The sequence below is a fragment of the Lutra lutra genome, chromosome X (genome assembly GCF_902655055.1).
Source record: "Lutra lutra chromosome X, mLutLut1.2, whole genome shotgun sequence".
Taxonomy (NCBI): domain Eukaryota; kingdom Metazoa; phylum Chordata; class Mammalia; order Carnivora; family Mustelidae; genus Lutra; species Lutra lutra.
In genome coordinates, this window is record NC_062296.1 from 55,823,516 (window position 1) to 56,061,023 (window position 237,508).

The window sequence follows — 237,508 nt, forward strand, 5'->3', positions numbered from 1 at the left end:
AAAAAAAATGATGTGAATAAATATCCAAAGTCATAGTAACGATGAAAATAATTGACTTTATATAACTATTTTAAAAAAATAATTAATAAACGGATATAGTACAAAAAAAGGGAACCTTACCTCAATGACACCTAGAAAGACTAGTAAGGAGGTTACTAAGAGATAAGGACTGTTGGAAAAAATGTGAGTTCTGAAATTAATGATGAAAGCTTTAAAACATGACCAGTTCAGGTATCATTACTTCAGGGGTTGAGTGTATAGGGAAGGGTCTTTGTTCTAGATGACTCTATAGACAGCATCTGAGGAACTTACAATATTGAGAATTGTACAGAAATGGTCATATTTATTGAGTACCAGAAGAGCTGTAAGGAAAAGCTCTGGTTTAAAATGAAAAGTAACATTCATTCATTGATTTATTCAAAACACATTTATAGGGTTCCTATTCCATCCCATGTCCTGCTATAGATTTTGGGGATATAGCAGTGAACAAAACAAAGTCTCTGCTCTCACAGAACCTACAGTTTAGTAGCTAAATTGAAAATATCAAGAAACAAAAATTTTAAATGGTTCTAAAAGCAGGATCCATATGTGAGTAATGTCTGTAATTTCACTTGGACAAGTTGTGTCTGATTCCTGAACAGCTGATTTATTTTCCCTTATGGGCATTTCCATATCAACATCAGGAACCACTCCCAATATTCTTCCCTTTATGCTTTAGCTCCTAATTTCCCATCCTTCATCTTTCTAATGCTGATTTTTGGGGATCAGTATGCATTAAGAAAGGAATGCTGGCTCCACCTTATGGAATAGGTCCCTCAGCTTTAAGTTCTAGCCTCAAAGGAATGGTCCTGAATGTCCCAACCTATTAGCAGAAGATCATACCACATAAGAGAAGCCAGTGCGTATGAAGACAGGTCAGAAAGTGGGGACATGAATTTTGACTCTGGTTGGTTACTTACTCCTAAGAGGCACTTTGTTATAGGACTATAAAACCAAGAGTACGTGATACTGTGCAATAGTAGTCAGAAGAAGATAAACATGGAGAAGTACCATGAATATATAGAATGAATTGGAAATAAAATGTAAATAATTATACTTTCTAGGTGAAAAAATTGTAACCTTCTGAATTAAACTGCATACATTTGCTACCTTTGTGAGCCAAGAAAAAATTCACACTGAAAGATAAAGCAACCCTAATCATAGCTGATACACAAAAGTGTAATGTTAAAACACACCTGCACCAAGATAACTTTTAAATAAGTTTTGAAGCGAAATTAAACATAATAAAGAAGTAGCATCGTCAGGCTCTAATGTCCTTGAAAGTTTTCAGGAGCCTGCTTTAAAATTTCCACAAAACTCTCAATCTACCTCTTCATCCTCCCCTAGTTAAATCTGATTTTCCCCAAGCACTAGCATTCTTTTTTTTTTTTAAAGATTTTATTTATTTATTTGACAGAGAGAAATCACAAGTAAGCAGAGAGGCAGGCAGAGAGAGAGGAGGAAGCAGGCTCCCTGCTGAGCAGAAAGCCCGATGTGGGGCTCGAACCCAGGACCTGGGATCATGACCTGAGCCGAAGGCAGTGGCTTAACCCACTGAGCCACCCAGGCGCCCCAAGCACTAGCATTCTAAATACAAAAAATAATTTCTTACTCAATTTTATTGTTTTCTCCTTTACTCATTTAAAAATATAATTTCTTTTCTTTTTTATTAGAAATCTCTCCAACTTCAGCTACATTGTAAACTAAATTAGTTTGATGGACTATCTTTGGAACCTAGCAACCATTTATAAAATATTTCCTTCCTCTCTTTTTGCACAGATATATTTATTACTGTGTAATTCATGAAATATTTTAGCTTATTCTTTCTCATAATGGGTTTTGAATTTCAGGACTTTTAGTCTTTTGCACCCAGCTTTATTGGAGTATAACTGACAAAATTTTAAGATATTTAATGTATACAACATGATGATTTCACATTGTAAAAGGAGTCCCCCATCTATCATTTACATATTTACTTATTTTTAATGAGAACATTTAGGTTTTACTCTCTTAGTGAATTTCAATTATATAATACAGTGTTATCAACTATAGTCACCATGTTGCATATTAGATCCTTAGATTTTATTCACCTTATAACTGAAGTTTGTACCCATTTACCAACGTCTACCTATATCCTACAAGCTCCTTACCCACTATCCCTGGCAACCACCATTCTGTTTTTATGAGTTCAATCATTTTTTTTTAGATTCCACATATAGGCAATATCATATATTGTTTGTCTTTCTCTATCTGGCTTATGCGAAATGTCTCCAAGATCCATCTAGTGTAACAAATGGCAGGATTTTCTTCTTCTTTGTGGCTGAACAATATTCCTATAGTTATCGCATTATCTTCATACATTCATCCTTTGACTAACATTTAGTTTGTTTTCATACATTGGCCATTGTAAATAACACTGCTATGAACATGGGAGTATAAATAATCTCTTCAAGATACTGATTTTGTTTATAAAAGTTTTTCTATAGGAAAATTAATTCTGTAATCCAGACAACTGACATACAAATGAACATTGCAATGGCCTGTTTGTGATTGAGAAATGTCAGTTAAGTGTTGCAGACAATAACTGTTATTAAAATTCAGATGGAAAGAGCCCTCTGTGTTAAAAATTCTGGGATTGGTTTTACAGATGAGTCAAGAAAGCATCCTAAACAGGTAAAACAGTAGGATCTGGGGCATTAAAGCAGGAATCGTCTAGGGTATATTTGACAGTTCTTGCTGGAGTGAATAGCTTGAACAGAAAAATGTTGAATTGAACCAAAATATGGGGATGGGTGGAGGTTTTTTACAGAAAGTAATAAAAGTATACAGAATTCATATGAACTCCTATGTTAGTACTATCAGCCAACTTGAACATAGAACAATGCAGAGCTCTGCCTATGTGTGTATGGAAATTGTCACCATCCCCTCCAAGTTATGGTCTATCCCTTTACTGTATTCTTACTCTCAGTGAATGACACCACATGCACCCATCCACACGAAGTAAAACCCTGGGAAATTTTCCTTGACACACACTACCTCTTCATTCCCACATGTAAGTCATCATCAAATCCTGTAAGCACTACCCCACAAACAAACAAACACTACCCCTCAGACATATCCAGAATTCACCTACTTCTCTCCTGCCATACTAGCTTCCTCTACTACCTCCATAGTCCAAGCCATCAACACCTCTCACCTGAACTACCTCAGTATCCTCCTGCATCTATATTTGCCACCCTCAATCAATCTACTCCACACTGTATTTAGTGACCTTTATAGAAAACCAATCTGATTGTGTTACACATTTTAAACTCTTTGGTGGTTTCTCATTGCTTTTAGAAAACAGAACTTCTTCACATGGCCTTTTACAGTTTGTTCCCCACTATATCTCCAATCATACCTCAAAGCATGAATCCCCTACTTTCTACAGTCAGCCATACTAGCCTTCTTTCAGCCTTTTTTCTTTCCCAAGTCTCTACTGCCTTGGGGATTTTGAACACACTGTTCCCTCAGTCTGAAGTGTTTTTTCATTTTCTTCACTCTTCACCTACTTGACACCTATTCGTTCTTTCTATTTCATTCTATTCTATTCATTCTTCAGATCTCTACTACATAGCAATTCCCCTGAGAAGCCTTACTTGATCTGCCAGTCTAAATTAGACCTTCATATTGTTCTCTCACAGCATGTGAAAGTTTTCCTTCCCAGAACTTTTCAAAGTTGGACCTTCAGATTTGCCTCTGTGGTCATTTAACTAATGTCTATTTCCTTCATTAGACTGTAAGCTCTAGGGGGCAGGAACTATATTTGTTTTGCTTTACATTGTATCCCTGACGCTTAGCAAAGTGAAAGACACACAGTGGGGGCTCAAAAGAAATTTCAATCCAAACTCCTTGCTCCCTTGCACTTCAACCATACTAACCTCCTTACTATTCCACTTATCTTCTCCTTGAACACTCCTGTGCAAGAGCTTTGGTACTTGCTGTTACTCTGCCTGGAAAACTCTTCCCCCAAATTACTCTCTCACATAATTCAGGTCTCCGCTCAAATGTCTTCTCTGAGCAAATACCTGTGGTGTGCATTCTTGCACAAAATGCTGCTATACAGTGATGGTGAGGATTATTTTTTTAAAAGATTTTATTTATTTGACAGAAAGAGATCACAAGTAGGCAGAGAGGCAAGCAGAGAGAGAGAGAGAGAGAGAGAGAGAGAGGGAGGAGGAAGCAAGCTCCCTGCCTAGCAGAGAGCCCGATGCGGGACTCGATCCCAGGACCATGAGATCATGACCTGAGCCGAAAACAGAGGCTTAACCCACTGAGCCACCCAGGCAGCCCAATGGTGAGAATTATTAATACAGCCCCAGTGAAATATAAGTCTTACAAAAGCAGAGATTGATCTGTTTTTTTTTATTGCTATATCCCCAATGCCTAGAGCAGCTCCTGAAATGGTACTCAACAAATATTTGTTGAAAAAAATAGATTATTCCAGGCACCTAACAAAAGCAGTCTATATCGTGTAAGAAGAAATTTGAAAGACAATTGAGAAATGAAGATCACTGGAGCATTAGTGGGAAGCTATCTGAAACAACTTGTGTGAGAAGTTGACAGGTTTACCAGTTTGGGAAAATTTTCTTCAACTTATATTTTTGTTGTTGTTGTTGTTGTTGTTGTTGTTGTTGTTTTTAATTTCTTTTCTGTGTTCCAGAATTCATTGTTTATGCACCACAACCAGTGCTCCATGCAATACATGCCCTCCATAATACCCACCACCAGGCTCACCCAACCTCCCACCCCCCTGCCACTCCAAAACCCTCAGATTGTTTTTCAGAGTCCACAGTCTCTCATGGTTTGTCTCCCCCTCTGATTTCCCCCAACTCCCTTCTCCTCTCCATCTCCCCATGTCCTCTGTGTTATTTCTTATGCTCCACAAATAAGCAAAACCATATGATAATTGACTCTCTCTGCTTGACTTATTTCACTCAGCATAATCTCCTATATTCTATTAAAGGGGAATACATATTGAGATCTCTCATAGAATCTCTCAAGTTTGAGTATGAAGGAATTCTCAGTTTATATTCTCTTCCTCCCACAATTATCTAACATTAACTTGAAAGTTCTCAGGGGGATTACCCTGTTCTTCCCAACTCCTATAGATTGTAAACTCCTTGAGGCAAGGGACTATGTTTCCTCTTGTCTCCAGGAGAGACTCAGTGGTTGCTAAAATACATTGAGTAGGTCCCATTTGGGGAAATGCTTCTAAAGAATCCTTTTTGTTTCTGCTTGGACCAGTGCTCCCCCATCCTTTTTCTCCCCTTTTCTCAGAAATACTGGAAGTTCTGGGAAGAGAGGAATGAAGCCATGATGATTGTTACAGATATAATCGCTCAGTGTTCTCAAATGAGTAAGAATACTGCTTTTTTCCTATATGAGCAAATTAGTGTATTGGCAAAACAGAACAGAAATGTATTTCTTAACATAGTTAAAAGAACTATACCTTCTACTCAAGGGATCCAAATAATGATGGACTTTATAACTAAAATCATTTGCTGGAAACAAATGATATAACCAATTCACAACTTTGTAGCAAGTCTTATAACTCACATCACTGAGAAAGGGGTCCGTATGACTTATCTAATCAGGGTCAAAGGGCCCTGAGTATGGCTCAAACATCAGAGACCAAATACAAAGTGGACCAAAAGAAATTTATCAGTTTTCCTGAGGTTACTAGTTAACAAATGTAAGATTTTATTTATTTGCTCTTCCATGGGTTGTGTGTCTTTTCAAGCTTCTTTTTTTTTTTTTGGTTTTTTTGTTTTTTGTTTTAAAGATTTTATTTATTTATCCGTCAGAGAGAGAGAGGGAGAGAGAGCAAGCACAGGCAGACAGAATGGAAGGCAGAGGCAGAGGGAGAAGCAGGCTCCCTGATGAGCAAGGAGTCCGATGTGGGACTTGATCCCAAGACGCTGGGATCATGACCTGAGCCGAAGGCAGCTGCTTAACCAACTGAGCCACCCAGGCGTCCCTCTTTTCAAGCTTCTTAAAGAGACTATAACAGAATAATAACTACGGAATGCAAATAGCCAGACTTTGAGGTTCTTGGATGAATATGAACCTCAAACCACCCCCAAACTATTCTTCCTCATTATTCTAACAATAAGAGGAAAGGCAGCGGATATCTTTTCCTTTATTCTTATAAAGACAAGACATAACTGAGCATTGGCAGGCTGTCTTTATAGAGCTGACATGACAAGCGGTTACACTAGAGCAAGAACCAAATACCGCAATATATACCTTTCAAAGCCTTCAACCTACCACTCCAATTTACAATGGCCCTAATGTGTGGGTATGAAAGAGGTGCCAGACAGGGGTTTGGACTGGCGCTATCAATTGATTCTTTGTAGCTTCCAATCTCATGTAGAAATGACCCCCTCCTACATGCTAGTCTCCTATAAGCCTATTTTGACATGGAAGACACATATTAAAAGGTTTCCCAGGTATATGGACATGGGAATGTCACATATGTAATCTGGGAAGTAAAATTAACTATGAAACCAGAACAGGGGCACCTGGGTGGCTCAGTCAGTTAAGCATCTGCTTTCGGCTCAGGTTGTGATCCCAGGGTCCTGGGATCTAGCCCCACCATAAGCCTGCTTCTCCCTCTCACACTCCCCCAATTGTGTTCCCTCTCTCTGTCAAATAAATAAATAAAATCTTTATTTAAAAAAAGAAAGAAACCAGAACAATCATACTGAACAAGAAACCATTTTGTCATCATTCATATTGGTTTGGTTTTGTTTCTTTCGAAGCTATCCCTAAAACCCAATCTTGTCTCCTGATTAAGTTAGCAGTATCTGGAACCAGCTGCTTCAATTCAAATCTCAGTTCTTGCACCTTAGCCTTGCATAAATGAACTAATTCTTTGTCTCTATTTCCCCTTCTGTAAAATGGGAAGAATAACAGTTCCTACCTTATAGGGTTCCTGTGACAAGAAAATATGTGTATAGAGGACTAAATGCAGCACCAGCTCATAGGACTTTGCTGCTAAATAAAGGGTATTATTATTGTTATTCATTTAGCTAAGCCACAGGTAATTAGGGTTTTTTTTAAAGATTTTATTTATTTATTTGGCAGAGAGATCACAAGTAGGCAGAGAGGCAGGCAGAGAGAGAGGAGGAAGCAGGCTCCCTGCTGAGCAGAGACCCCGATGAGAGGCTCAATCCTAGGACCCTGAGATCATGACCTGAGCAGAAGGCAGAGGCTTTAACCCACTGAGCCACCCAGAAACCCCGGTAATTAGTCCGTTTTATCAATCAAAACAAACTAGGCCTAAACGTAAGGTCAAACAGCCATTATTTGTAAGCTTCTTTCTTTCAATACATTGATATTTTGCTTGCTTTCCCTTGGCTTCCAAATCCAAAAACAATGACAAAACAACTGCTTATGTTCAAATTATGTCTCTACCACTTACTGTGTGACATTAAGTTATAGAACCTCTCTGTTTCAGTTTCTTCACTTACAAAAAGAGAATAATAATAGCATGATAAGGTCATTGTGAGTATTAAATTGGTTATTTCACATAAAATCCTTCAAACAATGCCTTCTAGAAAGACTGAATTGGGACTGAGGCAAGACTGGAAAAAGCTGGGGAAAGTTAATTTTAAAAATGAGGAAATTGAAATACAAAGAGTAACTTGGCTAAAATCTTACTGCTAGAAGTAATGGATCCAGAATTTGAGCTTGTTCTGAATATACTTTTTTCCCTAAAGTTTTCTTCCCCTTCCTTTCTTGTACCATTCTCTCTTACATAAACTGCCTCCTTCAGACTAGTATGTTCACTGGTCCTCAAATGTACATTGCCCCTGCACACCATTGCACAAAGTATGTCCCTTGCTTGGAATGCCTTTTCCCATTTCTTTACCCCCTCTCTTAATCAAGGCCTAAGTGAAAATCTGCCTTGCATAATGAAGCCCCACTGACTTGCTCTCCAGCTCATGCCAATCTCTTTGCCTCTCAGCTCTGGAATTCTCAGTGTCTACATCAAACCCTTGACAACACCACTAGTGACTAACAACACATACCTAATGTGTACCTAGGTATCAACTAATACATGATTTTATTTAATCCTCCCAAGAAACCCAGAATTAAGTACTTTTATTAACAGCTTCATTGTACAGATGAGAAAATTGAGCCTCAACAAGGCTAAGTAGTTTGCTCATAGGTAGTAAGTAAAGGAGACAGGGTTCCAATCCAAGCCATGTAATCCCCAAGACCATACTCTTACCCACAACATTCCACTGACTGGTGTCCTTGGGCTTCTCTTCACATGTTTCTCTCAGTTCCTCAACTTGATTCTGAGTTAATTGAAGGGAACAACCATGTCTTATCTTTATAGTTCCAGTGTGCCCACTAGCATAATGCCTGGCAAGGAATAGGTATCATACATATCTATTTAATAAGAATTGGTTTCCAATTTAATCCACAATTTCACCTTGAAAATCAAACAAACAGACATGAATTATGTTTATGGATGAAATTAGGCAAGGTAGTGTGGCTTGATCACCAATTCCATTAGTCATTAGTGACAGGATGATGTCTGCATATTCTGGAACCTGAGATAAGCTTCTTTTTGTCTTTCTGTCTTTCTTTCATCACTCACTCATTCAACAAACTATAATAGAGGTAAAAGCATGCATAGAGCTCTGAAGGAGCACAGAGAAAAGAATTAACTTGGGAGGGTGTGTGCAGGGGGAGGGTGTTGGGGAAGGTTTCTCAGAGAAGGTGGCGTAGCTCCATTCAGCAACCACTACAGTACCATTTCAGTAAGTGGATGCATAATAAATGGCAGTAATAATACCATTACCTAAATAAATAATGGAAATGGAATAGAGTTGGCAGAGATCACTTGATTTTAGCATTATTAGTGAAAACAAGTTAGGAAAAGGATCTTGAGACTTAAGGGCATGGGATTTGCCAGGGCTTAAAGCATAGGTTCTTTGTAAGTAAAAGATGGGGAAATAAAAAAATTCCCCAGGTATTGAATGCCTTTTAGGTACCTGATGTTTGATGTATGTTATTTCATTTAGTCTCCAAAGTAATAATGTGAAATGAGGCTTTCCTCCCATTCTATGGTAATAATGTTGAGGACAGGAAGGTAAAGTGACTTTTAAATGGTAAAGATCAGTTGACCTTGTTTTAGTGCTCTTTCCATAAATATTGGTAACAAACTCTCATACAGAACATATTAATTACAAAGCATGTTACTTAGTGTGTTACATTTATTAAATTATTTAACTCTTTCAGTACCCTCAATGCGGTAGGCATTAGCATTACCATATTATTTTACCGATAATGACAATGAGACACAAGGAAGCTAAGCAATTTTCCCTAGATCACATAATAAAGAAAATGATGGAGCCAGAATTCAAACACAAGTCATCAGTCTCTTAAACTAAGTACATTAGACTGCTTGCATTATGTTAGGCTTAGTTGGCTAGAAGGAGGCATTTGCCTTCCTAGTTCTATGAGGCCATTAGCACAAATTCTTCCTGTGAAGGTGATTGATTGGGGGTGGGAGGTGATAGCAAGTTGGAAGAGAGATTTGGTGTCAACAGAGGAAATCAGCATTTCTTAGTATTTCTTTTTCTTTCCCTGCTTTACTCCAAAGTCAGGGAGTGGGTATGTGGCAGCCTAGGGGTATAGAGGTCACAATCTACTTCCTCACCCCTGTCCTTGAATCTAACAAGGGCAGAGTCCATCTTTTCAGAGATTCCCCACAAGTAAACCCTTTAACCTCATCTTGGAAATACACAATGATTGATGTTAGAACATTAAATTTCTCCTCAGTTTGCCCTATGTTCCACCCAGGATGAATACCAGGCCAAAGGGAAATGCCAGAGTTAACTCATGATGGTTGGTCGGGGTGTCCCTTTTAAGGAAGTTTTAACTTATTTCGTTTCCTATGCCCTCTTTGTTAAGGGATAGAGCACAGTCTAGGGGAGGGGAGGCATGACACTTTCTAGTTTTGAACTGCAGGGACCCAGGGTAAGGAATATAAGATATACTAGACCTAAGCAATCCCCATGAGAACTTTGAGAACTTGCTGTCCTTCCAGCAACAAACTTGTTGATTTGTCCCAATAGGGGTTGTCAAAATAATTGTCTCCACTTACTCCTTACTATCCAGCTTACCTTTCACTTCACTTACCTTTTGTTGCCTTGTTTTTTGAGAAACATTTGTCATGTCACTTTGGTGACTGAGTTTTAGTAATGTTTTGTTAGTTGGTTTTAGTGGATGATGGCCAAATAGAGTAGACAAGAACCTGGTCCAAATTGTATCTCTCAAAGACACTTCTATCTGACATGCCAATACCTCATTCTGCATGCCACTCAAAGACATTCCACTCAGCTTCCCTCACATATTCAGAGTCAAGTTTATCATTCCAGAGTCGCCACTGAGCTGGCTGAGATATCTCTGCTTACAGAAAGGCATACGTTAATTGAAGTAGGCACCTCCCAGTTCTATCATGAATAAGAAATGAAGCATATACTTGATCCCCCAACCCCAAGTTTCTAATCTACAAGGCAGTAGAAAGAGTGGTTCATAACAAGCCAGAGAATTACCATTATAAGTGTTTTCTGCAACTTGATTTTATTATTCCTTTAATTAAATCAGTGTTGTGGCACGCACCCCCAGTAGAGATGATGAAGGGTGGTTAGCTCAGAGGATTTCTGAGGGAATAAATGGCTTCTCCAACCTGTAGACAGAGAAAAGGATTGGCTGAAACCAACCTTGCAGCAACTATTGTGGCAAAGAAAAGAGGAAACAGGGAGAGATAGAGGAAGGGAGATCAGAGACATATATGAAACAATGAGAACGAAGGGAATAGTAGATAGCCAAGACCAGAGAGAAGATGAAGGATGCAACAGCTGCTGATCAAGCCCCATAGCACAGAGCTGAGATACCTGGAAGGGTGTTTTCTCTGGGAAATAACCAGATCAGTGAGCATATTAAGAACCTCACTGAAAGGTGCCTGGGTAGCTCAGTGGGTTAAGCATCCAACTCTTGATTTGGGCTCAGGTCATGATCTCAAGGTCCTGAGATGGACCCTGAGATGGAGCCCAGCATCAGGCTCTATACTCAGCACAGAGTCTGCTTGTTCCTTTCCCTCGGCTCCTCCTCTGGCTCTCTCTCTGTCTCTCTCCCTCTCACCCTCGTTCTCTTGCTCTCTCTCTCTCTCAAATAAATAAATAAAATCTTTAAAAAAAAAAAAAGAACCTCATTGAGCAGAACTGTGGCTTCAGCTGCTGGAGGTACGGAGTGGGGAGGGCAAAAGACAAGCTTCTGGAGGTGGGAATGACCTCAAGTTGGGGGTGGAGGACAGGAATGGAAGAAAAAATGCAACAACCCGTAAGGGAGTAAGAAAAACACATTAAAGGTGGGACTCAGATGTTGACATTCTCTGTGCTGTTTAGTGTCAGGGCCTCACGGGAGAAGAAAGAATTGCACAATTCTCAAGGTGAAAGGAAGACACGTGCAGAATCACTGAGGGGAAGAGAAAACATCAGTAAACCATTCAAATGATGATTTGTTGTCAGGATTAGATACCCAGTGATATTAGTAAATATTCACACAGAGACTGTGTGGTGGGAACATTAATAATTCATACACTGTGATGCTTCCCAGGGATCTATTTGCTACGATTCAAATCTGAGGCATGACAGAATTTGATGTAAGTTGGAGGCCCCAGGGACAGCTGCATATTGTGGGGTTTGAAATAAAGCTTACAATGGAGAGAATCAGATAAATTTTAGAACTAAGGAATCAGCTAATTGAATTCTCCCCCTTGACAAATAAAGACACTGTGGCTCAGAAAGCAAAGGCATTTGCCCAGTGAATTACTGTGGGATCTGGGCTTTTAGACCAGGAACGTGAGCTTGTCTCCATACAATTGGTCACTGGTGCCATCTGTGTGGGTCCAGAACTGAGGAGAATTGGGACAAAGAGTCATTGGAACCCAATGCAATCTTTCACCCCACCCCATCTCCAGGATTCAGAAAGTAAATAGATCCTAAAATGGATAATAAAAGAGAAAAATGCCTATAAGAAAGGCTGGGCCATCGTAGCAAGAGAGAAATGGGCTCTTCATCTCATTATCTGAATTAATTAAATGGAAACAGCATCAAATAACATGCAGCTACAATGATGTTCTAGCATCATCTATAAATTGAAAAGTATATTTTGAGATGCTTCTATGTATTCCATACTATGTGAGGCTGTGAGAAATAAGTGAGGAATGATTCTTTTTTTTTTAAGATTTTTATTTATTTATTTGACAGAGAGAGATCACAAGCAGGCAGAGAGGCAGGCAGAGAGAGAGGAGGAAGCAGGCTCCCTGCTGAGCAGAGAGCCCAATGCAGGGCTCGATCCCAGGACCCTGAGACCACAACCTGAGCCGAAGGCAGCGGCTTAACCCATTGAGCCACCCAGGCGCCCAGTGAGAAATGATTCTTAATTTGATTTCTCAAAGGAGAATTCCATGTGGGTAGGGAAAACAGATCTAGCAAATGAATTTAGCTACCAAAAGCCCTAGATTTTCCAGGTCAGTTCTCATTTAAAATATTCAGCACCATATTCATAGTTGCAAATCAACATCTTAAACCATTTGATCTAGAAATTTTGGTTCACTCATTCATTTAACATATATTTATTAGGTGTCCACAGTGTGGCAAGCACTATACATACAAGGTACTAGAGATCCACTTATCAACAAAACACAGTCCCTGGCTTCATGGAGTTTACAGACTGTTAACAGACACAGATAATCGAACACAATTAAAGTCATAAAGTAGGGTTATTTTGGGGTGAAACATACAGTACTATAGGAACATAGAGGAAGGGACAATATTATGCCTCCTGGAGGCTTAAAAGACTTCTGAGAGGAGGTAATGGCTAGGGTAAGGACTGAAGAGCAAGTAGGAATTAACAAGGCAAAAAGAGAGAGTGAGGAAGGAGACAGAAATATATTCTTGTCAAGGGATATAGCATGTGCAAAATCCCCAAGGCAAGAAAACAAAATATGGAAGTTTTTTATTATCAACTTAGTGTTAAATTGTGGGTTGCAAACATTAAGTATATCATGAGGTAAGAAATGGGGGGAACTACAGGTTTTTTTGTCGGTGATGGTTAAGAGGGAACAAAGTCTAGAAGAAATTTCAAATACTGAAAATTGGGAAATATAATTTTGACTTTCAAAACAATGGAGAAAAAGGAATTCTGCAACTATTAGCCAGTGTGTTTGATGTTAACCCAGGTCCGTATTCCTAAATGTATAGTTAAGGGACTGGTTTAAAAACATCATTTAAAAAAGGAAAGAGAAAGCATGGCAGAACTCACCAAGTGTTAGCCATGGCAAGCTAACCCTATTTATGGGATTACTAACTCAGGGAAATGCTATAAGCAGGGCATGTCTGAATGCCAGGCAATCTCTCCTGATAATTTTTTCAACAACTGAAGAAATGAGGCTGGATGATAGTAGAATTTGACAGATTCCCAATAGGATGAATGAACATTTCCAAGTATGCAAATGACAAGATATCAAATATGATGGAAAACAGAACAAGAAGCTATAAAAATCTTTCTTCTCAACCAGGTCATAAATGCTCTCTAACTATAATGACCATATAATTTATCACCCAGATTGGAACATTTTGAAAGAGACAGGGATCATTTTTATAATTATGTCAGCAAAATATGCATAAGCCAGGACTGTCACCGAGCAGATAGGGTACATGGTCCCTTATCTATATTTATCGAATGAATAAATGAACAAGTGCCCAAATGAAACACATCTAAGAACACCACATCTCCTTAAGTCTTTTTGAAGTGTGCCATAATCAGGCAACAGTATCAACTCTCTCTCTAATTCTCCACATTGCTTCCAAAGAATTACTCCTGATGTAAACATCTTCCTCTCCTGAAGTTCGTATTTTCAGCAGGTGGTCAATACCATGTAAAAACCCCTTGGTCATTCTTCCATATTCATTGAAGACTTTGGAACCCATCCCTAACCTCTCCTCTCACATAGGCTTTGCTGTCATCCTTTGGGGACTTCAGTGGTCACTGAACTGTTCAACCCCATGCTCTTACAGTTTCTTTCTGGTGAATTTCTCTTTTCTGCTTCAAATACAACCACACCTTGGACTTTTTTGCTGCTTGGAACTGCTCCATTTCTGAAATTTGAACTCTACTATCCTACTATCTAATTATGCCTTCCTATTCTTCTAAGCTTCTCACTCCCTCACTCCTATGACATCAATTTTTTTAATCTCATTGAGACCTTAAGTTACTTTCTTTAACCAGCATAGACCCCCTAAGCATTAACTTCATCTCTTCACTATCCTATCTCTGCTACCCCCTTTCCATCTTATCCCTCCACTGCACCCTAAAAAACAAAATATTTTGTGGGTTACCTGCCCTTTCTTTACCTATCTTAAGCTAAGTATGGCTAGAGAAAAATCACACAAGCATGTGGATAACTACCAGTATAAAATCTTGATATCCAACCTTAGCTTGATCTTCAAGCAGTCAGATAATCCTACTATCTGACCCTAACCAAGTTTCTTTCCCAATATTCTCAGTGGCTATGAGAAACTTTCAGCAGGCCCCTCAAGTTCCCTACCCACCCACCATATTTCTTAACATGTACAGTAGATGAACTTGCCTCCTAGTTCACTAGGAAAGCAGAGGTCATCAGGACAGGAACCCTCCCAACTTTATTCCTATACCTAGAAACTTATCTTCACTTGCAACTACCCTAACCTGACCTCTCATGCCTCAGAGGAAGAGGTGTCGCCTTTTAATTAAGGTTTATTCCTTCATCTGTGCTATTTTTAAAAAAGATTTTATTTATTTATTTGAAAGAGAGAGCAGGAGCAGGGCAGGGGATGGGCAGAGGGATAAGGACAAGCAGACTCCCAGCTGAGTGGGGAGCCCAGCACAGGGCTTTAAGCCAGGACCCTGATACCATGACCTGATCCAAAGTCAGATACTTAACCAACTGAGCCACCCAGGCACCCCTCCATCTGTGCTCTTCTTCCTCAAGAAACTTGCTCCATTATCTTCTCTCTCTTCTGTGCATTTCACATTTCCCTCTCTACTAACATGGTCCTTTTGTAGGTCTCCAATGATTACTTGGACACAGTCATTTTTTTTTCAAAAGTTGTTTGACTTATTTTGAAATAATTTAATTCACAGGAAATGGCAAAGCTAGTTCAGGAGTGGCCCCATGTATCCTTCACCCAGGTTCTCCCAGTGATTACACTTTATTTAATTAATATCGAATCAGAAAATTGACACTGGTTTTATCATATGTGTGGATTCCTGTAACAATCACTGGAATCAAGATATTGAACCATACCAGCACCATAAGAATCCTCCTTGTGCTGCCCCTTTATAGTCCAGTTGCCTCCCCTTTACCCTCATTATCCCTAACTTCTGGTAACCATTGAACTGTTTTCCATTTCTATAATTTTGTGATTTTGAGAATGTTATATAAATAAAATCATACATTATGTGACCTTTTGAGATTGACTTTTTTTTACTCAACATAATTCTTTTGAGAGTCATCCAAATTGTTTCATATATCAATAGTTCATTCATTTTTATTGCTGAACTGTATTTCATCATAAGAATATACCACAGTTAATCCATTCACCTGTGTTGGACATTTTGATTGTTTCCAGTTTGGGGCCATTAAAAACAAAGATTTTTAAAAACTATTCTAGAGCCTGTGCATTTCCATACACATTTTATAATAATTTTTTCTAATATCTATAAACAATCTTGCTGGGATTTTGATAGGGCTACATTAAACCTACATAACTCTTTGGGGATAACTGTCATCTTTACTATGTTGAGTCTTCAATCCATGGACACTGTATGTATTTTCATTTATTTAAATCTTCTTTACATTCTTTCATTAGCATTCTGAAATTTCAACATACAAATTTCATATATGTATGTTAGATATTCACCTAAGTGTTCAATTTTCACTTTTTGAGTGATTTTATAAATAGCATTGTATTTTAAATTTTGGTTTCCATATGGTCCCTTGCTAGAATATAGAAATACAATTGACTTTTGTATTTGATATCATATCTCATGACTTCACTGAACTCACTCATTAATTCCATGAATTTTTTGCAGCTTTCTTGGGATTTTATATATAAACAATCATGTTCTCTGCAAATAGAAATAGTTTTATTTCTTCTTTACCTGTGTGCCTTCTATTTCCTCATTGAACTGGCTAGAACTTCCAGTACTCTGTTGAATAGTCATTGTGAGAATGGATATACTTGCTTGTTTTAGATCTTAGAAGAACATTCAGTCTTTATCTGTTAAGTATGATATTAGCTGTAGGTTTTTTGTATATGTTATCAACTTGAGAATGTCTCCTTCTATCCTTAGTTTGCTGAGAGTTGTCACCACTAAAGAATGTTGAATTTCGTCAAATGCATTTCAGCATCAATTGATGCAATCATGTTTTGTTGTTGTTGTTCTGTAAGCCACTTAATGTGATGGATGACATTGATTGATTTTTAAATATTAAAGCAACCTTACATCCCTTGTCTCTCCATTAGAGATTTCTAGTTTGATTCTATTGTAATCATAGAACACATTTTGTATAATTTCACTTCTTTTAAATATGTTATGGCTTGTTGTATAGCCCAGGCTATGGGTTCTCTTGGTATACAAACTTTGAGCCCTTGAAAAGAATGTGTGTGTTGATGTTTTGGGGTGAAGTGTTCTATAAACATCAATTAGATACAGTTGGTTGATGGTGTTGTTCAGTTCTCCTATATCCTTGCTAATGTTCTGACAAGTTGTTCTTTTGATTGTTAAGATAGGAGCATTGAAGTCTCCAACTTTAATTCTAGATTTGTCTATCTCTCCTTTCAGTTTTATCAAGTTTTGATTCACATTCTCCTTTTAGTTCTTTCAATTTTTGCTCTACATATTTTGTAACTCTATTGGTTTGTTAATGCACATTTAGGATTCTCATGTCTTCTTGGTAGATTGACCCTTTTATCATTACGTAATATTCCTTTGTCTCTGGTAATTTTCTTTGCTCTGAAATTTTCTTTATCTAAAATTAACTTATTCACTTCTGCTTACTTTAATTAATGTTTGTATGGTGTATCTTTTTCCATACTTTTATTTTCATCTTATATATATCATTATATTTTAAATACGTTTCTTACAGACAGCATTAAGTTTGGTCATTTTTAAAAAAAATTTACTCTGCCAATCTGTCTTTTAATTGATGCATTTAGACAATTTACATTTAATGTAATTACTGATATGTTAGGATTTAAGCCTATGATTTTATTTTTAACAAAACTGTTTTTCTGTTGTTCTGAGGATTTGTTTGTTTGTTTGTTTGTTTGGTTTTCCATTTTCCCCCTAGCCTCCCTGTAGGTTACTTGAATATTTTTTTTAGTTTAGTTTTGATTTTTTTCTCCCCCCACCCAGTCCCCTAGTTTAGTCTTTTTTTTTTTAAAGATTTTATTTATTTATTTGACAGAGAGAGATCACAAGTAGACGGAGAGGAAGGCAGAGAGAGAGAGAGAGAGAGAGGGAAGCAGGCTTCTTGCTGAGCAGAGAGCCCGATGTGGGACTCGATCCCAGGACCCTGAGATCATGACCTGAGCCAAAGGCAGCGGCTTAACCCACTGAGCCACCCAGGCGCCCCCCTAGTTTAGTCTTTAATTAATCTTTTTGTATAGCATTTTAGTGATTGATCTTAGTACTCCACTATACATGCACAACATCACATTTTACTGGTGTTATCATTTTTCCAGTTAGAGTATAGAAACTTTACTTCCCTTAATGTTCTTTTGTTCTCCTCTATTTACAGTATAATTGTCCTAAATAGCTCTATATACATTGAGAACAACATCAGTGTTCTCATTTTTCTTTAGCCACCAAACATAATTGATAAACTCATGAGAAGCAAAGCGTGTTACTAGGGCTGCAATAGCAAAACACCACAGACTGCATATTTTAAACAGAAATTTATACTCTCGCAGTTCTGCAGGCTAAAAGTCTAAAATCACAACATTTTCACGTTTGAGTTCTTCTGAGGCGTCTCTCCTTGGCTTACAGATGATGATCTCTCTGTGTCTTCATATGGTCTTTCCTTTGTGTGGCTGCGTATCTGCGTCCTAATCTCCTCTTCTTGTAAGGACACCAGTCATATTGGATCAGTGTCCACCCATATGACCTAATTTTACCTTAATCACCTCTTTAAAGGCTCTATCTTTAAATACAGTCACATTCTGAGGATCTGGGGCTTAAGACCTCAACACAGGAATTTGGGGGGATATAATCCAGTCCATAACCAAAAGCATATTGTATTTACTCCTATTTTTGCTCTTTCTTGTGTCTTTCTTCTTGATGTTCCAAGATCCCTTATTTTATAATTTCCTTTCTGTTTTGAGAAATTCTTTTGCCATTCTTTTAAATTGGTCTGCTAGCCACAAATTCTCTTAGTTTCATTCTTTTAAGAATGTCTTGATTTCTCCATCATATCTAAAGGATATTTTCACTGGCTATAGAATTCTGATACAACAGTTGTTTTCTTTCAGCTCTTAAAAAAATCTCATGTCTCTTTTCCTTCCAGCCTCCATAGGTTTTTGTTTGTTTGTTTGTTTGTTTGTTTTTGAGAAATTCACTATCATTCTAATTGTTTTTTTCTCCCTTTAGGAAATACATTCTTTTCCCAGCTGCTTTAAAGGTTGCTTTTCATTGTCTTTAGTTTTCAGAAGTTTGACTATAATGTGTCTTGGCATGCATTTCTTTCAGTATGTTTTGAGTTCACTTAGCATCTCGAATCTACAGGTTTATGTTTTTTGCCAAATTAGGGGAAATTTCAGCCATTTTTCCTCCAAATACTTCTCCAGTCCCACCCTTTTTTCCCCTCTCCTTCTGGAACTCCAATGACATGGAAATTAGTGAGGCTTTTAAAATTTTTTTCAGTCTATTACTCACACTGGGTATTTTCTATTGCTCTATTTTCAAGTCTACAAATTCTTTCCTCTCTGTCCTCTATTCTGATATGGAGCCCATCCACTGAGTTTTTGTATTTGGTTATTGTATTTTTCAGTTCTAAAATCTTCATTTGGTTCCTTTTTTTTTTTTAGTCTGTAAGAAAACAACTTTATTTATTTATTTATTTATTTAAATCATTTTTTAAATTTATTTTCAGCATAACAGTATTTATTGTTCTTGTACCACACCCAGTGCTCCATGCAATCCGTGCCCTCTCCAATACCCACCACCTGGTTCCCCCAACCTCCCCCAACCCCCCCCACCTCTTCAAACCCTTCAGATTGTTTTTCAGAGTCCATAGTCTCTCATTGTTCACCTCCCCTTCCAATTTCCCCCATCTCCTTTCTCCTAACTCCCCATGTCCTCCATGCTATTTGTTATGCTCCACAAATAAGTGAAACTATTTGATAATTGACTCTCTCTGCTTGATTTATTTCACTCAGCATAATCTCTTCCGGTCCCGTCCATGTTGCTACAAAAGTTGGGTATTCATCCTTTCTGATGGAGGCATAATATTCCATAGTGTATATGGACCACATCTTCCTTATCCATTCGTCCGTTGAAGGGCATCTTGGTTCTTTCCACAGTTTGGCAACCGTGGCCATTGCTGCTATAAACATTGGGGTACGGATGGCCCTTCTTTTCACTACATCTGTATCTTTGGGGTAAATACCCAGTAGTGCAATTGCTTCTCCAACGAAGACATACAAATGGCTATCAGACACATGAAAAAATGTTCATCATCACTAGCCATCAGGGAGATTCAAATTAAAACCACATTGAGATATCACCTTACACCATTTAGAATGGCCAAAATTAGCAAGACAGGAAACAACATGTGTTGGAGGGGATGTGGAGAATGGGGAACCCTCTTACACTGTTGGTGGGAATGCAAGTTGGTGCAGCCTCTTTGGAGAACAGTGTGGAGATTCCTCAAGAAATTAAAAATAGAACTTCCCTATGACCCTGCAATTGCACTACTGGGTATTTACCCCAAAGGTACAGATGTAGTGAAAAGAAGGGCCATCTGTACCCCAATGTTTATAGCAGCAATGGCCACGGTTGTTTCTTTTTTATATCTTGCATTTTTTGCTGAGAATTTCCATTTCTTTGCTAAGAATTTCTATTTTTTCATTTGTTTCAAGCATGTTTGTAACTGTTCATTGAAACAGTTTTATGATAGCTACTTAAAATTTTTTGATAGTTCTAATGTCTGTGTCATCTTACTAGAGTTTGCTGATAGTCTTTCATGCAAGTTGAGATCATCCTGGTTCTTCGTATGATGAGTCATTTTTTATTGAAAACTAGACATTTGGGGTATTGTGAGACTGGATCTTATTTAATTATTTTGTTTTCCAGCTCTCCTCTGATACCACTCTGGTATGGAAAAGTGAGTGCTACCTCATTATTGCCATGCTAGAATTGAAATCCAGGTTCTCTATAGATCTCTGGTGATATTCAGTGAGAGCATTGTTGAAAGTCTCAACTTTCCACAAGGCTTTCCCTGATATCACTCCAGTGAGTAGAGTGTGGGGTTCCTCATTACCACCAAATAGAGTACCTCATTTTCATTGGAAATGAAAATTCAAGCTCTCCATGTGATTTTCACTCACCCCATGAAAGAGGGATCTTATTACCTCTTGGTGAAGGTAAAAATCCTAGCTCTCTACTCAGCATTCTCTGACATCTTCTTGGCTGGGGATAGTGAAAGACTAGTTGCCTTGTTACAGGGTACAAGTCTAGCTCCCTTATTTGGTCTTTGCTGACAGTGATGGGGTAGGGCCACAGATTTTTCGGTGGTATTTAATTGGAGTTTTCTGCCTTGCTAGTTTCCCCTTTTCCCAGCCTGCTGGAGACAGTAGGCTTTACTAGGCTTTTTTTTTTGGGGGGGGGGTGGGAGGTGGGGACTCTGTGCCTATTTTTTCTATCTTCTTCTACCACCAATCTGAGATATATGAAGCACAGGGTAACTCTGGAGGCCTCACCTCTGTCATACATTGGGGTCCAAAGTCTCTAATGGTCTGTCTTCTCTCCCACCTTGTAGAGTCTTATTTTTGTTCTATGAATAATTACCAGACAGGTTGCTATATTTGGTGGGAGAAATAAGGAAAAGTATGTTTACCCCATATTACTGGAAGCAGAAGTCCCATAATCCCAAATAATCATTTTATATCTTTGATTTATTTGAACTCTCTGCAACATTTGATACCATTTTTCTCGAAATTCTCTTTGATTGTTATCCCACTCTTTAAATTTCTCCCTAATTATCTTGCTGTTCACTCTTAGTCAGCACTGTGAGCTCCTTTTCCCCTGTCCACCTGATAGATTTTGGGATTTCCTGGGTTTCACTATCAGATTTCTAATTTTTCACTCTATGACCCATCATGATTGATTTTCAGATTTAAATATCAAGTTCAGTTCTTTTTTTTTCACACTCCCCATCCATATATCCAATTGCCTATAAGATATGAACATTGAATACCTCACAAATATCACAAACTGAAAAGATCAAAACTTAAGTTCATCATTTTTCACCTGAAACCTGACTTTTGCTTGTATTGTCATAGAGGTGATATGATATAGTGGTAAAACATGCACACTCTGGAAACTAGATTCAAATTCAAGCACAGTTTATTACTAGCTACATAGCTATGGGTAAATTATTTAATTTTTCATTGCACTAGCTTCATGATCTGTAAAGTGGAATTCAACCACCTCATAGGTTGAAGGGTAGATTATTATGACTTAAAATTCCTCAATGTCTTTCCTTCTCTTTCAGGATCCAATCCAAACACATTACCATGGCAAACAAGGCTTAATCCCATGTTTTGACATCTTCCCTGTCACTTCCTCCCATATCGTTGCTAATACACAATCTATACTCTCCTTAGAAAGGTTGTAGTCTTCAAAATATACCACATTCTTCTTATTCATACTGTCTGAAAGATTTTGTTCTGCCTTAAAAAATTTTTCTCATCTTTTAAGAAGCTGCTCAAATGTTCAAGCTTAAGTTGATGAAGATCCTCCCTTGATTTCTTTAACACTAACATAACTGTTATCACACCCAAGGAAGTGTTCTATAAGTTCCATATGCATTAACTCTTTCTTCCCCTACAATTCCATTGGTGGATAATATTTATTATTTCCATTTCATTGATGAAGAGAATGAGGCACAAAGAAATCAAACAACTAATAAGAGACTAAGTAAATCTATCACTCTAGGGTCATTTTTCCCAAACCCAAGCTTAGACTGGGTACCCCTTTTATGTGTTTCTACATAACCCTAAAAACACTTTTAACTTGGCATTTATCTATCAGTGATTTTATTCTCTATTCCTTTCATAATATATGGAAGTCAGGCACTGTCTGTGTTTCACAGCATCCAGCACAAGACCATACCACTAAATGTTTTCTGGGTGAATGAACAGAATGATGAGTTGAATGAACCAAAATGAAATTTACCAGGAATGAATGTAAGGGACTACCTTTGAGTTCCAAGAACCAGCTGTACAATGCAGTACAGGCATCTTTGTCTTCACGCCAGCCTGCGTAAGAACCGTATAGATGAGTGGTTTGACAATAACCCCTATTCCGTCCAACAATGAGATGTGGCTGCCAAAAATACAAAGAGATAGAAATCCTCATTACCTCAAGCCCTCACAGCTAGAGTCACTGCAGCTCAGCCCTGTCCTCATCATGAGCCATCGTGACTTAGGCAACACATGTAGTGCAATTCAAGTCTAAAATGGCATCAGATGGAAGTAACATCTAAATTTCAAAAACATCAAAGTAAAAAATGGCTGAGAGCCATTGTAAGATGCCATTGACTGTAAGCCCCATCCTGTGTTCAAAGAAAAGAATAGCATGCATCTTAAAGTTGATTAAACATGAGTATCTTCAGTTTCAGCTCACCACTTGGTGGGACCTAAATTAGCCTCACTAGCTGCCCATTGGCAATGCTAGGGCTAAACACAAAGCTTTTGTATAACCTCTGAGGTACAGCACTTCCTTAAAATGTATTCCTCCTTTCCTGTCTCCTCTTAATTTTCTGTGCTAGTGCAAGCAGTACAACAGGGTATCTGTCTGTCTGTCTCCATTTCCTTCTTAAATTCTATTCTACAGCTTGGTCCTAAGGTGCTACTCCAAATTCTAGTCCACGTGGATGAAGCTAACCCAGATCTCTGAACCTTCCAGTCCCCAAATTAAATCTACAGTTAATAAGTTAATTGTCCAGAAGCCCTGGCTTTGAGGACCCCTTTACCCGTTTGGCTTCTGATTCTCAATCCACTTTTTCTCATGGCCTGGGGCTTGCACCACCCTTTAAACACCATACATTAGACCCACTGGGGACTCATCAAAGTCTGGCCTGTGCAGCCCAGTTAGTGTCCTCAGTATTGCTCTGCTCTGTTATGAAAAGCAGCCTCACAGCTGCGACAAGAGCAGCTCCAAAAAACACTTCATCATGGCTTGAAGCCTGCTGCAGTGTTTAAAGCACATTCGCCGCTTTATTATCAGCCTGTGGATCATTTATTTTGTGAATTATCTGTGGTCATTTAGAGCCCGAGTTTGCCCCTCCTCCCAATTGCAGAGACTGAATCCAGGCACTTCCACTCCCAACCACCAGGCTCCCCCCTCCCTTTGCCAACAGTTCTTGTGTGCTCTGGAAATGCAAACTCATTCTAATATCAGCCCAAGAAAAACCGAATTAGGAACAGAGGTAACTATAAAAACAAATTCTTAAATACATCTCTAAGACAAAAGGAGAGAATTCAGAGTTTATCAGTAGCAATGATAACCTCAAGTAGTGCATATAATTAAGAGCAGGCTTGATTCTCTGAAGGCACTCTGAGGTACATACAAACCTGTAACCTGATGAAATCCATGCAGTGAAAATAGACACATATATATTTTAGCTGTCCAGGGGTAGATCATGTTTGATATCTGGCTGAGAATAGACTAGAAATCAAAGAATTAGATAAAACCCCAGAGAAAAAGAATAGGATGGCCTAGAAGCTCATTGCCACTGAAAAATAAAAGATTTATAGATGCTAAAGAGATGGGAGTGTGGAGAGATGCGGAACCAACAAACAGGGTAGAGGGGAGAAGGGAAAGAAGAAAAAGGGATGGGAGAGGGATTTGTAGATACTTTGGGGATGTTTGATGGTAACAATGATGAAATGGAGAAGAAAATCAGCTGTGCTGACTTTCTGTCTGCTGCAGGACTAGAACCATGAAAGGAACTCCAGAGCAGAACACAGTCTGGGGTGACTGTAGCAGGCAAGGGGGAGCTCAGAAACAGCTATAGGGATGAGCTATAGATATTTGCATTCATTTTTCAACAGGCTCAAAGTAAAAAGCACAATTAAAAGGTGGAGGAAAATGGTAAAAAGAAGTGATGGGGAAAAGAAAAACCAGGAAAAGGAGCCTAAAGAGGCTGAGACCAGGAAAAAGAGAAGCATGTGGTAAAGATGCAAACTAAAAAGTACTTGAGGTCCAGCTATTTTAAAAGGCGCCTGATGTCGATTCACAGACTTGTACCCCTGGGGCTAATAATACATTATATGTTAATAAAAAAAATAAAAATAAATTTTTAATTAAAAAAAATTTTTTTAAGGTACCTGATGTGACCCAAATGAGACACAGCCTTAGTCATCTTATGCTCTTAAGTGCCTGGCACATTTTGAGTGTTCGCAAGTGTTTTATATGATTCAAGATACGTATATGTGCACATGTACACATGCATACACACGAATACTCCTATAGAAAGTTGAGGGTGGACTAAAACACAAAATTCTGTTCAGAGATATGATAAGACTAGCAGAATTTATTTTTTACCTTTATCTCCACTAATGCTTGGTCCTCCAGATGTCATCAAGCCCTAATAATGCTGTTTCTCAGGACCCCCACTACTCTGTTTATGGCATCTATCTTGCTCTGGGTGTATGATTATATAGACTGTGGCCTTTTCTGTGCACTCATTGAGGGCAGAGAGCAGTTGTCCACAGCACTGCCTCAAATAGAGCTAGACACATAGTAAGTACTCAAAAAAAAAATAAATAAACAAACAAACAAACCCAGAGTGAGTGAATTAAGTAAGTGGAAAATTCCAGTATTCTTCAGATAACAACTTGTTCTTATCCTCCAAGGAACTGTCTTCAGGTAGAAAGGAGAAGTGGCAACTTCCCAGAAATGGTGGCTGGGAGAACATGGCAGATGGGTCTCCTTTTTTACTCCCCCAACCTTTTCCTTCCAGAAAGCATCCTGAACCCAAAGGTAATACTGTGAATCAGAATACTCTGTATTCTGCAACCAATCTACCTTGCTGGAAAAAACCCTTAATATACTCCTACTTCATGAAGACAATTCTGCTGCATTCAAAGTGTGACCTCACATTTTAGGACAAGGTCAATTTTAAAGCATTCTTATTTTTATTATTTTTTCAAAAAAATAAATATCTGCATATTACATTAAAGAGTTTATATGCATTTTGCAGTACTGAATCTCATCTTGTACATAATAAAAAGGGTCATTCCAAATCCGTATTTCCAAAGGTTTACTGGGTGGGAGTTGGCCAGGTGTTTATTTTTTTATTTTTTAAGATTTATTTATTTATTTCAGAGAGAGAGAGCACTTATTTATTTATTTGAGAGAGAAGGAGAGAGAGCACAGTTGGGGGGGGGGCAGAGGAAGAGAGAACCTCAAACAGACTCCCCACTGAGCATGGAGCTTGATCTCACTACCCTGAGATCATGACCTGAACTGAAATCAAGAGTCAGACATTTAACCAACTGAGCCACCCAGGCACTCCACCAGTTGTTTACTTTAAAATAATTTGTTAAGCTGCACATTTATGTTTCATGCATTTTTCTGTGTGTGTGTTATATTTCACAAAAAAAAGTCTTAAAAAGTTCTGTTGTTTCCAACTGAGAAAGTGAAATACATATTTGTGGAAATTATTTGAAGTATTAAAATGTAATAAATGATTATAAGACAGTGATTTTGAAATATGTAAAAGTAATGGTTGTCTTTTTTTTCTGAAACATGTCATAAGTGATAAGACCTCCATTAACTCTGAAATCCCCATTAAAGGGCTTACTTTGCCCCTATGAGATGAAAGTAATCACCTCCAGTAGATCTACAAGGATTACTTTGGGGTACAAATCTCTGAAAAAAAATTTTTGTGTGTTGTTGTCTTCTAGGATCCTGTTGACATTATTGAAAGCTAAATGACTAGATATAATGCTGCTGTGGAAAAAAACAAGCACCGAAGAATGGTCCCCTCACCCTTCTTTCCCAACCTATCCAGGACTACTTGGAAATACAAGAATGGTGGTAGTGTTACTGCATTATTTGTTATTGGATATTTCTTTGTCTTCACCAAAGATGATTCACTAAGAGTGACTAAAGTGGAAAAGAACCCGATTGCTAAGAATACAAAATCTCCTGGTGCAGATTCAAGTGTTAGCTTATCCAATAAAATATCAGGAAATTATTATTTTCATCCAGGCTATTCTCTCTCTCACTCTTTCTCTCCTTGTGCATACTTCTAAGCCTTATCACATGCTGCTTCTTCTGCCTAGAACACAGTCTCCCATTTCCACCCCAGCTCTGACTCAGTTAAGCTGTACTCTTTTCTCTTAGCTTAGATGGTACCTCCAAGAAGTCCATCCCAGGGTACCCAAGGCTAGAATCAGTGCCATTCCTCTGTACTCCTCCTCTCATAGCCCTGATCACACTTGATCCTAATGGCTTGTTTATGGTCTTGTTCATCATGGTAGTCCCAAGCATCTATCACAGTTTCTGGTACAAAGTGGATGCTCAATGAAGGCTGTTGAATGAATAATTTTCATTCATTCAAATTTCATTCATTAAATAAAATTCATTTATGTGAAGACTTCCCCACCTCTCCCAGTCAAAACAAATTGCTCTTTCCATGTGTCATAGCACTTTTTACAGATCTCTATTTTAGGCTGTCTTATGTTATAACTAGCTGTGTACTGGACGTCTTCCTTCACAATGTTTCATGCTTCCAGGGGGCAGGGAATTAACCTTATTTATCTTTGTATTTTCCTTGGGACCTGCCTTCTTCCTTATTTGTACAACGTAGACCTCAAAAAATGTTTGTTGAATTGAGTTTCTCTGCCCTCTAGCTCCACTGTCACACAATTAATGATCAGTAAGGATTGGTTCATGATCTGTAAACAAAAACTTAACTGCACTAGAGAAATTGCTATTTAAAAGAACAAGTTAGTGAATGTTTAGGGAAAGAAAGAAAAAGAATGTGTAATGTGAATAATTATCTCCTAATTACCTGGTTAGCAAATCCAAGATTTCATAAACAGGGTTTTGGGGGAGTTTATCCCTACAAACATAAACATGCTCCTGTGATTACTTTAAATTTTGCAATTTTACTGTTTTTCCTCCTTGGAATATATATTTATAAATTAGGTAGAGCCAGAATTAATTTTAGGGAACTAGATAAGAAGACACTGAGATCTCATTCTCTCTCTCACGCGCGCACACACACACACACACACATTCACAGAAGAAAAAAGAGTTATAAATTAGAGGGATCTTTTTGGTCTCAGCTCTAACCTGAGATGGTCCCAGTTAACTGAGGTAAGATGCAGCATAATGAACATAGCCTGACACTTTTGCAAGGCACTAATTTAAACTTAAGGCATGCATATTAAGTCTTTTTAATTTGTTGCTTATACCACATACTTGTCTGGTCACAACTTAAAAAAATTAAATGGAACATTGTCATCTTTATTCCACTGGTCTCCCAGATTCTACTCTCTCCCTTGCATGGTCCATTTTGCACACAGCTTTCCAGAGTGTTCTCATGAAAACATAAATTATATCATGTATATACACTGCTTACAGCTCACCATTGACTTCACACCACATGAGAACAAAAATCCATACTTCCTACCTAGCAGGCCCTAAATGGCTCAGTCCCTACCTACCTCTCTACCTTGCTCTGATTTTCTTCCAGTTTCTTGAACAAGCCAAACTATTCCCAGCTTAGAGACTGCAAATACTGTTCCCCTTGCCTGGAATGTTTTTCCCATAGATCTTTTCAGGATCAGTGCCTTCTCATCTTTCTTGTCTCAAGTCAAAAATCATTCCCTGACCATTCTATTTAAAGTAATCCTCCCTCGCACCATTGGTCACTTCCTAAATCGTTACCTTCATAGCACTAATCACCATCTAATATCATTATCTTATTTATATATTTGTTTATTGTGTGTCTTCCTCTTTAAGAAAATAAGTTCTATTAAAGCAAAGGCCTTATACACTGCTGTGTCCTCAGCAGCTAGAATAGTGCCTCATACAGAGGAAGTTGGTTTAATAAATATTCATGAAATAAATTGTGGTGAAAATCAGTTGGGATCCTTTTCAGTATTGAGTTAGTTCTGCGTCTTGCCCAGGGCTGAGCAATTCAATCTGATTCAATTTAATTTAGTTCAACAAGCATTTATTTGTTTTATTCACCTCTGATTCTCCAGAACCTAGGAAGCGCTTGGCACATTGTAGATGCTCAACTAAGAATGGTTAAATGAAAGAATGGGCTGTGCACCTACTGTGTGCAACATGAAGATGAGGAGAGCCACTGGGAAAGAGGGGCACAATAATGAGGAAAGCAGCCCAGAGCCATTTGTTGACTGCCAACAGACCAAAGGCAGAGCCTGGGCCTGGTCTCCATGGCAACCTTTCAATAGAAAGCATAGGAAGAAATCCATCTTACACTTTTCCACCAGTCCAAACAGAAGCTAGAAGGAAAATGAAAAAAGAGGAGAGGTGTTTTTTTCTAAGGCCCACATCACCTCTCTTTTCCACTATCAGGGTATGGATCTCCAAACTGCTTGCAGGGTATGTTTGAGGGAGAGTTTCCTTCATCAGTCTTGTTCCCACTGGAGCTCACTGATGGGAGGTGTGCAGCACAGTGCCAGTTTCCCAGTAAGGTGATCCCTTGGGGCCTACCTGAATCACTGCGGGGGAGGAGTTTCCATGGAGAGGGCTGCTTCCCTTAGCTCCATTAGGCCTAGGTGAAAGGTAGGGATGGCACAGAGGGAAGGGGACTAGCCTGGATTAAAGCTGCAATTTGTGAAGCAGGAGATAGGCTCTGTGCCACCTCTGGGCCTCTTCATATAGCTGTAGCTCTCTCCTGCTGCCCTAGTTACACTATCAATGACATCTTTATGGAAAAGCACCATCTATATTGTAGATTCTACAGAAAGTTCTTTCTAAAAGCATCAGTTCAGGAGGGCTGAGTTGGGCTATGTATTAAGAATTAGCCCAAGGTATATTACCTCTATCTCTCCAAACTCTCCAAAGTAAGATAGTAATACTACCCCCATTTTGCAAATGAGAATACTGAGACTCAAGTTAAGTAGAAGTTTAAAATGGAGCTGAACTCCAACACTATGAGATCTTAGACAGCTCAATCTTTCAGAGCCTCAGCTTCTCTAAAGTGAGGGTAAAAATAATATATAACTCCATAGGGAGTTATATATTATACACACACCTTGAAAGTGCTTAGCACATTATCTGGTAAATAGCACATCATTGCTCCATAAATATTAGCTGTTGTCATTTTCCAAGATTACTGAAGTAGTATAGTGATCAGATTCAAACCCAGGTCTCTCAGGTCTCAAGGCCCCAATTCCCTTCATTACAGCAGGAGTTTTCAGACCATAGCATGCTTCAGAATGACCTGGAACACTTGCTAAAGCAGGTTACTAGGTTTTACCCCTAGAGTTTTAGGTCTGAGTGGAACCTGAGAATTTATGTTTCTAACAAGTTCCCAGGTGATGCTGATGTTGCTGGTCTGGAGATCACGCTAAGGATCACTGCACAGAAGTCCTAAACTAGAGCTTCACTTTCAAAGAACATCTAAAAGCAGCTCAAGAGATTTTAGAAGATAATCAGGTAGGAACAATTCCAGAGCAACTGCATTCTAAATAGGGGATTATGGAAGCTGAGAGACTGCAGCTCTGTCTATAGAAAAGCACAAAGTAGGGTTGCCTTTTTAGAGCAAGGAACTTGCCCCTCCAATCACAAAAAGCTGTAAGCCAGTTCTTCATTCAGAGACTATACAGCTACTGTGAGCAACATGAGAAGGCCCTAGGGGAGAATCTCCTCTTCACTGCTCACCAGAGCCACAGTGGCAAACAGCCAACCCTGGGGGGTGTTTGGGTTTTTTTTTAACCATGTCCAAGCCACACTGTTGGCTCCAGTTCAGGCCTAAGCTCACACCTTGGGTATTTGGGAGCTAATGAGAGACACAGAGCCTGTAAATCTGTTTTAACAGTGAGTCCACATGGCTAGGATGGACTTTTCCTTCTGTTGGAATGACTACAAAATATTTCCTCACCAATAATTCATTCCAAAAGAGTATGGAACTTGAATACATGGGCTTCTCAGTTCTCCCACTAAGTAAAGTCCATGCTTAGAATTCTGTACCCTGAAACATCCATATTGACATTCCTAAACTCCCATCTCTAGTAGCTACCATCAGAGGTAACAATGCACAACACAGGGCTTATGCTAAGCTCCTCTCCCCACAGTTTCTTAAGGCCCTCTGCTCTATGTTTAATACCCATTGATCTATTTCCATGACGTACTCTCAATTATTTAGTCCCCCAACACACCATCACAGGCATCCAAAAACTAGATTTCAATCTCTGGCTAGGCAAACTTTCCCTAAATTTTCCCATAAACATTGGTTTGAAATACAGTTCTTTGGTATAGGCTCCTCAAAATGCAAATATCCTTGTCAGAGTAACACTTTAAAGCACAGTAAGTCTTAATACTCAGGTGTCAGTGATTCTGGGAGTCCTTTCCCAGCAATTTAGGAAAACATGGGGCATAAACCTCAAGCTCCTTCAGAGCTAGGTATATGACTGACACATGTATATATTCAGTCCCCAAGAAGACCCTGCTTCTATTTATTTGGGAAAGACAGTTGAGTGTCTATGTGCATTATCTGCTAAGTCTTTCAAAACACACTTATACATTGAAAATGTAGAAATTTTAGATTACTGTCCCAGGCCCCCAATTTTGAATTTTGTAAACAATAGATAGCTTCTTTTGAGGAGAGTGAAAGATATTCTCTTTCTCTTTCTCTCTCTCTCATCTCCTCATCTAATGTTACAAATGGGAAGCCCTTAACAAATATCTGTTGCCAGCATTTCTCTATTGGAGGTATGTATTGGAATCTGCTAGGTCCCTTTTTATTTTTATTTTTTAATTTTTAATTTTTATTTTTTTAAAGATTTTATTTATTTATTTGACAGACAGAGATCACAAGTAGGCAGAGAGGCAGAGAGAGAGAGAGGTGGAAGCAGGCTCCCCGCAGAGCAGAGAGCCCAATGTGGGGCTCGATCCCAGGACACCGGGACCATGACCTGAGCCGAAGGCAGAGGCTTTAACCCACTGAGCCACCCAGGTGCCCCTTTAATTTTTTATTTAAATTCAATTTAGCTAACATATACTATATTATTAGTTTCAAGGGTAGACATTAGTGATTCATCAGTTACATATAACACCCAGTGCTCATTACATCAAGTGCCCTCCTTAATATCCATCACCCAGTTACCCTGTTACCCCACCTACCTCCCCTCTAGCATCCCTCAGTTTGTTTCCAAGAGTTAAGAGTCTCTTATGGTTTGCCTCCTTCTCTGTTTTAATCTTATTTTATTTTTCCTTCCTTTCCCCTATGTTCTCCTGTTTTGTTTCTTAAATTCCACACAGGAGTGAAATCATATGGTATTTTTTCTTTCTCTGATTGACTTATTTGGCTTAGCACAATAACCTCTACTTCCATCTATGTTGTTGTAAATAACAAGATTTCATTCTTTTTGATGGTTGAGTAGTATTCCTATATATATATATATATATATATATATATATATATATATATATACATCTTCTTTATCCATTCACCTGCCAATGGACATCTGGGCTCTTTCCATATGTTGGCTCTTGTGGACATTACTGCTATAAACATTGGGGCACAGGTGCCCCCTTTGAATCACTGTTTTTCTATCCTTAGGATAAATACCTAGTACAGCAATTGCTGGGTCATAGGGTAGATCTCTTTTTAACTTTTTGAGGAATGTCCATACTGTTTTCCAGAGTGGCTGCATCAGTTTACATTCCCACCAACAGTGTAAGAGGGTTACCCTTTCTCCACATCCTGGCCAATATCTGTTGTTTCTTTAGTTGTTAATTTTAGCCATTCTGACCAGTGTGAGATGGTATCTCATTGTAGTTTTGATTTGTAGTTCCTTGATGCCAAGTGATGTTGAATTAAGTCACCTTTTAAAACTATATATACCTGGGCCCTACTCCAGATATACTGAGGCTGGGTCTCAATGCAAGGGGACCCTAGGCATCCAGATTTTCAAAAAAAACATAACTCTTACTGCTTCCAGTGCATATACCTAGTTGATCTCATTCAAACTCATCATTTTAAAGATGTAGAACCTGATGTCCAGGGAGGAAAGCCACTCATCCAAGGTTACACAGCCTGTTAGTAACAGAACTGACTCCCCAGTCCAATCTTGAAAGAGTGAATTAATTGCCTTTACTCACAACGTTGTCCAGAACTGCTTTCTCTGTGTGCCTTATAAACTTAAATGTATACAACAAAAGCTATAAAAGAAAGGACACAAAGAGAAGGATAAAGAAAAAAAAAAACAGGGAGAGGGAAACAGAAAGCGTGGTGGATTTCAAACTATTCAAGGAGTTAGATGGGGATAAGAACCTGTGAAGGTCTGAAATTTCCAATACTTACTAGCTAGACAGGATCTGCACAGAAATTATTTGAGAGTCACACTGCAAACACTATTGGGAATTTTATGATCCCTGAGCTCAGTGGCTGTCATCTTTGTATTGCTATTAATCAGCCAGGCTTGGTCTTTCATTCCCCAGTATAATCTCCTCAATTGTCCTTAGCCCTAGGCTACACTTTGTGATACTTTCACCCCATATTGAGCCTTAACCAATCTTCTGTCTCTTTGCAGGTCAGACAGGCTCCCATATATCCTTTCTGTGTTAAAGCCACTTACAGAGTGGCAGCGACAAAGTCTCCATGGACCTAAGTTACATGAGTTTGTTTTCTTTTCAGATTTATTTGAGGATGGGGGAAGCTGGAAGCTTCCAAAGCTTTTTCTACCAATGCATCAATGACATCCAGTCTAGAAGAGGGATTTTCAGCTATGACAATTTTCTATTTGAAATAGGATCCTGAAAAAAAAAAATAAGCTATTGTAAATTCAAGGTTAAGAAAGTGGTTAGGGGGTTTGGTAACACCAATTTTTCAATTACCTTAACCTTCTGCCAATGCACAAGTAATCCTTGCCTTCTGCATTTGTGATTTTTGTTCTTCTGAGCCTTGATAAAGGAGGTCATGAAATGATGATGAAGTCATTTTAGGTATAGCTTTCAGCTTCCCCATCTCATTTCCCAAAGTATCTGTCACATACATTCTCTTGTCATACAAGCTCCCTCTACTCAGTCTTACCTCCCACCTTACTGAAACCAAAGTCACACTAAGTGAGCTCCCTAGAACTCCCTTCTCCCTACATTTCTACCCAACATTCTATTTTCTTCTTTGTATCACCTATCTTCTCTGCAACGACTGTCTATATCCATCTACTTGCCCTTCTCTTGACCTCCAGAATTCTGGCTTCTATCTCCACCACTCTTCTATACTCCTCTACTTTCATCAGTAAACCCATGAAGTGAAATCATAGTGGTAGAGCATATTGGCACAGTAGAGAATTGGCACAGTTCCTGTCACAGAATAAGTACTCAATAACATGGTACATCTTCCCAAACATAAGCAACCGTATGCGTGCACCCAGGCATATGCATGTACACACACACACACACACACACACACACACACAGAGTCAATTCCAAAGGCTTTCATTCTGTCATTCTTTATCTCTTTGTGGCATTTGACACTGTAGACCACTCTCCTTCCATTCTTGAATGTTTCTGTCACTATGCATTAGTGTAGTGTCTTCTTACTCCTTTCTTTTTTCTTCCAATCTCTTCCAAATGTGGTCACATCCTAAGATTCACAACTGAAATCCCTTATATCTCTAGATTCTCTTTCATAGATCACTGCTACTCTAACCATAGTCCATGTACCAGTGCCAATCAGCACTAGTTACTGGTTCACAATGAGATTAGAAGCTTATCCAGAATGTAAATCACTCACATCGCTAAGCACATAGCACAACTGGCATTTTTTTGGTAACAAAGCTTTCTTGATGAAGGAAGCAGTGTATTGATTTGCATTGATTTACATTCTGCCCCAAGTGTCTCCTCTTACCATGGCCCAATGCCCCACGATTTTTTACACTGTTACAACTTCAGTATTCATCTCTACTCAAATAAAGTTTATTCAAATCAGCATCTCTAACCCCAGCTTCTTCCCAGAGCTCCAAACCTATATCTTAGATGCCTGCTAGACTCCAACCACCACCAGCAACCTGGATATTCAACAAGTTAAAAACTAAACTCATACCTGAAATCCTTTTTGGGGACAAAAAAACAAACCTACATGTTTCCAAATATGCCTTTTATACATATTTTTTAGTCATACACATAATACATAAATTCATTTTCTTTGTAAAAATTTTTAAAGTTACAAATAAAGTCCATTTTTTATACCATCAGCAATCAAGGTCCATTCCTCTCCTCAGAAATAACGTTGATAGTTTGGGTTTGAGTATCATTCTAGATCTTTTCCTACACATTTGCATACATACAGAATATGTCACTATAGAAAACATAGGGCACTATTTTGTTCTTTTTTTAAAATCTCAGTGTTATATTATAATGTATTATTCTCAAATTGTTCTTTGCAATCAACAAAATATTTGGTAGATCTTTCCACATAGATATATTTCATTCTTTTTTAAGTGCCGAATAGTATTCCACAGAAAAGACATCTGTAGTTTATTTAGCCATCTCCTGTTAATAATGAACCTTGTGTCACAGACACTGCTGTGTTCAGGAAACCGTTCTATTACCCTCCTGGGCACACAAAAAGTCACAGGTGGGCAACATGACTAGACCTGGCCAATGGAATGTGAATGGAAATACACATTCTATTTTTAGGCCTGGCACTAAAATCTACAACAAACTCCTCTGCTCTCTCTCCCTTCTATTGTGACCATGTGGGCCATATGTGGAAGATGGTGGTATTACAAGATGGGAGAAGCAGGATCTCTGAATAACTGTGAGGATGATCTAAGTGAGGAGAGAGATGCCATGTTAGCAGGCAATATATCATTATGGTGTTAAGTCACTAAGACTTTAGGATTGTTTATTACATCTATCATTGCTTAGCCTGACTAATACAGACCTTTAGGTTGTTTCCAGATTTTTACTATTTCAAACAATGCTGCAGTGAATGACTTCTGTATATGTGGAGTTGTTTTCCTATAATAAATTCCTTCCTTACAATTTATCATTTGCTCTAACTCAGACCTCATGGTCATTGTTCACTACTCCCGTTTTTTGGCCCTCCTTCTCATCCAATTAATTACAAAGTTATTTTTTACTTGGTAATATCTCTTGCATTTCTCCCTTTCCCATCCAGTGTTAATATCAACCTAGTCGGGGGCCCCAACCTCCTATCTGGTCTCACTGCATCAATCCTCTACACACTCTAATCTAGCCTCACAACCAGCTGATCTAAGTTTCATAAACTTCCACTTTAATCATGTCACTATTCTTGCTTAAGAAATGATCACTAGCTCCTTGTTCCACATCAGATAAAATATAAATTCCTTGACCTGACACTTAAGGTCACAATTGAGTCCCATTCTACCTTTCTAACCTTACTATTAGTTACTTCCCCAAAGAAACTGCATTTCGGTTGGAAGTACCTTCTTTTAAATCTGAATTTATTTAATATATTCACAATGCTGCTTTTGCTTAGTCCCCTTCTTTATTTATTTGAGTCCCATTCATCTCTTAAGACCAAGATTATACCCTTTTTCTTCTGTGAAACTATCTGTGACCATTTGACCTCACTGGCATTGCCAAGTCCACAAATTCCTTTAGCACTTTTACTTCCTCATGTGGTTCATGGATACTGTCTCTTTAACCTTTAAAACAATTTCGGCTGCCACATCAAGACCTCCCTGTAGAATTATGCCGTCTCCCTGCCTCAGGACATCATCTCTCTGAAATCTATCATACACCTTCTTCTTTCCCACTTAGGAGTACTGTGCTCCCCTCCTTTTTGTCTCTCTTCCACCACTCATATTTCTTCTTCTGGGATTTTAAAAATAAATACTCTCATAACTCAAGCCCAATAGCTCTTTCTCTTCTGGCTTTCTTCCACTGACCCAGATAGACTCCCTCATTTCTGTTGCTTAAATTTGGGTCAAAATGGGTACAGATGGGAAGTTACAACTGTTGTTACTTCAAGAAAAGTGGGAGGAGGTCCCCGGTGACTCAGTGGGTTAAGCATCTAACTCTTGATCTCAGCTCAGGTCTTGATCTCAGGGTCATGAGTTCAAGTCCAGCATTGGGCTCCATGCTGGGTTTGGGGTCTCCTTAAAAAAAAAGGAGAAATGTGGGACAGCAAAGATCTTGTGGTCATGTTGGGCAGCTCTTGGGAATTTTCACAGACGATATCAGAGGCTAGGTATCAAAATGGGTAGAAGCACCCCAGAAGTGATGAAAGGGGATGAATGGAGAAATGAAAGGAGAGAATGAGGCACTCTGGAGAAGTGGGGGGGGGAATGAAAGCAGAAATTGGGGCAGATATGCAAGTAGATCCTTGGATTGAGAAAATTCGGTGGATGGAAACTAAGGGCCAAATGTTTAAAAGGTGAAAAGATTACCATTCCTAGGCAGCCAAGAATCTATGGTGGCCCTGAACATTTTCTTCTTTGTTCCATTTGTGTTTCAACCAAAAGCTCTAATTACAGTTGATGAGTGTTAAGAGCAGTGCTGAGGCAACCAAATTAAAGAATGAAGAGCCATATGCTTTAAAGTGAAATTAGACATGATAAAAAAAAAAAAAACCTGTGCAGCATCCTTTAATGTCCTTGAAAGTGCCAAAAGTCCTATTCAGAATCTGCAAAAACCCTCATCTTACTTTATCCCACTCGTAATTAAACCAGCTTTTCAAAGTACCAGCACTAAAACTTACTCATTCAACTTCATAGTTAATTTTATTTGATTATTAGTACAACAATAGTATTGCTCATGTGAATTTTTGTAACAATTATACAATTTCAGCTATGCCATGGAACAAATTGGATTTATGGATGCATCTGTAAAAGTATCCATCTTTAGCAAGTTCCTGATATAACATGCACTTCAAGGTCCAAACAACTGTCTTACAGCCCAACTTTAAAACATCACCTATTATTTACTTTTCTATGTGTTTGTTTCTTGCCTCATCAAACAACCCATAAGCAACTCAGAGTTAGGGAACCTACCATTTTCATCTCTTACCCAGTGTTTCCCCAACCCTGGGCCAGGCACACAGCCTATATCTTCTTCAGAACTGGGTTCAGATAAGAATTCAGTTGAATGGCAAATTAAACCTGCCTTCTCTGTACTTGTTCCTTTCACTTTCTCTCTTCCTTCACTACTACACTTCTTAAAACAGTAATCTGTCAGGGCAAGTCACTCAACTTCTTTGACATAGTTTCTACACCTGTATCTTGAGTATGTAATAATTTACTTTACTGATGTAAAATGTTGAGGACAGTGGCTATTTAATAAAAGTGGTCCATCATTATTATCTTACTCCTTGGCTCACTATCAATGAGTTACTGTTACTAATAGTGAAAGTCAGAAACCACCCCCTCCTAGGTGTGCTACAGTGATAAAAGGATTGAGTACCACTCTCTGAAGTGGTGACTCCATAATTTAGTCTTCATAACTGCCTTGGGGATCTCTGATGGACTCAGGAGGGCTCCCCAGGCTTGATTTGCAGGGATGCCTTTATGTTCACTAAAGGTACACAGAAAGAGGAGGGTTTCCAGCATATGTAAACTCAGATGTTTCTAGGAGTGCTTCATTGCCCTACACAATAACATTCCCTCTCGGCTGAGGATGGGGCTGCTTTGAGGTAGATAGGAGCTTTTCCAGAACCAAAAGGTCAGTAAGGTCTGTGGGCCTTACTCTCCAGAAAGGATCTCCAAAACCATAATTGGCTGCTCACCCTATCAAAAACAACATACCCTCGTATATGTATATATTATATAAAATAGTAAATATGAAAAAATACTAAATATTATATATGGATTTTTTAAAAAAGCATCTGTCCCTAATCTTTCTGGCTATGAACCTTGGTGCACAAGAGACCCTCAAGGCAAGGTTCATTGTTATTGGGATATTTATGAATTTGTATTTCAAAGTAAAAAAGGGGGGCAATCTGCGCTTAGTCTCCACTTCCTTCCCTGTTATTTGTGTCTCAGCCCATTTGGCCTAGGATTCTTTTGGCACCATTCTACTGAATATGTTCTCTTTGAGGTCATCAATATCCCAAGTATGGTATCAAGTAGGCCCTGCTCCTGTCATCATCTTTCTTGACCTCTGTGTAGTATTTGACACTGTGGACCACACCATCCATCTCTTCAGGTTTTCCTCCTAGCTCTCTGATTATTCATTCTCCTCTTCCAACAACTTTTCTTCCTTTGCTTATCTTTTAAATGTGGCTGTTTTTAGAACTCTCATTCATAATGCCCTTTCCATATTTTGCAAACTCTCCCAGAGAAATCTTCTTCACTCCCTTAGCTTCAACTACCTCATTGATGGTACAGGTTTTTATCTCCAACCTATACATTTCTCCTCCACCCTAGACCCATATATTCAACTATCTACTGAATCTCTTCAACTACTCTCCATTAATGACACCATCATTTATAAAGTCTTCTAAACTAGAAATCTGGGAGCCACAAAAGATTTTCCTTCTCTCTGGTATCCACATTCAATTGTCCACAAAATACTATTATAACATTCATTGGATTGCTTCTTGATCATATTCCCTCCTCATTATTTCCACTGTCACTGGCTTTGTTCTCACCCTTATCACCTATCACTTGGATTTTTTGCAACAGTCTTTCTAATTGGTCTCCCAGCCTCCATTCTTGCTTCCTTCCAAACTGCCCTCCATGTAGCTGTTGGAGTGAACTTTGTAAATTGTCAGTACTATATCATGCTTCTGCCCCCAAAATATTCAGTGCTAAATACAAATGCTTTACTATGGCATAGGGAGGTCCTTCACAGTCACTCTAATTTCCTTTTCTAGCAAGATCATCTGACATTGTGTCAGTCAAACTGAACTTCTTGCAGATCCCTGAACACTCTAAGCCCTTTTTATTTCTGTGACTTTGCAAATGCTCTTCCTCATGCCTGAAATGACTCTTCCCTTCTTCCCCATTTTTGAAACATAACTCAAATGTCACCTCCTTTATGAACACTTCCTTTGTTCCCCTGGAGCAAGGGGAGACTATGCCTCTTCTGAGTTTGCATTTTGTCCAGGCATCTAATCATCTCATTTATTATTCTGTATTTCAATAATTTGTGTGCACCTTTGTCTTGAAGGTAGATCTGTGTATAGAGCTATAAATGAAATAAAAGCAGAAAATGGTATCTTACATTTCTTTATACCTTCATACCTACTACAGTGCCTGGCACATAGTAGATAATCAATAGCAATTTGGTGAAATGATAAATATGGTTGGCTGCCTAGAAAGGCACTAAACCAATAAAATCATAATAAAGCAAAAAAATCTCCACAGAGTTACATGCATGCATTGAGACCCATGGATTACTTGGATTCTAAGCATCTGGGTTCACAGTTAATGACTACATGAATTCTATTCTAAAGGTGCCTAAGGCAATAATGAAAGATTCTATAGCAGCAACCAGAGCTACAATAACCAAGAAACTAATTTTCTTAGTTATGGAACTGTAATATCCTTTTCTATTCTTAAGTACATTCCTTCTTGGCACTGAAGAAGAAAAACACTAACCCTTAGGCTAGTGGTGGAAGTGGGAGTGGAGGGAGGGAGTGAGGATTAGCTGACTTCTTCAGTCTCATTCACACATTTTGGTTTCCATGGAAGAGAGAGAGCACACGTGTGATGTCGTCAAGACTACAAAATCTTTCCTCGTCACTCTTTTCTCCAAAGAAGTCAAACCTCTTTTAAGAACTCTATCCTCTGACTTACGCTCACCCACCTTCACTTGTCACACAAAAGAGAACCTTTATCAAGGGAGGAAAGTCTATGATATTTCAGTATGTAGTCAATCTAGTCACCTCTTTTATCATCATACCAGAGTGTGTCTTAATGAAGCTTAATATAGCACAGAAGAAAGAGATTTACAGAGCAGGAGTGAAAATCCAACGTGAACTCAGTAGAAAGAAAGTGGTTAAAGGCAAAAAGTGAGTCAGCTCTACAGGCACTGCCATAGCTGATGGTACCAAGGAAAACATGGACATTCAAAAAATTTTCACCGAGGTTTGCTGGCCGACTTTATTGTCAATGCCCTATGTTCTCACCAGATTAATTAGTACTAGGGAAAATGTTCAATAAGCACCTGGCAGTGCAGTTTGATTCTCTGCTGTGGACTGAATTGTGTGTCACCAAAATTCATATGTTGAAACCCTAAACCCCAATGTGATGGTATTTAGAAGTGGGCCTCTCAGAGATCATTAGGTTTAGATGAAGTCATGAGGGCACCACCCTCATGATGGAACTAATGGCCATAAAAGAAGAGACACCAGAAATCTTGCTCTTTGAATCTCTTCATCGTATGAGGACACAGTAGGAAGGCAGCCATCTGCAAGGCAGGAAGAGCACTGTTACAGAACCCAACCATCCTGATCTCAGATTTTTAGCCTCCAGAACTATGAGAAATACATGTATATTGTTTAAGCCACCCAGTCTGTGGCACTTTATTATGGCAACCCAAAGTGACTAAGACATCCTCCTGGGATTCTCCTTAAAGGTAGCAACTCCAAGTTATTAGTGGTGAGTTAATTTAGTGTATACTATCTGTATCTGTTCCCAGTTCCCCTAACTCTTCCATTCCTCAAGAAGCTCAAGAGAAGTTTCAAATTGCATTGGAGCAATTCTTCCTGCTCCTCTTGTTTGTTTTCCTCGAGGCTATGTTCATGTGAACAATTCAAGACATTTCCAGCTTTATTCCTTTTATTCCTAAAATTTCAAAGAAGTTTGCAGATTGGACAAAATTCTCCTCGTTTCCAGTCCGAGATTCCATTTCCCCTAAAAAGAAGAAGTAGAATAAGGCTGCAGTTCCATGCTGCAGTTGGAAGAAAAGTCAGTATTCTTGGGAAAGAATGCAAGCACAAGGGAGGATTTTGAAAGGAAGCAATATTCTCAGGTAAGGATGGGAAGAAATGGTTAATGGGGGGGAAGGTAGTATTGATAAAAAGCAGATGCCTCCTACTGCAGGTTTGGAGTGGACAGCAAATGAGGGGGAATAGCAATGGCTGATGTAATGTGCCCTTCTGTCATTTCTAGAGACCCTGACACAATTTGTAGGGAAACTATCCTCCCCAGAACTTGATTGATTTGGAAAGTATTCACTTGGAGGATTCTATGTTAATGAACTACAAATGAGTATCTACCTCACAAGGCTGTTGGGAAAATTAAATGAAATAATATATGGAAAGTGTTTAGCATGGACCCTGGCTTATAGTACTCAATCCATAAATGGAAGCTGTCATTATAATTGCTGTTGTTGCTATTGGTGGTGGTTAAATTAGGGTTTCCTTGTTATGGTAACTGTTCCTGTTAGGTTTTCCCTGAGTTGGTTTTGTCACAACAGCAATTGTAATAAAGGGAGACAAGGGAGTTGATAGCAGTCCTGGACAATAACCTGAAAAACAGTGAATCAAGAGATCAATGAAATGCACCATCCATCCCACTACACAAACTTAGGAGTCATCAGTAACATCTCCCTCTCTGTCTCTGCCCCTCACTCTCAATCAACCACCAAGCTCTATTTATTTCTTCTCTTAAATATCCATTGACTGGCTATCTTACTGTTCTCCCAACTTCTCTTATCCCTCCCCAATGGTCTATTCTTCACAAAAAGGTCAGCATAATCTTCTTAACATGTAAATTATGACATCCTATTGACCATGACAGTTTAAACACATGCATTTATCTCCACTCCTTTGGCAGACCTCACTAAAATGATCATTCCAGGAGAGATGATGATAATAACACAATTTTTGAAGCTAGAAAGTAGAAATACAAGGGTAACTGATTTAGCAGACCTGAGGAAATTTAATCCAAAACTGGCAGTGGGAAAAATTAATAAGCAAAACAATTCACAACAAAGAACTTCCAAAAGTTCAGCAATTGGTGGTACCAGTACTTCTGGAATTGGGGGTGAAATTGAGACCAAAAAAGAGAATATGCTTAAAATTTTATTAACCAGTTGGATCTCGATATCCCATCTATAATTTCACACTATTGGGTGATTGTTTCTGCCATCCTCCCACCAGAATATATGAGATTTATTCTCTGGAGATAGTAAAAAGAAAGGTTTCTGGATTGGGGAAACATTGAACACAGTTGAGGCAGAGGTACTATATGAAAAACAGAAGAATTGAGAAGTTTACATATTGATTGTTGAGACTCCTAGCCTCTTGGTTCTCAGAATTCTGGCAATCAGACTTACAGCCTCCAAGCAGGGTATTAGAATATTCTTCTTTGGGAATATAAAAAAAAGAAAGGATTAAAGATACTTGTATAAATGGTTGTTCAAAGAAAAAAGCCAACCAGATCATCTTGTAGTAAAGCCCCTTTGTAGCAGATAAACTCTAAAATGAACAACAGGTTACACTTCCTGGTGTTCATTCCTTCATGTAATTCTCTCCCCTGGAATGTTGTTGGGACCTGTGACTTGCTTTTAACCAACAGAATATGGCAAAGATAATGGGATATACTCCCATGATCAAGTTACATTATATAAGGTTCTGCCCTAGCATACTGGAGCCAGGGTCTCTTCTTGTGGGCTTGATGAAACAAGAAGCCATGCTGAAGAATCCCACATGGCAAGGAACTGCCAGTACCTTTAAGTGGGTGGCCTCTAGCCAACAGCTAACAAAAAGCCAGGGCCCTCAATCATATGGCCACAAAAAAATAAATCCTGCCAAAAAACTGAATGGACTTGGAAGAAAATTATTCCCTAGTCAAATTTCCAGATAAGAATGCATCCTAAACAACAATTTGATTCATCCTGTGCAGAAGGCCCAGCTATGCCAAGCTTGAATTCCAGATGCATAGAAACTATGAGATAATCGATGTGTGTTGTTTTAAGTCACAAACTTGGTGGTAATTTGTTACACAGCAATAGAAAACTCATGCACTCATAGTCTACAAGTCTTACTAAGCATTCTGATTTTCTAATCAGCTTTTAAGGAACCTACTTATAAACATGAGCAGATAGCCAAGGATGATGACATATCTGAGGAAAGCCTCTGATATCAAAGATAGAAATCTAAACAAACAAACCAAAAACTTAAAAAAAGAGAGAGATGAAAAATAACCATTAATATCAAAGAGGTTAGAAAAGATATTGCATCCACTAAACAAGAACAAGGTGATATTTTTAATTTTTTTTATACTGAGAGAAGACAAAATTACTATTTAAAATTCTTTGAAATTCTTATCAGAAAGAGTTGTATAATAAGGAATTTGTATGGTCTTTATCCCAGGTTCCTGGGATGGAGCTTCTATACCCTTGGAATTTCTTGAGTGATAGGATTGTCTTTGTTATTCATGATAGGCCCCTTGAACCATGTTTGAATTTATACTAGTGAGGTGATTTATGGTGGGCTCCTAGGTAGTTTCAGGATGGAGGCTAGCCATTCTGGAAAGACTAAAAAGACTAACCATGAGTGTTAGGGCTTTGAGCCAGTTGGTATCAGCTCGACTTGATCTCTGAGGAGAAGGAGGGATTTGGAGATTGAGTTCAATCACATGGTCAATGATTTGATCATGTCTAATAATAAAGCCACACATATACAAAAATAAATCTCTGGACACCAAGGCTCAGGTGAGCTTCCTGGCTGGTGAGTACATTGATGTGCCAGGAAAGATCATCCTGACTCCACTGGTGGGGTGGAGGTATGTAGACTTGCGAGCTCCATATTTGATAACCACCTAGAACTCACTCTACAGATCACTTCTTTTGGCTAGGCTAGACTTCATTTGCATCCTTTGTAATTAAAATGTAATAAGAAGGATCCACCTTCCTGAGTTCTATCTATTGTTCTAGAGACTAATCAAACCTGAGGGAGTCATGGGAACCTCTGAATTTGTAGGCAGTAGGAAAGAAATGTGAGTGTCTTGGAGAACTCTGAATTTGTGACTGGCATCTGAAATGAGGGCAATCTTTTTGGGAACTATGGGTAATATGACCTTAACAGTTAGCATAAACCTGGGGCGGGGGTAAGGTAAAAAAAAAAAAACTGAAGAGAATAAGATGAAATAAATAATTCAAGAAAACTTCCCAGGATTAAAAGACAGTCCTAAAATTTAAAAATCCCACAGAATTCCCAGTACAATGAAAGAAAATAGAAATGCACCAAGATATATCAATGTGACATTGCACTCATAAGGGCAAAACAAAGAACCTAACTTCTAAAAAAACAAAAATTAAAAAGGTAATTTACAAGAGATCACAAATCAAAATAGTTTGTCTTCTCCAAAGTTAGGAGCCAAAAGACAATGAAGTAATGTCTTCAAAATTATTAGAGATATGGTCAGGATAAGAGTAGTGCCACAGATCTAAAGAACAATTACGCCATGCCAAAGCAATTCAGAAGGATGTCTCCCAGAAGACGAATTTGACAGAAGGAGCCAATGCTCTCAATGATATCAATCTTCACACACTGAGAGAAGAGTTGGTTGGGGAACAGGTTATAGATGAAGAAATGTTAAGTATGTTGAAAAATAAGAAATTGAATAAATAAGACAATTATCAGTTCCATTAAAAACACAGATGTGCAAGAAAGGAAAAGTAATCATAGTATGCTATAACTCAACTGTGAACAGGATTTCACATAATATAATAATAATATAAAAATAATGATATAAGCACTGAATATTGGTGTAATCAAAATTACAACATAATTGTACTGGAAGAGTGGTCAATGGGAAGTTTATGTTTGTGTGTACATGGGGGCTAATGGTGATAATGTGCTAAACTCCTCTTCCATAGAATACTTACCCTGAAAATTATAAATTAGCTTTATAAGCATGCTATTTAGCTAAAAGAGTTCAAAGTAGTTGCCTCTGGTGAATTGATAATGGGGTGGGTGACAGCTGTTACAAATAACTCTTTGGTTCTTTAAACTGCATAAATAGTTAAAAAATTAGAAATAAAAAGAAAATTTAAATCAGATCATGTCACCAAATAGCTTAAAACTCCTAGTGGATTACCACTGTAATTAGAATCAAATCCTAACTCTCCCATGACTTATATGACTCATCATGATCTGAATCCCGCCTATTTATACTTCATCTCATACTTCTCCTCCACCCCTGCCCCTGCATCTCTAGGTTCCAGCCACTCTGGTCTACTTTCTCTTCCTCAAACATAACAAGATTTTCCCCATCTCACAGCCTTTGTGTTTGCTGTCCTCTCTGCCTGGAACCACTCTCCCCAGATCTTCACGTGGCGGAATCCTTCTCTTCATTCAGGACTCAGCTGAAAGCTGCTTCTTTGGAGATGTCTTCCACAATCAGACAAACCAAACTGGGGGTCAGTTCTGAAAGTAACTCACCCATAAACTTTAAAATTGTCAACGTCAAGAAAAACAAATAGAAGCTGGGGACTATTCTAGATTAAAGGAGACTAAAGAGATAAGAACAACTAAATGCAATCTATGATTTTACCCTCTAAATTTTTAAAAAGTTATATGGAGCATAATTGGGACAACTGGAGAAATTTAATATGTATTATATACTAGATAATATTAATGTATTGTTGTTAAACCTTCTGAGTGTGATAATTATATTGTGTATATACAAGAATGTTTTCGTTCTTAGGAGAGCGATGCTAAAATGTTTATGGGTGGAGTGTCATGCTGTCTACAACTAACTTTCAAATGGTTCAACCAGAGAGAGATAGAAAGAAAGAAAGAGAGAAGAATTATAGATATCAAGCAAATGTGGCAAAATGTTAACAATTAGTTAATATTAATGAAGAATATATGCGTTCACTGTATTATTCTTGCAACTTTTCTGTAAGATTGAAAACTTTCCAAAACAAAAGTTGGTGGGGTAAAAATATTGAACTTCAGTAGGTTTGTTGATAGTAGTGTTGATGAAGTAATTGCAAACTATTTTGGATATGTTATAGGATTAAACAGATGAGTAAATATATTGACCAAAGTAGTCCTCTAGGCAGTTTCTATCACAACATCCTGCTTTGTTTTCTTCATCACATTTATCATTATCTAAAACATTATTTGTTTACACATTCATTTGTCTGTTTAATGTCTGTATTTCTCCCAGCTCCTACCTATAAATGTTATTTGAGTAGAGATGGTGCCTGTCCTATTTCCTGGTGAATTCCCAGCATTCAAACTAAGGCCTAGCACATTGTAGATGTTCAATAATTACCTGTGGAATGAATGAATGAAACAATCCCAAGAAATCTTGGGTAGAAACAATGGTCAGACAGCTGCAATTTTGCTCCTAGGGTCATGTTAAGGCTCTGAAGCCCTGTTGGGAAAGGGCTTTTTTTATTGCAGAGACCTGTGAAGCTGAGTTAGAGAAAGGATAGGGAAGTCAGCCTCATTCTGGCATATGGAGTGTGGTTAAAGGCAATAAGACCTATCGGAAATGGTGGTGACCCCAAAGATTACAACTAGAGGATAGGGACTTAAAACTAAAAGGTAAATAATAACAAGGAGGTCCTGGAAATGCTTTAATCTTCATACAAGTGAGTTATATGACACCTGTCCTTGCAAGTCACTTGAACTGTGTAAAGCCTCTTCCTTGAAATTCCCTCTTATCAGAGAGCCAATGAATTGTAGATTTAGAGCTAAATCTCAGTAAAGGAGAAACAGGGGAAGAAAAATGGGGTATCTGAGAACACAGTAGGTGCTTCTTTGGGGGAAAGGAAAGTTACCTTCCACCTCAACTCTTTTCATCACAGGAGTTCTCCCTGTCAACCTTTTTTTTTTTTTAAATTTCCTTTCCCATGACAGATGCTGGCGAGGATGCGGAGAAAGGGGAACCCTCCTACACTGTTGGTGGGAATGCAAGCTTGTGCAACCACTCTAGAAAACAGCATGGAGGTTCTTCAAAATGTTGAAAATAGAACTACCCTATGACCCAGCAATTGCACTACTGGGTATTTACCCCAAAGATACAAACGTAGTGATCCGAAGGGGCACGTGCACCCAAATGTTTATAGCAGCAATGTCTACAATAGCCAAACTATGGAAAGAACCTAGATGTCCATCAACAGATGAATGGATAAAGAAGATGTGGTATATATACACAATGGAGTACTATGCAGCCATCAAAAGAAATGAACTCTTGCCATTTGCGATGATGTGGATGGAACTAGAGGGTATCATGCTTAGTGAAATAAGTCAATCAGAGAAAGACAACTATCATATGATCTTCCTGATATGAGGAAGTGGAGATGTAACATGGGGGGGTTAAGGGGGTAGGAGAAGAATAAATGAAACAAGTTGGGATTGGGAGGGAGACAAACGGTAAGTGACTCTTAATCTCACAAAACAAACCGAGGGTTGCTGGGGGGAGGGGGGTTGGGAGAAGGGGGATGGGGTTAAGGACGTTGGGGAGGGTATGTGTTGGGTGAGCGCTGTGAAGTGTGTAAACCTGGCGATTCACAGACCTGTACCCCTGGGGATAAAAATACATTATATGTTTATAAAAATAATAAAAATTTAAAAAATAAAAAAATTTCCTTTCCCTACCTGTTTCTCCCTCATGCATCATTCCCCTGCTCCCTACCCTACCTGGGGTTAGTGCCAGAAAGAAGTGTTTGTGGAGACTGGAGAAGTGGTAAAGTAATTTTGTGCAGGGACAATTCTTTTTTTTTTTTTAAGATTTTATTTATTTATTTGACAGACAGAGATCACAAGTAGGCAGAGAGGCAGGCAGAGAGAGAGGAGGAAGCAGGCTCCCTGCTGAACAGAGAGCCCGATGCGGGGCTTGATCCCAAGACCCTGAGATCATGACCTGAGCCGAAGGCAGAGGCTTAACCCTCTGAGCCACCCAGGCGCCCTGTGCGGGGACAATTCTTACTAAAATAATCATTTTGTGCTTCTGAAAAAGGACACACACACACATACACACACACACACACACACTTAAATATTGAGAATAAGTATTACAGTTGTCTCCTTGCTTCCATTATTGACATCACACCATGAGGGTGCTAAGACAGAAGTTTTTTCAGTCTTTCTGAACACCATCACCTCAGAAATCCTATCAGCTCTACATGCTCCCCTACCCCACCCTACCTCCTCCCACACACCTGTGTCCTGTCATACCACATTCTATCACTTCTTTCTCTGTGGCCTTATAGCAATCTGTTTTCTCTTATTAATCTGAGTTCAGTTTAGATCCTTGGCGGTTCAGAACTAGATGGCTGCTTCTCAACAACTTTCCCGCATATCTAAGCCATAGTAAGTCAAAGATTCTGCAAAGATCCATTTTCTTATCCCCCCGACTAAATTGTCCTCGATCCCTTAATCTGCTTTCAGGTCTACAACCATCCCACTCCAGCCTGCCTAAGAACTTTCTCTCATCTCCTCCATTCCACTGTTCATTCATCATCAGTTAGAATTTCAAATTAGGGATTCCATTAACATGTTGAGTCCATGGAAGCCAAATGACCCATTATGGACTGAATCCAAATGTATAGGCAGGTGGTTAAGCAGGTTGGGCCAGCAGTCCTGGCAATGCAAATTCAAAACTAGAAGTTGCAGCAAAAATCAAGAAAGAATCATGATTTCACAAATGACCCTGGATTAGCTAGATACTAGCTCCAGGGAGACAATGTAGATTTGTAGATGATTCTAGAACCAAGTATACCATTAAGGATAATTTTCTCACTGGTTGGATCTACTATGTTATCACCATACTCAAACAATCTTCATTGGCTCCCAATTACCATTAAAATCAAATCTTCAAATCCTTCAGTCTGGCATTCAAAGCCTTTTATATTTCCCCTTCTTCTTACCATTTACTCTGCTCTTACCTTACTTCTCATCAATCCTTGGTATGATCCGTTTACCTCAATCAACCTGGCATAGTCTCACTACCAGTTTGCAATTCTTGCTCCTTTCCTTGTCTGTAACGTCTTTCACTTCCTCTTTGCAGATCCACATTAACTGCATTCTTTAAGACCCACTTCAAGATACACCCCCTTCTAAGAAGCTTTCCCTGATTCTCTCACTGCATCACTGATATTTTGTGCTAAAACAGACTTTAAAACTCGCTGATCAAGTTCAACTTTACCCCCCCACACACACATTTTTCAGATGAGAAAACTTAAGGCCCAAAAATATTAAGTGATTTGTATAAGGTCTTTGAGTTTAGTGGTAGCAACTTAATGTCAAGCCAGATTTCCTGACTCCCTTTGCAATTTCCTTTCTACACTGTTACACTTTGTCCCCATAATCCCATCCCCCCCACACAAGTTCAATGTTGTGTCATCATCATAAACTAACATCTGTGTTTGGATTGTTTTTCACCTCTATTTGGTTTATCTCAACCACCAAGTTCTAATAATTCTTGAGGGAAGGGACTATGTCTAATATTTCTGCCCCCTCTTCTCCTTCCCCATGGCACCTAAAAAGGCTGTATATACCTCAGAGGGGCAGGAAATACATCTTCACTGTGGAGTGCTTCCCTTCAAGAAAATATAAAAAACAAAACTAATAAAATGAGTACACCCAGGGTGGATTATTATATCACATACATATTCAAAAAGTTCCTTTAAACAGGGACCTCCTATAGTTAACTTGGTTACAGATCATTAACTACCATCCAGAGAGAGGGAGAATGAGAGCTGAGAAACCTCGAAGTAAAAATGTAAGAATCATTGCTCCTCTTACAGTCTTGAGAAATAGAAGGGCGTTAAGGCAGACTTCCCACTTTGCAATAGAGAGGATTTATACAGCCCCTGTCTCGCAACCCCCAACTCAGGACTAGCTCTGGTCTCTCTCAGCTGGAAGTTGAGTGACACGAGTTCTAAATGTCTGTTCCAACATTAATTATCTTTGTGACCTAAGACATATCACTTAATCTCACTGGACTTGTGTTTTCTCATCTGTAAAAGGTTAGGGGGTGGGAGTGTGGGATGGAAGTCCAGACTTGCTTTGCCTCACACGTTTTTTGTGAGGCTGAAGTGAGATAATATATATGAAAGTGCTTTAAAATTCAAAAGGCATTATATGAATGCAAGGTATTAACTTTTTAACTCCCATTCCTATATCAATTAAATCGTAGGAGACTAGAGCAAGCAAAGGATAACAGGTTTGCATGTTAATCCCATCTAAATTAATTGTTGGAATCCTCTACCTTCTCTGTAAATGCTGTTCTTCATCCCGTCTCTATTTTATTTGGTAGAATATTATAAAGGTTGCTATTTTGGCTTCGCATATTGCCGGGGTGGCAGGAATGGGGGAGGTTGGCAGCTGCTGAGCCTCAAGAGAGGCACCTATTTCTTTCCCAAATTGCTCTAAAGGGGGAAGGGGAGGGAAATTGAAGCTGTTGATCAAGGAAAAAAGGGCTTGCACTCTAGCTCTACAGTGTCACTCTCTCATTCAATAATGAAAAGAAAAATGGGAAAAAAAGGAGAAATAAAAGCTTTAATTTTGCCACATTTCTCAAGTTTTCTCTCCTTTACCTCTCCAGAATTCCTAGCATGCCTGAAATCAAAGGACCTATGTGCAGGCTTGGAAGAGCTTTATTTTGGGTGGTATCAGGATAAATGTGAGGCATGGGAATGAAGTAGCACATTACGTGTTCAAAAATTTGAACCCATTCTTCTGGTCTATCCTTCCTCTAGCCCAATTAGGTAACTTATATAATATGCCCTAAAGTCCCACGTTAGGGACTATGTCTGCCCTGGGACATCCAGAACCAACTCCACTCAAACCTCTGTGGAAATGGTCATCGTTCTTATTCTTATGCAGCTCTTGGCCTTTATATCAGTATTGTTCAATTAGAAAAGAACCTCTTAAGAGATCATCAATCATTTGAAATATCAAATACTGCTAAAAAGCAATGCAGGGGGAAAAAGGACACCCTAACTGGTAACCTACAATGAATCATCCACTTAACAGACATCTTCTGAATCCTTACTATAATTCCAGCCCAGATTATGTTTTGAGGAAAACACACAAGCATCTCAGTAAAGCTTTCTCTGTTAAGAGACTAGCAGACTATGGGGGACAGGAAGGTATAGATAAGATATAGCAATGGTGTCTAGGAAGGTATAGATAAGATACAGCAACGATGTCTCCCTACGACAGGCACCAATGAATTTTAACCTCACCCCCCCCCACACACACACACGGTGGTCCCATGTAAAGCATTGTATTCAATGTTGGGCTGAGGAGAGACTAAAAAGCAAAGCTAAGCCTTACTATAACATAAAGCAATAAGGCAGCTTGTGATGTACTGAGAAATGCCTTAAAAATTAAATTAATCATAATTAAATCCAGGCAGTATATAACCCACCCTAATGGAGCAAAAATCATGCACAAACAACTATTTTAGCATTCACCCTCAAACTGACCTTGCAGCAAGAGTTTACATCATTAATTTTGGACTCCTTGTGATTAAGTATAGTATTATAGACAAGAGTATCAATGAACATACATGAAGCAATAGCTCCAACTTGTCCCCTGGTGGTGTCCTGCTTGATGACACCCGATCTATGCCAAACCCCACCCTATTGCTCTCTAACCCAAGAGGCCGTCCTGAGCAGTAACTCCTCCACCTTGAACCCTTCTAATTATATGCCAGGGTTTGGTGAAAATAAGATTTAAATGTAAGATATTAGCCCCTGCTAAGGACAGAGATTTCACCAAAGCCTGAGAAGTGAGCTCCAAGCATAGGCATACTGGCTTGTCAGATCTGACATCTGCATGTTTCAGTCCTGAACTCAGGGTTAAAAGCAGCTTGGCTCCTTACATGTGGGATGTAAGAGAGGAGAAAAAGCCCAAGGAGGGTAAAAAAAGATGAACCCTTTGTGTGGATTTACTGGAAAGCAGCCTGCCATCAATGAGAGACTTGATAGACAGGGCTCACTTCCCTTGGGTTTTCCTAGCCCCACACATTAGGGATGGTCCTGACGCTAGCTTAGTAACTGCCAAAGAGTGTAGCCCTTCTTCAGAAGGGTGGGCTTAGGCTGTGATGCAGCAGTGAGGTTCTGGGAAATGCAGATCTCATCAGAAATTCTGGTCTTTGGAGGTGGGGGGCTAGGTGAGACTGTCTTCTGCTGTATTATTTACTGCTGGGACGTGGTGTAGGGAACACAAAAATGCGGCAGGTTTTAGAAAATTCTGGGTAGGTCAGTGTCATTTGTCAAAAGAAGAGGGATTAGTGGAGGATATGGTCTGGGAAGAGAGGGTGAGAGGAGGGGCTGCAGAAGGAGGGCTGCCATCCACAACTGCAGTATTATGTGTATCAGAGATAAATTCACTTGTCATATTTCAAATTAGGTTTATAGGTACTTCCCCCATCCCCCACACAGCAGTGGCTTAACGGGTGGGCTTCTCAACTTTTAATTGCAATTTTGCAGTATATGGGTGTCTGAAGTCTAGGTCTGACTGAGATGATGGTCTGTATGTATGTGTACATGACTAACAGTCGAGAGATCTAAAGTCTCTCGATGAGGTGGGAAGGGTGCTGCGGCAGGGACCGGCTGTACTCCTCTCAAGAGAATCTTCCATCCCTAACGTCAGAGTGCTATTGAGCTATCAGGAGGTGAAAAAGGTGTGGGTGGTGCAGTGAATTTCTCCGAACACAAGGTACACACACACACACACACACACACACACACACACACACACATTAACAAGTTCTGTAAAAAGTCCTGCTGATGCCTGGGAAGTCCAGCTAAAAGCAGTAGGCAGTCTCCCATGGCCAGGGCGAGCGAGGCAGACTCCCGAATCGCCACGGAGACCACGGCAGCGGTCTCTCCGGAGCGCGCAGCCTAGCCGCCGCTTCCCGGGGAACTCTTGCCTTGCTCTAGGGGCTACATCTGCAGGCTGCGGAAAGCCAGGGCTCCAGCCCTTTCTCATTACACACCTTTCCCGAAGCATCCCAAGCCCTGTACCCAACGGCAAACCCCTCAGATCTGGCGAAGCTCAAAAATGCAAAAACTGAGGCGGGGGGCAAATTGTACTTCAATCTTAAGGACCGAACACACGCGCGCGCGCGAAAACCGCATATACCCCAACCCCATACCGCTTAATTTCTTTCCCCGGGTTAGAAAAGAGGATTACTTGCCCACAGAGGCTTGGAGATGGGGGCAGGAGGTTCGTCCGAGGCTAGGCTCACCTGCTGCTGAGGTGAGAGAGCAGACACAGGATGCAAAGCTGTTAGGAGCCGCAGCTCACAGCTGAGTGGTTGGGGGGTTGCAAAGACCCTCAAGTTCTCCTCTGGGTTTTGTGTGTGTGTGTTTTTTTTAATTTTTTGCATTCACGTCACCAAAGGGTTAAACGGCTGGGCTCCAACAGGCCCCCCCCCCGCCGTTCCACTCCCCCCTCCCCTTTTTTGTCTCCCCCCCCCTCCCTCCCGCACGTCGCTAGGAGGTCATCAAGCCCTCTGTCCAGTCCGCGTTCGCAAGCCCCTCTGCTTCCCGCCCATCGGGCCCGTGGCTGCTTACGAAGAGGTGTGCGCTCACCGAGGGGCGTGTTCCAGCACTGGGAGACGCCGAGCGCCCCTGGTTTAGACCTCAGAGCGGAGCCAGCCATGGAGCGGGGCGGGGGAAAGTTTGGCACCCTGCAAGGGGTCTTCGAACAGGAGTGGGCGGGGCGCCCGAGGGTACTTTAGCCCTCCAAGCTCAGGGGCGCAAGCTGCCCAGACCTGAGGCGGTGTGCGGCCATGGACCGCACTGCCCCGCCTCAGGATGGAGAGCAGCCCGCGGAGTCTCCAGAGCCACCGCCGCCGTGGCCGCCGCCGCGGCCGCCGCTGTCACGGCCGCGGGCTCCTGCGCTGCTCCATGCGCCTTCGCCAGAACCGGCACCACAGTTTGGTCCAGAGCCTGCTCCAGAACACTGTCCGAAGGCGACCCCAGAACCAGCCACAGAATTCGACACAGAAACGGTCTCAGAACCCGATACAGAACCGGCCCCAGGGCTGGCTCCAGAACCAGCCACAGAACTCGACAAAGAACCGATCTCAGAACCAGCCACGGAGCCGGCCCCCGAACCGGCTCCGGAACCAGCCACAGAACCAGCCACAGAACCGGCCTCTGAGCCGACCCCAGTACCAGCCACAGATCCGGCCCCCAAGCCGGTCCTAGAACCAGCCCCAGAACCAGCCATAGAGTCCTGCCCTGAGCCGACTCCAAAGTCCCGTACGGAGCCGAGCCCAGCACCACGTCTATTGCAGTGTCCGGTGGTCGCTCCAGAGAGGGGTCTAAAGACCTCATCATCGCCCAGAACACCAGTGGTGTTCTCCAGTATAAAGGTAGGAAAAAGACCCCCTGGGGCGTGGGGGGGAAAGAAGCAAAACGAGGACGGATGGCTATTGAGCTCCTGAGACTCTGGGTACCCAGAGCATCCCATTTGGCTGCCACTGACTGGCAAAGATGCGCGGAGAGATGCGGGGATGGAGAAGCCCGGGGGAGTGGGAAATGGTTGGGAGGCGGGAAGCAACATGTGGAAGCGAGAGTGGGCTGTTGGGGCTAGAAACAGGATGACTGCACGCGATGGGAGTCGGAGCAGTTTCCCCCATGGGGAGAAGTGGCAGTGCAGTGAGCGCCTATATCTTGAAAAAGAGGAGGAAGACGTCCCCGGGGAGCGCAAGAGACCTAGAGAAGTATTTGGGGCTGGCCCTAGGTACACGGGGATGGGACTGAGTGGTGGGGTTGGGGGCGTGGGACACACCTCTTAGCCACGGTCACTGCCGCAGAGGCCCAAGCTGCGGAGCCGCAGCGGTCAGCTTAGCCCCCTCCCTGACACTGGGGAGGGGGTCACTAGCGGGGACGCAACTGGCGGCGCTCCGAGGAGGTTCCTGGCGGCGCCTCTGTCTGCTGATCTGCTGCTGGGAGCCGGTACTCCGGGTGGGGATGAGGGGATGGGCGGCGCCCACGCGCACTGCAGGGGAAGGGCAGGGTTCGTTGGGGAGGAGGGGGAGAGCATGCGTGTGTCGAAGCCACCATTCCATCTGTCTGCAGGATTTCCCGGCAGGTAGGTGCAAACACTGTGTTATGATGATGGACCGCGTTAAGAGCGGGAGACTGGCATCCCGCACCGGGACCAGTTGGAATGGTACAGGAGTCCCGGTTTAGAGACACCAAAATAGGAGTTGGTATTTGAGAGCGTGTGAATGGAAATCCTCATCTCTTCCAGCTTTCAGAGATGCCTTCCTAAACGTTGCGGTTTGCCTGGAGAAGACAAGTGGAGGATCCTCGAGCACCCGCCCGGGGGCGGGGGGTGGAAGGAGGGAGAAAGGAGGTTTTCTGTATTTGCCTTGGACCCCCTGAAACCCCGTTGGCTCTTCAGTAGGAGTCTGTTTGCCCTTCTTGCTTTCTCTGTACTCCCCCTACTCTTCCTTTCCCCCTATAAACTTCGTTCCATGTGACTGTGAATACAATGATAATGCATAGATACACCTTGATTTAGCTTCCCCTGCAGGGAAAAAAAAAAACGAAACAAACAAAACACCGAAACAAACAAACAGCACACCACACCAATGCCTGTCCATCCTGCTGCCTAGCGGGACATAGGGACAGGGCTCTGGAATCCTTCTGCTGCATACCGCACACTTGTAGAATGTAGGGGAAGGGGGCAGAGCTTGGCATCGCGAAATGGAAATGGAAGCGCTGGTTGCTTCCTGAGTTATGAGTAGGGAGGCTTGAATTTGCAAAATAACTGCAATGATAAATGACTGAACAAGAGGAAGCCTAAAGCGAAAAGTTTCACAGGGGAAAAAAGGTGTAGAGGTTTAAAAAATAAATAAAATAGGACCGTAGGAGACTAAGACAGGTTGTGGTGGCTGTTTTCAATCCAACAACTGAGTTCTCACCAGGGGTTGGATCTCCCCCTCCCTGCAGCAGCCTTTCCCTGCAATGATCTCAGAAAAGGAAAGGACCCTGCAGCTAGACACTGGAGATCACCGTAACCTGGGATGTGCTCTGGTCTTTTTGGAAGAGTTTGCAAAGAAGCAGGTGGGAGGGAGACCAGCAGGGACTACCTGAGCTATGGCCTTCTTAAGTGAGATTTTGGGAACATGGCTCAGAAACTGACACCTGGGGACTTAATTACCAGGATATCCGGCAAATATATGGACTCTTTGACCCCTGGAAGACTGACTAGAGGCCAGGAACTCCAGGGATGAACCCTGTGACAGTGGGAAAGCATGTCCCACAAGCTTGACAGGAAAATGCCTGTTGCCAGACAGCTAAGAAGAATCAAAGTAAGGGGAATCAGGTTAGTTTCCTCTACAGAGTGCCCTCTCAGACAGGCTGACTAGCTGACCCATGGGCATTTGTCATCCCTGGCAGGGGACCAGGACCCCCCAAGGTTTGACTTTGCCCTTGGTAGAGTTAGTCATTTGTTCAGCCATTTGTCTTCTAAAATGGGGTTAAGAACCCTGACCGTCCACTAAAAGGGCCAAGAAAATGAACCCATCAGTGGCTCTAGATGATTTCAAAGGATGCAACGGATCTGGGTAAATGCTCAGATTGCTAGGCGCCAAACCCGTCTTTAACACCCTAGGTGTTGCTATGCAGTTGCTCTGTGGTGCCCATGGGAACATCTGATCTTCAGTGATAGGACCGTTCTCTGCCGCATCCCCCTCAGGCAAACAGCACGCACAGCCAGCTGACTTGCATCTTAACATTCAAGGCAAATAGGTTGCCATCTTAGCAGGGAAAGCCTTGTTCTCAGACACTGCCTCCTTGAGGCAAGCTTGGGGAAACACACACACACACACACACACACACACACACACACACACACACGAGTCTCAGAGATTGTAACAAAATACAGTTTTTATCATACAATGAAATCCTACATGGCAAGGCACAGTCAGTGCCAGTAGCATGAAACTAGCCTGAAACTACTCATTTCATCAAAGGACGAAATGAATAAAACGAAGTGTTTGAATGTGACTGCAGGTTTCTCCAAGATAATTTTTGCTGATTGGTATTGCGGTTAAAAAAAAAAAAAATTCAACATCTTCCAGTATGTAGTCTGCTCTCTATTCAGGTTTCAGAAACTGTTGGTTGCAAATCGATGCCAGTCATGAAGATGGAGACTGAGAAAAGGGGGCTCATATTGTCTTTCCAAATAGATACCAGGATAACACAATCTTGTGAACCAAACTTGTATATTCCCTTCCTTTCTAAAATGTTTTGATTTCCAGGAAACGAGCCATAGTTTCCCACCTGGTCACAGCAAGTGTAAGTGAGGATGTGTGAATTGGTTCTTTAACTATGCTATGACTTGCTTGGGGGGCGTGGGGCTTACATGAAGTATACTGTATTTGTTTCCCTTGCCTCACCTATAGTTGAAGAAAGATAGTTCATGTTTTTATCAATTGGGTTTGACTAGCTACGAAATTATGATCACACTATACAGGTGATTGATGAAAAATATGAAAAGAAATACACTGTTGTGGCCTTTATTTCTGGGATGGGGGTGTGTGTGATAAGAGATCCATTGCCATTTACTATTACACCCCAAACCATAACAAAGCAATTTTCTGGTATTTTTTGCACACACTTTCTTGCAAGGTAGCAAGCATTTGTTTATATGTTATCTGGTAATTCTTGCCTGAATACTTTATCATTTTACTTATTTCTGAGCTTCTCAAAGGTAGATACGGTCTCTCCCTCTCAGTGCCCAATACAATTCAGCCCTCCCTGTTTTTGCTCAGTAAACATTCGCTGAAGCTTTAAACCTAGCAATTCCATTTCCAGCAATGACAAGGACAACAACTTAGAGACTGCTACTGTGAATGAATAAAAATGCATTCTCAATGATTTCAGAGTGAGAAGTAAATGCTTACTTAAATAGCTTAAAATATATAGCCTTTAAAGAAATGCAGTCAATCTTTCCCTTTTCAAAATGGGTGTTAGAACCATAATTAAGAAGCAAATTACCAACAATTAAAAAAATGGTTTGGAAAGTATCCTTATCCCCTGCAGTCCCCAGCAGCAGTAGACTAATGATGATGTTGTTGGTTTCAGGGGTAATAAATTTTTTTCCTAAGTGAACAAAATATCTGCAGTGACTATAAACAACTTTGGGATTGTGGAATTGAATGTTTAACCTGTTGAAGGTCAGGATGAAATTAATTTCTTTCCTCTTAGGTTCTCTCCCCCACTCTTTGCCAGGTTTTGATGAAACCATCTGATTTGTTTGGTATATATTGAGATCTCCTGAACATTTGCGGCAGTGTGTTCTAGAAAAGATAATGAGATATTTGGTCAGTTGTCTTTCTTTTCTGAGAATATAATTCTTAGGTGTTTATTAAAATCTCTGACTGGGGCTTCTGCACAACCACGTCCCAAAATCAAAGGCTGGTCCATTGTCCAAAGTGCTTCCAAGGAAAGGGGGAAAATCCATAGAGACCAGGAAACCATTCAGGGATATTATAATAAGGATTATATAATCCTTTCTGCTAGTATGAGGCTCTACAGTTTACAGAATGCTTTCCTCTGAATTATTAACTCTTATTCCCCTGACAAAGGCAGCAGGGTAGGAGAAGTCAAAAATAAAACTTGACACCTAATAGGACATAACTATTAATTTATCTAGTGTGGATTTTTAAAAAATATCCAACATAGGGCTTTCTGTGATACACAGGATCCTCATTTGTCTAAGAACAATCTTTTAAAATTAACATATAATGTATTATTAGCTTCAGGGGTACTGGTCTGTGAATCATCAGTCTTACAATTTCATAGCACTCACCATAGCACATATCCTTCTCAATGTCCATCACCCAGCCACCCTATCCCTTCCCCCCCAACCCCCCAGCAACCTTCAGTTTGTTTTGTGAGATTAAGAGTCTTCTAAGAACAATCTTTAAACTGACATTCCCTCGTCTGGATTTTTTTTAAAGCAGCCATTGCTGTTCCCAGTCTGATTCTTCCGCTGGGGGCCATCCTAGAACTGGAGTCTGAGAAGGAAGGATAAGAGGCAGAGGCACAAGACCCTGAAATCTATTACTCCCAAAGAAGACATTTTTTGGAAAGAAAATAAATAGAAATTCTGCCACGGATAGGGTGCCCAACCTTTCCAAAGACTGCTGACTGTAATTCCCTCAGTGGAAAAAAAATAATTTTAAGGGTTAAAAAAAGAAATCATCCATTCCTAAAGGGAGATGCACCACCCTCACCAAAGCAAATAAACCTTATTCTCAAAATAGAAAAACAAATTTACAAGTTAAAAAAAAAAAAAGAAAGAAAGGAACAGTGACCCCGGATAATGAAACTTATCCCTCCCCTTAAAATTATTTTAAGAAAAAAAGAAATTCTAAGAGGAGATGTTCTTCACCCTCATCAAAACCCATAAAACTTATGTCCCCAAGAGAAAAATTAAAGAGGAAAAGAGAGAAATCACCTCAAGATAAACTATTTCTAATCATAAAAAATTCACAAAATTTATAAACTTTATTTGCACCCACTGCTCATGCCCAATCTCTTACAAAAAATATGGTGGCAAAAAGAAATCTCCCAAAGGGGAATCTCACCAAATCTCCCTAAGGTTATTTCTTCTAATTACATGAAATGTCCAAAATAGGCAAATCCTTAGAGACTGAAAGTAGATTAGTGGTACCCTGGGGCTTGGGGGAAAGGAAAAGGGGAAGTGTGGGTGATGGCTAAAGGGTACAGAGTTTCTTTGGAAGATAACAAAAAAATGTTCTGAAATTAGATAGTGATAATGGTTGCACAACCCTGTGAATATGCTAAAAAAACACTGAATTTGTACACTTGAAAACAGTGAATTTTGTGATATGTAAATTATATCCAAATTTTTAAAAATAAGTAAAAGAAAGAGATCACTCCTCTAACTGCAAGATAATGAACCTACTGTTTTCCCTCAAATAAACAAAGGAATAAATGAATACATAAGGAAAAAATAAATTTTTAAAAAAGAACCAAAAGACAGAGAGATCCTCTTAAGGGCACGGCCATCAACCTCACCAAGGAAAATAACCTTTATTCACCCCCCCCCCCAATTTTTTCTCTTTGGGAAAAACAAACAAAAAGACATCTTTGTATGGGCAGATACTTTCAAAATCATCAAAGCCCATGAAACTTACTAATCTTTCCATCCCAGAAAAACACAAATGATTTTACCAAAAAGAAAGAAATACTAAAGGACAGGATCCCTGATCTTACCAAACATCCTGAATTTTAATTCCCAGAAAAGGAGAAAAAGAGAAACAAAAGAAATAAATCCCTCCACTGCCAAAGGGAGATGCCCCATCCTTACCAAAGCACATGAACCTTATTTTCAAAATGCATTTTTTTAAGATTTAAAAGGAAATCAATAATGGGAAGGCATGTATACTGGTGGAGGAGATAATATCAGTGAAAAGAAAACAAAATCCTCTTAAAGAAAAGTGCTCCAGCCTCACAGACACATGAAATTTTCTGTCAAGATACAGCAAAACCAAATGCAGATTCTGTAAAGGAGAAAAAATAAAAGGAAATCCTTCTAGTGGGAGATGATCTGAATTTATTTAAACTCCAAAGCTTGATTCTTAATATAGGAAATTTAAAAATTGGAAGCATAAATAAAAAGAGAGAGAAACAGAAACAAAACCAAGATGTCCCCAGCCTCAACAGAGTCCCTTTTTACTCAAAACAAGAATATACATTTAGGATTAGGGAGAAAGAAGGGGAAAAAATGAAAAGGATATTTTCAAAGAGAAACCTCATTTTTGGGAATGAAGATGCCCCAAACTCACCAAAGTCCCTGAATGTTTTTCACCAAACAACAAAAAGGAAGGGAGAGAGCAAAGAGGTGAGGGAAAGGAGTTGGAAGGGGAGGGAGAGGGGGTGAGGAAATGAAGAGGGTAGAGAGGAAGGGAAGGAAGGAAGGAGAGGCAGAAGAAAATAAATTAAGGGACAATTCTTAAAAGAAAGACATTCTTCTCAGGGAAGGTATCTCAATACTTTATTGATGATAATGCATATTATTCCTGATGATCAAGCCACTCTACCTCCCACAAAAAGGAGAAAAAAAATCCCCCACAAAATCTCTTCCTAAAACTTCTTTAAAGGGAGATGTCCCCAATCTCACCCAAACACACGGGCCTTATTTATCCTCCAGACTTCAAGTATTTTTTTAATGAAATAAAGGAAAAAGAAATTCTTTTACAGAAAGACGCTCTCAATCTTTTTTTTTAAAGATTTTTATTTATTTATTTGACAGACAGAGATCACAAGTAGGCAGAGAGGCAGGCAGAGAGAGAGGGGGGAGCAGGCTCCCCGCTGAGCAGAGAGCCCGACGCGGGGCTCCATCTCAGGACCCTGGGATCATGACCTGAGCCGAAGGCAATGGCTTTAACCCACTGAACCACCCAGGCACCCCAAGACCCTCTGAATCTTATTACTTCCAAGTTAATTATTTATTTTAAAAAACATGAAAGAAAAGAAATCCCCCCCACCCCACCAGGAGGGCCCCCAACCTCACTAAAACCTGTGGCCCTTATAGTTTTGCCATACAAAACCCAATCCTCCAAACTTAAGAAGTTATGCTCCCACAACCCCACCAAAAGCAAAGGATCTTTTTCCCCATTTTTTTTTAAAAGAAAAGTCCTTCCATCATAAGAGATGCCTTCAATTTCACGGAAATCAGTCTACCTTATTCCTCTTCACATCCTCAAGGAAAACAAAAACAGAAAAGAATGGTAAAAGGAAAAGAAATTCTCCTAACCTAAAGCAAGTTGACCACAATCTCACCAACATCTTTAAACTTTATTCCCCTAAAGAGATTTTAAAAAAAGGGTGGGGGGAGAAAAGCCTGTCTTTTAAGAAAAAGTACTCTCTACACCTACCCCATACTAAAGACTTCCTAGGAAGTGTAATACAAAGAAAAGGCAATATATTTCTAGAACTGTGCCAATGAACCTTAAATTCAGAACCTGAGGCTGAAGGGTAGTAAATGTTTAATCCCAGGCTGATTTCCCTCTGCTCCAACTCCAGCCCATTTCTGGTTACCTTTCCCATCAGTCAGTCAGGCTGTGCACTCCAGTAAGGCAAACGTTGCCCATGGAAAACAAAATTAGGAAAACAAACCTTCTGGAAAAAAATTATATACTGCATTTCCAAACCAAACAGAAATGATTTGGGGGATTAGCTGCCTTGTTGTTCCCCTCTAGCACTATAGAAACTCAAGAGTTGATGATAAACTCTAAAGCAATGACGCTCTATTAACTTCCAAATTAGACACACACCTACCTAGCAGAGAAGGACCCTTAGCCAATTCAGTAATGGGTTTCTCAAGGTGGTTGTCTAATCATGTGCTCACTTAAATGTCTGTTCTCTAGAGTTATAAAGGGCTTGATTTTCACAAATACATAAAATTTGCAAGTCAGATTTATAAGCAGAGACTAAGACTCAATTAATGTTTTCCAAAGTTTTTAATTCATTTACTTATTTAAAAATTGAGTACCTGTTTATATCCTATGTGCTTAGCACTGAAGATTCCATGGTGGGCAAAATCAGAGATGAGACTTTCTTTAAACAAACTGGCAAATGAGACACCCAATTACCAAAACAGATATACAGGGGGCAAGGATTTGTTTTATTAGATGTTTTGCTGATGCATTCATTTAAATAATTCTCTCAGCGTACCTCTTCTTAAATAAAAATTTAATGTAGTAAAATAAAGGATATGTATCTTAATTTCAGCGAAAGTAGGAAATCAAAACTGCTTCCAAAAAGTAAATAAAAATTATATAGCACCCCCACTCAAGATTGAGTGTCAATAGATAATGAATATTTTGTTGTTTTTTTCCTTTTATTTTCTCAGAAAAGATGCTTATATATGCTTATAATCTACAGTTAAGGCTTTATTTTTTTTTTTTACAGTTAAGGCTTTAAAGGAATGTATAATTGTGTCTCAGACTCCTCTTACCCATTACCTCCCCCACTTAATTATTAAATCATGTGTGTTGTTCTACATTGTATTTAGGAAACAATTGTTAATTTTAGCTTAAAGTCTATCTAATCAAATGTCTACCTGTGTGATCTGATTGATAAACATATGCTGGAAACCTAACAGTTCAGAGATGTATTTGAAATGTAAAGCAATGAGAATATACATTGTCACATATACAATTTGCAGTTTGATCTCACATTTACGATGTGCACTTTCTTAGACATCCACATTTCATTTGTTCAACTAACTTTCTCAAGATTTGGACTTGAAGCAGGAGACCTGAGTAAAATCCACCCTTTTCCCACTGTTAAATTCCCAAAAGGAAAATCTACATTTAAATTTCTAAGACTCTGTTGGGTCACTTTTAACCATATGCAAAAATGTACTAATGGTTTTGTCTCTTTAACACACAGTTACCAACCATGCTCATTAGGGTTCCTCCTTCCCAGAAGGGAAATACTTTTGTTTGAGGACATTATCAGCAATTATAAGGAGATAGAATATTCATTCACTTTTCATTAACCAAATGTGGTAGAAAATTGAGAGAGTTAATAAACTGTATACAATCCAACTGAGGTTGAAGTAGCAATTTAAAAGGCAAGTGTAATGTGGTATTGAGATCAGAGTCTTCTTCCTCATCTGTAGCACTTGGAGATTTTCATCTTCCGAAACATTACAGGCATTTGCTGTTTAAAGGCTGTTTAAGCCTTTCTTTAAAGAGATTGTAAAAGAGATTTCAGACCCTAAGGACGGCAATTCCCACCCCCTTGTTTTCCTCCTAGCACAGGGAAAGGCACAGGATACTGGGAGATTCTTAGAGATAAGTGTGATGCTCCAACCCAGAGCTTTGCAGAATTCTTCTAAAACAAGAGGCAGTGGGTTTGGGGAATGAGCTTGCCTCTGCCTCCAGGAATGGGAGGAGGATAGAAACGCTGCTTACAGGGCTCAACTAAGAACTTCCAGAATCCGGGATATTCGTTCATTTGCCTTCTCCTGCAGCTAATGTCTCTACCTATTCTCTTCCGGGATTTTGCAGTTTGAGGCAGGAAATGAAAGGTACCTGCTGAGCAAAACCGAAATTGTTAATCTTCTTGGCTATAAGTGGAGACACTTGAAACCAGGCAAGTTTTTGATTAACCTGGGCTCTGTCAACTGAGTCCCCCACTCTCACTTCACTCTTCACTCTGTGAAGCTTGCTCCAGCATTACAGCAGGATCCTCTGAACCCCACCTCTAACAGTAGTCCCTGCTTACCTCGATTGTTAATGTTCCCTCAATAAGTACATTTATTATGTTCCTTGAACATACTATTTCATGGTTTATTCACATCACCACGCATGTCCCTTGCAGTATAAATGATAAAGGTGATGTAGCGTTACTAAAACAGCTATGCATAAACAGCAAAGAGGAAAGTAAATGAGGCTACAGAACAAGATTATTGATTTCAGAAAATTAACAAGTTTGTGCCCTTCTCACTAACCTCAATTAATGCTTACTATGACAGTTTCCCTCCTGCCAGGCTTGAGTAGAACATAACTTTTCTCGTACTCAGAATTTGGATATTGCTGTCCCTTTCTCACACCCTCACTCTGCTTCACTGTTAAGACTAACTAAATTAAAATGATAATTTTGGCATTGTCCTGGTCTCTTTTTCTTTATTCAACTTGGTGACTAGATTTCCAGGGCTTGCTTTTTTTTTTTTTTTTTTTTTTTCATGTGAAATCAAAGCACCCATTTGTGGCTCACTTCATGGCTTTCTTAGTATATTGCTTTTCCCTAGTGAGTTGTCTTTCTAGAAATGCCTGGGAAAACCTTAATTTGCCTTTTCATCATCCCTCATCACACTAAAATTTTTAAGAGTTCCTCCATTTCATCTTCTAATGGTGGAGAAACAAATATTCCCAGGCAGCTTGAAAGCCTACTTTCTTTGTTTGTTTGTTGAGTTTTTAATTTGTTTGTTTGTTTGTTTTGCACCCAGTATAGTAAGGCATCATTGTGAATGACACATAAGCATATCTGTTAATTAGCTCATAAAGTGTTCAATAATTATGTAGTTGTATATAAAATGCTTTATAATATGATACATATTTGGAGGATTGCTACATGGGTATTCTAGAGTATTTTACTGATATTTGAGGAAATTAGTTGGGGTTTTTAAGATGAAATGGCAATGCATTATTACTTTTCTAATGTAGAATAATGGAAAAAATTTTCTCACTATCCAACAAATTTTTAGAGGTGGATTAGATTCAGATATGAAGGACTGCCTAATAGCAAATGCAATTTGATATAAGAAATTTAGGGGAAAAATATAAAGTTGTTTGAAGTAAGTGGGATATATTATTCCCAATATATTCTCCTCAAACCCAGAGAAAATCAGAATTATATTAAACAGTGACACTATCAGGTAGAAACGAGGTTATCCCTGAATTGGATAGGTGAGGCCAAGGCCTACAGACAGAAGAGTAAGGCCTTTGTATAGTATATGGAGTTAGAAAAAAAAATGGCCACTCCAATAGAATGATAGAATAGAGATTGAAATAATGTGGAAAATTAAGTGAACAGGCAAAGTCCTATTAAAACTTTAAAGGCAACCAACAAAATTGTATATATCATCCAATTGATGACATACAACCATTGGAGGGCTGTTGACTAGTAAAATAACATGGCTAAAGCAGAGGATTGGTTGATGGGGCATATAATTAAAAACTTTCAAATTCTTTGTCTGCCAAATTCCAAATTAAACTACTAAAGCTAAAAGTGGAAGAAAAGAATTATATTATCTAGTGTCCTTTTTCTATTGCTTTGGTCTTCTTTGCTCTTTTGTAAGTGTTGTCTGCTTTCTCTATATTTTTTTCTATTTCATATCACAGACTTTTTCTATAGCAAAAGTAAGAAGTTGATGGGAATCCAGTGAAACCTTTTGTCCTCAGTGTTGTACACCCATGAAATGTCCTGAAAAGGGCCTTTGGTGATCAGCTAACCTAATATGTTTAAAACCTTTTTTTTAAGATTTTTATTTATTCATTTGACAAACAGAGATCACAAGGTATTATTATTGTTATTCATTTAGCTAAGCCACAGGTAATTAGGGTTTTTTTTTTAAGATTTTATTTATTTATTTGGCAGACAGAGATCACAAGTAGGCAGAGAGGCAGGCAGAGAGAGAGGAAGGGAAGCAGGCTCCCTGCTGAGCAGAGAGCCCAATGTGGGCTCGATCCCAGGGTCCTGGGATCATGACCTGAGCTGAAGACAGAGGCTTTAACCCACTGAGCCACCCAGGCACCCCTAAAACCTTTTTAACAGTAGAAACTTTTTAATATTTTCTCAATAAAATCTTAAATGAGAGCCTAATATTTAATATAAGTACAAGAAATATTTCATTAGGTCTTTTCTTTACTAAAATGGGTTTATAACGGATGTACATTTCTAATTGTTTATTTGAATCTAAGAGGAAAGCAAGTTTGCACTCCCTGTTTATTACTGGCTGCTTAGCAAGGGTACTGGTGATGTAGGAACACATTGAATAGGAAAAAGAAGCAAGTCAGAGTTTAAAATTTGGCCTAAAATATTCCAAAAATTCATAATAGTTTCCTGGAAACATAGCCATTCTGGAGAGTTCCTCCCCCACCACACCCCAGGAATGTGTTACAACAGGTCTCATAAAATGGATTGGCATAATGTGCATTGCCTTTGCTTATAGGAATATATATATTATGGGGGATTGTGTTCTTAACCAAGGACACTATACCAAGTAAATGGTAGGTATAACTAAAAACATGGAGTGAAAACTAATGTATAACTGTAAGCTTCTGTGATAATGTAAACCAGCAAAATTGTTCCAAGTTCTATAAAATGGGCATAAATGTACCATACACATTGATTTTGTAAGGGGTCCTATTGTACTAAAATGTATATGCAGCACATTAAAGAGCCAATTCTACATAAATTTAATCTATTCTTATTATTAATTTAAAATTTGTGCTCTGCCTGCATCCAGGAAGGATATGAAGTATCCTACAAAATTAAACACATATAGAACAGGACAATTAAGCTCAAATAAAAACAAGACAATACCAGTTCAATGCAGTGGTGAATGAGACTTTAAACTAATACATTCTAGTTATAATAAACCCCAATTACACATTTAACTAGCAGTACTTTTGTTTGCTGCCTTTGGTGCTTGAAGGACTTTGGGGAATGATCTGAATGACTCAGGCCTCTTAAAGTTGGTATCCAAGGAAGTTGAGCTGATGCCTCATTTTTATGCGATACATCTTCCTGTAGCAAGCTGCAGCAACCACAAAATGAGAAACTAAAGGTTGCCAGGATTGTGGTATAGGTGTTAATTAACTGTCCTAGAAGGCTGAGGCTTCAGTTATTTTGGTGTGCCTGCATTTTTCTAATATCACAATGCATGTTTCTGAGAGGCCATAAGTATGGGATTTCTCAAATAAAATAGTATTTCCAATAAAATTTCTCAAAAAAATCCAAACAGTAACTGGTTCAACAGTTTGGACTCTTTCTCAGATTGGGAATTGCTTCACGTTGGTTCTAGTCATAATTCCACTCTACGTAGCTGTACAATATGGGGTAAATTGCTTAATCTTTCTGTGGCTTAGCTTTTGTGTCTCTTAAATGAAGCCAATAATGTTCTGTTGACTCAGCGCAGCTTAGCAGTCTCCTCCAGCAAGTCTTCACTGCTATCACATCCCGGCTAGGCGCCCTTCCTGTAGACTTCCATAGCCTCCTACACAAACTTCTGCTTCTCAGTTGCCAAATATACTGAGATTATCAGCTTCTGTATCCCATTAGGGCTATAAGGATAAGGTCCTTAAGACCTAACATGCTGTCTGCCATTCAATAAATTGTGGCTAAACTACTTCATAAAATTTTGACATTCCCAATCGGAGAAAGACAACTATCATATGATCTCCCTGATATGAGGAAGTGGAGATGCAACATGGGGGGTTAAGGGGGTAGGAGAAGAATAAATGAAACAAGATGGGATTGGGAGGGAGACAAACCATAAGTGACTCTTAATCTCACAAAACAAACTGAGGGTTGCTGGGGGGAGGGGGGTTGGGAGAGAGGGTGGGGTTATGGACCTTGGGGAGGGTATGTGCTATGGTGAGTGCTATGAAGTGTGTAAACCTGGCGATTCACAGACCTGTACCCCTGGGGATAAAAATACATTATAAGTTTATTAAAAATAAATAAATTAATTAATTTAAAAAATAAAATAAAATTTTGAAATTCCAAGTTTTATCCAAAATAGCTTTTTACTAATTACAGGAAAAGCTTTAACTTGTTTTGCCAATGCCTCTGATCATATTAGCACACTGATCTTGAAAATGGTTTGATCAGGAAAGAGAATATGGAGTCTCTACTTAGACACAGGAAACTCTTAAAAGCCGTCTTGTTTCCAATTAGAAGGAACAACTTTTCCCTAAAATAAGATAAACAACTTCTGTCTTTTCAGCTGGGAAAGATCACCACATAAAGTTTTACAGTTTGTATCTATATAAGCCTGCCATGTCTAAGGGGACACTTTTCATAAAGTAAGCCATCATATATATATATATATATATATTTCTTCTAACAATTTTCCTGCAGATGGCAGTCAAGTGCCTTGTGCTAACAAAATTGGTATATTATGACAATTTTCGACAAATGGAAGGAAAATACCTTTAGCAAATGGTGCCTTTTCCTGATGTGCCCAATGGTGTGTTGTGGGCTGATCCTGCTACCAATTCTTTGCATTTAAATACAATGTCCCCCTTAGCAACTCTCTCAAAGCTTATAAACCATATGCTCAGAACCGATTTCCAAAAGTACCTATTTTATTCCATAACACAATTAACCTGAACATCATTTTAAAACAGAAACCTACAACTGCTTGAAAAAGGAATTTTCAGGGGCACAGACATAGTCAGGCATACATCCACAGATGCACACTGGTACATTTACTCCAGGAACTAAGTATATATACTTCAATAGCTGAACAGCCTGGTAAGTAGGTATATACACACACAGCTTAGCTGGACATTAAAGCATATAAAGGAGGAGGTTCTGGTTGCTTGCTTTGGTACTAATCTCTTGCTCAGTTTTCCTATTTAATATATTTTCATTATGTCCCACTCCTACAGGCCATGAGTTCCCCAAAGTTTGCATGCTCTTTTGTGAGTTCAATTCAACATACCTTTCTAAGGGCTTACTAGTGACAAAGAACTGTGCTAAGTAGATAAAGGAACCCATTTTATCTTGGAAGTTTGTTTGAAGGTGGTTAGATCTGAACTGTGTCTGAAAATTAAGTAGGACTTTGATAGGCAAACATGAAAAAGGAGAGAAAAGGCAGAGGGAGTACCTAAGCATAAACATGGAAGAGGTGGAAAGGACAATGCTCCTCTGATAATCCCACAAAGACTAGATATGGTAGGAAGTTTTAGTGCATCAGGAGGAAAGGCTGGAGAAGCCAGGTGGGAGCTAAAATGCAGAGGACCTTGAATACCAGGTGAAGGAATATGTGATCGATTCCTTAAATAGTGGAGAATTGTGAAAAGTTTTTGATTGAGAGTAACATGACTAGGTTTGGATTTAAGAAAACTCTATCAATATATAGGATGGGTTAGATAGGATAACTCTAAGGGATGGGACATCAGTCTAGGCAAGAGATGTTGAGGACCTAAGGCAATCAGGATGGGAAGAAATGGAAGATTTTGTTTGTAACTGATTGGGTGTGGATGATGGGCAAGATGAGTAGAAGATAACTTTGAACTTATGAGTCTGGCATTGTTAGAATTATAGAGATCAGGACAAGAGTAGACTTAGGTAGTAGCTAGAGGAAGATTATGAGTTTAGTTTTGGAAAATTTGAGTTTGAGGTGCTGGTGAGGCCTGTGCTCAAGACAGTGATTATAGAAAGGCAAGAACTTAAGGGTTAGAGGACTGGAGGACTGTTGCCCTGCCCCTGGATTGAAAACAATGAAATGAAATTAATAGAATCAGATAATGGAAGAGAAACAATAAGAACAAATTCTTTTTGAGAAAATACACAGAGGAAAAAATACTGATGTAGAAATTAAAGTTTTGGAAGAGAAGGGAGAGATAAGAGAATGTGTACTTTTTAAAAAGGAACATTTTCTTTTAAAGTGTTGATCCTGAATAATTTTTTAATAACTTCTCTATCCTCTCCTTTGGCTATTTTGTTGATGAAAACCCTCTGAATGGTATTGAAAGGACAGAAAATATTGTTAATGTGTTGTTCTCAGACTGAATGCAAGTAGCTCTTCTCCTATTACCCAAGTCTTTATTTGTAAGCCTCAGAATATAGTGTGTTTGGGGAAACCATTAAGAAAGGTTAATAGTTACCTAATTATTAAGGGAAAAGCATGAGAACATTTTTCTTATGTTAACATAATAAGAAGAAAATATTGTCCTCTACATCAAAGATTCTATTTTAAAGCTCTTTGCACATAGTACGCACTTAATAACTTGAAATAATAAGAACCGCAAAGCAGTCTTATATGTATAATGATACTAAAAGATCTCCAAAGACAGTAAACTAAGACATCTTTAGGTATGATAAGATTTTCTCTGAATATGTTGAGAGGAGATAGGGACTTTCTTAAAGAAAACTATTCTTACCAGGTGACCTTTGTCTTTTGGCAGCGAGGTAAATAATAAGCCACTTAAAATCACTCCAGACAGTGGAAGGAACACATGGAATTCCAGACAGAATAATCAGAGAAGAAACTGATAAATGTTTGAAAGTGTGAGCTGAAGTCTTAGTAGGTCCCTAGCTCTTTGCCAGTTGGTGTGGAAAAAACAAAGGTAGATACGAAGTCTGCGATTTTATTTGGGAAACAAAACATGTATACTGGAGACAGGTACATAACAATATAAGGAAAGATATTATATTTCAGCATGTGTAGTACAGAAAATAATGCTATAGAACTATAAAAGAGGAGCAATAAAGGGTGAATTAGTTTGGGAAGGCTTCCTGATGGAGGTGAGATCAATTGAGTTTAGATCTGGGAGCAACATACAGAGACTTGGAAGCAGCCAGGACTCTATTCAACTGATAACAAAGAGCTTTTAGAGAAAATCAGAGGGATTTGGACTCTATTCTGTATCGCAGGACATTATTTAAGGTTCTTGAATAGGAGAGTAACATAATGAAAGAAATTTTTCTAAGATATGTATTGTGACAGTAAGAAGGATAGATTGGAAGAGAACAAGATAAGAGGCGGGGAGATTAGGCTGTTATAAAAATCCAGGTGAGAGATGATGGTGGCCTGATTATTGTAAGTGATGATGATCACTCATTCATCTAAAATCATTTATTGAATACCTATTCTGTGTCAGACACTGTGCTGATAACTGTAATTTACCTGAAGGAAATTATAGCCAAGCAAAGGAAATAAGACCAAATATACAAATAACTGCAATCCCAAGGAGAAAAATGATACTCATTTTAATACAAAAGAAACTCTGAGTTCAAAGGAGATAAGAAGTGATTGGACCCTGGCAGAATGGGGTAGACTTGGGTTCAGAGATGAATTAAAGTATATTCCAGAGTTTTTCTTACTTGGGGGGAAGTACCAGAAGAAGTGATAAGAAGGGCAAACAAAAGAGTGTGAGCAAAGGAACTAAGGTGAGAAAACACCGTGTTTTGGAAGCCAGAGGATGTAGATCTTCAGGGATACAGATAGAGATGTAGAACTGGGAGAAAATGGGGATAGAACAACTGATTTGGGGGGTGGTGAGTAAGGAGGAAGGGAAATCATTAAGTGAGAAGCGTGAGAGATTAATAATTTCTAATTTTCTTTTTACTTTGCAACTCACCTTTTTCTCAAACTCTGTCTGGATTCTTTCTTGGTGACATCCAAGGGTCCAAGATGCTTTTGTTTCATTTCTGGACTACCCACTTCTACATAATATATCTTTCTCTAACATGAGAGTATAGGCTCCTGCCTGATGTTCAGAGTTACCCTAATCTGAGAAGAGAAATGATTCACCTATGGATTTCATACAGGGTCTGTTTCTATAGTAAGCAATATCTACATTCAATCTTTGGTATTTAAAAGCATCTTCTAGTCTCAGTTTTGCTACTGTATATTCACATTTGGTGTGCCTTTAGAAGGTATTGTTGTGCATGTGAGGAACACTATTCCTAATCAACTTTCTCTGCATTCTTATAATACTAAAATTTCAGATTGAGCTTTCAGAGACCTTGCCCAATCACTCATGTTATAGCCATAAAAAGCAGTGGTCTTTCTAGACTACCATTTGATTTTTGAATTATACTCCACAATTTTCTAAAATACTTCCACATTTCCCATATCCTATGTCTTTAGATCCTCACCCCAACCCTGTGTGTGATATTAACTTTATCCCCATTGTGCAGATGAGAAAACTGAAGCTAAAGGACACTTGAATTAAGAATCGGAGTCAAGATTCAAGCCCAAGTCTCCTGACTCCAAAACCAGTCCCTAATCCATGCAGGCCAGTTAGTACAAGGTTTCCAAAGCAGCCCTTTTGAACCCAGAAATGATCTAGATTCCTCTAAACAAAGTGGGAAAATGGGGGCCACCTGTCTTCATTTCAGGACTAATTACCTTCATTAGAGCCAACCAAGTCCACAAGCTTAAGATAAGACAAGGTTTTCGGGTGGTTGTAATTTTTTTTTTTAATGCTGAAAAATGCTTTAGATGCTTATAATGATGATTCATTATGTAAATAATTGGGGACTTCCTGAGGTCAGAATTCTCAAAATGTTCTGTAATTCTTAAGAGATTAAAAACACACCAATCTAGTCATTCGGCCCCAGAATTGAGATTTAAGAGGTTGATTCTATTCCTAGCATGCCTTTGTGATTTGAGGTGAATCCTTTAACCTCTCACTTTTTATTTATCCATTTGTAAATAAGCATATTTCCCATTATAGAATATCTGGGAAACGCTTTAAAATTCTAGGCTCAAAAGTATTTCAAAGCCTTATAAGTTCCTTAAACCTTTTTATACAGCTTCAAAATGACTGTGACATCAATACAAGGTAGAATTATTTTGTTAAAAACAAGTATAGGGAGACAGGGTTAAAGCACAGATTTCTGCCTGCCTACTACTGTTTCTAATAGGCACAGCTGAGGTCTGTGTTCCACTTTCACCTCCACCACAATGTGGTCTTGCCACTGCTAGTGGGATCATCTTGCATCCCACCTCCTGCAGGGTCATAAGTCACTAAGACTGATATCCATGGGTGGAGATTTTTCTATAGTAGAAGACCAGTGAAGCAGGGTAATTCTCTAATTTCATTTCCTCCCTTTGAAGCCTGGATTATGTGGAAGGGAAAATATTTTAGACTCTAATACAATATTTCTCTGTCCCATGCCTTAATGTCCCTGTGTATAAAATGGAGTTATTAAGATCTGCTTTTACCTGCAGAGAGGATGGTGTGAGATTAACCGTGGGAATTGCAGTATAATATAGAGGGCTTCAAAGTCAGACACATTTGAGTTGAAATCCCAGCTCTGTCATTTCTTGTCTCTGTGACCTTGGGCAAAGACCCTCACTCACCTCTCTGAGTCTTATTTTTCTCATTTTCACATGAGACTAATAATTCCTACCTTGTAGTGTTGTTCTAAGGATCAATGGCATATCAAGAGTTTAGTTCAGTACCTGGCACCTAGTTGGCTCTTTAAAAAATGGTAACAGTAGGGGCATCTGGGTGGCTCAGTCGTTGAGCGTCTGCCTTTGGCTCAGGTTGTGATCCCAGGGTCCTGGGATGGAGCCCCGCATCGGGCTCCCTGCTTCTCCCTCTCCCACTCCCCATGCTTGTATTCTCTCTCTCATTGTCTCTATCTGTGTCAAATAAATAAATAAAATCTTTTAAAAATATGGTAACTGTAGTTTTCCCTGCCCCTGCCAGCAGAGGTGGCAGCCATCTCCTACTCGGCATCATAGCCACCCTCAGAACACTTTGTGAAGCTCAAGATTGTTAAAAAAAGAACCAAGAAGTTCATCCAGCACCAGTCAGACCAATATGTCAAAATTAACCATAATTGGTGAAAACCCAGAAGCACTGACAGTAGGGTGCACAGAAGATTCAAGGACCAGACCTTGATGCCCAACATCGGTTACAGAAGCAACAAGAAAGCAGAGCACACACTGCCCAGTGGCTTCTGGAAGTTCCTAGTCTACCTTAGGTGCTGCTGATGTGCAGCAAATCTTACTGCACCCAGGCTGCTCACAATGTCTCCTCCAAGAACCACCAAGCCACTGTAGAAAGAGCAGCCCACTTGTCCATCAGCATCACCAATCCCAATGCCAGGCTGCGCAGTGAAGAAAATGAATAGACAGCTTATGTGCATGTTGTGTTTGTGTTAATAAAACCACAAATCTATTTTTTAAAAGGTAGCTGCTACCATGTGAAAGACACTGATTTTGCTTCAAGCAAGTACTTTGTGTGTGTATAATGTATATATGTGATCACTGCCTCTGCTTCCCTTCTCTTTTTAAAAGGATGAGTATGCCATGCAAAGCAAAGTGAGAAGAACAAGGGTGGCTACTATTGCTTCTTAATAATATATTTTAACATCAGAGTCATATACTCCCTTTACTTACTGATGTTTTCTTCTTCTGGTTAGAGGGGTATGTCAAGATAGAGTCTTCCAATTCAAGTCAACAAGTATTTTGCTTAAAAATTTTATTGTGGGGACGCCTGGGTGGCTCAGTTGGTTAAGCAGCTGCCTTCGGCTCAGGTCATGATCCCAGCGTCTTGGGATCGAGTCTCATAGGGCTCCTTGCTCGGCAGGGAGCCTGCTTCTCCCTCTGCCTCTGCCTGCCATTCTGTCTGCCTGTGCTTGCTCTCTCTCCCTCTCTCTCTCTCTCTGACAAATAAATAAATAAAATCTTTTTTTTAAATTTTATTGTGATATAATTGACGTATAACATTAGTCTCAGGTGTACAACATAATGATTCCATATTTGTATATATTGCAAAATGATCACCACAATAAGTCTAGTTAACATGTCACCATATACTGTTACAACACTTTTTTCCTCCAGTCAACAAGTATTTCTGAGCATGTCGTATGTGCCCCTCTGACTTCTTAAGTTCTCTCCTCTTGCCCTGATTTCATTAATATTAATTACTTACAGAATTTCTTAAGTTTTTAGTTAATAATGATTTCAATCCCTCCTGACACCTGACTACCCATATCTCTCAGGACTTTTTTCCCCAGAAAAGCAGCAATTTTAATTCAAAAGCAATTTTATGTCTGAGTGAAGGAGGAGAAAAGAACCCCCCAAAAGCTGCAGGGCAAAAATGGTACAGCTGCAGCAGTCTGTCTCTGCAGGCAGCCTGCAGATATATATATATTTTTTTCACTCTCCAGGGTGCACAGAATTGGCACCAATTTAATTTATGCTTGCCTCTAGCAAGAATGTTGATAACACTTGAGTGATCTTCCTTCAGTCATCAAGGATGATGAACTTTCATGATCAAAGAATGAGAACTTGGAGTCTAGTGCTAACTTTATTCCAACTTTTGAAGAAGTTGCTGCAGAAACTTAAGCCCTGAAAGAGGCTCTTTTCATTTGGAGGCTCTCCTAGGGAGATATTTTAAGCAGATAGTAGAACTACTAATTCAATATCTACATAGGATTTTTCCCTTTAGGTGGAGGACTAAAGAAATGTGATTAGATCTCAAAGCTCCCTTTATCATTTTTTTCACCTGGACAGAAAAGAAAATTTTAAAAAAAGAAAGAGAAGAAAATGATTTTTTGTGTTGCTTTTCCCTCACCCCTTTTGATAAAAATTGTTCTGAAGCTGCTACCAAAGAATACTGACGACTGTATTTTCCTGGTATTGCCTTGTAATTTGATGTTATAGCATAGCAAACATGGCAGACACAATCTCTGCCTCAGGCACATGTCTGATACATGGATTTCTATCCATGAGACAATGTGGAGGGAATAAGTGTTCTGTTTATGCACTGATGTTACAACATTTGTTACTATTAAGAGATTTGAGCTCTGACATTGAGTTTGGCTGCTTTGAGAAGGTCTCTAAGATCCTAAGGCTCCTCATAATGGGTGACATCATATATAACCAACTCTCCATCATTAGGTGAAATGAAGACAGATTTGGGTATTTAATTTATAGTGCCAAGTCGTCTTGAGATTTCATGAAGGAGGTTCATGGTGGAGCATGTCTCTTGTCCTCTGGGAAATTCTTAAACTCAGTAGTTTAAAAATAACCTTTGAATTTCAGGGAAATTCATTTAGATACTGCTGCGGTTAAGTGGTTGTGTTTGCTAAGCACACACCTCAGAGGACAGGCAAATTATTATAAATAGCAGTACAGAGGCAGCATTGCACTTCTGGGAAGTGTAAAGCTAATCCAGTTTATGTGTCATCCTGCAACTGGATCAAGTTCTGTGCATAGATGACAGTCAGTGGAAATCTGCCACTTAAAGCTCACCAGTGGAACAAGGTGGGCAGTATCAAAAAGTCAGGGCAGCAACATCTGAGTTTCCATCATACCTCCACTTAACCTGTGTTGGAACTATGTAGATTATAAAGATTATTAATTATTAATATTATTTATTAATATTACTATATGGTGTTAATATTAATTATTAATATAATATTAATTAAATTATTAATATAATAATTATTTATTATTATAAAGATTATTAAAGCTGGAAACTCAACAGCCAGTATACAATGAGGTGAGGTCATCAGAAGCCTAGAGAATAGATAAAGAGAAGCTTCTAAAACACACTGAAACATAGCATGACTTGGCCTTGGATTTCTAGAACATGAGAGTATGCTCCCAGTCAGGAGCTCTCAGAAGCAGAGTATCTTTTTACATATTGAGCCAAATCTTATCTTAGTTGCGAATGTATACAAAACACCTGGCATGAGGTAGATACTCAGTGGATAAGGCTGGCCCCAAGCATAAGGTTTGTGTTTAGAGAGTTTTCCCACACTGATTATTGACAACCATTTATATACACCACTCATCATCACTTGCACCTGTACTACAATCCAGCATGAAGGACAATATGCTCCATGTTTTTCAAGTCCAAAAATCAGAAGTCCATAATACACATTTTCTATGATTTAGGGAATGGAAGAAGAAAAAAAAAAAAACCATATAAACCTAGTCATTCTTTCTAGGCTAAAGTCAACCCTAGAAACTGACTCCGGATTGCCAGAGGGAGTTTTATGGGAAAAGTATAGTATAGCTGGAGAAGTCAGGCATGAAAGCCTTAACTCACTGTAGGATCTGTTAAATCATTCTATGCTCTACATGTGTCTGAGCAAGGGCAGGCATCATACCAATAGTATAAATGGTAGCACTGGGGTGGTTGTGAGTCAGGTCAGATCTTAAGACCAGAGTATTTATTGGCTTTTCTTTATAGGGAGCCTGGTAACCAGAATATGTGCATGACCAATTGCATTCTTTGCTCAGAGGTAGAGGATATCTGTTCTCTGCATGTGACTTCTTTTTAACTCTGAGGTGGAGGGAGGAAAGCAAACTAAGTAGTAGTCAGCCTTCTCTCTCCTCAGTGTCTTCTAGTCCAACTGCTACTGAACTCTGTCTTTAACTGTTTTTTTTTTAGATTTTATTTATTTATTTGACAGACAGAGATCACAAGTAGACAGAGAGGCAGGCAGAGAGAGAAGAGGGAAAGCAGGCTCCCTGTGAGCAGAGAGGCCGACGCGGGACTCGATCCCAGGACCCTGGGATCATGACCTGAGCCGAAAGCAGAGGCTTAACCCACTGAGCCACCCAGGCGCCCCTGTCTTTAACTGTTTTAATTGAGGTTTCCACCACAGCGGACACTTCCTTTGTGGGATGACTATTGGTGGGTCATGTGGGGGTTTCATCACTTTTGGGCAGACCTTTCTTTGCTTCTGCTTAAGGAAAGAGAAAGTGCGAAGAGAGGAAGCTCTAAATGGGTAAATCTGAGATGCTGTTATTTCCTGTCTCCCTTCTAATGACTACCTGGACTGCCATCCTGAGGGGTACTTGGGTTTTAGTGTCATCATGTGTTTTAGCATGCTAGTCACACTCCAGAACTTGGACTTCCTGCCCAGTAACAGCAGTGTAGTGGTGACTTTAAGAAGGAAGTTGATTTTTGAAAGATTTTATTTATTTATTTGAGAGAGAGAGACAGTGAGAGAGGGAATGCAAGCAGGGGGAGTGGGAGAGGGAGAAGCAGGCTTCCCGCAGAGCAGGGAGCCTGATGCAGGGCTTGATCCCAGGACCCTGGGATCATGACCTGAGCCGAAGGCAGCCACTTAATGACTGAGCTACCCAGGTGCCCTGAAGTTGATATTTTTATTGAGAAACGAAGCTACTGTTAGCAGCTTGTTGAGGCTATAGGCTGACAGCAATGAACTTCATCTTACCCTGCCCCTGCTCTAGAAGAAAAGACCTAAGACTCACTATTGTTAAAGATACCACTCAGTTAATTCTAATATCCTGACAATTATTTTGCCAGGGTGTGAATACAGAGGCACCTCCCCCTTCCTCCCAACTTCACAGTTCCCTTCAGTCCCACTGGGGCAATGAAGACCATTATTCCCAGGGAATCCTACAAGGGGAATTCTAGGTCAGGGAGCAGGATGAGGCCCTTAGCTTTTGCTGGAATACAGTTTTGTTCACTGTTGGGACACCTTTCACAGTGACTCATAGTAGGTGCCTGATCTTTGAGTCATCACTATTAAGGGATGCTGGTCATCCAGTCTTAATTATGAGCCCTTGATAGTTATACAGACTTTACAGACCATAAGAAAAACAAGAGAATCTATGTGGAAGCTCACCATTCCCTACTTCATCCCCTCTGTGTATTGTGTCCATTTGTGGCTCACTGTATACTTACGCATATTCATATGGATTTGCCCCTGCTGATATATGTTTCTCTTCCTACCAATGGGAGTTAGTGTTTCTGTGTAGGAGTCTGGCATTGTGCTTTTTAGTCAAGTCCTATGAGGAGCATTCTCAGGAGAATTAATAGGACAATTTGTTTAGAAAACACTTCCCACCCCCAGATGTCCCTAAGCAGACCAAAATGATTAGAAAAAGGACTAATCAAATCAGAACTCATGGGGAAGTTCTCAGAAGATCAAATAGCCCAATTTCAGATTAGACATTTGGGATCTAGAGAAAGGTATTTGGGCTAGAGCCTGCAAGATGGAGGTACTGGGGATGTGATGATAAAAGAGAAGAGAAAGGAGGTTTGGTAAAAGGTTAAAAAGAACAACAAATAAGGACATAGCCCCTGCCAGAAGCCTAATTTCTCTTTCAATGTTTGCAAATGCCACACAAATAGCTCTTGCATTTGAGCTGTCCAGGTGGCTGGAGATCTATTTGTTTTGCATTTAACCAAGGGTCAAAGGATCTTTGCTGATGTTTTTGCTTAAGGGTTCCAAATAAACTTTCTACCACGTTTATCTGGGGGTAGACTGGAGTTGAGGTTGTTTGTTCAGTACTTAAGTTATTTTTTTGACCACCTTTAAGTGACTCCTTTGGGAAAAAAAGCAGCATTTATGTCCTGAAGGATTTCCAAAAAGAATACAAAAAAGTTGGGTTACTGCCCCCTCATTCCTGACTCTGAGAGAATTTACCATGGGGAGCCAGGCAAGTCACTTGGACTCTGTTTTCCCTCGTCTCAAAGTGTTATTGGGCAAATAACCAGAACTGGTCAAATAGTGGTACAAACTAAGGCAAAGTATCAGAGATCTAGCTCTATCTCAAGCCAGGTTAAGTTTTAAGGGCAGATAATGACAAGTCAGTGGTTGGCAATATAAACTCACGGACTCTGGTTGTCCTCATATGGAACATCTAAAACTGTGTTCTGCTGTGAGTTCCATTTTACTGAATTTGATTCATGTGTTCTTACTAAAGTAGGTATTTCAAGCATTTGTTGTACATTGGTCTCAAATCTCAATTTCTGTAAAACTGTATACTGTTTCCCCAGGTGCCAAAGAATTTCAGATTTTAGACTTTTTCCCTGTGTATGACCACATACTTTTCAAGGTATAAATTTCACAGATTTATATAATATATATATATATATATATATATATATATATATATATATGAGTCATGGTTTTCTATTTAGTTTTTCTAAATAGAAATAGTATAATTTAAAGAGGAATTGTAACTTTATGAGCTATTTTCCCCCTGTTAACATCAGAGATAATAAATAAGCTCTCCTAGATAATATATTTTGTAGCATTATACTCAGCATTAGGAGCTGTATTTCTATAGATTCCATAGTAGTACATATACTTTAGTAATTACGCACAAGCAATAAGTTAAAATTCTTCTAGTTAGGCCAGTCAGTGTGTGAGCGTGTGCACACATATAAAAGCTTCCAAAGGCATGGAAGATAGCAGAAAGAACTTCATGGGCAATGTTTCTCCAAAGGTGTTATATAATATGCATATAATAATATGGTACCAAAAACATGACTCATAAAAATAAAAGTTGATAAACCAGACCTCATTAAAATGTAAAACTTTTGCTCTGTGACTTTATTAGGAGGATAAAAAGGGAAATTACAGACTGGGATATTTTCAAATCACATTTCCAACAAAGGGTTTATTTCTATAACATATAAAGACTCTAAAATCTAAGTATTTAAAAAACCAAAAAATCTAATTAGAAAATGGGTAAAAAACAGATATTTCATCCAAGAGAATATACAGATAGCAAATAAGTACATGAAAAAATGTTCAATATTATTAGCCATTAGGAAAATGTAAATTAAAACCACAATTAGATGTTACTACATGTCTATTAGAATGGCTGAAATTAAAAAATAGTGACACCACAAAATGCTAGAGAGGATATAAAGACACTAGATCACGCATATTATTGATGGGAATGTAAATTGGTACAGGCACTCTGAAAAATAGTTTGAATGTAAAATGGTACAGACAATCTGAAAAATAGTTTGGAAGTTTCCTTTCAAACTAAAAACAGATTTGCCATACAGCCCAGCAATTGAACTCTTGGACACAGATTCAAGAGAAGTAAAAATTTATTTTCAGGTAGAAATGTGTACACATATATTCATAGAAGTTTTTTTTAATTGTGTTATGTTAGTCACCATACAGTACATCATTAGTTTTTGAGGTAGTGTTCCATGATTCATTGTTTGAGTATAACACTCAGTGCTCCATGTAATCCATGCCCTCCTTAATACCCCTCACCAGGCTCACCCTTCCCCCCCCTTCTAAAACACTCAGTTTTTGTTTCCCAGAGTCCATAGTCTCTCATGGTTTGCCTCTCCATCCGATTTCTCCCCCTTCATTTTTCCCTTCTCCTGATGTCCTCCATGTTATTCCTTATGTTCCACGAATAAGTGAAACCATATGATAATTGACTTTCTCTGTTTGATTTATTTCACTTAGCATAATCTCCTCCAGTCTCATCTTTGTTGATGCAAAAGCTGGGTATTCATCCTTTCTGATGGCTGAGTAATATTCCATTGTGTATATGGGCCACACCTTCTTTATCCATTCGTCTGTTGAAGGGCATCTTGGTTCTTTCCACATTTTGACTATTGTGGACATTGCTGCTATGTTCATAGATGTTTTATTCATATATCCAAACAATGTAAACTACTCAGGTATCCTTCAATTGTTGAATGGCTAAACAAATCATGGTACATGCATACCATGGAATACTACTCAGCAGTATAACTTTGATGAACCTCAAGGAAGTTATTCTGAATGTAAAAAGCTAATCTCAGAAGGATACATCCTGAATAATTCCCTTCATATAACAATTGTGAAATAATAAATTACAGAAACAGAACAGATTGGTGGATGCCAGTGGTTAGGGATGGGAGGGAGTAGTATGGCTATAAAGGAGTAGAATGAGAAAAATCTTGTAGTGATGGTACAGTCCAATATCTTGATTGTCATGATGTTTACTCAAAGCTACACCTGTGATAAAATTGCACAGACACACACACACATCGAGTTTATGTGTAACTGGTGAAATCCGAGTAAGTTCTATGGATTGTACTAATGTCAGTTTCCTGCTTTTCATATTGTACTATAGTTATGCAAGCTGGTAACACGGAGGAGGGTGGGTGAAGGGTGCACAGGACCTCCTTGTACATTTCTTGGAACCTTCCTTTGAATTTATAATTATTTCAAAACACTTTATAAATGTCTAAAAAAACCAAGAGTAACATTTTTTGGTTGCACTGTATTTTGTTTTCTATGTAGGGCATACTTATTTTTTTAACTTTATGTATTAAAAATAATTACTGTATATTAAAAAATAATTTCCCATCTTTTTGTGCCTAAACATAGCATGATGTATTTTAAAAAGTGCAGCTTATAATGTAAAAAGGTATTAATTCTCTGGCATAAGAATGTGATGGTGAAAATGGGAGGTACCAGAACACAGCTGAAACCAGAGTTTTACAGCCCACTGTTAAATTGTAATTAACAAATTTCATAGTGTTGTTTAGGATTTTGTAATAATCAGTCCTCAGTTGTGGCACAATTGATCAAAATATATGTTTGGCTTTTAGAATGTATTTTATACTTTCACTTAAATGTGGTTATATAAGCCCAGTGACTCCCTATTCCAATCAGAAGGCAGATCACATCTCATCTTAGACTCAAAGTACCCAACCAAGGTAGAATGACTGTCTTGAGACTTGAAAAATATGTATTTCACGTGTTTTTAGTTCTTAGTTGCTTTAGGTTGTTTATTATGTGGTGAGATGGTCTTGTGACATTTACCTTGAGGAAATTAATTAAGCATTTCGATTCAAGAGGACTTTTTTAGGGCTATAGGTTACATTAGACTTTAGAACTCAAGAATAAAGAATGTTATCAATGGACTTTCTCAAGATCCTTTGTTAAATTGTCTTAGTGAGACCCCGAAAACATTTTAATCCAGGAAAATGGTATAATTTTTATTTATTTATATCAGCTTACCAAAAGGTTTATACCTAAGCTAATATATACCTACAAACATATTCTGGAAAAAAACCATGCAAGTGGCAATAATATAAACTGAACAGAATCTGTAACACACTTTGACGTTCTTAAATGCTATTGAGAAAATATGACATTTTGCCACAGCTAAACTTGGAGAAGGAAAAGCACTCTAAGTGTACTTATTGAAGCAATGAGTTATAAAAATGATACCCTATGTTCCCATTGCCTTTGTAGGATGCTGAAAGGATAAATCAGGCAGAGTATAGAAAATATTGTAAGCCTTAAAGAAAATGTAACCTTGATTTTTTTCTCATACAGTGAAAGCTTTTACACACTGAATTCTGCCTTCTTGATACCCTTCACTGACATCTTTTCCTCTACCACTTTTCTCTTTGATTCTCCTATCCACTCACTCCAGAACCACCTTCTTTCATCCAAATACCCATATACCTCATTTCAAGCTGTCAATCAACATGTCCTCTTAACCTCTGAATATGCGTTTTGAAAGACTTGTATACGTGGGATTCAATTAGAAAATTAAGATAGACTAAAGGGCATCCCAATCCACCTCTAAGTCCTTGAATTAGGAGATGGTATGTGCATATACTCTACATATTTGGGGGTCAGTAAGATTGCCCTCTTTCATATTTACTCAAGGTTTATGAGGTTTTCAGGTTACATTTCCCTTGTTATTTTTCATTATGTAAGGAGCTACTTCTGGCTAAAAATCATGTGAGTTTAAAAATCAGTGAATAACGAGCCTGGAAAAGTCTTACCTTGCCTCCAGTTCTGGAGAAATTAAAAAGCCAGTCAGCTGGGAATATCACAGTGGAAGTTCGGCCCATCAGGAAAAGCACAGAGATTATACGTAGGTGGAGTATTTTCTTATAGCTGATTTCTCTGCAATAACCAGAGAGCGTTCATTGGCATGGGCAATCTCTGCCTATTCTGCACTCACTTCTCTTCATTAAAAGTGCTCTTAGTTTTCTACCAGTCTCATGTTGGTAGAGCAAATATTTAGTTGCTCCTGTTGAATTGAGAGCTAAGTAGAACAAGCATTTACTTTCTATGCATCAAGGCTAAAAGGAGGAGAGGAATCTTTTAAGAAAAATAAGAGCAGCCATTTGGAGGGGGTAGCTTAAGTATATAGTTATAAGTATATAGCCATGAACAAGGAGATGGGTTTGTTGACTATGATGTCCACTCTAAATATCTTAAGGTTTTGAAAGGTACACAGATAAAATGAGAAGATGCATTTGCCAGTTTTCATTGTATAACTGTACATTTAGACTTCCCTTGAAAGCCCAAGGCACATAAATGGCAAAGTAGAAAAGAAGGGTTAGAATTTGCTTTAGGTTGGCAGAAGTTGTTATGTAGCTAGCTGTAGACTTCTGGGTTCTGTCCCGTAAAGCCATAGGTTGTGCTAGTTGGTGTGTTGACACTCTGCTTTTAATTGTTTGTTCTATGGGAAATGATCTTGTGATACTTACTTTATTTCATATAACTAGTTTTGAGTTTGCAAGATCAGATGTCTACAAACTAGTCATTTCTTCCTACATAATTGGCCTGGAATTAGAATATGCTATCAGAATAGATTGCCACCAGGTAAATGGTGGTGCCTTAGTTATAGCAGATTATAGCAGCTCTTGAAACTATTTCCCATAGTTGTGATTAATGGACTATAACAGAAGAGGGTGTTTTCAAGTCAGTCATCCTTTTGGTTCTCCAAAAATTGCCTTGCTGTTTTAATATAAACATTAGAGAAGATTAGACTCAAAATGTCTATGTGCTAAATTTAAAAAGATTAAAAAAAAACCACTTGGGTTCACTAATCTGAGCTGTTCTAATCACTACTTACTTCAACACTGCTTTCTCTTCCAGGCTTGAGAAGCACATTTCTCTTAGCTCACCTTAAATCTTCATATCTACAATCAGAAGCCCTTCTGATACTCTAGGTTCTCTTTTTCTGGGGTGTGGGGAGAAGTTCAGAAGTCCCAGCACTATGAGTATGGGCACAGCGGACACAAATTCCTCTATAGACTTAAAATTGATTTTCTATTTATAGGCGTTGTTTCCTTCCCCAGTGATCCCTGCTCTGTTATTCATGGGAGGGAGAGAGCCTGTGCTCACATGAACGGATCCTTAAAAATCAAATTACCCTAACCTCTGGTAGTAAAGACCCACTGGGTTTGGACAATTAGTATGTAAATGATGTTGTCAAATTTGGGGCAAAACACTGATTTCAAATTGAACCCCTCAATATCCTGTTGCAACCACATATATACTCACACTCAACAAGTCTTGTATTCCAATTTAGGGATCAAAAAATATTACCACCATATCCACAGAGGGAAAAAAGAAGTAAGTATTGGATTTGTATGTAGCACTAAGCACTTTCATGTATTCTCTTGATCTTTATTAAGAGTTGAATGTCATTGTATGTGTTTTTGTAAATAAAAACGCGGAGGTTTATAAGTTAAATTACTTGCCCAAGGACAAACACATAATAAGTGATGGAGCTGAGTTTCAAATCCAGGTTTACCTGACTTCAGAATAATACACTCTTTTTTTATTATACTTAATTGGCTTTTGCCTAAATATATATGTTTGAAAATATAAGAAACCTCATGTGTTTCCTACAATAGCAAGTGGCTTATAGAGCCAATTAATAAGAACATTCAAGAATACCCTTCCTCATTGTTCTCCCCAGGTGTGTTTTTTCTGCACTCAATTTCACTTTATATACATTCATCAACTACCTGCTATGGGTAAGTTGTGGCACTCTGGGCACTGTGCTGGTCAGATATAACTCAGCCTTATTTGTGATTTACCAAGAGTCTTGTGCTGCAGTTTGCCTTTCTGACCTGCTCAGTTTTGAAATAATTTCTATTCCTGAATCCAGGAGCTATCCTTGCAGTCTTTAATTTGGTAGGAGGCTACTTTATGGCAATAGACCTGAGCAGTATTAATAGTTTTGTCGCTTATGTCTTAGTCTTCCCTTGAAGAAACAATGCCAAATGTTAGCATCTTTATCTGTAGTTCACAGCAAAGAGATGGCAACTTGGGGAAGTGACATGACTTGCTCATATAGCAGATTACTGATGGAGTCCACACTTCATGGAATTCAGAGTTTATTATTCCCACTGTCTCTCCCAGGTGCCATATTGCTCCCATGTACAAATGCTTCTCTGAAAACTCCCAAACTGGATCATTCAGATCTCTTGTGGTTTTAGAAACTACCTTCTCTCTCACCTCAAATCCACCCTTACTTTCTAGGAAAGAGGGGCAATGTGTATAGTATACTGAGTAGAAATGTGTCTAGGCTTTGTAATTAGACAGATTTGGGTTGGCAGTCATCCCTCTTTGTAAATATGTATAATCTTGGAGAAAGTGGTTGACCATTCCGAGTTTCAGTGCCTTATCTGTAATATGAAGCCAGTAATACTTACTTGGAAATACTGTTGTGAGTATTAGTACTAATGTACACAATGTGACTAGCAGGATGCCAAGCCATAATGGACACTTCAGAAAAGGTATGGATATCAGACTTGTGTCTGTAATAAGATAATTAGGAATAAACTTAACCAAGAAGGTAAAAGACCTGTACACTGAAACTATAAAACACTGATGAATATGATTGAAGACAACACAACCAAATGGAAATTATACTGTACATGGATTGGGAAAGCAAATATTGTTAAAATGTCCTTACCACGCAAAGCAACTTACAGAGTTAACAAGTAGATGACTTTTTACCATATGTATGAAGAGATGAAAGGAGCAAGAGGGATTAGCTGTGTCTCCATATTTCTCTGTGTATCAATTTTGGTGTTTGTTTATTGCTATTGGTCTGTTTCACACTGTACTCCCCCCTGCCACTTCCCCTGCTCCTCCCCTTTCCTAAGCAAGTTGGATTGTTAGGACCTGTTTCCAATTAAATGTCAGTCCCCTCACCCTCCCAGAGGACAGTTTTGCCTACTGTTTATTTTTTGTGTGATGCAGCTTTAGCTGTCCCCCAGATCTTAGCTAATAACCCTTCTTCCCATTTTAGTCAGTGCTGCATTCTCCCCAGCAACTCTGAGCAGGGAGCTGCCCACATTGATTAAGGTACAATCTCAGAGCTAATGAAATGGTGACTGAGAGATGGTTCCAAGACCAGTGGGAATTCTATGTATGCATCCTTGGTGGGAAAACAAGCATCTTTTGTCATCTACAAGTCTGTGAATGATCGCTGCCATTCCCAGTCACTCTTCCAAGGTAGCACACTCATTTTATTCTTATCTCTTTTCTATTCCTCTCTTCCTCCCCCTTTCCAGGGCTGCCAGCTTGAGTTATAATACAACGGATCTCTCCCTTTCTCTCTCTCTTTCCCTCTCCCTTAATGCATTTGTACTTTTCTGGATAAGCTATCAAGAGTTGAGCAGAACAAAATCCAGATGGTAACAGTCAGCTTTGCTTTAAGCCCTGGCCAGTGGGTGTTAGAATTTGATTACTGTAGTTAGTAGCCATTTAGAAGTTGAGCAGTCTTAATCCCTTAAATATAGCCTGGCTAGAGACAGGGGTTGTAGTTTTACCAGATGTTTGCCTGCAGGGAGAAGTTGGAAAGGGATGCATATCTGGTTGGTGTTTCAACAGGGAAATAAATGAAGGTCCAAAACTATGAGAAGGGTAGCAGTAGGTCTTAGGGTAAAGCACCTGAAAGGGCTTTAGCAAGTGGCTCCTGAGGGGGAGACAGCAGTAACAACAGCACTCTCAGTCTTTTCTAGTAAGATCCTTACACAGTGCTTTTGTGTAATAGTTGTATGGCCAAGTTATTGTTTTAATAATTGCTACCAGGAGCTGTTCAGGTCAGAGAAGAATTTCCCTTTGGGCCCAGAATGGTATTACCCTCATTAACCATGAAGATATCTGCTAATAATGCACTTGAGTATGCCATATTTCTTTACCAGAGGTGACAATAGAGAGTTATACTGCAAGATGGAAGAAAATGGATGAGAAGGGGAACTTAGACTTTGAAAATACAGATGACTAATTAAAAAGATATAAAATAACACCAAAAACAGAAAATGTAGAGATACAGTGAAAAGAGCCTTGTACTGGGAGTTAGGAGGCCAGGGTTAGTTTACCACATAGTGGCCTGGGCAAGTTACCTACTTCACTTGGATCACAGTGCTTTCTCTGGAAAAAAGCCAATAGTATTACTTACCTTGCCTACTCCTCAGGGTTGTCTTCAAAGCCAAATAAGAATCTTCAAGATCTTTATAGCTGATAAAGTGCTGTGTAAATTAAACAATTATTATCACCTTAATTACTTTAGAATTTCATACTAAAAACCAAAACTGAACCAAAACAGCTGTGATTCACACCACGAATCTCCCCCCATATCCTGCCTCCTTTTGTCAAATGACATGGAATAGGGTATAACTTGCAAAGAGACCTGTGACTTAAGCCTTTCTTTTTCTTTCACTGAGGGAATAACTGATTTATAAAACTTATAAACTTATAAAACTCCAAGAGAGATTTTAGCTCTGCCATTTATTAACCTACGTGGGAAGCTACTAAAGTTGTCCAAGCCTCAGTTTCTCCATCTATAAAATAAGGATTGTTACAGCACATACCTTTTAGGGTTGTTGCTGGGATCAAATGAGATAATGCATGTGACATGGTTTTACAGTGCTTCTCACATAGTAAAGGACAAACAACTGTTAGCAATTCACATTATTATTACCATTACTACTACTACTACTACTGCTACCACTACTATCACCACCACTGCTAAGGAATCTTGTCCCTGGTGGCCTTCTTTGGCACAGCTTTTTAGCTTTGTTACTTGGCCAGTAATTCGTCTGGAACCAAAGCCCACAAATATAATCTCTCCCTTGACAAATTAGTGTTTCCTGCAATCACAGCTCTCCCCTCCCATTTCTCTCCATATTTGGTGGGCTGCCAAATTACCATTGCCTCCAAGTGAGGCAATTTTACTCAGCCAGAGAGTCCTCTGCTCAGAGGCAGCTAAGGTATCCACAGGTTTAGGGGTTGAGTGAAGTGTCCCATGGATCTGCCTCTTACCCTACCCTGAAGTCAATCCCACTTCTGAAGTGCTTTTACCTGAGAACTTGCTCCTGCTCTCACCTATCACCGGTGGAGCAAAGTGGACAAGGCACACACACACATACATACACACACCTCCAACACGCACACATGCCTCCCATCACCCCCCACACAGAGGTACTAATGAATTAATGAATTTCACCTTCCCTAGACCACTACTGCTGCAAGAAACAAGCAGAACCAACTGGTTCTAGTATCTATTTCTGTCAACCAACCTCATGATTTTTGTCAACACCACTTTATAAAACCCAGAAAAAATAAAAATGAAAACTCACACAACTCCTCTTTATTATCTAATCACTTCATCACAAGAGGACCTATTAGTAAGTGTATTCTTAGGTCCTGTTCGTGCCTTCAAATAGCCATCTCCATGGGGCCAGTTTGGCAATGAGGCAATCTCCCAAATCCCCAAGTACATGGGTTAGTTGATATGGGCTTGTCACACCCACATTATGAGGCACATTTGAAGACATGATTAGAAAGATACAGGTATTTTTAATAAAGACCAAAGCACAGAAAGCATCAATTGAGTCTTCAGTGTTTCGTTCTTTGAGTGAGTTGTATGTTTACAAGGTTCCTTTGGCACTAGGTTGCAAGCATTTTAAAACACCTCTAAAGGCTAAAGTCCCCAGCTTTAAGAGCTCCTAGGTATGGTATATAGCATGTTGTTACAAAGTATAAAAATATGCAAAATTTGAAATTATGACATTTCAGGCACCTCTCCAAAGGACTGTGATTTTTTTCCTCCCCATTTATGAATTATTTGCAGTATATGGTCTACTCCAGCTAAACTAGTGGGAAATCTGTAGACATTGCCAGCCCATAGCTTTTCCTACTGGGTGAAATGGTGGCCTCTAGAGGGTGAAGAAGTGGATTACAGTGATTCCCAGGTTAGACCTGACACCCAAGCCAGAACATGGTGACCACCTTGTAGCTGCTTGGTATTTGGACGGGACAGGCAGTAAAGTCAAACAGGCCCGGGTTACTATGACTTGAACTAGTCACTTAACCTCTCTAAGCCTCAACTTCTCCACATCTCTTACAGGACTGTTACAGTGGGCATTAAATGAGATAATGCATGTAAACCAAGGGCTAATCACAGGCATTTGTTAGCCAAAAACGACTCTCTTCCTTTGGAGGGGGATAGTTGAAGAGAAACTTGAAGAAGAAATCACTGCGCTGGCTGCTTCAATGAGGACATCACCAGAGTCAGAACAGGAACCACTGATCTCATAGGAGGTGGTTAGGATATCATGTGGCTTGGTGGTGGGATCCCAGAGCTGGAAGTAGCAGGTGGAGTGTCCCCAAGAAGAAACACCCACAGAAGAACTTATCCATTGTTGGTAGCTGGTAGGTGAAATGGTGGGGAATAAGGCAGTTGGAATAAATCATTCCTTTTTTTTATTGGAAACAGTCATTCCTTTTAAGTTGGTGGCACTAGATAATTGATGCCCTGGTGTCTGTGATCTTGGATAACTTGAAGACCAGGGTCCAAAATTATCTGATATCTTTCATTTAGGGACCTTGTGTGATCACTTAACTTCCTTTTCTAACCATTAGCAACTGTGCTATAGCAACAGGAGTCTTCCACTAAGCTCCCACTTAAACTATTCATTTCACTGGGTTTCCTGTTTCTGAGCTTTTAGTTTTCCCAAGGCTCAAAACCAATTCTCTCTTCCCTAGTTGACACCTTTAGTCTTCCCTGCATTTGCAGAGGAAAGACAACCTTCTGCCTTACCATAAGCTACTTTTCTCCCCAAACTTCCAAAGCTCTGACCCAACCCTTCCTCATGATCCAGCTCCTAGAGCCAATCTATTTCCCTGCTGGTCTCCTTGCATCCCTTTCCCTGATATCCTGCTAGAGCCCCTGAAACTATGCATATGTTCCAGAAGGCACTTCCCATACAAAACAAACTCAGTGGCTGTGGTTATAGGGCACCTTCACTCCCACTAAAGAGTTAGTGAAGATTCCCCACACCACTAAAATAGAGTGACCCGAAGCCCCAGTCCTGGTCCTGCCACTAATTTTCTGTTTGAATTGGGTAAGTACAGTCCCTCTTAGGGCCTTATTTTCATCATCTCTAATGGGGTGAGGAGGAAGATGATTAGTCATTGCTAAGGTCTAGCTCTGAAAATTAAAAGGCAGTTTTGCAGCAAGAGCACAGATTTTGAACTACATAAACCCCATCTTCATATTCCCACCTTCAGCTATCTTGCTAGTCCCTTATAGCAGTGAAATAGCATGTTGAAGTCTGCACAGTTCAAGGCAGCAAACCAGCATGCAAATCTTTGTATAGGTCTGGGAGGACTCCGCTGAGCTCTTCCCCCTTCCTGGCTGCTGCTGGTCCCAGAGCAATTATGAAGAGCCAGGTTACTGTTTTCTGCACTTTGTCAGCCTCAGTCCAAATTACTCACCTCCTCCCCAACCCCCAAGCAATTAGCGGTCCTTACCCTTCCTAGGAAACTCCAACAATAGAAAAAGGAAAGGGAGAGACATAAGAGAGATTTGAGAAGACATATGTGTTTGGGTTTTATGGTCCCAGCAGACTAGTTTTAAAGTTACCAACCCTTGATATTTATCTTATCAATGTACTCACACCAGTGCAAAATGATATGTATATACAGAAAGTCACTGCAATGTTGTTTGAAATAGAATAATATTTTAAACCACTTCCACCAATAGGGGACTGTTTAAGTAAATCACATTACATCCATACAGTGGAATGCTATGCAGTTGTAAAAAGAAATGAGGCAGCTCAGTATGTACCAATATTGAAAGGACTCCATGATGAATTAGGCATAGAAAGTGAGAAATAAAACACTCTGCATACATGAAGGCAAAATAATATGTGTATGTATGTTTGTACATGTGTATAAGATATCTTTTGAATGATGTGTGAGGAACTGGTTAAAGTTTTTGCCTATTCAGAAAAAAATGTAGCATCATTCTCAACTTTATTTTATTTCACTAGTAGAGAATAGGGACATGGATGATTGTCTATATAGTTCTTCCTTAGCACAAGAAATAGTGAGAGGGATTTGCAGCTATAGTTGTTACAGACCTGAGCAGTAGAAAGATCTGACTCTTCAATGTTAAGGTGACCAACAGATTTTGGTTTTCCCATGACTCTCCTGGTTTTAGCACTTACAGTCCTGGGAAAACTGGAACAACTGGTCACCTTCACATTCTTCTGCTGCAACCCTTAGCCATCCAGAGTTGCTAGTGCCAAAGGGAAACTCCCATTAGTGGGATGAACGAAACTGTGGCACAAGCCTCTGCCTCCACAATCCAGGCGGGGCTCACACTCATAGAGTGGCAGGCACATGTTCTGTGAGATATCCTCATCTAACAAGACAAGGAAATTGGGGCTCAGAGAGGTTAAGTGATTTGCCCAAGGTCACACAGCTAGTAAACGCTGGAGCCAGTCTGTCTGACTCTTGCCATGTCAACAGGACCCTGGGGTATGTTAAGCTTTCAGTGAAACACCAGTTTTGGTCTTGTTTAAAGCCTAAAGCACCCGAAGTTACATTTTAACCAAATCAAACATTGTTGCTCTGAATCAACTTTGACAGGCCATTTTGGGACATGGCTTTCTTCCCATCACCTCGGCCCCCAAGGCAAAGAGAAGAGATGTTCCAGGTTTTCAGACTGAAAGAGCCATAAGCAGGAAGCTGGCTTCCCCAGCTGTGCTCATGGTGGGAGTCCTGTTCTCAACTGAAGAGTGGTAACCTACTCCTCTCCCAACTTGATCCACCTCCCTCCCAAGATCAGCATGAGAAAGTAAAACAGAAGAACACCAAGCTAGTAACAGGTAGTGCTACATGTCATGATGCTTGCCTACTCTTCAATTGGCTGGGGGTAGAATTCAATTTGGCTATGTAATAAGAGCTCCTTTTGCTAGGAAACATTAAAGAAAAAAAAAAAAAACCTAAAGCCTCACCCATCAAAAGCTCACTGAGCCACAGTTAAACAGACGTAGCAGATAGTCACAGCTTTGGGGATTTGGGAAGAATATAGGAAAAGGTCACAGCAGCAGCTGTACTTGCCCTTTCTCAATTAAGCAGCAGGCAGGTGTTAATTATATATAGGAAATTTGGCTGTTTTGTAGACTCTGTTGAGATATTTTGTAGAAGATATTTAATAAATATGGGGCAAGGGAAATCTTACCCGCACTGCTGGCAATTAATTTGTACATGCTGAGTTGCAGAGCATCAGGGAGAGAGGTCATCTGTGCCAGGATGCAAGAGTTTCTGGGAATAATGGAGATTGACTTCTCAAAGAAGACCTGAAAGAAAACTGAAGCAGAGCTTTCCAAAGCTCTAGCTTCCTCTGCAATTGTTGCTACACTTTAGGCAAAGACATTTTGTGTGAACCTGAATTACCTATACTTTGATAAGTTCTGTAATCTCGGATTTGAATGAAGCTGATCCATCTCTGTGGTAGCTGGACTCAACACCACACTCACTCCCACTACAAAACAACCAACCTTGAGACTTTAAGAGTAGACACTACAGTGTTTTGGTTTTAATGTCGGATAAAACTGGCAGGAAGGAGTAGGAGGCTTGCCTGCAGTATGTTCTGGTTTAAGAAGCATCAGGTGGATCACATGGCATTTCAGTATGTACAAGGATCCTATGACCCTTCCTAACTTCTTCCTATCTGCAGTGTCAAAACATTGGCACACAAATGTGGCAGCTTGGACCAAAAAGATTATTGGTGTACTCCATTTTTTGTGAAATAGTTGTATGCCTGTAAAGGTGGCCACCAAGAAAAATTTTACATATAGAACCTATTCCTCACTGCCTTTCATAATAACATTAGAGATGGATTCTTCTGACAAAGTTTTTGCCCCAAGATGCTGCAAAATCTCAGAAACGCAAAACAAACATTGACAATTTTATTTGAGAGGAAAAATTTCAAGTGCCTTGATATGTCTAAGAAATAAAAATATATGGTCAAGCCACTTAAACTGCAGCTCAGGCTATCTTTCATAGGGCAATATTGAGTTAGATGCCTTCACTATCAACTTCAAAGAGCTGCTGAGAGGATTCAATAACAAAAGCAAAAGTACTTTATCAATTGAAAGTGCAGTATACATGTGAATTCTCATTACTCTTCTAGTCAATCCTGGACAGTCGCTTTATTTATTTTCTTAATTATTTTTATTAACATATAATGTATTATATATATATTATATTATATTATATTATATTATATTATATTATATTATAGACCTGCCCCAGGGGTACAGGTCTATGAATCATCAGGCTTACACATTTCACAGCACTCACCATAGCACATACTCTCCCCAGTGTCCATAACCCTCTCCCTACCTCCTCACCCCCCAGCAACCCTCAGTTTGTTTTTTGAGATTAAGAGTCTCTTGTGGGGGTGCCTGGTGTCTCAGTGGGTTAAGCCTCTGCCTTCGGCTCAGGTCATGATCTCAGGGTCCTAGGATCAAGCCCTGCATCGGGCTTTCTGCTCAGTGGGGAGCCTGCTTCTCCCTCTTTCTCTGCCTACTTGTGATCTCTCTCTCTGTCAAATAAATAAAAATCTTCAAAAAAAAAAAAAAGAGTCTCTTATGGTTTGTCTCCCTCCCGGTCCCATCTTGTTTCGTTTTTTTTCTTCCCTCCCCCACACAACCCCCTGCCCTGCTTTGCATATTCTTCGTATCAGAGAGATCATGTGATAATTGTCTTTCTCTGATTGACTTATTTCTCTCAGCATAATACCCTCTAGTTCCATCCACATTGTTGCAAATAGGAAGGTTACATTTTTTTTTTAATTTATTCGACAGACAGAGATCACATGTAGGCAGAGAGGCAGGCAGAGAGAGAGAGAGAGAGAGGAGGAAGCAGGCTCTCCACTGAGCAGAGAGCCCGATGCGGGGCTCGATCCCAGGACCCTGAGATCACGACCTGAGCCGAAGGCAGAGGCTTTAACCCACTGAGCCACCCAGGTGCCCCTTACATTTCTTTTGATGACTGCATAGTATTCCATTGTGTGTGTATATGTGTGTGTGTGTGTGTGTGTGTGTATATATATATATATATATATATATATATATATATATATATCTCACATCTTCTTTATCCATTCTTCTGTTGATGGGCATCTAGGTTCTTTCCATAGTTTGACTATTGTGGACATTGCTGCTATAAACATTCGGGTGCATGTGCCCCTTCAGATCACTACATTTGTATCTTTAGTGTAAATACCCAGTAATGCAATTGCTGGATTGTAGGGTAGCTCTATTTCCAACTTTCTGAAGAACCTCCATACTATTTTCCAGAGGGGCTGAACCAACTTGCATTCCCACCAACAGTGTAGGAGGGTTCCCCTGTCTCTGCATCCTCGCCAACATCTGTCATTTCCTGACTTGTTAATTTTAGCCATTCTGACTGGTGTGAGGTGGTATCTCACTGTGGTTTTGATTTGTATTTACCTGATGCCTAGTGATGTGGAGCACTTTTTCATGTGTCTGTGGGCCTTCCGGATGTCTTCTTTGCAGAAATGTCTGTTCATGAGTCTTCTGGCCATTTCTTGATTGGATTATTTGTTCTTTGGGTGTTGAGTTTGATAAATTCTTTCTAGATTTTGGATATTAGCCCTTTATCTCATATGTCATTTGCAAAAATCTTCTCCATTCTGTCAGTTGTCTTTTGGTTTTGTTGGCTATTTTCTTTGCTGTGCAAAAGCTTTTGATCTTGATGAAGTTCCAATAGTTCATTTTTGCCCTTGCTTCCCTTGCCTTTGGCAATGTTTCTAGGAAGAAGTTGCTGTGGCTGAGGTCAAAGAAGTAGTTGCCTGTGTTCTCTTCAAGGATTTTGATGGATTCCTATCTTACATCGAGGTCTTTCATCCATTTTGAGTCTATTTTTCTGTGTGGTGTAAGGAAATAGTCCAGTTTCATTTTTCTGCATGTGGCTGTCCAATTTTTCCAGCACCATTTGTTGATGAGATTGTCTTTTTTCCACTGAACATTCTTTGCTGCTTTGTGAGGATTATTTGATCATAGAGTTGAGGGTCTATTTATGGACTCTCTATTCTATTCCACTGGTCTATGTGTCTGTTTTTATACCAACACCATACTGTCTTAATGATTACAGCTTTGTAATAGAGCTTGAATTCTGGAATTTTGATGCCGCCAACTTTGGTTTTCTTTTTCAACATTACTCTGGCTATTTGGGGTCTTTTCTGGTTTCATATAAATTTTAGGATTATTTGTTCCATTTCTTTGAAAATGCATTGATGGCATTTTGATAGGGATTGCACAAAATGCATAGATTCCTTTTGGTAGTGTAGACATTTTCACAATATTTGTTCTTCCAATCTATGAGAATGGAATATTTTTCCATTTTTTAATGTATTCCTCCATTGCTTTCATGAGTCCTTTATAATTTTCTGAGTACAGATTCTTTGCCTCTTTGGTTAGGTTTATTCCTAGGTGTCTTATGGGTTTGGGTGCAATTGTAAATGGGATTTAATCCTTAATTTCTCTTTCTTCTGTCTTGCTGTTGGTGTATAGAAATGCAACTGATTTTTTGTGCATTGATTTTATACCCTGCCACTCTGCTGAATTCTTGTGTATGAGTTCTAGCAATTGTGGGGTGGAGTCTTTTGGGTTTTTCACATAAAGTATCATGTCATCTGCAAAGAGTGAGAGTTTGACTTCTTCTTTGCTGATTCGGATGCCTTTTATTTCTTTTTGTTGTCTGATTGCTGAGGCTAGGACTTCTAGATCTATGTTGAACAGCAGTGTTGATAGTGGACAGTCCTGCCATGTTCCTGACCTTAGGGGAAAAGCTCTCAGTTTTTTCCCATTAAGAATGATATTGGCTGGGGCGCCTGGGTGGCTCAGTGGGTTAAAGCCTCTGCCTTCGGCTCAGGTCATGATCCCAGGGTCCTGGGATCGAGCCCCGCGTTGGGCTCTCTGCTCAGCGGGGAGCCTGCTTCCTCCTCTCTCTCTGCCTGCCTCTCTGCCTACTTGTGATCTCTGTCTGTCAAATAAATAAATAAAATCTTTAAAAAAAATGATATTGGCTGTGGGTTTTTCATAGATAGCTTCTATGATATTGAGGTATGTACCCTCTATCCCTACACCATGAAGAATTTTGATGAAGAAAGGATGCTGTACTGTGTCAAATGCATTTTCATCATCTATTGAGAGTATCATATGGTTCTTGTTCTTTCTTTTATTAATGTATTGTATCACATTGATTGATTCATGGATGTTGAACCAAACTTGCAGCCGAGGAAGAAATCCTACTTGGTCCTGTGAATAATCCTTTTAACGTACTATTGGATCCTATTGGCTAGTATTTTGGTGAGAATAGTTGCATCCATGTTCATCAAGGTTTTTGGTCTGTAATTCTCCTTTTTGATGGGGTCTTTGTCTGGTTTTGGCATCAAGGTAATTCTGGCCTCATGAAATGAGTTTGGAAGTTTTCCTTCCATTTCTATTTTTTGGAACAGTTTCAGGAGAATAGGTATTAATTCTTCTTTAATGTTTGGTAGAATTCTGCTGGGAGTCTTCTGGCCCTGGGCTCTTGTTTGTTGGGAGATTTTTGATGACTGCTTCAATCTCCTTACTGGTTATGGGTCTGTTCAGGTTTTCTATTTCTTCCTGATTCCATTTTGGTAGTTTATATGTCTCTAGGAGTGCATCCATTTCATCCGGATTGTCAAATTTGTTGGTTTGTAGCTGCTCATAATATGCTCTTATAATTGTTTGTATTTGTTTGATGTTGGTTGTGATCACTCCTCTTTCATTCATGATTTTATTTATTTGGGTCCTTTCTCTTTTCTTTTTGATAAGTCTGGCCAGGGGTTTATCAATCTTATTAATTCTTTGAAAGAACCAACTCCTAGTTTTGTTGATTTGTTCTACTATTCTTTTGGTTTCTATCTCATTCATCTCTGCTCTGATCTTTATTTCTCTTCTCCTGCTAGGTTTAGGCTTTCTTTGCTGTTCTTTCTCCAGCTCCTTTAGGTGTAGGGTTATGTTGTGTATTTGAGACCTTTCATTTTTCTTAAGAAAGGCTTGTATTGCTATATACTTTCCTCTCAGGACTGCCTTTGCTGTGTCCCACAGGTTTTGAACCATTGTGTTTTCATTTTCATTTGTTTCCATGAATTTTTCAATTCTTCTTTAATTTCCTGGTTGACCCATTCATTCTTTACTAGGATGCTCTTTAGCCTCCGTATATGAGTTCTTTCCAACTTCCCTCTTGTGATTGAGTTCTAGCTTCAGAGAATTGTGGTCTGAAAATATACAGGGAATGATCCCAATCTTTTGGTACCAGTTGAGACCTGATTTGTGACCCAGGATGTGATCCATTCTGGAGAATGTTCCATGTGCACTAGAGAAGAATGTGTATTCTATTGCTTTGGGATGAAATATTTTGAATAGACCTGTGAGGTCCATCTGGTCCAGTGTGTCATTTAAAGCTTTTATTTCCTTGTTGATCTTTTGCTTAAATGATCTTTCCATTTCAGTGAGGGGGTATTAAAGTCCCCTACTATTATTGTATTATTCTTGATGTGTTTCTTTGATTTTGTTATTAATTGGTTTATATAATTGGCTGCTCTCATGTGAGGGGCACAGATATTGAAAGTTGTTGGATCATCTTGTGGGACAGACACTTTAAGTATGATATAGTGTCCTTCCTCATCTCTTATTATAGGCTTTGGTTTAAAATCTAATTTATCTGATATAAGGATTGCCACCCCAGCTTTCTTTTGATGTCCATTAACTTGGTAAATTGTTTTCCACCCCCTCACTTTAAACCTGGAGGTGTCTTTCGGTCTAAAATGAGTTTCCTGCAGACAGCATATCAAGGGATCTTGTTTTTTTATACATTCTGATACCCTGTGTCTTTTGACTGGGGCATTTAGCCCATTTACATTCAGGGTAACTATTGAAAGATATGAATTTAGTGCTATTGTATTGCTTGTAAGGTGACTATTACTGTATATTGTGTCTGTTTCTTCCTGGTTTATTACTTTTAGGCTCTCTCTTTGCCTAGAGGATCCTTTCAATATTTCCTGTAGGACTGATTTGGTGTTTACAAATTCTTTTAATTTTTGTTTGTCCTGGAAACTTTCGTTCTCTCCTATTTTCAATGATAGCCTAGCTGGATATAGTATTCTTGGCTATGTATTTTTCTCATTTAGTGCGCTGAACATATCATGCCAGTTCTTTCTGGCCTGCCAGGTCTCTGTAGATAAGTCTGCTGCCAGTCTAATATTTCTGCCATTGTATGTTACAGACCTCTTCCAGAGTTGCTTTCAGGATTTTCTCTTTGTCACTGAGACTTGTTAGTTGTACTAGTAGATGATGGGGTGTGGACCTATTTTTATTGATTTTGAGGGGAGTTCTCTGTGCCTCCTGGATTTTGATGCTTGTTCCCTTTGCCATATTAGGGAAATTCTCTGCTATAATTTGCTCCAATATACCTTCTCCCCCCCTTTTCTTCTTCTTCTGCAATCCCAATTACTCTAATATTGTTTCATCTTATGGTATCACTTATCTCTCAAATTCTCCCCTTATGGTCCAGTCATTGTTTGTCTCTGTTTTTCTCAGCTTCTTTATTTTCTATCATTTGATCTTCTAAAACACTAATTCTCTCTTCTGCCTCATTTATCCTAGCAGTAAGCCCCTCCATTTTTTATTGCACCTTATTAATAGCTTTTTTCATTTCTACTTGGTTAGATTTTAGCTCTTTTATTTCTCCAGAAAGGGATTTTATTTCTCCAGAAAGGAATTCTCTAATATCTTCCATGCCTTTTTCGAGCCTAGCTAGCACCTTGATAATCATCCTTCTGAACTCTTGTTCTGACATATTACCAATGTCCATATTGATTAAGTCTGTTGTCATTAGTACTGCCTCTTTTTCTTTTTTTGTGGTGTGTTTTTCCACCTTGTCATTTTATCCAGATAAGAATATATGATTGAGAGAGTAAAATACTAAAAGGATGGCAAAGACCCCAGAGAAATATATGCTACCCAAATCAAAAGAGACCTGACACCAGGAGGGAGAAGAAAGGGGGAAAAAAGAATTACATATACGTGTGTGTGTGTGTGTGTGTGTGTGTGTGTATAACTGGTGAATAGAATGGAGCCACCACACTTCACTTTGGGTGTATTCTGGTCTCTTGAAAGAAATTACCTCCCAAAATTTTAAGGAAGGAAAAAAATTTATTTATTTATTTATTTACATATTTATATGTATATTTTTATTTATAAATTTATTTATTTATATATTTATATATACTTATATATTTATATATAAATTTTTATATAATTTTTAAATTTGTGTGTATATATATATACACATGCACACACACCATATATATGGGTAAACATGATAAAGGGATGGAATATGATTGTAAAGATGAATATTTAAATATATTCTAAAAAAGGAACTGATATGTTGGTTGGAAAAAGAAAGAGAGGAGAGAATGTGATCAGGCTGGAGCTAGACTTTGGGTATATTTTGATCTATTAGAAGAAATTGTATCTTAAAATTTTAAAGAAAAAACCCTATATGTATACAAACATAAGGTTAAATACAATGAAGGGAGAAAAATGACTATAACAATGAAAATTAAAAAAAAATTTTTAAAGGTATTGATAAAATAGTTTAAAAACGTTAAAAAGGAATGAGTAGAAGTTAAAAACTGGATTAAGAAAACAATTTAGAAAAATTTAGGGACACCTGGGTGGCTCAGTGAGTTAGGGCCTTTGCCTTCAGCTCAGGTCATGATCTGAAGGATCATGGGATCGGGCCCTGCATCAGGCTCTCTGCTCAGCAGGGAGCCTTCTTCCCCCTCTCTCTCTGCCTGCCTCTCTGCCTACTTGTGATCTCTGCCTGTTAAATAAATAAATAAAATCTTAAAAAAAACTTAACTTCGCAAGACTAAAGGATCATGGGGGAAAAGGCCATGAATTCTATGTGTTACTGTTCCCTATCTCTGGACTTCCACAGTTTTCATTGATCGGTGAACTTGGTCTTGACTGGATATTCTTACTGATCTTCTGGGGAAGGCGCCTGTTGCAGTGATTCTCAAATGTCCTTGCCCAAGGCAGAATTGCACAGCCCTTGCCAGGGGCCAGGCTAAGTAATCTGCCTGGGTTCACTCTCGGTGGCTTTTGTTCCCTGAACTCTTTCTGTAGAGCTTTGGAGGACTGGAATGAAAATGACGGCCTCCCAATCTCCAGCCTGGAGGAGCTGAGAGCTCAGGACCCCACTTCTCAGTGTGCCTTCAGAGAAAAGCAGTCATTCTCTACCGTCTCCTTGGTCTCTGGCCACACTCCGAGGTCACCCAGCCTGTGACTGAGTGTTTCTATCTCTGGCACATGGCCCCGTTTGGAGTCTCCAAACCCAGCAGATTCCTGCAGTGCACTCCCATGCCACTCCTCCCAGAGGAGGAAGGAGGGGGTCTCTCAGGATCTGCCACTTTTGGGGTCCACGCTTGAAGTGCAGTGGCCCAACTGTGACTTGGATCATGGTTTAAGGTAACCCTGAGCTGATAGCGCACTCCTCAGCTCTGTCTCTGTAGCCAGCTTCCCCACTCCAATACCTGGCAGCCCTGCCACACTCAGACACCCATGGTCTTTCTGTAACCCTGTGGCACCTGAGACCACACTGTCCCCATGATGGCTCCACCCCCTGCTTAGCCTCTGGAGTGATGTCCCTCAGTGGATCAGACTTCTAAAAGTTCTGGTTTTGTGTCCACTGCTCCATCACTTGCCAGGAGCCGGCTCCTCCTCCCACGCTCTCTCTTCCTGTCACTTCGATTCACTTCTCCACACGTCCTACCTTCCCAAAATTGGTCACTTTTCTATTCCTAGAATTGCTGCTCTTCTTCTCTTCTATCTCCTCTTTCATTTGTAGGTGTTCAGAATGGTTTGATAACTATCTAGCTGAACTCCTGGGACCTAATGTTATTTTGGTCTCCTACTCCTCGGCCATCTTGCTTCCTCCCCACCCTGGACAGTCACTTAAAAAAAAAAAAAAAAAAAACAGGAGAACTCCCCTCTTGCTCACTATGGATTACCATTTATTTCTTAGAGGGAAGCTCATTAACAGTTTTAGTACTGAGTATTCAGAATTGTTCATAAAACAGCTTTTAATTCTTTGATATCTATGGTCTTGTCTTTCAGGACAAAGTTTGATTAGTGTGTTTACTCTGTGGTGTGCATACTAATTATTCAGTCACTCCACATTTTCTTGCCATGGGCAGAGTAGTGGAAAGAACATAGAACCCACCAGTATTTTATAATTTTTGTTCTTCCTCAAGCAAAGCAACAGAAAACACCCAATCCTCAGATTTACCTTCTGGAAATTGGAGGTACCACTGCATGGTTGTGGTGGAGGGTAATGAGATGATGTTATCTGCAAACAGCCAGGAACTGGGAAACACTATGCAAATACTCTCATTGGACACAAGTGTTCTTCTTCCAAAGCTACCCTTTGCAATGTGTGTGCGTGTGTTTCTTCCAATTTTTGTCTCACATGGTTGTTAGGTTTAGTAGCTTTGCGCAGGTAAAAGTTTGTTTGCATGCACATATTTTATTGACTTGAGGCAAGTCATTGATTGATTTTTAGCTTCTTCTTGTTCAAGCTGGGGCTGCTTTTTGAGTTTTAAATAAAAAGTGGTTTATCTAAAAACGGGGATTGTGTTAGTAGGTAAGTTTCTCCCAAAGGTGGACAGAGTTAAAAAGGAAAGGAACTATAGTAATTTTACCTTTTTCCAACCTAGATTTTTATATTTGTGGAAGTTCAGAGTTGATGATATAGAGTCTGTGTTTAGAACTTAAGAAACTCTTGTGTGACCTTCTAACCTTCTTACCTACTATACATGGACCACATCAACATTTATCTGCTCCCAACATGGTAATATACATCTCATACACAGGATCCTAACACACAAACTCTAAATTCATGCACTGCAATCTCCTCTGACACTAGAAATAACTACCACTTAATTCACTTTGTCCTCTAGGGAAAGTCACAATTGTTATAGTTCAGAAATTGCAGACTGGTTGCTGTAGGTGGGCTTTGTCCTACAAACATGTTTTGTTTGGCACTCACAATTTTTTAAAAAGTTAGTTAGTTCCTAGTATTTAAATATTACAAAACTTCACACAGATTTTAGTTTGTATTGCCAGCTTGTCTTAAAAAATGGAATGAGCTGGTAATATTTGTCAGCATTCAATCATAATCACCTAGAATTTAGTAGCAACTGATCTTTGTCTTTCCAATTCCCTTGCTAAGTCTTGATGATCCTTTTGTTACCAACCAGCCCTCTATGGATGTTGACCAAATAGCCCTACACTTAAAGCTGTGCATTCAAAGTAATCAGTTTAATATTATGGCACAGAGAAGAGATAATTGTGATTTGGCTGGTATACCCAATGATAGGATATAAGAGTAGATAACCACTGTCTTGGTGGAACCCCTCATTTGAATCAGAAGGTAAACACTTGGAGCAATAAGCATCAAGCCTCCAAGGCTTTTTCAAATAATTCTCTGAGCTCATATAACTTTGTTTCTCTCTACATGAATTATCAGTCCCTCCTTCTCTACTCCCACTATCCTTATCTTTGAGGCAGAGAATGTGCCTGCAATTTCTTCAGCTACCCCAAAGGGCCCTGCTAAAGGTGAAGTCCATATTAGAAGCTCAGAAAATATGAATGAAGCACTTTATCCAATGATACATGCATCACAAAGTCTCTTTTTCCTTTTTCTTGACTGACAAATACTAGGCTCATGGAATGAGAAATGAAGGTTTTGATGACTTGCTGTGTCCTCAGATTAATTAATTAATTAATTGGTTGGTTCACTGTGTCCTTGGATGGATAATAAAATGTCATTAATTAGCAAGGCATGGGTAAGAGAAGAAAAGAGAACAATTTCTTTAGTACCAGGAAGGGGAATTAAAGAGTGGGCATTACTAAGATTTCATGGAAGGAAGCAGGTGGGGAGAAGAGGCTGAATTCTATTATTTCAATGTTTCAAATCACCAGGGTCTGAGAATTTTCTGAAGGCCAGAAAGCCCAGAGTTCTGGGAATCTTCTAGAGGAACAAATCCGCCTCCTCATTTCTCATTACTATTATAATAGCTCACTAAAAATGAGCTATTATAGGGGACACTGTATATGACAAATGTAAGAACAGTATGAGAAACATTTAATAATTGACTGAATAGAATAACTTGAGAAAGGGGCAGAAATAATGGCCGTGGCTTCAATGGTTGGAGCAGTTAAAATTTTGAGCTTTAGTCTTTAGCAGAAAGGGATAATATGACTGCTTAGGTATCATTAAGACTTAGTGTGGAAGAATATACAGCATAGAGATGAGGAAGTTGGGATAGAGAAAATTAAATAACATCATTTAAGTATATACCATAGGCCACCAGATCAGAGAAAGACTGATGTAATTACAATGCTTAGAAGAGTTGTTTTCTCATTGATGACTCAGTTTTAACAATTTAAATATAATTTCTCACTCTCCCTGACAGCTTTCCCCTTCCCACAGATCTTAATGTTCACTTTGTCTTGACTCTTTCACACCATTCTCTTGTAAACATCTCAAGGTTATTATAATAACCTTGAAACTCCCATAAATTATCAAGAGGACTCAAGTAAACTTTCCTCATGAACTGACTTTACAGTTGACATACAGAGGTTCTGTCTATTAGTGCTATCTTATGGGTTGGAGATAAGATAACAGTGAGTGTAATAGATGTGTGTATATTTGGGAGAACAAGAGTAGCAAAGGATTGCTTAGATCAGGGTCCCAAGCTCAAATGCCTACTGGAGTCAAATACCCCAAACTGAAAGAAGGAACTGCTACTCTGATCCAGCAAACTGTAGCCATGTGAGACTATAGGTTGACATTGTTACCAGATTTTCTGTTGTTTGTTTTTTTTTTTTTAGTGTTATGTTAGTCACCATACAGTACATCATTCGTTTTTGATGTAGTGTACCATGATTCATTGTTTGTGAATAACACCCAGTGCTCCATGCAATATGTGCCCTCCTTAATACCCATCACCAGGCTCATCCATCCCCCTACCCCCATCTCCTCTAAACTCAAAGGAAACCATCAACAAAACAAAGAAGTAAACCACAGAATGGGAGAAGATATTTGCAAATGACACTACAGACAAAGGGCTGATATCCAAGATCTACAAAGAACTTCTCAAACTCAACACCCAAAAAACAAGTAATCAAGTCAAAAAATGGGCAGAAGACATGAACAGACACTTCTCCAAAAAAGAGATACATACAGATGGCTGACATACACATGAAAAAATGTTCATCATCATTAGCCATCAGGGAAATTCAAATCAAAACCACACTGAGATAACACCTTACACCAGTTAGAATGGCCAAAATTGACAAGGCAAGAAACAACAGATGTTGGAGAGGCTGTGGAGAAAGGGAACCTCTTACACTGTTGGTGGGAATGCAAGTTGGTGCAGCCACTTTGGAAAATAGTGTGGATGTTCCTCAAAAATTTAAAAATAGAGCTACCCTAAGACCCAGCAATTACACTACTGGGTATTTGCCTCAAAAATACAGATGCAGTAAAAAGAAGGGCCAAATGTACCCCAATGTTCATAGCAGTAATGTCCACAATAGCCAAAATGTGGAAAGAGCAGAGATGCCCTTCAAAAAACAAATGGATAAAGAAGATGTGGTCCATATATACAATAGAATATTTTTTTAAAGATTTTATTCATTTATTTGACAGAGAGAGAGAGAGAGAGAGACCACAAGTAGGCAAAGAGGCAGGCAGAGAGAGAGGGGGAAGCAGGCTCCCCGCTGAGCAGAGAGCCCCACGCGGGGCTCGATCCCAGGACCCTGGGATCATGACCTGAGCCAAAGGCAGAGGCTTAACCCACTGAGCCACCCAGGTGCTCCTATACAATGAAATATTAATCAGCTATCAGAAAGGATGAATACCCAGCTTTTGCATCAACATGGATGGGAGTGGAGGAGATTATGCTAAATGAAATAAGTCAAGCAGAAAAAGCCAATTATCATTTGGTTTCACTAATTTGTGGAACATAAGGAATAGTATGGAGGACATTAGGAGAAGGTAGGGGCAAATGAAGTGGGGGACATTAGAGTGGGAGATGCACTATGAGAGACTACGGACTCTGAGAAACAATCTGTTGGGTTGTTTGTTTTTTTAAGAAACAAAAGACTTGACTTTTTCTGTGAAATATTCTGTCCTTTAAATTTTATCGCTAATTAAAAACTGAAAAACACTAGGTAGGCCAAACAAAACACTTCCACCACCACTAAGCAGTGAATTCTAATTTAGATTATGATTGGAATTCATGGTAGTGCCCTAATTTGGTGAATTAACTTAAGTCTGACTCTTTGTCCATTCAGTATGGGTTGGTTCCAGCTTTGTGGTTGTGAATATTTCTCCCAAATGGCACTGTCGTATGTTGGTTTGTATTCTATAAATGTAACTGAGAACTTCCTGAAGATAAAAATGGTAAACAGATTCTATGCTTGCTTAGAGTTAGTCTGTTCAAAAAGTGAAAAAGTGACCAGACTATGAGATACATAAAGAAAATAATCAGAAGGTAGTTCCTTTTTGGTGACTCTTTTTCTTTCTTACCAGATCATAAATCCCTTGAAGGTCTGGATTTGAAGGACTTTGGATTTGGTTCTGAAAATGTTAGGAAGCTATTGGCCTTCCTTCATGAGCAGGGGAAGGGATGTGATCCAACTTAATATTCTAAAAGGAACACTCTAACACTGGTAGGAATGGTCTAGAGCTACAACCTGGAGCCTTCCAGAATATCTGCCACAGATTTTCCCCCTATTAATTATCTTCTCCTAAGAATGTTGTTCTTATATTTTTATGTTCATGTCCCTCCTCCCCATCCCTTACCATGAGTGGAGGTGTTCTCCATGTTTCTTGGGCCAAATATCCTAAGGAACTTAGAGCCTATATCATTCTGAATATGTTTTCCAAGGGTAACCAATTCCTTTTCTGACTGAATTAACTTCCTTGTATTTTTATCTGGCTCTCGGGCCATTTCTCAGATACGTGACAGAGATAGAGCCATCCAGATACCTGATATTCTTAACTGAGAGAGCAAGTGATATGGTCTTCCAAATTCACCTAATTACTCAACATTATGCTTTATCTTTCAGAAAATACTGAAGGAAGGACCTTTGCTGAAGAACTGTAATTCCTTCAAGAGATGGAAGCTTAGGTATTTTCTGGTTCGAGGACAAAGGCTCTGTTTTGCACACCATCCTGCGGTAAGAAAATATATAGTATATGTAGAATATTTATTCCAGAGAATATCTATATAATCTTGTCATTTGGGTGAGTGGGTGGGGATGCCAGGAAATGTTTGTGAGGGGACATAAGCCAATAGGTAAAGACATGTTGGCAAACATCAAGGCAGAAATTAAGATCTTCTACTTTTCCTTTAACTTGTCCTTTTGGGCCAAATGGGGGGACACTTTTCTCTCCCTTTCCTTTCCTCTTTCCCTTACCTCTATAGATTTCCTCAATTAGCTTCTACATCAGAACCAACTACACAATTTGTGGTGCCCAGTACAAAATGAAAATGCAGGGCCTCTTATTTAAAAAACAAGGAAAAACATCATTAAAGATATTAAAATATAATACAATGATTAGTCATGTCATCTTTTATTTGTTGTTTAATGTCATTCTAAGAAAAGATAAAATTTTAAATTATTAGCATTTTTGCCATTCATCTGTATACTATGCAATGCCAGTTTTAAAAGCAAATATAAAAGCATTTAGCTCATATGAAAAATGACCGAAATTATATAATTTGTATTTAGTAGCTCATACACACATACATATTTTGTTCTCACCAGTATACAAAGCCATCTCAACTGTTTTTATTTCACATCTTGATATTTATACATTCTACCAGCACCCTGGCTGAAAGAAAAAGGAACTATGGGCTGCCCTATCTTTCCCTTTCCTTCAATGTTATCATTTTCAGCATAAGTTATTGGCTAATATAGGGAAGTAACATAAGTAAGAAAGAACACAATAGGGTGCCTTGGTTGTTCATATTTCTTAGAACACCATTGCCTTTTTCTCTGAGGCAAGTTCTAGTTCCTACCAAAAGTGTGGACTCTCAGGGTTGTAAGCTCCTTACTTACTCAGTCATAGACGTAACATGCTTACCTTGTACTTGCTTTGAGTCTCATTGAACTCCCATACATCATGGGTCCACTGGGATTCTATGCTCATGGGCATCATGAATGCAAACGGAGTGATAAGACATGGGGTAGCATGCAGGTTGTGCATATCTACTCTGCTTATGTTCATGAGTGATTGTCCCATTGGACTTTATTTCCAAAACATGTCCAAAGATGAAATTATTAAAAATTTCAAGATTGGGGGTGCCTGGGTGACTCAGTGGGTTAAAGCCTCTGCCTTCGGCTCAGGTCATGATCCCAGGGTCCTGGGATCAAGCCCCGCATCGGGCTCTCTGCTCGGCAGGGAGCCTGCTTCCTCCTCTCTCTCTCTCTGCCTGTCTCTCTGCCTACTTGTAATCTCTGTCAAATAAATAAATAAAATCTTTAAAAAATTATAAAAAAAATTTTTAAGATTGTAACAGCAGAGCATTAAATAAATCAAGTGCAGGGCCCTTCTGAACATGGGGCCTTGTATGAATGCATGCACAGGCTCTATGCCAGGGAAGCCAGCCCTAACTCTATTCATAGTACTGCTTTTCTTGCTGCTGGCTGGATGTTAGCAATTATAGCCAATGTATAAGGAGACATAGGCCTCAAACTGGTTAGGACTAACAACAAAGTCAAAGGCTGCCAGCTAATAAATAGGAGCTAATAACTCTTATCTGCTCCCTTTGGCCCTTAGCTAGACCATATACCATTATCTTTTCCAGCATAAACCCTTAGTTTTGAATATTTCTGAACCACCTAAGCCTTCTTGTAAATCCACATAACAGTTTTAGGAAGAGTAGTGTTTTGCTTTAGTTTGGTTTGCTTTTTGTATGTCACATGATATATCAACAAAAATCATGATGCTAAATAAATCCCAGCACTCAAGTCAAAGAAATGATAGGCTCATGACTGCCAAAAATGCCTGTGTGTGTGTGTATTTTTTAGTGTCTCTTGACATTATTAACCAGATTTTTTTTCTTCTCCTTATCTCTTTCCAGTTTGCACGATTTGAAACAATTGATCTGTCTCAGGTTGCCTTGGCAGAAAGCAGCTGTAGAAATCTTTGTCATAGTTTTTGTGTAAGTAATATTGGAAATGATTAAATTGGTAGGGGTGTGATCTAGCTGGGTAGAGGGGTTGCCATACCCATGTGTTTCCTCTTTGGAGTGCATGTTTCCCAAGTCTCCTTTGATCCCAAAGTGTGTGTGGAAATCCACTTAAAGTAGTATTGCAAATGAGTCCTAAAGATTATTTCACATAAACAATTTCTACCAGCCCATTGACAGAGAGGAAAAAGTGATGTCTTATTCTCTATTACCAGCCTGGTATAAAGCTGAGCTGATTTCTGGGTGGTGGGGAGAATGAGTATTACAAAAAAATCAATCCTCCTGGTGAAGGTGATTTAGAAGAGTATCACTGTGAGGTTTTCAAGACACTGCTAATATGCTGTAGAACATATCAAGATAATCAAGTTACGTGACACTCTCTCCATTGATGAGGTAGATAAGAACCTAATCCAAAGTGAGAGCTAACTTATGCTGAGATTACTGATGGGAGCACCTCAAAGAAAGCAGAGGATTTTCAAGGGATGCATTCAAGATTTTGGCACTGATGAAATGTCATAAATCTTCACTTATTCAAGTGGATCCAGACCAGAAAGCTCACTGAAAAATAGCAAATCCATTGGCTTGGGAATTCTCCTACACACCTCCTTCTAGAATTGTCTTCTCCCAGCTTCAATGGTAGGTTATGGAGACTGGGGTTCCTCTTCAGCAGGATGATAATTAGCAGACTAAAAACCTACAGGCCCAATACTCCACTTTTGTGACTGGTCCACATTCCATTCTCTCTTGAAAGTAAAACAGTAGGATATAAGAGGGAGACTCTACTATCATTTCTCTCTCTCATATCCCAGTGACCTAGGGTAAAATTCAGAGTTCTCTTGACCCAATTCCAGAAATCTCAACCTTTGGGTGATGAGCATATATGCTAATGTTTTTCATCTTTATTATACAAAGAAATTCCAAGGACTAGGAATTCCCTTAGCCTAATTAAAACACAGAGGTATCATTGATCAGCCCCATACAATAATGGGTTTGGACCAAATATGTGACTGTTGTCATAATTCCCACTAGATTCTATTCCTATCTATCACAGACTCATGCTGTGCTACATGCAAAAGGCGATGGAAATTTCTTGTTGGTGTAGTGAGCTCTAGTTCTAATATTTGGGGGGCTGGTAGTAAAGGCAAGTAGGACCACTGAAGCAATCATTGATGCTGTAGCCATCTGTGTCCCTCCTGCCTTCTGGGAAAAGACCAAGTCCTGGACATGGTCTACCTCGGCTAGACTCTAAAATGGCTTTCTCATTATTCCTGCCAGGATCCATACACCAACCAGGATTAAGAGACCAATGGTAAAGTTGTCTTCAAGTTGTCCTTGACTATAATCAAGAAAGAAACTGAATTTTTAGACTTTTCACTATTTTCACTCTCCCCTCAAAGAGAAAGAGGCATACCCTGCTGAAGCATATACCCTTTTATCATTTTTAAGTAGACAAAGCAGCAGTAAGTGAGTAAGATTTTCAAGCAGCCTCACTGAAGTAATAGATGGTGCATGGCTTAATGTTTAAAAATGTGTATTCTGGAGCCAAAGAAGCTGTATTTTAATTCTGGCTCAGCTTTCTACCTGTTAGGTGGCCTGGGCAAGTCATTATACTTTGCCTTGGGTTTCCTGACTATGAAATGAGAAAAATAATAATGGCCATTTCATGGGGTCATAATGTAAATTGAAATAAATAATATATATAAAGTGTAATAGAGCAGTGCCTGGCACATAATAAATACTATTAAATTGTTACTCATTACTATTATTAGTATTTTGGGTAGGTATCTAAGAATTTCTATCTTACATTTAAGTGGCTCTGGGAATTTCTGTCTTATATTTAAGAAGTGGCTTGGTAGACCTGCCTAGTCCTTGGAGAGTTCACAGGCTCTGTTTGGGGGAAAAGTTGTAGAATGTGAACCAGCTAATAATGTAACTTTTTGTTTAGGTGATCACACCACAACGAAAAGTTACCCTGGCTGCACCCAACCGGAAAGACATGGAAGAATGGATTAATGTCATAAAAACTGTCCAACAGGGAGAAATTCGTAAGGTAAGGGAAATAGTAGAGAATTCACATAGCTTTCAGAAGTAAACAGTTAATTTATTGCATTAGTTAAGCCACCTTTCAAATAATAAGATGGAACTAGAGACCATGTGGTCAGAAATTATAGATGGATATCATTAGGAAACCTACTTAGAACTATTTATAAAAAGGAGTAATTCACTTAGACTTGACCTTGGTAAGTATGTGATTTAGATAATCCCATATACATCCAACTGATACATAGATGTCACTGTACGCCCAATGGATGAGGCACTCAAGACGTATGTGAGCAGCTAACTTAGAAGTTCCTTTGTTAGCAAATCAGCAGTTTTGACTTGGGTCTCCTGAGTGACTATCATAACAGCTCACGAAACTGAGGCTCACAAAGGAGAAAGAAACAAAGATGAAATAGCTACTCAGTAGCAATGAAATAACTGCTCAGTAGCAAAGGCAAGATTTGGACTCAGGCTGTGTGACTCTAAAGCCTATGTCTTTAAACATTATGTCATTTTGCCTTTCTGTTCACTGTCCACCAAAAAAGAAATGTAGAAGGAAGAGCAAGGAACAATCCCCTCCAAAGCTTAGCAGAGTTCTTCTCCTCAGTAATACCAAACCCCAAGCCACTGGTCCCTGAAACAAATTGTACACCATTCAAACTCTGGGCTATGTCCTCAATCCAATCTTCTGAAGACCTACTATAGTTAGAAGTTATGTAAGCTTCAAGAAGGAATTTTTTTCTTATATCAGTGTGTGGCACATAGTAGAGGCATAATAAATATTTGTTGAATGAAAAAATGAATCTGAGGGTAATCATGGAACCAGGGTTTAGAAAAAGAATGATACATGGTTCATATTAAAGCAAAGCTCTGCTGTGCAGGTCTTGGAGATAAAGAAGATGAATCCATCCTTAAGAAGAAGCTGATATATTTTTTTAATTTTTTAAATTTATTTTCAGCATAACAGTATTCACTGTTTTTGCACCACACCCAGTGCTCCATGCAATCCGTGCCCTCTCCAATACCCACCACCTGGTTCCCCCAACCTCCCACCCCCCGCCCCTTCAAAACCCTCAGATTGTTTTTCAGAGTCCATAGTCTCCCATGGTTCACCTCCCCTTCCAATTTCCCTCAACTCCCTTCTCCTCTCTAACTCCCCTTGTCCTCCATGCTATTTGTTATGCTCCACAAATAAGTGAAACCATATGATAATTGACTCTCTCTGCTTGACTTATTTCACTCAGCATAATCTCTTCCAGTCCCATCCATGTTGATACAAAAGTTGAGTATTCATCCTTTCTGATGGAGGCATAATACTCCATAGTGTATATGGACCACATCTTCCTTATCCATTCGTCCGTTGAAGGGCATCTTGGTTCTTTCCACAGTTTGGCGACCGTGGCCATTGCTGCTATAAACATTGGGGTACAGATGGCCCTTCTTTTCATGACATCTGTATCTTTGGGGTAAATACCCAGTAGTGCAATGGCAGGGTCATAGGGAAGCTCTATTTTTAATTTCTTGAGGAATCTCCACACTGTTCTCCAAAGTGGCTGCACCAACTTGCATTCTCACCAACAGTATAAGAGGTTCCCCTTTCTCCATATCCCCTCCAACACATGTTGTTTCCTGTCTTGCTAATTTTGGCCATTCTAAGTGGTGTAAGTTGGTATCTCAATGTGATTTTAATTTGAATCTCCCTGATGGCTAGTGATGATGAACATTTTTTCATGTGTCTGATAGCCATTTGTATGTCTTCATTGGAGAAGTGTCTGTTCATATCTTCTGCCCATTTTTTTTTATCTGATTTTTTTGTGTGTGTTGAGTTTGAGAAGTTCTTTATAGATCCTGGATATCAATCTTTTGTCTGTACTGTCATTTGGAAATATCTTCTCCCATTCTGTGGGTTGCCTCTTTGTTTTGTTGACTGTTTCCTTTGCTGTGCAGAAGCTTTTGATTTTGATGAAGCTGATATTTTAAATAACTAGCAAAGGGTAGAGAATTATTACAGGCGCTTGGGATGAATAAGAAGTAATGATAGGTTTTATAAGCAGAAACAATGCCATGGGGGGAAAAAACATGTGTTCTCATTTCTCTAGAACTTCTCAGGCTTTTGACCACTTATTTTCATACCTATATACACTGCTATTCATGGGCTATGAGTACATAACAAGTTGACTTAACTAGGGCCTAGGTATCTTTCCACATATCAGTAAGCTTCTCCCAGGCCTACATTGTCTATGCATAAATAAGAGATTTTTGCTTAGAACCTGATGATGGTCTTTACATGAAATGCTCTCATCATTTTACTCCATTGTCTTTTCCTTCTTCCTTTCCTAATAGATAAAATCTTCCCAATCCTCCCCTCCACTCCCATTAAGCCCACTATGGCACAACATTAGTGGTAGCCACAAAAAGTTGTGATTTCCATGCTCCTCTTCCATTATCATCCCTATGGGCCAATCCCTTTCCTTCCCTTGGTTTATCTCTATCCAAACTGGAGCACTTCTCATGAAACACACACTTTCAATTTGGCATAAAAGCTTACATAGGATATTTTAAATTTCAATTATTAGTCTAGAAATGCAAAAGCTTCTAAAGAAAACCATCAGGCCATTACTGTGCCATTCCTGATTCAACTGAATTAAACATCTAAGTATTGACCACCTAGCATAAATTAGAAAGGAAAAACAAAATGGTCTGCCTGTTTACTCTCTTGGAAGAATCGTGTTTCAGATTGCAATCACAACCTCTGTGAAGCTGTTCCAGGGATCTAAATCTATTAAGAAACACTTTTAGCTGACAGTGAAATGTTTCAGCATGACCATCTTAGCAATTCATCCTACATGAGTCTTAAAGAGTCAAATATGCTTTCTCTCATATGTACTTTATCTCTAATGGTCTCTTCTATTCTCTGTCATGACCAATGCCTGATACAGGTGAAGGAAGCTTAGTTATAGACTTAGTGGTCTATTAAAGTCACTATAAAGTAATTGGATAACCTACTATAAAATAGGCAGTGCACATTAAGGAATAACACCTTACTAGGCCCCCAGTTCTGTTCCATAGAGAGTTGAAAAGAAGGTGTGGCTTTGGCTTCTGGCCCCAGTGAGCTTTTTAGGTAGTTGGGAAGACAAGATATAAACAAAAGAAACAGTTAAATGACAGCATTTGAGATAAATAATAGTTTTCAGACATGTTACAAGACAGTGCATGATTGATTGCCAGATGAATAAAATAGACAATAAAGTGGTATAGGAGTTCAGGAGAGAAAAGTATGGGATAGAGTTCTCTGGGAAGAGTTAATAGAGGATAGATTTGAGAGTGACCTTGAAAGGTAAACAGGATTTTATCGGTGACAGGGAATTAGGGGTAGGGAAAAGTCCTAAACAGGGGAATTAGTTTAAGCAAAAGCTGACTAACATAAAAAGAGAAACTTATAATAGAGTAAAAGGGGAACTCCATTTGACCAGAAGAGTTTGGGAAAGTTAGTTTAAGAAATGTCTAGAGAGGTTGCCTGAGCTCGATTGTACAGGATTATCAATGGCAGGATAAAGAGTGGTGAAGAAGAGCAATATATTCAGTTCAGTTTAAAGATGGATTGGAAAAGAAAGAGAGTTTATCAAAGGGATAGAGGAAGCTAGAAATTAATTCAGACAAGACAATGTTAAGCTCCAGAATGAAGATAGAAAGGGAGGACAAATAGTGGATACTGAGAAGGAGGTGGGGAAAATCTAAATATATAAAAAAAGTAAAGGAGAGAAAAGAGTCTTAAGCAGATAAAAGGTTTGAGCCTCTGAGACTTAAATAAAGAATAGGAAGAAGAAAATGGGAAATAAAGAGCTACTTAGAAAACTAGATTAAAAGGTTAGCTCTTTCTGATGAATTGTCATGCATCCATTGACTATGGGAATAGGAATAGACCTTAAAAATTATCTAGACTCCAGATTCTTGATTCTAAAACATCTTTAGATCAAGTCATGGAGCCTTTATTTAAAAGCTTCCAAAGATGGGGAACTAAGTTTCCTACAAAAGAGTCCTTTCTGAAGCACCTGGGTGGCTCAGTCAGTTAAGTGTCCAACTCTTGACCTCAGCTCAGGTCTTGATTTCCAGGTCATGAGTTAAAGCCCCATGTTGGGTATAGAGATGACTTAAGTAAATAAGAGAAAAATATTTTAAAGAGTCCATTCAGTGTTCTTAAAGGTATAAATTTTAGAAAGTTTTTGTAGTCTTTGGCCTAGTAGAATAACTTTCTTAACATTCAGTGTGTGTTACAAGAATGCCTCTTGAAGTAGAAAGCTACCTGTTATTGGTAACATTAAAGGCAAATTATTTAAGCAACAGCTTCTGAGAATGTTATATATAAAATTAATTTTTCATAATAACATTGGCAAGATGGTTGAGGTCCCAATGCTCATTCACTTTTACAAAAACATCAAAAACAACAAATAAACAATTACATGCCAGCTAGAATACCTCTGAGAGAGCTCCAGAATATAATGAAGAAGTTTCAGAAACTCTATGAAGCATGGCCATGTAGAAGAACATAGTAAGCAGTTTATTTGCATTGTCCCATCCTCCAATCGGCAGAGCTTGGGGCCAAAAATCATCCCCTCAGCCTGACCTCCCTCCATAAGGGAAAAGGAGACCTGGAGGATTCCAACAGTCTTCATCAATGCTGTGGACACATGCAGCTTTCACCATGGAGATGCTCTACAGACTTCATTGATGCTAAATCAAATAAATCACAGCTGCCCGGCCCCCATGTTGCTGTGGACACACCCCCCATAGCTGCTATAGCAACCTCCCTGAAAAATCTGCCACCATTGTGCCCCCACTGGGAAAGTGCCACCGTATGTACCCCATCAAATCTGCCACCCACCACTACATTCTGCCCCCAAACCAGAGTCACAACCTCCCTTCCTGTAGCCATGCACACATCCTGGACCCCAGATCCATGGCTCCTCAGCGCACACTCATGCCTCACACACCAAGGCACTGTGATAAAAGTATCTTTGCCCCAGTCCCAGATACTACAGTTTTTCTGGTTGACCCTGAACTCCAATCCCAGTGCCATGGTGACTATGTAGGTCCCCACACCCAAGACATTAACATAATTGTCATTGAAAATGTGTTTGTGCCCCTGATCCTAGTACCACAGCCACATGTGTGCCTACCCACTGGACCTAGCAATAAGAGGGATCCTCTTGGCAATGACTTCCCTTGTGGAGGAAAAGGAGAACAGGAGTACCAAGCAGCCCTCACCACCAAGGAGCCCAACAGCCCTTACCACCCATATGGAAGCCCACAGCCTTGGCCAATGAGGTCTCCTGCAGTTTTTGCCAACCCTGGCCTCAGCTGATGGAGCTCCACAGAAACTTTGCTGCTGTGCCCTCCCTGAAGCAGGAATTGCTGCTGTACACCATAGAGCCAGAGCTGATGTATCCAACCCAAATTATACACTCACACCCAACTATAAGTAAAAGTCTTTATCCCAAAATGACTCTGTGGAGTCTGGAAGAGGTGACTGCTCCATCACATGTGAAAACATCAACACAAGTGTACCAAAAACAATTTAAAAAATCAAGAAAACAGAACAACATCAAAGAATTAACAATAATTTTCCAGTAATTGACATCAAAGAAATAGAGATCTATGGACTTCCTGAAAGAGAGTTCAAAATAAGTGATTTAAGGAAGTTCAGTGAGCTACAAGAGAGCACAGATGAACCATTCAGAAAAACCAGGAAAACAATACATGAACAAAATTAGAAGTTCAACAGAAAGATAGAAATCATTTTAAGAAGAGCCAAACAAATTTCTGGTGCTGAAGAATACAATAAATGGAATGAAAAATGCAACAGGTAACTTCAATTGTAGATTTGATCAAGCGGAAGAAAGATTCTACAAATAGCTCATTTTAAATCAGTCAGAGAAGAAAAAAGAATGAAAAAGCATGGAGAAAAGCAAACAAATATATGCATTATGGGAGTCCAAGAAGAAGAGAAAGGGGCAGAAAGCTATTTAAAGAAATAATGTTTTGAAAACTCCCCAAATCTTGGGAGGAAGATGGAAATCCAGATTGATGAAGCTCAAAAATCTTCAAACAAGATCAGCCCAAATACAACTACACCAAGACATAATTGAACTGTTAAAAGTCAAGAACAACAACAAAAAAATTCAAAAGCAGCAAGAGAAAAGTAACCCATCAAATATAAGAGAACCCTAAGAGGACTATAAACAGTTTTCTCAACAGATATCTTGGCCACAAAGTAAGTAAGATGATGTAATCAAAGTACTGAAAGAAAAAAAAAAAAAACCTGTGGGAATGCTATGCCTGGTAAAATTATCCTTTAAAACAAAGGAGAGGGGTACCTAGGTGGAGGAGTCATTAAGCATCTGACTCTTGGTTTTGGCTCAGGTCATGATCTCAGGGTCCTGGGATTGAGACCTTTGTTAGGCCCCATGCTTCACATGGAGTCTGCTTGGGATTTTCTCTACCTTTCCCTCTGTCCCTTCCCCCATGCTCACTTGCCCACTGTCTCACTCTCTCAAATAAATAAATAAATCTTTTAAAAAATAAAATAAAATGAAGAAGAGATAAAATCTTTCCCAAGCAAACAAAAACTGAAGGAATTTGTCACCATTAGACCTGCCTTACAAGAAATGTTTGGAAGAGTTCTTCAAATTTAAGTAAAAACACACTAAACATTATGAAAGCATAAATCTCACAAGTAAATGTAAATATATAGATGTATAAGGATTAATATAACACTGATAATTTATGCATTAATTTATGTAGTGGATAAAATACTATAACCCTAAATGCTTTGTTAATGGATACACAATATGAAAATAAGGAAACTCTGCCTACAAGAACACAAAATGTATGTGTGGGGGGGGAGTAACAGTGTAATGTTTTTATATGTTATTGAAGTTAAATTGTTAACAACTCAAAATAAAGGTTATAAGGCTAAATATTTTATACAAGCCTTGTGCCACCCCCCCCAAAAAACAGCTATAATAGATATACAAAATATTAAAGAAAACCAAAACAAATCACTATGAAAAATAATCATTAATAATAAAGAAAGACAACAAGAGAATAAGACAGGGTAAAAACCACTGAAAGACATACAGAAAGCAAGTACTAAAATAGTAATAGTGAATCTTCACTCATCAATAATTACTTTAAATATAAATGGATTAACTTCAGCAATCAAAAAACATGGAGTGTAATACTCTAGCTCCATCCATGCTGTTGCAAATAGCAAGATTTCATTCTTTTTTATGGCTGAGATATAGGTTATAGATATAGATATAGATATATACCATTTCTTCTTTATCCATTCATCAGTCCATGGACATGAGCTGTTTCCATATCTTGGCTATTGTAGGTAATGCATTGGGGTGCATGTACCTCTTTGAATTAGTATTTTTGTATTCTTTGGGTAAATACCTAGTAGGGCAATTGCTATATCATAGGGTAGTTCTACTTTAACTTTTTTGAGGAATCTCTATGCTCTTTTGCAGAGTGACTGCACAAGTTTGTATTTCTACCAACAGTGCAGGGGAATTCCCCATAAGTCAATCAGAGAGACAAACAGCATATGATTTCACTCACGTGTAATTTAAGAAACAAAATAAATGAGCACTGGGGAAAAAAAGAGAGAGAGAGGCAAATTAAGAAACAGACTCTTAACTATAGAGAACAAACTGATGGCTACCAGTGGAGAAGTGAGTGAGAGGATGGGTTAAATAGTAGGTATTAAGGAGTACACCTGTGATGAGCCCCGAGTGTTGTATGGAAGTGCTGAATCACTATATTGTACACCTGAAATTAATATTACACTGTATGTTAACTAACTGGAATTTAAATAAAAACCTTTAAAAAAGACATGTACTGGCTGAATGTGTAAGAAATAAGATCCAGAAATATGCTGTCTACAGGAGACTCGCTTTAGATGGGCGTTAAGGAGGTACATGATGTGATGAGCACTGAGTGTTATATACAACTAATAAATCATTGACCACTACATCAAAAACTAATGATGTGGGGCGCCTGGGTGGCTCAGTGGGTTAAGCCTCTGCCTTCGGCTCAGGTCATGATCTCAGGGTCCTGGGATCAAGCCCCGCATTGGGCTCTCTGCTCAGTGGGGAGCCTGCTTCCCCCTCTCTCTCTGCCTGCCTCTCTGCCTACTTGTGATCTCCGTCTGTCGAATAAATAAATTAAAAATCTTAAAAAAAAAACTAATGATGTACTCTATGTTGGATAATTGAATTTAAATAAATACTATATACTGTACAGTATTGTAGTTCCCTACAATTATTGTATTGATGTCAATTTCTGCTTCCAGATCTGTCATTAATTGCTTTATATATTTAGGTACTCTGATGTTGGGTACATATATTTTTATAATTGTTATATTTTCCTCTTGAATTGATGCTTTTATCATTATATAATGCCCTTCTTTGTCTCTAAAAACAGTTTTAGTCTTAAAATCTATTTTGTCTGATATAAGTATAGCTATCCCTGCTTTCTTTTGATTACTAATTTCATGAAATATCTGTTTTCATCTTTTCACTTTTGGCTCATGATTTTTTTATTTTAAAAAAATACCCATACAGTATGGGTAAATGCCTAGAAGCATACAAACTACTAAAACTAAGGAAAAAAGGGAGAGGATTCAAATAAATAAAGTCAGAAATGAAAGAATAGACATTACAACAGATGCCTCATAAATAAAAAGGATCACAAGAAGCTATTTTAAACAAACTAGATAACCTTAAAAATATGTAAATGCCTAGAAACATATAAACTACTAAAACTGAATCAGGAAGAAATAGAAAACCTGAATAGACCAATAACAAATAAGGAGCTTGAATGAGTAATCACCATTCTCCCAATGAAAAAAAGCCCAGGAACAAAAAAAGAAAAGCCCAGGACTTAATGGCTTCATGCGTGAATTCTATCATTCAAAGAAAAATTAATGCCAATCCTTTCTAAATTCTTCCAAGGTTTAGATATTAAACCAGATACTAACACCAAAACCAGGTAAAGACATTACAAGAAAAGAAAACCACAGGCCAGTATCCCTGATGAACATGAATGCAAAAATTCCTAGGAAAATACTAGCAAAATAATGAATTCAGTAGTACACTAAAAAGATCATACATTATAAACAAGAGGGATTTATCCCAGAAATACATGAATGATTCAACATAAATTGATCATTCTGATATAATACATTAACAAAAGAAAAGGGAAAAAAACACATGATCATCTCAAAAGATGCAGAAAAAGCATTTGAAAGGTTCCCCTTTCTCCACATCCTCTCCAACACTTTTTGTTCCCTATCCTGTAAATTTTGGCCATTCTTAATGGTAAGGTAGTATCTCAAAGTGGTTTTGATTTGAATTTCCCTGATGGCTAATGATGATGAAGTCCTAGCAACAGCAAGCAGATAACAAAAAGAAATAAAAGATATTCAAATTGGCAAAGAAGAAGTCAAACTCTCTCTCTTCGCAGATGACATGATACTTTATATGGAAAACCCAAAAGACTCCACTCCCCAAACTACTAGAACTAATACAATTCAGTAATGTGGCAGGATACAAAATCAATGCACAGAAATGAGTTGCTTTCTTATACACTAACAGTGAAACTATAGAAAGGGAAATTAGAGAATCAATTCCATTTACTATAGCACCAAGAACCATAAGATACCTTGGAATAAACCTGTACTCGAGGAAATATAGAACACTCATGAAATAAATTGAAAAAGACACAAAAAGATGGAAAAGCATTCCATGCTTATGGATCAGAAGAATAAACATTGTTAAAATGTCTGTGCTGCCCAAAGCAATCCATACTTTCAATGCCATCCCAATCAAAATTCTACTGGCATTTTTCAAAGTGCTGGAACAAACAATCTTAAAATTTGGTTAGAACCAGAAAAGACCCCAAATCACAAAGGAAATGTTGAAAAGGAAAAACAAAACTGGGAGCATCACATTGCCTGATTTCAAGCTTTACTACAAATCTGTGATCACCAAGACAGCATGGTACTGGCACAAAAACAGACACATGGACCAGTGGAGCAGAGTAGAGAGCCCAGATATGGGCCCTCAACTCTATGGTCAAATAATCTTCAACAAAGCAGGAAAAAATATCCACTGGAAAAAAGACAGTATCTTCAATAAATGGTGCTCGGAAAATTGGACAGCTGTGTATAGAAGAATGAAACTCAACCATTCTCTTAAACCACACACAAAGATAAACTCAAAATGGATGAAAGACCTCAACATGAGGCAGAAATCTATCAAAGTCCTAGAGGAGAACATAGGCAACAACCTCTTCGACATGGGCCACGGCAACTTCTTTCAAGACACGTCTCCAAAGGCAAAGGAAACAAAAAGCAAAAATGAACTTTGGGACTTCATCAAGATCAAAAGCTTCTGCACAGCAAAGGAAGCAGTCAACAAAACAAAGAGGCAACCCACAGAATGGGAGAAGATATTCCCAAATGACACTACAGACAAAGGGCTGATATCCAAGATCTATAAAGAAGTCCTCAAACTCAGCAGTCAAAAAACAGATAATCACATCAAGAAAAGGGCAGAAGACATGAACAGACACTTCTCCAAAGAAGACATACAAATGGCTAACATACACATGAAAAAATGTTCATCATCCTTAGCAATCAGGGAGATTCAAATCTGAGTTGAATCAATGTGGTTCTGACCACATTGAGATACCACCTCACACCAGTTAGAATGGCCAAAATCAACAAGGCAGTAAACAAGAGTTGGAGAGGATGTGGAGAAAGGGGAACCCTCTTACACTGTTTGTGGGAATGCAAGTTGGTGCAGCTGCTTTGGAAAACAGTGTGGAGGTTCCTTAAGAAATTAGAAATAGAGCTACCCTATGACCCTGCAATTGCACTACTGGGTATTTACCCCAAAGATACAGATGTAGTGAAAAGAAGGATCATCTGTACCCCAATGTTCATAGCAGTATCAACATGGACGGGACTGGAGGAGATTATGCTGAGTGAAATAAGTCAAGCAGAGAAAGCCAATTATCATATGGTTTCACTTACTTGTGGAGCATAAGGAATAACATGGAGGACATTAGAAGGAAAGGAAAAGTGGGTTGGGGGAAATCAGAGTGGGAGATGAAGTATGAGAGACTGTGGACTCTGAGAAACAAACAGAGGGTTTTAGAGGGGAGGGGGTGAGGGGATGGGTGAGTCTGGTGATGAGTATTAAAGAGGGCACGTATTGCATGGAGCAGTGGGTGTGTTGCATAAACAGTGAATCTTAGAACACTAAAAAAATTAAATTAAGATGTTAAAAAAATAAAATAAGTAATAAGTCTTAAAAAAAATAAAAAGGGGGAAATTCTGCTGGTTGAAACAACATGGATGAACTTGGAGGACATTATGTTAAACTAAATAAGCTAGACACAGAAAGACAAATAGTGCATGAACTCACTTATATGTGGAATCTTAAATAGTCAAATGCTTGGGTGGCTCAGTTGGTTAAGGTCTGCCTTTGGCTCAGGTCATGATCCTGGGGTCCTGGTATGGAGCCCTGCATTAGTCTCCTTGCTCCCTGGGGATTCTGCTTCTCCCTGTCTTTCTGTCCTTCTCCCCCACTTAAGTTCTCTCAATCCCTCTCTCTCTCAAAGAAATAAAATCTTAAAATAATGAAATAGTCAAACTTATAGAAGCAGAGAGTAAGTGGTGGTTACCAAGTGCTAGGAGAGGAGGAAATGAGGAGATGTTGGTTAAGGGATATAGAGTTTCAGTTACACTGAATGATGAATGAGTTGAATAAGTTCTGGAGTTCTAATGTACAACAATGTGCCTATAAGTAATAATCGTTCATTGTATATTAAAATTTGCTAAGAAGGAATATCTTGAGTGTTCTCACACACAGAAGGAAAGAAAGAGGTAACTATCTGAGGTGATAAATATATTGATTAATTTGATTTGGGGAAATTATTTCACTGTATGTGTGTACATATATATGTATATCAGATCATCAAATTAAATTAAATATATATAAATTTTAATTGTCAAATGCACCTCAATTTTTATAGTTCACTTTAAAAAGAAAATTAGTTTCTTTCTGGTGGATAGACTAGATGAAATCTAACATTCTTTTCAATTTGAGAAAGTTTATGATGCTAGGATTTAATTAAGCAGATGAGAAAGTTGAAACTCAGAAGAGTTCAGTTGCTTTGCCTGAAGTCACAATTTATTATTGCAGAATTGAGATTTCAGATCTCCTAACTCCTAATCCATGCTCCTGGAAGAACATCGTAAATTCCGACTAATTAATTATTTTCATTCTCTCTTCTAGTCCCCACCACTTGTGATTATGTAGTAGTCTAACACACAACTAGTGACATTAAGCCAGACAACTAGATTGTGTAGGGCATCATATAGATTCACGTTGGCCAAATGATTCTCTAGCTCATGCATAGTGTTTTCATGGCTAATGATTTGCTCAGGATGAACACATTTTACACTTGTTGTCCTAGGATAATTACTAATAACTTCCCCGTTTCACTGTTAAAGTGTCATGATTTGGATGCTATGGTTACCTTACCAATGGCCAACCCAGCAGGCCCTAACATTTTGTAGTTACTAAACCTTGATGTATCAAAGCTGTTGAGTTTAAGTTGCAGCAAAACCAGTGATTTTGTTATGTCTAAACATAGCCTTTCATCACATAAGCCATCCCAAACAAGATTCCTTTAAGGAAATGGATCTTTAGAAGATTTTGTGCCTTATGGGATGTTTCATCTGAGACTCATGCACTTTGCAGATACTTAATGCTATTAAGTTCTCACATTTGGATAGTGCTGTAGAGTTTACAAAATGCCTAGACTAACAAGACCTTCTTAAACTAATAGAAAAATAATTACTGTACCTATCTGGGTTTTGGATTGTGCTGAGAGGGATTCAGGAGATTGAGGAAATAGTCTTAACTGCCCTAAAACAACAAAGAGTGTGGTTGGATTGATGGTCTTTGTATGAATGTATTCACCTAAATATTTTAGAGGGGATAAAAATAAAACACAAAACCCAACAACCACACACTGAAAGCCTTAAGTTAAACTGTCTTCCTTAGAATTCAGAGATCAGTGGTTTGTATACATGCCAGTTTTTCATCTGTCTTCAAAATGGATTTTTAATCTGTGTCAACTATTAGAAAAACCTATAATGATATGCTGTATTAGTTTCCTAGGATTTCCACAGCAAATTACCCTAAACTGTGTGAATTAAAACAACAGAAACTTATTCTCTCACAGTTCTGGAATCAAGAAATCCAAAATCAAGGTGTCAGCGGAACCATGCTCTCTCTGAAGCCTCTAGGAGAGGATCCTTCTTTGCCTCTTCTTAGCTTCTGGTGTTTGTGTACATTCCTTGACTTGTTGAACATATTATTCCAATCCCTGGCTCCATAATCACATGGTTGTTGCCTCTGTGTCTACATGCTCTGTATCTTCACATGGTGTTCTTCTCTCTGTGTGTAGCTGTGTCCAAAATTTCCTCTTATGATAAGGACACCAGTCATTGGATTAGGGCTATGTGTGGTCTAATTCAGTATGACCTCTTTTTAAATTGACTCTATCTGCAAAGACCTTATTTTCAAATAAGGTCACATTCACAGGTTCTGGGGAATAGGACTTGAACATATTTGGGGGAAAAACAGTCTATCCTATGCCCACACCCACAAAACTCACAGCCTTCCTACATGCAAAACACATTAATTCTTAGCTCAAAATCTTACCTTCTAAATAATCTAAACCAAGAATGGATGAGATTTTTTGTATGACCCATCTTGGGTAAAAGCTTATCTCTATTCGTGGACTTGTAAAACCTAGAAAACAAATTTTCTGCCTGCAAAATACAATGTTGTGACAGGCATAGTATAGACATTCCCCTTCTGAAAGAGAAGAAATGGAAGGAATACAAGGGTATTCCCAGGGTTGCTGAACTAAAGCAAACTGACAACCCATAGAGCAAATTCTATTAGGTTTCCAGACCTCAGAATAATTCTCTGGTGGCTTGATATTCTTTCTTCTGGCCCTATTCTCTCAAGTTCACAGGGTTGGGAGCTCCCAACTCTAACCAAGGAAGTGGATCCAGGAATACAGTGGCCTCACCTCCAGGCCACCACTCTCTGGCTTCTGAACCACCCTCAGCATCCCTGCTGACCTTTGAGACCCCTTAGAGTCATTCTTCCATTTTGTCAAAGAATTCTTCCATTTTGTTGAAGAATAATACATGTTCACAGCCAAGTAACTTAATCAGCCTGTTTTCTGCCTGTAGAATCCTCAAAGTCTAACAGTCTTCATTTGGTCCCATGTCTGACCCTTTAGTTCAAGCTGGCAATTTTCTGCTGAGATAGTTTATTGGATCTGCGTGTCACACATCTAATCCCTCCAGCAAAATTTATCTAGCCACACTCTTAGGCTCTCTCCAGAGCACATTTTCTCATGTTTTGCAATATATGTAGGCTAATAATTTTTCCAAATCTTCAAATTCTGGTGACTTTTTGCTTAATAGTTCTGGAATGGACTGAAACTTGCACATGCTAGGAGAGAACATTTGTCACTCTGTAATGAAATGATCTGCTTAAGAAGTTTTCTCCTCCGCTAGACTATGAGCTCCCTAGAGGCAAGAACTTTGGATCATTTATCTCTACATCTCCAGTATCTAGCTTCATCAGTGACACAAAGTTGGCTCTTAGTAACTATTGGAAGAGGGAAGGAGGTTGGAAGGAAAGAAGGAACATATTTGTAGAGTTATAATTTAGTGATTTGGGAAGTAGAAAGGTGCTGGGAGCTCAGACTGCCAAAGCCAAGACTATGTCAACTTCCTCAGGACTCTTCACCATCTACTCTGATTTTCTTGGGGCTTTGTCAGAGTCTAAGCATGAAAGAAACATTGCAGTCGGAAAGTGATCCCAGATCAGGTGAGCTTTCAGCTCATCAAAGTAGCTTTTCTTTCTGGAAGCTTCCTGGTCAATCCAGCTGCAGTTTAGCACATAGCTAGCATGCCAGAAGGGGTAAGGATGGAAAAGAGAGTGCCATATGTCGGCTAAAGTTTAGATGGCTAATTCCTGTAAATTGATCAAGGCTGAATACTTAATGTGCTAGAACGCTCAACAGCTCTCTCTCTCTCTCTATAATGGACCACTATTGGCTGGCATCAGGGAGAATATATAGTTCTTTCTAAAGTCTTGTTGTGCCTTTATGCACCCTATCCATTATATTTTATAAATATAACCCATTACTTATTGCCAAGAATAAAAAGCTAAATGTGTACACCTATGTCTACACTTGAGAGGAAAGCAGAAAGGAAAAAAAAATCAGACATTCACAGGAATTAGAGAAAAATTGAAATAGTCCCATGGAATGCACACACAGAACAAACTTGGGTGCTTTTGGTGCCCACCACTTCCTTTCTCCTTTCAACCCCAAACTGCTTTCCCCACAGTCATGAAAAGTTAGGCTGTGATAAACAAAAGCAACATTTACAGGTAGGTTAACAGTAAATGTCAAATTCATGAATTCATGAAATAGGGCACCAAACAGGATATCATTTCATGAAGGCAAGGACTTTGTCTTTTTCATATATAGCTCCAATCCCTTGAAAGGTGCTAAGCACATAGTAGTTACTCAGTAAATATTTGTTTAATGAATTTTGAATGAATTAAATTTATTAACCAGGAAACTGCTATCGGTAGTCATAGTATAGCATTCAGGAAAAAAGAAATGTTGCAACAAGAAACCCCTGAGATGAAACTGTTGTGCAGGTAATGCACTACTCTGCTTACCTGGCAACAGTAAGTCCAGGAAAGGGAATGTATATCTCCAGGAGATAGTTAAAGCATTCATTAGCACAAAGTCAGAGATTTCCTGCCTCCTCCCTTTCTTTCCTGGCCAGATGACTTGGATTATCACTATATTTCCAACTGACCACCTCCTTTAGCTGACTACTAAAAGAGAACCAAGGCCAAGTCTAGCAGAACTAATTTTGCTTAGACTAAATCAATACAGTGGTTTGGCCAAGCAGTACAGAGATCATTGCTCCTGTCTTCCACTCCAGTGGCAAGATCTACCTTCCTGTTCTTTCTCCCTTTCCAAAACCACTGGAAAAAAATGGAGGTGGGAGATTTATTAGATATTGGCTCCAATATTTAGTCTTCCTCTTCACATGCTCTGACACTTACCTGGCCATTTTAGACTTAGAAGCAAATTTTCTGTCCTTCCCTAATATGTCTCTGTAATTAACTCTCTATTCTCTCTTCTCTTTGATTTATTTTAGATACCTGCAGCAGAAAACAACCCTTTTCTTACTGGAATGCACTATTGGTACTTCAGTCACAGCTCCCGGACTCAGCACTGCAATGTCTGTCGGGAGAGCATTCCTGCCTTATCTAGAAATGTTATCGTCTGTGAAGGTATCTCTCTGATTACTTTAGGAAATGAAGCCCAGTGGGTGGAGATAGGGGTGAAAGGGCTCATGTGGCTTTAGTGTCATTGATTCATACTAGGTCATTGACTCTAATGTAAGGTTAATTCTAATACTTAACAGAATGAAGAAGAGAGATGGGAAGAAGCTGGCATGAGAGGAAATTCTCATGAATTAATGGAGGGTTGGGTCTGAGAGAATTGGACAACATGGTTACAACAGTTGGGATAACAGAAATCACCTCATTCTTCCATCAGTTTCCATTCAAGTCATATAGTAGGTAATTTAGCCAGTAAGAATAAAAAGGAACTAGATAATAGGAGAAATAGGCCTTTGGAGGTGGGTCAGAACTATTTAGATGCATCTAAGTTCTAACTTTCAGAGAAGCTTAGGGAAGGGCCTTAGAATCTTGATTGTCACCAGATTCACATCCACCTTCTTTCTTCCTTTTTTCATAGTGTGCAAAGTAAAGTCTCACAAATTATGTGCTTTGAGAGCAAGCAAAGACTGCAAATGGAATACTTTGTCTATCACTGATGACCTCTTCATGCCTGCTGATGAAGTAGTGAGTACCAGCCTACAACCAATCTTTCCCATCTCACCTTTAGCCAGGATACACAGGGGAAGGAAGACTTCTTCCTGTCTCCATGCAACCCAAGTAGACTTCCTCCCTAGGCTTACAATCCAACCAATCTAGAAGAATGAAAGCCCCCTACTTCCAGCTGTCATCACTTGCTAGCATTGGAGTGAGGAGGGCAGGACCATGAAGAACATTGTTGAGGTTACTTAATGTCCTCAATGGGGTAGTATAGTTACTCCAGTTGGCCCTTTCTCTCCTTATATCTCTAACTTTTACCTCTTATCTTTTTTTTAACTTTCAGAAGACTATGCCTCATCAGTGGGTAGAAGGAAACATATCTGTTAGTTCTCAGTGTGCAGTATGTCATGAGAACTGTGGCAGTTACCAAAGACTTCAAGATTTCCGATGTCTCTGGTGTAATTCTACGGTAAGTCTTCTCATCTCCTTGATACTTAGAGAACTTGACTTCTAGAGAAGGGGTGGAGTTAAGCTATGTGCCTACACATAGATAGAAATCTCAGAGACCCTTACCCCAAAATAGATTATGCAGCTTACATAGTATAGAGCTCAGTATCTTGGCTTTCCAGATATGGTTATGACTCTTGGAGAGAAACACTTGACTCTCATCTTTAATGGTTCTTAATTGGTGAGGTCTACTAGCAAATGGGAAAAGCTGAACTATGTTATGACAGTACAGGCAATTTAAAAAAATATGTTGAGTCTATCCTTAGGAAACCTTCTCCCTTCCTTATTCACTATTTCCTGGGGACTTATAATCTTTGTTAATTAATAATGGTTGATAATATTAACATATTACTATTGCCACAATGTATTGAGTGTTTGTGTACATGGTCTCATTTAATCCTTATAACAACCCTAAACTAGGCTTCATTGTCCCCATTTACAGCTGAGAAAAGTGAGGTTCAGAAAAATGAAGTCATTTGCTCAAGGTCATGCAGCCAGGAAGCAAAGAGTCTTGATTCATACATAATTCTGAAAAAATCATATTCTTTTTTTAAAGATTTTATTTATTTATTTATTTGAGAGAGAGACATTGAGAGAGAGCATGAGCAAGGAGAAGGTCAGAGGGAGAAGCAGACTCCCCATGGAGCTGGGAGCCCAATGCGGGACTCGATCCTGGGACTCCGGGATCATGACCTGAGCCGAAGGCAGTCGTCCAACCAACTGAGCCACCCAGGCGTCCTGAAAAAATCATATTCTTAACTACAATACTACCATGCTTCTAAACCAGTAGTTCTTAACTGAGGGTGATTTTGCTCAACCCACAGGAAACATTTGACAATATCTGGAGACATTTTTGATTGTTACAACTTGGGGAGAGAGGGTGTGCTATGGGCTTGTAGTAAGTAGAGTTCTGGGATTCTACTAAACCTCCTATAAAGCACAAGAGAGTGCAAAACAACTATCTGGTCCAAAATATCAACAGTATCAATGTCAAGAAACTCTGATTTAGACTTCAGCTTTTAGATGCTCCCATCAAAATAGTGCTCAAACTGTTCTGGACAAGAAAAAACTGAAGTATGAGTTTCTTTTTAGAAGACTCTGGGTCCCTCTACCTTGCTCCAGTTCATTAGTTTCTCCTGAAAAGGAGCTTGTGCCCTCATCAGGCATTCAAATTCTTGCAGCTGTCCCCAAGGAACACCTCTAGATCACATGGATCTAGTGGTCAGTGAGTGTAGGTCCCAAGAACTATAACCAGTGGAGAAAGATTTTTTACCTAGCTACCATGCCCAGGGTTCAGAAAGGGGTAACAATCTGAGGAATCCAGTGTTACTGTAGAAGAGAACTTTTAGCATATCTTCATAATTATGGCCTGAAGGGCAAGCTTCTAATTAAAAACACATCTAAATGTCCACTGTCATACTTTTTAGAGACCTAGGATAGAAACCATCTTTGTGCTCTCCCTCTGCCACACTCCAAAGTGCCAGTATCTCCAAGAGGGGAAATTTTACACGCATCTGGTATGCCTGGGGTTTTTTGTTTGTTTGTTTGTTTGTCTGTTTGCAGTGGCTGCCCAGGTGGTCCCCCTTTATTGCCTAGCTCTTTTGGCCAGCAGGGCTTTCATTCCTGGGTCCTATGGGACTATAACAAATGGAGAGAGTGTTCCTGGCCAACTACCATAAACAGGGAACACAAAACAGCAGGCTGAAAAGAGGCCTATTTGTTTGTCCAGGAGTTTCACCCTGAAGAGCAGGCTTCTGGTTCAACACACATCTAGGAGCCTACTAAGATGCTCTCTGAGAATGAAAGCCAGTGGGTGTCATTTACACTCTCCCTCTGACTTGCTCCATGTTGTTAGTACCACCCAAAAAGGAGCTTGCACACTTCACTAGCACACCAATATTTGCAACTGCCATACAGGGAACAAGTCTAAGTCTCCCAGCTCTGGTGGCCAGTGGGACATATATCTGCAGTCCCACAAGACTATATGTATTTGCATAATTCAAAAGCTGTTTAAGGATCTGGCTTCTAATCACCTGAATTAGGTGCTGATTGAAATCCTCCCCTTTGGGACACTGACATGTTTTGAGACACCCTCAATTACTGGGAGTCACTAGAAATAAAATAGCCTCTTCAGACAATCACAAAAAATTTGAGAGAAAACCAAGAGTTAAGGCAGGAGTGAATAATAAGGTCCAGCCCCTACACAAGGCCACACCCTCTAGGCTGAGAGAGGTAGCTATTTAATTGATAGAAATCAATGCAGACTACTGGGTATTTACCCCAAAGATAAAGATGTAGTGAAAAGAAGGGCCATCTGTACCCCAATGTTTATAGCAGCAATGGCCATGGTCGCCAAACTGTGGAAAGAACAAGGATGCCCTTCAACAGACGAATGGGTAAGGAAGATGTGGTCCATATACACTATGGAGTATTATGCCTCCATCAGAAAGGATGAATATCCAACTTTTGTAGCAACATGGATGGGACTGGAAGAGATTATGCTGAGTGAAATAAGTCAAGCAGAGAGAGTCAAGTATCATATGGTTTCACTTATTTGTGGAGCATAACAAATAACATGAGGACATGGGGAGATGGAGAGGAGAAGGGAGTTGAGGGAAATTGGAAGGGGAGGTGAACCATGAGAGACTATGGACTCTGAAAAACAATCTGAGGGTTTTGAAGGGGCGGGGGGTGGGAGCTTGGGGGAGCCAGGTGGTGGGTATTAAGGAGGGCACGTATTGCATGGAGCACTGTGTGTGGTGCAAAAACAATGAATTCTGTTACGCTGAAAAGAAATTATATACATATATATAAAATCTTTTAAAAAAAAGAAGAAGAAAAAGAAGGCCTTTACCAACCGAAGATAATAAAAATATTCAAGTATTAAAAAACAAAAACAAAAACAAAAAACACAAGATAACGTCTCAGAAAAAAGTACTTAATGAAATATAGAAGGGTTATTTACCTGATAAAGTTCAAAATAGGGGTACTTGGGTGGTTAAGTCAGTTAAGCATCTGCCGTCAGCTCAGATCTTGATCCCGGGGTCCTGGAATTGAGGCCCATGTTTTGCTCCCTGCTCAGTGGGGAGTCTGTTTCTTCTTCTGCCCTCCCTCTGTTCATGTTGTGCTCTCTCTCTCTTTCAAATAAATAAACAAAATTTTTTTTAAAAAGTTCAACATAATGGCCATAAACCTACTCACCAAGCTCAGGAGAAGGATGGATGAACACAGTGAGAACTTCAATGAAGGGATAGAAAATATAAAAATGGAGAAGAAACAAATAAATGGAAAAATATTTTGTGCTCATGGAATGGAAAAATTAATATTGTTAAAATGTCCATACTGCCCAATCCATAAATCTATAGATTTATAGATTTAATGCAATCTCCATCAAAATTTCAATGGCATTTTTCACAGAACAGGAACAAGTAATCCCAAAATTTGTATGGAACCGTAAAAGACCCCCAAATAGCCAAAACATCTTCAGAAAGGTAAAGGAAGTGAGAGACATCATGCTCCGTGATTTCAAACTATATTACAAATCTTACAGTAATCAAAACAGTATGCTACTGGCAGAAAAACAGACTCATAGGTCAATGGAATAGAATATAGAACCCAGAAACAAACCTATTCATATATGGTCAATTAATTTATGAAAAAGCCAAGAATATACAATGGGGAAAAGACAGTCTCTTCAATAAACAGTGTTGGGAAAACTGGATGACCACATGTGAAATAATGAAACCAGACTACTATTTTACACCACTCACAAAAAATTAACTCAAAATAGATTGCTGAGGGCGCCTGGGTGGCTCAGTGGGTTAAGCTGCTGCCTTCGGCTCAGGTCATGATCTCAGGGTCCTGGGATCAAGTCCCGCATCGGGCTCTCTGCTCAGCAGGGAGCCTGATTCCCTTCCTCTCTCTCTGCCTGCCTCTCTGCCTACTTGTGATCTCTGTCTGTCAAATAAATAAATAAAAAAAATCTTAAAAAAAAATAGATTGCTGACTTGAACATAAGACCTGAAACCATAAAACTCCTAGAAGATAACATGAGCAGTAAGATTTTGGTATTTGTCTTGGCTATGATATTTTTGTATTTGATACCATAAACAAAGGAAACAAAAGGAAAAATAAATATGTGACTACACTTCTGGGTACTTATCCAAAGAAAATGAAAACACTAATTTGAAAAAAAATCTATGCACCAATTTATGTGTGCATATCTAATAATAAAATTTTACCTAGTTAAAAAAAATCTATGCACCAAATTGCACCACCATGTTATTTACAATAGTCAAGATATGGAAACAACTGAAGTATCCATGGACAGATGAATGGATAAGAAAATGTGATGTATATAATAATGGAATATTATTCAGCAATAAAAAATAAAATCTTGCCATTTGCAACAACATGAGTGGACCTGGAGGGCATTTTGCTAAGTGAAGTAAGTCAGAAAGACAAATACCGTATGATCTCACTTATATGTGGAATCTTAAAAAAAAAACAAGCACCAAACTCATAGATACAGAGAACAGATTGGTAGTTGCCAAAGTGAGGATTGGATGAAATGCATAAGAGGGGGGTTATTTTTTTAGCCACTGTATAGTACAGCATTACTTTTTGATGTAGTGTTCAGTGATTCATTAGTTGCATAATAATGCCCAGTGCTCATCACAACACATTCCTTCCTTAATACTCATCACACCCCATCCCCTACAACCCTTCCCCTCAGAAACCCTCAGTTTGTTTCCTAGAGTCCATAGTCTCTCATGGTTTGTCTCCCTCTCTGGTTTCTCTCCCTTCAGATTTCTCTCCCTTCCCCTATGGTCCTTCCTGCTATTGCTTATGTTCCATATATGGGTGAAACCATATGATAATTATCTTTCTCTGCTTGACTTATTTCACTTAGCATAATCCCCCCAGTTCCATCCATGTTGATGCAAATGGTGGGTATTCATCCTTTCTGATGACTGAATAATATTCTATTGTATATATGTACCATATCTTTTTATCTATTCATCTGTTGAAGGGCATCTCGGCTCCTTCTGCAGTTTGGCTATTGTGGACATTACTTCTGTGAACATTGGGATGCAGTGCCCTTTGTTTTCACTACATCTGTATCTTTGGGGTAAATACCTAGTAGTGCTGGGTTGTAGGGTAGCTCTATTCTTAACATCTGGAGGAAGCTCCATTCTGTTTTCCAGAGTGGCTGCACCAGCTTGCATTCCCACCAACAGTGTAAGAAGATTCCCCTTTCTCCACATCCTGGCCAACACTTGCTGTTTCCTGTTTTGTTAATTTTTGCCATTCTAACTGGAGAAAGGTGGTATCTCATTGTGGTTTCGGTTTGTGTTTCCCTGATGGCTAGTGAAGTTGAGTGTTTTTCATGTGTCTGTTAGCCATTTGTATGTCTTCTTTGGAGAAGTGTCTATTCATGTCTTCTGCTCATTTTTTGATGTGATTATCTGTTTTGTGTGTGTTGAGTTTGAGTAGTTCTTTGCAGATCTCGGATCAGCCCTTTATCTGTAGTGCATTTGCAAATATCTTCTCTCATTCTGTGGATTATCTCTTAGTTTTGTTGACTATTTCCTTTGCTGTTCAGAAGTTTTTTTGTCTTGATGAAGTCCTGAAAGTTCATTTTTGCTTTTGTTTCCCTTGCCTTTGGAGACATGTCTGGAAAGAAGTTGCCATGGTTGATGTTGAAGAGGTTACTGCCTATGTTCTCCTCTAGGATTTTGATGGATTCCTGTCTTGTGTTGAGGTCCCTCATGCATTTTGAGTTTATCTTTGTGTATGGTGTATTTTGAGTTTATCTTTGTGTATGGTGTAAGAGAATGGTCGAGAGAATAGCTGTCCAATTTTCCCAGCCCCACTTATTGAAGAAACTGTCCTTTTTCCATTGGGTATTTTTTCCTGCTTTGTCAAAGATGAGTTGACCATAGAGTTGAGGGTCCATTTCTGGGCTCTCTATTCTGTTCCATTGACCTATGTGTCTGTTCTTGTGCCAGTACCATGCTGTCTTGGTGATCACAGCTTTGTAACATAGCTTAAAGTCAAACAATGTGATGCCCCCAGCTTTGTTTTCCTTTTTCAACATTTCCTTGGTGATTCAGAGTCTTTTCTGGTTCCACACAAATTTTGTAATTGTTCCAGCTCCTTGAAAAATGCCAATGTATTTTAAAGGGAATGGCATTAAAAGTGTAGATTGCTCTGGGCAAGATAGACATTTTAACAACATTTGTTCTTCCAATGCATGAGCCTAGAATGTTTTTCATCTTTTTGTATCTTCAATTTCTTTCATAAGTGTTCTGTAGTTTCTAGAGTATAGATTCTTTACCTCTTTGGTTGGATTTATCTCAAAGTATCTTATAGTTTTTGATGCTGTTGTAAATGGAATAGATTCCCTAATTTCTCTTTCTACAGTTACATTGTTAGTGTATAGGAGAGAAACTGATTTCTATGGACTGATTTTATGTTCTGCCACATTGCTGAATTGCTTTATGAGATCTAATAATTTAGAGGTGAGGTCTGTTGGGTTTTCCACATAAAGTATGTCATCTTCAAAGAAAGAGTTTGACTTCTTTGCCATTTTAGATGATTTTATTTATTTTTGTTATCTGATTGCTGATGCTAAGACTTCTAGCACTATATTGAACAATAGTGGTGAGAGTGGGCATCTCTGTCACGTTCCTGACCTTAAGGAAAAGCTAAGAGCTTTTCCCCATTCAGAATGATATTCACTGTGGGCTTTTCATAGATGTTTTTTATGATATTGAGGAGTGTTCCCTCTATCCCTATACCCTGAAAAGTTTTAATCAGGAACAGATTTTGGACTTTGTCAACTACTTTTTCTGCATCAGATGAGAGGATCATGTGATTCTTGTATTTTCTTTTATTAATGTGCTCTCTCACATTGATTGATTTGCAAATGTTGAACCACCCTTGCATACTAGGAATAAATCCCACTTGGTTGTGGTGAATAATCCTTTTAATGGACTGTTGGATCTTATTGGATCTAATGTACATTGGATCTTGTTGAGAATTTTGGCATCCACGTTCTTCAAGGTTACTGATCTGTAATTCTCCTTTTTGATGGGGTCTTTGCCTGATTTGTGGATCAAGGTAATGCCTGCCTCATAGAATGAGTTTGGAAATTTTTCTTCTGTTTCTATTTTTTGAAACAGCTTCCGCAGAATAGGTATTACTTCTTCTTTAAATATTTGGTAGAATTCTGATGGGAAGCAGGGAATCTGGCCCTGAACTTATGTTTTTTGAAAGGTTTTTGATTACTATTTCAATTTCATTATTGGCTATTGGTCTATTCAGATTGCCTATTTCTTCCTGTTCCAGTTTTGGTAGTTTATAAGTTTCTAGGAAGGCGTGCATTTCTTTCAGGCTGCTTAATTTGTTGGCATATAGTTGCTAGTAATAATTTCTAAGAATTGTTTCTATTTCCTTGGGGTTAGTCATGATCTCTCACCTTTTATTCATGATTTTGTTAATTGGGGTCCTTTCTCCTTTGTTTTGGACAAGTCTGGCCAGTGGTTTATCAATCTTACTAATTCTTTCAAAGAATGAGCTTCTAGTTTTGTTAATCTGTTCTACTGTTTTTCTGGTTTCTATTTCATTGATCTCTGCTCTAATTATTATTTCTCTTCTCCTTCTTGGTTTAGGTTTTATTTACTGTTCTTTCTCCAGCTCCTTTATGTATAAGGTTAGCTTGTGCATTTGGGATTTTTCTAATTTTCTGAGAGAGACTTGGATGGCTATGTATTTCCCCCTTAGAAACCCCTTTGCAGTATCTCATAGATTTTGGACTGAAGTGTTTTCATTCTCATAAGTTTCCATGAATTTTTTAAGTTCTTCTTGAATTTCCTGGTTGACCCAATCATTCTTTAGCAGGATGCTCTTTCACTTCCAAGTGTTTGAATTCCTTTCCATTTTTTTTCTTGTAATTGAGTTTTAGTTTTAAGGCAGTGTGCTCTGATAACATGCAGGAAATAATCTCAATCTTTTGGTATTGGCTGAGACCAATACCAAATACTGTGACCACATACTGTGACCCAGTATGTGATCTATTCTGGAGAAAGTTCCATGTGCATTCAAGAAAAATGAGTATTGTGTTGTTTTCAGTTGGAATGTTCTGTATATATCTATGAGGTCCATCTGGTCCAACATATCATTCAAAGCTCTTGTTTCTTTGTTGATCTTCTGCTTAGATGATCTGCCCAATGCTGAGAGTAGAGTATTAAAATCTCTTACTATTCATGTATTACTGTCGATATGATTCTTTATTTTTGTTAACTGCTGGCTTATGTAGTTTGCTGCTCCCAAGTTAAGGGTATAGATATTTACAATTGTTAGATTTTCTTGTTGGATAGACTTTTAAGTATGATATAGTGTCCCTCTGCATCTCTTAATACAGTCTTTAAATTCTAATTTGTCTGATATGAGAATTGCTATCCCAGCTTCCTTTTGAGGTCCATTGGCATGAAAAATGGTTCTCCATCTCCTCACTTTCAGCCTGGAGGTATCTTTAGGTTCAAAATGTGTCTCTTATGGACAGCTTGTGGCTGGGTCCTGTCTTTGTATCCAATCTGCAACTCTGTACCATTTCATAGGAACATTTAGGCCATTCACATTGAGAGTAACTACTGAAATATATGTATTTATTGCCATCCTATTGTATGTACAATCCCTGTTTCTATGGATTGTCTCTGTAAATTTCTGGTCTATATTACTCTTGAGGTGTTTCTTCTTTTATAGAATCCCCCTTAATATTTTTTTGCAGGGCTGGTTTGGTGTTCGCATATTCTTTTAATTTCTGCCAGTCCTGGAAGCTCTTTTTCTCTGTCTGTTCTGAATGACAGCTTTTCTGGATAAAATATTCTTGGCTGCATGTTCTCATTTAGTACCCTGATTATGTTGTGCTAGCCCTTTCTGGCTTGCCAGGTCTCTGTGGACAGGTCTGAAGTTATTCTGATGTTCCTCCCTCTGTATGTAAGAAATCTTTTCCCCCTGGTAGCTCTCAGGATAGCTTCATTGGTTCTAAGATTTGCAAGTATTACTATCGTATGCCAGGATGTTGGTCTGTTCTCATTGATCTAGGGAGGGTTCTTCTCTGCCTCTTGGACACAAATTCTTATTTCCTTCCCTGGATTAGGGAAGTTGTCAGCTGTGGTTTGCTGAAATATACCTTCTAGTCCTCTCTCTCCACTCCCTCAAGGATCCCAATAATTCTGACATTGGAACATTTCATGGCATCATTAATCTCTCTAAATCTGTTCTCATGGGTTTTTAGCTGTTTATCCCATACCTTCTTGGCTGCCTTCCTTTCTATCAATTTATCATCTAAATGACTAATTCATTCTTCTGCCTCCTTTACCCTAGCTGTTAGAGTATCCTGTTTAATCTGCATCTCATTCATAGCATTTTTAAGTTTGGCCTGATTAGCTCTCATTTCTGCCTATATTGTCTCTCATAGTTTTCTCAAACCTGGCTATTGACTTCATAATTGCTACCTTGAAATCTCTCTGACATCTTACTTATATCGAGATACATTAGGTCTGCAGGAGAGACCACTCTCTCTGGTTATTTTATTTGTTGGGAGTTCCTCCTTTTATTCATTCTGTTGAGGGGTGTTGAGGGGATGTACAGAGTTCAAAATATTGACCACAACCCAGCAAAGATGCACCTTAGGAAGATCCAGAGCTGTCAGAAACCACTACAGAAAAAAGCAAAGCCAAAATGAAACTCAAGAATAAAATTTATAAAATTAAAGAAGAATTTAAAATTAAAAATTGAGAGAAAGGGAAGTAAAAACAGGGGGGTGAAGTGTGATGGGGGCTATAATCTCTCCGTGTGGGCAAGGAAGGGTATCTCCATTCTTCTTAGGTGTATTTTGCTCTGTCTGTTAGAGGACACAAATTCCCAGAGTTACAGGGAAAATAAAACTGGTAGAAAAAAAGGTCTACATTGAAACATTTATCTACATAAAAAATATACCTGTGAAAAAATACAAGTTAAAAACCTACTATGAAATATGTTATATTAAACATCTAGTTGAAATGAGAAAAAGGTAAAAAGAAAAAACATAAAAGAAAGAATAAAAAGAAAAAAAGTTGTATCTGAAAAATACCCAAGCCATGAGGCAATGCCTAGAGCTCAATATATTATTTTTCCCTGGCATTAGAGTTTTATAGTTTTATGGGGGCCATAGGGTTGTCGTCCTCTTGTTCTTCCAGCCTGTCTTCTGGGGGAGGGGCCTGCCATGCTGTTTCTCAGGCAACACTGTCTGGGCTCTGTGGAAACTGTTTTTTTGAGCCTTTGTTCTCTGGAGACTTTCTGTGCCTTTTCTGAGGGTCAGAACAAAATGGCTGCACCCAGACCTCTGTCCCAAATCACAGTCTGCTCTTTCTGAACCCTCCAGAACACAGTCTCCATTTCTGTAAGTTCCACTGAAAACTGCAGCTTTCTGCATGCAGTGTGCGCCCACAGCAACCTTGTTAGCAGTCTACCCAGGGGCCCTGCTTTTTTCTGCCTTTTGTGATTCTAAAACCTCGAGCAATCCTGGGTTCATGCACATTCCCCTGCAGCTCCTGGATCCTGTTTGAGCACTGTTATAAAGCCCTTCCTGGTTGCTACCAGTCTGCAAGTTATCACCCAGTCCCCCAGCACAGGGCACTATTGTGCTCCAGTGTTTTGTCACTTCCCAGGGGCCAGCTTATGGTGGCTCCCTCCCCCTTCGACTTCTCTTCTGATAACTGTTCACAGATTCATGAGTTCTCCCTTCCTACCTTGGGACAGATGGTGCTTTGCTGCTTGTAGGGACCCAGATGCATATTCTTATATCTCAGCTTGATTTTGTGGATATTCAGAATGGTTTGGTTGATATCCAGCTAAATTCAGGGGACCTGTTAAAAGAGTCCCCTATTCATCCACCGTCTTGCCTAAAGGGAGGTTTATTCTGAAATAAATCAGTCATGGGATGTAATGTACAATATCATGACTATAGTTAATAATACTACATTACATATTGGGAAGTTGATAAGAAAGTAGATCTTAAAAGTTCTCATCACAAGAAAAAGATTCTGTAATTATATACAGTGACAGATGTTAGCTAGACTTATTGTGATGATCATATCACCATTGTATTTAAATATCAAATTATTATGCCATACACCTGGAACAAATATAAAGTTATACGTTGACTCTACCTCAATAACAAAAGAAAGAAAATAGCAAATAGAAGTCAGAAAACTGAAGAATACAATAACTGAACTACAAAATACACTAGAGGGATTCAACCTAGACTAGGTGAAGCAGAAGGAAAGATCAGTGAATTCAAAGACAGGGCCATGGAACTCAATCAGAACAGCAAAAAGAAAAAAACGAGAATGAAAAAATGTGAAGATAGCTGAAGGGACTATGAGACAACATCAAGTGAACCAACATTCTCATTATAGGGTCCCAGAAGGAGAAAATAGAGAGAGAGAAGGGACAGAAAACTTATTTGAAGAAATAATGGCTGAAAACTTTCTTAACCTGGAGAAGGAAACAGACATACAGATACAGGAAGCACAGAGAGTTGCAAATAAGATGAACCAAAGAGACCCACATAAAGACACATTATAATTAAAATATTAAAAGTTAAAGACAAGAAAAGAATGTTAAAAGCAAGAAGAGAGAAACAACTTGTTATGTACAAGGCAACTCCCATAAGACTACATCAGATTTTTCAGCATAAAATTTGCAGGCCATAAATGGGTGGAACAATATATTCAAAATGGTGAAAGAAAAAAACTTCCAAACAATACTCTACACAGCAATATCAATCATAATTGAAGGAGAGATAGAGTTTTTCAAACAAAAGCTAAACAAGCTCATTATCTCTATACTGGCCTTATAAGAAATGTTAAAGAGGGGACACCTGGGTGGCTCAGTCAGTTAAGTGACTGACTATTTTTTTATTATTATTATTCTTAATTTCAGAAGTAGAATTTAGTGATTCATCCACTGTGTATAACAGCCAGTGCTCATTACATCAAGTGCCTTCCTTAATGTCCATCATCCAATTACCTGTTCCCCCCACCCACCTCCCCTCTGGCAACCCTCAGTTTGTTTCCTAGAGTTAAGGGTCTCTTATGCTTTGCCTCCTTCTCTGTTTTCATCTTTTTTAAAATTTTTTCCTTCCCTTCCCCTATGTTCATCTGTTTTGTTTCTTAAATTCCATATATGAGTAAAATCCTATGGTATTTGTCTCTCTCTGACTGACTAATTTTGTTAGCATAATACCCTCTAGTTCCAGCCATGTCATTTCAAGTGACAAGATTTCATTATTTTTGATGGCTGAGTAATATTCCATTGCATGTGTCCATACATACACACATACACACACACCCATCTTTATCAGGAACATCTGGGCTCTTTCAATATATTGGCTATTGTGGAGTATCTGACTCTTGATTTCAGCTCAGGTCATGATCTCAAGGTCATGAGATCAAGCCCCATTTTGGACTCTGTGCTGCTTGTGGAGCCTGCTTGAGATTTTTCTCTCTCCCGCTCCCTCTGCCCCTCCCCACCAAAAAAAAAAAAGAGAAGAAGTGCAAAAGGGACTTCCTTAAGCTGAAATTAAAGGGCACTAATTAGTAAAATGAAAGCATATGAAAAATAAAAGTCTCACTGGTAAGGGTAAATTCAGAATAATCTAACAGTGTGAAAGTGGTGAATTAATCACTTATAAAGCTATTATGAAGGTTAAAAGACAGAAGTAGTAAAAGCAACTATATCTATAATTTGATAAGTGATACATGGCATAAAAAGATGTAAATATGATATCAAAAACATAAAACATGTGGGGGAGTAAAATATAGACCTTTATAAGCATTCAAGCTTCAATTGTTATCAACTAAAAACAGACTGTACAAAAGTTGTTTTGTGTAAGCCTTATGGTAACCACAAAACAATAACCTTAGTAGATACACAAAAGATAAAGAGAAAGAAATCTTCATATACCACTATAGAAAATCTTCAAATCACAAAGGAAGAGAACAAGGAAAAAAGGAACAGGGGAACTACAAAACAACAGAAAGCAATTCAAAACAGCAATTACATACCTATCAATAATTACCTTAAATATAAGTGAACTAAATTCTCAACTCAAAAGACATAGGGGGACTGGATGGATAAAAAAAAAATAGTTATAACCCAGTTATATCCTGCCTATAAGAGACTCACTTCAGATATAATGATACACACAGACTGAAAGTAAAGGGATGGAAAAAGATATTCCATCCAAATGGAAACCAAAAAAAGGAGGGTAGTTATACTTATATCAGATAAAATAGACTTTAAAACACAGACTGCAATAAGAGACAAAGAAGGTAATTATGCAATGATAAAGGGGACAATCCAACAAGAGAATACAACATTTGTAAATATTTATGCACCAACATAGGACCACCTAAGGGGGAAACACACTGTAACACAATATTAAGGGATTTAAATACTCCACTGTCATCAATAGGTTATCCAGACAGAAATTTAATACAGAAACATTGGTACTAAATGACACATTACACTATATGGATTTAATAGATATATACAGAATATTCCATCCAAAAGCAATAGAGTATATATTTTTTCAAATACACATAGAACAGTCTCCAGGATAGATCATATGTTAGACAACAAAACTAGTCTTAATAAATTTTAAAAGATTGGCATCATATAAAGCATCTTTTCTGACAACAATGGTATGAAATTAGTAATCAATTATAGGAAGAAAACTGGAAAAACCCACAAATATGTGGATATTAAACAACTTGCTACTGAACAACTAATGGGTCAAAGAAGAAATCAAAAGAGAATAAAAAAATACCTTGAGACAAATGAAAATGGAAATACTGCATACCAAAACTTATGGGATGCAGAATTCTGAGAGAATGGTGCTATAGGAGGATCCTGAGCTCACCTCATTCCACAGACACACAGAACAAACCACCACATCAGTACAGCTAATTCAGAAAATGACCCAAAGACTGGCAGAAGAGACCTTCCACAGTTAATTGTGGAAAGGAGGCCATAATGAAAAGAATAAGAGGGGCAGAGCCACAGGTGGGAACCAAACCCCTGGTTAGACTAACCACAATTGGAAGAGACACCTCAAGCACAGAGAAATAAGAGGATCAGGCCCCACCAGGCACCTCAGGCATGGAAGACCTGAAACTGGGAAGACAAGTTCCCATAATATTTGGCTTTGAAAACCAGTGGGGTTTAACTTCATGAGTTTTTACAATCAGCAGGGCTTAATTCTGAGTACTTTAGAAATCAGTGGGTTTAGCTCCAAGAGAATCAGATGGTGATTGGAAACTAGATCCCTGCTGTTAAAGAGACAGTATAACAAATAACCCAGCTGAGATACAGCACAGAAGCAGAGTTTGAGAAGCACCTGGACTGTATAAGTGGAGGAGACTTATTAACTAATCACAGAACATGGAAGGGCAGGGATCATTAGGAGACTTCTCAAAGAACAAAAAAGCTGGTAGATGTCTTTTCTCTAGCACTCTCCAGCCTAGATAGTTGGACACCTGCAGGAACCAGCAAGAACACTCTCTACATAGCTTCCTAAGACTGTGCACCCTACTTCTATTCTCCTGTAGATCTGCCCCCATTCAACCACCCAATAGTCCCTTCAAAGCAGCTTCTGCTAAATCTCATCCTGCAAGCAGCTCCAGCAGGGATAAACACCATTCCAAGGTGACTCCTACCTTTGGGAGAGTAGAAGATAACCACACTCACCAGTACACCCACAGTCCCAGCAGTCAAACCTTATAGCTGGCAGTGCAAAGAGGGTATCCTGCTGATCAGTGTAACTGTAATGCTGGCAAATGGACTGGGAGCAGGCATCTGGTCTGACTGCAGGCCTTACCACCAAAAAAAGCATCTCAGGAGATAATGCAGGGAGAACATCCTGTAGGTCAGTGTGACTGCAGCCCTGGTAGATGAGCTGAGGGCAGGCATCTGGTCTGATTGTCAACACTGCCCAACTTCAAGCCTGTGGCAGCCCCACACTGGCTTCTTAACAGCACAGGGACAAACCCCTGCCTAGTATGCCCACAACAGGCAAAGTGGACTATTGCACTAACTGGACTAAAGGCAAACAAGGCTCAGCCACAAAAGAGGGGCAAACACAACCCCCATAGGAGACACCACTGAAGTGCCTGGTTCTGGTGAATCGGAGACACTATGCTACAGGGCACCACAAGATTTCTTCATAGAGCCACTACTTTGAAGATCAGGAGATGTAACTGACTTATCTAATATACAGAAACAAACACAAAGAGTTAGACAAAATGAGAAGACAGACGAATATATCCTGAATGAAAGAACAGGGGGAAAAAAGCAAAAGAGTTAAATGGAAAAAATATATATAAGCAATATATCTGATAACGAATACAAAGTAATTGTCATAAAGATACTTACTGGACATGAGAAAAGACTGGATGATCTCAGTGAGACCTTCAGCAAAAAAAGAACCAATCAGAGATGAAGAACTCAATAATTAAAATTAAAAATAAACTAGAGGAAATCAATATTAGAGGAAACAGAATCAGTAATAGATAAGAAGAGACAGAAGAACAGATCAGTGATGTGGAAGACAGGATAATTGAAAGCAACCAAGATAAAGAACAAAAACAAAAAAAAATAATAATAAATGAGAGTAAGTTAAGGGAACTCAGTGACATCATCAAACATTAACATTCACATTTAGGGATCCCAGAAGGAAAAGAGAGAGAAGAGGCAGAAAATGTATGTGAAGAAATAATAGCTGAAAACTTCTCTAATCTTGGGAAGGAAATAAAGATCCAGATCCAGGCAGCACAGACAGTCCCCAATAATATCAGCCCAAAGAGGTCCACACCAAAACACGTAGCAATTTAAATGGCAAAAACTAGTGATAAAGAAAGAATTTTAAAAGCAACAAGAAAAAATAGTTATATTCAAGGGAAATTCCATAAGGCTATCAGCTGACTTTTCAGAAGAAACTTTGCAGGCCAGAAGAGACTGGTATGATATATTCAAACTACTAAAAGGAATAAACCTGCAACCATGGAGTACCCTACCCAGCAGGGCTGTCATTCAGAACAGGAGAGATCAAGAGTTTCCCAGACCAAAAACAAAAACAAAAACAAAAAAAAACTGAAAGAGTTCATCACCATTAAGCCAGCCTTACAATAAATGTTAAAGAAAAGGCCATAATCATGAGTAACAAAACTATAAAAAGAAAAAATTTCACAGGTAACTGCAACCTTATAACAAGACTACTACTTAAGTTTAAATATATATATATATATATATATATATATATATATGAACTTAGAGAACCAGTATGAAGGTTAAAGCACAAAAACAGTAAAATCAATTATATCTATAAAAATCAGTCAAGGGATTCACAAGGTAAAAAGGGTGCAAAGTATGACATCCATAAAACATGTGAAGGGAAGAGTAAAAACTTTGTGCTTTTAATGAGTTTAAACTTAAGCAACCATCAACTTAATATAGACTGCTATGTACATAAGATGTTACATACAAACCTAATGGTAACCACAAATAAAAAATCTGTAACAGATACACATGAAATAAAGACAAATGAATCCAAGTGTATCACTAAGCAAAGCCATCAAAACACAAGGCACAAGAGCAAGAAAAGAAAGGAACAGAGAAGAACTATAAAAACAACTATAAAATAAGTGGAAAATGGCTATAAGTACAACCTATCAATAATAACTTTAATACAAATGAAATAAATGCTTTATTTAAGGCATAGAGGGACTGCATGGATAAGAAAGATAAGAAAGTAAAACCAATCTGTATGTTGCCCTCAAGAGTCTCATTTAAGACCTAATAACAGGGGTGCCCGAGTGGCTCAGTGGGTTAAAGCCTCTGCTTTTGGCTCGGGTCGTGATCCCAGGGTCCTGGGATCGAGCCCCACATCAGGATCTCTGCTCAGCAGGGAGCCTTCTTCCTCCTCCTCTCTCTCTGCCTGCCTCTCTGCCTACTTGTGATCTCTGTCTGTCAAATAAATAAACAAAATCTTTAAAAAAAAAAAAAAGACCTAATGACATGCAGATTGGAAGTGAAGGGATAGGAAAACATTTATCATGCAAATGGAAGACAAGAAAAGCTGGGGTAATAATACTTATGTCAGACAAAATAGACATTAAAACAAAGACTAACAAGAGACAGAGAAGGACACTACATAATGAGAAAGGAAAAAACTATAAGAGGATATAAATTATAAATATTTGTACACCCAGCATGGGAACACCTAAATACATAGTGTCACTATTAACAGTCATAAAGGAAGAAACTGACAGTGATAAAATAGTAGGGTACTTTAACACCCCACTTATATCAATGGATACATCATCCAGACAAAAAATAAAGAAGTAGTGGCTTTGAATGACACACTGGACTAGATGGATCTAATAGATATATTTAGAACATTCCATCCCAAAACATCAGAATATACATTCTTGTCAAGTGCACATGGAACATTCTGCAGAATAGATCACATGTGAAGCCACAAAACAAGTTTCAATAAACTCAAAAAGATTGAAACCATATTATGCATGCTTTCCAACCATGATGGTATGAAACTAGAAATCAACCACAAGAAAAAATGTGGAAAGAACACAAAAACATGGAGGTTAAATAACCTGCTACTGAACAATGAAGGGTCAATAAAGAAATCAAAGAGGAAATCACAAACCACAGAGAGGCAAATAAAAATGAAAGCAAAATGGCCCCAAATCTTCGATGCAGCAAAAGCTGTTCCAAGAGGGAAGATTATAGCAATACAGGCTTTCCTAAATTAAATACATAAATAAATCCTCAAATAAACAACCTAACTTTACATCTAAAGGAGCTAGAGAAAGAACAACCAAAGCTGTCAGCCAGTAGAAAGAAGGAAATAATAAAGATTAGAGCAGAAAGAAATGAAATGGAGACTTAAAAAAAAAAAATGGAAGAAGAGATCAATGAAACCAGGAGCTGTTTTTTTAAATAATAAGCAAAAATGATAACTCTTTAGCCAGACCCATCATGAAAAAAAGAGGACTCAAATAAATAAAATTGGAGATGAAGGAGAAATAATAAATAACACCTTAGCAATACAAAGGATTATAAGAGAACATTATGAATAATTATATGCCAATAAGTTCGACAACCTAGAAGAAATGGATAAATTCCTAGAAACATATAACTGTCCAAAACCAAATCAAGAAGAAATGGAAAATTTGGACAAATTACTAGCAATGAAATTTAATCAGTAATCAAAAAACTCCCAACAAACAAAACTTTAGGACCAGATGGCTTCACAGATGAATTCTACTAAACATTTACAGAAGAGTTAAAACATATTCTTCTCAAACTATTCCAAAAAAACAAAATAGGATGTATACCTTCCAAATTCATTCTATAATGTTACTATTACCCTCATTACAAAAACTAGATAACGACCTTAAAAAAAAATGCAGGTCTATGTCCCTGAAGAATACAGATAACAAATTCACCACAAAATATTATCAAACTGAATCTAAGAATACTATAAAAAATCATTCACTATAATCAAGTGTCACTTATTCAAAGGAAGCAAATATAGATAGATGATAGACAGATAGATAGATGATAGATAGATAGATGTAGATATCATAAAAATAATGAAATCTTGCTATTTGCAACAACATGGATAGATCTAGAGGGTATAACTCTAAATAAAATAGATCAGACAGGGGTGATTGGGTGAGTCTATCAGTGAAGTATCCAACTCTTGATCTCTACTCAGGTCTTTATCTCAGGGTTGGGAGTTTAAGCCCCATGTTGGGCTCCATGCTGGGTGTGGAGCCTACTTAAAAAAAAAAAAAAACCCAAAACAAAAAACGTTAGGGGGTGTCTGGGTGGCTCAGTGGGTTAAACCTCTGCCTTCGGCTTAGGTCATGATCTCAGGGTCCTGGGATCGAGCCCCACATCAGGCTATCTGCTCAGCAGGGAGTCTGCTTCCCCACCCCGCCTGCCTCTCTGCCTGCTTGTGATCTCTGTCTGTCAAATAAATAAATAAATAAATAAATAAATAAATAAATAAAATCTTTTTAAAAAATAAGTTAGAGAAAGACAAATACCATGTGATTTTACAATATGTGAAATTTAAGAAACAAAGCAAATGAACAAACAAAAAAAGTGACAGACTCTTAAATACAGAGCACAAAAATGGTTGCCAGAGCAGAGGTGGATGGGTTATGGGTGAAAAAGGTGGAGGTTAAGAGTATGCTTTTCTTAATGAGCACCAAGTAATGTATAGAATTGTTGAATCATTATATTGTACACCCAAAACCAATATAACATTGTATGTTAATTATACTTTATATATACTTTATATATATATATATATTTATATATACTCTCTCTATATATATAGGCTAATTGAATATAATTTTTAAAAAACTGAAGAAATAAGAAAATCTCAAATGAACAACCTAACTTTATACTTCAAAGAAATAGAATAAGACCAAGTGAAACCCAAAGTTAGTAAAAGGAAATTACTAAGATTAGAACAGCAATAAATGCAATTGAAACTAAAAAGACAATAGATCAATGAAGCAAAGAGGTGATTCCCTTAAAAGATAAACAAAACTGACAAATCTTTAACTACACTCACCCTGAAAACAAAGAGAAGTGTCAAATAAATAAAATCAGAAATGAATGAAGAAAATTACAACTGATATCACAGAAATACAAAGGATCATAAAGGAGAACCACGAATGATTTACACACCAACAAATTGGAAACCTAGAAGAAATGAATAAATTACTCGAAACATAAAACCACAAAGACTGAATCATAAAGATATAGAAAATCTGAGCAGACAGATTACTAGTAGGGAGACTGACTCAATAATCAGAAACCTCCCAACAGGGGTGCCTGGGTGGCTCAGTCAGTTGGGTATCTGCCTTCAGCTTGGGTCATGATCCTGGGGCCCTAAGCTTGAGCCCTGCATCAGACTCCCTGCTCAGCAGGGAGTCTGCTTCTCCATCTTCCTCTGCCATCTCCACTGCTTGTGCTCTCCTCTCTCTCTATCTCTATCTCCCTCCCTCTCTCTTTCTCCCTCTCTTTCTCTCAAATAAATAAAATCTTAAAACAACTACCTCCCAACAAACAAATGTCCAGGGCCAGACACATTCACTAGTAAATTCTATCAAACATTAAAAAATAATACCAATCCTTCTCAAATTCTTTCAAAAAATAGAAGGAACACTTCCAAATTCCTTCTAAGAGGCCAACATTACCCTGACACCAAGACCAGACAAGAATGTCACAAGAAAAGAAATTTACAGGCCAGGGACACCTGGGTGGCTCAGTCAGTTAAGCCACTGCCTTTGGCTCAGGTCATGATCTCAGGGTCCCGGGATTGAGTCCCACATCAGGCTCCTAGCTCAACAGGGAGCCTGCTTCTCTCTCTGCCTCTGCCTCTGACAATTAAATAAATAAAATCTTTTAAAAAAATTACAGGCCAAATATCTCTGGTGAACATAGATGAAAAAATCCTCAACAAAATATTAACAAGCCAAATTCAACAGTACATAAAAGGATCAACACTGTAATCAAGTGGCAATTTAGTCTAGGGATGCAAGCCTGGTTCAACATGCACAAACCAATTGATATGATACCCCACATTAACAAAATGAAAAATAAAAATTATATGATCATTTCATGGGGCACCTTGGTGGCTCAGTCAGTTAAGCATCTCCCTTTGGCTTGGGTCATGGTCCTAGGGTCCTGGAATTGAGTCCCATGATGGGACTGCTCAGTAGGGAGCCTGCTTCTCCCTCTCCCCCTGCTCATTCTCTCTCTCTCTCTCTCTCTCTCCCTCTCTCTCTCAAATAAATAAAAATCTTTAAAGAAAAAAAATATGATCATTTCAATAGATGGGGAAAATCACTTGACAGGATTTGACATTTATGATAAGAACTCTCAACAAAGTGGATATAGAAAAAATATACTTCAACATGATAAAGGCCATATATGACAATCTCACAGCTAATATCATACTCAATGGTGAAAAACTTTCAACTTTTTCTCTAAAATCAGGAGCACGACAAGGATACCTACTCTCCTTACTATTATTCTACATCATATTAGAAGTCTTAGGGGGAAAAAAGAAAAGAAAGAAAAGTCATCCAGTTATAAAATGAATAAGTCACAGAGCTAAAAAGAAGTAAAGCATAAGGAATAGAGGCAACAATATTGTAGTAACATTGTACGGTGACTACACTAATCATGGTGAGAATTGAATGATTTATAGAGTTATTGGATCAATATGTTGTACACCTGAAGCTAATATAACATTGTATGTCAATAGCACTTCAATAATAAATTCTTTAAGGCATACAAATCATAAAAGAAGTAAAGCTGTCATTATTTGCAGATGACATATTATATATAGAAAACCCTAAAGAGTTTACAAAAATCTGTTAGAACTAATAAATTCAGTAAAACTGCAAGATTCAAAATTAATATACAAAAATCTGTTGCATTTGTATATACTAATTATCAGAAAGAAATTAAGAAAAAATTATCATTGATAATTGCATCATAAAGAATAAAATACCTAGGAATAAGTTTAACCAAGGAGATGAAAGAACTGTACTCTGAAAACTACAAGATATTGATGAAAGAAGTAAGGCACAAATAAATGGAAAAATATTTTGTGCTCAAGGATTGGAAGAATAAATATTGTTAAAACGTCTATACTGCCCAATGTAAGGTACAGATTCAAAGCAGTCCCTATCAAAATTCCAATGGGGATTGTCGGGGTGGCTCAGTCTGTTAAGCATCTGACTCTTGATTTCAGCTCAGGTCAAAATCTCAGAGTCATGAGATTGAGCTCCGTATCAGGCTCTGCACTCAGTGTGGAGTCTGCTTGGAATTTTCTTTCTCTCCCTCTCCCTCTGCTCCTCCACCAAACTCATACACAAACATGCTCACATGCTCTAAATATATACGTACATGTATGCATGCACATATACATACATACATACATACATACATAAAATCTGTTTTAAAAATTCTAATGGGATTTTTCACAGAAATAGAACAATCCCAAAATTTGTATGGAACCACAGTAGACCCCAAATAAACAACACAATCCTGAGAAAGAAGAACAAACAGGAACATCATACTCCATGATTTAAAACTATATTATAAAGTCATAGTAATAAAAATAGTATGGTATTAGCACATAGATCAATGGAACAAAAGAGGGAGCACAGAGATAAACCCATGCATATCTGGTCAACTGATTGGCAAAGGAGCCAAGAATATAAAATGAAAAAAGGAGTCTTTTCAATAAATGGTGCTAGAAAAAGTAGACAGCCACATGAAAAAAGAATGAAACAGGATCACTATCTCATACCACTCACAAATAATAACTCAAATGAATTCAAGTCTTGAATGTAAGACCTGAAACCATAAAACTCCTAAAAGAAAACACAAGTGGTAAGTTCCTTGATATCAGACACGCCATGGTTTCTTTGGATTTAACATCAAAAGTAAAGACAACAGTGGAAAAGATAAACAAGTGAAATTACTAAAAAACCTTCTGCAGAGGAGGAGTTATGATGAGAGGAGTAGGGGTACCCTAAGCTTGCCTTGTCCCTCAAACACAGCTAGATAAATAACAAATCATTTTGAATGACCAAGAAATCAATCTGAGGACTGAGAGAGGAAAACTGCACAAGTAGAGGTAGCAAAATGACCTCATCATCGAAGATAGGAGCTGTGGAGAGTTATTTGGAGGAGAAAGGAACTGCGGGTGCTGTATAGGGGAGGGAGCTCTGATCACAGAGAGAGGAGCAAGAGAGACAGAAAAAGTGAAAGTGTGTGCAGGGGGTTGCACAAAAAAAACTCTTCCCCAAAATCATTGACTAAGAAAAGAAGAGGGGCTAAACACCACAAGTTTTTTTTAAGTGACAAAGCAAAAAGTCTGAAGCTTTAGAGTCCATACAATCACCAGTGTCATGGCTGGTGGGCTTGGTGGTATTCCAGTGGGGCAGGGATCAGGGAGCGGGCAGTGTGGTCTGAGGATCCCCTGGGTCACACAGGGACAAACAGTTCCCCTGCTTGGAGTGAATTTAGGAGAGGTGGCATGGCCTCTCCAGGGACAAAAGATCCAGTGGGCACCACTTGAGCTGCCCCATTCACTAGCATAGGAACAGAGACACCAGCTGAGGACAGCAATCCTTGGTGCTGGGTTTTGGCTGTGCTTTCCCATAAACTCAAACCACTGTGCAGTTTCACAATTAATTTCCTAGACAAAATGGCACTGGTCATAGCACAGTAAGACCCTACCCCTAGAGGATCAGTGCAGATCTGTGCCACACAGATCTCTAAAATTTGGAGATTCGAAATCCAGCTGAATGCCTGAGATCAAACACAGGAGTACTATGCCATCTGGCAGGCAGACAGCCTAAGCAAAGACAGGGTGAAGGCAGGGATCTGGCAGAAGAGGGAACAGAACAGGGGTAATTGTTTGCTCTTCTGTGAGGGCTTCCTGAAGAGTGGTGGGTGCGAACTCCCTGCTCCAGGTAGGAGACGACAGGGGAAGGCCACTTTCTCCCCTGCCCATCAGCACTAACCAACCTCAGTGAGCAAAACAGCACCAACTCATGGAGGCTGGAGTCACTTTCAATGAGCTCTGCCTCCCCTGCACCCTGCAAGTGCATCTCTGCTAGGGCAAGTCTGCCTGAGAATCAGCTGCAGTGGGCCCCACCCCCAGAAGACCAGCACAAACTCCTTCATGCACCAAGTCTACTGGTCATAGAATGCTGCACAGCTTCAGCTCTAGGGGGAATAGGATCTAGCTTACTTTTTTTTTTTTTTTTTGATATAGCTTCTTTTAACAAGCAGACCAAAGCACACCTAGGCTTTAGCTTCCTTTTGTTTGTTTGTTTTCTTGGACCTCTTCTTAATATAACCATTACTCTCAGGAGCAGGAATATAACACGCTTTCCTAATAAAAAAACAGTGACCTGGACAAAATGACAGGATGGAGAAACTCATTCCAAAAGAAAGAACAGGAAGAAGTCATAGCCAGGGATTTAATTAATACAGATACAACTAAGATATCTGAACTAGGATTTACAAAAATAATCATAAGAATACCAGCTGGGCTTGAGAAAAGTATGGAAGAAACTAAAGAATCCCTTACTGCAGAGATAAAAGTATTAAAAACTAGTCAGGCCAAAATAAATAATGCTATAACTGAGATGCAAAACTGACTAGATACAATGACAATGAGGATGGATGAAGCAGAGGAACAAATCAGTGATATAGAAGATAAAATTATAGAAAATAATGAATCACAAATGTAGACCTAGGGAACTCACTTTCTCCTTAAAATGTAACAATGTTCATGTCATAGAAGTCCAGGAAGAAGAAAAAGAAAATAGAGCGGAAGGTTTATTTGAGCAAATTATAGCTGAAAACTTCCCTAATCTTGGATAGGAAATAGACATTTCAATCCAAGAAGCACAGAGAATTCCCATTAAATACAACAAACCCAGCCATCAACAAGACATATCATAGTCAAATTCACAAAATACAGAGACAGGGGAAGAATCCTGAAAGCACCAAAAGGAAAAAAAAAAGTCCTTAACCTACAAGGTAATACAGATCAGGTCATAGCAGGTCTGTCCACAAAAACATGGCAGGTCAGAAGACAGTGGCAGGATATACTCAACATGCTGAATGAGAAAAACATGCAGCCAGAATACTTTATCTAGCAAGGCTGTCATTCATAATCGAGGGAGAGAGAAAGAGTTTCCTAAACAAACAAACAAATGAATGAAAAGGAGTTTGTGACCACTAAACCAGCCCTGCAAGAAATAGTAAAGGAGGACTCTTTGAGTAGGGGGATAAAAGACAAAAGCAACAAAGACTAGAAAGGAACAGAAAACATCACCAGAAACACCAAATTTACAGGTAACACAATGGCTCTAAATCTGTATCTATCAATAATCACACTCATTGTAAAGGGACTAGATGTTCCAATCAAGATGTAAGGTATCAGAATGGATAAAAAAAGCAAGACCCATCCATATGCTGTCTACAAGAGACTCATTTTAGACCAAGACACCTACAGATTGAAAGTGAGGAGATGGAGAACCATCTATTATGATAATGGATATCCAAAAGAAAGCCAAAGTATCCATACTTATATCAGAAAAATGAGATTTTAAACCAAACTGTAACAAGAGATAAAGAAGGGCATTATATCCTAATTAAGGGGTCTATTCATTAAGAAGATCTAACAATTGTAAGAATCTATGCCCCCAACTTGGGAGCACCCAAATATATAAATCAATTAATAATAAACATAAAGAAACTCATCAATAATAATACAATAACAGTAGGGGACATTAATACCCCACTTATAGCAATGGACAGATCATCTAAACAGAAAATCAATAAGGAAACAATGGCTTTGAATGACACACTGGACCACATGAATTTAACAGGTATATTCAGAACATTTCATGCTAAAGCAGCAGAATACACATTCTTTTTGAGTGCACATAGAATATTCTCCACAATAGATCAACATGCTGACTGGGTCACAAATCAGTCTTCAACAAGGGAAAAATGGAGATCATACAATGCATATTTTCTGACCACAATGTTATGAAACTTGAAGTCAACCACAAGAAAAAATTTGGAAAGGCCAAAAATACATGGAAATTAAAGAATATCTTCAGAATATCTTACTAAAGAATGAATGGGTTAACCAGCAAATTAAAAAAGAAATTGAAAAAAAAAATACACGGAAGCAAATAAAAATGAAAACATATCAGTCCAAAACCTTTGGGATACAACAAAGGCAATTCTAAGAGGGAAGTATACTGCAATATAGGCCTACCTCAAGAAGCAAGAAAAGTCTCAAAAATACAACCTAACTTCACACCTAAAGAAAGTAGAAAGAGAACAGCAAATAAAGCCTAAACCCAACAGAAGAAGGGAAATAATTAAAATTAAAGCAGAAATAAACAACATAGGAAAAAAGTAAAACAGATCAGTGAAACTAAGAGTTGGTTCTGTGAAAGAATTAATAAAATTGATAAACCCCCAGCCAGACTTATCCCAAAAAGAAAGGACCCAGATAAATAAAATCATGAATGAAAGAGGAGAGATCAAAACCAACACCACAGAAATCCAATCAATCATAAGAGAATATTATGAAAAAATATGTGCCCACAAACTGAGCAATCTGGAAGAAATGGAGGAATTCCTACAAACATACTAACTGCCAAAACTGAAACAGGATGAAATAGAAAATTTGAGTAGATTCACAACCACCAAAGAAATGGAATCAGGAATCAAAAATCTCCAAACAAACAAACGTCCAGGGCCAGATGGCTTACCAGGGGAATTCTACCAGACATTTGAAAAAGAGTGTATAACTAGTCTTCTCAAACTGTTCCAAAAAATGTGAAAGGAAGGAAAACTTCCAAACTCATTCCACCGGGCCAACATTACTTTGATTCCAAAACCAAAGACCTCACTGAGAAAGAGAACTACAGGTCAATATCCCTGATGAACATAGATGCAAAAATTCTCAATAAGATACTAGTAAATTGAATCTAAAAGTACATTAAAGGAATTATTCACCACAATCAGGAGATATTTATTCCTGGGCTGCAGGGGTGGTTTAACATCTGCAAAATCAATCAATGTTGATGCACCACATTAATAAAAGAAAGGATAAGAATCATATGATCTTCTTAATAGATGCAGAAAAAGTATTTGACAAAACACAGCATCCATTCTTGATAAAAGCCCTCAGTAAAGTAGGGATAGATGGAACATATTTCAACATCATAAGTGCCTTATAGGAAAGACCTACAGTGAATATCATCCTTAATGGTGAAAAACTGAAAGCTTTTCCTCTACAGTTGGAACAAGACAAGGATGTTCACTCTCACCATTACTATTCAACATTGTACTGGAAGTCTTACCCTCAGTGATCAGACAACAAAAAGAAATAAAAGGCATCTGAATCAGCAGGGAAGAAGTCAAACTTTCACTATTTGCAGACATCCTACTCTATATAGAAAACCCGAATAAATTCACCAAAAATTTACTAGAACTAAAACATGAATTCAGCAAAGTTGCAAGACATAAAGTCAATGTACAGAAATCTGTTGCATATCTATACACTAATAATGAAGTAGCAGAAAAAGAAACCAAGGATTTGATCCCATTTGTAATTGCACCAAAAACAATAATATACCTAGGAATAAACCTAATTGAAGAGGTAAAGATCTGTACTCTGAAAACTATAGAACACTTATGGAAGTAATTGAAGAGGACAAAAAGAAATGGAAAAAACATTCCATGCTCATGAATTAGAAGAACAAACATGGTTCAAATGTCCATACTACTTAAAGCAATCTACACATTTAATGCAATCCCTATCAAATACCAATAGCATTTCTCACAGAGCTAGAACAAATCCTAAAATTTGTACAGAACCACAAAAGACCCCAAAGAGCCAAAGCAGTCTTGAAAAAGAAAAGCAAATCTGGAGGCATCGTGATTCTGAACTTCAAGCTATATTACAAAGTTATAGTCATCAAGACAGTATGGTATTGGCCCAAAAACAGACACATAGATCAAGGGAACAGAATATAGAACCCAGAAATGAACCCACAACTATATGATCAACTAACCTTTGACAAATAAGGAAGGAATATCCAATGGAAAGCAGACAGTCTCTTCAATAAATAGTGTTGCAAAAACTGGACAGCAACATGCGGAAGAATGAAACTGGATCACTTACACCATACACAAAAATAAAATCAAAATGGATGAAAGACCTAAAAGTGAGACAGGAAACTATCAAAATCCTAGAGGAAAACAGAGGCAGCAACCTCTTTGACCTTGGCCATAGCAACTTCTTGCTAGACATATTGCTGGAGGCATGGGAAACAAAAGCAAAAATGAACTATTAGGACTTCATCAAGATAAAAAGCTTCTGCACAGTGAAGGAAACAATCAACATAACTAAAAGGCAGCCTACAGAATGGGAGAAGATATTTGCAAATGACATAGTATCAAAAATGTATAAAGAATGTATTAAACTCAACCACCAGAAAACAAATAATCCTGTTAAGAAATGGGCAGAAGACATGAATAGACATTTTTCCAAAGAAGACATATAGATGGCTAACAGACACATGAAGAGATGCTCAATATCACTAATCATTATGGAAATACAAATCCATACCACGATGACCTCACACATCAGAATGGCTAAAATTAACAACATGAGAAACAACAGGTGTTGGTGAGGAGGCCAAGAAAGGGGAGCCCTTTTGCCCTGTTGGTGGGAGTGCAAACTGAGGCAAACTACTCTGGAAAACAGTATGGAGGTTCCTCAAAAAGTTAAAAATACAACTACACTATAACCCAGCAATTGCACTATTAGGTATTTACCCAAAAGATACAAAAGTACAGATTTGAAGGGGTACATGCACCCCCACGTTTATAGCAGCATTGTCAACAATAGCCAAACTATGGAAAGAGCCCGAGTGTCCATTGACTGATGTATGGATAAAGAAAAAGTGTTATATCTATACAAAGGACTATTACTCAGCCATCAAAAAGAATGAAATCTTGCCATTTGCCATGATGTAGACAGATCTATAGTGTGCTATGCTAAGCGAAATAAGTCAGTCAGAGGAAGACAAATACTATGTGATTTCACTCATATGTGGAATTTAGGAAACAACACAGATGAACATGTGGGAAGGAAAAAGAAACAGGAGGGGGAGGCAAACCATAAGAGTCTCTTAAAGTTAGAGAACGAACTGAGGGTTGATGGAAGGAGGTGGATGGAAGATGGGTTGAATGGGTGATGAGTATTAAGGAGGGCACTTGTTATGATGAGCAGTGGGTGTTATATGTAATTGTTGAGTCACTAAATTCTACTCCTGAAAGCAATATTACACTATATTTTAACTAACTAGAATTTAGGTAAAAATGTGGGAAAAATAATGCAGAGCTTGTGCACAACAAAGGAACCACCAGTAAAAGGAAAAGGCAAGCAGCTGAATGGGAGAAAATATTTGTAAATCACATATATGATAAAGGTAAATATCCAAAATATATAAAGAAGTCATATAACTCAATACAAAAAGCAAACAAACAATCCAATTAGAAAATGGGCAAAGAATCTGAATAGATCTTTTTCTAAGGAAGACATACAGATGGTAAACAAGTATATGAAAAAGTACTGAACATCTATGATCATCAGGGAAATGCAAATCAAAACCACAATAAGATATCACTTCACACCTGTTAGAATAGCTATTATCAAAAAGAGAAGAAATAAATGTTGATGAGGATATGAAGAAAAGGGAAACTTCATGCACTCTCAGTAGGAATGTAAATTGGTGCAACTACTATTGAAAACAGTGCAGACTTTCCTTTAAAAATTAAAAATAGAACTACTATTTGACCTAGCAATTCAACTTCTGTGTATTTATCTGAGAAAAATGAAAACATTAGTTCAAAATCATATAGGCACCCTCATGTTCACTGAAACACCATTTACAATAGTCAAGATATGAAAACAACATTAAGTGTCAAGATATGGACACAACATAAGTGCTGTATGAATGAAGAAAATGTGGTAGATGTATATGCAATGGAATATTATTCAGCCCTAAAAATGAAGGAAATCTTGCCATTTGCAACAACATGGAAGGACCTTAGGGCATTATGCTACATAAAATGAGTCAGACAGAGAATGAGAAATACTATATGATCTCACATATATATGAATTTTTTAAAAAATGAGCTCATGCATATGCGGAGGGGGGAAATGGGCAAAATAGGTGAAGGTGGTCAAAAGATACAAAATTCCAGTTATAAAATAAATAAGTCATCAGGATATCATGAACAGCATAGTGACTATAGTTAATATGCTATTTTGCCTATTTCTAAGTTGCTAAGAGTATAGACCTTAAAATTTCCCATCACAAGAAAAAACTATAATTATGTATGGTGACAGATATTAACTACACTTACTAGGTGATCATTTTGTAATATATATAAATATCAAATCATTATGTTGTACACCTGGAACTGATAAAATGTTATATGTCAATTATGTCTCAATTAAAAAAAAGAGAGAGAGAGAGAGAACTCTGGTTGTCCTCTGGCTCTCTTTTAATTGCTTTTGTGTAATCAAGCCAGGTTCATGTCCTCTAAGAACTGTGAAATTGTCTAGGAAATGGTACCTAAAAATATCAGAAATTTGGGAAATATGACCACTTGTGGGAAAGGCAGCAGAATCTCAGTTCTGCCACTTCCCAGCTGTTTGACCTTGAGCAAGATTCTTCACCTCTCCAAACTTTTGTATCCTCATTTCTAAAATGAACCTAATAATGTGTTCCCTACCATACAGAGTTGTTGTAAGGATTGAAGTGTAATAGCATATTAACAGGATTAGTACTCTTAAAATCCAAGTAAGTTCCCTATTCTGTAGGCCACTAAGATTGTGCCCTATGGCTACTGTCTTCTTAATGCCTATGATGGGTATCTTCTGAAAGCTACCTTTGAAAGGAACAGAGTTCAGAGCCCACCTTCAGGCTAGTGCATGCTGAAGTTGGGAAGGGTGTGTCCAGTTTGAGACAGGGGAATGTGTATGGCACGAAATGTCAGAAAGGGAGATGTTAACACTGGGGACTCAAATCTTGGAACTGGAACTCAAGACTAATCAATTGTATCCTTTTCTCTCCCCTCCCTTTTTTTCTCTGTTCTTCTCTTGTCGTTTCAGGTGCATGATGACTGCCGGGGACGGTTTTCCAAGGAATGCTGGTTTGGAAGTCATCGAACATCAGTCATTCCTCCCACTGCCCTCAGCGACCCTAAAGGAGATGGTGAGTACCCAAATTTCAACCTCAGAATGTATTTCACTGGGGAAGGAGGAAAGGTGATAAGACTGGGGAAATTTTAAAATTAATTTTAATTAAATTATTATTTTCAACCAGCAAATGGGGAAGTAGGAATGTGTATATATGTAGAGACAGCTCATGTTTCTTTTTAGACCTTTGGGATAATGACTGTTGATGTTTATGGCATATATGTATGTGGGCATGTTCTCTGTAGGCTTTGTCCCATTTGTTCCTGAATTATCAGACTTGATTCCAGTTTTTCATGATTTTCAGACACTAGATAATCCATAAAATAAGTTTGCTTGCATCCAGGTGGGCAAGGAAGAACTACATAAAGGCCCAGGTCATATTATTTTTAGAATAGAAACTAACACCAAGGTTGACTCCAAATCTGAAACTAGCATGATTATTGCCCCAACATGCTCTGTTGATGCTTTATCAATTCCTAAACTCAAGTGATATATTGAGATTCTTTCATACGGTGCTGAAAGGCTACAAAGAGATCCAAGATAAGAACATTTCCAGAGCTTATGGTTATTGTTGACCCAGGATATTGATATAGTATGACAATATATAGATTAAGGTAGCATATGGTAAGCACCAAAGGAGTTACACTTGGAGACACTTGGAGATCAGAAATTATTAGGACTGTCAACTAATTGCAAGATGTTGCATAGAAAGGAGGCAGAAATGAAATAAATGCAGCAAGAGTAAGCTTTCTATAGAGTCTTCTCTCAGAAGTTCTAGAGATATTAGAACAGATAAAACAGGGGCAAAGCAGAGGGATGTTTTGTCCAGTTTGTGTTTGTCTTTATTATTAAATAATGATGAGACTTAGAAACAACGTGATGTAAAGGGAAAAAACAAAGGCCAGGCAACCATGAGTTTTAGTCACTTACTAGCTAGGTGACCTTGAGTAAGTCACTTACATTCTCTGAGCTTCACTTTCCACATCTAATTGGGAATGATAACTGTGTATTGGGAGGATAAGTGATAATATGTAAAGGGCTGAATATCAAGAAACATAGCCCCAAAGGACAACAAAATTAAATCACTGGTCTTCTAGCCTAATGAAAACTGTAGACCCCCACAAGGATATTTCACTCTAGCCATTGCTGACAATACCTTTTTGAATATACCTCCCCTTCCCCACTTTTTCCTTAAAGAGACTCTCCTTTTTGCCATTGAGTTGTTCATTTGCTTCTCATATTACTCATTATTAAGTAATGGGTGCTGTCAAGATCAAAATCACATATCACAGCTAAAAAGAGCTGACCTATTTTACGAACACTAAAGAATTTAGAAATCTAATACATTTACCAACTGACACACTATTTGTTTCACAAAGCCAGCAGAGAGATACACTGCCCATTAATTTCAGTTTGTGTAGTTAGCTTCACTCTATATATGGTCAATTTCACTTACTGGAGCTAAAGTTCAAACCCTGCCTGGAATGTTTTCATTTATATTTCACTAATATACTAATTTACCCATCTCTGACATGTGGGATGTCCACTGGTCTGGATGTGATTAGTGAACCAGCATGTCATTGACTTAAAAATTTTCCCCATACTGATGCTTGCTGCCCACTTTGTCATCAAGGAAGAGCTAGCATTGGCTGACAGAAAAGAAAAGAAAGTAGAGTTTGTAGTTTCTTCAGAGAACAGAAGGGGGCAAGGATTCTGTAGCCATTACAACGGAGTTTTATAACTAGACATAGCACATGTGCACATGTGTGCACCCACATATATACACACTCAGAGACATTCTAGTCTCTTCCAGTTCATTTTCCAACCCTAATACAGATACATCCAGATAGACATTGGTACAAGGAATGAGCCATTCACACAGGTTTCTTCAAGCAAGCATGTTCATATGTTCCCATAATGACATGCATAGACACAAAGCTAACTTCACTCAGAGGTGCATGCATATATTATTCTCAGATCTACTCAAATATTTACCCACATAAGTCATCTACCAGACAGTTAACTAGAGAGGTGTTGAGGTGGATGACTTGGTAAATAAGAGATGTTTGGCTGGATAGAAAAAGGAAGAGACTGGGGGAAAATGGGATTGATAGAAGAGAAAAAGTAGCAAATTACTCACCCAAGCAAACTCAAGCTGCCATGAAAGTCAATCTAGTCCTGAAATCTGAGAATTTGCTCATACCAATGGGGAACATAGGGAAGATGTCTAAGCAGAATGAAGGATGCCCACCTCAGCATCCCACCAATCACCCCAAATAGGTATAAGGAGCTGCAAACTCTTCTTTATAATTAGCCCAAAAGGCTTTGTGCTTCTTGTCCTTATGGAAGTTCGGTTTTTTGGGTGTTTTTTTTTTTAATCCTATACCTCTTCCTATTCTTTTGTTTTGTTTTGTTTTTTAACAAGAATTTTTTCTGTTCTTTATTTCTAACTTTATTTTTTATGTTGTGTTAGTCACCATACAGTACATCATTAGTTTTTGATGTAGTATTCCATGATTCATTGTTTATTACACCCAGTGCTTCATGCATCACTTCTTTTTTTTAAAGATTTTATTTATTTATTTGATAGCATGAGAGGAGAGAGATCAGTGGGAGAAGCAGACTCCCTGCTGAGCAGGGAGCCCGATGTGGGACTCGATCCCAGGACTCCAGAATCATGACCTGAACTGAAGGCAGTTGCCCAACCAACTGAGCCACCCAGGCGCCCCATGCATCACTTCTTATTCTTGTTATAGATCATCAACTAATGGCATTGCTACTTTCTTTTGCTTTCCACCAATGACATAATATTGCCTAGAAGTACCTGAGCTAAGCCATTCTTTTTGTGTGGTATCTCATCTAATGCCCTATGAGTTAGTTTTGAGCCTTTCCTTCGAGTCATCTACATTCTTGATCCAATTGAATCTCACTCTTGAGAGACTTTCTTTCAATAACAGTTGTACTCAGGTGCATTATGAGGGTTAGATGAACTAACATTTGTTAAAGATGGTTTTAAAATACAGGAAGAAGATTGGTAAGCCATCCTTATGCTAATTTAACATCCTTCTGTGGTATGAACTGAACAAATTTGAGAGAGACTATAGACCCCCTGTTTTGCGGCACTGTGCTTGTATTAATGCAGCTCAAAGAAGCATGAGATTTTTCTTGAAAAGCTCTTTCAGGCTGTTGAGCCATCTGGAGTTTAAAGTCAACTTAAATCCTCTAAGCCCTTTTCACACTTGATGCTGCCAAACCAAGTTCATGTTGTCCTATTCCAGTATGATTTATGTCCATGGTCCTAAAAATCCTGGCTTCACATTTATCCCATTTTCATCTTGTTGACTTTGACCTATCCGCCCTTTGAGGTTATTTTTCAATCTTTATTCTATTTTTTTAAAGATTTTATTTATTTATTTGACAGAGAGAGACACAGCGAGAGAACACAAGTAGAGGGAGTGGGGAGGGAGAAGCAGGCTTCCCACCAAACAGAGAGCCTGATGTGGGGCTCGATCTGAGGACCCTGGGATCATGACCTGGGCTGAAGGCAGACGCTTAATGGGACTGAGCCACCCAGGCACCCCATTCGATCCTTTTTCTGTCATCCAATAACTTTCCCTCCAGCTTTGAGTACTTCAGAGTTGAGAAGTCTTCTATGTTTTCATTTGAATTGTTGATTAAAATTATGAAACAGTAGAGGACACCCCCCTACAATTAACATCAGCCTATTCAGGGGCGCCTGGGTGGCTCAGTGGGTTGGGCCGCTGCCTTCGGCTCAGGTCATGATCCCAGGTCCTGGGTTCGAGCCCCGCATCGGGCTTTCTGCTCAGCAGGGAGCCTGCTTCCTCCTCTCTCTCTGCCTGCCTCTCTGCCTACTTGTGATTTCTCTCTGTCAAATAAATAAATAAAAAAATCTTAAAAAAAAAAATCAGCCTATTCAAAAGCAACTTCGTGGGCACACTTACCTGGTTATGAATCTGCCTAACATTGCTACATTCCAGCCCACAATGCCACACAATTTTGTCACCTTCTTCACAAGATTCCCTTGACAAACTTGGCCTTGCTGGAATTCAGATGCTCTGGGGAAATGCTAGATGTTGCTGTCCCTGTCTTCTCCTAGGGATAGCTTTCTGCCAGCACTTCTTCCTCTTGTCTTCCCATCTGTGACCAAATTAGGTTTGACACTGAAGTTTAAGTTGGCTTAATTACAGAATTTTCTTTTTATCTCAGTTTTATACCCCTATCCTGGATTATTTTATTAATCATTGCAACATGATGCTATTATACATATGTAGAAATGAACACCCAGAGAAGTTAAGATGTTTGCTGTAGGTTAGTGAATAAATCTGGAGGGCAACCAGCTGTGGCACACAGCTGCATTCTGTTGTAGAAGTACACTGCAGAAGGCAGCCCATGCTCCAAGCTGCCAAATGGATCTACAAATGATTTCAGCTACAACTTCATGGCTATTTAATTTATAGATAACATTAACATAATTATTTTTCCTATTTCTTAATTTAATTCTTGACTAGTTAATATAGACACATGGTTCAAACTTTTTAAAGTAGAAACACATATGCACATGTTTAGTAAAAACTTACTATCCTTTCTCTCAATCTTCTCAATCTCCCATAGCCCCATCCAATCCCCACTCACAAAAAGTTGATTGCTGCCATTAGTTTATTGAATGGCTTCCAGTATTTTTTCCTGTATATACTACTAAATATAAACATATATTTTTATCCCTTCCCTTTTTAATACTATACACATTCCTCTAAACCTCTTCTCTTTTTCATATTTTTGGAGATTTTTTGATCAACAGAAGATTGCTTCCTCATTCCTTTTTACAGCTACAAGATACTCTATTGTATGAATATATACCATAATTTATTTGAGCAGTCCTCTAATTTCAAAGTTTTCGGTCTCTTGCTATTACAACAATGCTGCAATGAACAATCTCACACAGGTCATTTTACATATAAATCTATAGGAAAAATTCCCAGAAGTGTAATTACTGGGTCATAATGCATAGGCATTTATAATTTTCATAGATGCTGTCAGATTGCCCCCCATAGGGCTTGTGTCACTTTGCACTTCCACCCTCAGTGAGAGTTCATATTTTCTGTCTTCCTCAATCAAGTATATCATCTATTTTTTTTTGCCAGTTTTCTGGGTAAGAAAAAAATGATACCATGGCCTGTTTTTTTTTTTTTTTTTTTTTTTTTTACCATGGCCTGGTTTTAATCAGTATCTTTCTCATTTATGAATGAGTTTGGTCATCTTTTCACCTTTAAGAAACAATTTATATTTCTTTTTCTTATCAATGTAACACATATCTCATTTTCATCTCAACACTGGGAAACAAGTTAATTTTTCAAATGGCCCACTATGCAGATAAGGAAACAGAGGTCCAAACAGCTCACAGTAGTTGGTCTCAGTGCCACTGCTGCCTCCCCTCTAGAAAGGGACTAACCCATCTGTTAAAAATCACTGGGCATAGATAGGTCCATTCCAGGACCTCTGGCAGGGGGAGTCCTTGTTTCTAAGCATAGCTCACAGTTCCTCTAGATGTTGGCAGCAACCTGTTTCCATAAATCTTTTCACTGGAGTACATACCCAAAGTCACATGATCCCCTGGAGGGTGTTAGCAGAAGGTTGCTGAATAAGGAAAGGAAGCTCAGAGCAGAATCAGCTTCTCAAACAAAGGAGAGGTAAGCTTGAGGCCAGGCCATGAGTTGATCCCTGCATTGCTGGTTGGATGAGGAGCAAGCACATAAAACGTTACTACTTTTTTTAGGAGTGTGTAAAGTGGCTCAGTTGGTTAAGTGTCTAAATCTTGATTTTGGCTCAGGTCATGATCTCCATGTTGTGAGATAAGTCTCCATCCTGGGCACGGAGACTACTTAAGATTCTCTCTCTCCCTCTCCCTCTGTTCTTCCTCATACCCACACTACCCCACCCACGTGTGTGCACATGCCCTCTCTCCTTAAGAAAAAAATAAGGGGCACCTGGGTGGTTCAATCATTAAGCATCTGCTTTTGGCTCAGGTCATGATCCTGGGATCCTGGGATCAAGCCCCGCACCGGGCTCCCTGCTCGGTGGGAAGACTGCTTCTCCCTCTCCCACACCCCCTGCTTTTGTTCCCTCTCTCACCGTGTCTCTCTCCATGTCCAATAAATAAATAAAATCTTTTCTAAAAAAAGAAAAGAAAAAAATAAGTAAAATAAAAATAAAAAGGTATGACCTTTTTTTATGATTTTCTTCATATATCTTATGGCCTGACCCCTAATGTTTTGTACTATACTAAACAGTCTCACCCTGATTTTTTAACTGCTTCCTCACATCTCATTGTCATTTTGTATGGTTCTGTCATCTCTCTGACCTCATTTCTGCCACTCTGCCCCTCACTCACTCCACAATAGTCATGCCATTCTGTTCAGTGGCCCTCAGATACCCCAGACATTCTCCCTTCTCTGGGTCCTAGCACTTATTCTTTCTTCTGCTCCCAAAACTCTCCCCGCCGCCATATATGCATTGCTCACTTTTTTACTTCATTCAAGTCTCATCTCAAATGTCACCTCCCTAGAGAAGCTGTTCCTGACCACCCCATCTAAAATAACACCCCCTTTAGTCTCTATCCTGTTTCCCTCACTTCTTTTTCTTCATATCATGTTCTTTTCTATATTACTTTGTTTTGTTGTGCTTTCCACCAGTAAAATATAAGTTCCACAAGAGCAGAGACTATTTCTATCTTGCCCACCACTGTATTCTCAGAACATAAGAAGGACAAGCACAGAGAATGCCCTCAATACATGTTTGTTGAATGAATTAATTAATGTCTTAACTAGCATTGCATCAACATACTACCTTTTGTAAAACAAATATTGAAAAGGGTACTATCTTCAGGTAATGTGTTCAGGGAGAGTAACTACTTCCAAGATATGCTACTGAAGGAACATGGCAGACTCCCCTTGTAGCTGTGAGTCCTAACAAGCCCTGAAAATTTGGTGCCTGACTGGCTAACTGGCTAAGGATGCCTTCAAGTTCTACTGGCCAGTGAGTAGGAATTGGCCCATAGAGGAAGACTGCTTTAAGTTTTTCCAGGCAAAACAGCCATGAAATCTGCTCATGCCAGCAGTATTCCTCCAGGCTCACTCTCACCCCAATTACAACAAATGGGACATCTCAACCCACCTCCCTCCCTGTGCCCTGCACAATTCAGGAGTGAGCCATATGACTTTTGCCCTTTGCATTTATTTTTGCTGGGGTATCCCTGGCAAGCCAAAGCTCAGAGTTTAGGGGCTCACAATTTGTCTCATCTCCTAGGGGGCCATTGCTCACTGCCTGTCTCCCTGCCAACAGGCTCTAACACTCAGCATGAGCTGGCAGGCACTGACAATTTAGGCTGCTATAACTTCACTTCCCTATAGGGAACTTCAGAGTTAGGAATTATTAAAAGACTCTCTCTTGTTCAGACAATTTCCCTATAGTCTTGTTTCCCCTGAAAGTTGGTGTGATAACTGGGATTGCCCTGCCAGAGCCTTGGAGGGTTGATTAAATTTCCCTCCTTCTTCTCACATTGATATGTTTTCTGTCATTACCTGCTGTCTAAAAGACAGCCTTGCCCCCCCCCCTCTCCTTACCAGATATCCTCTCACTGTGAGAACTGAACTATCCCAGGCAAAGAGAGAACTAATTGGTATTCTGATCCTCCTCTCCAGCCTTCAATCCTCTCCTTCTTCAGTTTCCCCATGGTGTTTTATTAATCCCTCATTGTAGCACCAATTTCCTTAATCTTTGTGTTCCAACATACTACTGTGTCTAAGTCTGTTTCCCCAGCTGGAGGACAGGAGCTGTACCCCTAGAAGTATCTAGCATGATGATTGGCATGTAGTAATTGCTCAGCAAATGTTGTTTGCCTGGCAACAGCTGGGCAGACATTAAATGAGAGCCCCTTTGGGTTGTGCTATGAATTCTCCTCTGCTTCTCAGTCTCAGCAAACTAGAGCATAAGGAAACTCTGAGAGTTTTTGGATATGTCTTTTTGCCTTGCTTGTGGTGATTGTATCGTGGGTGTTTGTATATATCTAAACCCATTAAATTGTATATATTAAATATGTGCTGTTCTTTGTTTATCAATTATACCTCAATAAAGCTGTTTTTAAAAAGTCTTTGCAAAATGTGATGTCAAGTCATCTCTTATTTCCATCTCAATGGCCCTTTTCTTTCTTCCTCTTTTCTTTTGGTTGTGTGCATGTATCAGGCCAATTAGTAGTGTCTTCAGACTTCTGGAACCTCGATTGGTCATCAGCCTGTTCATGTCCCCTTCTCATCTTCATCAACTCCAAAAGCGGCGATCACCAAGGGATCGTCTTCCTCCGAAAATTCAAGCAGTACCTTAACCCGTCTCAAGTTTTTGACCTGTCGAAGGGTGGACCTGAAGCCGGGTAAGCATGGGCTAAGGGTATATAGAAGGGACTCTTCGTACTATACATTTTAGAGTAAGGGTTTCTGGAATCAGTTCTAGTACCTGGGCACAATCAAGTCAGGATGCAAACACATAACTTCAGAGCATTTGGGGTTTGCTAGTTGGAGGATTTTTAGCCCTCTCCCAGAAATCCCTTCAAGCTCATGTTCTGCTCTCAGATTCATTCCCCTTTCCTGGTTGGAAGAAGTCTAACTGTGTCTCCTGACCTCAGGGGAAGAGGCAAATGTGTATTGCTGTTCACCTTTCCTGTCCTCATTCTTTCCTGGGACCAAATAGATATATCTCCACTATAGACCTGTTTTACTTATGGACCATCTGGCTGTTCAGCTCTGGTTTCTGTGAAGCCACTGTCCACTGTACAAGGCTTCTTGGGCCTCAGCAAGTGGGTTTGGCTAGGTTACGAGTAGCTTCTAGAGCAAGGGTTGGCATAGAAGAGGGTGGGCTGAAGCAAGGCCTCATCTCCAGGACTGCCTATGGGAGCATTGCCTGTGATGTTAGGTACACAGAGAAATAGGAGCTAAGTGAAAGAAGGTGGGTAGCCTGTTAGCAGGATGCAGAAGCAGTAGTCCTTAGCTCCCAGCACAGTATAGAAAAGAGTTGTAAAACCTAGTAGTTCATGAAATGACTCCGGTTCCCCTCTTTCTTTCAGGCTATGCATGTTCAAGAATTTTTCTCGCTTTCGCATTGTGGTTTGTGGCGGAGATGGCAGCGTGAGCTGGGTCTTATCTCTGATTGACACCTTTGGATTACATGAAAAGGTGAGTTCTTGCTGACTCAGTTCAATCATTGCTAGAGAGACTGTGGGTATGGACCTGCTCATCCCAAAATGTCCTTAGTCTTCACTCTCCTTAACTATACAGCACATGTTTTCCACTGGTTTCATAGTCAACCTGACAGGGAGATTCTCACTCTAAGCTTCCTCACCTAAACCATTTTCTGTGGGAAGGAGAAATGAGGGAGTTAGCAGAAAGAATGAGCAGTGCTTTATGCCCCAGGCCCCAAAGTAAATATTTGAAGGAAAGGAGAGCAAGCAAAAAGAAGTGGCTTCAGGCCACATTCAGCCTCCAATTTCCTTCCCCTCTTGAGGCCACCAGTTTCCTTTCCTGAGTCTCAAAAGTAGCAGAAACTTTCCTCTCACTTTCCTCCCTCTCCCTAGATAGCTCCCTGTTCTTCTGACTTTAGTAGCTTTGTCTCCCAAGGCACCTTATCTTCTTGGCCAAGGCTTGATAGAAATTTGTGGCTATATTTCTCTTTCATAAGCATGGCTATAAATATTGGCATATTCTAACTTTTCCCTACACTGAGTACGTTCCGTATTGCCAAGAGTGGTGCCAAACTTTTCAGGGAAAAGTTCACTTAGCATCAATATCTCCCTATTACACTTCCTAACATCAGAAGTCTCTTATTGCCACTGGTTTTTAGACCACTATCTTTCCCAAGGAGCACCTTCTGGGTTCTTTTATGGGTGGATCTTGGTAGAATTGACTGAAAATGGTTCCTGGTTTTGTTCTTGCAGTGTCAGTTGGCAGTCATCCCACTTGGAACTGGCAATGATCTGGCCCGTGTCCTAGGCTGGGGTGCATTCTGGAACAAAAACAAGTCACCTATTACCATACTCAACAGAGTGGAGCAGGCTAGTGTGAGGACTCTAGACAGGTGAGTGGCTGAATGATCAGGTCATTGTGCCTGTTCCAGTCCCATATCAGTTACTCTCATTTACATCATCTCAATCATGAATATTCTAACCTCCCTCACAGAGCCTCATTCCTTTCTGGCTTCAGTGCAGGGCAGTTTTGGGTGGCCTTGTCTATTAGGAAGTCAGGATCTACCATGTTTCTTTTAGACATCACTGAAGCCCCTGTTCAAACTTAAAAGATCCTAAATCAGGAGCCCCACAGGTAAATTTTAAGAGTTCTGTACACCTCCTTCAAATTGCATAGCTAATTATCTATGTAAGCATATTTTTCCCCTTGGGAATGTTTCTATCTTTCTATTCTATTCCAGAATAGTATAGAAACCATTCTATAGCTTCATCAGTTTTTCAAAGAAACTCAAAAAACTTAGGGTTCAGAAATAATTGGCTTAGATTGTCTCTGCTTTAGAGAAGAATGAGTATTGCCATCCTATCTCCTGAAAAGAGATAGGGTCAATGCTGGGTCATAGTATTTAATTTATGGCTGCCCATAAGGATATTCTGGGAAGCTTTTTCAAGGTACCAAGCTGAAGCCACCACAAAGACATTCAGTATGTCTTGGGTAGGACCCTGGCATATTTATGTTACAAAAGCACCTAAAGTGATCTTGATAGTTACCTCTCTGGTTGAGAAGCACTGTCCTCTGACCCTGTGATGAAATTCTTTCCATCACACTGGTCTTAAGAAGTATTGAGGCAGAGACCCCACTTGTAGTATATTTGAGATCAGATGACCTGAGATAGTGTGGGCATCTCTACAACTCATCTTCCCTCACCACATAAACATTTTGACCTTTTTCTTGCTATGTGAAGCATTGATGTCAGCCTGTGACAAAACAGAGCCCTAAATATCTGTCTGTCCTTGACCTTCATTTCAGATGGAGTGTGATGATCCGTGAGACTCCCAGACAAACCCCATTGCTAAGAGGACAGGTTGAAATGGATGTACCCCGATTTGAGGTAACTACTGCCCAGCTGTAATTCAAGCCAACACCTTTATTACATAGTGAAATAAAAGGCAAAAACCCAGAGAGAAGCTTTTGTATTGTCCATGGACTCAATGAGCATAAGATCATTGAAGACCAGAGACATGTCAATAAGCAGCTTTTACTAGGAACGGTGTTAGACACTGGGGATATAATTCATTCAGCCATTTACTTATTCATTCATTCAAATTATGTATGAAAATACTCCTGGATTACCTACTATATGTGAGATACTGTTCTAGGAGCTGTTCTTATGTACTAGTAGGTAAAAAAGAATGACACAGTTCATGCTGTCATGGAGTTCATAGTAATAGAAACAATAGTTTTAATAAAGTAGTATGAGTGTTAGTATATAAGGAAATAGAAAGTGGTATGAACACCCAGCAGGTGTACCAAGTCCAATCTGGGGGAAATCAAGGAAAGATTCTCAGAAACACCATTTCAGAAAAGATTGAAGGACCAGAGGGAGTTAATCAGGATATTAAGAAAGAGGATGCCTGTTCCAGACAGACTGAATAGTGTGTGTTGTTCCAAAGGCAAGACAGAGCATAGAATATTCACAGAACAGAATGGAATGTTCACATACATTTATTAATGGTTAAAGCATTGGGGTCAGGGAGGAGAAATACAGAGAGAATGACTAAAGATGAGGCTGGAAAAGCAATCAGGGCCCAGGCCAGGAAGAACCCAGTAACCCATGGTAGGAAGTTTGGGCTTTTGCCCTAAAGAGAATTATAGGATTTTTTCCTTATATTATTATGAGAATTTTCAAACATACTAGCTTCTTGAACTCAATAGTAGAATTAGTTAGGACTCTAGCCTACAGGATGTAACTCTCAAAGACATAAAAAAGCTTATTTCAATATAAATTACATTTTTAAGATTTTATTTGTTTATTTGACAGAGAGAGACATGGCAAGAGAGGGAAAACAAGCAGGAGGAGTGGGAGAGGGAGAAGCAGTCTTCCCGTCTAGCAGGGAGCCTGGTGTGGGGCCTGATTCCAGAACCCTGGGATCATGACCTAAGCCAAAAGCAGATATTTAACGACTGAGCCACCCAGGTGCCCCTATGAATGACATTTTATTGGCCATCTGCTATATATATATCATAGTACATATTATTAGGTATTATATTAAAGTTTGAGATATATAGTGCCAATAAGTATGCAAACCTACATATATAAAATGTTAGAATCTACCATTAAATTTCACTATATTTGCTTTATCACATATGTGTCCATATATCCATTCTGTTATCTAATAGATAGCATTCTGCTATCTACTAGAAGGGTTTTAAGTAGAATTCCATGGTACATAGAAAAACAATTGAAGGAATAAAGACTAGAGGCAAGGAGAAAAGAGAGGAGATGCTGCAATTATCTAGGCAAAAGATTATGGTGATTTGAACTGGTGAAGTGGTAACAGGGATAAGAAGAAGTGGGCATGTTTAAGACATATAGGAGGAATAGAATCATCAGGACTTGGTAGATATTTGAATGAAAGAGGTGATGGGAGAGGGAAGAGTAGCAGCTGTAGTTAAGAATACAGACTCCGGGCTCCTGGCTAGTTCAGTTGGTAAAGCATGTGACTCTCAATCTCAGATCCATGAGTTCAAATTCCCCATTGGGCACGAAGCCTAGGGGGGAAAAAAAAAAGAACACTGACTCAAGAGCCAGACTACCTGGAATCAAATCCTGGCTCTGCCACTTATCAGCTTACCCCTTTCCTGTGCCTCAGTTTGCTGTTCTGTGAAATGGGGTTATTACAAGGATTACATAAGAAAATGTTTATATATAGCATAGAACAGAGCCTGGTACATTGTAAGTACTATATAAGAGAATGTTATTGTTATTACTAATATTATTATAATAAGAGGTAACACTCTGACATTGGAAAGATGTGGGTTCAAATCCCAGATCTATTATTTACTAGCTATGCAATATGAGCTTGTTTGTTCATTTGAAATATGGAACAAAAATTTACCTCCATGAGTTTTTGAGAATTATTTAAATGACAGCAAACAATATACACCTCTTATTTTTAGAATGACCACAGATCTAAGATTATCTATGGGGTCCTTCAAAAAGAATTATTTGATTGTGATTATTTTCAGCGAGGCAGTTGAGTTGTTGGTAAAGAGTAAGAAATAATGAGATAAAGCTTGGCAGCAGGCTATGTCTCAGTCCTGAGATTCAAGAGCTGAACACTCATTTCTCTCTAGGCTGCTGCCATCCAACATCTAGAATCCGCAACCACTGAGCTGAACAAAATCCTGAAGGCCAAGTACCCCACAGAGATGATCATCGCAACAAGGTCAGTCTTCCTTTGGCTTTCAAACTGGGGTGTTTTTATTCCCTTCATGGGCTGTTCCTTAGTCAGAGAAGGAGCTCATTTTGATAGGTTGGGGTACTGAGGCCAAGGAAAGTTATCAAATTTCTCCCAACTCAAACCACCTGAATGAAAAAATAGATGAGATTGAGGTGAGGGCTCCTGCCAGTCCAAAAAGATAGAATTACAAGCCAGAGATTTGGAAAAAGGGTTATAGAAGAGAAACAACATTCCACACTATTCAAGGGCATAACATAACTCCCTACAGTAGGAACACCTTGCTTTCCATCTGACACTGGGAAAGGTCTCTGTAGAATTGATGACAGCTGCTTTCTCATATCCTAAACAACACATTCTGCCCTTCCAAATATGTGGGTCATTCATTTCTCCTGGGACACTTTGGATGGTTCCTGATGAGTCTGCCACATTCTCCTTTGATAAATACTCCCCCCAGGGACAGTCCTTCCAAAGCCACTATGTTTGTACTAAATTATATGGGCCCTTGAACATAGCCAATTTGACCCAGGTGAGAACCTGACCCAAGGTGGATCAACTGAATTTTCTTTTCTGGAAATTCTGAATTTAGGGCTAAGAAAATCTAATTAAACTCTCTTAGGTACTCATGTATTTGACCATATATACATGAAAAAATAGAAAAACAAAGGGAGAGGGGAGAGGAAGGAAAGGGAGAGATTACAGATCAGGAAAGAGAGACAAGGAAAGAGAAGGTGGAAGATGGACTTTATAAGACAGAAGGGCTCTGGACATCATGATCCATATCACATTGTCCCATATATCTTATCTTTGCAGATTCCTGTGTTCAGCAGTGGAAGATTTTGTGGTGGATATTGTAAAGGCTTGGAGTCAGATAAAACAGAACAATACAGCTATAGAATCTGTGATTTTGAAAGTAAGTTTCCATTCCTTTTATCTTCCATGCTTTGTGGAGCCAGGGCCTCCTTTTTATCTTTTATTTTTTAATTTATTATTGTTATTCCATTAAAATTAACATACACTATTATATTAGTTTCAGGTGTACTATATAGTGATTCAACTATTCTGTACATTACTCAGTGCTCATCATGATAAGTGTACTCTTAATCCCGTTGACACCTATTTCATCCATCCCCCAACAACCTCCCCTCTGGTAACCATCAGTTTGTTCTCTACACTTGGGAGTCTGTTTTTTGGTTTATTTTTCTTTCTTCTTTTGTTTTGTTTCTTAAATTCCAAATAAGAATGAAATCACTTGGTATTTGTCTTTCTCTGATGTTATTAGCTTAGTATTGTGCCCTATAGATCCATCCATATTGTTGTAAATGGCAAGACGTCATTATTTTTTATGGATGAGTAATATTCCATTGTATGTACATAACACATCTCTTTATCCACTTATCCATGGTTGGACACTTGGCTGTTGTAAGTAATGCTGTAATAAACATAAGGGCGCATGTATCTTTTAAAGTTAGTATTTTCATTTTCTTTGGTTAAATAACCAGTAGTGGAATTACTGGATCCTATGTTAATTCTATTTTAATTTTTTGAGGAACCTCCATACTGTTTTCCAGAGTGGTTGCACCAGTTTGCATTCCCAGTAACAGTGTAAGAGGGTTCCCCTTTCCCCACATCCTCACCAATACTTGTTGTTTATTGTGTTGTTGATTTTAGCCAGTCTGACAGGTGTGAGTTGATAGCTTGTTGTGGTTTTGACTTGTATTTCCCTGATGAGTGATGTTGAGCATCTTTTAAAGTGTCTGTTGGCCATCTGGATGTCTTCTTTGGAGAAGTGTCTGTTCATGTCTTCTGGCCATTTTTTAATTGGATTATTGGTGTTTTAGGTCTTGAGTTGTGTCAATTCTTTATATATTTTAGATACTAACCCTCTGTCAGACATGTCATTTGCAAATATCTTCTCCCATTCCATAGGTAACTTTATAGTTTTGTTGATTATTTCTTTCACTGTGCAGAGCTTTCTATTTTGATGTAGTCCCAATATTTTATTTTTGTTTTTGTTTCCCTTGTCTGAGGGGACCTATCTAGAAAAAGTTACTACAACTGATGCCAGACAAGTTACTGCCTGTGCTTTCTTCTAGGATTTTATAATTTCATGTCTCAAATTTAGGTCTTTCACCCATTTTCAATTTGTTTTTGTGTATGGCATAAGAAAGTGGTCCAGTTTCTTTCTTTTGCATGTTAATGTCCAGTTTTCCCAACACAATTTGTTGAAGAGACAATTTTTCCCCATTGGATAGTCGTTCCTGCTTTGTTGAAGATTAACTGACCATATAATTATGGGTTTACTTCTGGGTTTTCTATTCTGTTCCACTGATCTGTGTGTCTATTTTTGTGCCATTATCATACTGGTTTCTTTCTATTTTTATTTTATTTCTTTTCAGTGTTCCAAAATTCATTTTTTATATAACACACCCAGTGCTCCATACAATACATGCCCTCCACAATACCCACCACCAGACTCACCCAACCTCCCACCCCCTTCCCCTCCAAAACCCTCGGTTTGTTTCTCAGAGTCCACAGTCTCTCGTGGTTTGTCTCCCCCTCCGATTTCCCCCAACTCACTTCTCCTCTCCATCTCCCAATGTCCTCTGTGTTACTCCCTATGCTCCACAAGAAAGTGAAACCATATGATAATTGACTCTCTCTGCTTGACTTATTTCACTCAGCATAATCTCCTGCAGTCCCCTCAATGTTGATACAAAAGTTGGGTATTTATCCTTTCTGATGGAGGCATAATATTCCATTGTATATATGGACCATTATCTTTTTTATCCATTTGTCCGTTGAGGGGCATCTTGGTTCTTTCCACAGTTTGGCAACTGTGGCCATTGCTGCTATGAACATTTGGGTACAGATGGCCCTTCTTTTCACTACATCTGTATCTTTGGGGTAAATACCCAGTAATGCAATTGCAGAGTCATACAGTAGCTCTATTTTTAATTTCTTAAGGAATCTCCACAGTTTTCCAAAGTGGCTGCACCAACTTGCATTCCCACCAACAGTGTAAGAGGTTTCTCCTTTCTCCACATCCTCTCCAACACACATTGTTTACTATCTTGTTAATTTTGGCCATTCTAACTGGTGTAAGGTGGTTTCTCAATGTGGTTTTGATTTGAATCTCCCTGATTGCTAAGGATGATGAACATTTTTTCATCTGTCCATTAGCCATTTGTATGTCTTCTTTGGAGAAGTGTCTGTTCATGTCGCCTGCCCATTTTTGACATTATTATCTGTTTTGTGTGTGTGTGTTGAGTTTGAGGAGTTCCTTATAGATCTTGGATATTATACTGTTTTGATTACTACAGCTTTGTAATATAACTTGAAGTCCAGAATTGTGGTACCTCTAGCTTTGCTTTCCTTTCTCAAGATTGCGTTGGCTATTCTGGGTCTTGTGTTTCCATACACATTTTAGGAGAGTTTGTTCCAGTTCTGTGAAAAATACTGTTGATAACTTGACAGAGATTGCATTAATGTGTAGATTGCTTTGGGTAGTATAGACATTTTGACAATATTTGTTCTTCTAATGCATGAGCATGGACTATCTTTCCATCTCTTTGTGTCATCTTCAATTTCTTTCATCAGTATTTTAGTTTTCAGAGTACAGGTCTTTCACTTCTGTGGTTACATTTATTCCTAAGTATCATATTATTTTGGGTGCAATTGTAAACAGGATTGATTCCTTAATTTCTCTTTCTGTCACTTCATTATTGGTGTATAGGAATGCAGCAGATTTCTATACATTGATTTTGTATCCTACAACTTTATTGAATTGGCTCACTAGTACTACCAGGTTTTGGGTGGAGTCATTCTGGTTTTCTACATATAGTATCATGTCAACTGCAAATAGTGAATGTTTGACTTCCTCCTTGCCCATTTGGATGCCTTTTATTTCTTTGTGTTGTCTGACTGCTGTGACTTGGACTTCCAGTACTATGTTGAATAACAGTGGTGAGAGTGGACACCCTTGTCTTGTTCCTGACCATGGAAAAGTTCCCAGTTTTTCCTTGTAAGAATGATGTTACCTGTGGGTTTTTTGATAAATGATCTTTATTATGTTGAGGTATCTTTGTGGGTTTATTTCTGGGCTCTGTCTATTGTTCTATTGATCTATATGTTGATTTTTGTTCCAGTACCATACTGTTTTGATTACTACAGCTTTGTAGTACATCTTGAAATCTAGGATTGTAATACCTCCAGTTTTGTTCTTCTTTCTCAGGATTGCTTTGGCTATTTAGGGTCTTTTGTCATTCCATAAAAAGTTTATTATTACTGTTCTAGTTCTGTGAAAAATGCTGTTGGTAATTTGATAGGTATTTCATTAAATGTGTATATTGCTTTGGGTAGTATGGACATTTTAACAATATTTGTTTTCCCAATCCATGTACATGGAATATCTTTCCATTTGTGTCATCTTTAATTTCATTCATCAGTGTTTTATAACATTCAGAGTACAGATCTTACACTGCCTCAGTTAAGTTTATTATTTTTGGTGAAATTGTAAATGGGATTGTTTTCTTAATTTCTCTTTCTGCTACTTCCTTACTAGTGCATAGACTGCTTTAGATTGATTTTGTATTCTGCAACTTTACTGAATTCATTTTTTTTTGCCCTAGTAGTTTTTTGGTAGAGTCTTTTTAGGGTTCTCTATATATAGTATCATTTCATTTGCAGATAGTAAAAGTTTTACTTCTTCCTTAGCGATTTGGATGCCTTTTATTTCTTTTTGTTGTCTGATTGCTATGGCTAGGACTTCGAGTAGTATGCTGAATAATAATGGTGAGAGTGGGCATCCTTGTCTTGTTCCTAATCTTAGGGGAAAGCTCTGTTTTTTCACCATTTACTATGGTTGACTGCGGGCTTTTCATATATGGCCTTTATCATGTTGAGGTATTCCCTATAAAACTACTTTCTTTTTTTTTTTTAAGGATTTTATTTATTTATTTGACAGAGAGAGATCACAAGTAGACAGAGAGGCAGGCAGAGAGAGAGACAGAGGGAAGCAGGCCTCTTGCTTGAGCAGAGAGCCCGATGCGGGACTCGATCCCAGGACCCTGAGATCATGACCTGAGCCGAAGGCAGTGGCTTAACCCACTGAGCCACCCAGGCGCCCCTAAAACTACTTTCTTAAGGGTTTTTATCATGAATGGATGTGTACTTTGTTAGATGCTTTTTCTATATCTGTTGAAATGATCACGTGATTTTTATCCTTTCTATTGTTGATGTGGTGTGTCACACTGATTAATCGCAAATATTGAATCACCCTTGCCTCTGAGGAATAAATCCTACTTGATCATGGTGAATGATTTTTTAATGTACTGTTGGGTTCAGTTTGCTAATATTTTGTTGAAGGTTTTTGCAGCTATGTTCTTAGAGATATTGGCCTATAGTTCCCCTTTTTTATATTGTGTTTATCTGGTTTTGTTATCACATTAATGCTGGCTTCATAGAATGAATGTAGAAGCTTTCCCTCCTCTTATGTTTTCTGGAATAGTTGAGAATGGGTTTTAACTCTTCTGTAAATTTTCAATAGAATTCATCTATGAAGCCAGCTGGTCCTGGTCTTTTGTTTGTTGGGGATTTCTTGATTGGTGATTCAATTTCATTGCTGGTAATCAGTCTGTTCAAAGTTTTTATCTCTTCCTAGTTCAGTTAAGGAAGGTGATTTTTTTCCTAGGAATTTGTCCACTTATTCTAGGTTGTCCAATTGGTTGATGTATAATTTTTCATAATATTCTCTCGTAATCCTTTGTGTTTCTGCATCATCAGTTGTTATTTCTCTTCTTTCTCTCTGATTTTGTTTATTCTTCTCTCTCTCTCTCTTGGTAAGTCTGGTTAAAGGTCTATCAATTTAGTTTGTCTTTGCAAAGAACCAGCTCCTGGTTTTATTGATCTATTCTATTGGTTGTTTAATTTCTATTTCATTTATTCTGCTCTCATTTTTATTATTTTCTTTCTCGTACTGTTGTTGGATTTGGTTTTCTTTTTTCTATCTCCTTTAATGTAAGGTTAGGTTTTTGATATTTTTGAGATTTGAAATTTTTCTTGCTTTTTGAAGTAGGCCTATATTGCTATAAACTTCCCTCTTCAAACAGCCTTTCCTATATCCCAAAGGTTCAGGATTTTGTGTGTTCATTTTCACTTGTCTCAATGTTTTGTTTTGTTTTATTTTTTTATGTCCCCCTGACCTATTCATTGTTTAGTAGCATGCTATTTAACCTCCTTGTATTTGTTTTCTTTCCTGATTTTGCCCAGTGGTTGATTTCTAGTTTCACAGCATTGTGTAAGAAAATATGCATGATATGACTTCAGTCATCTTGATTTTGCTGAGACTTGTTTCATGGCCTAACATGTGATCTATCTGGAGAACATTCCAGATGCACTTGAAAAGAATGTCTATTCTACTGTTTTAGGATAGAATATTCTAAATATATCTGTTAGATCCATCTGGCCCAAATTGTCATTTAAGTCACTGTTTCCTTTTTGATCTCTTGGATGATTTATCCATTGATGTAAGTGAGCTGTTATAATACCAGCTATTATTTTATCATTATAAATTACTTCCTTTATTTTTTCATTTATTCACAATTTGTTTTTTCAAAGAGGTAAAGCATTTGGCTGTATGATACAGATACACCTTTATTTAAACCACTAAAAATGGTTTCTGTAATTTGCCACCGAATGTATTCCTTGCTGATTTATATAGTTTTCTTGTTTCTTTTTTTTGCATTATAATTTTTTAATTCAATTAATTAACATATAATGTATTATTCATTTCAGAGGTGTAGGTCTGTGATTCATCAGTCTTATATAATACCCAGTGCCCTCCTTAATATCACAGGCCCTCCTTAACGTCCATTTATCCCTCCTTAATGTCCATTTATCCCATAATGTCCAGTTATCCCATCCCTACATGCCCCTACCCTCCAGTAACCGTGTTTGTTTCCTATGATTAAGAGTCTCTTGGGGCGCCTGGGTGGCTCAGTGGGTTAAAGCCTCTGCCTTCGGCTCGGGTCATGATCCCAGGGTCCTGGGATCGAGCCCCGCATCGGGCTCTCTGCTCAGCAGGGAGCCTGCTTCCTCCTCTCTCTCTGCCTGCCTCTCTGCCTACTTGGATCTCTGTCTGTCAAATAAATAAATAAAATCTTTAAAAAAAAAAAACAGTCTCTTATGGTTCATCTCCCTCTCTGGTTTCATCTTGTTTTATTTTTTCCTCTCATCCCCTATAATCCTGTTTTGTTTCTTAAATTCCACATACCAGTGAGATCATATGATAATTGTCTTTCTCTGATTGACTTATTTCACTTAGTATAATACCCCTTACTTTCATCCACATCATTGCAAATGACAAGATTTAGTTTTTTGATGTCTGCTTAATATTCCAGTGTGTGTGTGTGTGTGTGTGTATGTGCACACATGTGCACACATGTGCACATGCGTATGTATAAACCAGATCTTTATCCATTTATCTGTCGATAGACATCTGGGCTTTTTCTGTAGTTTGGCTATTGTGGACATTGCTGCTATAAACATCGGGGTGCAGGTGTCCCTCCACATCACTACATTTGTATCTTCGGGGTAAATGCATAGCAGTGCAATTGCTGGATCATAGGGAAGCTCTATATTCAGCTTTCTGAGGAACCTCCATACTGTTTTCCAGAGTGGCTGCACAAGCTTGCATCCCCACCAGCAGTATAAGAGGGTTTTCCTTTCTCCACATCCTCACCAACATTTGTTGTTTCATGATTTGTTAATTTTAGCCATTCTGACTTGTGTGAGGTGGTATCTCATTGGGCTTTTGATTTGTATTTCACTGATATCATGTGATGTGGGACATTTTTTCATGTGTCTGTTGACCATTTGTGGGTCTTCTTTGGAGAAATGTCTGTTCATGTCTTCTGCCCATCCATTTTTTGACTGGATTATTTGGTTTTTGGGTGTGGAGTTTCATAAGTTATTTATAGATCTTGAATACTTGCCCTTTATTTGATATGTAATTTGCGAAAAATATCTTCTCTCATTCTGTCAGTTGTCTTTTGGTTTTGCTGTGCAAAAACTTTTCATCTTGATGAAGTCCCAATAGTTCATTTTTGCCTTTATTTTCCTTACCTTTGGAGACGTGTCTAGCAAGAAGTTGCTGCAGCTGAGGTCAAAGAGTTGCTCCTTGTGTTTTCCTCCAGGATTTTGATGGATTCCTGTCTCATATTTAAGTCTTTCACCCATTTTGAGTCTATTTTTGTGTATAGTGAAAGGAAATGGACCAGTTTCATTCTTCTGCACGTTGCTGTCCACTTTTCCCAACACCATTTGTTAAAGAGACTGCCTTTTCCCCACTGAATATCCTTTCCTGATTTGTTGAAGATTAGTTGACCATAGAGCTGAGGGTTCATTTCTGGATTCTCTATTCTGTTCCATTGATCTAAGTGTCTGTTTTTGTGCCAGTACCATACTGTCTTAATGATTACAACTTTGTAATAGAGCTTGAAGTCTAGAACTGTGATGCCACAAGTTTTGGTTTTCTTTTTCAACACTTCTTTAGCTATCCAGTGTCTTTTCTAGTTCCATGCAAATTTTAGCATTAAAATTTAGGTTCCAGTTCTGTGAACAAAGTTGATGGTATTTTGTAGGGATTGCATTGAAGGTGTAAATTGCTTTAAGTAGCATAGACATTTTAACAATATTTATTCTTCTAATCCATGAGCATGGAATGTTTTCTATTTCTTTGTGTCTTCCTCAGTTTCTTTCATGAGTGTTCTATAGTTTTCTGAAAACAGATACTTTGCCTCTTTGGTTAGGTTTATTCCTAGGTATCTTATGGCTTTTTGTGCGACCATAAATGGGATTGATTCCTTGATTTCTTTTTCTTTTGCCTCATTGTAAGTATATAGAAATGCAACTGATTTCTGTGCATTGATGTTTATATCCTGCCAATTTGCTGAATTCCTGTATGATTTCTAGCAATTTGGGGGTGGAGTCTTGTGTTTTCCACATAGACTATCATGTCATCTGCAAAGAGTGAGAGTTTTACTTCTTCTTTGCCAATTCGGATGCCTTTATTTCTTTTTATTGTCCAATTGCTGAGGCTGACTTCTAGTACTATGCTGAACAGCAGTGGTGATAATGGACATGTCTGCCATGTTCCTGACCTTAGGGGAAAAGCTCTCAGTTTTTGCCCCATTGAAAATGATATTTGCTGTGGGCTTTCCATAAATGGCTTTTATGATAACTCTATCCCTACACTGTGAAGAGTTTTAATCAAGAAAGGATGTTGTACTTTGTCAAATGCTTTTTCTACAGCTATTAAAAAGATCATATGGCTCTTGTCCTTTCTTTCAGTTATGTAGGATATCACATTGACTGATTTGCAGATGTTGAACCACCTTTGCAGCACAGGAATAAATCCCAGTTGGTCGTGGTGAATAATCCTTTTAATGTACTGTTGGTTTCTGTTGGCTAGTATTTTGGTGAGAATTTTTCCATCCATGTTCATCAGAGATATTGGTCTGTAATTCTTTTTTGGTAGGGTCGTTGATTTGGGGATCAAGGTAACACTAACATCATAGAAAGAGTTTGGAAGTTTTTCTTCCATTCCTATTTTTTGAAATAGCTTCAGAAGAGTAGGTGTTAATTTTTCTTTGAATATTTGCTACAATTCCCCTGGGAAGCCATCCAGCCCTGGGCTCTTGTTTGTTGGGAGATTTTTGATTACTGCTTCAATTTCCTTGTTGGTTATAGGTCTGTTCAGCTTTCCTATTTCTTCCTGTTCCAGTCTTGGTAGTTTATAAGTTTCCAGGAATGTATCCATTTCTTCTAGTTTGCTTAATTTGTTGGCATATAGTTGCTAGTAATCATTTTTAATAATTATTTCTATTTCTTTGGTGTTAGTCATGATCTCTGCCCTGTCATTCATGATTTTATTAATTTGGGTCCTTCCCCTTTTCTTTTGAATAAATCTGGCCAGTGGTTTATTGATCTTATTAATTCTATTAAAGAACCAGCTTCTAGGTTCATTGATCTGTTTTACTGTCCTTTTGGTTTCTATTTCATTGATTTCTGCTCTGATCTTTATTATTTCTCTTCTCCTGCTGGGTTTAGGCTTGTTTGTTGTTCTTTCTCAACGAGCTTTAGGTATAAGGTTAGGTTATGTATTTGAGACCTTTCTTGTTTCTTGAGAAAGTCTTGTATTGCTGTATACTTCCCTCTTAGGACCACTTTTGCTGCATCACAATGATTTTGAGCAGTTGTGTTTTCATTTTCATTTGTTTCCATGAATTTTTTTAATTCTTTAATTTCCTGGTTGACCCATTCATTCTTTAGTAGGATACTCTTTAGCCTCCATTTATTTCTTTCCAAATTTCTTTTTGGGACTGAGTTCCAGTTTCAAAGCATTGTGGTCTGAAAACATGCAGGGAATGATCCCAGTCTTTTGGTACTAATTGAGACTTAATTTGAGACCCAGTATGTTATCTATTCTGGAGAATGTTCCATGTGCACTTGAGAAGAATATGTGTTCTGTTGCTTTAAGATGGAGTGTTCTGGATAAGTGTGAAGTCCATCTGGTCCAGTGTGTCACTCAAAGCCCTTATTTCCTTCTTGATCTTCTGCTTAGATGACCTGTCCATTTTAGTGAGGGAGGGTGTTATATTCCCCTACTATTATTGTATTATTATCAATGTGTTTCTTTAACTTTGTTATTAATTGTTTTATGTAAGTGCCTGCTCTCATGTTAAGGGCATAAATATTTATAACTGTTATATCTTCTTGTTGGATAAACTCTTACAATATAGTGTCCTCCCTCATCTCTTATTCTAGTCTTTGGCTAAAATCTAATTTGTCTGATACAAATATTGGCACCCCAGCTTTCTTTTGTTGTCCATTAGCATGATAAATGGTTTTATATTTAAAAGGACATCTGGAGGTGTCTTTGGATCTAAATATGTCTTTAAGACAGCATATCAGTCGTTCTTGCTTTTATCCAATCTGATATCCTATGTCTTTTGATTGGGGGCATTTAGCCCATTTAAATTCAGAGTAACTACTGAAAGATATGAATTTAATGTCATTGTATTACCTGTAAAGTGACTGTTACTGTATATTGTCTCTGTTCCTTTCTGGTCTATGTTACTTTAGGGCTCTCTCTTTGCTTAGAGGATCCCTTTTAACATTGCTTGTAGGGCTGGTTTAGTGATCACAAATTCTTTTAGTTTATGTTTGTCCTAGAAGGTTTTTTTTTTATCACTCCATCTTTTTTTTTTTTTGCAGTCCCCAAATGATTTTATTTTTTTTTTCACTTTTTTTTTTAATTTTTTTATTTTTTCAGCATAACAGTATTCATTATTTTTGCACCACACCCAGTGCTCCATGCAATCTGTGCCCTCTACAATACCCACCACCTGGTGCCCCCAACCTCCCACCCCCCACCCCTTCAAAATTCTCAGATCGTTTTTCAGAGTCCATAGTCTCTCATGGTTCACCTCCCCTTCCAATTTCCCTCAACTCCCTTCTCCTCTCCATCTCCCCTTGTCCTCCATGCTATTTGTTATGCTCCACAAATAAGTGAAACCATATGATAATTGACTCTCTCTGCTTGACTTATTTCACTCAGCATAATCTCTTCCAGTCCCGTCCATGTTGCTACAAAACTTGGGTATTCATCCTTTCTTTCTTTTTTTTTTTTTTTTTTACAGCTTTATAAACATATATTTTTATCCCCAGGGGTACAGGTCTGCGAATCGCCAGGTTTACACACTTCACAGCACTCACCATAGCACATACCCTCCCCAATATCCATAACCCCACCCCCTCTCCCAACCCCCTCCCCCCATCAACCCTCAGTTTGTTTTGTGAGATTAAGAGTCACTTATGGTTTGTCTCCCTCCCAATCCCATCTTGTTTCATTTACTCTTCTCCTACCCCCTCAACCCCCCATGTTGCATCTCCTCTCCCTCATATCAGGGAGATCATATGATAGTTGTCTTTCTCCGATTGACTTCTTTCGCTAAGCATGATACCCTCTAGTTCCATCCACGTCGTCGCAAATGGCAAGATTTCATTTCTTTTGATGGCTGCATAGTATTCCATTGTGTATATATACCACATCTTCTTTATCCATTCGTCTGTAGATGGACATCTAGGTTCTTTCCATAGTTTGGCTATTGTAGACATTGCTGCTATAAACATTCGGGTGCATGTGCCCCTTCGGATCACTATGTTTGTATCTTTAGGGTAAATACCCAGCAGTGCAATTGCAGGGTCATAGGGTAGTTCTATTTTCAACATTTTGAGGAACCTCCATGCTGTTTTCCAGAGTGGTTGCACCAGCTTGCATTCCCACCAACAGTGTAGGAGGGTTCCCCTTTCTCCGCATCCTCGCCAGCATCTGTCATTTCCTGACTTGTGAATTTTAGCCATTCTGACTGGTGTGAGGTGATATCTCATGGTGGTTTTGATTTGTATTTCCCTGATGCCGAGTGATATGGAGCACTTTTTCATGTGTCTGTTGGCCATCTGGATGTCTTCTTTGCAGAAAAGAAAAATGTTCCATGCTCCTGGATTGGAAGAATAAACTCCATCTTTTTTTTAATTACAATTTATTTCTTTTCAGTGTAACAGAATTCATTGTTTATGCACCACACCCAGTGCTCCAAGCAATCCATGCCCTCCGTAATACCCACCACCTGGCTCCCCCAACCTCCCACCCCACGCCCCTTCAAAACCCTCAGATTGTTTTTCAGAGTCCATAGTCTCTCATGGTTCACCTCCCCTTCCAATTTCCCTCAACTTTCTTCTCTTCTCCATCTCCCTATGTCCTTCATGTTATTTGTTATGCTCCACAAATAAGTGAAACCATATGATAATTGACTCTCTCTGCTTGACTTATTTCACTCAGCATCATCTCTTCCAGTCCCGTTCATGTTGCTACAAAAGTTGGGTATTCATCCTTCTGATGGAGGCATAATACTCCATAGTGTATATGGACCACATCTTCCTTATCCATTCGTCCGTTGAAGGGCATCTTGGTTCTTTCCACAGTTTGGCAACCATGGCCACTGCTGCTATAATATCACTCCATCTTTTTTTAATGACATCCTAGCTGGATAAAGTATTCTTGGCTCCATATTTTTCTCACTTAGCACCCTTAATATACCATGCCAGTCCTTTCTGGCCTGCTAGGTCTCTGTGGATAAGTCTTCTGTCAATCTAATGTTTCTACCCTTGTAGGTTATAGACTTCTTGTCCTAGGCTGCTTTCAGAATTTTCTCTTTGTCTTTGAGATTTGCAAATTTCACTATTACATGTTGGGGTGTTGATCTATTTTTATTAATTTTGAGGGGAGCTCTCTGTGCCTCCTAGATTTTTATGCCTGTTTCCTTCCCCAAATTAGGGAGCTCTCCACTGTAATTTGCTCCAATATACCTTCTGCCCCCTCTCTCTTTTCTCTTCTTTTGGGATCCCAATTATTCTAATATTGTTCTGCTTTATGGTATCACTTATCTCTCACAAAATCTCTCCTTGTGATCCAGTAGTTGTTTATCTCTCTTTTTCTCAGCTTTTTTATTCTCCATCATTTGGTCTTCTATATTACTAATTCTCTCTTCTGCCTCATTTATCCTACCAGGAAGAGCCTCCCTTTTTTATTGCATCTCATTAATAGTCTTTTTGATTTCAACTTGGTTAGATTTTAGTTCTTTTATTTCTCCAAAAATGGATTCTCTAGTGTCTTCTATACTTTCTTCAAGTATAGTTTCTTTATAATCATTATTCTGAACTCTTTCTTATGTCCATACTGATTAGGTCCCTGGCACTCAGTACTGCCTCTTGTTCTCTTTTCTGAAGTGAGTTTTTCTGTCTTGTTATTCTTGTCCAGAGAATAGATAAACAGGAGAACAAAATACTAAAATGGGAGCAACAACCCCAGGGAAATGTACACTAAATGAATCAGAAGAGACCCAAAACTGGGGGAAAATTTTTTTTAAAAAGAAAGAATATAGGGACACCTGGGTGGCTCAGTTGGCTGGGCAGCTGCCTTCGGCTCAGGTCATGATCCCAGCGTCCTGGGATCGAGTCTCACATCAGGCTCCTTGTTCTGTGGGGAGCCTGCTTCTCCCTCTGCCTCTGCCTGCCACTCTGTCTGCCTGTGCTCTCTCTCTCTCTCTCTCTTTCTGACAAATAAATAAAATCTTTTAAAAAAGAGAGAGAATATAATCAAGTGAGTAGAATAGAGCAATACACTGGATTCTGTGCAGTGTAGAGAATACACTGGATTCTTTAGTTTGGTCTGTTTTAGAAAACTAGCTCTCAAATTTGTAAAGAAAGAAAAACATATATGTAAAAGAATAAGTTAAATAAAATGAAAGGATAGAATGTAACTATAAAAGTGGAAATTAAAAGAAAAGAAAAAACAGAAGAGAAAAACAGCAACAAATAAAAAGAAGGAATATAAACAGGTGAACAGAACAGAGCAATACACTATCTACTGAGTGTATATTGGTCAGTTTGTTACAAGAAACTATCTCCCAAAATTGTAAGGAAATAAAAATGTATATATACAAAAATACACTTAAATACATTGAAAGGATAAGATGTAACTGTAAAGGTGAAAATAAAAAAAGACTTGAACAAAGCAAAAAAAAGGAAGAAGGGAAAAAAGAAAAAAGAGATTATGATTAGATAGGTGAATAGAACAGAACCATTCACTAGATTTTGGGTGTATTTTGGTCTATTAGAAGAAACTGCATCCCAAAATTATAAAGAAAAAAAACTTACATACATACAAAAATAAGTTATACACAAACAATGAATCCTGGAACACTACATCAAAATCTAATGATGTACTGTATGGTGACTAACATAACATAATAAAAAATATATTTAAAATAATTAAATAATAAATAAATAAATACAATGAAGGGATAAAATGTAACTCTAGGGGCACCTGGGTGGCGCAGTGGGTTAAGCCTCTGCCTTCAGCTCAGGTCATGGTCTCATGGTCCTGGGATCGAGCCCCACATCAGGCTCTCTGCTCAGCAGGGAGCCTGCTTCCCGCTCTCTCTCTGCCTGCTGCTCAGCTTACTTGTGATCTCTCTCTCTCTCTCCCTGTCAAATAAATAAATAAAATATTTTTTAAAAACTGTAACTGTAAAAATGAAAATTTAAAAAGTTTTTTTTAGAAAGAGTTGATAAAATAAATTGGTTGAAAAAAAGAAAGAAAAAATTTGGAGGAGATTATGCTGAGTGAAATAAGTCAAGCAGAGAAAGTTGATTATCATATGGTTTCACTTACTTGTGGAAACATGAGGAATAGCATGGAGAACATTAGGAGAAGGAAGGTAAAAATGAAGGGGGGGATTGGATGGGGAGATGAACTATAAGAGACTATGGACTCTGAGAAAGAAACTGAGGGTTTTAGAGGGGAGGGGGTGGGAGGATGGGTTGCCCTGGTGATGGGTATTAAAGAGGACACATATTGTGTAGAGCACTGGGTGTTATAAGTAAACAATGAATCTTGGAATACCTCATCAAAAACTAATGACATACTGTATGATGACATAACAATAAAAATAATAATATAAAAAATAATAAATAAAGATTTTTGTTCTGAAAAAACAAGTTCTTAAAAAAGAGAATTAAAGTTGAAAGATTACAGAACCATGAATTCTATGTGCTGTATTCCCTTAGGGCTGGAGTTTTGCAGTTCTTTTTTTTTTTTTATTTGACAGAGAGAGATCACAAGCAGGCAGAGAGGCAGGCAGAGAGAGAGGAGGAAGCAGGCTCCCCGCTGAGCAGAGAGCCCGATGCGGGGCTCAATCCCAGGACCCTGAGATCATGACCTGAGCCGAAGGCAGCGGCTTAACCCACTGAGCCACCCAGGCGCCCCAGTTTTGCAGTTCTTGATTGGTAAACTTGGTCTTATCTGGATGATCTTGCTGATCTTCTGGGGGAGAAGCCTGTTCATTGATTCTCAAGTGTCTTTGCCCTAGGCAGAATTGTACTGCCCTTGCCAGGGAACCAGGCTTTGTAATCTACTCTAGTTTGCTCTATGTGGTTTTGTTCCCTTAAGGTTTTCCATACAGCTTTAGAGGATGAGAATGAAAATGGCAACCTCCCAATCTCCCACCCCTGAGCAGAAAGCTGGGGGCCCCACTCCTCAGTAAACCCTCAGAGAATAGCAGTCAGTCACTCTTGTCTCTCTCTCCCAGCCTGTAACTGAGCATTTCTGTCTCAGGCACATGACACGTTTCAGGTCTCCAAAGCCGGCAGACTCCTGCGGTGTACTCCCATGCTGCTCTTCCGGGGGGGGGAAGTGGGGTGGTCTCACTGGCTCTGCAGTTTGTTGGACTCTCTCCAATAGCAGTCAACCGATTGTGCCGTGGTTCCCAGTTTATGGCAACCCTGAGCTGAGAGCCCACTCTTGGGCTCCCTCTTTGCAGCCAGCTTCCCTGCTCTGAAGCCTGGGAGCTCTGTCACACTCAAGCATTCCCAATCTTCCTGTGACCCCAAGGATCCTGAGACCACAATGTCCCAGCTAGAGTTTCGTGCCCCCCCCCCCCGCACTTAGCCTGAGTGATGTCCCTCACTAGAGCCAACTTCTAAAAGTTCTGATTAATGTTCCACTGCTATATCACTTGCCAGTAGTTGGCTTATGGAGGCTCCCTCTCCCTGTAGCTTATCTTCCCATATATCATCTCAGATTCACTTTTCCACACTTCCTACTTTGCAAAAAGTGGTTGCTTTTCTATTTGTAGAGTTTCAGCTATTCTTTTCTTACATCTCTCGTGGAGTTTGCAGGTGTTCAGAATTATTTGATAGCTATCTAGCTAAATCCCTGGGGCCAGATGAAATTAAAGTCTCCTACTTCTTTGCCATCTTGTAAATAAATCTTCCTTTATGTTTTTTAATAGCTACTTTATGTATTTGGGCGCTCCCATGTTGGGTGCATAAATATTTACAATTGTTATATCTTCCTGTTGGATTGTTCCTTTTATGATTATATAGTGTCTTTCTTTGACTCTTGTTAGAGTCCTCATTTTATTTATTTTTATTTTTACTTTTTAAAGATTTTATTTATTTATTTGATGGAGAGAGACCATGAGAAAGAGGGAACACAAGCAGGGGGAGTGGGAGAGAGAGAAGCAGGTTTCTTGCTGGGCAGAGAGCCCAATGTGGGGCTCAGTTCCAGGACCCCAGGATCATGACCTGAGCCAAAGGCAGAATCTTAATGACTAAGCCACCCAGGCACCCCAAGTCTTTGTTTTAAAAGTCTACTTTATCCAATACAAGAATTGCTACCCTGGCTTTCTTTTCATTCCTATTGACATGATAAATGGTTTTCTATCCCTTAACTTTCAATCTGCATGGGTCTATAGGTTTGAAATGAGTCTCTTATATGCAGCATATAGGTGGGTCTTGCTTTTTTATCCACTCACATTGATTAATTTGTGATGTTGAACCAAACTTGCAGCCCTGGAATAAATCCCACTTGGTCGTGGTGAATAATCCTTTTAATGTACTGTTGAATCCTATTGGCTAGTATTTTTGTGAGAATTTTCGCATCTGTGTTCATCAAGGATATTGGTCTGTAGTTCTCTTTTTTAATGGGATCCTTGTCTGGTTTTGGGATCAAGGTGATAAAATGAGTTTGGAAGTTTTCCTTCCATTTCTATTTTTTGGAACACTTTCAGGAGAATAGGAATTAGTTCTTCTTTAAATGTTTGGTAGAATTCCCCCGGGAAGCCATCTGGCCCTGGGCTTTTGTTTGTTTGGAGATTTTTGATGACTCTTTCAATCTCCTTACTGGTTATGGGTCTGTTCCGGTTTTCTATTACTTCCTGGTTCAGTTGTGGTAGTTTATACGTCTCTAGGAATGCATCCGTTTCTTCCAGATTGTCAAATTTGTTGGCGTAGAGTTGCTCATAGTATGTTCTTATAATTGTCTGTATTTCTTTGGTGTTCGTTGTGATCTCTCCTCTTTCATTCATGATTTTATTTATTTGGGTCCTTTCTCTTTTCTTTTTGATAAGTCCGGCCAGGGGTTTATCAATCTTATTAATTCTTTCAAAGAAACACCTCCTAGTTTCGTTGATTTGTTCTATTGGTTTTTTTGGTTTCTATCTCATTGATTTCTGCTCTGATCTTTATGATTTCTCTTCTCCTGCTGGGTTTAGGATTTCTTTCTTGTTCTTTCTCCAGCTCCTTTAGGTGTAGAGTTAGGTTGTGTACCTGAGACCTTTCTTGTTACTTGAGAAAGGGTTGTACCGCTATATATTTTCCTCTAGGACTGCCTTTGTTGTGTCCCACAGATTTTGAACCGTTGTGTTTTCATTATCATTTGTTTCCATGAATTTTTTCAATTCTTCTTTAATTTCCTGGTTGACCCATTCATTCTTTAGAAGGGTGCTGTTTGGTCTCCATGTATTTGGGTTCTTTTCAAATTTCCTCTTGTGATTGAGTTCTAGCTTTAGAGCATTGTGGTCTGAAAATATGCAGGGAATGATCCCAATCTTTTGATACCGGTAGAGACCTGATTTAGGACCGAGGATGTGATCTCTTCTGGGGAATGTTCCATGTGCACTAGAGAAGAATGTGTATTCTGTTGTTTTGGGATGAAATGTTCTGAATATATCTGTGATGTCCATCTGGTCCAGTGTGTCATTTAATGCCTTTATTTCCTTGTTGATCTTTTGCTTGGATGATCTGTCCATTTCAGCGAGGGAGTGTTAAAGTCCCCTACTATTATTGTATCATTGTTGATGTATTTCTTTGATTTTGTTACTAATTGGTTTATATAGTTGGCTGCTCCCACGTTAGGGGCATAGATACTTAAAATTGTTAGATCTTCTTGTTGGACAGATCCTTTGAGTATGATATAGTGTCCTTCCTCATCTCTTATTATAGCATTTGGCTTAAAATCTAATTGATCTGATATAAGGATTGCCACCCCTGCTTTTTTCTGATGTCCATTAGCATGGTAAATTGTTTTCCACACCCTCACTTTAAATCTGGAGATGTCTTCGGGTCTAAAATGAGTTTCTTGTAGGCAACATATAGATGGGTTTTGTTTTTTTATCCATTCTGATACCCTGTGTCTTTTGATTGGGGCATTTAGCCCATTAACATTCAGAGTAAATATTGAGAGATATGAATTTAGTGCCATTGTATTGCCTGTAAGGTGACTGTTACTGTATATTGTCTCTGTTCCTTTCTGATCTACTACTTTTAGGCTCTCTCTTTGCTTAGAGGACCCCTTTCAATATTTCCTGTAGAGCTGGTTTGGTGTTTGCAAATTCTTTCTGTTTTTGTTTGTCCTGGAAGCTTTTTATCTCTCCTTCTATTTTCAATGATAGCCTAGCTGGATATAGTATTCTTGGCTGCATGTTTTTCTCGTTTAGTGCTCTGAATATATCATGCCAGTTCTTTCTGGCCTGCCAGGTCTCTGTGGATAAGTCTGCTTGCCAATCTAATATTTTTACCATTGTATGTTACAGACTTCTTGTCCTGGGCTGCTTTCAGGATTTTCTCTTTGTCACTAAGACTTGTAAATTTTACTGTTAGGTGAGGAGGTGTGGACCAATTCTTATTGATTTTGAGGGGGGTTCTCTGCACCTCCTGGATTTTGATCCTTGTTCCCTTTGCCATATTAGGGAAATTCTCTCCAATAATTCTCTCCAATATACCTTCTGCTCCCCTCTCTCTCTCTTCTTCTTCTGGAATCCCAATTATTCTAATGTTGTTTCATCTTATGGTGTCATTTATCTCTCGAATTCTCCCCTCGTGGTCCAGTAGCTGTTTGTCCCTCTTTTGCTCAGCTTCTTTATTCTCTGTCATTTGGTCCTCTATATCGCTAATTCTTTCTTCTGCCTCATTTATCCTAGCAGTGAGAGCCTCCATTTTTGATTGCACCTCATTAATAGCTTTTTTTATTTCAACTTGGTTAGATTTTAGTTCTTTTATTTCTCCAGAAAGGGCTTTTATATCTCCCGAGAGGTTTCTCTAATATCTTCCATGCCTTTTTCGAGCCCGGCTAGAACCTTGAGAATCGTCATTCTGAACTCTATATCTGACATATTACCAATGTCTGTATTGATTAGGTCCCTAGCCTTCGGTACTGCCTCTATTTCCTTTTTTTGTGGTGAATTTTTCTGCCTTGTCATTTTGTCCAGATAAGAGTATATGAAGGAGCAAGTAAAATGCTAAAAGTGTGGCAACAACCCCAGGAAAATATGCTTTAGCCAAATCAGAAGAGATCCCAAATCATGGGGGGGAGAAAGGGGGTAAAACGAGGTTCAGAAAGAAAAAAAAAAGAATCAATTAAAAAAAGAAAACGAATAAAGAAAAAATTAAAAAAGAAAAAATATATATATATTAGATAAACTAGTTAAAAAACGTTAAAAAAGAAAAGGGTAAAAGTTTAAAAAAATTTAGCAGAAGACAAAAAAAAATTGAAAAAGAAAAAAAAATAAATTAACTGCAAGACTAAAGAATTATGGGGAGAAAGCCATGAGTTCCGTGCTTTGCTTTCTCCTCCTCTGGAATTCCGCTGCTCTCCTTGGTATTGAACCTGCACTCCTTGGTAGGTGAACCTGGTCCTGGCTGGATTTCTTGTTGATCTTCTCGGGGAGGGGCCTGTTGTAGTGATTCTCAAGTGTCTTTGCCCCTGGCGGAGTTGCACCGCCCTTACCAGGGGCCGGGCTGAGTAATCAGCTCGGGTTTGCTTTTGGAAGCTTTTGTTCCCTGAGCGCTTTCCATAGAGTTCCAGAGGACGGGAATGAAGATGGCAGCCTCCCAGTCTCCGGCCCAGAGGAGCCGAGAGCCCGGGGCCCCACTCCTCAGTGCGCCCTCAGAGAACAGCACCCAATTACTCCCATCACCCTGGCCTCCAGCCGCGCTCCGAGCTCACCGAGCCTGTGACCGGTTCAAGGTATCCCCGAGCTGAGAGCTCACTCCTCGGCTCTGTCTCTGTAGCTGGCTTCCCCGTTCTAATACCTGCAAGCTCTGTGACACTCAGACACCCCCGATCCTTCTGTGACCCTGCGGGACCTGAGGCCACGCTGACCCCACGTGGGCTTGATGATGTTCTAGAACCTAGGTGAGGTTTGGTGGGCTGAGGTCCGGAGCCGATGACCAAGAAAGAATTCTTGAGACATCTTTAGTGCAAACTGGTGGTTTATTAAAGCACAGGGACAGGACCAGTGGGCAGGAAGAGCTGCTGTCCCGGATTGTGAGGGATGGCAGGTTATGTACCCTGCGGTTGGGGGAAGGTGAGGGAATGGTTGGTTTCAAGGAGTTTTCATATGCTAAAGAGGGCCTACAAGGTGCTGGGATACCGGAGGCCTTGTGGCTTGATCAGTGTTGCCTTTAGGTCAGGCATTAACATCAAGATAGTTGGGAGATTCTTGGTGGGATGTCACAATCCTGCTATCAATCGTCTTTGTTAGTGAGATTTAGGTTCAGAAGAGATTTAACTATATTTACATTCCCTTCTATCTCAGCCTCCTTCAGTTTTGTTTATGGTGGGGAAGGTGACATTAGGTTATTTGCCTCTGGAAATTTGTTCTATTGATAAGGTAACTTCTTTGTTTGTAGATCTTGAGGAGTTTGTAAACCAAGAGAGACTCCGTCTTACAGGATTGTGATCTCTGCAAGTTAACTATTTGTTTCTCGTTTATGGCAGTCAGGGGTGCCTGAGGAATGCAACACATATGACTGAGGGGGAGCAGATGGAGAGGGGGTGCAAGGTGCCAGCTTTTGCTTTGTCTTCAGCCAGCCTCCTGCTCCTTCATCAGGCTTCCACCGGTTTAGCCTCTGGAGCGATGTCCCTCAGCAGAACAGACTTTTAAAAGTCCTGATTTTGTGCTCCATTGCTCCGCCGCTTGCCAGAAGCCGGCCCCTCCCCCCGCGGTCTATCTTCCCAGTTGTTTTGGATTCACTTCTCCGCCAGTCCTACCTTTCAAAAAGTGGTTGATTTTCTGTTTCTAGAATTGCTGTTCTTCTTCTCTTCGTTCTCCCGTTGGATTTGTGGGTGTTTGCAATCTTTAGATAAGCTATCTAGTTGATCTCCTGCTACCTGAAGTAGTCTCAGCTGCTACTTCTCCGCCATCTTGACTCCTCCCCTCCCACTATCAGTTTTTTATTTGTGGTTACCATTAGCTTTGTATATAACATCTTCTGCATATAGGAGTCTATATTAAGTTGATGGTCACTTAAGTTTGAACTCATTCTGAAAGAACTAAATTTTTACCCCTCTCCCACTCCACTTTACATCATTTCATTTTGTGAATCCCTTAGCTGATTTTTATAGATATACTTAATTTTACTGTGTCTGTGCTTCCTAGTTTTCTTAGTCCTGCTTATGGTTTTTCCTTTCCACTCAAAGAGTCTTCTTTAGCATTTCTTTTAAGTCTGGTTCAGTGGTGATGAATTCTTTTAACTTTTCTTTGTCTGGGAAACTATCTTTCCTTCTTTTCTGAACAATAGCCTTGCTAGATAGAGTATTCTTGGCTGCAGGGTTTTTTTCCTTTCACCACTTTGAATATATTATGGAAATCCCTTCTGGTCTGCAAAGTTTCTGCTGAAAATCAACTGATAGACTTATGGACTTTTTTCTTGTATGTAACTGTTTTCTCTTGCTGCTTTTAAAATTCTCTTTATCACTACTTCTTGCCATTTTAATTATTATGTGTCTTGGTGTGAACCTCCTTGGGCTAATTTTGTTGGGGGCTCTCTGTGTCTACTGGATCTGGATTTTTGTTTCTTTCTCCATATTAAGGAATATTTTCAGCTATTATTTCTTTAAATAAATTTTCTGCCCTCTCTTCTGTCTCTTCTCCTTCTGGGATCCACATAATGTGAACAGTGTTATGCTTGATGGTGTCACTGCATTCCCTTAATCTATTCTCATTCTTTATTACTCTTTTTTCTTCCCCCTGTTCAGCTTGACTGTTTTCTATTACTCTATCCTCCAGGTTGCTGATCTATTCTGCTTCCTCTAGTCTACTATTTATTCCCTCTAATGTATTTTTAATTTCAGTTATTGAGTTTTTCATCTTCAATTGGTTTTTTTTATGTTTTCTATCTCTTTGTTGAGGATCTCACTGAGGTCCTCCACTCTTTTCTCAAGTCAAGTGACTATCTTTATGACCATCACTTTAAATTTTCTATCAGGTATATTGTTAGCTCTGTTTTGTTTAGCTCTCTTGCTGTGATTTTGACCTGTTCTTTCATTTGTGACATATTCCTCTGTCTCACCATTTTTTTCTAAATCTCTGTATCTGTTTCTATGTGCTAGGAAAGTCAGCTATGCTGCCTGCTCTTGAAAGCAGTGGCATTATGAAAAAGAGTTCCCATAGTGCCCTGTAATGCAATGTCCCCTGTTCCTCAGAACGTGGTCCTTCAAGGGTGTCTCCTATATGTGTTGCATGTGCCCTGCGATTGTGGCTGAGCTGCATTTGCCTTCAGTCCACTCATCTGCAATGGCTCTCTTTGCCTGTTGTGGGCAGTGTTTCATCCCTGTTTTGTCAATGGGCAAGTTTGGGGCCACACTGGGCTTGAGCTGGGTCAGACCAGGCACTTGTCAAAGCTGCAGACACCAAACTGCAGGATGCTTTCCCCGTGTTGCCCCCTGAAAGGCTTTTATTAGTAGGCAGGGCATTCTCCCTGTGTTGCCCCCTGAGAAGCTTTCATTGGTGGTTGGGCCCTCCTATCAAACCAGAAGTCTTCCCCCAGCCCATGCTGCATTTGTAGTTGAAATGTGTGTGTGGTTTTCTTCCCCTCTCTCCAGGGCAGGAGTCACTCTGGAGGGACATGTTGGATGGGGTGGGTCTTCTGCTAAGGGTGTGTTGAATGGAGTGGGTCTTCAGGAATATGCAGGGAGCAGGGTGCCTGGTGTTAGCAAGGTGTATGCTAATCTCTGGGGGAGGGGACCTGTAGCTGCTTTGGAGAATTATTGAGGATGGGTTGAAGGGGGCAGGTCCACAGAAGTGCATGGGGGTGAGGTGTGCTGTTAGCAAGCTAGGTGGAAAGTATTCCTATTTGTTCCCACAGGTGTCTGTGTATCTAGGCTGGGAGCAGAGGGTAGGAAATGGAACCTTCCAGCTCTTTTGTTCTTGGAGAAGTCTCCTAAGGATCCCTGCCCTCCCAGCCCGCATTCTGAGATTAGTAAATTAATCTCCTTCCTATATGTACCAATTGTTTTTCAAATTGCTACTTTGATGCTGTATTTTAGTGGGGTTGTTTGTTTTGTTGTGTCTTTAAGGGCAGAAACTCAGTTTTCTACTGCCTTCTAGCTCTTCCAGAGCTGAGCCCACTGACTTTTAAAGTTCTTGGTGTTGAGACTCACTGATTGTAGGAACTTGCAAACTTAAATCCTTCTGTTTTTCAAAGCCAAATGTTATGGGGATTTGTCTTCCCAGTGTGGGTCCCCCATGCCTGAGGTGACCGGTGTGGTGTCTTCTCCTCTCCCTTCTCTATGCCCGTGGTGTTCCTCCCTCCTGCATAGAATCTTGTAGGTCAGTTTGGTTCCCAATCATGTCCCTGCCCTTCCTACCACTGTCAGTATGGCCTCTTCTCTATGATTAGCTGTGAATAGTATGTTTTGCCAGTCTTTGGGTCATCTTCAGTGTTATTTACACCAGTGTGGCTGTTATCTAGGTGTGTCCATGGGATGAGGTAAGCTTAGGATCCTTCTGTTCTGCCATCTTCCTGGAAGTCCCAGAACCCTCTTTTTTTTTTTTTTTTTTTTTGGAAGAACAAACTCTTTTTTTTTATTTGTCAGAGAGAGAGGGAGAGAGAGCGAGCATAGGCAGGCAGAATGGCAGGCAGAGGCAGAGGGAGAAGCAGGCTCCTGCTGAGCAAGGAGCCCGATGCGGGACTCCATCCCAGGATGCTGGGATCATGACCTGAGCCGAAGGCAGCTGCTTAACCAACTGAGCCACCCAGGCGTCCCAGAACCCTCTTTTTAATAAAAGCAAGTGTACCTTTCACTGGGAATCCCTTTCACTGGGAATTGTAAAAGAAAGGGAAGGCTGATAAACCTCCATTATGGGAAAAGTCCAACTTCATCACATTTCCATCTTTCACCAAATGAAGAGTAGCATTATGCCTCCTAACACATGTACCATGTACCTCAGCATGTACCAAGCATCTGCCCACACCTAGACACAAGTGTACACCAAGCATGTATGCACATGGTTGTATACCAGAACATACATGACAATATGTACAAATACATGCTAGAAATATACCCACATTAATTTCTACAACAACAATAACTAACACTTGTATAGCACCCTGTGCCAGGAAACGTTTAAGGATTTTTAATGCATTAATTTATTTAATCTTCACAATTGCCCTAGAATATAAAAGCACATAAAGGTAAGGTAAATTGTCTCAGGTCACAAACTATTCAGTGATAGAGCAGGAAATCAAGCCATAATCACTCATTGCATTCCCCAAATATACACATATACAAAGGCAGACACTAGGCACCCATGCAGAAGCACATCCACATCTGTAGGAGCATGCCCATGAAAACACCAATCCAGAAATATTTAACTTTCCTCAAGTTTGCCATGTTACATATCATTTTACAATCAGTCTGACACAAGAAAAATTTGGCAACATACATTGATGCCTGCAGCTGCTCAGAAACAAATGATATCTGTTTGATACCCTAACACCCTTTGGTTATCTCATCACATCTACCAAGTACTTCTTTCCCCAAACTTTTATTTCATCAGCTTTTTTTGCTCAGGGTTCCTAGCCAACTACCACCCCTCCTTACCTCTCACCTACCTCCCAGCTCCTCATTCTGTCCTTTCAAGTACTGGTCCCTCATAACAATGCCCTGTCCCCTTCATCCTTATATAGAGTGACATAATGTATGACAAGCTCAGTGTCCTGATTGATATCCTGGCTGAGGAGGCAGCAGTTGAGAAAAGTACTACAGTATACGCAGATGATGCCCAGGCAGATGGAAAACCCTTCATCCCTCAAGTAGACCACATAGCCAAGTGCAAGTTGGAGCTGGCCACAAAGGCCCAGAATCTCCAGAAATCCTTGAAGCTCATCATATTTCAAGTTGAACAAGGTAAGGGTCCCAGAGTTGTGGTGATTGAAGTAAGGTAAGTGAAGTTTCCAGTGAATGAATTTCCCACAGTGCTTCTTTGAAATACAGATCAGAAAATGCTATAAAACCAAGTGTGCTCTACTTCAACAGTTGGAATTGAGTAGAACTCTATGTAGCAAGGAAGTCCCTTTGGCTGGCCTCTGACTTTTAGCCATGGTACCTTCTCCTGCCTTGGTACCTTTTTTTTTTTAAGATTTTATTTATTTATTTGTCAGAGAGCAAGAGTGAGCACAGGCAGACAGAATGTCAGGCAGAGGCAGAGGGAGAAGCAGGTTCCCTGACGAGCAAGGAGCCCGATGTGGGACTCGATCCCAGGACGCTGGGATCATGACCTGAGCCGAAGGCAGCTGCTTAACCAACTGAGCCACCCAGGCGTCCCTGCCTTGGTACCTTTAATATAACCTCAGCCAAGTTTCCTAGAAAGAAGGGAAATCTCCATTCTGCACTGTGAATGTACTAAACAACCCATTTACTTCTATTTCTGTAGTTTCCAAGTAGTGGAGATGTAGCCATAATCTTATCACAACTAACCCTCAGCCTGCTCCATCAACACATAAGTCAGATTTATATGTGCAGCTTGTGCCCACGGGACAGAAAAGGGCACCCTTAGTAGGATAGGGATTGAACCTATGAGCTTTGGCACAAGTTGAGCACCTGAGCTATACAAAATATAGGCTGGTGAAAGGAAGGAGACTTCTCAAATATTCTTGGAATAGATGAAACATTTGAATGAAAGGAGGGCATGGTCCTAGAGGCTCAAGTCTTGAAAAAAAAAAAGTCATGTGAGTAAATTAATTAACAAAGAGGTGATAATTGAGACAGAAGAAGAGGGTTTCCCACCTCTTTCCCCTGCACCAGGCCCTGAGCTTCTACTCATATTTACTGGGTGACAGAAAAAGAGTAACCAGTAAAACAGAAAGCTCAGGCATGGTTATGAAGAGACATGGGGGCAATACTGTAGGAAAACTAAGACTACAAACAGCATTGTGGAGGAGAGGAGATAGTCAACCGGGTGTCTCTACTGTTTACCCACACACTGACTGGCATTAACTATAAAAAAGAGATGCCTAAGAAGTGCTCAACAAATATAATCAATATTCCTTCCTTTCTTCCTGCCTCCCTCACCCCTCCCTTCCTTTTTCCCTCTCTCCTTTCCTCCCTCTCTCCCTCCTTTCCTACTTTCCTTTCTCCCTCCCTCCCACCCTTCCTTCCTTCCTTCCTTCCCTTTTCCCTTCTTCCCTCACTCTCTTATTTCCCTCCTACCTTGCTTTCTTCCTCCCTCCCTCCTTCCTTTTTTCCTTCCACTTTTACTCCATAGTTCTGGATGAGCAAAGCCGACAGACAATATCGGTTAAGAACTTCACTTCAACTTTCTTCCTGGAAGATGACTCAGAAGATATTCGCCAGATGAGCCCAAGACACCGTAAGGATCTTTCTTTCCCTTTCTTATTCTGGTCTTCATCACTGTCTTCTAGTTCCCAGAAAATAAGGATGTGTTCTCATGCATCTTTCTTTAGCCATAATCCTACTCTGCAGTAGATATCCCACCCTCTTTCCCAGAAACCTCCCAGCATATGATCCCCTGTCAACATCCAGAAGTAATGACCTCATTAGGTACTTTGAAAAGGACGGCCTGATGAAACCCAAGATTTGAACCTGTTTTCACTGCCAGCAAGCAAGCAGCTCAGTCTTAATATTCTCTCAGAGGAAGTCCCTGTCCATCTAAGATGATCCCTCTTTGGATTGAAAACCTTGATTATAATCTAAGAAAAAGTCATTGAGCTTGACCCTGGTCCCACATAGAAAATAGGGTGAAATGCAAGTGAGGGGAAGGGCTTTCTTGTTTGTATCTAACAGCAAGGTGATGTCTTTTGTGTCTAGGTTCTCGTCTTGGCACTTTGTCTTCTATATCTTCTCTCAAAAGTGAAGACCTAGATAACCTCAATTTAGAGCACTTACATTTTACACCAGAAACTATGTAAGTATTTAGCCCTACCACCATTTTATAACTTCCTTTTTCTCTGGTTAAAACAATAGTCTAAAGATATCTAGAGTCAAATCTGGACTCCACTTCCTAGTTGTGTGAGCTTACAAAGATAATTCAACCTTAGTTTTCTCATTATAAATTGAAGATAATTGTAGAATTAGCCACATACGTTTCTTGCGTTTTACTTGCACTGAACAGTGCTTAGCACCCATAGTTAAGTGCTATATGTGTTAACAGTAATTACTGTTATTCTTATTATAAATACTTAATAAATGTTAGCTATTGTTATTTCAAAGGACCTGTTTTTCCACTGTTGCTTTTAACAGTAAATAATTAGAGGCGCTAAAAAATAAATGAGCACTGATGGGACTAGATAGAAAATCTAAGGGCATCTTTTTCATTAGCCCTACCTGTTTAAAATATTCCCAGCAGCCAGGTTCCACCACATTCTCCTTTTGAGTTCCATTAAGAAGATAAGTTTGGACATCAGCTAGAGAAACTCCAATCTCCAGACTGCAGTTGAGGGAAGCAAATCTCATGTGTGAGAGATGTGGGGTCAGTTTTGTAATGAATAAAAAAATTATCTATGATTGAGTAACTGAACTGTACTCATTTCAGTTTCTTAAAAGAAGGACACAGCTGGCAATTATTTCAGTTAACTGCAGCTTCTCATTTATTTCTATCTCCAACCCTACACCCCTCTACTTCAACACTAGCTTCATGTCTGAAGTCTCATGGACTTACCTTATGAGTTTTAATCAGTGGGATACTGCCAAATGTTTTGGTTTTTTGTTTTGGGGTTTTTTTGTTTGGTTTGGTTTGGGGGTTTTTTTGTTTTTGTTTTTGTTTTGTTTTGTTTTGTTTGTTTTTTGCCAAATGTTTAACAACCAGCTCTCCAGGGGAAAAAAGTCCTGAATTATTCCTGGTACAAACCCTCCCACCATGACCTATTTCAAGCTACTGATATAATTCCATTGAAGGCAGAATTGGGATAATAGGCATAATCAGCTTATATGAGCTGGTCCTAACTGGCTCCAACATACTACTGGTTTTGATGCTGACACTCAAGATGGATGCAGAAGAATAAAAAAAAAAAAACTGCCTGGCTTTTTTGGCTGTGTATATTTCTACCCTCTTTTATCAGTCTTCTCCCTCAAATGTGTAGTCACTTTGCCCTTTGATGTGAAAGTGCTACAAAGGAGTTCAGACATCTCTGAAAACAGTAGTGTAGACTTTACTTTCATCATACATTTTTATCTGAGATACTTGAAAGTTCTTTATGCGAATAAGTCAATTACTATTTCCCTTTATTATATGTGAAGAACATATTGACCATTCATATCTAATGGCCTCCAAAGATGATTTCTTTATTATGAATTCTAATCCCACTGAATCCTCCCACCTGGCTGGGTGCACTTTCTTAAAGCAAACAAGCTAGTTGTTAACACAATAGGATCTATATGTGCCTGTCGCAAATATAAAGTCTTGTGCCCAATGTAGGGGAGGCCCTCCCTTGGTGATTTTCAATCATGCAGGTAAAGCCCCCAGCCTAATGATAATGGCACTTCTTTCTTGCACCAAAGTCTGTCCTCTTCTTTCCTTTGGCTAATTTCAGACGTTTCAAAGAAAGATGTGTCATGAACAACTATTTTGGAATTGGACTGGATGCTAAAATTTCTCTCGAATTCAACACCAGAAGAGATGAACACCCAGGACAATACAAGTAAGGAAAAGAAACTTCCCTCCCTACATGCAAACACACAATTACAATATGCACATATATTCCTACATCCCCTTCCTTTCAGATAACCAAGAGAAAGAAAGAGGTTCTTTAGAAGTAAAACTCACTGGTCCCAACATTAGCCTAGTGGGGTGGCTTGCTTTAAATGTTGACCTGATTTGTGATGACTCTGCACTGGCATCCTGAACTCGGGGCTACCTACATCGTTTAGACCAATAGACTGCTGTGTAACACAGCACCTGGTGTTACTGTTATTGAAAACGGATTACACTGACACGATTCAGCAAATTTTCTACTTTTGTTTTGTCTGTGAGAGTTTGACCAGGTCCTAGTAGGGGCTTAAGTCTGTTTTGGCTTGGCAAGGCTACAAATTATCAAAGCTTGCCCTGCTGTGTCTTGGTGTTCCTAACCTGGTTCCCCTGGATCCATTGATTTTACCTAATCTGGTGTTATGTTACTTGGCACCCTTTAGTAATTTTGTACTAAGGTGGCCTCAGAGTCCTTGTAAATTGAAACTACAAGAAAAAAAGCATGCACCCCACAACCACCCCTGCCACCTGCCACCAGAACCTCTTTCTCAGAGCAGACCTAGGCTGAGGATCAAGTACATTATCAGATATGTGCTTTGCAAATATTATTTTCTGGTTGCTTGTCTTTTTTATGACTCATTTTATAGTAAGCATTTTTAAATAGGTATGTGTAGATGTACATAGAAGAAGGTTTATAATTATAAAACAATGTTACCAGTAATTGTTTCATAGGGATTCAATTGCAGGGGGATTTTTCTTTCTACTTTATATATTTATTTTTTTAATTATTGAAGTATAATTGACATATAATCTTATATTAGTTTCAAGTGTACAATGTATTGATTCAACAATTCTATACATTGCTCAATGCTCACCAGGATAAGTGTAGTTACCATCTGTCACCATACAATATTATTAAGATATTATTTACTCCATTCCCTATGCTGCATATTTCATCTCTGTGACTTATTTGTATTATAACTGGTTGTTTGTACCTGTTAATCCTCTTTATCTATCTTGCTCATCTCCCCACCCACATCCCCTCTAGCAACCACCAGTTTGTGCTCTGTATTTATGAATCTTTTTCTGTTTTATTTTGTTTTTAGATTCCACATATAAGTGAAATTATACAGTATTTGTCTTTCTCTGTCTGACTTATTTCACTTAGCATAATACTCTCTGGGTCCACCCATACTGTCACAAATGACAAGATTTCATACAGTTGCTTGTCTTTTTTTGTTGTCATCTGTCTTAATTTTCTTGAAATAAAAAAAAAGTTTTGAATTTTGATGAGTTCCAAATGATCAATTGTTTTCTTTTATGGACCATGCTTTTGATGGCATATCTAAACAGTTTCACCTAATCTAAGGTCTCAAAAATTTGCTCCTAAGCTTTCTTCTAAAATTTGTGTTGTTTTGCTCTTATATTTAAGTCTATGATCTGCTTTGAGTTAGTTTTATGTATGGTGTGATACAAGGTTCTAAGTTCGTCTTTTTCATGTGAAGATCCACTTAGCACAGCACCATTTTTGAAGCTATCCTTTTCCCCAAGGAATTGTGTTGGCACCTTTGTCAAAAATCAATTGATGAGAAATATGAGTTTTTTCTAGACTCTCATTTCGGTTTCATTTTTCTATATGTCTATCTTTACACTGTCTTAATAACTGTAGGTTTATAGTAAGTTTTGAAATTGGAAGATGAAAGTCCTCCAACTTAGTTCTTTTTCAGAATTGTTTTGGTTGCTCTAGGTATTTTGAATTTCCATTTAACTAAACTCCTATTTTTATAGATGAGGAAACTAAAGTGCCCAGAGAACTTATGGTTTAAAACAAGAGTCCAAATAATTTTTTTAAGATTTTATTTATTTATTTGACACAGAGAGAGTGAGCAAGAAAGGCAGAGACAGAGAGCAAGCACAAGCAGGAGGAAAGGCAGGCAGGGGAGAAGCAGGCTCCCAGCTGAGCAAGGAGCCCAATGTAGGGCTCGATCCCAGGATCCTGGCATCATGACCTGAGCTAAAGGCAGCTGTTTAACCAACTGAGCCACCCTGGCACCCCAAGAGTCCAAATAGTTTTGTGCTAGCCTTCTTACATTTCAAAACTCACGCCTTGTAGTAACTCATTATGGCTCTACTTTAAAAGCGCATAGTATTCATCTTATTTTATTTTTCATTCCCTTCCCCTGTGTTCATCTCTATTGTTTCTTAAATTCCATATATGAGTCTATTTATATTGTATTTATATTGTATTTATCCTTCTCTGACTGACTTATTTTGCTTAGCATAATACCCTCTAGTTCCATCCATGTCATTGCCAATGGCAAGATTTCATTCTTTTTGATAGCTGAATAATATTCCATTATATAAATATATATACCCCACATCTTCTTTATCCATTCTTCTGTTGATGGGCATCTGAGATCTTTCCATATTTTGGCTATTGTGGATGTTGCTGCTATAAACATTATAAACATTAGTGTGCATGTACCCCTTCATATCACTGTTTGTATCCTTTGGATAAATACCTAGTAGTCTAATTGCTAGGTCATAGGATAGCTCTATTTTTAAACAGAGAGGGAGATAAACCATAAGGGAGTCTTAACTATAGGGAACAAACTCAAGGTTGCTGGAGGGGAGGCAGGTGGAGGGATAGGGTAACGTGATGGGCATTAAGGAGGGCATTTGAAGTAATAAGCACTGAGTGTTGTATGCAACTGATGAATCATTGAGTACTACCCCTGAAACTAATAATACAATAATAATAATATAATAATAATAAACACAATATAAATTGTGTTTAAATTTTAAAAATTAAAGAAATAAGAAAGAGAGTGAGTGAAGAATTTGGGGAAGTAAACTGAGTTCAAGGGTCATACTTCTAAATTGCCTTGATGACTTCCAAAAGGAAGCTTGTGCAATGGAAGAATATATCTCATTATACAGTACATGGAATAATAGTAACTATAAAATACAACACTTCTATTACTATTTTTAGGCATCCACATCATAATCAGGCATAAAAGCTTAAGGTCTGGAATACTATACAAGAATAACAAAGAATGATTATGTACTGTATTTATTAAAATATACATACATCTGATTTAATATCAGTAAAAGGATTAAAATTGTAAAAAAAAAAACTCATAGTAAACTCTATCCAAACTCTATAATGATTGTAAGCCCCTGCCTGTTTTTATCAGAGATCTTAAGTCAGTAGAACCCTGACCTTCCCACCTCCACCCTAAGTCTCCTGACATCCTTTGCCTGTCCCATATTCCCTCTACTGGCTCCTCTACAATCTACCTTATATACTTAGCTCTATTCTATGGCACTTGTTTAACATACAGGTCTTGAAAAATCCTTTCACTTTGCCAGAAGAGTTAAGTTTCAAATATATTGCAGTATAAGAGTCATATGCTTCAAATGAAATTGATCCCAAGCAGCTGAAATTTTATGCTCCTGGAATGGCACTTGCCAGACTAGCTAGTGTGTATAAACCAGTTATGCTCATAGTTTAAGAATTTGCTTTCTGAATATAGCCTGTGTCTTCCAAGTCTGAGCTGATATCAGAATCAAGGAAAAGCAACAAACTGAGGTGATCCTGAGGTTTCCAGAGGGTCAGGAACCCATTTCAATAGGTATTTGCATACGGATTCAAGTTACATTACCCTAGCATCCCTTCTTGTGTCCAGTTACCATTTGACATGACTCCTCTCTATAAGAAGGCACTTGAAGATGGTACTGGCACAAATATAGACACATAGATCAATGGAACATAATAGAGAGTCCAGAAATAAACCTATGATTATATAGTCAATTAATCTACAACAAAGGAGGCATAAATATGCAATAGGAAATGTCTCTTCAACAAATGATGTTGGAAAAACTGGACAGCTACACGCAAAAGAATGAAACTGGACCACTTTCTTACACCATACATAAAAATAAACTCAAAATGGATTAAGGACCTAAGTATGAGACCTGAAACCATAAATATCCTAGAAGAGAGCTCAAGCAGTAATTTCTCTGACATAGGCTGTAACAACATTTTTCTAGATATGTCTCCTCTGGCAAGGAAAAAAAAAAGGAAAAATAAACCTTTGGGACTACATCAAAATAAAAAGCTTTTGCACAACAAAGGAAACAATTAGCAAAACAAAAAGATAATCTACTCAATGGAAGAAGATATTTGCAAATGATATATCCAATAAGGGTTGGTATCCAAAATATAAAGAATTTATGCAGTTCATCACCAGAAAAACAAATAATCCAGTTAAAATGGGCAGAAGATGTGAACAGACATTTCTCCAAAGAACACATACAGATGGCCAACAGATACATGAAAAGATGCTCGGTATCACACTAATCATCAGGGAAATGCATATCAAAACATCAATGAGATAATGTCTCACACTTATCTGAATGGCTACAATCAAAAACACAAGAAACAAGTGTTGGCAAGGATGTGGAGAAAGGAGCCCTCTTTCACTGTTGGGAAGGCAAGCTGGTGCAACCACTCTGGAAAACAATATAGAGTTTCCTCAAAAAATTAAACATAGAATTATCATATAATCTAGTAATTCCACTCTGGCTATTTACCCAAAGAAAATGAAAACACTAAATCAAAAAGATATATGTATCCTTCTGTTTATTGCAACATTATTTACAATAGCCAAGATATGGAAGCAACCCAAGTGTCCATTCTTAGATGAATGGATAAAGATATCCATTCCATAGATATACAATGGAATATTACTCAGCCATAAAAATAACAAAATCTCACCATTTGCAACAACATGGTTGAATCTAAAGTGTATAATACTAAATGAAATAACTGAGAGAAAGACAAATACCATATGATTTCATTTATATGTGGAATTTAAGAAACAAAACAAATGAACAAAGAGAAAATAGACAAACCAAAAAATAAACTCTTAAGTATAGAGAATAAATTGATGGTTACCAGAGGGGATGAGTATAATAGGTGATGGGGTTAAAGAGTGCACTTGTCATGATGAGCACTGAGTAATGTGTAGAATTGTTAAATCACTGTATTGTACACCTGAAACTAATAAAACGCTGTATGTTAATTCTACCGAAATTGAAAAAAAAAAAAACTTTTTTTTAGAAAGGAAGGCACTTGAGGAAAAAGATGGTGTTTCCTCTTGCTTTTCTTCATTTATATTATTCATCTTCTGACTACCTTTCTCTACCCTTACCTCCCTATAGTAGCCGCTTTAAGAACAAGATGTGGTATGGCCTTCTGGGGAGCAAGGAACTTTTCCATCGCTCTTACAGGAAACTAGAAGAACGAGTACACCTGGAGGTGAGTGGAAAAGAGGGCAGTACTTCCTAGACATGTAGAAAGGAAATCTCATTACTTTGGGAATCAGCTTTTCCCTTTATCTTTGGTTCTCCCCAAGCTTTAACTCTGATCTTCCCTCACAGCTTATGGGAGGAAGGCATAAAGACAGATTTCCATTTTATGGATAAGAAAATGATAACATGAAGATAAAACAGAGCTCTTCCCCCATCTCTGTAAATGTCCCTCTGCATTGGTATCTGAACGGCCAACCAATGAGAACTACACTTTTCTTTCAGTGTGATGGAGAAGCTATCTCGTTGCCAAACCTGCAGGGCATTGTAGTGCTCAACATTACCAGCTATGCTGGAGGTGTCAACTTTTGGGGAAGCAGCACAGCAACTGCAGTGAGTATGGAACAAGGAACAGGGAAGGAAAAAGGCTTGACCCCTCTAAGGTCTCTCAGAAAGGGTAGCTGGAATGACTGGTATAGAAAGTAGACAGTGGGGGAATAGGAGATAGACTGGGGACATTTATTAGCTCAGTTATGTGATCAGGGTTTTTTTAAAGGCAATTACAATCCCAGAACACAAGAATCAACAACCAAAGACCTCAGGATCAGATCAATTCTTAGGTGTTGCCTAGACTTTGAATTTTCTATTCCTCAAGACTGAAAGATCCTTAAAAGTTTTCTCTTTTCTCCAAGGAGTTCTGTCAATAAAACCACCTGGGAAATTGGCCATGACTCCTTTCTTCTGAGCTCACCCAAGAAGATCATGAGGACAGTGGGACTGGCCTTGGGGATTTATGATGCTAGATTGGACAGGGAGGAACAAGCTAAGAGTTGTAATCTCAAAAGAGGTTAAAGAACTATGATCTTGGTGCCCTTTTCCCAGATTGGTTTCCTGACCTCACCTTTCCCCTTTTAATACGTAGTTTTTCCATTCTTCATGAGCTAGAAAAATTCTAACCAGGAGCCTTCACAGCATGTGTGCTTGTGATAGTCAGGGTGTGGTTTCTCAAAGGTGGGATATGTGACACAGTTTTCCCTCCTCAGGAATATGAGGCTCCTGCAATAGATGATGGGAAGCTGGAGGTAGTGGCTATCTTTGGTTCTGTACAAATGGCAATGTCCCGTATCATTAACCTGCATCATCATCGCATCGCCCAGGTAGGCAAGGGTTGGGTGGGCACCAGAAAAGGTTGGGCTTTGAGCTACAACTTAGGATGTGGAGTAGTCCCACAAAATAACGGGGTCTAAGAGTGCCAGGGTGGAGAGGTTATATGGTGGGTGGTAAGCATGCTGGCTAAGGTTGGAGACAGAAGTTATAGGGTCCAAAAGGAGCAAAAATCCCATAGGAAACAGGTGTTTTTCCCTGAGATAATCTGATTCACATCCATGCCAGTCCTGCTTCAGATACACATTAAGGCCATTACTGTGAGATTATCATATTGATCTGTAGTAGTGGCCTCATTTTTCTCCCCCATGCTCCCTCTTCTCTGGCAGTGCCATGAGGTGATGATAACCATTGATGGTGAAGAAGGTATCCCAGTGCAGGTGGATGGAGAGGCCTGGATTCAGAGGCCAGGCCTTATCAAGATTAGATACAAGAATGCTGCCCAAATGTTGACCAGAGATCGGGTAAGAAAGTCTCACCTTTCTCTTTTATTGTCTCCTCTATAGCTGTCACTTCCCACACCAGACACACTGAATCAGAATGGGGATGGGTAGTTCTTGGGAATTGCATTTGTCAATTAGCTCTCTGAGACATTCTGTTATATACAGACATTTGCAAACCACTATCCAAGACAGTGAGACAAGAAATTCTCTCCTTTGGCTTTGGACAAAGTTGTTCCTCTCCCACCACTGCACAGAGAACTAAATGCCTCAAATAGCTATGGAGAGATCTCCTTCAACAAGAGATTCTTCATTGAATATGGTCTTTAAGTTCCTCTAAGATTGAAAATGCTGCATTTGCAAATGCCATCTACTGCAGTCAAACCATCTAAAGCTAGAAAGAAGCCATTATTGATCAGATGTTCAGTACCTGGAGCCTTTCTTCCACTCTGACCCATGAACTATCCATAGAAATAACAATAGAGAAGGGAGGGGAAGTCTGGTTTACAAACAGCCTACTTTGTGCCGGGCACATGTATTCTCTCAAGTAGGTCCTCCCACCAATCCTGTGAGGTAGATACTCTTGTGCCTATTTTACAGGTGAGGAAAATGAAAACCAGAGGTTAAATAATGTGTGCTAAAAATCACACAACCAGTGAGTGACAGAAGCACAATTCAAAATTAAACTACGTATGTCTGGCTCTAGAGTCCATCACAACAGGAGCACCTGGGTGGCTCAGTTTGCTGAGCAGCTGCCTTTGACTTAGGTTGTGATCCTGGGGTCCTGGGATCAAGCCCCACGTCAGGCTGCACACTCAGCAGGACATCTGCTTCTACCTTTCCTATCTCTCCCTCTGCCCCCACTTTCCCTGCTCACTTCTCTCTCTCTTAAATAAATAAATAAATAAATAAGTAAATAAATAAATAAATAAAATCTTTTTTAAAAATCCATCATAACATATGGCCTAGATTTGGGAAAGAAAGGAACATGAAAGATGCACCATTGTCTTATGATTATGATACTCTCATATAGGAGCTTCTAGAAGGTTAACATCTATCTGACTGAAGCATGTGATCCCAAGACACATCACAGTAACAATAAAAATTAACAGTGCCTAGTAAGAAAGGGACAGTGAATAAAATGAAGGATAGATGTGGAGGTGTGTAGATGAGTGTATAGAAGAATGAGTGGGGTCACTCTCTCCTTTACCCATTATCCCCACAAATATCAGACTCACAAACAGATTTGTCAAGTACCCTCTAAGCTATAGTGATCATCAGGATCTGCCACTATCTTCATTTTTAGGACTTTGAGAACTCAATGAAAATGTGGGAGTGCAAGCATGGTGAAATTCAAGCTGCCTCTCAACCTCATCTGGACTCCCAGGAATCTCAGGATAGCCTCTCTGATGAGGAATATGCCCAAATGCAGCACTTAGCTCGACTTGCAGAAAACCTCATCAGCAGGTAAGCGGACTGGCCCAGATACAGGGTGGGAATCCCAAGAACAGTTAGGGAGAAGAAGCTAACCTGTGTCTGTTGGCTCCTAGGGAGCCTGGCCTCAGAAAGGAGTCTTTCCCAGAGCTCTGAAGATTGGCAGGGACCCTGATGATCCAGGGAGGAATAGTCTTTGTGCTCAGCAATAAGCCAGTTTGAACCTCTTCCTTTAGCCCCAGAGGTGAATTTGATCTCCTGATGCCCCAAACCCAGAGGACTAAGAATATTTATCCTTGTCCTTAAATATCAAGAGGGCCTCAGAGTTCTTGGAGTCAGCTTCCCTTCTCTAGCCTGGCCTCCCACTCTCCCAAAGTACCCGATATCTAATTCAGGTGACATAAGGATGGACAAAGACAAATACTTAGAAAAGATCAGAAACATTTTCTGGTGTAGTTAGCTACCCAACCCAGGTACCCAGGGCTCTCGTTTCTACCTTCATCTCAACCATCTCCAGCACCCCAAGCCAGAAGATTTTTTAAAATTTCCAGACCCGTTTATCTGTTCTTGCTTTATTACAGACTTACTGACCTGAGTAAGGTCCACCAGCATGTGTCTGTTCTCATGGATTCTGTGAATGCCAGTGCTAACATCCTGAATGATATATTTTACAGCCAAGATAGTGGCAATGAGGCAGGTGCAGCTTCCTGCATTCCCAATGAGGTAATAAAGGAAGGGGCAGATGAAGAAAAAGAGTCAAACCAAGTAGGAAGGGGGATGAAAGTGAAGAAAAGTGAGCCAGAGGCTGGGTGGAGAAACTGGGCAAATGATATGGCAGGAAACTGATCGATAGAATAGACAGGGAATAGAGGTATTCCTTAACTTGTTACAGATGAAAGTGGCTACTGGAGAAATTCCATAGCAGATTTCATCAGCCTGAGAGCTAGCCCTTTTCCTGAGAGCTATCAACAATACTGGCCTCTTGGGAGAAATAGCCAATGGATAGAGAGAAACTTGGCATTGGCACTTCCTCATCCCAAGTGGATCCCTGTATAAACTCTTATGGTGATGCCTGCCATAGAAACCCGAGCTCCAGGCTGCCTTGGTTTCCCTCTTGAGGGAAATTTCCAGATTGGGATATTTGATGTTAAATGTGCTGACCCATGACTTTACCCACTGCCAGAAAATTTAAGTGATTCTTTTAAAAAAGTAAGTTTAGTGGTAGACAAACAATACAAAAGAGCCACATATAGGATCAAGGCCGCCTAAAACATGGATTGCCTATTTATTTTCAACCAGACTTAGTTGGTGGAGGCCTGGAGCTCAAAGCCCAGAGTTTTGAAAAGGGTGGTTGGGCCTAATCCCACCTCCCATGGGAAAGGAGGTTTTAGTGTAGCAGCAACAAGTAGCCTCAGATTTACTCTCTGGTTTACTTATTTCCTATTTTACTACATCCACTGCAGTCAATCAATGGTGCCAAATGCCAAGGTGTGCTGCACCACTTTGTAGGACACACAAATACAGCTGTACCAGTAGTAGACAGCTCTGGTTATGTCAGTTCTGATTGGCTGATGTCCATGCTGTACTAGTTGTGCTATATTTTGAATATTACTTTTTCACCTATGGCCACATCCTACTAGCCTGCTCCTACCTTCCTACAGAAAAGCCAGCTGCATGCTTACTAACCAACAACTCCTCTGTCTTTGTCCTTTCCCTTCCTTTCTTTTCCTTTCTTCTCTCAGACTCTAAGCAGAAATGATGCAGTAGATGTTATATTTAGTCTTAAAGGGCTCTACGATGACACCAAAGCTTTCCTGGATGAAAACTTGGTGAGTGGAGGGGGTTGGAATGAGGGAGGGCAAAGTGTTCCATCTGAACATGGTTATGGTCTATGCTTGGTTCTAGGGTGTTGGAAGACATGTAGAACATTTTGGCCAGGTGCTTACCGGGTAGTCCCTGTTTGTCATCCTCACCCAGGGTTGTTATTGTGTCAACTCACCATTATGCTAATCCATAGTGACTACCATATCCTTGAAGAAAAGTCTCTCCCTCTCCTTTGGTAAATGTCTCCTGGGTCCAGAACAGGTCAATCAAAAGTAGGGTGTTCTCATTATACTTCACACAGGTTCAGTAGAAGGGAGTGAACTCTTTTGAGCTGCTCTATATCTCCCAAGTTTCCATATACCTCTGTCACCATATGGGAAGACAATATAGACTAGTGGGAAGCACTAAGTTCAAATCTCCAATCTGCCACTCACTAATTCCATTCATTTCATAAGGTTGCTCTAAGAAAGTGCTGAAACCTTGGTAACCTTAAACAACAGAAATTTATTGCCTCACAGTTTTGGAGGCTAGAAGCTGAAATCAACATGTCATCAGGGTCATATTCCCTCTGAAACCTGTAGGCAAATCCTTCCTTGCCTTTTCTAACTTCTGGTGACTTGCCAGCCATCTTTGGTGCTCCTTGGCTTGTAGATGCATTACTCCAATCCTCCATCTTTACATGGTATTCTCCATGTGTCTCTGTCTTCACATGACCATCTTCTTATAAGGAAACCAGTCATACTGGATCAGGTACCTACCCTACACCAGTATGGAGTATGGCATCAGCAATGATGGCATTTCCAAATAAGATCATATTCTGAGGTACTGAGGGCTAGAATTTCAACATATCTTTCTTGTGGTGGGGACACAATTGAATCCTTAACACTAGCTGTGTGAAGCAACCTCACACCTCTGGGTCTTGGTTTCTTTATCTATGAAATAGTAATTGTAATCTCTACCTCTCCAGGTTGTTGTGAGAATTAAACTAACTATTGTATATTAAGTGCATAGCTGGCCTGGCACTAGTAGCAGCCTGATACATGGTAGATTGTATTCATGTTAGGGAAAGTGGACTGAAGCTCAGTTTTTGAGCTACAAGAATAGTTGAATGGTTCTCATAATGCAAACCCTATAGGCACACTTGACGAGTGTGCTCTGATGAATCAACTGATTGTGACCACCCTACTTTTAGGTTGGCTGCTAAAGCCCTGAGGCAGGTGCTGTTCTTGCCTCTCATCTAATTAAGGTTTATTTGAAGAGGGGTGTCTGAGTTGATATTGCAAGAAGAGCATCCACTTCCCCTTTTCCATTTGCACATCTAATTGGCACACTGCACAGGCAGCAAAGTGGCTAAAGCAATCAGGCCAGGCCTTCCCAGCATCTGAGCCCCAAGCTAGAATCTTTCAGCCTTAAACAACAACAACACAAGTACCTTCTATATATAGGCAGAGCTCAGTCGCCTTGCAATCCAAACAGCAGGAAATATGAGATCTTGGCCTCTCATTGCCATTCAGGCTTTCTTGAAGCTCATGGCATGAAAGTTGGTTTGTGCCAGCCAACAACCCAAATTGAGCATATACAACACTTAATACAGGTTATGATAAGGACCCCCACATACATACACACATCCAAATGAGACCAGGGGCAGGCAGCAGCTAAGAAAGATCATGTATCTCCAAAAAGGCTACATCAGAGGTGGCATGGAAATAAAGCTTATTTCATTTTGGTGTTCTTATTCTTCCCCTTGAAGAAGGAGGGCAGTAAGCAGCTCAGTGTCAGAGGGATGTAGATTTATGATGAAGTAAATCCCACCCAGTAACCGCCACTTTCTTTATTTGGAAACCTCACTTATACTATGGCCAGTGATGTGTTAGAACAGAAACCAAGAAATAAGCAATGAAGTCCTCTGAGTCAGTTCACACAATTACCTCAGAGAGTCCTGAACAAGGTCTCCTATAGAGCCAGAAGGATACGAGAATAGAGCATGAGACTCAAACCCACCACCTAGAATTTTTCAAAGCCTGAGTCCCTGTATGCTAAACAGGAAGTCATTGGGAAGCCATTTTTTTTCTCCTATTATGATTATAAATGATTTTCCAGGGCTCTAAATCCTTCTTTCTCATATGTGGCTTTGGGTTTGACTACCAAACCCCTTTTGAGCATTGCTGGTAAGTATGCCCTTTCTCCCTTACCTTGAAGTGATAGCCATTTCTACCTTCCCCTTTCTCCCTTACCTTGAAGTGATAGCCATTTCTACCTGACATGTGCTATCCTCCATCTTACCTCCATGTGCACACACATGTTCTGTGCATCTGAGATACTCTGTACTGTCTTAAATCATTAGTTGTAAAGCAAAAGATTATTTGTCAGCACTGACTTGTTTCTCTCTCATATCCCATTCTGATTGACCATAATCTCCAACCCCATCCCCCACCTATTTATCTGCCATCCATTTTGTGATAGTTGGCAACACTCCATTTATGGCTGGAGCATCAAGTGGCCCATGCACAGCTAGAAGCCACATGAGTGCCAGATTGAAAGTAAAGTATATGACAGGGAGGAGAGGTGAGGCCAAGTTAGGTGGGCTGGAAAGTATGTCAGGGCTGATGATAGCAACATGCATCTGTTCTCTCAGCTCACCATTTAATGGAACATAACTATCTCAGCTATGTTGCTGGTCTAGGACTTGGTTCTTCTGAGTTGGAAGATGGTCCCAGAAGAATTCATTTTAATTCTCACATGGACTGTACAGAGTTCATCCTGTGGGTTATGGGGATTATTAGGGAATGCTTAAGCTTTGTTTCCTGAACCTGTAAGACAAGCCATCTGGATCACATTTCTAAATTACAAAGAGAGACTAGCTAGGGTTGCTAAAGCACAGCTTGGGGGACACCTGGGTGGCTCAGTTGGTTAAGTATCTGCCTTCGGCTCAGGTCATGATTCCAGGGTCCTGGGATCAAGTCCCACATCGGGCTCCTTGCTTGGCAGAAAGCCTGCTTCTCCTGCTTGTGCGCTCGCTCTCTCTCTCTCTCTCTCTCTCTCTCTCTATATATATATATATATATATATATATATATATATTATCTCTTTTTGACAAATAAAATCTTTTAAAATTAATAGATAGATAAATAGATGATAGATAGATGATAGAGAGATAAGAGAGAAACACAGCTTGGGGAGGCAGACCCTCTTTGCCAAAAAGGGAAAATTTAAGCCAATCTCTATCTAGCCTTCTCCTTACTTCACAAAGGAGCCTTTAAATTATGGTAACTGTATAATAAAGATTTCCCCCAGCATCTAAACACCTCACATATCTTTCCTGGGTGGGCACTGTGGTATATAGGGTGGGCTATAGAGTTAAACAGATCTGAGGTTCTATCTAGCCACATGATATTGAGCACCAAACTTCTTTGAGTCTGTTTTCTTGTCTATAAAATGAGAATAGTATTATAAAGTTATTGGGAAGATAGAATGATATCATGTATGCAAAATGCCTGGTATACAGCATGTACTAGAAACTGGTAGCTGTTATTTAGGGGGACAATTAGGTGTCTCTGGGGACTTGAGGGTCAGGGGTAAGACCCTTGTTCTGGACCCTGAGCTGTAGGGGTATAACTCAAGTGATCATTGATACTGGTCAAAGGCCTCTCTGCTTGCCAGACTGTGAGCATGCCCAGCCCCAAGGAAATTACCACAATATGGTTATTTCCTAGATCTCCCTATTGAGAAAGTAAAGAGGTAGCTATACCTTTCACTAATCCCATGGCCAAAGGAGATACAAGTTGGCACTCTGTGGTCTCGTGGCCACTAGCATGGTGGCCTGGGAGTGTGGGAGAGAGCCAGACTTTATGAGGGCAAGGTGTTGGGCATTGGATACTCACTCTTTTTCTTGTCTTTACCAGCTGAGAAATGCTGAGGATGAGGCCACACTTCAAACTGCCCTGGAAACCATGAATAAGGAGCTTGAAAAGCTATCCGAGATTGACTGGATGAATTCAATCCTTGTTTCAGAGGTGTGTTAACTGGGGATTAGGAAATAAAGAGGAAGAGGTCTTCTTCCTTGGTTCCTTCCAGTGTGGGCCAGGACACAGTGACTGATGTAGCAGAAGGTGTCCAGTAGTGGCTTTCAGCTTGAGCTTGAAGGAATGCCCTCCTCCCATCTCCTCATCATAGGCAGAGAGGACATGGTAGAAAGCACATTGAAAAATTAGATGACCATGGGGAAAAAAAAAAACAAAAGAAGAGCTACTCTGTGGCAGGAGATGATTGGGAAAGAATAAGCAAGATTGGTTTTTTCTATACTGTCCTCTGGTCACAATTCCCCCTCCCTGCCCAATACCTGCTACTAGGAACTGGATTTCATCTGGCACATACCATTATGGCCAATACCAGTTGTTTGCAGCCAACATCTGTTCTAAATGGTTGGTGCCTGGGCCATGTGAGTGGTTAAAACACTTCTCTCTGCTGATTCCTGTCCCTCCCACTCTGGGAGGATAGCAGGTTCAGTGCCTTCCCTTAGCAGGTGTGTGGTTTAAAAGAAAATCAAGCATGGCAGGAGTGGCTGCAGTATAACTGTGGGGATACTGTCATTTTTGGAGAGTCAGATCAGGAAGAGTTGGAGGACAGGTTTATACTCTCTCTAATGGAGAGGATTGGAGGTATAAATATCTTGAAAAGATAAAAGTCCCAATGTTTCTTGGAAAGTGTTTGGCTGGACTTTCTGGCAACAAAGTTAACCTGGGAATTATGCTTTACTAAGATCAGTGGTGAAATAAGCACACTTTAGCAGGAATGAGAGGGCTGGGAGGCTAAGCTGGAATTAAAGAGCCCACATGATCTGTAGATTAGAGAACCCACATTCATAATTAAGAGTTATGTGGGGAGAACCCTCTTTGCATTCCAGACAGGGAAGAAGGTGGCCTGTGAGGCAGGTTCTTCTCTATGTGAAGGTACTTGACCAAGGAAGTTTGCTTTAGCTCATCAAACCATATTGCTTTTTTTTTTTCTAATTCGTGCAGAGGTGCCATACGAGCTAGCAGTGGTCCTAGCAATCTCATCCTTCCAATCCCTAGCCACATGGCCTCAGGCAAAATATTTTACCTCTCCAAGCCATTGCTTCCTCATTTCTAAAATAGGGATGATAATAGCCACTTTGCAAGGTTGTTTGGGGGCTTATATGAGAATAATTATTAAAGTATTTGGCAAGGAACCGGCACAGAGTGGGATCTTGGTAAAGATCATATGCCCTCGTAGGGCAAGGGACTAGTCTCCCACATTTGGATGGATAGCACATCTCTCTGCTTTATGCAGCCATCCTTGTTCACCAATTTACCAGGCCTCTAGGAATTGTTTCTCAATGTTAGGCAACTAATTCTGACCTTCCTTTTGCTCTGGTTTTCCAGGAAAAATCTTCAGACACTGACAGTAGAAGCACCAGAATGAAAGTTAAGTTCCCCAAGTTGGGGAAGAAGAAGCTAGAAGAGGAAGACAAGCCTAAATCAGGCCAAGGAGTCCAGGGTTTTATTGGTAAGTGTTCCCATTCCACAGGCATAGTGGTCATGAAGACTTCCCCAGCAACCAGGTACCTCCCAGGGACCTAGAGCTCACATTAGAAATGTTCATGGAGGGGCGCCAGGGTGGCTCAGTGGGTTAAGGCCTCTGCCTTCAGCTCAGGTCATGATCCCAGGGTCCTGGGATTGAGCCCCGCGTCGGGCTCTCTGCTCAGCGAGGAGCCTGCTTCCTCCTCTCTCTCTGCCTGCCTCTCCGCCTACTTGTGATATCTCTGTCAAATAAATAAATAAAATCTTAAAAAAAAAAAAGAAATGTTCATGGAGATGGTGGTAATGGAGGAGATGGGCTGGGAGCCAACCTTAGACAATTCCAAGCAGCCTCTTAGACAAAGTGTGAGTTAAAAAGTGATATGGACAGTGGGAAAAATCTGAGAAAGAACCACACTATGTGGTCTCTGTGATACTGATAGCTGAAGAGAAAAATGAGACCAGGCAGTCACTTTTCTGCTTGACCCATTCATGTCCTTGGTTGATAAAGTATGACAAAATAGTCATACTTAGATCACTCTCCCAATCAAATACAGCTACAAGCTTTTTGTGTGTGTGTGTGCTCCAGAAAGCAGTATAGTTTGAGATGGGCTGAGATATCAGTGCTAGGCACCTACAGGGTGAAGAATAGTTTCTATGACTTATCTAAACACTGTTTTTCCTGATCTGTAAATCCCTAGAGATGCAAGTTTTCTGTTTCATTTTTTTAATTTTGGTTCCATCCCTTCTTTGGAGTTGGAATTAAGCATAAATGATATGTCAGGGGGGCTCAAAAGAAGGTTCTCCTAGAGTTGTCAGTTACACCAATTCTGATGTCAATGATCTCTACTAAATTTTGGGCCTAGATAACCTGGAAGCTTGAGAGATATACCAACAGTGGACATGGGGGGGAAAGGGATGGAGGGTGGCTGTTTGTTTCTGAGGAAATGAGAATTTGCACAGATGCCAAGAGAGAATTTCTTGGATCAAGCTCAGGTTTGGTCCAACTAGTTCGATTTCCTAAGAATCTTCTGGTTGGGAGGAATGGTATTTCAAAGTCTTTCAGAAGACTCCGAAGGAGTCAATAGCATTTCCACAGATTATCATGTTCAGAGAACTCATCCCATTTGTGTTTGGCTCACATGGTGACAGCTGGTATTCTTGGATGATTTAGAGATGGTTGGTACAATCAGAACAAACAAGTCTGTCTCCTAACAGACTCTTTGTTGGCTCTCTTTAGGGTCCATACATTTGGGTATCTGACAATATGCTAACATTATTTCTATTCCTGTTTTTTCTCTAAAGGACGTTTGTGGCATCACAGAAGTCATGAAGATAAAGCAAAAGATGATGATCCTCCAACATAATCAATTCAACTGTAGTCCTTAAAAGCTGGAAGGAGAACTCACAATATTTGGAATTCCACTACAAAACTCTGAAAACCTCAATATAGGCTAGACTAAATTATTTCAGAATAAACATGAGCACCACCAAGAAAGATCCTCCAATTCTTCACACTAATATCATTTTCCTGGACTCAATCAGGTGTCCTTAGAGGTTTACATTTTCTCATTGGCCAAAGATTCTTGTTCCGAGTTGTTTTGTTCAGTTCTCCTTCTCTGTGCATCTTGAGCAACTACAGTATTTCACTGGGATGAGCTCATTATGAATGGCCTGGGATCTACAAAGGATTCAAGAAAGTTCACCTCTTCAGGGAATTTGGGAACAGTTTTCTCTGATAAGCAGAGAAACTGTTGATGCTAGGGAATGAATGAAAGAAAGAAATACTCTCAGGGAGATAAGGAGAGGGATGAGGACATCCAGGCTTGGTTGTTTCTCCCCCAATCCCTGCCAGTTGCAACTTGTAACTTCAGGAGGTCTCTTCTGCTTGGCTTATTAAGATGAAAACTAGGTCCTGGGGGCTTGTCCACTTGCCTGTTACAATGACCATGTGAAATCGTTTCTTGTAGACATGGTAACTGCTTTCTCTGCAAACCCTTTGTGTTTTTCCATGTGTGCGTGTATGTCTTTGCACATGTCTAGGTGGTGCTCTGGTGGCTGGGTGGGCCCATGGATTGGAACTCACCTCTATGGCAACCATATAGGATCCCCTGCTACTGCCTTGACCCTAGTCTGCATGCCTCCATGGAGTGTTTGCCTGCATTCTCGCTGGATTTTTTAACTAAATGTTTTGCCGCTGTGCTGCAGTATAGATTATGTACAGAGACATAAAGATGTGTGTATATATATATATTTTTTCTTTTTAAGAACTGAAGATACAACTCAACCTCTAAGTGACCCTATAATTCATTGTGCTAACCCAGGAATCCCTCCCCACCCTGATCCCATCCCCCACCCCCATTACCCTACACACACATACATGCCTCTACCAACTGCCCTAGTTCTTGGTGGAGCTTCTAATCTTTTGGTGCATTTTCAGTGTCTTAGAAGTGGCCGGGATCTACCTATAGCCCAGCTGATTCTATCTGACGCCCTCCCCCACCGTAAAATTCTGAGCCAGGCCACGGAAGGGGGAACAAAAATACCAACGCCCTAGAGAAGGGGGCTAAGCTGGCATGCTGCCTTTTTTGCTCTATTTGTCCTGGACTCTACATCAGCAACTGCCCCAAACTGTGCTGTCCCCTTCTCCAGTAAAGACTATATGGAGCAACCAGGCCTTGAGCTCTGTGACTTAGATGCCTAAGCTAGGGACTGCCTGACAAGTCACAGCCTAGGCCCTTCCCCACAAGCTCCATCTTGGCCTGAGCCTTCTGGACAGGCTCTTGGGTTAGTCTTCAAGTCACCTTTGAATCTCCCATCTTGCTCCTTTCCCTTGAGTACAAAGGGGCATTCAGAGTGATCAGAAAGTACTTGGGCCTGGGAAAATGGAGGCTGAAAGCCTCTGCATTTCCCATGGTTCTTCCAAATTTCTCATGGGAACAAAGTAGGTCAAAATTGCTCCAAATCCCAATTCACATTTTTTGAATGCCTGCACCCAGTCAGGCAAATCTAATCAAATGCTAGTGTCCAGAGAGATTCTCTCTGGTCTGCCTTGTATACCCACCCCACCCCCTTCAACTCATACCTTTTGTAAGTGTCCCTTCCCACTTATCAAGAGAAAGCCAGAAAACTGGCCTCTCCCCACTTCTTAGACAAACAGCGTGCTCAATTACCTGACTCAGTCCAATGGCTGGTTCATCGAGGTGCACAATCCAGACTCCAAGCACTGGTTCTCAACTCTGGAACTTCACCAGCCTAGCCCACTTAAACCAGCCACCTGTGTTCCACCTCTGCAGGGGTGAGGAGAAAAATACTAACAAGGGGATAGTCCCCATACGTCTGATTGCTGCGTCAAACAAACAAAAAAGTCCTAGCTCTACAACTAGAGAAGAAAGTTAATGGAAAAAGATGAGAGAAAACATTTAAAACTTATTTAAGCATCAGAAATATGTTAACTTATTGTATGTATTTGAGTGGGAAGTGTACTGCTGCTGTGTCTTTGGCTTTTTCTGCATCACTTTCTTCCCAGGAGGAGGTATTAGATCAAATCAGCAAGGTCACTATTGCAACCTGACTTGGCTCCTCTGTGGCTGCATGCATTAACATTTGCACACACAGTCACTCACAGAGTTGGGAACCAAGTTACGTTTTTTTCTCAGAACAGGCTTTTTCAAAACGGAATGTTTTCAAATGAGCAAATTTTAGGAAACAGAAGGAAGTCCTGGGAGAGGGTAGCTTTATCTTGGCAGTGCCTAAGCAGGGCTTTGTCTTGTAATTATTTTTATCACCAATGATAATAAACTGTAATAGGGCTTCATCTCTTGTGCTTACTTTGCTGAGTTACTATATGTCATTGTATATTGTAATGCTACTGTTGCTCTGTGGTATCATCTGGATTCCCTTTCACCCATGCTGTCCTCTCACCTTGAGTCAAGATGATATTGAATGAAACCACTAGGATTTGGGGTTGAAGTCAACTCGAGTAGAATTGATAGCTGATGAGACCCAGGAGCAGGTGTAGCATACTAAACCACTTGGTTACGTCCTAAATTGCCTAGTTAACCAGCTGATTCCCAAAAAGGAATGCTGAGCACCTGTTCTTAAATGTACTATCTTGGAAACAAAGCAAGAAGTGGAATCTCTTTCTCAAGAGAGTTGGCTAAGCCTCTATAAGCATAAACTGCTTTTAGAACTTCATTGTTTACTACCTGCAGTGTAATACAGTTGCTCGGGTGGTGGGACCAGACACCAAGTATCCATCTTAATTATGTTCAGAGAGGCCATCACAAGCCAAAGTTCTGGGGTTTGGTTGCATCTTTGGTAGTACTTTCTGAGAGATTGATTGAGTGGGCAATTCCTGGCCAGAAGAATAGTGGGGAAAGAGAGTACCAATAGATTTGGATTGGCATCAACTACTTCTGGTATCAATACTACAAGAGGTCAGCAGCTTTCAGTCCCCACTCCCAAAAGGACCTGTGCTATGGCCAAAAGAACAGGGGAAAAATAAAGAAGACATTTTCAACTTATTACTTAGGTTATAGATTGATCAGAAGAAATAGCTGGGGTCAACATCATCTTCCCTAAGGACACAAGTAGAAGAATTTTATAAGAGGTATAAACTAATACCAAAGCAACCAAACCCATGAGCACCATTCCATCCTGTAAAGAACCTTGACTATTTATATGGTTTACGGAATTGCATTTGTGTATCTGTCTGCTAATCTGTAATACATGTTGTTTCCTCTTCTGTGTTTTTTGTTTCCTCAGAGGTCCCTGCAAATAAACAGCAGGGCCAGGGTCTGGTTGGGGGAGGAACCTAGGGTAGTTAGGGGTAATAGAAAAAAAGCAGAAAGAAAAGGTCCATAAAGCGTGCCTATTCTTCCTCCCCACCCCCCAATGGAACACCAGTTCTCAAAGTTCATAAAGTTTTGCTTCTTAAAATATTTTAATAAATAGATAAATGTAATCAACACCAGTGTCTCATTATTTACCTTGGCATGGGAGGAGTTGGATTGTAATGGAAATGGGGCTGCACTTGGGTAGTCATTCAAACTCTAAACAAGTCACACGCACAATAGCAGGTGAGGAGGACAGCAACAGTGCAAGTCAAGAATCTCCATCAGTATGATCATAACATTGAAAAAACTACCACAAAAAGTTCTAAAACCTAGCTCAACTCAAGACAACCCAGTGGAGAAATATCTACCACTATAATTGTTCCAGAACTCCATTCTCTGCGGGATCCATATTTAAAAGAAATGAATTAGTTACTGAAGAGGTGAAATGAGGTAGAGGAGTACAGCCCAGACTGCTAAGTAGATGCATAAATACAAAGAGCACTTTAAAAAACATTTAACAATAAAATCTGCCACTGTAAGACATATATTGCATAACTCCTCTCCATTCCAAAACGGTTTGAAGTGGGAAGGAGTGTGTTTTGTTCAGATGAAAAAATAGGTTAGGCCAAGGATCAAAAATGGCTCAGTTTCTGCCCTGACAGCGACCCTGAAGGCAGCGGCAGTTATTAGTCCTATTTCATAGGTAGGCCATTGAGACTGTATTAGACCAGGATTCCACAAAATGCTACACTACAGTGAGAATTCAGATCTCCCAAATCCTTGACTTTCCACTATCAAAAACTGTCTCTTACTTAGAGACAAAATGTTGTGACCTTCAGGACCACGTTTTAGTCTCCCACATAAAAACGACATTCTTAGGCTATATGAAAGAACGAGCCCTGTTGCTGAGAAACTACCACCAGAGTGGGCCCTGTAATTCATGTTAAGACACTTAGACTAATCCTGTAGGCTAGTGAATTACCAACAGAATACAATTTGTCTCGGTTTTTTATTAATCATTATGCAGTAAAATTGCTTTTTTTTCTTTTGGTGTATAATTCAGTGATTTTTTAAAAACATTTTTGGGGGGGCGCCTGGGTGGCTCAGTGGATTAAAGCCTCTGCCTTCAGCTCAGGTCATGATCCCAGGGTCGTGGGATCAAACCTCGCATCGGGCTCTCTGCTCAGGGGGGGGAGTCTGCTTCCTCCTCTCTCTCTACCTGCCTCTCTGCCTGCTTGTGATCTCTGTCTGTCAAATTAAAAAAAAATCTTTTGGGATGCCTGGGTGGCTCAGTGGTTTAAAGCCTCTGCCTTCAGCTCAGGTCATGATCTCAGGGTCCTGGGATCGAGCCCCGCATTGGGCTCTCTGCTCAGCAGGGAGTCTGCTTCCTCCTCTCTCTCTCTCTCTCTCTGCCTGCCTCTCTGCCTACTTGTGATCTCTGTCAAATGAATAAGTAAAAACTTTTAAAAAAATCTTTAAATGTTTTAAAAGATTTTATTTATTATGTAAATTTATTATATAAATTTATCTGTCAAATTTAAAAATCTTTGAACATTTTTTTAAAGATTTTATTTATTTATTTATTTATTTATTTATTTATTTATTTATTTATTTATTTATTTATTTATTTATTTATTTATTTATTTATTTATTTATTTATTTATTTATTTGACAGATCACAAGTAGGCAGAGAGTCAGGCAGAGAGAGAGGAGGAAGCAGGCTCCCGGCTGAGCAGAGAGCCCGATGCCGATGCCGGGCTTAATCCCAGGACCCTGGGATCATGACCTGAGCTGAAGGCAGAGGTTTTAATCCACTGAGCCACCCAGGCGCCCCTAATTCAGTGAATTTTTAACACATATAGACATTCGTGTAACCACTGCTATTATCAGGATACTGAACAGTTTCCACTGCCCCAATCAATTTCTTTTATCCTTCCTGATTTTAAGACTTATTCCTTACCTTAACTCTAACCCCTGAACTATTTTCCCTCCCTACCATTTAGTCCTTTCATGAATGTTCATAGAATATGTAACATTTTGAGATAAGCTTATTAAATTCAGCATAAAGCCTTTCAGATTCTTTCAAGTTGTCATGTGAATCAATAGATTGTTCCTTCTCATTGGTTAATAATATTCCATTGTATGGATCTACCAGTTTGTTTATTTGCCAATCAAAGAAACTTTAGGTTGCTTCCAGTTGGGGCAATTATGCATAGAGCTATTATAAACATTAATATACAGGCTATTGTATTCACTTCCCTAGGATAAATACCCAGGAGAGGGATTGCTATGTTATATCCTAATGCATGTTTCAATTAATAAGAAATTTCCAAACTATTTTTCAGAATGCCTGTACCATTTTGCATCCAAACTAGCAATTTTTGACAGTTTTACTTACTCCACATCCTCACCAGCTCTTGTCCTTGTATTTTAGACATTCTAAGAGATGTTTAGGGCCACCTCACCATAGCATCATAGATGATGTTAAAAATCTTTTTATGTGCTTATTTGTCATACTTCAGTCCTGTTTGGTTAACTGTTCAAATTCTTTTCCCTGTATTTCTAATTGTGTTTTTCATTTACTCATTGAGTTTTCAGAATTCTTTATATATTCTGCATCCAAGTCCTTTGTCAGATATGTGATTTACAAATATCTTTCACCCATCCATAGTTTGTCTTCTCATTCTCTCAACAATATCTTTCAAGGGAAAAATTTTACATTTTTATAATAGAGATAATTCATTTTTTCTTCTATGGATGTGTCATTAGTGTCATATTAAGAACTCTTCCTCTAACTCAGTAGTCCTCAACCAGGAGTAACTTGGCCCCAAGGGAAATTAGGCAATTGTCTAGGTACATTTTTGGTTGCCATAGCATGAGGGTGGGATGTCTCTGGTACTTAATGGATAAAGGCCAGAAAAACTGCTAAATATCCTACAATGCACAGGAAAATTCCCACAGCAAACAATTATTTATCTGGCCTAAAATGTCAATAGTGCTGCTGCTCAGAAAACCCAATTTAACCTCCAGGTAATAAAGATTTTATGTTGAATTCTAAAGGTTTAATAGTTTTATATGTTAATTTTAGATACATAACCCACTTTAATAATGTCTGAGGTTTAGATGAAGGTTCATTCTTTACCACATGTATGTCCAATTGTTCCATCACCATGTATTGAAAAGACTGCTTTTATCACTGAATTGCTTTTACATCAGAGCCATAATTGTGTGGATCTATTTCTTGACTCTATTCATTACATTGCTCTTTCTCTTCTTCCTCAGTAACATACCATATTCATTACCATAGTTTTATAGTAAGTCTTTAAATCAGGTGGTATGGTTCCTTCTTTATTCTTTTTCAAAAAATCCTTCTTTATTCTTTTTCAAAGTTATCTTAGCTATTCTAGTTCATTTGCCCATGTCAATTTTACAATCAGTTTATCTCTACCTACAAAAAGAAATCTTGCTAGGACTTTTAAGTGTGTTGAGTTAAATCTACAGACCAATTGGAGAAGTGACATCTTTACTAAGTTGACAAGTACATTCCATTCCATGATGCCAATCAATTTATATGATTTCTTTCATCAGCAATCTGTATCTTTCACCACATAGATTTTGTAAATGTTTTACAGATTTATACTTAAGCATTTCTTTTTAAGGAACTATTATAAATGGCATTTTAAAGCTTTAATTTCCTTGTACATTGCCATAATATAGAAATGTGATTGATTTTTGTATATTGATCTTGTGTTCTGTGACTTTGCTAAAATATATATTAGTTCTGGTTTTTTTATAGATTGAGATTTCCTACATATATTATCAAGCTATCTGCAAAAAAAAATCAATTTTATTCTTCCTTTCCAGTCTGTATTTTCACTTCTTTTTCTTGTCTCATCACACTGCTTAAAATTTGCAGTATAATGTTGAATAGGACTAGTAAAAGTGAACACCATTGTCTTGTACCTAATTTTAGAAGAAACATATTCAGTCTTTCAATATTAAATATATTACATGTAGATTTTTGGAGACAACCTTTATCAGGTTGAGAAAGTTTTTTCTTTTATTTTTTAAATTATTTTATTTTTTCAGTGTGCCAAGATTCATTGTTAATGCACCACACCCATGCAATACATCCATGCAGTACATGCCTTCCTTAATACCATCCATGCAATACATGCCCTCCTTAATACCCACCACCAGGCTCTCCCAACGCCCCCCCCCCAAAACCCTCAGTTTGTTTCTCAGAGTCTGCAGTCTCTCACGCTTCATCTCCCCCTCCAATTTCCCCCAACTCACTTCTCTCCTTCACCCAATGTCCTCCGTGTTATTCCTTATGCTCCACAAGTAAGTGAAACCATATGATAATTGACTCTGCTTGACTTATTTCCCTCAGCATAATCTCTTCCAGTCCTGTCCATGTTGATAACAAAAGTTGGGTATTCATCCTTTCTGATGGAGGCATAATACTCCATTGTCTATATGGACCATATCTTCTTTATCCATTCGTCTGGTGAAGGGCATCTTGGCTCATTCCACAGTTCAGTGACTGTGGTCATTGCTGCTATGAACTTTGGAGTACAGATGGCCCTTCTTTTCAATACACCTGTATCTTTGGGGTAAATACCCAGTAGTGCAATTGCAGGATTATAGGGTAGCTCTATTTTTAATTGCTTAAGAAATGTCCACGCTGTTTTCAAAAGTGGCTGCACCAGCTTGCATTCTGACCAACAATGTAAGAGGGTTCCCCTTTCTCCACATCTTCTAAAACATTTGTTGCTTACTGTCTTGTTAATTCTGGCTATGCTACCTGGTATAAGATGGTATCTTGATGTGGTTTGTTTTGAATCTCCCTGATTGCTAATGATGATGAACATTTTTTCATGTGTCTCTTAGCTATTTGTGTCCTCTTTGGAGAAGTGTCTGTTCATGACTTCTGCCCATTTTTTAATGTGATTATCTGTTTTTTGAGTGTTGAGTTTGAGGAATTCTTTTAAAGATCTTGGATATCAGCCCTTTGTCTATAGTATTATCTGCAAATATCTTCTCCCATTCCGTGGGTTGCCTCTTTGTTTTGTTGACTATTTCCTTTGCTGGGCAGAAGCTTTTGATCTTGATGAAGTCCCAAACATTCACTTTCGCTTTTGTTTCCTTTGCCTTTGGAGACATGTCTTGAAAGAAGTTGCTGTGACCGATATCAAAAAGGTTACTCCCTGTGTTCTCCTCTAGAATTTTGATAGATTCCTGCCTCATATTGAGGTCTTTTATCCATTTTGAGTTTATCTTTGTGTATGCTGTAGATAATGGTCACGATTCATTCTCCTATACATAGCTGTCCAATTTTATCAGCACCATTTATTAAAGAGACTGTCTTTTTCCACTGTATATTTTATCCTGCTTTGTCGAAGATTATGTGACCACAGAGTTGTGGGTCCATATCTGGGCTCTCTATTCAGTTCCACTGGTCTATGTGTCTGTTTCTGTGCCAGTTCAGGTTGAGAAAGCTTCCATCTATTCTTAGATTGTTGATCTTTTTTTTTCACATTTCTGAAATAATTTTTCTTTTTTTTTAATTTTGAAATTATTTAATTAACATATAATGTATTATTAGCCCCAGGGGTACAGGTCTGTGAATCACTAGATTTACACACTTCACAGCCCTCACCATAGCACATACCTTCCCCAATGTCCATAACCCCACCACCCTCTCCCTAACCCCTTCCCCCTGGCAACCCTCAGTTTGTTTTGTGAGATAAAGAGTCTCTTATGGTTTGTCTCCCTCCCAATCCCATCTTGTTTCATTTATACTTTTCCTACCCCCAACCCCCCCCACGATGCATCTCCACTTCCTCATATCAGGGAGATCATATGATAGTTGTCTTCTTCTGATTGACTTATTTCCCTAAGCATAATACCTTCTAGTTCCATCCATGTTGTTGCAAATGGCAAGATTTCGTTTCTTTTGATGACTGCATAGTATTCCATTCTGTATATATACCACATCTTCTTTATCCATTCATCTGTTGATGGACATCTAGATTCTTTCCATAGATTGATTATTGTGGACATGGCTGCTATAAACATTCAGGTGCACATGCCCCTTCAGATCACTACATTTGTTTCTTTAGGGTAAATACCCATTAGTGCAATTGCTGGGTCATAGGGTTCCTCTATTTTCAACTTTCTGAGGAACCTCCATGCTGTTTTCCATAGTGGCTAAACCAACTTGCATTACCACCAACAGTGTAGGAGCATTCCCCTTTCTCCACATCCTCGCCAGCATCTGTCATTTCCTGACTTGTTAATTTTAGCCATTCTGACTGGTGTGAGGTGGTATCTCATTGTGGTTTTGATTTGTATTTCCCTGATGCTGAGTGATGTGGAGCACTTTTTCATGTGTCTGTTGGCCATCTGGATGTCTTCTTTGCAGAACTGTCTGTTTCTGTCCTCTGCCCATTTCTTGATTGGATTATTTGTTCTTTGGGTGTTGAGTTTGCCAAGTTCTTTATAGATTTTGGATACTAGCCCTTTATCTGATATGTCCTTTGCAAATATCTTCTCCCATTCTGTCAGTTGTCTTTTGGTTTTGTTAACTGTTTCCTTTGCTGTACAAAAGCTTTTGATCTTGATGAAGTCCCAATAGTTCACTTCTGCCCGTGCTTCCCTTGCCTTTGGCGATGTTCCTAGGAAGAAGTTGCTGTGGCTGAGGTTGAAGAGGTTGCTGCCTGTGTTTTCCTTAAGGATTTTGGATTCTTTCTCACATTGAGGTCCTTCATCCATTTTGAGTCTATTTTCATGTGTGGTGTAAGGAAATGGTCCAGTTTCATTTTTCTGCATGTGGCTGTCCAATTTTCCCAACACCATTTGTTGAAGAGACTTTTTTCCATTGGACATTCTTTCCTGCTTTGTCGAAGATTAGTTGACCATAGAGTTGAGGGTCTATTTCTGGGCTCTATATTCTGTTCCATTGGTCTATGTGTCTGTTTATGTGCTAGTACCATACTGTCTTGATGATGACAGCTTTGTAATAGAGCCTGAAGTCTGGAGTTGTGATGCCACCAACTTTGGCTTTCTTTTTCAACATTCCTCTGGCTATTTGAGGTCTTTTCTGATTCCATATAAATTTTAGGATTATTTGTTCCATTTCTTTGAAAAAAATGGACAGGATTTTGATAGGCATTGCATTAAATGTGTAGATTGCTTTAGGTAGCATAGACATTTTCACAATATTTGTTCTTCCAATCCATGAGCATGGAACATTTTTCCATTTCTTTGTGTCTTCCTCAATTTCTTTCATGAGTACATCATAGTTTTCTGAGTATAGATTCTTTGCCTCTTTCGTTAGGTTTACTCCTAGGTATCTTATGGTTTTGGGTGCAATTATAAATGTAATTGACTCTTAATTTCTCTTTCTTCTGTCTTCTTGTTGGTGTAGAGAAATGCAACTTATTTCTGTGCATTGATTTTATATCCTGACACTTTACTGAATTCCTGTACAAGTTCTAGCAGATTTGGAGTAGAGTCTTTTGGGTTTTCCACATGTAGTATCATATCATCTGCAAAGGGGGATAGTTTCACTTCTTCTTTGCCGATTTGGGTGCCTTTAATTTCTTTTTGTTGTCTGATCGCTGAGGCTAGGACTTCTAGTACTATGTTGAATAGCAGTGGTGATAATGGACATCCCTGCCATGTTCCTGACCTTAGAGGAAAAGCTCTCATTTTTTCTCCATTGAGAATGATATTCGTGGTGGGTTTTCCATAGATGGCTTTGATGATATTGAGGTACGTACCCTCTATCCCTACACTTTGAAGAGTTTTGATCAGGAAAGGATACTGTACTTTGTCAAATGCTTTTTTAGCATCTATTGAGAGTATCGTATTGTTCTTGTTCGTTCTTTTATTAATGTATTGTATCACATTGATTGATTTGTAGTTGTTGAACCAAACTTCCAGCCCAGGAATAAATCCCACTTGGTCGTGGTGAATAATCCTTTTAATGTACTGTTGGATCCTATTAGCTAGTATTTTGGTGAGAATTTTCGCATCTGTGCTCTTCAAGGTTATAGGTCTGTAATTCTCTTTTTTGATGGGATCCTTGTCTGGTTTTGGGATCAAGGTAATGCTGGCCTCATAAAATGAGTTTGGAAGTTTTCCTTCCATTTCTATTTTTTGGAACACTTTCAGGCGAATAGGAATTAATTCTTCTTTAAATGTTTGGTGGAATTCCCCTGTCTGGCCCTGGGCTCTTGTTTGTTGGGAGATTTTTGATGACTGCTTCAATCTCCGTACTTATTATGGGTCTGTTCAGCTTTTCTTTTTCTTCCTGGTTCAGTTGTGGTAGTTTATATGTCTCTAGGAATGCGTCCATTTCTTACAGATTGTCAAATTTGCTGGCGTATAGTTGCTCATAATATGTTCTTATAATTGTTTGTATTTGGTGTTGGTTGTGATCTCTCCTCTTTCATTCATGATTTTATTTATTTGGGTCCTTTCTCTTTTCTTTTTGGTAAGTCTGGTCAGGGGTTTATCAATCTTATTAATTCTTTCAAAGAACCAGCTCCTAGTTTCGTTGATTTGTACTATTGTTTTTTTTTAGTTTCTATTTCATTGATTTCTGCTCTGATCTTTATTATTTCTCTTCTCCTGCTGGGTTTAGGCATTCTTTGTTGTTCTATCTCCAGCTCTTTTAGGTGTAGGTTTAGGTTGTGTATTTGAGACCTTTCTTGTTTCTTGAGAAAGCCCTGTATCGCTATATATTTTCCTCTCAGGACTGCCTTTGCTGTGTCCCACAGATTTTGAACCGTTGTGTTCTCATTATCATTTGTTGCCATGAATTTTTTCAATTCTTCTTTAATTTCCTGGTTGACCCATTCATTCTTTAGAAGGATACTCTTTAGTCTCCATGTATTTGAGTTCTTTCCAAATTTCCTCTTGTGATTGAGTTCTAGCTTCAGAGCATTGTGGTCTGAAAATATGCAGGGAAGGATTCCAATCTTTTGATACTGGTTGAGACCTGATTTATGACCCAGAATGTGATCTATTCTGGAGAATGTTCCATGTGCACTAGAGAAGAATGTTTATTCTGTTGCTTTGGGATGAAATGTTCTGAATATATCTGTGATGTCCATCTGGTCCAGTGTGTCATTTAAGACCTTTATTTCCTTGTTGATCTTTTGCTTTGATGATCTGTCCATTTCAGTGAGGGGAGTGTTAACGTCCCCTACTATTATTGTATTATTGTCAATGTGTTTCTTTTATTCTGTTATTAATTGGTTTATACAGTTGGCCGCTCCCATGTTAGGGGCATAGCTATTTAAAATTGTTAGATCTTCTTGTTGGACAGACCCTTTGAGTATGATATAGTGTCCTTCCTCATCTCTCATTATAGTCTTTGGCTTAATATCTAATTGATTTGTTATAAGGATTGCCACCCCAGCTTTCTTCTGATGTCCATTAGCATGGTAAATTGTTATCTACCCCCTCACTTTAAATCTGGAGGTGTCTTCGGGTCTAAAATGAGTTTCCTGTAGACAGCATATTGACGGGTTTTGATTTTTATCCATTCTGATACCCTGTGTCTTTTGATTGGGGCATTTAGCCCATTTGCATTCAGGGTAACTATTGAGAGATAGGAGTTTAGTGCCATTATATTGCCTGTAAGGTGACTATTACTGTATATTGTCTCTGTTCCTTTCTGATCTACTACTTTTAGGTTCTCTTTTTGCTTAGAGGACCCCTTTCAATATTTCCTGTAGAACTAGTTTGGTGTTTACAAATTCTTTAAGTTTTTATTTTTCCTGGAGGCTTTTTATCTCTCCTATTTTCAATGATAGCCTAGCTGGATATAGTATTCTTGGCTGCATGTTTTTCTCGTTTAGTGCTCTGAATATATCATGCCAGTTCTTTCTGGCCTGCCAGGTCTCTGTGGATAAGTTTGCTGCCAATCTAATATTTTTACCATTGTATGTTACAGACTTCTTGTCCCGAGCTGCTTTCAGGATTTTCTCTTTGTCATTAAGACTTGTAATTTTTATTATTAGATGATGGGGTGTGGACCTATTCTTATTGATTTTGAGGGGGGTTCTCTGCACCTCCTGGATTTTGATGCTTGTTCCCTTTGCCATATTAGGGAAATTCTCTACAGTAATTCTTTCCAATATACCTTCTGCTCCCCTCTCTCTTTCTTCTTCTTCTGGAATCCCAAGTATTCTAATGTTGTTTCATCTTATGGTATCACTTATTTCTCAAATTCTCCCCTCGTGGTCCAGTAGTTGTCTCTCTTTTGTTCATCTACTTCATTCTCTGTCATTTGGCCTTCGATATCACTAATTCTCTCTTCTGCTTCATTTATCCTAGGAGTAAGAACCTCCATTTTTTATTGCACCTTGTTAATAGCTTTTTTTACTTCAACTTGGTTAGATTTTAGTTCTTTTATTTCTCCAGAAAGGGCTTTTATATCTCCCGAGAGGGTTTCTTTAATATCTTCCATGCCTTTTTCAAGCCTGGCTAGAACCTTGAGAATCGTCATTCTGAACTCTAGATCCGACATATTACCAATGTCCGTATTGATTAGGTCCCTAGCCTTCGGTACTGCCTCTTGTTCTTTTTTTTTTTTTTTTTTTTTTTGTGGTAAGTTTTTCTGCCTTGTCATTTTTTCCAGATAAGAATATATGAAGGAGAGAGTAAAATACTAAAAGGGTGGCAAAGACCCCAGGAAAATGTGCTTTAACCAAATCAGAAGAGACCCCAAATCATGGGGGAAAGAAAGGGGGTAAAAAGAATTTCAGAAAAAAAAATTAAAAAGAAAAAAATATAAAAAAGAAAATGTATATATTAGCCCAGTGAATAGAACAGGGTCACCCACTTAATTTGGGGAGTATTTTGGTCTCTAAGGAGAAAGTACCTCCCAAAATTTTAAAGAATGAAAAACATATATAAGGGTAAACATGATGAAGGGATGGAATATGACTATAAAGGTGAAAAATTCTTTTTTTAATTTCTAAAAAAGGAGTTGATAAAATAAGTTGGTTGGGAGAATAAAGAAAAAGAAAATGGAGAGAATTTGCTCAGGCTGGAGACTAGAACAAAGCCCTGTGCCAGATTTAGGGTATATTTTGATCTATTAGAAGAAGTTGTATCCCATATTTTTCAGAAGAAAAAACACTATGTGTATACAAAAAATAAAGTTAGATACAATGAAGGATAAAATATGACCATAATAATGAAGATTCAAAAAATATTTTTTACGAAAGGTATTGTTAAGATAAATTAGTTAAAAAACATTAAAAGAGGAACGAGTACAAGTTAAAAAATTTTAGCATAAGAAAAAATTTTTAAAAAATCATTAACTTTGCAAGACTAAGGAATCATGGGAGAAAGCCCTGAATTCCATGCTTTACTTTCTCCTCCTCTGGAATTCTGCTGCTCTCCTTGGTAAGTGAACTTGGTCTTGGCTGGATTTCTTGCTGATCTTCTGGGGGAGGGGCCTGTTGTAGTGATTCTCACATGTCTTTGCCCGAGGCAGAATTGCACCGCCCTTATGAGGGGCCAGGCTAAGTAATCCAATAGGGTTCGCTTTGGGAGCTTTTTTTCCCTGAATGCTTTCCGTAGAGTTCCAGAGGACAGGAATGAAAATGGCAGCCTCTGCCTTTGGAGACATGTCTTGAAAGAAGTTGCTGTGGCTGATATCGAAGAGGTTACTGCCTATGTTCTCCTCTAGGATTCTGATGGATTCCTGTCTCACGTTGAGGTCTTTTATCCATTTCGAGTTTATCTTTGTATACAGTGTAACAGAATGGTCGAGTTTCATTCTTCTACATATAGCTGTCCAGTTTTCCCAGGACCATTTATTGAAGAGACTGTCTTTTTTCCACTGTATATTTTTTCCTGTTTTGTCGAAGATTATTTGCCCAGAGTTGAGGGTCCATATCTGGTCTCTCTATTCGGTTCCACTGGTCTACGTGTCTGTTTTTAGGCCAATACCATGCTGTCGTGGTAATAATCACAGCTTTGTAGTAAAGCTTGAAATCAGGCAACGTGATGCCCCCAGTTTTGTTTTTCTTTTTCAACATTTCCTTAGCAATTCAGGATCTCTTCTGGTTCCATACAAATTTTAGGATTGTTTGTTCCAGCTCTTTGAAAAATGCTGGTAGAATTTTGATCGGAATGGCATTGAAAGTATAGGATTGCTTAACTTATTGGCATATAACTGTTGATAATAATTTCTGATGATTGTTTCTATTTCCTTGGTGTTAGTTGTGATCTCTACCTTTTCATTCATAATTTTATTAATTTGGGTCTTCTCTCTTTTCTTTTGGATTAGTTTAGCCAATGGTTTATCGATCTTTTTGATTCTTTCAAAAAACCAGCTTCTAGTTTCATTGATGCATTCAACTGTATCTCTAGTTTCTACCTACACGATATCATTCTTAAAGGGTCTATCCAACAAGAGGATCTAACAATTGTAAACATCTATGCCCCAACACGGGAAGAGCAAACTACATAAGCCAACTGTTAACCCAAATAAAGATATATTGATAATAATATGTTAATAGTAGGAGATCTTAACACTCCACTGTCAGCAATAGATCTAAGCAGAAAATCAACAAAGAAAAGAGCTTTGAATGACACATTGGACCAGATGGACCTCACAGATACATACAGAACATTTCACCCTAAAACAACAGAATACTCATTCTTCTCAAACGAACATGGAATTTTCTCCAGAATAGACCAGATGCTAGGTCATACCTCAGGTCTGAACTGATACCAAAAGACTGAGATTATTCCCTGCTTTTCTCAGAGCATAATGCTTTGAAACTGGAACTCAATCACAAGAAAAAAATTGGAAGAAATTCAAACACTTGGAAGTGAAAGACCATCCTCCTTAAGAATGTTTGGGTCGGATCACCTGGGTGGCTCAGTGGGTTAAAGCCTCTGCCTTCGGCTCAGGTCATGATCCCAGGGTCCTGGGATCGAGCCCCACATCAGGCTCTCTGCTCTGCAGGGAGCCTACTTCCTCCTCTCTCTCTGCGTGCCTCTCTGCCTACTTGTGATCTCTAA

The 237,508-nt window shown here is 39.0% G+C and overlaps 1 protein-coding gene and 1 pseudogene across 1 annotated transcript; both read left to right on the forward strand.

Moving 5' to 3' along the window:
* The first annotated feature begins 54,293 nt into the window (after nucleotides 1-54,293).
* Nucleotides 54,294-221,168, forward strand: DGKK (diacylglycerol kinase kappa). Its single transcript, XM_047715124.1, has 28 exons — nucleotides 54,294-54,881; nucleotides 107,826-107,936; nucleotides 109,847-109,927; nucleotides 111,900-112,004; nucleotides 128,343-128,478; nucleotides 128,948-129,054; nucleotides 129,374-129,496; nucleotides 160,433-160,535; nucleotides 168,779-168,962; nucleotides 169,653-169,761; nucleotides 170,520-170,659; nucleotides 171,574-171,655; nucleotides 173,902-173,993; nucleotides 174,819-174,918; nucleotides 199,884-200,103; nucleotides 201,461-201,565; nucleotides 202,024-202,120; nucleotides 203,745-203,852; nucleotides 209,126-209,222; nucleotides 209,498-209,605; nucleotides 210,256-210,369; nucleotides 210,706-210,840; nucleotides 212,123-212,283; nucleotides 212,832-212,973; nucleotides 213,993-214,079; nucleotides 217,977-218,087; nucleotides 219,477-219,600; nucleotides 220,917-221,168. Exons 1-28 carry the CDS (start codon nucleotides 54,294-54,296, stop codon nucleotides 220,976-220,978), a joined length of 3,732 nt encoding a protein of 1,243 aa, XP_047571080.1. The 3' UTR covers nucleotides 220,979-221,168.
* On the forward strand, nucleotides 56,775-74,939 carry LOC125092174 (60S ribosomal protein L32-like; annotated as a pseudogene).
* Nucleotides 221,169-237,508: the final 16,340 nt, after the last annotated feature.

Coding starts and splice junctions, on each gene's coding strand:
- DGKK (XM_047715124.1), top strand. CDS start 54,294: ATGGACCGCACTGCCCCGCCTCAGGATGGAGAGCAGCCCGCGGAGTCT. Junction 160,536..168,778: donor CAGCGACCCTAAAGGAGATG/GTGAGTACCCAA, acceptor TGCATGTATCAG/GCCAATTAGTAGTGTCTTCA. Junction 170,660..171,573: donor AGTGTGAGGACTCTAGACAG/GTGAGTGGCTGA, acceptor CCTTCATTTCAG/ATGGAGTGTGATGATCCGTG.